Below are 229,696 nucleotides of genomic sequence, written 5' to 3' on the forward strand. Positions count from 1 at the left end.
CCTTGAGGGTTGCAAAATGCGCGACTTCGAAAATGAGCACTTTTCAAAATGAACACACGCATTCTCTTTCACAACTTTTCGATCAAATCGTTCAACTTCTTTGTACTCGTCTTCTCAAATCAGATCTGCAGTTCCCAGGATGTCCAAGTCATCCAAAGTCCTCAAATTCATTACATATTTCTAGGTCCAGTGCCTGACTTGTAAATTTAAAAAATAATTTTGAATTTATACGAGGATTTCCTTAGGGAAGCTAACCAAGAGTTGTTGAGTTTAAGAGTGACAGAAGGCAGAGACAGGAAAAAAGGCACTCGGTCAGTTTTCTTTTCCCTTTAAAGAAAGTGTCAGTTATCGAGTTAATTCCGTGCAACGTTTCCAGCGCTACTTCCGCGAATTAATCCCCGAGCCCGGTAATATATTCGGATTGAATTATTTTATACAGAAACGACGCTCTCCTCGCGCGAGCCTTTATTTTGAATTATTCATCGCTTTGTCGGAAATTGCTTCTGTGCTACTTTCAGTTACACGTTTCGCTCATGTTCGAGGCCGGTTTTTTTCCACGTTACTCGCGACGAGTGATTTCGCGCGACAGATCGCGAACTTATCGAACTCGAAGATTCCGGACGATCGCAACTTGCCGTCGAACTTCAAACGACGAATCTGCGTTGGTAATGTCTCCTACCCTTCGGGAAAGTTTCTCGGTCGCTTACAAGATTGCCGAGTTGTCGAAGGCTGCATGTAATTTCCGAGCTGTCCTCGCTCGACTGGAAATGCAACCCTCCTCGACCTATTAGCTCGTAATACACGAAACGCTCCCTCGTAAATAACCTCTGACCGCGTCAATTGGACTTTTCAAACAGCTCGAATCCTTGCAATTAAAGTTTCCAGCTGCGTCTCGTCGGATAACGCTATGCTCGGCCATCTTGATTCGCGTTCCAGACTCAACGAAAGTGTTCCGCGTTTGTAAATTATTTCCTCGGCTGTTCGATCGAACGGAAAATATCAGCTCGAATCCACCGATTGCCGGCCACTATAGTTCGACAAAAATTTAATAAAGCATCGCAAAAGTATCGCGAACGGAGAGAGGAATTTAATCAAATTTCTATTGCAACTACCAGCATGGATCCTTAAACGCGATCCGGTTTATGAATAGAACTCGAACACTGGTTCATTAAAATTTTCGCGGGAGAGATTCTCAAACGCGGCCTGTAATATTCAGGCAAACGGATCGGGGATCCGGCATTTCGGAGATTTACTGCTGCGAACGAGGTCTACGCTGCAACACGTATTCGACTTGTACTTGTACGCGTTACTCATCCGGATTTATAAGCCTATTCCAATTTCAGGGACTCCTGCTCAGCCGATTATTTCGATGTAAAATTAATCGTGCAGGATAATGGAGGTTTTTCGTTTTCAACGCGATCAAATTTTAACGCGATTTTATTATGTTACGCTCGTTAATACACTGTATTTAGTAGCTGCCACGATTTATGTCGCTGTAATCGTTTAACACCTGTCGACGCGAATTATTTTTAATTACACACGGTTTCTATTTTAATCGTAACAGAGATAGACCGTCCGATATAAAGGGACCTGTACATTAAATTTCAAATAGATCGATTTATTTCGAGCACGTACGGAAACTTTCGAGCCCATTTTTCCTGCTAAAGTAACCTTCGAAGTTCGTTTAGAAAGAAATAAAGAGGAAAATAAATGTGGCCACGGATAAACGGTGGGTGTTTTTTCGGAAATCAATCCTTGCACGTTGGCGGCGTTCGTTTGGAGGCTTCGCCTTTAAACGGTAGCAGCCGATCGAACGTCAGGAAAACGAGAACGAATCGAACGCGACCGATTGTTGACGTCCGCCATCAATGACCCCAATCAACCGATTAACGCTGCTACACCAATGTCGACGTTATCCACGTCATCATCGTGATCGCAGCCTACGTGGCCGATGATCGGGGCTGCGTATCGGTGTGGTCGCCGTCCGTGAATATGCCCTCAGGCCGGTAACAACCAGCCAGGGAGCAGCATAATATATTCCCGATCCGGTGGCACGATGTTCTAAAGGCGACTATCAAGTTGTGGTCGCCTAATTTACGATCGCAGCAAATGGATGTCGGCTTTAGTGGACGTGGCCGAGGATCCTCTCGTGGGAGTTTGTTATCGAAACGAAAAGGCAATTCGTCTGCTCGCGTTATAGTTCGACAGGAGCATTTAGAGGGCGAAATTCGGGGAGTAGAACGAGGAGCGGTGTCAGGAAGGTAGGATTGAATCGGTGAAATCTAATCCGAGATTCGGTTCCAATTCTGTGAAACAAAAGGGCGATTGGGTCGATATCGATGGGAATCGATCGGAGGAGTTATCGCGAAGAAGCTACGAAGAAGGGCAAGGACGGCGACGAACGAGAAGGACAGGTTCTCCGGTGACGGACCGATCGGTCGATGGTCCACAGTCGACTGTCGGAGCGTGGCGGTCGGGTGCTGGCGGCGTCGCGACGCTTGCGCGGCAGGTTTCGCGACTCCGTCAGACGGCGCCCCGACGCTGGTAGCGTCGGACGGACCGGTCGGTCGGGCCACCAGTCAGCCTCCAGTGAGCCAGCAGCCCTCTCTTTCTCCCTCACCCACACGAACGCGTCCGTCGGTTGCGCGCACGCGAACACCGAGCCAGAATCGTGTGGATTCACGGACTCTCGCGGGCCAACGTCGGTGTGGACCGAGTTGCACGCGCACATGCACACCCTCGCGCTACCACCCCCTCCCTCCCTGCTCCTCTCCCTCCCCTCGTCCCACCTTTCTCCGTCGCACGCTTTCCGACATCCTGCGAGGAGAGTCTTTATCCAGCGAACGACACGAGAGGGAGTCCGAGTTCCTGGCTCGTCCCTCGCGGCTGCAGTGCGTTCCCAAACATCCACGAGACAACCTCGAGGTGTCCGCACGCACCCACGCACGCACGCACGCATCGAACCTCCAACGGCCACGAGGAGAGGGTGCACCGAGCGGATCCCGAGGGCGAGCCACTCGCGAACCACGTAGCCGCGCCACGCGGATCGCCGCGTATTTCACCGACAGTTCTCCTCGGTCACCCTCTGCGGGATCGTTCGTTCCTCGATCGGTGCCGTCCCGTTCGGGAGTGCTCGGCCGAGAACCGGTGCTACGAACTCGCGGCCGATTTTCCCGCGCGTGTCTCCATCCGTGTGCTTCGGTTGTGGCGGTCTTCGTGGCGCGAAGGTGTGAAGTTTCAGTGCCCGAGGAAGAGAAAAGCGACAGTCTGGACGAACAAGGACGATCGAGACTTGAGGATTTCCCATGGGAAATGAGCATTCGCACGGAAACGGTGACCGAGGTCGCGAAACAAGACGGAGAAGGTAGCAGCGTGACGCGTCGACGGCCCTGATCTTCGATCCGACTTCCGCGAAATTACCAACGAACAAAGTGAGAACGTTCGGATGTGACGCTCGCAGTCGAGCCGTTAGAGAGGGTAGTTTTTACTCGCGAGTGCTGGAAACTGTTCGTCGACCGATATAGCCAAGTCGCTGCACGGTTGCAACGTATCTGCGTAATTTGCGTGAACATGCTGCGCATCTCTCTCTCTCTCTCTCTCCTCTCTCCCTCCTTGTAAATGAATCCTGTTGATCCGTGGCGTGAAACGAGCGAGGGTTAAAGGACGAGCCAAGGAAGGGTTCAGGGGCGTGTATCGACGAATCTCGAGGGTGTAAATAGGTGTACAGAAGAGTCGAGGACGTTGATCGAAGAAACGTCGACGCGCTCTCCCTTTTCGCGCTTCCGTTCTCCTTCGACCGAGCTACACGTACGGCGATAAGACCGTGTAAAGCGATAAGGGAACGGGTCGCGGATAAACGGGGAATAATTCGTAAGTCGTACCACTAAGGACCAGCAGCGGCTCGGCGAACTCGAGGCCGCTACGCGAGTAGCCGAGAATAGATTCTAATTAGAAAACGGGCGACACCCGTGCGTGTAAATGTGTACACGAGACAACTTGCGGTTCAATTTCGTCTCGTCGCGTGTGTCTGTGCGTGCGTAGCGTCTAATTAATAATATCTGTCTGTCGCGAGTTTTCATTCGATTCTGTTCGATTCCGTTCTAACGAGCGAAATAATAAGAATATACAATTCGCATAAGCAAGTCGGAGCAGTACGGGTATCTAGCGCTTAGCCTTTTAGCCTTTTGGCGCGATAACTAATTAGCGAGCGGACGTCGTTGAGATCGGGAGCAACGTCGAAGCCGCGCGTAGAAATTCGCCGAGAAAAAAAATAAAAGAGGTACACGCTCGAGCGAGAACGAGTCGAGGATCGACTTCCAGATCCGTTCGATAGCTGCCGCGAGAGGACACGAGTTTGCTTAATTAGTGTCCGAGCGAGCTTTAATCTAAGAGGAAGATAACGAAAGGGGGACCAATTTTTCACGCTCGTTCTCAATCTCTTCCTTACTTTCATCCACGGCTCTCTGTCCCGCGTGTTCGTGTCACCTATCCGCCTTTATCTCCTTAATCCAGCCGCCCAGCGGACTTACCCATAAATCTTTCCCTCTGTACGCTCTTCCCGTATTAACTCCGTCATCGTGAGACCGAATACCGAGAATACGAAGAAGAAGCAAGCAATAAATCAACGGCGACGTTCAACGAGGAAAGGTGGTCATTCTAAAAAAAAACCGTTCGGTCCGATGCAGAAACAACCCCCGCGACGCTTGTCTCCGTGATCGCGAGAGGTCGTTCAGTTAATCACCCGGAGGACGGTAGGTACACCGGGTTGAACAATAGCGATAACCCTAATCTGCCGACTGGGAGAGTTATCGAAGGTAGCCAGCCAGGGCTCCCATCACCACGACATTGTCCGTTTGATGACGATGACATTATCCTGAAACGGGCATGACGCCCCTGGCCTCGAGATGCGACGAGACCACTACCATCCTGCTGTTGCTGCTACTCGAGCTGGCACCCGGAGCACGCTGCTACCCGCGCGCGGCCGCCACGTCCGCCTCGACTTCGTCGAGATAGCATCTACAGTCGACGGCGAGGGTGCGAGTGATGCCGCTCCTCGGCAGCATTATGACCATCGACGCCGGTAGTCCGACAACGGCGTCCACCAGCGTCTTCGAGGAGAACATGACGTGGTCTCGATCAACCGGTGCCGCTACGTCTTCCGCTAACGAGGCCCACTCGATCCCCAGCGACGAGCAGTACCTGCTGCGACTAGCTACCGATCCTGCTACCAAACGTCCCGAGCAAGCACCGTCCGCTCGCACGGACAACGATACCGGGATTGGCACGAGCGTTCAGCGAGAGAGAACGAGGGAGTACGGTTGCGCTTGCACCAGGTCGAACCCGGTGAGTCGACCGGTGGACACCGTGTCACCGACCAGGCTGCCGTTTCTCGTCACCGAGCTGAACGCCACCGATTCCAACGGCACCTCCGAGGACGATCAAAGACTCAGACAGCTGGAACTGTTGTTCGGTTTGGGGGGCATGATGGAAGATTTCGGTGGGCCGTTGAACGACTCCTTCAACGAGAGTCTCCTGCTCCCGTGGAACGGTAGCCTGTACAACGAATCGTATTTCGTGCTCGGGGAGAGTTTGTACCCTTCGGGCTACACGTTGCCGCACATCATAATGGCCTCCGTCCTGGCGACGCTGCTCATGATCGTGATCGTCGTGGGGAACATGCTCGTGATCATCGCCATCGCCACCGAGAAAGCCCTGAAGAACATACAGAACTGGTTCATAGCCAGCCTGGCTGTCGCCGACTTCTTCCTGGGTCTGGTCATCATGCCCTTCTCGTTGGCCAACGAGATCATGGGCTACTGGATCTTCGGTTACTGGTGGTGCGACATACACTCGGCCATGGACGTGTTGCTGTGCACCGCCAGCATCATGAATCTCTGCCTGATAAGTCTGGACAGGTTCTGGAGCATCACGCAAGCGGTGAATTACTTGAAGAAGAGGACCCCGGCTAGGGCCGCGCTAATGATCGCCCTGGTTTGGCTACTATCGGCGCTAGTTTGCATCCCGCCGCTGCTGGGATGGAAAAGACCCACTCCCGCCGAAGAGTACCCCAAGTGTAAGGTAAGCTCGTTACTCCAACAATTTCAGCTTGACACGTTGTTCGACGGCGTTGAGCGTCGATTTAGGAGATAATTATTTCCCGGATGGCCGTTGTAAACGGCAAATTATAAGTGATCGCGTTTCCTCTTTAATGACGGGAATTAAATCGTTCCGTGGAATCCGAAAGTACTCGTTCATTCATTACGCCATTGTTACTTATCCTCCGAGAACTTCTTAATTACTCCCAGGAGATGAATTTATGAATCCATTGCTCTAATTGATGGATTACCGACGATGAAAGGAATTCAAATTTACTGAATCGAGTACCTTCGGTAATCGCGACCTTTTCGTACTGCCTTTTGACGCCGCGTTAGAACTATTTTATAACTGCTTTTTGTTTGTAACAATAGTCGAAATCCATTTAGCAATTTTAAGTACAGAAAGTCTTTTGTAAACTTGACTTTATTGAAACTATCGTTCCTTAACGATACGTTAAAAATGACAAGGTTTAATTAAAATTAAATATCTATTATGATATAAAAATTAGATTTTCTAAGTGAATGAAATTCGAAAAAATTCCTTTGATCTATTCGTACTTTAAGCTCGTTACACGACACAATATCGAGTTATAAATTGGCGACCGATTAACAATCTGCCTACGCCTTGAACGTCGAGCGTACGTCAGCTAGCTGTAAAGGGCACTAGACCTTCGCTGATTAAAAAGTCTCGTCAAGTTTGTTCTTCAATCTGCTTTAACGCCTTTGCCTAGCGTTAATTATTAAATTCTTTTCATAAACGATATTAAATTCGTATCTGCGTGAAATATCAAACGATTCTTTCGAGGGGAATCGCGATCTAGTGTGAATTCTTTGACGATGTGTGACGCGATTATAGAAACCCGTGGGTGGTGTAAAAAGGGTGTGCGAGAGAAGGGTTCGAGGGTAGTGGACAGAGAGGGTACAGAAGTATCGGACGGCTGGCTTTTATGCAACGGCGAAATCCACCCTTATCTTCGATCCCTCGAAACCAGCTTACGTTCGCCTCTACAAAACGCCGTGTAAGATTGGATTTCTACGCCTGACAGTTTGCTTCGCCGAGCTGACCCGTACAACTTCGCGACCTTTCCCTTTTTCCTTTTCAGCGTTTCCCTTCCATATGCGCGTTGCTCGATTCCGAGCGATTTCCGCCCGGGGGCTTAACCAGCCCGAAAATACACAGCGTTTCAGCTGACGAAGGTTTACGGTTTCCATTGATCTCGTTAACCCCTTAGTAATTGGAAAGCCTGTCGAAGTAGTTAACGCTAACGCTTTCAACCCCTGTTAAAACTATGTTTAATTAAGCTTCGTACGGCGAAACTTTTACGGGCGGATTTTTGGCAGCCACGTTCGAACCGGAATTCGCGTTATTAACACGGCCGATCGACGACGGCAAAGCTACCTGTTGTCGGAGAGAAGTTCGATCCGGCGCGACGTCGATTCGTTCTGGCCCCGATATTAATAACCCTCGACGGCAAAAGTTCCGCGGCGATAAACGTTCATCGAGTTAACCACTTCCGAGAAAGACTGACTTTTCATTACCTTAATGACGAGGCCCCCCTTCTCGCCACCGGTGTTACTTCGTCCTTGTTGGAATTGCTCTTCAGCCTCACGCGTAACACTGATTTTCAAGTACTTCAAGCATATAGGTATAATTCGATGCGAATTATGGAATGCCGGAGGCAACTTGATTAACAGCACACAGCGTGTTCAATGGCTGTAACTTTGTAGAGGTAATTAAAAAGGGTTGAGATAATGAGACTCATTTTGGTGAAAGCTCGAAGCTGTTCATACAAGTGCGTTGCAAATCAACAATGAAACGTTTCGCGAGGAGAGCTTCGCATTATTCGTATTGTAGAAATTCGTGACGGGATAAAATGCGGAAAATGGAGGAATATTTAGGTCGTGTATTGCTGTGCATTATCATGCGTGGTATTGTCATGCGTGCTGTCATCGCGCTTGGTATATTGACGCTTTAATGACACGCATGGCGTTGTATCACCACGCATCATTTGGTCACGTATTGTAGATACACGCGTTGTAATATTACTCGTATATCGTAGTTTGTTTAAACCCATGGTACACTTATGGTGTTCGTCATATATCAATACATGTGTCACCACGCATGGTACATCAACTTGTCATATTTACTTATGATGTTCATGATGCATCAATACATGTGTCGCCACGCATGGTACATCAACTTGTCATATTTACTTATAGTGTTCATAATACATCAATACATGTGTCACCACGCATGGTACAACTTGTCATATTTACTCATGGTGTTCGTCATACATCAATACATGTGTCGCCACGCATGGTACATCAACTTGTCATATTTACTCATGGTGTTCCTGATACGTCATTACATGTGTCACCACACATGCTACATCAACTTGTTATATTCATTTATGGTGTTCATGATGCATCAATACATGTGTCACCACGCATGGTACATCAACTTGACATATTTACTTATGGTGTTCATGATACATCAATACATGTGTCACCACGCATGGTACATCAACTTGTCATATTTACTTACGGTGTTCATGATGTATCAATACATATGTCACCACGCATGGTACATGAGCTTGTCATATTTACTTATGATGTTCCTGATACGCCAATACATGTGTCACCACGCATGGTACATCAACTCTTGTTACATCTACATATGGTGGAATCACGCACGTTACAGCAATGTATCACCACACGTGGTATATTGATATGTGATACTATCACATATGATGTATTGATATATTATGTTTCTACATATGATATTTAGGCGCGGTTATAGCACCACGTGTGGTATATTGACTCGTGGTGTCATCACATATGATATTTCGTATATGCATGTATATCATGTGTGATGTATTTTCATATTACTACATATGATACTTCGGCGCGATTATACCATGTGTGGTGTATTAACACGTGATGTCACATATGCGTTTATATCACCATGCATGGCACTGACATATATGATATACTACATATGATATTCTGGCACAATTAGCACCATGTGTGGTACATTGACACGTACTGTTACTACACATAGTTCATCATGCGTACTAACAGACGCTGTGTACCACCATATAAAACCGCAAAAATTGCTTAGAATCCAGCTCAAAATTTCATCCGAAACTTGTTGATCTTCCTCACCGATTCCCGAAAAGTTCTCGTTTTGCCGTAGGTCGCTTATCGCGTTCAGCTTCGAAGCGTATCGTGACGGAGGTAAGCGACCGGTTATTACGTACACGCGAGTCACGAACTCGTGCGAATTCCTTGGTCACGTCAATCCGACGAGACCAACTCGACTCGAAGGCAGAAAGAGAGAGAGAGGGATCGAGAGAGCTGGTAGATGAAATCGGGTGACAGGCAACAGGACGTCGCGCTGGAATCAAGGGGTTAAAGCTTATCGGGTTAAGCCGCGCGTGTGAACTAAAGTCGGCATTAAGTTTGCGCGATACGTCTGGATCTCTCGTGTAAAATCCAAGCGCCACGGATACGTGTAATGCCAAGAGCAGATGCTCGTGTCGCGGTTCTGATGCTTCATTAACTGCTAAACAGCTTCCTAGCTTTATCTGCTACCATTATTTACCGGGAATATTAATAAAGCATGGAGCGAGAGATTTTCAGCCATTTTTTCATCAGAGTTTTTTGAATTCGGTCTATTTTATTTGCAGTTCGTTTATTAATATCTGTAGCATATTCATTATACACAGAATATTCATTATACATAACATATAAATTATATATAATGTATGCATATATAGATAGCACATGCATACAATTTATTAGAAGAACCAGAAATATATTAACAATAAGTGTAGTTAAAAGTAATCCAGACTACACAGTTTTAGAAATATAAACTGTTATTCTGGTCCGCAAGTTTTCCCGTGCTTAATTCGATAAGGTACAGAGATGTAGATGGAGCCAGCTGTCACGTGACGTCACAGTTAACCTATATACACAAAATCTTATTTTTAGTTGTTCTTTGTTAGAACAAAGATACTGATATTATAAATTAGGAGTAATTTTGTACGTGTCAATGTTTGTAGATGGAACGAAGTATTGAGACAAGAGATCTTTCGATCAGTCGGCATGTCGAGCGGTGATTGAAAGTGATCGTTGCACAATCGAGGCAGTAGCGGTAATCTGTCGGTAGTAGTAAAATTACCCTGGAAAGGATCGCTCTCTTTCAGAGCCATTCTCAGCCGGTGAATACTCAACGACGAAGAGTGAAACGAGATTAGAGGAGACAAGGTTTGCCCCAGAGGCAGAGTTCGCCGGTAGGATGGGACGCATCCGTTCGTTTCCGTTTCTTTTTCCTCTGAATTTTTTTTCCTTCCATCGGAAAGGCTGGCAAACTAATCACGTTAAAAGATTGAAGTCTTACCACCGTCTTTCCGAGTTGGCCGCGAGCATTTGTCCCCCTTCGTTTGTTACCGCTCGGAAAAATCCGACGAGGTTGCTCGCGAGGTCGCGGTGAATTACGTCCAGAGAAAAACAACGTTGAATCCTGCGGAAGATTCATTTCCGTCTTCTCTTTCGCGAATCCGCGCCGAGCATCTTGTTAGACCGCTAATTTCGTTTGGAAACGAACCGTCGACATCCGGCTTGCAAAATAAATCCCGAGGGTGATGATTCGGGCTGCTTTTTTCTTCCACCGGGTCATTTGGGTCAACACGGTTAATAGCTTCCATCGATTCTTCCCCTACGTGTTACAGCTTGTCTCGATGCGACCCGCCTCGCCACCATGATATATGACATAACGGCACGTTACCCCATTCGTTCGTGCATTACGACGCTATGTTTATTAATCTGACCCCTCCATGCTAAGAAGCGGTCGCGAACTGACGCAGCGATTCGTTCTGCTGCACGTTGTTTCAACGGCTACCTTGATCGAGATTGATTAATACTGCAATCCTTTCATTCCGCAAACCTTTATTACGCTACATTATTGTTGCCGTGATCAAATCATTGGTTTCTACTTTGACGTGCGACGGACGCTTCCGCCATTTTCTACTCGCGCTCGACTCGCACAAAATGGCGTCGCTCAGGTCACGTTCACTCATCAGCCAAAAACAGTTTGAAACTCTAACACCATTCAAATCTAAAAATTGTCAAATTTAACCCTTTCCTGTACTTTGACGAGTCTCACTCGTGACGCACTTACAACTCGTGACAAACCTTTCTCAAACTTTGAACATTCTTCAACTTAAAATTTAGGTCCAACTGTAAGTTGCATTATCAAGGATCCCTGAATATAAAATACAACATTTTAATTTTCTTTGTTCGTTTTAATGTTATAGCTCTGAGTAGTTAGACTTGACTGACGCTATTAAATAAATGGCACGGGAAGGGGTTAAAATGTTCAACTTTCTAAATAAAGTATAGTATAATAACATATGATATTTCGCAATGAAACCTCTTATGATCCCCGAGCAATTAACAAGGAACAATGAATTCTGCATACTGACCACTAATTAACCTTCAAGTTGCCTAATGAGTGACTTGTTTATCGTTGTGTATAGGAAGTACATAAGCCGAGAACCGTAAAACGTTCCGCAAAGCCATTTGGCGAGCGAACAGGTATTTCAAGGGGCACTTAAAAGGGTAGCAGACTCCACTCGAGAGAATTTGGGTTCGATTAAAGTGTTTCGAAGCATGAAAGCGACGATCGTTTTCTCTGCGATTCGACCGTGTCATAGTTCTTCAACTATCAAGTTTTCGAGCGGCGGAAATAAAGCCGGACGGACTGTAATTCGCCTGGTTACATCGTTTCATTAGCCTGTAATTAACGGACTCTTTACCGGCAAAGAGCCGCGGTACTTTTCAAACATTCACGGAATTTATAATAGCCGAGGGATCGCTGTCTTCTTTTGCCCGCTGAACCGAAACTCGTAAACGGAAGCGCGTAATTAAACCGTAATCGATACGGGCCTTTTGACGTCCTTATTTCAGGGATTTCAGGATTTGAAGATCATTTTCTTGCTGAAAATTTTAAATGCGCGGAAATTGAGTGCTCGGCGGGAATTTAGGTCGTCGGAAAATGGTACATTTATTGAGGAATAACAATTATTGAGGACAACCAATTTTAAATTCTGAGTCGACATATTGAATTCTGAAATTTTCAATGGTGGTCTCAATTTTATTTTTTCAGAACTTATCTGTCACCTGGTGATAAATGCAAGAAGTGTCTCAATGACAAATATAAATGAAGTGTATAGAGTGTTTATAATGAATGGATGTGAATAAATTTGAGTAAATTATTAGAGGTAATCAGTTGGTCATCAAAGGTCTCAAGAGCGTTGGTATTCGTGTATTTTTTCGAGGTGTAGCAAGGGTGCAATTCGAAAGGTTAAGCAGGTCCTGATAAATAGGAGGGGTTGGAGTTTCTCATCACCCTCTCGGGTACGGACGCGCTTCAATCTCCTAATGCGATTAAGTTCATGCTCGCCGCATGGAATGGCCGAGGATGAGCGCAGAGAAGTTGCATCTCTGGGGTGCATTATCCGTTACAAGTTCTAATAAATTTCGAGCGAGACGGGTTGGCCGTGACGGTAAGTCGAGCTCGTTCGAGGAATTCCGGTTGGCTCGAATTAACCTGGTCCTAGCTCGAGCTTCCGAGTAATGAAATGGAAATCCTTTCGGTCTGCCCTTCGAACCTAACTCGCGGCGAACGGAAATGTTAATCAAAGCGTGAACGAGCGTGTTTTTACGACGGCAACTCATCCCGCGCGGAAGAGCGGATTCCGTTCGAGTTGGATCCTTCGGTTTCCGATTGAAAATCGAACTTGATCGATTCCCTCCATCAGCGTTCCTTCGCGCCTCCAGGGTGAGTGTTCTTGCGCGGCGCTAAGCAAACATGTATTCCTCGCACGGAATCGAAACTCGTGCACGAATTTGACAAACGTCTCGCGAAAAGAATAATTCAAATCCGCTTCGCTGGACCCGATACAGGAAATAGGAACGAGCTCCCACGGGATCGAAACCGTCGGAGAGCCGAATTTATAGAGGCAACTGGAAACTGTTTTCATCCTCGCTTGTTTAAAATTCACGACCTGTTCTTTCATATGTGTAAATTACACGATCAGCTACTGTATGACATACTATTGTAGTGGTCGATGACAAAGTCATATAAATTTATTTAGGGAAGTCAATGAAGAGAATGTGACATATGTGACATGTGTGACAATGCAAAATTCAGTTAAACTAATAATTTGTAGTAACAGTTTGACTCTTAATGTTAACAATGATATATACTAACAGATTAGAAGATTGAATTGTAAAAATCAAGTAACCCTGTTCTGATGTCATATGTGACACATGTGACATATGTCATATGTGACGATGGAAAGTTCAGTCAAATTAATAATTTACAGTAACAGCTTGTTTTTAACGCTGCCATTAAATGGAAAAATCAAGTAACTTTGTTCCTGTGTCATATGTGACATATGTGTCATATGTCATATGCGACGTATCCACAAGATGAAACTAGCTTTAGCCAAGTTCAATACTAGAGGATTCCACAGAGCAATGGTGTCTACGAAATTAAAAGATTGAATGGAAAAACCAAGTTACCTTGTTCTGATATCATATGTGACACATGTGACATATGTCATATGTGACGATGCAAAATTCAGTCAAATTAATAATTTACAGTAACAGCTTGTTTTTAACGCTGCCATTAAATGAAAAAATTAAGTAACTTTGTTCCTGTGTCATATGTGACATATGTGTCATAACATATGTGACATATCTACAAGATGAAACTAGCTTTAACCAAGTTCAATACTAGAGGATTCCACAGAGCAATGGTGTCTACGAAATTAAAAGATTGAATGGAAAAACCAAGTAGCCTTGTTCTGATATCATATGTGACACATGTGACATATGTCATATATGACACGTCCACAATATAAAACCAGCTCTATCCAACAAGTTCAATACAGAAATCTCTGCATTCAGAAAATATTAGGATTCTAAAGAACATCTACTAAACTTCATATAGACAAAATTTTCTACAAAATGAAAGTACAATAATTTTCTATAATTCGCATCCCACTTAAATCACCAATATTAAAGTGAACATACACTTATTTCGAACAGACCAATCTAGTTTCTTATTCTACACGCTCACGTAGCGGAGGCACTTTGCCGATGTCTTTTCGCGAACCTTATTACTCGAAAGTGCCATAGTCGTAGCACGAAACGGATTACGGAAACTGCAGGAAGAGAAAATGTGGGAGCTCCAGTCACTTCGAATCCGTTCTTCGTTACCGATCCCCAAATGTATTCGAAAGAATTATTCTAGGAATCCTCGGTGAAAATCACGTCTACTAACGACAAACCGAACCACGTGAATTTCGGTTAACTGCGATCGAAATAAAATTTGCGAGTTCTCGGCAGCCGGGGTAACGAGCTCCGCGCACGAACTCAATTTCCTTTGGCACGCGGACGAGATACAACGATACCTCGCAAGGTTTACTAGCAACGCTGATCGGTTTTGCTATCGGAAACGTTTCCCCAGGCATCGAACACAATATACGGCGTCTCGGAAGAGAATTCGGAAAGACGAGACTAGAGTACAACTTCGGTAAGAGTGCATGCATTGTACGGTTGTCGCGATTTGTCGAACTTTGGGGATGTGAGGGGTTTGGGGGTTATTTGGGGATGAATTTGGGGTTAGAGGAATTTGGTGATGGGAAGTTGGAGGTATGGGAACTTGGGAATATGATTTTGGAGATTTTAGAAGGGGGGGATCTTGGAATTTTGGGGGGTTTGGAATTCGGGGATTTTGAAAGTGGGAGATGTTGGGATTTGGGGACTTTGGTATTTGGGAGTATTGGGATTTGGGGTTCTTGGAATTTTGGGGGGTTTGGAATTTGGGGGTTTTAGAAGTGGGGGACCTTGGGATTTGGGAAGCTTGGGATTTGGGAAGCTTGGGATTTGGGGAGCTTGGGATTTGGGAAGTTTGGGATTTGGGAAGCTTGGGAGTTGGGAAGCTTGGGAGTTGGGAAGCTTGGGATTTGGAGACCTTGGGATTTGGGGGCTTGGGATTTGGGGACCTTGGGATTTGGGGAGCTTGGGATTTGGGAAGTTTGGGATTTGGGAAGCTTGGGAGTTGGGAAGCTTGGGAGTTGGGAAGCTTGGGATTTGGAGACCTTGGGATTTGGGGGCTTGGGATTTGGGGACCTTGGGATTTGGGGAGCTTGGGATTTGGGAAGTTTGGGATTTGGGAAGCTTGGGAGTTGGGAAGCTTGGGAGTTGGGAAGCTTGGGATTTGGAGACCTTGGGATTTGGGGGCTTGGGATTTGGGGACCTTGGGATTTGGGAAGCTTGGGATTTGGGAAGCTTGGGATTTGGGAAGCTTGGGATTTGGGGACCTTGGGATTTGGGAAGTTTGGGATTTGGAAAGCTTGGGAGTTGGGAAGCTTAGGAGTTGGGAAGCTTGGGATTTGGGGAGCTTGGGATTTGGGGGCTTGGGATTTGGGGACCTTGGGATTTGGGAAGCTTGGGATTTGGGGACCTTGGGATTTGGGAAGCTTGGGATTTGGGGACCTTGGGATTTGGGAAGTTTGGGATTTGGGAAGCTTGGGAGTTGGGAAGCTTAGGAGTTGGGAAGCTTGGGATTTGGGGAGCTTGGGATTTGGGGGCTTGGGATTTGGGGACCTTGGGATTTGGGGACCTTGGGATTTGGGGACCTTGGGATTTGGGGACCTTGGGATTTGGGGACCTTGGGATTTGGGGACCTTGGAATTTGGGGGCTTGGAATTTAGGGGTTTGGGATTTGGGGACCTTGGGATTTGGGGGCTTGGGATTTGGGGTTCTTGGTATTTGGGAGATTTTAGAATTGGGGGAGCTTGGAATTTTGGAAGATTTCAGAAGTGGGGAATCTTGGAATTTGGGGACCTCGAGATTTGGGCTTCTTGATATTTGGGAAGTTTGGACTTTGAAAATCTTGGAATTTGGAATTCTTGATATTTGAGACAATTTTCCCAAATTGCCAGCCTTCCTCAACCTTGCAAATCAGCCAAATCTCAAATTCCAAAAGTTACCCTAACACAAAAACTTCATAACACCTCTCTATTTTCCCCCAGAATCTACGCGTCTCCCCATCTCCTGATCGCAGTTATCGTAACTCTAACCAGCAAAGATAGCCGACCCAGACGAATTCTCGATCTTAGCGGTCGATTGTAACATTCCGTGTGAAAGTTGGGGCAGCGGTTCAAGTTTTGATCCCTTAAATCCGAGGAGCCCTCGTTCGCGCGCGAAGAGCCATTCGTAGCGGGACGTCTAATTAATCCTGGTGGCTTTATTACTCGAGCTCGAGTGCGGTCTACGGTTCACCAAGGCACACAAAAGGCCGTTGGATTTATCGTAGCTAAATCGGGCAGCCACAGTTGCGGCTATAGAACAATCGTCGCCGCGACGCTCGTTAATCCGTGTCGTCGATCGGGACGCGTGCTTTTTCAGCGGGTCGTGTGTGTCAACACGCCGACCGCTCTGCAGTTCGATGCCCAAAACGTTGATCGACAATCACCCTCCCGTGGTGAACGACGTTCATTCACTGTGCGGTTGCTTTTAATGAAAAGCATTTATCTCGTTAATACGATTAGAACGATCGAGTCTCGAAACTATGCTTTGATTCGCAGCGAATCGTACCGCCGCCGTTCCGTTCGCTAATCCGACGGTAACCGCGGTTAATTGTCGAGCAATTTACTTGGAGGCGTTAATGGTGTTAGAGCGAAGAAAATTATTTTGCGAAAGTTTGGAGGATGTTGTTAGATGTTCAAATTGCTACAAATGTATTTTACCTACGTCATATAACGTATGTTCACTTGTATCAAATAATGTAGTTCTGTCACTTGTTTACAGTCATTTAATATAACTGTGTTTTAATTTAATATAGTTAACACAGGGTCTATCATTTCACTTGCAAGTATATTCAGTAGTACAAGTCAACGATTTCACCTACGTCGCTTATATAACATATGCTCCCCTATATAAAATAATGTAATTCTATCACTTATTTACAGTTATTTAGTATTACTCTGTGTTGTAATTCAACCTAGTTAACGCAAAGTCTATCAGTTCACTTCAACATAGTTAACACAAAGTCTATTCAGTAGTACAAGTCAACGATTTCACCTACGTCGCTTATATAACATATGTTCACTTATATAAAATGATATAAATCTGTCACTTATTCACAGTCATTTAGTATAACTCTGTGTTGTAATTCAACATAGTTAACACAAGGTCTATCATTTCATTTGCAACCACATTCAGTAGTACAAGTCAATGATTTCACCTACTTTGCTATAACACATGTTCACATATATAAAATAATATAATTCTGTCACTTATTTACAGTCATTCAATATAACTCTCTGTTACAATTCAACACAATGAACACACAATTAGTGCACAATTACAACACACAAATATTAACATGCACATATGTGTACACATATGGTTGTACATCACATGTATGTAAAAGTAAGTACCACATTGTGAAAATTCAACTCCAACAATGTTCCCAAAAGCAAAGATCCTGAAATCAGCAATTTCCAAATGAAGGAATCAGTGTGGACGTTTAGCCTTGAGATTCAACCGATCGATCGTTCGAACAAATAAACGCAGAGGTGAGAAATCCTCGTGCAAGCAAACGAGAAAGTCAAACGTAGTCCGAAACGAGAAGAGTCAAACTCATTTCGTGATTACGAGTCGGTTCGTCTGCAAACGATTTCTTCACGATACCGTCTAATCGATCACACGACTTCGATAATGGAATTGTCTGTTGTATTTAATCGAGTGCCGAAGGATTTAAGTCTGTCGGTAGAGGAGCTCGACGATGCGTCAGACTGTGAGTGAAAACAGTTAAATGTAACAAGCATATTCCTACTGAAATTACACAATCCACTCAAACAGTTAAAGAATATAAAGCAATTACCTGTCATTAAAGTATTCCTTTTGTATCATAAACTTTATAGTAAAAAAATCGTCCCATCAAAGATTGGCAATCGCGTTATCGTCCTTTGACGCGATAAAAGGTTTATCGAAATTCAAAAATCCCGGTGCAATCGCTGTAGCAGTATCGACTCGTGTAAAGGTTATCCTGTTTTAATGAGAAGCTTTCGGAATATGCAATAGCTGCCGTGTCCCATTAGGCATTCTTTTGTCGCGTCACGACACGCCCTCCGTTTCAAGCGGTCCAAGTGCGAAATGAAAGTTCTCGTTGCTGTCGTCCTCGCGACGGAAATATTTGTCTTTCGGCCTGTCGAACAGTAACTGAAAAATGACTTGTCCCGTATCGAGAGCTTCGACGCGTTTTCCTTCGTTCCCGTCCGATTTCAACGGAAGCGAACGTGTCAAACTGCGGCGGCTTTTTGGGAGACAGAGCGACGCGAGAGAAATATTAAATCGCGTGAAAGGGCTGCGGATGTTTCGACTTTTGTTACGGTATTACGTAAACGTTATGTAATCCGTGGAATACGATCATCTATTGTGATTCAAAAATGGGAGTTTGGATGTATGTTGTTTTGTGATTGCAAGATGTAGTTCACGCGGGAAATTAGTACGCTGTAATTCCATGCGTTGTATTTTCACGCGCGGTATTTCCACGCGTTGTATTCTCTACTCTCCCTATTTCCATGCGTGGTATTTCCACGCGTCTTATTTCCACGCGTCGTACTCTCCACTCTTCATATTTTCACGCGTCGAATCTCCACGCGCCCTATTTCCACGCGCCCCACTTCCACGCGTCAAATCTCCACGCCCCATAATTCCACGCACTCCACTTCCACGCACCCCACTTCCACGTATCGAATCTCCACGCGCCATATTTCCACGCGCCGAATCTCCACGCGCCGAATTTCCACGCGCCGAATCTCCACGCGCTGTATTCCCACGTGTCCTATCTCCACGCGCTGTATTTCCACGCGCCGAATCTCCACGCGCTGTATTCCCACGCGTCGAATCTCCACGCGCCGTATTTCCACGCGTCGAATTTCCACGCGTGGAATCTCTACGCGCCCTATTTCCACGCGTCAAACCTCCACGCGTCGAACCTCCGCGCGCTCCATTTCCACGCGTGGAATCTCTACGCGCCGTATTTCCACGCGTCGTATTCTGCACTCCCCATATTTCCACGCGTCGAATCTCTACGCGCCATATTTCCACGCCTCAAACCTCCACGCGCCCTATTTACACTCCCGAGTTCCCACTCTCCACAGATCCACTCTCCACATCTCCCCGCGTCAAATCAGAACGTACATCATAATTCCACGCGCCATATTTCCTCATACCGTACTTCCCCGCGCCATATCTCCCTTAAATCACTTCTAATAACCAATTCCCCTGACAAAGTACATTCCTCGCAATATTTTCCTCCCCCATCGACCTACGCAGACTCGATTCATTCGCGGCCAGCTAATTTCTTCCGAATAAAGTAGCATGAGAACGAATGGCTTCGTAAGCGAGGTCCCATTAATCGCGCCACGTTATACCAAGCCTTCCTTCTCGTGGATGCTTCTTGCACGGCAATTTGCCCGGCAAGCTACTGCACGCTGGCGGCAGTTTGTCTCAATTTAACTGGCCGCCTTATTCGTCTTGATTCAATTTTCTCCGATCAATTAGTCCGCGAGAGTGGCGGGTGTCTCGAATTTACCCAGACGGTCCCTTTGTTCGAACACGGTCTGTCAGACTTCGGGAAACATCGTCGAACATGACGGGAAATGTAGAATAGATTTGTTCTGTTTGGAAGAAAATTGGGAACTTCAGTGTAATTATAAATATCTGTGTATAAAAAATAAATACTCCATGTACTCCCTGTATTTAGTCGTGTTGGATTTTTCAGACTATTTGTCACAATATCGTGATCGATAAAAAAATTAATTTTAATACCTAAACTGGAAATTCAGAGGTATTGAAAATATTAGTAAAACCAGGGTCCTTTGTTTGTCTCTAGGTTTTTTTGTTTAGTGTCTCTTGTTATATCTACTCTTTCAAATCTTTTCTTTCTGACGATGCATGCAGCCACTAAAGAAGTAATTCAGGCCTTATTTAACGATTGCTTTTCTTATCGCATAAACGAAACGTCTCACAATAGAAACATTGACGTACATCGTTCCGATACATTCTTAGCCGCTTTTTAACGGTCCTATTTGTACCCTCGCTTTTGTGTTTTTTTTGTCGCTCCTCGTTAAGTACGTTCCGCCAGCGTTCTTTCCACGAAACGACCTTTTCTTCCGTCTCCTATCTCTCGATCCACTTTGTCCGGAAATCTCGACGAATCTCCTCTACCTCTGCTATCCATCTGGTTGCTCGCGAGACGTCCATTCTTCCCGCGTGTTGACACAACCATTTGCTTCTTTTCTGCCCCGCAGATTCGTTTAATGACTGCGCGAATTCATTCCGTAGGCTCTTCCTTTTCCGTAGCCGAAAAACCGTATCTTTGTCCTCCGCTGAAAACCGCTCCTGGATGCCGAAACAGAGACCGCGCAGAAATAATTCACTAACCCGAATAATCACGAGGCTCGGGTTTCAGAAATGGCACGTTTCTTTATCTTTGGGACACATAATTTGGGGAGACTGGTCGGGGAGGTACGCAGAGAATAATAGATTCGAGGTTATGTCAGCCACTCGACTAACCTCGCCAGAATTGTAAGGAAAGATGGACGGAGATTGAAAGCTCTGAGCAACAATACGTTTCAGGTTATGTCGTAGACTATTCTGACATGTAATTGTAAGAAAATTTACGTAGGCACAGTTTATAGAAATAGGAAAGTTGGCAAACTCAGCTGATCACATTATATTCATAATGTGAGTAATTCATTTGATGGAATTTTTGAAATATGATGTACACTGTACACCTCAAAGTTTGAACTGAATGATAATTCAACATTGAATGACTCTGATATAAGCTGGTCAGTTCAACTTCTTCAAACATCAAGTTTCAAACATCAAAACCCTTCAAACATCAAGTCAGACCCACAACGTTGTGAAGACTTAAAGAAGGTTAAATTTTGCAAAGAGCAATATTGAGGAATCACAAGGATGAGTTCAAAATAGTGAAGGGATATAAAAGAATGGCGAAGGGTTGAATCACCGGTATTCTGGTAAGCCATGGAAGTTAGCGGGTCAATCTACACCGAGGTCGGGTCAGAAATGAAATCGATACGCAGCCACGTTAAGTCGTCGATGCCTACTATCAGCGCAGCCGACGAACATCGCTGGAGTAGTCGCATCGAGGTCGACTCAAGGGGCGAGAATAGGACAAACACGCCTTTGTCACCGTCACCAGCCACCTATCAAAAGGCTAAACTACGTTGGCGAACTCCAGCCGCACCGATAAAAGGCGAACTAGTGTAAACTTGAGGCCAGGGAGTGGGCGAACCCGAGTACGAGGAAATACAAGAAGTTGCACGATCTAACAAGTGTTCCTTCCACTTTTATCTTTCGATGGTTCCGCAAACTCTTTCGTAAACAGTTGTTCGTTCGAATATTGCTTGCGATACCTATTCGCGATTCTGGAGTTCTGCGATCCTCGTATGTGTTCATGTGAGGAATATTTTGGGGGTGTTGTGTTCAAATTTCAAGTATTTGTGGAAGGACTCTGGAAAGTTTATAGTTTAGGGGGTTTGAGGTTGTTTAGGAAGTTGTGTTTTGGAGATGAATGATTGACATGTGGAGGACATATGAAGGACACATATGAAGGATACATATGAAGGACACATATGAAGAACACATATGAAGGGCACATATGAAGGACACATATGGAGGATATATATGGACGACATACTATATGAAGAACATATATGAAGAACATATATAAAGAGCACATGTGAAGGACACGTATGAAGGACATATATGGACAATATACTATATGAAGAACATATATGAAGAACATATATAAAGAGCACATGTGAAGGACACGTATGAAGGACATATATGGACAATATACTATATGAAGAACATATATGAAGAACATATATAAAGAGCACATGTGAAGGACACGTATGAAGGACACATATGAAGGACACATATGAAGGACATATATGGACGACATACTATATGAAGAACATATATGGAGAACACATATAAAGGACACATGTGAAGGACACATATGAAGGACATATATGGACGACATACTATATGAAGAACATATATGAAGAACATATATAAAGGACACATATGAAGGACACATATGAAGGACATATATGGACGACATACTATATGAAGAACATATATGGAGAACATATATAAAGGACACATGTGAAGGACACATATGAAGGACATATATGGACGACATACTATATGAAGAACATATATGAAGAATATATATGAAGGACACATGTGAAGGATACATATGAAGGACACATATGAAGGACATATGTGGAGGACATATGTGGACGACATACTATATGAAGAACATATATGAAGGGCATATGTGGAGCACATATGTGGAGGACATATGTGAAGGACATATATGAAGGATATATGTGGAGGGCATATGTGAAGGACATATATGAAGGACATATGTGGACGACATACTATATGAAGGACATATGTGTAGGACATATGTGAAGTACATATATAAAGGACATATGTGAATGACATATGTGAAGGATATGTATGAAATACCAAAGAAAGATGTTCAAGTGAAAATGCACACCCAAAAAAGAAAAACAAGTAAATGAAAACTGGGTAAATGAAAGAAAATTGCATAGGAAAAACGAAAGAAAATAAAAAAAGGAAAGTTTCAATGAAAAGAAACGTAATAACAGTTATTCGAGAGTACACGCGATGATTCGAAAAATGGGTTTGATCGGAGTTGTTCGGATCAGCCTTAATGGAATTCGGCGCACGCGAAAGAAAACCACCAACTTCCGTCGTGCAAACGATCCGATGGAAAGTTTCGTGCGTTCCCTTCCTCCGTTTCTTGCTTTTTTTTTCACTTCGGTTACTTGCCCCTGTTTCCTTCCGGTACTCGGAAATTTCCTCTTAAGCTAGTCGCGTCATAAAATATGCTCTCCTAGGTTAACACCGTGCCTCGAAAGTCCGTCGGACTTTTAAACTCCATCGATGTTGGAAGATTCAATTTGACGCTTCGCCTACAATGTTTGTCAGTCGAGCGGGTTTCTCCGCGAATAAAAATTAATGGGTCAACCCTACCGGCTCGGTGAACGTTGAAAATTCACCCTTCGTTTTCACCGACCTTTACGGAATTTAACGGGTACTTGATTTTTGATTAAACGTATTTTTTGATATTTCACCCTTAGTTAAAAAAATTTAGGAGAACTTTATTTTTTACGTAACTTATTATTCTATGTAATTACAGAAACTAGAAGTTAGAGACTAACAGAATTAGCAAATTTGAAATTTTGAAACTAAAGATTTTTCCTTACTAGTAAAAATACGAGTGCGAAGGGTTGAAGATTAAACTAATTCTCAAAAATAAATTTGTCGACCAACAGCAACTGCAACAGCAAAGTTATGAATGTAGTAAGGAAGTTAATTGAATTTTGATAGAGTACAAAGGTGAATGAAGTCTGAAATTCAGTGAAGTACGAAGGGACGCAGATCGAAAGAAGCGGACAAATTACGAAACGATAGAAATATCGCAAGAAGGTGGAAAAAGCAGGGAACGTCGAGCAGGATAAAGAGCAAATTGCGAGAATATAACGAACGACCGGTGATACTGCGAACGTGCGCCGCGTGAAATTTACGTTCGTTCCACTGGCGATACTATTGTCGCGCAACGAGCATAGGTAAATAATGCCGCGGGCTGAAGCCCGTTTTTTCCCGGGCTTTTTTCTCGCGAACGTAATCGGGTGCACGAGCGAAAAACAATTGGACCAGCATCTACGTCCACGAGGATAGATTAATTAATCGTTACTCGATGTCGCCGTCATATTTTTCCATTCGGTACTTCAATCCGTTTACATCGGTGATTAAACTTACGGTGCGCCATTTGCATCCGTTAAATATTTACAATCTTCGACTGATTCGAGGGTTGGCAAAAATAGTAGGGGAATTGTGCTGGATATCGAATTTACGCGTTGTTGGAGTGTTTTGCTTGTTCGTTGGAATTTGTGGAGGGAGGATGAGGATTTGGGAAATCTGGGGTTTTAGGGAGATTTAGGGATTTATGAAGATTTGGGGATTTGGAGATTTAGGGATTTAGGAAGATTTGGGGATTTAGAGATTTAGGGATTTGGAGATTTGGAGATTTGGAATTTGGAGATTTGGGGATTTGGAGATTTGGGGATTTGGGGATTTGGAGATTTGGGGATTTGGGACTTTGGAGATTTGGGGATTTGGAGATTTGGGGATTTGGAGATTTGGGACTTTGGAGATTTGGGACTTTGGAGATTTGGAACTTTGGAGATTTGGGACTTTGGAAATTTGGGGATTTGGAGATTTGGGGATTTGGAGATTTCGGGATTTGGGGATTTGGAGATTTGGGGATTTGGGACTTTGGAGATTTGGGGATTTGGAGATTTGGGACTTTGGAGATTTGGGACTTTGGAGATTTGGAACTTTGGAGATTTGGGACTTTGGAAATTTGGGGATTTGGAGATTTGGGGATTTAGGAAGATTTGGAGATTTGGGGATTTAGGAAAATTTGGAGATTTGGAGATTTAGGAAGATTTGGAGATTTGAAGATGTGGAGATTTGGAGATTTGGGGATTTAGGAAAATTTGGAGATTTGGAGATTTGGGGATTTAGGAAGATTTGGAGATTTGAAGATTTGGAACCTGATAAACTTAACTCTAATTCATAAACTTGATACTTTATGAATTTCATAATTTAAAAAGTTGGAAATTCTCAAATTTCCATTCCACATCTCCGACGTCACATGATTATTCGTCCACATTCTACTAATCTACATTATATTGTACCCAGTTGTTCCATGGCACCCATCTTACTCCACCATCCCTCCACCATCCCTCCACCATCCCACTTACCCCAAGTAATAATCTCCCTCCACTTCTCCTTAATCTCCCTCTCCTAAATCTCCCTCATACAAACAAAACAGAAAGACATCCTCCGCACATCATGCATAAAAACAGCAGTAAGCGAGATCGTTGTCTCCCGAAGGCACAGCATCTAAGAAGTTTACCGACATAATCAAAACGGCCTCTCAAGCACGATCGAGCTCTGACAAGGCTAAAGTGCTCTCGAAATCCGAGAAGTATCGGCAAGCCTCGAATACTTGTAATAAAAATGAACGCTGGAGCGGACGTTGAAAAATTCGCGAGAACTCTCGTGACATCTTTAATCGACATTTCTGCGTTTCTTTCTTCCGTTTGTTCGGCCAGGATTTCTCTCGGCAGACGATGTCAACGTGTAATTTAACGCTAATGGAATCGTCGCCGTTAGTTCTCGATTGAACTTCGTGCGAGAATCGATGCTTCGAGTATTAGCCTGACTTTTAACGCTGTCTGCAGATATGCTACTATAAGCCGTTTAAATCTTCGACAGTTTGTGATTACTTTGGTGCACTTGTACTTTGGTTACACTGGAGAGTGTGGACTTATACAGGGTGTCTTATAACTTGTGTAGATCTTAGGAGGACGTGATTCTGAAGGAGAATTCCCTTTGCAGAAATGGGGTGCGACGCTTCGTTTTTGAATTGTTAAGGAAAAACATGGGCCTAGTAGAGCGCGAGGATTATGTATGCGCAGACGCTGGGCTCGGAGCTGCGCTCTCGCGTCTGCGCACGCGCTCCGCCTCTAGGCTCTCGCGTCTGCGCACGCGCTCCACCTCTAGGCTCTCGCATCTGCGCACGCGTAAGCCTTACGCTCTGATTAGTACATGTTTTTCCTTAATAATTCAAAAACAAAGCTTCACATCTCATTTTCGCAAAGGGAAATCTTGTTCAGAATCACGTCCTCTACCATCCCTTTCAAGGAGTTACACTAGTTGTGACCCTGTAGACTGTGAACATTTTAGCATCACTGTGAAATCATAGTGCAGTGCTAATAAATCATAGTATATGGGATTGAAGATGTCTTATTAATAACCTTGTTAACAACTACAAATATAAACATTGTTAGATAGCTTTCTTAATACTTATTTCTCAGATTTTATAAAGAAGGCGTATTTATTTAAAACAGAGACATGTTAAGAAACATGTACATTAACCTTCATTTATATAATTATAAAATATTCTGCAGAACAATGTGAGTTTGATGAAGACACGAGTAGTTTTTGATGCTCCCAATTATCTTCAAAAATTAAAATCATATTCATAAATAAACTGAATGAACAAATTAAATACTCATAATGAACATACTTTTATTTAAACAGAATTATAATATTTTCCCACATTTTTCCTGAAACAATATGAAGTTCAAAGACGTACACGACCCAAATAATATTCAAGGCCACGTCCAATGTGCAGTACCTAGGGAACAATTTGCAGAGTCCGAAATTATTATATGATTAAAACGGAATACTGCCCGGTATATCAGAGAACAAACACGGCCTAAATGTTATGTCATAAATCTTGTCGGTGTCCTGACCCGGCTTTAACCATTCTCGATATGATAATTAGCGTTAAATGCACACCGCCTAGTTCGCGTGGCCCGCTATTTGTTCGAGTTAACAACGTATTACACTTTGCTTTCTCTAAATGGAAACTGTTGTTTGTTTCTCGACGGTTGCAGCACCGCCAGCTACGTTTTCGTCAATTCGTCAATGTACCTAACACACCCATACTTCCATTGTTTTGCACTCGTCTGGTACGAACAATGCTTTTACTGTTCGAACTCATCGAAATAATACATTGTTCATACTTTATATATTGTTGGTATTTTATTGAGGATATGTTTAGTCAGAGTTACGGGCGATTGATTTGTGTTCGTTAAAATTAAATTGTGGACTTATTATGATTAATAGAGTTTAAAATTACCAAGTAGACAAAATTCTTATAGTGAATTATACAATTTGTTGAGACGAGTCTTCTGAGGTTAATGACTGTTCACAATATTTTTATTATAAATTACATAATTTGTTGAAAGGATATTTTTGAGGTTAATGGCTCTTCACAATATTTTTATTATAAATTACATAATTTGTTGAAAGGATATTTTTGAGGTTAATGGCTGTTCACAAGATTTTTATAATAAATTACATAATTTGTTGAGATGAGTGTTTTAAGGTCAATGACTGTTCACAATATTTTTATTATAAATTACATAATTTGTTGAACAGATTCTAAGAAGGTTTTGATTTTTATCAAAATGAAGAATGAACATGTATGCATAAGTATGTCATGAGTCTCCAAGTGATATCAATACGCAGCTGAAATTGTCTATACGTTCAAATTTTGCTTGCATGGATATAAGACGACGAGGAAAGTGCATTCGCACGTAGTTGGTAAATTCTACCCTAGCCAATAATAAATAGTAATCTGTACAAATGTTGTTCGCGGAAGCCCGTTTCCCCGGAGAGGAGCACGTGAGACGTTGCTGACAAAGACGAGTCGGAGAGAAAAACGGTCAGCGGCGAGGAAGAAAAAGTGCAGATGCAGCCGGTAATTCCGTGGAGCCGGTCGTTCGGGAAGAAAGCCCGGGAATTACGGCTTATCCTCCGGGTCGAGTAGGAAGCTCGTCGGGTGTAGAAGAAAAATACGCGATGCTCGGCCGCGCGTGCTAGTTAGAGGGGTAAGAGGATCGCGGTTGGAGAAAAACGAGAAGGTGAAAAGGCAGGGTTGAACAAAGAGAGTAACCTGTAACGTACCTCAAAGACAATTTTCGACCAAACGCCTTTAGCTACTTGTCCGATCGTAAGCCGATCGGGCCTTTAACGATCGCCCTCCTTTTTTCCCCGCTCTTTTCGATACACGACACAGTTTTTCGCCAGCCACGGTAAATACCGGCGACCCGGAGATACCGCGTGTCAGCCCGCTTTTTAATTATGTTTTGGATGCGAGTAATTACCGGACCGGGACGCACGCGGCCGTAATTAAATTTCATTAATCTGTGACACTGTGTCCCGAGGGGCTCCTACTTTCTTGGCTGTTCCATTTGGAAATGCGAGGTTCTATATGGTGCTTTGTCGCGGGGAAAATTTGATTTTAACCCTTCGTTACCTCTCTGTGCAAAAATATTCAAAATACGAGGGTATTTCGTTTATTTGGTTGCAATCATGAAAATTTCAAGCTTAAATAAATTACATGTGCATATTCTTCGTATTTTATATATTTTTTTATATCCTCTGTTTTTGTGTGACTCGTATTTCTTTTTATGTATTTCTCATATTTTTTCATGACTTCTTGTGTATTCTATATATTGCATATTTTATATGTATATTATTCAAGGTATGAATGTATTAAAGAATATAGTCTTTGATGCTCATATATGTATCTGGTGATATCTGTTGTCCTATTTAAAAGATATGTATATGTATATGCATATGTATATATATATGTATATATGTATGTATGTGTACTAGTGCGTATGAGTGCGTCAACAGTGCGTATGAGTGCGTATGAGTGCGTCACTAGTGCGTCATGAGTGCGTCACTAGAGCATATGAATGCGTCACGGCAGCATATGTGTGCGTCACTAGAGCATATGAGTCCGTCACTGGTGCGTCACTAGAGCATATGAGTGCGTCACTAGAGCATATGAGTGCGTCACTGGTGCGTCACTAGAACATATGAGTGCGTCACTGGTGCGTCACTAGAGCATATGAGTGCGTCACTGGTGCGTCACTAGAGCATATGAGTGCGTCACTAGAGCATATGAGTGCGTCACTAGTGCGTCACTAGAGCATATGAGTGCGTCACTAGTGCGTCATGAGTGCGTCACTAGAGCATATGTATGCGTCACTGCAGCATATGAGTGCGTCACTAGAGCATATGAATGCGTCACTGCAGCATATGAGTGCGTCACTAGAGCATATGAGTGCGTCACTAGTGCCCATAAGTGCGTCATGAGTGCGTCACTATTGCGTACGAGTACGTCATATGATTAAAATCGTATGAGTTCACATTAACATCACACGAGAACCTCCTCTAATTCGAAACAGCCAACAATACGTCACCGAAAAGATAGCCAAATTTGCAGAAGCGATTCGTCCACGCGATTACGAGGTATAATTGATGACGATCGAATCGAATCGCGTCGCCGGTTTCTCGCGCGTGTGTACCTTGAAACGATTTCCAGCGGGACGAGTAAATGAAGCCGTTTGCGGCGAGAACGCATTTCCCGTCAGCACGGAACAATTTGCAGGCAATTCCGCCGCGAACGAGTCCCGCGCGCGCGCGCGCACCACGATTTCTTGCGAGAGGCGAAACAACGAGCGGACAATTTTTCGCCGCGGACTAAGTGTCGCGACGACGAGGAATTTTATGGCGGCGTTAGTTTGCTCGGCGACAGGAAAATGGATCGATACTCTGACGCGGAACAAAGCGACGACAGCGGGTTCCTTTCCACCCTTTTTCGAACCGTCCCTTTTCGCGACCCGTTCTAAATGGGTCTTCCGCGGGGAACTTGATTAAACGGAACCTGTTTCCGTGCTGGAAATACGCCTGTTCGACCAGAATTGCTCAACTTTCCCACGAGAAATATTTAACTGGCTAAATGCGGAGACACCTACCGAAATATCCGACTGTTTTTGGCGCGATCGATAGCTTGGGAAACTGAAAGTGAACCGGGAATTTTGTGTGACCTTCGATAAATCGGACTGAGGAAATTTATTGTTGTAACATCCTAGTTTTATAGGAAGTCAGTTTTAATAAATTTATAATAACGACAGAGAAATTCAAAATAATTTTTAACGAAATTTCATTAATTTTCCAAGAAGCAATTTTCAAGTAATTCCTCGCGACACGCGCGTGTCGGCTCGCGACGCCTCGTGATGCGCTTTATTAGAACATGTTAAATGCAAGGTATTTGACCCCGCTGTTGCCTACAAACGTTTAGCAAGGAACTTGAGAATTCAGTTATGAATGAAAAGGAATTCATTGAAAGGTCCGAGACGCGATTTTCAGAAAGTAAAAATATACTCCTACGCGTTCTAAGATAAATTTTCAATCGAGCAATCTGCATAGTAAAGGGGTTCATCAATATGCTGTCGGAGTTGCAGAGAAAGCTGAGATGTTCGATTATTCAGATCGTTACTTCGTGAAACTTTATTAATAATTTATGGAATTAAGAATTTATGGATAACTTATTTGTGCAGCTGATCGATTTATCAGTGTTAATTTATACGCTCTATTGATAATGTATTTTATAAACCAGGAAAATATGTTCGAATATTTATGAGACAAACGAAACAGAGAAGTGAACGATCTCGAGAGCAAAATCTCCGGGAAGGTTCTTCCGCCACAATTATTTATTCCCGCAGTAATTGGTTATTCAATACACTTATTAAAATTGAACTCCACGACGCTCTCCTTATATACGCTCCCCGAGGAACGAGTCGGTGTAAGGGCGGGGGGTGAGTTTAATTTCCTCGAAATATTCTTAGATACCTGGCGCCAGGGCGGCTCTTCTAACTTTCCTCATTAGCCCCGTGGATTCTCCCATTCTACATTTATTTACTGAAACAAATTTCGTTGTATCTTCGTGTTCCTTGATGGCAGACTCGTCCCGCGAGACAAAGTCTGCTAAACGCTCGAGAAAGAAAATTGAATTCCGAAACACCGAGCGGATTTACCTGCGTGTTCACATTTTCATTATCTATCGAATATCTTGTCTTCATAAACGTAACAACATTTTTGATAAACGAATTTGTTAGCTTAAGTAGGTTAAGTAAGTTAAGTAGGTTACGTTAGTTACGTTAGGTTGGATTATTAGATAGAAGTAGATTAGGTTAGGTTATGGAATTAGGTCAGATGATAGAATTAGCTTATTAGTGTTAGTTCATATGCTTATAGTATTAGCTTATGATGGAGTTAAATGAGTTAGATGGTGATTAGGTTCAGATGATAGAATTAGATTATGTTAAGTGATACATTTAGGTTAAGTTGCAAGACAAAAATAAAATAACTCAGATATTATTAGGTCAGATTAAGTGATACACCTAAGTTAAATCGAGAGATGTAATTAAATTAGCTTGAAACATACAATGAGGTTATGTTAAGTCATACACCTAGGTTAGGTTGCAAAACAAAATTAAATCAGCTCAGATGTTATTAGGTCATGTTAAGTGATACACCTAGGTTAAGTTGAGAGATGTAATTAAATTAGCTTAAAACATACAATGAGGTTATGTTAAGTGATACACCTAAGTTAAGTTATAAGACAAGATTAAATTACCTCAGATGTTATGTGGTCAGGTTAAATGATACACCTAAGTTAAGCTGAAAGATATAATTAAATTAGCTTGAAACATAGTATGAGGTTATGTTAAGTCATACACCTAGGTTAAGTTGCAAGAAAAAAATAAAATAACTCAGATGTTATTAGGTCAGGTTAAGTGATACACCTAAGTTAAGCTGAAAGATATAATTAAATTAGCTTGAAACATAGAATGAGGTTATGTTAACTCATACACCTAGGTTAAGTTGCAAGACAAGATTAAATTAGCTCAGATGTTATGTGGTCAGGTTAAGTGATACACCTAAATTAAGCTGAAAGATATAATTAAATTAGCTTGAAACATAGAATGAGGTTATGTTAAGTGATACACCTAAGTTAAGTTACAAGACAAGATTAAATTACCTCAGATGTTACGTGGTCAGGTTAAGTGATACACCTAAGTTAAGCTGAAAGATATAATTAAATTAGCTTGAAACATAGTATGAGGTTATGTTAAGTCATACACCTAGGTTAAGTTGCAAGACAAGATTAAATTAGCTCAGATGTTATGTGGTCAGGTTAAGTGATACACCTAAATTAAGCTGAAAGATATAATTAAATTAGCTTGAAACATAGTATGAGGTTATGTTAAGTGATGGACCCAAGTTAAGATGCAAAGTTGATGACCAGGTCACGTTAGGTCGTAAACCCAGTTAGCAATACTCTGAACGACAGTTAATATCGATTGATTTACTCGAATAAAACTCGGAACTCGAATAAAATTTCCAATACAACCCCAATATTATCGTTTCCATTTTCTTGAGTGGTTCCATAGTGTCATCTCGTCTGCACATAATAAGCTTGGAAATTGGTCAAAAACGTCCAATCAGGTAGCGTGCTTTTGATCGATTCAGGCGTCCTCGATATCTCGCGACAGCCTGTTACACCGGAGACAGATGATCGCGACGTATCATCGCGACGACGGATATCCCTCTAGGGGAATATTCTGTTTCCGATGGGTTCTCGGTTTCCTAAGAACCAGCTTCCTGCTCGAGTTCCGTGGGTTTCGTTTTTGCGATACACGATATTTCTTTGCGGACACGGTCTAGCCTGGTTTCCGAGACACTTAGCGGACGAAACGGAGAAACGCGATCGGAACAAAGCCAAGAAACATGTATGGGAAGCGATAAGGAATTCGAGCCAAGCCATTGAAACCTCTGACCCGCTACGTCCGACAATCTTTCCACCGCTATCCCCCTTTTGTGTCGCCATTTTCCTCGCCCACTTTTTCTCCCCGAGAAAATGTACCGTGACCGACGTCGTCGTCGAACCGATTTTGCTCCGGTCGGAAGTTGGCGTCAATTAATTGGGTCGGCGTTGAAATTGTTTCGATAAGTTGGCCGGTGTGTAACGAACGCTCGTGGCTCCTCGTTTATTACGGTCGATCGATCGGAAAGTTTCATTTTTCCGCTTGTTATTGGCTACACGCTTGAAACGACACTCGCCACTTTAACTTTCTGCCTCGAGAATCGTCGTTCGATTTATTAGACGCGAGGATTAAATGCTTCAAACTCGACGCATGTCGGATATTCATCTGCTTCTGGACGTTGTAATTTCCGTTCGTTGTCTACTTTCAACGTGACAAATTTATTTTTATTACAAGTATGTTGTAAGCCTCTGCTTGTCATGTGCCACCTTTGTCAGATGTCATCAAGCTTCATCAACGCGTCGTAATTCCACGCGTCGTAATTTTACGCGTAATAATTCCACGTACCGTAATTCTACGCGTAGTAATTCCACGCGTAGTAATCTCACGCGTCGTATTTTCACGCGTAGCAATTCCACGCGCCATAGTTCCACGCGCCGTAATTCCACGTGTAGTAATTCCACGCGTCGTACCTCCACGCGTAGTAATTCCACGCGTAGTAATTCCATGCGTCGTACCTCCACGCGTAGTAATTCCACGCGCCATAGTTCTACGCGTAATAATTCCACGCGTCGTAATTCCACGCGTAGTAATTCCACGCGTAGTAATTCCACGCGCCGTACCTCCACGCGTAGTAATTCCACGCGTCGGATCTCCACGCGTTGTACCTCCACGCGTCGTACCTCCACGCATAGTAATTCCATGCGTAGTAATTCCACGCGTCGTACTTCCATGCGTCGTACCTCCACGCGTAGTAATTCCACGCGTCGTACCTCCACGCGTAGTAATTCCACGCGTCGTACCTCCATGCGTCGGACCTTCACGCGTAGTAAATCCACGCGTCGTACCTCCACGCGTAGTAATTCCACGCGTTGTACCTCCATGCATCGTACCTCCATGCGTCGTACCTCCACGCGTAGTAATTCCACGCATCGTTCTTCCAATCGTAGTATATATAATATGTACTTCCAGCGTTTGATAGCTCTACAAGGCAAATTAACAAGATATCACCAGATCTCTATACGTATAATTTTCTCGTGGAAAATCTCCTAAAAAAAAATGGCGGATAAAGTTTCCACTGGTTCCAATCGAAGAAGAATTTATTCTCAGCAGTTCGGGAAGTCCGTAAGAATAGTGGAGTTTAATCGCGGTCAAATTACCGTTATTTCAGTCCAGACTATTGTTAATCGCAGTTTCATGCGCCGGCATATCGCGGCGTTTAACGCGGTTATAATTTGTATGGTCACAATTAGTCCGTCGCGCGGGGCTAGAAATTCACCAGCGATTTGTCCGCGTTAGCGCAACCGAGCGTACGCCTCGATTTATCTTCCTATCCGATGGAATTCTGCAGCCCCGTCTCGTTTCGTTCCGAGTATCATTCTTCCCCGCGAGTGGATCAGTGAATTAATTTCGCTACGGACAGTGTACCAGTCACCCGTTATCCTCGTTTATATCGTTCGCTGTCCCTTCTGCCGACAAAACCGAAATTCGAGTGGCAATTTCGACTGGCGTGGTTCTCTCTTTTAACGTCAACATTTGCTTGCAATTTTCAAAGCTATGGACTTTCGAATATTGTGCATTGTGGTTCTTTGAGAGCAGTCAAATTGCGATTAAAGACATCTCGAGATGGATTTAAGAGACACGAAACTGTGCTTTTCATTTAGGGAGAAAGCACGTGTAGCAGGTCGGCCACATACACGTTCGATTTTCGTCGTTTTCGTGGACAGCAAGCAGCGGGAAAGCCGCAATTTCGTGGCAGCATCTCGGAAAAAGAAGAAAAGCTGAAAGCTATAGGACACCGGTCTGAGCCGCGCTTATGACACGTCTGTGCGGTGTCGAGATTACGTTTTCCGGTTGAAATTTTCGGGAACGAACGAGGCTGACTGTCGGCAGCTTTTGAAGATGATCAGGATTCGTTTGGAAAGTTGAATCAATATTACGGCGTGATTTACCAAGCGACCACACGAGGTATTGGCAATCGATCCGTTACCGCAACATCGATTTCATCCTATTTGGACATTACACCGTACTAATTACTATTGCTAATGCACGGCGTTCCAGCCGCGGTAACGCGCAATCACGCCGACATGGCTGATACGTATTATCCCGGATAGCCTTCCAGCGACAGGATAATCGCGAACTCGGATCCTGCCGTTTAAAGGACTCCCGTATTTCTTGTTCTCCCGCTTCAACTTAATGCGACGTGGCTCTAGCGGTCGTGTCTCAGATTAATACCTAGGGATTTCGGGGACTAACGTTTTGTATCTCGCTGTTCTCGCGAGTACGATTCCCTCGAACACGTGTTTTCATTTACCGCTTATAAATTCGTAAACTTTTGACTTCTAAGGACGCCATCTTGTTCTTAACATGCTTCGTTAAGCACATAAACTACAATTTTCTAGTTGCGTCACAGATAGGTAATTATTACTACAAGATAACTGAAGGAAGTGAAAATGTTAAATACATTTTTAGAGATCCTTGATTATACAGATTATCAAGACAAATTGCAAGAAGAATAGGAGCTTGATTTGTAATATATATGTGTGTGCGTCATGTGCGTCAAGTAAGTCATGTGCGTCATGTGCATCATGTGTGTCATGTGTGTCATGAGTGTCACGAGTGCGTCATGTACAACATGTGTGTGCGTCATGTGCGTCAAGTAAGTCATGTGCGTCATGTGCGTCAAGTAAGTCATGTGCGTCATGTACATCATGTGTGTCATGTGTGTCATGAGTGTCACGAGTGCGTCATGTGCATCATGTGTATCATGTGCGTCATGTGTGTCATGAGTGCGTCATGTGTACTATGTGTGTCATGTGTGTCATGAGTGCATCATATGTACTATATGTGTCATGTGTGTCATGAGTGCATCATATGTACTATTTGTGTCATGTGTGTCATGTGTGTCATGTGCATCATGTGTACTATGTATGTCATAAGTGCGTCATGAATGCGTCATGAGTGTCACTACTGCACCATGAGTGCGTCAGTAGTGTGTCATGAGTGCGTCATCAGTGTGTCACTAGTGCATCATTAGTGCGTCATGAGTGCGTCACTAGTGTGTCATGAGTTGGTCATGAGTGCGTCATGAGTGCGTCACTAGTGTGTCATGAGTTGGTCATGAGTGCGTCATGAGTGTGTCACTAGTACATCACGAGTGCGTCAAGAGTGCGTCACTAGTACGTGTGAGTGACATAAAATGAAAATAAGTCTCATCATCAAAAGTAATATAAGAATCCTCAATTACGATATCCCGTATCCGCAGCATCCCCATAAAATCCTAACGACGGTCCCTAATGGTCTTCATCAATACGACGAAACAGATGAAGAATCGATCGGCAATAAAAGAGAGTTTCGCCGTAACTTCGCCACGAGGTCAGCCGTAAACTAGCCGGTACGTTACGTGGAAGGAATACGTTGCGAGAATATAAGTCATCGTTGTCTACGCAGGGTCACGCGCCAGTTTCATGGTCCTTCACGGTCAGTCCTTGATCGAAGGTTCGACCCTTCGTTCCCTAGCGATTCGTCGGTTCCGGTGGCGGTTTCCGGCAGTGACTTCCGACTTCTTGCATCGAAGTCCAATCCGCGCCAACGACAATCGGATTTCGTTCTGCCTCACTGGCCACGTGCACATCGGGCCACATTTTCGTGGAAATTTAGGTAACGGGAACGATGAGCTTCCAGCGTGATTTCCCTCTTGTGTTTATCTTCGATTTTTCCGATCGGACAAAAATTGATTTTTACGATTCTAACCGACAGTGAAATGCTTGTAATTCTGCGACTGTGCAGTTTGCGTCAGCAATCCTTACGTCACGGATCCGTCAAATCGATTCGACCCTTGAACTTTCGAACCCGTGGCAAGGGAACGCATTCCGTTGCAACTTGGTATTTGTTTCTGCGTTCCGAGCAAGAAAGGAACTTACATTCGCGGAAAGAAATCGAGGAAAAACAGAAGGAAGAATTTGAACCGAGCAGATTCCACCCTCGAGCAGCGATGTTTCAGGGAAGTCATTTTTCACGTTAATTCGCATTGCCGGGTCAACCCTATCGAAATGACTCGGGTTGCCATGGGGCGAGCCGTTTTATTGCTCCCTGTTGGGCCGCCGATAAATCGTAGTCGACTCAAAATTTTCCTTGCGTTTCCTGATAAAGGAACGCGTTAAACTTACGCATGGTGTATCGTCAAGCATTAGATTTCTACTCGTTTTGTCCAATTATCAGATTTCCATGTCGTTTTATTCTGTGTGTGTTGTATTTGCACGTGTGGTAATTCTATGCGCTGTAATTCCACGCGTTGTACCTTCACGCGTAGTAATTCCATGCGTCGTATTTCCACGCGTAGTAATTCCACGCGTAGTAATTCCACGCGTCGTATTTCCACGCGTAGTAATTCCACGCAAAGTAATTCCACGCGTAGTAATTCCACGCAAAGTAATTCCACGCGTAGTAATTCCACGCGTAGGAATTCCACGCGTCGTAATTCCATACGTCATACTTCCACGCGTCGTTCCTCCACGCGTAGTAATTCCACGCGTCGTACCTCCACGCGTAGTAATCTCCACGCGTCGTACCTCCACGCGTAGTAATCTCCACGCGTAGTAATTCCACGCGTCGTACCTCCACGCGTAGTAACCTCCACGCGTAGTAATCTCCACGCGTCGTACCTCCACGCGTAGTAATCTCCACGCGTCGTACCTCCACGCGTAGTAACCTCCACGCGTCGTACCTCCATGCGTAGTAATGTCCACGCGTCGTACCTCCACGCGTAGTAATTCCACGCGTCGTACCTTCACGCATCGTACCTCCACGCGTCGTACCTCCACGCGTAGTAATTCCACGCGTAGTAATTCCACGCGTCGTATTTCCACGCGCTGTATCTCCACGTGTCAGCTCTCCACACATTTTACTCTCACGTATCATAATTCCACACACCGAATTTCTGCGCGCTAACTTTCCACGCATCGTACTCTCACGCACCGCAATTCCACGCAAGGTTTCACACGCCCTAATTCCCCATATCGTATCTCCACGCGTCATATTGCCCCACTATCTCAAGCGTTCCTGCACATCTTATCTCTACCCACTAAAAACTATACAATACATACCATACTATGTACACTGACTACATAATCGTAACGAACGGCAGAAAAATTTTGCACTCGCAAAGCCGCTCACGGCCCGCTGGAAGATAATATTTGCAGGTGGTGCAGCACGAAAGAAAATCCTGCGATCCGAAGAAAGGATCGAGATGAAGTTTGTTCCGTGAAAAGTTTCCGGGGAGTCGACCAGATGAATTCGGGACTAAAGGGATGGATGGATGGATAGACGACAGTGGAGACGGTACGAAAGACAAAGAGGAAATACTTCCGAGGGAAAATGGAAAAGATACAACATCGGCTAAAAGTTTTGTTACACGTGTATACAGAACGGGGCTACAGATCTTTTTTACTGACGGGGTGGGACAGATCTGACAAAGTAAAGTTTTGCGAATGGAACTCGTTTTGCATTCTATTCTTGTTTGATGCTTTCGTAATAAAATGTAAACGTATTCCTTTTTATTGTTGGATTAGTGAAACGATACGTGTCTTCTCGTATGTTCATTAATACTGAGTTTTGTGAATGGAAGTCTCGTGTACTAACGTTACACTAATGTCGTACTTCTTCATATACGTACTCCTTGTATACATACTCTGTGTGTACATACTCCGTGTGTGTACATACACATATGTGTACTTTCATGCTCATATATGTGTCACATTAAAAAGTGTAGGAATGCAGGAAGATTACAGTAGGATGTAAATAATAGTTACAGCACTAAAAGTTGTCTAACATTTTATATTAAATCGAAACCACGAAGAATAATAAATGAGTGAGTGCAGCTGACATGCTTAATGAATGTGAAGATTTGTAAGTGTGAATTTTTAAATTCAGTTCACTAGCGTGATTTTTGTGGTATGCCTCATTGCAACCCTCGTATGTCTCCTCATCGATACTCGTTTATCAAAATAAACGAGTACGTCGAACACAGTGCGGGTTAATTCGAGAAATACGAGCCGCCCTTCAACCCTTTCGATCCCCTCGATGACAAATGAAGTATCCTTCAGGGCGACGAGTCCTTTGCTGTTGTGCTATCTATCCTCCGGTTCATCAGTCTCGGACCGAGGCCAAACTTAATGGGTTAAAAACAAGACCAGCACCGTTAAAAAACCCTCTTCGTTGATCGCCGGCAAGGTGGCTAATGAAACTCGTCGATCACGTTCGGTGACACGTTTACGAAGGTCACGAGCACCCTTTCTACACACATGCGTCTCACACACGTATTAGTCGAACGTGTGTACTCGCAGATAAGGCGGAAACACTGGAATCGTATATATCGATCCTCGGTTTCGATAAGATACGAGAACCCTACAACCTTGGACTCGGCTTCACGAGCTGCTGCTCACAGTTTCGTGGAGAAACGGAGAGAGTAACGGAAGAAAGAGAGGCTCAGGGTTTTGTTCTCTTCGAGGCATCGATCGAAACCGTCCTTTACCCAGGAAAGGATCTGGTAATGAAGGAGACCGCTCCTTTCTCGCCTACAACGTCGATCAAAAGTTTCGCTACTACTTTGCCGCCTGTTTAACGACGGAAAATTAACTGGGGAAAATAAGAATTGTTCCGAACAACTCGACCGGTCTAATCTACCTTTGTTTTAGGGGACTGCAATTCTTTATTGGAATCTCTGGAACAGCATGTCGGAAAAATAACTTTTTGAATAGAAAGAAAATTATTTTGCCAAAATTTATTTTTTTTAGTCAAAATACATCCTCATTCATTTCAATTCATTATTTATTCAATACACCACTGTGCACAACGTTAACATTTTTTGCTGTTAATTTTCCGATGCGATTGAGAGGTTATGTGCCTTTGAGAGGTTATGTACATTTGAGGTTAACTTTAATCAGCTCTGAAATATTATACCGTATTTTATATCAATTTTAATGTATAAACACTGTTTTATTTATGGTCATGTGTAACAATAAATATTTTCACTATAATTTTTATATAGAACAAATATTTTTATAATTCTATAAATAAATATATTTATAATTCTTGCATTTAAGAATATTGTCACCTCATATTGAAGAATAATATTCTAAAAATGTTTCAATTTATCAACTACAAAGTTTCAAATTTTACCAAGGACAAAAGCTTGATCATGGTATTTAAAGATTAAGTGAATTATAGTATTCAGAGTGCCACCGGATGTTTTTCTGCAGAACTTCACGAGCTTCTACAAGTAAAAATGAGATAAAATGTTGTATAAACTCTTAAGAGCCTTATAAAAAGTTGTAACATGACAAGACAAGTTTCTGTGTTTATGTTTACAACTTTCAATACAGAAATGTAGTTGTGTTCTTGCCTGTAGAATATTCTGAACTTCTCTGGAAAATGTGATTTCATTTGTAACTGTTTCGTGAAGTATTTAATACAAAGGTCAAATGAAATACAGAATTGTATATTTATATTTATCTTTAAATCTCATTAATTTCAAAATAAGTATTATAGTGAAGATATGCCATTTTACGTCAGATGAAATGAAGAGTTGTATATTTATATTTATTTATAAATCTCATTAATTTAAAATTAAGTATTATAGTTAAGATATGCCATTTTACATCAGATGAAATGAAGAATTTTATATTTATATTTATCTTTAAATCTCATTAATTTCAAAATAAGTATTATAGTTAAGACATGCCATTTTACATCAGATGAAATGAAGAATTGTATATTTATATTTATTTATAAATCTCATTAATTTCAAAATAAGTATTAGAGTTAAGATACGCCATTTTTGCCAAAATCCTCTATATAGGGTAGACAATAAAAACGATAGAATAAATATGAATAGGTCCACGTGAAAAGAGAAGTCCTATTAAGGAACATAAATTCTTGACTCGGAGAAAAGTTCGGGTTAAGAGAGATCGTGGAGTGATCTCGAGCTCGAGTTTTGCAGACACTTAATCAATTCAATTGCTAGTCATCGGAGGAAACTCTCCAACGTCCTCGATCTCGCACTCCTAGACTTAATTATCGTTGAAAACGTTCTCTCAAAAATTAGCGTCCTATAGCAAGATAAAGCATGCATTCGATTTCCTCGGAAATCCTTCGGATCGCCTGTTGATGGAGGATAATTTGATCCAGGCTAACGAACCAGTCACGATCTTTTGTCCGTGAACGTGCCACGTGGCCAATTAATTTCATTAACTCCCGAAGTGTCGCACCGAAATGCCTCGCTAATTGTCAAGCTGGCAAATAACACAGGGGCTCGAGGCGGGCGTGCACCTTCCTGGAACGTTAAGCACGATCCGGAAGAGTAAATAAACGAGGCTGCGATTCACACGGGTCGCGCAGGCGTTGCTAATTGCAATTAATTTCGTCAAATCGCGAGCCAGCGACTTCTGTCTTCTGCATAATCAATAGCGGATTCTGACGAGCTTAATTTATTTCTTAACCTTTGCTTCGATTATGAATACCCCGTTCACGACTTAACTTGAAACGAAGTTCGACGATCTTATTTTTGGTAAATTAACCCTCTTGACATGTATTGACATATTGTCAAGGACCTTTCAAATTCCATTTAGTAAAAACGTCCACTCAAAAATATTAATCAAAAGTAACTTTCGTAACGGAAACAATGGTCACCCAAAGTAACCAGATCGCAGAACAAACTGTCCAGAGTAAACTCGAAAGTTTATTGCAGTTTACAAGCGAGACGCAATCCCGACTGATACACCCGGCAACTCGGTTATCCTTTCAAGTTAACAACGCGTTATTCCGACTGTTTGCGATCGAGGGCTCGCACACAGGAGTCAGAACGTTATCGAGCACCTTCGAGGCTCGATTCAAGCCACGGTATTGTGCCTCGATCGAACGCGTTTCTGTCTGTGCCAGCGAATGTGACTAATTAGTTTCATTAAGTCGAAGAGCAACGATCGACTGGATTGTCAACCGTGAGCGACATGATCAACGCGTGCGAACGCAAACGGATACGAGTCCTTCGTACTGTAACCATCTGAATACCGTTTCGATGCACGTTACTGATGTGATTAATTGATTTCGTTAATTAAGACTGTGTACTGGGATCGTTACGAGTTATGACAGTTTTTAGTGTACTTTGTGTGGAACATATGTTTGTCACATGTGTAATGTATGTTATTTGATATAGGGGTACTGTAGGTTGTATGTGTGCTACATGTGTGTATGTATACTGTATGTGTACCATATGTGTACTGTATGTTATATGTATACTGTATGTGTGCCATGTGTGTACTGTATGTCACATGTATACCGTATGAGTACCACATGTCATATGTATACTGTATGTATATCATATGTGTACTGTATGTCATATGTATACTGCATGTGTGCCATGTGTGTACTGTATGTCACATGTATACCGTATGAGTACCACATGTCATATGTATACTGTATGTATATTATATGTGTACTGTATGTCACATGTATACTGTATGTATATCATATGTGTACTGCATGTCACATGTATACCGTATGCGTATCATATGTCATATGTAAACTGTACGTGTACTATACACATGTATACTGTATGTGTATCATATGTCATATGTGTACTTGTACCTGTCCTATTCATATGTCATGTGTAACATATACCTGTACCTGTTCTATTCATATGTTCTATGTAACATATACCTGTACCTGTCCTATACATATGTCATATGTAACACATACCTGTACCTGTCCCATACATATGTCATATGTAACATATACCTGTACCTGTCCTATTCATATGTCATATGTAACATATACCTGTACCTGTCCTATACATATGTCATATGTAACATATACCTGTACCTGTCCTGTACATATGTCATATGTAACATATACCTGTACCTGTGCTACACATATGTCATATGTATACCATATGTTACGACTTTTATACAATGCTAATCCAATACGCTGAAGAGTACAAATTTCAGTCTCTAGAACAGTTAACTGGGCCAAAGTTGCAGTAACTTACGTTACCCAATCAATCCCCGTAATAAGTACGTACTTGGAATTCTTGAAATTTGGTGAAAATGATAGATAAAACTTTTGGAAGTATGAGTACCGTCTGACGAGACTTTCAATGACTTTAGCGCGGTACTAAAATGAAAAACTTCAGAAACTTAAAGCTTCCGCGGCTCTATTGCCATGATTGAAACGGGTGGACTCGAGGATAAACGAGATAAATCTATTTAACGTAGTTTTATATTACTGGAAAGATAAATAAAAGCCAGGTTATGTAAATATTTTAAAGACGAGATTATGTGGTTAGGTGACTGATGCTATAAAATTATTGTAGGAGACATTCGTAGTATAATAAATTCAGGATTCCTCGCTTTCCCGATAAACTTTAAGTTCCATTGCAAAGATTATCTTAATTTTAATCACCCCCGAATTTATGTAGTGATCGAAAGAAAGTATGGTAAATTACAAGAACGAAACGTTTCCGGAATAATTAATTTTGTCGAACGGAGAATCGTAGGCTCCACTGGAACCGTATATTCCTATTATCTCCGTTTACTCGGAGTCCCAGGGGCTGAACGTGGCACTCGCGCTGTTCAAACGTTTACCCCCGTTACTTTTCGGCCGTGGACTAATTTCGTTATCCGACAGGCTCGAAATTACCAGACCACTTCGCTAATATCGCGGACAGTGCGTGTTTTCGCCCTTTTTTCCCCCGGAAAGTCAATAAGTATCGGTGGACCGATTAAATATTTGCATCCGTTCAGTTACGCTTGTCGGATAAAGTTCATTAATTTCGACGGTTCACCCGTTGCGTACCAAAGTTTCAATCGATGTCATGGAACTCGTCATCCAAAACCATTCAAATTAAAACATATGGTAAAGTAAATCCAATCATTTCGAAAGCTAAGAATTTCAAAATCAGAACCTGAAGTCTTGGAAGGACAGAATCCTTGTTCTATAATATGTGACATACACATGTGTGACAAAGCAGACAGTGCAGTTCATATGTGATAAATTTTAAAGTACATATGTGACAATTTCTTAAATGTTCAAAGTCAGATCCTAATGTCCTTGGAGCACGAAACTCTTGTTCTATAATAACGTACACAATTCATGTGTGACAAAGGAGTGTAGTTCATATGTGACGTATCTTGCAGTACATATGTGACAATTTCTTACATGTTCAAAGTCAGAACCTAGAAGTTCTCAGAGGACAGAACCCTTGTCCCATAATAATATGTGACATACACATGTGTGACAAAGTAGACAGTGTACTTCATATGTGAACAATCCTGCAGTACATATGTGACAAATCTTGCAATGCATATGTGACAATTTCCTAAATGTTCAAAGTCAGAACTTAAAGTCCTTGAAGAGTAGAATCCTTGTCCCATCATATGTGATCCACACACGCGTGACAAAGCAGTATAACTCATATGTGAAAATCTAGCACACATGTGCCAATTTCTTAAATGTCCAAACTCAGAACCCAAAAGTCCAAACCCCGACCCCAAAGTCTATTTACCTAAAGGAACCGTCCTGAGTGTACAGGATGTCCCCGTACGGATCACCAAACCGAACAAACGAATGGCAAGGTAGAAGTGTGCTCAAACAAGGAAACAACGTCTTGATTGCACGATCGAGTTTAGACTGCCCGTCACGTTCGTAGCGCAAACAATTTAAGCGAAGCATCGGTTATCCATTTCGGATCGGAAATCAGCGAGCGAATAAGAGATCCAGAGGGACAGTACGTCGGGGAATGCATAAACAGTTCGAACGATAGAGTCTATCCAATACACTTCGGGGTATACGGACGAAACTGCCCTCGGGCTTTGGTGACCGGTTTGTATTAACGAAAACGGAGAACAGAGAAGAGGAAACAAGGGGAAGATGAAGAAAAAAACCTCCTTTCATCCCGTACTATTTACTGTTTTCCTTTCGCGCAATATCTGTGCTTTCCATTTATTTTACGTTTCTTTTGCTTCGACTTTACGGTGGGGTAACTTTAGGAATTCTGAAAACGAAAAGATTTAAAATAAAATTTCAAAATAAAAATTTTGAATAGGCAAGTTTACCTGAATCTGAAGGTTGATGAGCAAACAGACAATGGTTATAATTTACGCTTTGTGCTACCTTGACGCACTGTGACGCACTGTGACGCGCAGTGACGCACTCATGACACAATTCTGACGCACTTGTGACACACTCGTGACGCACTTATGACGTACTTGTGGCTCACTCATGACGAACCGTGACATACCGTGACGCACAGTGACGCACTCATGACACAATTCTGACGCACTTGTGACACACGCGTGACGCATTTATGACGCACTTGTGGCGCACTCATGAGGAGCCGTGACACACCGTGACGCAACGTGACGCACAGTGACGCACTCATGACATAATTCTGACGCACTTGTGACACACGCGTGACGCATTTATGACGCACTTGTGGCGCGCTCATGAGGAGCCGTGACACATCATGACGCAACGTGACGCACAGTGACGCATTCATGACACAATTCTGACGCACATGTGACACACGTGACGCATTTATGACGCACTTGTGGCTCACTCATGACGAACCGTGACACACCGTGACGCAACGCGACGCACCGTGACGCACCCCTACTTCATAATAAATTTTACTAAATTATTGAATTCGATATCGACCACCATTGTAAACGAAATTTCATAAACAAGTCACGTAGGTTTTCGTCAGAATTTATATTTCAGCATAGAAAGAGGGTGGTTTTAGTGACGCAACGAAAACGACCGTGAATAATACGGAACATTATAATTGCAATTATTCAGAATACGATCGTTCCATTTTTCACTTTGGAAATAAATTTCTAGCGAATTATCACGTTATACAGGATTGTGTTGGCCAGTCATCGCTCCTTGGCATTCAACGCGTTAAATGCGAGGAAAGTTAGCGTGCCCGTAAAATACAGTACAATATTTCTCTCGTTATCGGTTAAGCGTTTAAACTTCTTTAACGTCCGTTGAAACTCCTTGCTTTATCGACGATTTGAATATCTCTCGCATTCGTTTCCTCGACCAAGGGAAGCTGTATATAATTTCGCTTCCAAGTAGTAGAACGGCGTCATTGATCAGACGCTCCGTACGATTTAACCCTTAAATACAGCATTTTTGTTAAAGTAAGAAATGATGGGACTTTGAATTTAAACCTCACTTCGAATATTTTGTTAGTAATTTTAAAAAATACATATTTCACATGTGTGCTAAAAATACGTATATGTGTGTGTATAATTAGGTTGCTTTATAAATAGTTATTACATAAAACCGAATATTAAATAATTATATAAAACCAAATATTATAAAATAAACGTCACCTCTTCAGATAAAACTACATGTATCAAATAACAGTATAAAACCGAATATTTTAATTAGAAAATAAGGAACGTTCCGAGAGTATTATCCAGTTCATTATCCTCCATAATTACATAATACCAGTTATAAAACAGATTCGTGATCGATTATTCTCTCGAGCTTTATTCTTCAACGGCCACGTTAAAAAATGGACATTGATTACTATCAAACCCTGCCTCTCTCTTTTAACGATGAAGAATGGTCCTGGCTAATCCGTGCACCCATACCGCGTAGCCCAAACAGATAAAGCATAAAATAGTGGCGCGGACGTTGCGCTTTGTGCTCGAAGGCGAACGTCTATCCCATGAAACTGGATCCTTCCTTTTTGCTAAAAATAAAACTCCTCGGATAATGTGGGACACCGTTTCCCCTCGGACAATGAGCACCAGTCCCATTCACCGCGAACCAGTTTTTCGATGTCTCTACACGATGACGTTCTTCGGCTCTGCCGCGAAGAATGTTATCGATTGTGGGACGGGTTAGACGTAGAACTGGACTTTGGCAGGGGTTTCGTATTTCGAAATATTGAGATTTTAGGGTTGTGGAATTTTTTATTTCTTTTAATGTGAATTGAGGAACTTTGAAATGTTTGTTCAGAATTTTTGAGATGTTAGAAAGAATTGATGGGATGCTAGGAACATTCGAATGATCTCAGGACTCAGTTACTTAATCTTCAAATTTAGTGATACAAAGAATGTGTGAATTGTAAAATGTGAAAGTGAGATCTGGACCTTGAAGAAGATCTTGGGTTCAGACTTTACTTCAGGACCCAGTCTCAGTACCCAATTTCCAAGTTTAATATTATAGAGGATGTAAGTTCACATCTGGACCTTGATATCTGAAGATCTTAGAATCAGACTTAACTTTAGTACCCAGTTATCTTAGTACTTAATTTCCAAGTTTACTATTACAGAGAATATAAGTTCACATCTGGACCTGGATATCTGTAGACCTTAGGATCAGATTTAACCTCAAGACCCAATTATCTCAGTACCTAATTTTCAAGTTTACTATTACAGAGAATGTAAGTTCACATCTGGACCTTAGAGTCAGACTTGACCTCAAGACCCAGGTACCTTGAGACCTGGGAATTTAGTGATCTCAGAGTTTTGTGACTTCGAGTCCTAGGAATTTTAGAGTTTAGGGACATTGGAATCTAGGGAGCTTCAAATTTAAGAACCTTGGGACCTAGACACCTCGAAGTCTAGAAACCTTGCAAACTGAGGACCTACAGTCCTGTGAACCTTGGTGTCTAGGGACTTTGGGACGTGGAAATCTCAGTGTCTAGGGACTCTGAGACGTAGGAATCTCAGAGTTTAGGGACTTTGAGACGTAGAAGTCTCAATGTCTAGGGACTTTAAGACGTAGGAATCTCAATGTCTAGGGACATTGGACCTAGAGACCTCCAGATCTAAGATTCTGGGTACCTAGAAACCTTGCAAACTGAGGACCTCCATTTCTGTGAACCTCGGTGTCTAGGGACTTGGGCGTGGACATCTCAGAGTCTAGGGACTTCGTAATCTAAGGACCTCCAATTCTACGAACCTTGAAGTCTAGGGACCTCGAGACCCAAAGACCTCCAAATTTAGAAACCTCAGAACCTAGGAGCCTCGAAACCTGAAGGCTTCCAAATCTAAGAATCTTAGAACCTAGGAACCTTGAAATCTAAAAATCATAGATACTCTGCAACCTTGAAATGTAGAAACCTAAGGACTTAGAATACTAGAGCCTAGAAACCCCAACGAGACCTAGAATACTAAGAACCTAGAAACCCCAAAACTTTATAACCTTAAATGTGAACCCTATAACCTTGAATGTAATGCGAACCTAATAACCTTGAACATAACACGAACCCAACAACCTTGAACCGCTCTCGAAGTCACTGAACATCGATTCCTATAAACCTTAAAACCAGAAGTAGCTTACATCTCCAAATCCCCAAAGAGTAATGCATCAGAGCCGAATACATCGCATAAAAGTACCGTTTCTCATCCCATGAAAGTTTGAGAGAAGCTTATCTCCAGTAACGAAAGTCGTCGTTCGAAAACGCGGACGTTCACGATCGCCCAGTATAAATAACGAGTATCTCTGTCAATTTTCGCTCGGTATTTCCGCTATGGAAGAGCGATTATTTCGAGGAGGGGTCGGCTGATACGCTTTCACGATATCGAGTCCGCCGCGAAGATGGACGGTCAGTTTGCCAGATGAAACGTACTTTTAGACGACGGTCACGAGAGGAAGCGTTGATATCCCGTGGCGTTAGCGACGTTCCGCCATTACACCGTCCTCTATCCAGGTTAGTGACGTCGCGAAACGTTTCGGACCGGCTATATATCAGGAGCCATGAAATAGAGCAGATGTGCGGGAAACGATAGCCGAAAGATGGAACGTGTCGATTTCTTTCGGGCACATCGAATTTTGAGAGTCGATTTGTGGCAAGATGGCGGATGGAAGGCTGGTTTTTTTAGAGCAACTGCGAAATGGATAAATGGAAGTTTAAATACGAGGATTCATTTTTGTGTCGCAACTCTACAAATTTGTAGGTTATATTAGAATTTCGTAAATTTTCCTTGTTTCGACAAAATGGCGGAAGCTTCTATGATGACAGATATTGTGCATATCTTGTAATAGCCCGTACACATTAATATGTTTGCACACGAGACTTTTGCGCTATTCATTCGAATCTTGAGAGTCGATTCGCTGCAAGATGGCGGACGGAGCTGACTCGTTTTTGAACAGCAAGTTTACATCCCAGCGAAATTGATAAATAGAAGTTTGAATACGAGAATTCACTGTTGCGTCGCAACTCTACAAATTTGTAGGTTATGCTAGAATTTCGTAAATTTTCCTTGTTTCGACAAAATGGCGGAAGCCTCTATGATGACAGATATTGTACATATCTTGTAATAGCCCGTACACATTAATATGTTTGCACACGTGACTTTTGCGCTATTCATTCGAATCTTGAGAGTCGGTTCGCTGCAAGATGGCGGACGGAGCTGACTCTTTTTTAAGAGCAAGTTTACATCTCAGCGAAATTGATAAATAGAAGTTTGAATACGAGGATTCACTGTTGCGTCGCAACTCTACAAATTTGTAGGTTATGCTAGAATTTCGTAAATTTTCCTTGTTTCGACAAAATGGCGGAAGCTTCTATGATGACAGATATTGTGCATATCTTGTAATAGCCCGTACACATTAATATGTTTGCACACGTGACTTTTGCGCTATTCATTCGAATCTTGAAAGTCGATTTGCTGCAAGATGGCGGACGGAGCTGACTCTTTTTTAAGAGCAAGTTTACATCTCAGCGAAACGAACAAATGGAAGTTTGTAACGACACGAAAATACACTGCAACGCAAGTTTACTTAGTAGATTAAGTTAGAATTTCGTAAATTTTGCATGTTCCGACAAAATGGCGAAAGTTTGGTGCTCACATTGTTCGCGTCTTGTAACAACCTGTGCACTGTATGTTTCGTGGAAAGTGAAGGAAGAGGCATTCTTGTTTCCGTACCTAACCGAGGTATTATTATGGAATACATCAGATATCGAAGACGAATAGGATTGCGATAGGACGATGAATAGGATACCGCGTCTCCCTACGACAACTTCGCTCCGTGGGAGTAACCAAAGAACACCGACATTGTTAAGTGGAATAACAAACTTTGCGTATCTGCAGTTGCAACTTTGTGGGAGCAGTTCGCGCTTCTGAACGGCCCTTGTTTCTCGGTTAAATATGCTCCGCAAATGCACGCTTCCGGGACGCGTGCAACACATATTTTCATTAATGTGAAATTCTCAGGTTCTCAAATTTTCATATAACAAAATTAAAATTTTACAATTTGTTAAATTTTTAGATTTCAGAATTTGTCAATTTCTCACATTTTTTCATTTTTTTATTTCTAAATTTATCGGAACGCGGACATTTTCTTTGAATACCTAGAACTTTTCTGAGAGGGTACAAAGGCTCCACGGAATTTTTCAATCACGATTTTCCCGATCTCCACGACTTTTTGGCCGACTATTTAGGGAAATATTTGAGCGAAGACCTTCAGAAGTATACATTTTTCGAAAGCCGAGGATCTTGTAAGGGAGGAACGGCAAAAGGCTGACGGGTTGTTAACGCGGGGGATGCAAGGGCGAAACGAGGGATGATAGAGGGGGTGGTTAGCGGCACTCAAGAGTCTGCGGTATTTTAATATCTGACATTCCTGAAACGGCCGATCATGCGACTCTGCAGGGAGCAGCGGGGTTGCGACGTCTAACAACGGCGTTTGCATCGCTGCTAACCGAACCTGTGTCACGGCGCTACTGTTATTGCCGACGTCGCTTTATGGCCGCAATTGTTGCCACTGTCGATTCTCTTGCTACGTCCGCGAAATGACCAGCCTTCCCGTTAACCCAAATATTCCTTTCGAACGCTGTCTTCGCCGACATTCCAGCGATGATTACTGCATGATTGCTGCATACCGGTTGGGACATTTGCATTTTGCTTGCAAGGTAACATCGAGTTCTGCAACTTATGATCATTATGGGTTTGCTGTATATTTAGGTGCTTTCGTTTGGAGGACTAGTAACCCTTGTTCTATAATATCGTGTACCATAGGTGACCACAGTTCATGTGTGATATAGCAGACAGTGTTCATATGTGATAAGTCAGAGAATACAGTTGATATGTGAGAAATCAGACAGTACAGTTCATATGTGGCAAGTGTAGTTCATATGTGAGAAGTCAGACAGTAGAGTTCATATGTAACAAGTTAGACAGTATAGTTCATATATGACACATTAGATACAGCAGATCATATGTGACAAACCAGAGAGTACAGATCATATGTGACGAGTCAGAGAGTACAGTTCATATGTGACAAGTCAGAGAGTGTAGTTCATATGTGATATATCAGGTGCTGCAAGTCATATGCAACACATCAGGTGCTACAGGTCATATGTGACGAGTCAGGAAGTACAGTTCATATGTGACAAGTCAGAGAGTGTAGTTCACATGTGACCAATCAGAAAGTACAGTCCACATGTGACAAGTCAGATTATATAATTCATATGTGACAAGTCAGACAATCAATCAAAATAAATATGGAGGTAACAATTCAGTTTAAGATGACTATTTTTAATCTAGAAGATGTCGAATTTATGAAAAGTTTTTCATAAATTTACCCACGATCCAAAAACGAGCTGCTTGTGAACACCCACGGTCGTGTTTTCGTTTGCCCTGATAACAAACCGCCATGGTTCAAAGTTCTAACCAAGAATTTCGGTATACTCTGTATACGTAATGCTCTGTCAGGGTAGTTTGGAATTCTCTTTTCGAATAACATGCTTCGTTGCCTCAGTTTATCCGGCCAGTTTACGATAACACGCTAGGGTTATGTGTCCAGAGAGGATAGAATAGAGAAACGAACATTCGAGGAGGACAATTTATATCTGCTGATACCATTTCCGATAGATAGAAATTTCTTATTTGGCATATTTGGGAATGTGAGAATTGGGGCGTGACAAATTTGGGAATGTGAGAATTGGGGGCGTGAGAAATTTGGGAACGTGAGAAATTTGGGAATGTGAGAATTGGGGGCGTGAGAAATTTGGGAATTTGAGAATTGGGGGCGTGACAAATTCGGGAATGTGAGAATTGGGGGCGTGGGAAACTTGGGAATGTGAGAATTGGGGGCGTGGCATATTTGGGAATGTGAGAATTGGGGGCGTGGCATATTTGGGAATGTGAGAATTGGGGGCGTGGAAAATTTGGGAATGTGAGAATTAGGGGCGTGGGAAACTTGCGAATGTGAGAATTGGGGGCGTGACAAACTTGGGAATGTGAGAATTGGGGGCGTGAGAAATTTGGGAATGTGAGAATTGGAGGCGTGACAAATTCGGGAATGTGAGAATTGGGGGCGTGACAAATTCGGGAATGTGAGAATTGGGGGCGTGACAAATTCGGGAATGTGAGAATTGGGGGCGTGACAAATTCAGGAATGTGAGAATTGGAGGCGTGACAAATTCGGGAATGTAAGAATTGGGGGTGTGACAAATTCGGGAATGTGAGAATTGGAGGCGTAGAAAATTTCTTAAGTTGAGAATTTGAACCATAATAAATTTGCAAATATTAGAATTTGGGACGTACAAAATTTGATAAAGTGAGAATTACATAAATTGAAAATAAAGTATTTCAAGGGTGTCCAACTGATTCGTTGAATACGGATTTACTGTCTTTTCCGAGGAAATTGATCGGTGCGAGGGAATACGGCACACAGGATCTCTGTACTCGAGATTGAATAGCGACATTGACGGAAGTAGAACGATGACAATTCTACCGAACTGAAACAGAAGAGGATGAAAAGAAGGGACAGTGGATTTTGCTTGCTGGATTCCTGACTGCGGTGGCGGTGGCCGCGTTATTGGTGAACGGACAGAAAAATCGATGAGAGTGGCATTCAGTTTCGGTTCGTCGAAGCGAACGTCTCATCGCATTTTCTCACCAACGTGCCTATACAATGTTTTCATCCTCTTCTCGATGGGATGTGATCAAAAATTTCGAGATTTTATTTTGGCACTTTCTCAAGATTTTAGGATTTTTACACCTGTACCTTACTTCAATTATTTCTTTCTTATATTAAAGAGTTGCGTTCTATGCTTCCTCAAGATTACTAGTACTGAGGTACTTTATAATTGTACCAAGTTTGAAGAAAGTCGTAGTGTCAAGGGTCAGGTACTTAATTACAATTATGTACACTTCTTCCTTGTGTTAAAGAGTTGCGCCCTATGCTCCTACAAGATTACTAGTACTGAGGTACTTTATAATTGTACCAAGTTTGAAGACAATCGTAGTGTCAAGGGTCAGGTACCTTATTACAATTACATACATTTCTTCCTTATATTAAAGAGTTGCGCCCTATGCTCCTACAAGATTACTGACGCACTTTATAATTGTACCACGTTTGAAAAAAATCGGAGTGTCAAAGGTCATGAGGTTTTCGAGTGCATCGCTAACGCGAGCACCGCAATACGGAATGACGGGCGATTTAATTAGCTCGCGGTATTTTCATTGGAGCAAATTTGATCAGAATTTACCGTCAAAGGATTACCGCGGCGATAAACGATTTAACCCGAAGCTTCCCTGTTTCTTCCACTTTTCTTTGTTTCGCTCTCGAATCGATACTCATCGGCTCGCTAATGACGCACGAACGTTCGTCCCGTTTAAAGCCTCTTTACGGCCGAAACATATTTATCGCCGGGAAGAAAAGTCGGATGAAGTTTTTAACGAAATGGCGGCGACGATAATTTGATCGGTGTTCGACGAAATTGCTCCCATTGAAATTTCCCCTTGTTCGAGATTATATTTTAACGCGTACGATCGACGCGCAGAGAAAATGGCGCACGATATTTCTACGTAGCCGGGAATGTACCAATTCCGGGCTGCTTCTTTATTTCGTAACAAAACGTGCTAGCGTGCACGGAATAGTTCCGGGCTTCGATATCGATTGCACGACGCCCGTGTCGCTGGTGCCTTACACGAAAATAAAATATTAGGTCATTAAGCATCAAACTTGACAAATACCTTCTTTTGGAACAAACTTATTCTCGTTAAATTCTACTCATATGCTTTCTTGATCTGACTGTATGGAAAATATGGTGACTTAGAGGAGATGTGTCATTCTAAAAATCAAAACTCCAATATCCAAACACCCTAACATTAAAAAGCATACAAATAAAATTCGAAAAGACTTGTGTAGAATTCTGAAAACCTACAAATCCTCCACGTCCACTAAAAATCTCCCTAATAACATAAAACATCACATCACGTAAACACTCGCGAATGCTCGCACCTCGTGAAGGAACACTCCTCGTAATAAACGAAAGAACGTAGGTATTTATACGAAGGTATTGTTTAACATTCCAGTAATTACCGTGCAGAAATTACTTGGACAAAAGCAGCTCCGCTGGCGAAAGGGCGTCCTTTACCCGCTGGGACAGCGACGCGAATATAATAACGTCGTACAATAACATCAAACAACGACGAAGTTTAAATAGTTACATTCCGAAAAGTTTTCTCCCCGAGGATCCACCGCGCCTTCTTCGAAAACGAGTTTTCGGAAACGTCTTCTCGCGAAGCAATTTGGGGCGCGTTTAAAACGTGTGACGTACGGATTGTCGATGTTCGTCGATACAGCAATTTTTCAAAATGGAGGCCGCGTGAAATTTTAACGAACGTGCGTTCTCGATCGATCGTGCGAAATTTAAGCCCGTTAAGCTCGCATGGCGAAGCATTCGTTATGAACGAGTGGATAACACTGTGTCCCTTGATCCCACTGGATTCTCGTACTCTTTCGATAAGCTTATAAGGAGATTTAGGTAAAAATTTGGGAATTTTTGGGAAGTGTATGGGGCATGTGAGGTACTTGTGCTGTACTCTTTCACGCATCGCACTCGTGACGCACTCGTGATGCACTCATGACGCATTCATGACGCACTCATGACACATTTGGTGCGCAATTCTGACGCACTCATGACGCACTTGGTGTGCAATTCTGATGCACTCGTGACACACACATGACGCACTAGTGACGCACTAGTTACGCACTCATGACGCACTTATTATACAATTCTGACGCACTCGTGATGCACTTATGACGTGCTAGTGACGCACTCATGACGCACTCATACGCATTAGTGACACACTCATGACGCACTAGTGACGCACTCATGACGTACTTTTTATACAATTCTGACGCACTCGTGATGCACTTATGACGTGCTAGTGACACACTCATGACGCACTAGTGACGCACTAGTGACGCACTAGTGACGCACGCATGACGTACTGTTTATACAATTCTGACGCACTTATGACGCATTAGTGACGCACTCATACGCATTAGTGACACACTCACGACGCACTAGTGACGCACTAGTGACGCACTCATACGCATTAGTGACACACTCATGACGCACTCATGATGCACATTAACCCTTTGCGCTCGAGAGGCGTCTCTTAGGCGCCATTCGATTTAATAGAATAATTTAAAAGAAGCATTATTTAATTAATTCTATAATAGTGCTTATATGATGTGTAAACATAGTGAAATAGACAATAGTGGAAATTATTAGTAGAGAAATAATAACTTCAAAAGAAGTCATTTAACATTTTAATTAATATTTTAAAGTTGCTGTTTGCAAACAGTAAAATTATCTTCGAGTGCAAAGGGTTAAAATTCGGACTGGACAAAGTTCGTCCACTGATGACATAGTTTCGTCAATAGACTGGAAATAGTTTCATATTTTCACTGCGATTGAATTTTCCTCAATTCTGATTGTAATCTATATAATCAAGGACTGCATGTAATGTACCTAAAATTTTAACTTGCGTCGTCTTTGCGTTGCCTACAACCCAGTTCCTAAATTAGGTGGAACACTGTTCAGAAAATAGTAGATTATAAAACGAATGTTAACCCAGAAGATATAACCTAAGAATATGAAAGCAAAATATGTTTACAATAACGTGAAAAGTTTTGAGAATCAGTCTAAGTTCGATCACCTGCAACGTTGATTAAAATTGTTGAAACCGAAGATGAAGCGAAAGAGGCAATAAAATTTCTTGGACGGGTCCCGGTGTGGAATGGTCGATACGAATGGAGCTGTAATACGCCTCGCGGAAAGCGTTCAACGGTGCTCGAAATGGGGTTTCGTTTCTTTTTCGTTCGAACAATAACTCAGCCATGGGCGCGAGTGATTTGTGCGCGTTGCTCAAAGCGAAATACGAGAGCACACGTACGATGGGTGTGTGCGCTCGCGTCAATTCGCCGAGGTGGAAGAGAGCCACCGATGGTGAGCTACAGCGTCGATACGATGGCGCCAGGGACGAAACCAGATGGGGTGAGAAAGCATTTCTATTATTTCGATTCAATAAAGAGCGGACGTCTTACGGCCATATATTTAGAGTACTCATGACGTACTGTACTCTTTTCTAGTCACTCTTCTTTTCGAATTGGTTATTTCTTATTGGTTCACACGTTGGTTAAATGTATGATGTCCGGGGTTAATTCAAGTGACAACTTGTATAACTTTTTGAGGAGATACATTTTCATTCTGAAAAGCAGTAGTTAGAGAATCATTAGCTGCAGAAGTTATAATTTCATATATTTATATAATTTATGACTTATTTCATGATTTTATGTATTTGTACAATTTGTCATTTATTTCGTGGTTTCATATATTTGTATAATTTAGAATTTATCTCATGATATCATATACTTGTTCAATTGATTTATTTCATAATTTCATGTATTTATATAATTTATCATTTATTTCATGGTTTCATATATTTGTATAATTTAGAATTTATCTCATGATATCATATACTTGTTCAATTGATTTATTTCATAATTTCATGTATTTATATAATTTATCATTTATTTCATGGTTTCATATATTTGTATAATTTAGAATTTATCTCATGATTTCATATACTTGTACAATTAATTTATTTCATAATTTCATGTATTTATATAATTTATCATTTACTTCATGGTTTCATATATTTGTATAATTTATGATTTATCTCATGGTTTCATGTATTTATATAATTTATAATTTATCTCATAGTTTCACATATTTATATAATTTATTATTTATCTCATGACTTCATACATTCACATAATTCATCATTCACTTTACAACATAAATTTTCAACAATTTCAAATCATACAAAATTTAGTTAAATTAAGAAAAAAAATTATTAAGAGCCTGCCTATTACAAAACCACAGATTTATAAAAGAATTGATCTCCATCGATGCACCCCAAAATTTTCAAAATCAATTTTCTCCCTGCTTCCTTTGTCTTGCTTATACTTCCACTTTATCTTCCTTTGCCCCGTGACCTCGTACTTTATCTTCCTTTGCAACGTGACGTACTTTATCTCATTTCACCACGTATTCCCGAAATTAATTTTTGAAGATCAGAACAAGTATCAAAATTTTTCAAAATTCCTTCACCTAAATTTATTGTCCCTCAAAATGAGATTTCCAAACCGTTTCAAACAATTTACAGGGCATTTTGTAACAGCGTGAAGCAGTTTGTAATGTCCAAGGGAGGGAGGCTCTGATTCAAACTTGCTAATTAGTTATAGTTAGTCTCTGGTCGTGAGCACATTGTAGTTTAGTCTTAGCACAGCTGCTTAGTCACCCAGCGCTTTGAACAACCTTCGAGTTCCCAAGTATTTGATATTCCCCTGAACGTAAGGGTGATCTGCCCCACGTAAATAAAACTGGGTGACTCAAATGTCTGCTAATGTAATTTTGATCTGACAAATTTACATCGTTTTTTAAAACGGAGATATTCTTGCAGAGATTTTTTGCTGATTCTAAAATTCCGTAGATGGGGGTAATTTTGCAATTTTTGTGAAATAGGAGTACGAAAATTTGAGAATTGGGGGCGTGACAAATTTGAAAATGTAAGAATTGGAGGCGTAGGAAATTTGGGAATGTAAGAACTTAGGAAGTAGGAAAGGTACCTTGAGAATTTGTGGCGTAAGAAAGGTACCTTGAGAATTTAGGGTGTAGGAAATAGAACTTACCCCCTCGACAATTTACAACTTTGAAAATTCCTATCATCCATCACTAAACTCCGCAATAATCTACGAATTAAAATCTGCGAAGGAATTTAAAAAAGCCGCAGATGCTTCCACCCCTGTGCGCACCCTTCGATTTTCCCATCAGAAGCAATTCACGAAATCATCGTCCATCGCTAATCCTCCCCCAATTTTCGTAACACGCCTTTTACCGATGCGAAAGAGCCCTTCGCCTAAATCTACGCTGAGTTACCGTAGCGATACCGCTAAAACAATTCCCCAGGCGAGCGATAAAGCACACGGGCCTCTCCGCCGCCTTCAGCCGCGGCATCGTTATCTTCGCAGCTCGTAACGGGCGGACGATTTAATATTCGCCCACGCCAGCCATGAATACATCGTGCATCTCTCGTCTACGTGATTTTACGAGGAGAACAGCGGGGAACAACCCGAAAGAGGGTGGATACCAAGAACCCGAGTGGGCGTCGATGAAAAACGCGCTATGTGAACGAGAAAGTGTTTGCCGAACAATAAGAAATGTAGGTGATCTTGATGGAGGGTAATTGCAAAAAGCGGAGATCAGAATATTAAGACACTGTTTGCGGAGATCGGATTTTGAGAGGAGATTGCTATTTTAGGGGTGAAGTAGAAAATTTTCTACGCCCCCACTTCCTAGCTCAAGAAATTTCCTGCCCCCCAAATTCTGGAATTTCGAACATCCCAACGCATCGAACTCTCAAGCTTTCTTCCATCCCCTTCTCAAGCTCTCAAACATCCACCTTTCTGTCTCCCATTTCTCCCCAAATCAACTCGAACTTCCATCACACCTCTATATTCCCAATTTCGTAAATTTGTAAATCAAAACAAAAACAATCGAAGCTCGAGAGCGAAAAAAATAGTTTTAACGCGATGAGGGGCGAGGGTATGGCTGCCGGAAGTTCAATTAGGTTCAGCCCCGTGCAGCGAGTTTCACCTCCGGGAGGTGGTGCAAATTAACGAGACCGATCCTCGTATCCATAATTCCGACAGATAGCGGATTCCCGTCAGACTTCTTCGCCAGCTACTCGTTCATCCGCGCCACTCTTGTTAGTTCAACTACTTACTCTCGACATCCACGTCGGTGGTAAGTATTCAATCGGATAAGAGGCTCACATCGAACGCTGGAGAACCATCGCCCAGTGGGATTTCTTCCAGCGAAGCCGCACTTTTGGAACACGTTCCAAGCAAAATCATCCCCCAGATTTTCTTTCGTTCATCTTCGATCCGGTTATCGGAGGTTAGCTTCCGAGTAACGGGTGTCAATTTTCTGGGAATCGTTTTATATCGACTTTGGGATCTTGCGAGGTGGAAGCAGCGTTTTTGACAGTTTCCTGGTGTAATATAGGAAGGAAGGTTCTTTTTTTTATTTAGAAAATTTTTTGGTAAATCTACGGAATTACTATTTGTGCGAAAAGGATCTTTATTAGTTTATTTTTTTAAACAATTTACTTACAAATTGTGACAGTGCAAAAATTGTGTAAACATCTGTTATTTAAAATAGGAAACGATATATATATTTTTATAATTTATTTTTGTTATTTGTCTTTAATAAATAGTGACATAATGAATGTCATTAAAATTCGTGCATGTTGGACAATTAATAGTTGAGGCTATCTGAAACGTAGATATCTCTTGCAAACATAGAAGTATCTTGTTTCCAGAATCGAAACAACAGCGGAAGATAAAACGATCGTAGCAATTAAATTGATGACGCTGAAAAGCATTCGATTTCCGCGTAGAGTGGTTTCTTAAACCGTTCCAGTATCGTTTTGTTCTCCGCTATCGTGGATCTCGTTCTCCCCCGGATTATCATTTTTCCCATTTCGAATTTACGCCCCGCTAGATCCGAGCGTATAAAAATTCAGCCCTCGAAACGGTCCTGGATATTTCGATACAGCGAGCCCCCGGTGTCGAATGGAAATTGTTTTCCGCGCCTCGCTGAAGCACCAATATCGACAGTTTGAAAATTGATCGTCTACCACGAATTTCGCGGTCACCGCGAATCCTCTGATACCTCGTGCTACCGTTCATTACCTTCTGTGCTTCTGAGAATTACTGAGAATCACTTACGACACGGAATATTACGTAGGAGTGCTACGAATTAGTAAGCACTGTAGATTAACTAGATAGGAACCTAACTTACATGCCCATAAATATGGATCTGATTCGTTCCAATGTGCATGCATGAACCTCCATAGTGGAATTGTAGATATTTCTCAAGTTACAATTTTAATTAAAAAAAAACTAGTTTCAAGATCTAAGAATCCTCATATAAATGTTCAAGTACTTAGATGACCAGAGACTGACTCCACATAACATGTAGCTCATACATGTTCTGGGTCCACATTCTTAGATCTTCAAATTCTAATCCCATACAAAACGTGAGAATCCTGAAGAGTTCTTACAAATCAATTAAACAGTTTTGAGATCCCAAGACCCTCAAATAAATGTCCAGGTCCCTAGATGCCCAAAGTACCACTCCACAAAATTAGTAGCTCCAAACCCTATGTCCATATTCTCAGATCTTCTAATCCCACCTCAAAACATTGAAATTCTGAAGAATCCTTATAAATCAATGAAGCAGTTTTGAGATCCCGAGATCCTCAAATACATGTCCAAGTCCCTAGATGACCAAAGTCTCACTCCACCAAACTATTACCTTAATCAGACCCTATGTCCACATTCTCAGATCTTCAAATTCCTCCCAACGTTAAAGATCTGAAGAATCCTTATAAATGGTTAATCCCTTTGGCATCGTCTCCCCAGGGAAAGTAGCTTCACAGCAGACTGCGTTCGTCTAAATAAGTAGTATTCTGTTGGAAGTTATCTATGGTCCGCAAATAAATCGATGAGAAGGTGCAGTATCCAATCGCAGTGTACCCCAACACAAGCACGTAGCGTCAATAGCAACAAACTGAAGGATAAACCGAAACGCCACAGGGAACTGTACCTTCCGATATTGGCCAGCAATCTGTATCCGGTATGCGGAGCGAATTTCACCGATCACCCACTGTCTATATTGATGAGCACCCGTCGGGCAATGCTACTTCGTCACACTCCGTACACAAATACGAAGTGCCAGTGGCGACAAACTTGCGAGATACAAGTTGAGGACGAAATCTCCCAATATCGGCTAGCCAAGATATCTGGCGACGTGAATTTCGGGACGAAGTCGCGAAACCGCAAAGCGTCTCGGACTTGGCGAACCTGTATCGCTGCTAAACCGTTTCAAACCACTGTCTGGAGCGTATTGCTCGTAAACACTCCGTCGGATATGGCCCGCAGCGACACTACGACCTGGACATTAATATCCCATTTGAACTTCTCAGTTCTGCGGTTTTACGCGATGCCTGGACAAAACGTGCCACTTAACGCCGGATTCTCTTTCTGCAGTATGCTCTGTTAAATTCCAGATTTTAGTGATGGTGACTTCCAACTTATATCATAACTTTATTACTGTTATGCATTCACTGGTAAGGACTGGAAGTCGCAGTGAGGCGACTGATCGAGTTCGTCAAGTGCGAAATTAGCGATAAGAATATGGGGAATGTGAGTGGAAGGTTTATGTGACAGAGTCCGGGAACTAGGATGGCAAAGTGTCGAACCGAATGGTTAGGATTATGTTTGCGAACGTGAGGTGAAGATGAGAGTGGGAGGGGTACTTGTGAATAGATGTCCTCATCTGGGATCTATGGACACAAGTGATGAAGAATTGAGGGCGTAGGAAATTTGGGAACGTGAGAATTTGGGGCGTGACAAATTTGGAAATGTGAGAATTGGGGGCGTGGCAAATTTGGGAGTGTGAGAATTGGAGGCGTGGAAAATTTGGGAATGTGAGAATTGGAGGCGTGGGAAATTTGGGAATGTGAGAATTGGGGGCGTGGGAAACTTGGGAATGTGAGAATTGGGGGCGTGGGAAATTTGGGAATGTGAGAATTGGGGGCGTGGGAAATTTGGGAATGTGAGAATTAGGGGCTTGACAAATTTGGGAGTGTGAGAATTGGGGGCGTGGCAAATTTGGGAATGTGAGAATTGGGGGCGTGACAAATTTGGGAATTTGAGAATTGGGGGCGTGGGAAACTTGGGAATGTGAGAATTGGGGGCGTGGGAAATTTGGGAATGTGAGAATTGGGGGCTTGACAAATTTGGGAGTGTGAGAATTGGGGGCGTGAGAAATTTGGGAATATGAGAAGTGGAGGCGTGGCAAATTTGGAAATGTAAGAATTGGGGGCGTAGGAAATTTCTTAGGCTGAGAATTAGTAGCGCAAAAATGTAGACACCTAGACCCCATATTAAGACTGTCCTGTTTTCGGTCCCTTAAACCTACCCTTCAGAAGCTAAAGTTTGAACCCAAGGTTACCGCCTGAAGTATACCTACCTCTAAGTAACCCAAAAGGTCCAGATTAAGAGTGAACAGTGGAACCCAGAGGGAAATAAACAATTTGGGTAGGTTAATCCGTGAGCGACATCGACCTCATGCAGCATTAAGCTCTGACAAATTCCGCAACGACGTAGCCATTACAGCGGTCGTCTGAATTGTCCATTAGCGGGTAATTGAAGACGCAGACGTGACGCACAAGCGTGAACGTGTACGAAGATCAAGGGACACGACACGGTGAAAACTGGGAGCCGTATATCACTAGTGGAAGCGTGTAAAGGGTCCACGTTAAAAACTCGTCTAACGCGGTCGACTATGTTCGTTGCAACGTTTCATCATGGCTTTGTGTACAATACACTCGGCAACCAGCACGTACAGTTGATTTATCAGCTAGCGTAATTGCGACGGCACGGAGCGTGCTCCTCTTATTTCGCGGGCCTTTCTCGCCACTGTTTCAGGAGATCCCATCTGACGGACCGTTCACCGACTCGTTGAAAAACTGGATCGTTACTCGAGCTTCTCTCTTTTCGAGACTTCGTTGTTCAACGTATCTTCGGTCAACGTTCTTTGCTACGATATCATTTGTTTCCGGTGGAGTCTTCGTTTGCGGGGTTTTCAGCAGGGAGTACTGATTGCTGACGAGCTGCAGGGCATTAGGGTGCAGGGAGCGTAGATGTGAATTTGGAGATTCAGCAGTTTGGTTGCGGAGACGTTTCGAGATTTCGAAGTTCGGATTTGGCTATTTGTGGATTTGTCTGGTGGGTAATTTGTGGATTTGAGAATTTGTGGTGGTAGTTTGGGGAGTTGGTAATTTGAGGATTTGGCAGGTTGGGGAGGTTGGAATTTGGCAATTTGGGGTTTCATTTGGGGAGTTAGCGAGTTGGGATTTGGCTATTTGGGGAGTGGGCTATTTGGAGATTTGATGATTTGGGGATTTGGCTATTTGGGGGTTTGGTAATTTGGGGAGTTAGCAAGTTGGGAATTTGGCTATTTGGGGATTTGGTAATTTGAGGGTTTGGTAATTTGGGGAGTTAGCAAGATGGAAATTGGGCATTTAGAGATTTGTTAATTTGGGGATTCAGCAATTTGATGGTTTGGTAATTTCGGGAATTAGTAATTGGGGTATCTGGCTATTTGGAGATTTTATAATTTGGGGATTTGGCTATTTGGGGGTTTGGTAATTTGGGGAGTTAGCAAGTTGGGAATTTGGCTGTTTGTGGATTTGGCAATTTGAGGGTTTGGTAATTTGGGGAGTTAGCAAGATGGAAATTGGGCATTTAGAGATTTGTTAATTTGGGGATTCAGCAATTTGATGATTTGGTAATTTGGGGAGTTAGCAATTGGGGTATCTGGCTATTTGGAGATTTTATAATTTGGGGATTTGGTAACTTGGAGAGTTAGCAAGTTGGGAATCTGACAATTTGGGGATTTGGCTGTTTGAACATTTGATAATTTGGGGATGTGGTAGTTTAAGGCTTTAGCAGTTGGAGAATCTGGCAATTTGGAGATTTGATAATTTAGGAATTTAACAACTTGATAATGTAGCAATTTGATGATTTGTTAATTTCTTGATTTAGCAAGTTGAAGATTTGGCAATACAGAGATTTGACAATTTTTGACAAGTTACAATTTAACAATTTATTCCTTTGATAATTTTAGAACGTTGCAAATAGGGTAATTTGCAAATTGTACATTTGACAATTTTCTAGAAAAACAATTTAAAGATTTCCTTCCTTGCTGCTTTGGAAACATAAGAATTTATCTATTTGTAAACTTAGCTACTTCTATTTCATTATTTATAAAATTGATAATTTAAGAAAACATACTTAAAAATGTAAAAAGTTGTACATTGAATACCTAAAAATCATAAACTGCAAAAATTAAAAGAATCTATAAGCTCAGAAACGAAACATTTCATAAAAGTATATTTAGAAATACAAAATTACAAAAGTCCAAACTAAGAAACTATCCGCCATTTGCACACCACCGCGCGTCCATCAGTGCCATCGGAATCGACTACGGAAATTCACAGAATTTGCGCCATTATCGCCCTTCCTCCGCTTCCTGGCCGATTTCATTTCCAAGGGACAATCTTTTCTCTGAAAAGGAAGGAATGGCGCGTTCCGTCGTTAACCTCCATTTTCTGCTTCCACCGAGCATGGAAAAAACGACTAATCTTATCTGCTTTGTCGTTTTAAAGTGCGCGCGCGCGAGGATGACTGGAAAATTCAGTTCCTTGCATGCTGTTCTCGAACGCTTTAAGAAAGGTTCTCTTCCGTTTTCTCGCAATTTGTGCTTATTTGTATCGAGAGCAAACAGAGATACGCATGTTACGGAGATCATAAGAGAAAGGCAGAAACGAGAGCTCCATTGTAAACGTTTCGTTTGTACAATAGGAGGAAACTTGCTGCAAGAAAATTCAGATGTTTTGGAACATTGTTCTGGAAGTTTTGCGTTGAGGATGAGAATCGAAAAGGTCAGTGAAGGTCGACGAAGGGTCAGTTTGTAGTTCTTTTGGGGAGGTACATTCTTGTATTTTTATATTACTGGTTGCAGAGTAAGTCGCATAATGGACGGTCACTTAATGGACGGTTACATAAAGGACGGTCACATAATGGACGGTCATTTAATGGACGGTCATTTAATGGACGGTCACTTAATAGAGGACGTTGGGTGAGGTGGTCTTTAAAGTTCAAGATTATGGGTTTTGATATAATGAAGAGATAGATTCTCAATTCCACATAAATAATTATCAAAGTATAGTACATTCTTCAGACCCCAAATCCCCAAATCTCAAGATCTCCAAATACCTATCTCTCCAAACTCAGCTTCTAGATATCTAGATTTCCAAATACCTATGTGTCAAAGTATCTAAATTCCTAAATTTCTACACCCCCGAATCTTCACATCCCCAACTCCCAGATCCTCAAATCTCAAGATCTCCAACTACCTATCTCCCCAAATACCTATGTTCCAAATCCTTAAATTTCCGAACTCACACGTGCCAAAATTTCTAAATTCCCAAATTCCTACTCCTCCAATTCCTCAGATCTCCAACTTCCAAATCTGAAGATCTGCAAACCAGAACCCAAATCCTAAACCCCTTGAAATCTCTAGATCCCTCCGTAACACCACAAATCCTCTAGTCCTGGGAATGCACCCTCGAGTCCCCAAAAATGCGTCCAACCGCCACATCCTTAGGAAGATCAGATTTGCCGTAGACTGTACGTGGAATTTTCATCCGGCAATTTCGGAGGTATGTTTCGGTCGAAAGGGATTCGGATATCCTTTAATCCACATTATCCCTACGGAGATGCTCGCAGAATTACAGCGAAGCCGCGGAAGGTACCCGGCAGAGAGGTCAAAGGGTAACCGGAGGTGGCCAAACGGTAACCGGTATTCCGATCGAAGGGAGAAAAAAAAGATTGTACCGGTGGCAGGGTACGCGTTCAAACGCACGAATGATCAACGGAGAAGCATACAAGCATTCCAATCGAATACAGCCGCTTGACCTAGCAGCGATCGAATTTCAATCAACCCCTCCCGTGATGTTACCTCCTCCAGACCGACACGCATTGCCTGTGCCAGCCGACCAAGCTATTTCGAGGAGATTAGCACCGCTCCCGAGGACATGCTCGCCGTGTTTGCCCTGGAGAAACGATTCGCGTGATCTACGGGAAACAACGACGTTGAAAGATCTTTAGCTCGTTTAGTCTGAGGTTTTTTAGGATGGCGGGTGAACACGAAATATTTATTAAATAGAATGTTACTAGGTTGATGACTCTCAATTCTATATAAGTGCATTTTTTCACTTAATGGGCGGTCACTTAATAGGCAGTCACTTAATGGGCGGTCACTTAATGGACGGTTACTTAATAGAGGACATTGGGTGAGACGGTCTTTCAAGTTCAAGGTTATGATTTTTGATACGGTGAGATAGATTTGCAATTCCAGATATTTATTATTATGGAATGTTACTAGGTTGTTGACCCTCAATTTCATGGAAATGTATTTTGTCAATTATTGGACGGTCACTTAATGAACTGTCACTTAACATAGTTGGTGAGTTGGTCTTTGAAGTTTAAGGTCATGGGTTTTGATATGATGAAGAGACACACAATTCAAGAATTTTTGTACGCGGGGAAATAGGGGACGTAGAGAATATAACGCGTGAAATTACGGCGCGTGGAGATTCGACGCATGGAAATAGGGGACGTAGGGAATATTACGCGTGGAATTACGACGCATGGAAATAGGGGGAGTAGAGAATATAATGCGTGGAAATTCGACGCGTGGAACTACGACGTGTAGAGAATATAACGCGTGGAAATACAGCGTGGGAAATTCGACGCGTGGAAATAGGGGGCGTAGGGAATATTACGCGTGGAATTACGACGCGTCGAAATAGGGGGAATAGAGAATATAATGCGTAGAAATTAGATGCGTGGAACTACAGCGTGTAGAAAATATAACGCGTGGAAATACAGCGCGTGGAGATTCGACGCGTGGAAATAGAGCGCGTGGAGACTCGACGCGTGGAATTAGAGCGCGTGGATACTCGACGCGTGGAAATAGAATGCGTGGAGACTCGACGCGTGGAAATAGAGCGCGTGGAGACTCGACGCGTGGAATTAGGGCGCGTGGAGACTCGATGCGTGAAAATAGAGCGCGTGGAGATTCGACGCGTGAAAATAGAGCGCGTGGAGACTCGACGCGTGGATATAGAGCGCGTGGAGATCGACGCGTGGAAATAGAGCGCGTGGAGATTCGACGTATAGAATACTTGCCAATTTAGACTCTTCGAAACTTAGTAATTTGAAAGTTGAAGAATTATATTAAAAATTGAAGGCCTCAACTTTGAACCTAACATCGAAAAATTTGAATATATCCCACATCTCCCTGCCTGATATCTCCCCGCTCCATATTCTCCCACGCATTTCCGCACCATTACGCAACTACCAAATAAAATGCAGCTTCCACTCATGCAGAAAGCACCTATTCACAGAACATCAGCAACTTCCCCAGTAAATTTTAGCCCCGCGCTAAGCAAAGCGTCTGTTCGCAAAAGTCGTAGAAAGGAATGTGGTACTTCAACAATTGCCGTGTATCGCCTAACAAGGATAAAGGGAAAGATGAAGCGGATTACGAGCGAAACTCGCTTTGTCTAGCGAGCAAAGTAAGCAGAATCCAGGGAATTTGTTTGAAGCCGTGCAAACACCGATTACCCGAAAAATTTTGTATCGGCCGGCGGAAAGACGAGAAAAGACGGCGCTAACTGAATTTCACCGAGTTCCTGGTACACTTCGCAGCCGGTGAGGACCCTGTACTTTATTACGCCACTTACTCCGCGTAATATTATGCAACGCAGATATTTCCTACGCTCTCTGCATTACGTTTAATTAGAGGATCTCCGTTGCCATGGAACGGTGTCTCGCTTTAATTCTCTACCTTAATCGCCGCCATTTCCCGAATGTCGACAGTCTAAATCTTCGAGATCGTTTGTCGCGATAGGTCACGAAGGTCGAAAGTTCACTTTTGTAACAATTGGAAGATTCTTTTTCTTCTACTTTTTTTATTACAACACTTTTGGACCTGTTCACAAAATTTGGTGAACGTTCAACGTCGATTATGAACATTATAGGACAAGATCATTGCGTTTTCAATATTTGCACCTTCGATATTTCATTCCGTAAACGGCTCGTTCGATGACAAACAATAAAATCCCAAATAACACATTTCCGAGAGGTACGTTATCGTCCTTCAACAAGTACAAATTCCTTGCGAATCCTCTTTCTCCGACCACCTCTCTTACACCGTTTCCTATCGCCGGACAATTTATTATATCTCGTGGCGGCGGTAATTGCCGCGTGTTTACAAAATTTTCATCGCCCGGAATAAACTGGAAACTGGTTCCCTCGCGAAATTGCAAGAACGTGCCGAAGCGAACTATACAGAGTGACGTTTACGATGTTACACGCGTGAAAAACGAGCCTCGAGAAGAACAGCGAAAACCTATTCGACGCGCTCCATCGAGCGTGTTCGCTTTTCGACGCATCACGAACGGACAAGCTGAAATTCACGGGCTGAAAGGATATATATATACGGTTTCATTCGCGTTTACGATGATTTTTATCGTCTTGTGCGATAGATTTTACAGCGACGATTTAACGAGCTATATTGCGACGAGAGATGGGAGGGATTTTTGGATTAGGAAGGTTTTAGGTGGATTTTATGGGGATAGAGAAGAGGATGGAGATACTGTATGGGGAGATGTGACGCGGGGAGATAGCGTATGGGGAGATAGGGCGCGTGGAGATACCGTATGGGGAGATAGGGCGCGTGGAGATACCGTATGAGGAGATGTAGCGCGTGGAGATACCGTATGAGGAGATAGGGCGCGTGGAGATATCATATGGGGAGATGTGGCGCGTGGAGATACCGTATGGGGAGATAGGGCGCGTGGAGATACCGTATGAGGAAATGTGGCGCGTGGAGATACCGTATGGGGAGATAGGGCGCGTGGAGATTCAATGCGTGGAAATAGGAGGCGTAGGGAATACAACGCGTAGAATTACAACGCGTGGAAATAGGGGAAGTAGAGAATATAACGCGTGGAATTACAGCGCGTGGAAATAGTGGAAGTAGAGAATATAACGCGTGGAAATAAGGAGCGTAGAGAATATAATGCGTGGAGTTATGAAGCGTGGTTATTCGACGCGTGGAAATAGGGAGCGTAGGGAATGTAACGCGTGGAATTACGACACGTGGAAATAAGGAGCATAGAGAATATAATGCGTGGAGATTCGACGCGTGGAAATAGGGAGCGTGGGGAATGTAACGCGTGGAATTACGACGCGTGGAAATAAGGAGCGTAGAGAATATAATGCGTGGAGTTATGAAGCGTGGAGATTCGACGCGTGGAAGTAGGGAGCGTGGGGAATGTAACACGTGGAATTACGACGCGGGGAAATAAGGAGCGTAGGGAATATAATGCGTGGCGTTATGACGCGTGGAAATAGGAAGCGTGGGGAATGTAACGCGTGGAATTACGACGCGTGGAAATAAGGAGCGTAGAGAATATAATGCGTGCAGTTATGACGCGTTGAAATAGGAAGCGTGGGGAATGTAACGCGTGGAATTACGACGCGTGGAAATAGGAGGCGTAAAGAATACAACGCGTGAAATTCCGACGCGTGGAAATAGGGAGCGTAGGGAATATAACGCGTGGAGTTACATCGCGTGGAAATAGGTGGCGTAGAGAATAGAATACGTGGAATTACAACGCATGGAATTACGACGCGTGGAAATATGGGGCCTAGGAAGTATAACACGTGGAATTACGTCGCGTGGAAACAGAACGTGTAGAGAATATAACTCATAGAAGACATTGACCCACAAAAAAGCCTCGACTATGATAAACTCGCATATAATGCACGTCACCAATTTTTTGCCGCCATATAAATAGTGGTCCACGAGCTATTACAAAGTGTTCAGCACGATCGCGTTTGAAGTGAGCGGCTATCTCGCAACACGAACGACCACGCGATAGATTCGCTTGGAAACAAAGTCGTGGCAATTAATCAATTCCCTTTCCACTCAGGTTGAAAACGAACGAAGGAACGAACGAGTTCATCGTGCCCGTTAAGGTATCAGGAATTTTTAATCCGTCGTTCGATCCAGCTACGCTATTAATGTCACGCTCTCGAGATTAATTGCACTTATCAAGTTGTCCCGGTCTTGGGAAAAAGGAAAGAACCCTTACCCTCTTATTGGCCGACACCCTGTCCCAACGTTCATCGATCGAAACCGATGGAAAAATGATTCTGAAAGAGACGGGGCTCGTTCCGCGCGTAAGTAAAGGGACCTCGATTGAAACGTGGATGGGTCATATCGAACGGTTCATTTATTTCATTAATAGGTAACAAATGAATGCGCGCATGAAAGATGCAGGAGATGCTGGATCACAGATTTTGATTGATTAATGAGATGTACTGGCAACCCTGTTATAAATTATTACGAAATTGGATTTTGAAACGGGGATGGAATCGGTCCGAAATTCATAATTGATCGCCTGAAAATCATTATTAATTTAATATATTAATAACCAGCAGTTGATCGGCGAGATTTAATGCGTGTTGCAGGCGCCATTAGGTTGCGCGAGTTCCGATCACTCCGGGGTCTGTTTGCAGATACAATCATTTTGGGTTACCACGAGTTCCGATCATTGCAAATTTATATTACTGCGAGTTCTGGTTGATGGGAGGTCAAATCACCTCGAGTTCCCATCACAAGTTTTTGTGAGTTCACTACAAGTTCCAATCACTGCGAGTTCTATTAGTCTTCACATACAGTTAGCTAGGGTTCCTATTACCACTAGGTCCATCATTGATAGTTCCAAGCATTGCAAGTTCCAATTACTACGAGTTCTAATAGTTAGAACATCAAATCACCTCAAGATACCATCACAAGTTCTAATCGTTGCAAGTTTTAACTCATACGCACTCGTGATGCATTCATGACGCACTCATGATGCATACATATGTACTCGTGACGCACTCATGACGCATATATGTACTAGTGACGCACTCATGACGCGCTCATAACGCAACCATGACGCACTCATACGTAGTCGTGACACACTCGTGACGCACTCATGACGCGCTCATAACGCAACCATGACGCACTCATACGTAGTCGTGACACACTCGTGACGCACTCATATCGCAATCATGACGCACTCATACGTAGTTGTGACTCACTCGTGACGCACTCATAACGCAATCATGACGCACTCATACGTAGTCGTGACACACTCATGACGCACTCATGACGCACATAGCAGTTCCAACATGACAAACCTAAATCATATTTGCACCATATATACCTTTGGACATTAACACTATTTACAGTTTGCATAATCAAGGATCCCCAAATCTAAAATTCATTCAACATATCAACTCTCCTTATTAATCTTAATATTCCAAGAGTAAATAGTTAGCTCTATTTGACGCAAGTGTCTAAAAAATTTCGAACGTATTCCACAAGCAGTTAGCTCTAAAAATTGCGGATTATTCGGACGTTGAAAGAAAGAATTCCATTGATTCGTCGAGAATGATTCCCCGGTAAATTCCCTCCGAGCTGATGCCAGGGAATTTCGAGTCAGTTGGCCAGCTGGCTTCGGATTGGGCAAATCGAATCTTTCTCCTTCCCAGCAGCTCCATCGAGCGTGATCTCATCTGGACGCCAAGACGTCTCTGTCTCAGCCAGCGAGGAAACTCCATTATCGCCGGGCTCTAGCTGCAGCTTCTCCTCGGAGAAGTCAGGCCAAGGGAATCATAAATTTTCGTACGTCAGGTCGACGCTAGCTATTCCAGGTGATCCTGAATCTGCACCACCGTAATTCGTCCGTGCTTTTACTCTTTATTCGCCGGGGGACGGTTTCACCGCGTTTCCGTGGATGGGGATATAGCACTGTACTCAAACTCGACTTCTGTCTACGGCCTTTTAGCTTTCGATTTTGGTGACTTCTTGTTTTTAAGACTGCTCCTTTGTTTAGTGTTAATTTCATGTTTGAGTAGTAATGATTTGGTAGATCGTTCATGGGTGATTTGGTAGATTAATGGGTGGTATCATAGATAGGATAGATAGAGCGGGAAATTCAAATCGAGTGAATCAAGCTTCACGTCAAGAAATCTATTTGTCGTAAATTTTTTTATATAATTTATATTGGCTTTAGAAGTGCTCACGTAAATTTTACAAGAGGGATAAGTTGAAAAAGAAAGGAATAAAAATGATTATTCTACAAAATATTGAGGTATATTCCTTTATACTACAGAAATAATTATTAAAAATATCTTATAAAATAATGATCAAGTATCACAAGAAAATACAACTGAACGTGTTACATAAAAATGACAATATGTTAGAAATAAATTAATTGTAAATGCGCAGGTGAGCTATTCCTTTCGGCCGCCATATTTGCACGCTCTGCGCATGCGCATTCCTTGAGTCCCATCTTGTACCTACTCTTCTTACTCCATCTTACGCTTTACCTCAATAATTGCAATCAGAAGGGCCAGCACGAAAATATTATTTATTCAAATTAACACCTAGGTACATGTTACTAACAATAATTTATCATCAGAATGTTTAAAAATTTGAAACTATATCTAGGTATCAGCAACCCTTCGAACCCATTCGTTAAGTTGAATAACTCTAGACTCTAGTAGAATAGTAAATCGAGCTGCGTCATTTATCTTAAAGTAATATTGCGGGTATCGAAGGCTTAAGAAGGCACCGACGGCTGAAACTAATATCCCTGGAAACAAGTGAGAAATCGCGCGACGGTAACACCGTTCCTCCGACATTTCTCTTCGTCACCCAAAGTACATTTCTCGCACAAATACCAGGGTTAACCATAAACGTATAATACACTCGCGTATCTGCAAACGCGCATCAAACGGTAAAATTTCGGCAAGGATGAGACTGGGGAACGTCAATAAAAGCGATATTAGAAAATCGTGGAGGTGAATTTATAGCAGGGCTCGAAGAATCGGCAGAGCCGTTTGATTTCAACCAGAGACGAATCGTCCGTCGCTCTGCGAACGAATTATTCCGGGAGCCGCGATAAAATTGCGATTCTCCGCATATATCTTCGCCTCCTTCAACGTCGCTCCGATTCGGAAAGTCGAAGAATGCGACGAGCTCGTTCGACTTATTGCAACTCGCTGCACCTCGACTGGATCGATCATTTTTGGAATATGACGCGAACATGTTCCCGCTGCATTGACTACCATATTCGCAATGAAATTACGACGCGTGGAAATATGGGGCGTAGAGATTACAACGCGTGAAATTATAAGGCGTGGAAATATAGAGAGTAGAGTACAACGCGTGTGGAGTTACAGCACGTGGAGACTCGACGCGTGGAAATAGAGAGAATAATTGTACAGCGCGTGTGGAGTTACAGCACGTGGAGACTCGACGCGTGGAAATAGGGAGAGTAGAGAGTACAACGCGTGTGGAGTTACAGCACGTGGATACTCGACGCGTGGAAATAGAGAGAGTAGAGAGTACAACGCGTGTGGAGTTACAGCACGTGGAGACTCGACGCGTGGAAATACGGGGCGTAGGGAAAATAACGCGCTGGAATTACAATGCGTGGAAGTAGGGGGCGTAAAGACTACAACGCGTGGAATTATAAGGCGTGGAAATAGGGTGAGTAGAGAACACAACGCGTGAAATTATGACGCGTGGAGTTACAGCGCGTGGAAACTCGACGAGTGGAAATACGGGGCGCAGGGAAAATAACGCGTTGGAACTACAATGCGTGGAAGTAGGGGGCGTAGAGACTACAACGCGTGGAATTATAAGGCGTGGAAATAGGGAGAATAGAGAGTACAACGTGTGGAATTATGACGCGTGGAGTTACAGCGCGTGGAGACTCGACGAGTGGAAATACGGAGCGTAGGGAAAATAACGCGCTGGAACTACAATGCGTGGAAGTAGGGGGCGTAGAGACTACAACGCGTGGAATTATAAGGCGTGGAAATAGGGAGCGTAGAGACTACAACGCGTGGAATTACAACGTAAGGAGATTCGACGCGTGGAAATATGGGGCGTAGGAAATATAACGCGTGGAGTTACAGCGCGTGGAGACTCGAAGCGTGGAAATACGGGGCGTAGGGAAACCAACGCGTAGAAATAGGGAGCGTAGAGAATACAACGCATGGAATTATAAGGCGTGGAAATAGGGAGAGTAGAGAGTACAACGCGTGGAATTACAACGCATGGAGATTCGATGCGTGGAAATAGGAAGAGTAGAGAGTACAACGCGTGGAATTACAACGCATGGAGATTCGACGCGTCGAAATACGGGGCGTAGGGAAATAACGCATGGAATTACAGCGCGTGAAAATAGGGGGCGTATAGATTACATCTCGTGGAATTATAAGGCGTGGAAATAGGGAGACTAGAGAGTACAACGCGTAGAATTACGACGCGGAAATGTCCTACAAGTTGAATAGCATAAATTTAGCCACAGCGCACTACACCGCTGTTACGTCGAAGCTGGTTTTTCGAACGTTCCGCAGTATCGTTATACCCTGTAAAATAAAATTAACGTCCAGTTGTGCCCGACTATCTCGTTCCACGAGAAAGTTTTATCGTTCCGGAGTTTCGAGCCACGGTCCAGCTTTTTAACCAACAACCCCCCGTTTCGTAAAAAGTTTTTCAACTAGTCCGCTGTCATTACTAATGAATTCGAGGCATCGGTCACGGGGAAACGCAAACCGCCACGGCTGACGGCCATTAATTAAGTTTCCCGTATCGTCGCTGTAGATCAACGGTAGACGCGACACGTGTCTATTAATCCGCATCTATTAATCAAGTTTCTACGATACGTAGATAGGAGCCTGATCCGTCGCGCGACGTCTCTCTAATCAGCAGCCATATCGCGGAAACTCGATTATCGTCGCGAAAGAGAGCGTCGACGGAGACGCTCGGAATGAAAGGAAATCAGTTACCACTTCATTGGTGCAAGAAATTAATAAGCCTCCACGGGGAACTTCTTGCGACAATTGGCACAGTTTCGAGCTCTGATTGCACTGAAAATCTTTAGTTATACGGGTACTGGGTTACGTTTGGAAATTCGAGCATGGGTTTATTATTTGGGGAGGTGAAGGAAATGTTGAATGAGATGATGATGTACTGAGATAAATAAAATTTGGAATACGTGATAGTATATTCAAACAAACTCACATCAAGTTTCACACCGACGAGATCTCATATTGACGGATTTTTAGATTTGAGAATTTTAGGGTTGAGTAGCTGTTATGAAAAATTTCAGATTTTCCAAATTTCGAGTTATTTTGTTTTATAATTTCCTAATTTTCTAGTTCCCTGATTGCCTAGTTCCCTAATTCCCTAGGTTCCCATAAAATCCTAAAGTCCCTAGTAAACTCCCAAATCTTCAAAATCCTAAATTCCCAATTCCCCAGCCAATTTCCCTGTCCGCCCGTTCGCGCCAGTAGTCGAAACGCGTCACAGGTCAGACGCGTCGCCCCAGAGACGAACAATTCCGCTAAAAATCAGGACAATACGTGCCGCAGATATCGTCGCGACGGGGGCACGTTTCGCAAAAACGACGAGACGGCTGCTTAAATCGTGTCCTAAATTTCTGACAGCACCCCGACGTCAAGTATTTATCTCTGATTGTACGAGCAGGCGAACTAATGGCGCGGCGCGGTTCCACGCTTCGTTGCGCTCTAACTGAAACTCGGATAAAAAGGATTGAAAAATATAAACTGTACGACGGCCAGCATTTTATCGAGGATTAGATCCTGCTGCAGGACAACCTTCATCCATTCTCGTTATCCTTCTGTCTGACTTATGGTGAGCGCACGCCTTTGGGCGAGAACATCTTGTGGATCACATGTGGATATGTTAGACACATGTGTGTACATGAGTGATACATGTATGGATGTAGTTGGATGCTATTCACATTTTGTGACCGTGTAATGTGCAATTTTGTCAAGTGGAATGGAGTTGAAGAAGAGAGTATGACTTCACATACTTCTATCACATATGATGTCACATATGATATAAGACGTGTGAGTATATATTGATATATGTGTTTAACACATATGTTTAGCAACTTGTGTTATCAAAGACTGTGATTATGCTTGTTAATGGACAATTTAATAAATCAACTATTATTGAACAAAATAAAGAAGAATATTGTCAGCTTCAGTATTTTAAGATTTCTATCAAGAAGATCAAACGGTAGCCAAAGTTCGAAGACGACAATCGAAGAAGCAGCGTCTGACATCGACAGTCGACACGAAAATATCGAATATAAAGTACATAATAAAATTGCAGTTCATAAGGGAGTTCATAGTACGAAGTTTCGAAGAAAAACAATTTAATTCAATTTGCCCGGCCGCGGAGAAGAAGCAGAAACACAAGCGAAAGGTGGAAGAACAATAAAAGCAGAAAGAAGGAGAGGGTCAGGGCCGTGTCCCTCGGCGCCGAACGCGAGCTGCTAATTGCGTTACAAATGTCCTTGCCAACGCGTAATTCGCCGTAATTACTGTCATAACGTTGGAGTAAAGAAGGAAAAAAATGTTTAGGTGTAGACATAGATTTAAGAGAGTTTAGGATGTTGAATACAGTGCGTTGAGATTCGATGCAAGGAAATACGGCGCGTGGAGATTCGACGCATGGAAGTACAGCGCGTGGAGATACGGCATGTTGTAGTTCAACGCTTACTAATTCGACGCGTGGTAGTTCAATGCGTAGTAATTCGATGCGTGGTGGTTCAACACGTGGTAGTTCGGAGCATGGTAATTCGATGCGATGGTAATTCGATGCGTGGTAATTCGACGCGTGGTAATTCGATGCGATGGTAATTCGATACGTGGTAATTTGATGCGATGGTAATTCGATACGTGATAATTTGATGCGATGGTAATTCGACGCGTGGAAATTCGACGCGTGGTAATTCGATGCGATGGTAATTGGATACGTGGTAATTTGACGCGTGGTAATTCGATACGTGGTAATTTGATGCGATGGTAATTCGATACGTGGTAATTCGATGCGATGGTAATTCGACGCGTGGTAATTCGATGCGATGGTAATTCGATGCGTGGTAATTCGACGCGTGGTAATTCGATGCGATGGTAATTCGACGCGTGGTAATTCGATGCGATGGCAATTCGATACGTGGTAATTCGATGCGTGGTAATTCGATGCGATGGTAATTCGATGCGTGGTAATTCGATGCGTGGTAATTCGATGCGATGGTAATTCAATGCGACGGTAATTCGATGCGATGGTAATTCGATACGTGGTAATTGAATGCGTGGTAATTCGATGCGATGGTAATTCGATACGTGGTAATTCGATGCGTGGTAGTCCAACGCGTGCTAGTTCTACGCCCGATAATTCAACGCGTGGTTTACCATAGCAGCAGTAAAAGACCAAGTAACCACTTAGATTCAAATTCAATCCACAATTTTCCGAAGATATAAAAGCTCACAAAACATTCGCCAATTTTGACAGACGTGTTTGATCTCTGCCATCTTGCACAGTGAAAATAAAGTTTCCGGAGAACAATACGCTGAAAGTGTTTGCATTGCACTCGATCGATCTTCGATGGCTTTTCGCTGTAGCCACTTAACAAGCGCAGCGTTCTTGGACGTGTTTCAGATCGCGCTGTAAATCAGCGGCTTAAGCGGTTTTTCGGAAGCCGCGGGTAAATAGACTGTTTTGTGAGTTGGCGCGAGTAATTAAATTGTTGGCGAGTTTGCGTTTGGCTCGCGTGTTTGTGCGGTGAGATTCGAGTGCAACGTAGGCTTCTCTTGGTTAACGAATGTAGGGGGACGGTATACTTATTTCTGATTTCTCAGCGTTTACTGTATAAATAAGACAATTATTGTAGGACACAGAATAGGTCATTCATCTAAATTTTTAAATATCCAAAACATTGAATTTCTGAAAATTCTTAATTCACAAATCTGTAAATTTTCAGTTCATCACTTTTTTCACAACATCAATTTCCACAGTTTAATAAGTCTGAATTTTAAACTTTCTAAAACCCTAAAACTCGCGCAGCACATTTCCAGTGCAACGCAAAGAGAGTTTAATACAGTTCGCAGACTTACAACCCGAAACTTACTGTTTTTTTACAACCTTTCATTCGAACTTTGAATGGCGGAGTTACAAAAAATTGGAATCCTCCTTCAGAAAGGTGAAGAGCAGGATTTAGCAGAGAATAGCGAGGTAACCGAGTCACGGACCGTTTTCTCGAGCAGTGGTAAGCGAACAGGAAACGTTGATATTTAAAGCCGATAGATTTCGAAGCTATTTGAGCTGTAGGATGAATTACATTCATGGAACGGCTTGATTCTGTCACGAGAAGGGAATTTTAATGGCCCTTCGAATCGACCGCAACGTTGGTGAATTTGTTGAAGGATTTCGGATTTAAAGCTGCCTTCGTACCTTTTGAACGTTCCCCAAATATGGTATGTGGAGATATCATGCGAGGAAGTACGGTGTGGAGAAATGGGACGTGGAGAGAATGCAGCGCGGGGAGATTTGACGCGGGGAAATATGGGGCGGGGAGATTTGACGCGGGGATATATGGCGCGTGGAGATTCGACGCGGGCAAACATGGCGCGTGGAGATTCGATGCGTGGAGATTCGACGCGTGGTAATTCGACGCGTGGTGAATTCTACGCTTGGTAATTTGACAAGTGGTAATTCGACGCGTGGTAATTCAGCGCGTGGTAATTCGACGCGTGGTAGTTCGACGCGTGGTAATTCGACGCGTAGTGAATTCTGCGCTTGGTAATTTGACGCGTGGTAATTCGACGCGTGGTGAATCCTACGCGTGGTGAATTCTACGCTTGGTAATTTGACGCGTGGTAATTCGACGCGTGGTAATTCAGCGCGTGGTAATTCGACGCGTGGTAATTCGGGGCGTGGTAATTCGACGCGTGGTAGTTCGACGCGTGGTAATTCGACGCGCAGTGAATTCTACGCTTGGTGATTTGACGCGTGGTAATTCGATGCGTGGAAGAACGGCGCGTAGAAATTCAACGCGTGGAAATACGGCGCGTGGAATTAACGGACGTAAAGATTCGACGCGTGGAGATTTGACGCGCGTGGAAGTATGGCGCGTGGAGATTCGACGCGTGGAAATACGACGCGTGGAGACTCGTCTCGTGGAATTACGGAGCGTGAAGTTGTAGTGCGTGATAATAAAATACCGTTATATCCTTAACATCCTAGACAGTTCCCCTTTCCAAACGGTTCGATCGACCCTCTTTCCCATCGTACAAAAAATTTCTCGCAATCGTCTTCTTCGTCAAACAAAAGGTACAAGAAAAGAGCAGTATGGAGTTTACTCTTCTAATTGTTTACTCTGGCAAAGTCTATCAATCTTCGTAGCTGCCCGGAGATCGGAGCGACATCGTTTCCCTTGATTCATGGCCGTCGAAAACGCGATTTCCCATTTGTTCGTCTCGGTTGATGGATTTTTCAAGATCACGTAACGAATCATCCGTCGACGATTTACGCACCTTTCTCCCCCGGGGGCGTTTAATTAGAAAAATCGCATTGATATATCATCGGGTCGAATTAATTTTCGACAACGTTTCATCCGGTAAAGATTCATCAACGAGATCAACGAAATTCGGTCGGCCATTATTTTCGCGAGCCCGATACACCGTATAATTAATAATCCACCGATCGCTCGTAATTGCCGGTGTTTTGTGTATTAATGAAGTAGCAGACAGCCAGTCAGCGAACGGCTGCGAGCTGATTAAACGAGTTTACGCGAGCAATCGTATTCATCGTTATCGAAAATGAACCGGGCAGCCGACCGGAAACAAAGGCCACTATTCAATTTTACAGAGAATCTCTGGTCCACGTTGCGTATATCGGTTTTGCGAGACACATCGTTTTGATCGATGCCACAAGGAGACCGATCCGACCATCGAACACGGGTAATTTACTCTATTTATATTTCACCGGGACATTCATCCCCTATAAATAGTCGGTGTAATGGCGAGAGGGCTGGTGGCCATTGGCGTAACTGAGATTTTAATGTGGGGTTCGATAAAGTACACATCAACATTTCTATTGACGCAGGTTATCTTTCTGTCTGATATTTGGTCATTAGTCGTACTTTCGTTATATTGCCATTTTAGGTTACCGTGTAATTTTTCAGTTAGTAGACTTCCGCAATTGGTGGATTTTTTATCAGTACGCAATGAATTTTTTATTCGATATACATTAAGGCGGTGGATTTTCCTCGCGTTATATCGCCGTTCGCATAATCTCGCACGCGATGGATTTTCTACGCATGGATCTCCGCGCGTAGTATTGCTAAGCATTAGATTTTCAAGTAGGTCTATTACCACGTGATGGATTTCACTCGCGTTATATCGCCGTTTGCCTAATTTCTCACGCGATGGATTTTCTACGCATGGAACTCCACGCGTTATATCGCTACGCATTAGATTTTCAAGTAGGTCTATCACCACGTGGTGGATTTCACTCGCGTTATATCGCCGCTCGTCTAATTTTCCACGCGATGGATTTTCTATGCGTAGAACTCCACGCGTTGATTTCCACGCGTTGTATCACTACACGATAGATTTTGGAATTGTTATATTACCACGTGATGGATTTCACTCGCGTTATATCGCCGCTCGTCTAATTTCTCACGCGATGGATTTTCTACGCATGGATCTCCACGCATTATATCGCTACACCTTAGATTTTCGAGTAGGTCTATTACCACGTGATGGATTTCACTCGCGTTATATCGCCGCTCGTCTAATTTCTCATGCGATGGATTTTCTACGCGTAGAACTCCACGCATTGATTCCACACATTATGTCACTACACGATAGACTTTGGAATTATTATATTACCACGCGATGGATTTTTCTCGCGTTATATTGCCACATGCTTAATTTCTCACGTGATGGACTTTCCACGCTTGGATCTCCACGCGTTAATCTCCATACATTGCATCACCACGCAATAGATATTCTATTCCTTACATTACCACGCCATAGATTTCCCTCGCGTTATATCGCCGCACCCCTAATTTCCCACCCAATAGATTTCCCACGTCTAAATTTCCACGCGTTCTATCCTCATTACATTTCCGACGCATTTTATCGCCACCTAAACACCTCGCAATATATAACCGAATCCTCTAATTACGCCAATGCAAGAACGAATCACTCACGACTGCGCGCCCGAGCAACACAGCAAACTCTCCGTGTATTCTCACGGAAACGTCGTAGAAAGGCGCCTAGTCACGCCAACCTGTGGGTCCTCGACTGATAGGCGGTTTGGTAACTATCTGCCTGTCTAAGGTATACATATATACGTATGTATATACGTTTACCTGCTCGAGTCGGTGCAGGGTTTCTCAAGTTACTTCGCTTCAGAAGCGCACAAAAGCAAGACGATAATAGCTTCTTGACTTTGAGGGTACTTCTCGGGAGAGGAGCAAGAAACACGAGTCCGATGATGACTCAAGATATGTAGACTAACGCGAGACTGTCTCTTTAAATGCATATTATTTTCTTTCTTGGTTACGTGAGTGCAGGATGTGGGGATGTGAAAACATTGTAGAGTGTGAAGGGTGTAGAGTGTAGACATGTGAGGTATAAGGGTGCAGACATGTGAAGTGCAGGGTGTAGACATATGGAGTGCAGGGTAGACGTATGAGGTGCAAGAATGTAGACATAAGAGGTACAAGAGTAGACATATAGAAATATAGGAATCTATTAATAAAAAAATGTAAGTAGGGATTTAGAGATACAAGGATTTAACTGTTTGACAAATTTAAGGATGTAAGCACCTATGGATTCTAGTAATACAAATTTTGTAGATTATATAAATCCAATACCTTCACAACAAAGTCATCTCTACCATCCTCCCCCATATTCTACATGAAATCAAAGAAACGCTGAAATCACACCCCCAGGCAATTACACAGCATGTACTTATAACAACATAACAAGCTTCATACAGTTAACAAGTACCATGTCATCGTTATAACAAAATGATTGGCAGAAAAGAAGTCTGCAATCGATACTGACGTAACGTTTAAGGAAGTCTACCGTAGTATGGAACGGTGCACCTGTGCAACAGCTTGTGGCAAAGAAGAAAAAACGGCGCGCTTATTCGAGGCGCGAGTTTGAGAGACGCTGGCCCATTGTGCACACCTGGGGAGGCTAGTAAACCTTGCCAGGGTTGAACACATATAACCAGGAGTCTGTGTTTCCAGCTAGCTGGAATTAAGAGGGAGAGTATAGAGCAGGAACAGCTTCTTTCTTCCAGCACGAAGAAATATGAACACGTTGTACGCGGTGTGTGGCGTGGTGCCAGAGGCTCTGCCAACAAAAATTCTCCCGGTGCCGGATAACGCTCTAATCTCGACCCGACTCAACTTTTATTGCAAATTTCCACGATCGGCGCTGCGCTTCGGAGTAATCCGATCGAAACGATTATGGACGGTGCAGTTCGAATGGCGATAGAAATTTGGGAAATTGGAAATTTGGGGATTTAGGGTATTTGGGGATTTGGGGAATTTGGGGATTTGGGGATTTGGGGAATTTGGGGATTTGGGAAATTTAGGAATTTGGGAATTTGGGAATTTGGGGATTTGGGGATTTGAAGATTTGGGGATTTGGGGAATTTGAGGATTTGGGGAATTTGGGGACTTGGGGAATTTGGAAATTTGGGGATTTGGGGACTTGGGGAATTTGGAAATTTGGGGATTCGGGGATTTGGGGAATTTGGAAATTTGGGGATTTGGGGACTTGGGGAATTTGGAAATTTGGGGATTTGGGGAATTTGAGGATTTGGGGATTTGGGGATTTGGGGATTTGGGGATTTGGGGAATTTGGGGATTTGGGGATTTGGGGATTTGGGGATTTGGGGAATTTGAGGATTTGGGGATTTGGGGATTTGGGGATTTGGGGAATTTGGGGATTTGGGGATTTGGGGATTTGAGGATTTGGGGAATTTGGAAATTTGGGGATTTGGGGAATTTGGAAATTTGGGGATTTGGGGACTTGGGGACTTGGGGAATTTGGAAATTTGGGGATTTGGGGAATTTAGGGAATTTGAGGATTTGGGAAATTCGGGGATTTGTGGAATTAGAGGATCTAGGGAATTTGGGGATCTAGAGAATTGGGGAATTGAGAATTTTGGAGTTTAGGGAATTAGGAAATTGAGAATTTTGGGCTCTACGAAATTGGGGAATTGAGAATTTGAGGATCTAGGGAATTAGGAAGTTGAAAATTTGGGGATCTAGGGAGCTGGGAAATTGAGAATTTAGGAAACTGAGAATTTGGGAATCTAGCGAATTGGAAAATTCAGGGATCTAGGCAATTTGGAAATTGGGGATTTGTGGACTCAGGGAATTAGGGAACTGGGGATTTAGCAAATTACTAATTTCAAATTTTACAAGCCCATTACATCCCTCTCTTCATCCCTCAATCGATATCTCGTCAATATCCTAATATCCTCCGAATCTCACCATAACCCAATATCGAATTATCGATCCCAATATTGCAAATATTTACAAACCCTCCAAAACACGTCAGAGTCTCCCATTTTCCCAAAACGCAGTACACCACGAATCTCTGTCTCGAAACGAACCCGGAAATGCAACAACGTTATCGCCGGACATATTGAATATCAGGGTTTCCATTTAGGCTCACGCAACGAGTAATTGCGTCGTTATCGCGGCACGCTGTCGATTAAAGGGCAACAAGTTGCCGCGGTTGGTTGCCGCACGAGAGGGGAAAAACACGGGGCTTTGTTCGTTGCCCGCGATCCGCTCGAGTATCGCTCTCGTCGGCGATTTATCGACGGCCTTAATCGAGTTCCAAAGACCAATCATAGATTCTGATTGCTGTTTAATAATTCGACTGATGAGGTAACTCCGCGTTCGTAACGCGCGTGCACTTGGTGACCTGCACACATGCCACGTAAAATGACACGGCACTGTTACAAAACCAATCTTTCCACGGAATTACGTGTTCGTACGCTTGGATTAATTTTCAATCGACTGCAATTTTCGGCATTGCGAAGGGAAATCTAATTTGTCGGAATTGTATCGCAAAATGCGTTGAACATTCTCGTTTCGTATTTAATTATGTTTTGTAGTTTTGGACGCGGGAAATTTGGCGCGGGGATGTAGGACGCGTAGAAATACAGCACAGCGATAATTGGACGCTTGGAAATAGGGGATGTGAAGATTTGACGCGTGGATATTCAGCGCCAAGAAATACAGTGCGTGGAGATACGACGCGTGGAAATACGACGCGTAGAGAATGCAACGCGTGGAAATAGGGCGCGTGGAGTTTCGACGCGTGGAATTACGGCGCTTGGAGATTCGACGCGTAGAGAATGCAACGCGTGGAAATAGGGCGCGTGGAGATTCGACGCGTAGAAAATGCAACGCGTGGAAATAGGGCGCGTGGAGTTTCGACACGTGGAATTACGGCGCGTGGAGATTCGACGCGTAGAGAATACAACGCGTGGAGTTTCGACGTGTGGAATTACGGCGCGTGGAGATTCGACGCGTAGAGAATGCAACGCGTGGAAATAGGGCGGGTGGAGTTTCGACGCGTGGAATTACGGCGCGTGGGGATTCGACGCGTAGAGAATGCAACGCGTGGAAATAGGGCGCATGGAGATTCGACGCGTAGAAAATGCAACGCGTGGAAATAGGGCGCGTGGAGTTTCGACACGTGGAATTACGGCGCGTGGAGATTGGACGCGTAGAGAATACAACGCGTGGAGTTTCGACACGTGGAATTACGGCGCGTGGAGATTCGACGCGTAGAGAATGCAACGCGTGGAAGTAGGGCGCGTGGAGTTTCGACACGTGGAATTACGGCGCGTGGAGATTCGACGCGTGGAGAATGCAACGCGTGGAGTTTCGACACGTGGAATTACGGCGCGTGGAGATTCGACGCGTAGAGAATGCAACGCGTGGAGTTTCGACACGTGAAATTACAGCGCGTGGATATACGGTGCGTGGAGAATGCAATGCGTGGAAATAGGGGAACGTGGAGATTCGACGCGTGGAGTTTCGTCGCGTGGAAGTACGACGCGTGGAGAATGCAACGCGTGATAATTGGCGCGTGGAAATATGGTGTATGGAGATTCTACGTAACGTCCTATATATCTAGGGAGGTGGGGACATCCCTATACATCCATAATGACACATACCACATATGAGAATAATTGTGTGAATGTAAGTGTCAAGATACAAAGATGTATATGCAAATATTCCTACATGTAAGTGTACAGAAGTAACTATGGCAGTCTCTTACACTCATCGTCACTAGATGGCGCACAGGCCCAATCGTCTTTCTCGCAAGTACTCGCCCAGCGATTCGCTACTCCGAACCACATCAAACGTTCCAAGCGCCATAGAATCGATACACGATAACTGTCCATCTTCCCACATTTCCCAGAAGCCAAAGATCGATTTCAATCCCGTTACATGGCACATGTAGGCCCCGCGAAGCGAAACGGGCTATCGCGTGCGTGTCTCGATTGACGTCCGAATGGAAGGAACATCGTCGGGGGTTGGGGTCACGCGAACACCGTGTTCCCTTACGCGCCTCTGCATACAACGCCTAGTTGCATTTACGTCGGCCAACGATATAGAGGCGTGTTACCGCGGTTGCATATGGATGCGCATAATTACGAGAAGCGATGTCGGTCTTCTCTATCCGGCTCTAAGGACGTGCGGGTTTTCGCGGGTACAACGACCCGCGGCTTGATATGCGATGTTTAATGAATAGCCGCTGGTCGGCCACGACAGGAAGTCGGCCAAGTTGACATCCGTGAACGTACCGCGTAAAACGCGGAATTATTCATGTAACGATTATTTTCTGCCCCTGTGGATAGAAATTAACCGGCGTGAATAAGCGAATATATCGGTGGATCGAAACCGTGTCATTTTTAATGATCGCGATTGGATCTTGTTACCGTTCGAATTCTTCCCTCGGTCACGAATTAATAATCTCGGTTGCTTCAAGATTTCAAATTCAGTCTATAAGGGTCTACGAGGTCTATAAGGGTCTACGAGGGTCGCTGAGGTAAGTGGGTAGTAACACGAGCTGTAAAATACTATAGTTGTTTCACAAGTTTATGTCTAGGGAATATGGGATGTAGAATATGACAAATGGGATTGATGTATAATAGACGTTTTATTGGTGGTTAGGGTGTGAGATGCCTGGGATCTTCTTGGTGGAGATTAGTTATAGTTGGGAGGTGGATATTATGGAGATTCGACGCGTAGAGAATGTAACGCGTGGAAATAGGGCGCGGGGAGTTCCGACACGTGGAATTACGGCGCGTGGAGATTCGAAGCGCAGAGAATGCAACGCGTGGAAATAGGAAGAGTGGAGTTTCGACACGTGGAATTACGACGCGTGGATATACGGTGCGTGGAGAATGCAACGCGTGGAATTAGGGAACGTAGAGATTCGACGCGTGGAAATACGGCGCGTGGAATTAGGGCGCGTAGATATATGGCGCGTGGATTTAGGGCGCGTAGAGAATGCAACGCGTGGAAATGGGAGGCGTGGAGATTTGACTCGTGGAAATACGGCGCGAAGAAATTACGGCGCGTGGATTTAGGACGCGTAGAGAACGCAACGTGTGGAAGTAGCGAGCGTGAAAATTTGACGCGTGGAAATACGGTGCGTGGATATCCGGCGCGTGGAAATACGGCGCGTGGAGTTTCGGCGCGTGGAAATACGGCGCGTGGAAATACGACGCGTGGAGTTTGGGCGCGTGGAAATACGGCGCGTGGATTTAGGGCGCGTAGAGAATGCAACGCGTGGAAATGGGGGGCGTGGAGATTCGACTCGTGGAAATACGGCGCGTGGAAATACGGCGCGTGGATTTAGGGCGCGTAGAGAATGCAACGCGTGGAAATGGAGGGCGTGGAGATTCGACTCGTGGAAATACGGCGCGTGGAAATACGGCGCGTGGAAATACGGCGCGTGAAAATACGGCGCGTGGATTTAGGGCGCGTAGAGAATGCAACGCGTGGAAATGGAGGGCGTGGAGATTCGACTCGTGGAAATACGGCGCGTGGAAATACGACGCGTGGAATTACGGCGCGTGGATTTAGGGCGTATAGAGAATGCAACGCCTGGAAATACTGAACGTGAAGATTCGACGCGTGGAAATACAGCACAAAAGATAAAATACGTTGACTATAGAATAAATACTTCTCCCCTAAAATTCAATAAAATGTTCCTCAGTAAAATCTTCAATAAGCGACGCATATGTTGCGTCACATAGAAACTAACGAAGACCTGACACAAAGTTCATAATAATTTGACAATTAACGATCATCCGATGACGAGTATCCTCCGAGTAGATCGTAAAGGGATCCCGTGTTTCCGAGATGGAACGTCCAGGAACGTGTTAATCCCGCAGGATCGCTCGTCCGGCCGGAAGTCAGCGACGTCGGTTTCGTCGTAGCGGCGGCAAACGGGTCGCTTCCGTTCCGGCTCTCTGCTTCCGTGTCCGGTTCCGCTTGCAGTTTCCGCTTTTAATACCCTCTGGCTAGTTGCCCGCGGCCAGTTTGCACGAGTGTACGAAAGGACGAAGCGTCGAAGGGTAAAAGGGTACAGGTGCCGCTAGTTTTCGGTATCGACTCGCCAACTTCCTTCCTTTTGCCGCATTTCCGTCTTTGCATCGCTTTTATTGCGTTTTATTTGCGTACTCGAATTTTTTACGAAGTCTCATCAGCAGAAAATTAACGAAGAAATTGAAAAGATTACTTCATTATGGGTGCAATTTAAATTTTGATTGCTTCGAACAGCCATTGTTTTACAATACGGTATTAATTAGTCGATCATATTTTGCGAAGCTGCACAAGTTTTTAATTGAATAAAGGCTTTTTGAATATTTTGTAAACGTTGCAGGCTTTCACAGAATTAATTGCGATTTCAATTACGATTTAAATTAATATTATGTGCGTTAAATATTAAAATTATTAACGTGGATATACGCGCGTATCAAATTAAAACTTTCCTTTGATCAGTATTGTGCTTTTACGTGGCTATTTGAATGCAAATTAGATCGCGTTAATAACGGAAGAAGCGAGAACTTCTCGATCACCCGAACACGCCATTAACCGTGGCTGAAAGTTGTACGTAAACAAAATGGAGGATATCGAAGGTGTGTTAATTTGGGATCGAACGATAATATCCGGCCGTGTATCGAGGCGATATCAGTCAGTTTTCAATTAGCGAAATGAAATCAGTGGTGCGCCGGCGTGCATTGTCGACGACAGGGAAATGATAAAGCGGCCACGATGCCATCGACGTCATAAATATTTCCCTTCGACGGGGCCAAGAAATACTGCGGCTCTGCATGGGGAAACATTTGCAATTCAGATGCCATACCGTCGAAGCTTGAATCAACTTTACGGAGACCCTCTCGTTTGTATACATATTTCAACCTGTTGTGTTTCTCGGAGGTTCACGGTGCGCTTTTAATTCCTGTCGCGAATTCCGACCTTACTATTAATAGCGTACGATTACCATTTCATTCCAGGAAAAGTCAATATCATCCATCTTCCACTGATTGCCACGGTAAATCTGAACTACCAGATATTTGTGCTTTATTGCTGAGAATTCTTTTAACTCGGAGGAAATGAATTCATTTAAAATATGGCTTTCATAATACTTTTGTTGAAAAGTTCAATAACAACACCATGTATATAGGTGATTAAATATCAGGCGGCCAGATTAAATATCAGAAGAAAGAAATATTTATGTCTTCGAAAGATGATATAAGTTCCAAAATATTGATTTATTGATTTTATTAAGGTACACATTTTGTCAAGATCATATGTCAGTCCTATCGATATATCACTTATATTGAGATGAACATATATCAATTTTACCAAGATAAACATGTATCAATTTTATCGGGATAAACGTATATCAATTTTAACGAGACATGTGTCAAATATCTTTCACATTTATGCCATCTTAATTCAAGTTGCCGTCCCTAGGTTAATCCTTTAACCTACAATTGTACATTCCGTATTATAATACGAGTCACGTCTTCATATTTTCACCTTTTCAGATTCGCAAGTTTCTAAATTATGTCATGCGACGCATACAGTGCGTCACGAGTTTCGCTCTGTTCCGAATTGTATATTTTGCATTGTATTGTGCGTCACGAGTGCGTCATGAATGTGTCATAAGTGCGTCACGAGTGCGTCATGAATGCGTCGTGAGTGCGTCACGAGTGCGTCAAAATTTTCGTTATGTTGCGAATTGTATATTTCGCATTGTATTGTGCGTCACGAGTGCGTCATTAATGAGTCATGAATGCGTCACCAGTGCGTCATGATTACGTCATGAGCGCATAACGATAACATGCAAGTGGCCAACACACCAGATATTAAAGAAACTACGATAGCAGTAAACGAAACGAGTCATAAAAGTGTTGTTAAGATAACACAATAGCATTGTTTCCCCAAGTGGACACCCATTTGAATTCCCAGGGAAATTGTCGAACAGGTAAACATCCAACATGGCCGGCAGCAATTGTTGCGTCGTCGGCTCGTTAACGTGTACGTGGCAAGAACAACATCGGTCGTTAAGAAGGAGGTAGAATAATCGCAGAGAGGAAGCGAAGTAGAAGAAGTTGCGTGGGTGGTGAAAGAAAAGAAGGACGATGTGTCCGGTCGTAACGCACGAACACAAAGAGACTCGATGAGCGAGTCCCGTGCCACGGCTCTATTCCTCTTGTCTTTGTGCATAACGAGGAAAGGAGTCCTCCAAAGCGAACGTGACCAAGGGTTTCCCTTGGCGGATGAGCATGGAAAATGCGCCGGCTACGGTTAACCGGAAGAAAATGAACCCGAAGTACGCCTGCGATTCTCAACTGAGAATTTCTAACGAATATTATGCCTGACGGTTGACCTGCTAAGTCTGTTTGATATTACGTAGTTGCAGGTAGTTTAGCTATTTATGAAATTAATTAATATTTGTGATGTGTCAGTTTGCCTACGGTGTTAGATTTATTTGGCTGCGAGGGCCAGATTTTCATGCTATATTTATATAGAATTTTTGACGAGTTGAAAATTGTGAACGCGAGGAATTATGGGACGTGGAGATTCGGCGCGGGGATATGTGGCGCGTGGATGTACGACGCGTGGAAATTCGACATGTGGAAATGTGGCGCGTGGTAGTTCAACGCTTAGTAATTCGGCGCGTGGTAATTCGATGCGTGGTGATTCGATGCGATGGTAATTCGATGCGTGACAAGTCGATGCGTGGTAATTCAATGCGATGGTAATTCAATGAGCGTGGTAATTCGATGCGATGGTAATTCGATGCGTGGTAATTCGATGCGATGGTAATTCCATGCGTGGTAATTCGATGCATGGTAGTCCAACGCGTGGTAATTCGATACGTGGTAATTCGATGCGTGGTAATTTGATGCGATGGTAATTCGATGCGTGGTAATTCCATGCGTGGTAATTCGATGCATGGTAGTTCCACGCGTAGTAATTCGATGCGATGGTAATTCGATACGTGGTAATTCGGTGCGTGGTAATTCGATGCGATGGTAATTCGATGCGTGGTAATTCCATGCGTGGTAATTCGATGCGATGATAATTCGATACGTGGTAATTCGATGCGTGGTAATTCGATGCGATGGTAATTCGATGCGTGGTAATTCGATGCGTGGTAGTTCAACGCGTAGTAATTCGATACGTGGTAATTCGACGCGTGAAAATACGGCGCATGGAGATTCGACGCGTGGAAATATGGCGCGTGGAGATTGCAATGAAAATATATGCCTTCTTTCTGTACTCTCACGATTGCAACCCAACGTCGATGCTTAACAGGAAAAATGGTCCGTGAATCCATTTCCTTCCGAAGTGAACACACGACGATGGATCATTTATCTTTAACGATAAAACGAGTCGTAAGACATCGCGAAATGTAGCGTAATTTGAAAAGGGAGTAACGATAAGAAGACAAACGGAGTCGATCGAACGTAACGAAGTTGCGAAAGGAGCAGGAGAGCTGAAAATCACGCGGGAGTTTGCGGCCGTGGAAATTTCGTTTGCCGGCTTTTAAAGTTATAGTTTGGCGGCAAACGCCGCGGGTTATTAAGCCAACCTCCTTCTTTCTCTTCTTCTCGGTCGTCGTTCGAGCGAACGTCAATTCGAAATTAAAAGTTACTCGTCCGAGGAAAGTTTCGCTGGTCATTTATGAAACCGAGTCTCCCGGGAACGGCCACGGTGAACGGAGATCAAACGAGAGCCGGTTACCAACAGTCAACCGGTCAAACGAACGGCTCTGAACTCGTTGATCGAATTCTCAATGACGCGGAAGGACGTGATCGAAAATTAACTGCAGTTCGAATGATCGTACGGTTTTATTGGTCACGTAATTTTTTCTGGATTGCGATTAAGTTTGAGGAAGTTGGGTGAAATGTTACTTTGGTGGACGTTTGGGATGCTAGATGTGATTGAGGGATTTTAATTAGGAAATTTTGGAGTTTGGGGTTTTTTTGATGGAGTGAGTTTAGGTACTTTGGAATTTTTTAACTGTTGGAGGCAGAAATTTTCAAATATTTATTAATTTCTCAAGTTCCAAATTCCCCAAATTCCAAATTCTCCAAATTCCAGATTCCCCAAGTTTCAAATTCCACTAGTTCTAAATTTTCCAAATTCCAAACTTCCCGAATTCCAAATTCCGCAAATTCCAAATTCTCCAAATTCCCAATTCCCCAAGTTCCAAATTCCACTAGTTCTAAATTTTCCAAATTCCAAATTTTCCAAATTCCAAATTTTCCAAATTCCAAATTTTCCAAATTCCAAATTTTCCAAATTTTCCAGATTCCAAATTCTCCAAATTCCAAATTCCACTAGTTCTAAATTTTCCAAATTCCAAATTCCAAATTCCAAATTTCAAATTTCCCAAATTCCAAATTCCCCAAATTCCAAATTTTCCAAATTCCAAATTCTCCAAATTTCAAATTCCCCAAATTCCAAATTCCCCAAGTTCCAAATTCTCCTAGTTCCAAATTTCCCAAATTCCGAATTCCCCGAATTCTAAATTCCCCAAATTCCAAATTCCCCAAACTCCAAATTCCCCAAATTCTAAATTCCCCAAATTCCAAATTCCCCCAACTCCAAATTCCCCCAACTCCAAATTCCCCTTTCCATTTTCTCCAACTTCCATTCCCAAAATTCGCCAAACATCCCTCGAGTTCATGAATGCTTCATCACTCTGTCCACTGTCCGAAATTATTGCCAGCGACTTTCACAGAAGGACTATCCCGCAATTTCCGCAGAACTATACAACATTTGTCCCTATAGCATCATCGTTGACGCGCGAAGGTGTCGCTCGAAACTGCGGCCATAACGCGCGCGTCACAGCTGTGTAATACTCGGCCAGAAATATATGTTTCCCGTGGCGGTGCTGGATTATTTCATGGAAACCAGAACTCTGCTCCCCGGTGCAATTTTTTTTTTACGAACGAAACGTGATCGAGCGAAGAAATTTGAAAATTCGGACCGTCCACATATTTTCGTGCAATAAATACTTCTCGATGCACGGAAGATATAGGATCTTCCCATGCAAAAATCCTCCTTCGATTGCTATATAAACTCGGTATAAAGATATCGAATAGGGGGCACGGTTGACAGTAAAAACGGCGTGTAACCAGGAAATGAAATTCTTTATTGCGAATCAGATATCTTGGGCGTAAAAGTTTTTGTTGCGGGCGTTGATTGCTGTTAAACGAGTTTGGACGGTGCATGAAAGAGAAACTTTTTTAAAGATGGAGATATATGGAGAACTTTGGAGAATAAGTCCTTTCCTTTATTTGTTGGACTTGAGATCTTGTAGTGCAAAGATGTATCTTAAAAAGTAGTAAGATAAAAACTACCCCCAATCGCAGTATCTTCGAAGCAAAACTTTTGAAGAGGCCTGTATATGTTCGTACAAAAAGGAACGCGTTCAGAATGGCATAACGGTTATTAACCTTGCACCCCTTGGAAGTAGCGTCACCCCGTTTGGCGTTCGAGATGGGAAGGGCGGAAGAAGGATAAAGAGGAAAATGGAAACGGATTACGGTGCAACCAGTCGATCAATCGAGGGATGAATTGCACTTGAACGGTAATCGGAAACCACGGGAGGAGGGTCTCGAAGCCACGAGACACGAGTTTAACAAGAAGCAGGGAATAAGAAAGAGAGAGGCACGTATGCACGGAAGTCGAGACGAACGGGCTGGAAGAAACGGAAGTAGGGGAGGGAGGTGAAAAGAGGAATCGATCGAGAAGTTAATTTGATCGTTTCTACGCGAGAACGGGCACAAAGAGGAGCCAGAGAGGAGAAGCCTAGAAGCGAAGCTGATTTACGAAGCTGAGAAACCTTCTCTTTTCACGGAGGGAATTGTACCGCCATTTCTACCACGGTTAAAGGAGTTGTCTTCTCCATGGTGTTTCTCGAGAAAGAAACCTGATAATTAACGGGACACGGTCCATTTCAATTAACTGTTTTATGTGTACTTTATTTTACATTATTATTAATTTACTTTCATAGAGATTTATATTGAGAGAAAATACAATTACAGCTTACAACAAGAAGTTTCTTCTATAAACTAAACTTTCTTGACAGAACATAGTCGTGCTTTAATAAGATGCTTTAATAAATTAGGACTGACAAGGTGAATGAGTGAATAATTATTAGAATGACACAGCAGTGACCGTAACAAAGTATACAGGGTGTCTGATAACTAGTGTTACTGTTACTAGTGTTATTAAAAGGAGTGGTGGGGGATGTCATTCTGAACAAAATTTCCCTTTGCAAAAATTGGGTGTGAAGCTTCGTTTTCGAATTATTAAGGAAAAACACAGGACCAATCAGAGCGCGAGGCTTACGCACGCTCCGCCTCTAGGCTCGAAGCTGCGCTCTCGCGTCTGCGCACGTGTAATCTCGCGCTCTGATTGGTCCTGTGTTTTTCCTTAATAATTCGAAAACGAAGCTTCACACCCCATTTCTGTAAAGGGAAATTTTATTCAGAATCCCGTCCCCCTGAGACTTACACTACTTGTGAGACACCCTGTATACTAAGAAAATTAGTCGAAAAGCTTTTGTGGCTTTGAAACACGACCACCGTGAGTTTCGCTAATTTCATTACCGGCCAGTCGTTAATACCGTAATTTTGACACGGAACGCGCGCAAACATCGGACGCAAAGAGAGAAAAAAAAGGGGTGACAGAAGCAAAACTAAAAGGATTTAAAAATATCACGCAGGCTACTTATTTACCCGAGTTCGTTTCAATCTCGCTAATTAGACATTAAAATGGTATCAGTTAATATTCATTAACCGGTCGAGAAAGTTTTCGAATACACGTCACCCGCTTTTGTTCCTCCTCCTCTTCGCTCTGCAGTTGAACCGCTTCATTCGTTTACCAAGCGCGCATTCTCTTTCTTTCAACCCCTACCACCGCCTCTTTTGATATTAAACTCGGCCAATTAGAGTAATTGAAGAATGAATAAACGTGCTCGTTGTTCCGCGCGAGCTCACGCGACCGTGAAACCCCACGGTGACGCCGCTACCCTCTATTACTGAATTGCTGGCAGCTCGTGCTCCCGTTACAATCCAATTTCGCGCGTTTTCATAGACCAGCCGGAACGTGCTCGCGGAAGAGAAATCGCGGGAAAGGATGCATCAATGTTAATGACTTGTTTCGCCAAGGATACGGGCTTTTGGGAAAAATACGGGGTTACGGATTTTACTCGTGCATTTCGGAACTAGTCGCAAATTTGTTTGTTTCTGAAATTTCTAAATTCCCAACTTCCTCAATTTCCTAATTTCCCAGTTCCTTAATTCCCCAATTTTTTAATTCCCCAATCCCTCAATTCCCCAATTTTCTAATTCCCTAACCCCTTAATTCCCCAATTTCCTAATTTCCCAACTTTCTAATTCCCCAACCTTCTAACTCCCTAACCCCTTAATTCCCCAACTTCCTAATTCCCCAACTTTCAAATTCCCCCACCTTCTAATTCCCCAACCCCTTAATTCCCCAATTTCCTAATTCCCCAATTCCCTAATTCCCCAACTTTCGAATTCCCCAACCCCTTAATTCCCAAATTTCCTAATTCCCCAATTCCCTAATTCCCCAACTTTCGAATTCCCCCACCTTCTAATTCCCCAATTTTCTAATTCCCCGATTCCCTAATTCCCCAACTTTCTAATTCCCCAACCCCTTAATTCCCCAATTTCCTAATTCCCCAATTCCTTAATTCCCCAATTCCTTAATTCCCCAACTCTCTAATTCCCCCACCTTCTAATTCCCAACCCCTAAAATCCCCAATTTCCTAATTCCCCAATTCCCTAATTCTCCACCTTCCTAATTCCCTAATTCCCAATTTCCTAATCTCCCAAGTACCCAACTCTCCAAATCCTCAGATCCCTAACTCACCAAAACCCTAATCCCAAATGAAATAATTCGTAGAAGAGTAAATTTGAAGTGCACATCGACATGTCGGATCGATATCCCGGTCGAGCGCGTGGTAGCCCGGAGAAATCAAGGAAGTTCCGGAATACAAAGCAGGAAAAACACCGGGCGGCAGGTGGCACTCGGTACAGCCTGCTTTTTTCCTCCCTCCTCTTTCTTTAATATTTATCCTATGCAGATGTATGAAAATTCTCAGCAGTTCAGCTCAAAACTACACCTCCGTGCTGTCTCCGCATTTGCATTCGTCCTTCCGCGATAACGATGCTGGAAGACCAGCAATCGTGCCGGAAGCGTTGCTTTCGCGTTCACGTGTGCGACGTTCAACCGTATTGCAACTCTATTCTGGGAATATCGTATCTTTACAGAACTCTATTCCTCTGCGTTTATATCAAAAATTTTCTGTTCCTCAAATTCGTGATATTTTCAATTCTACAATTTTTTAATTTTTCGCCTACTTTCAATTTTCCCTAATTTCCTAATTCATCAAAATTTAATAGCGGGTTACATGTCGGAACGATCGGACTTTGCTATCTTTGGTGAAAATCCTTCCACGAAATTGGGCTTGATCGACACACGGATTCGACCGTAACGTGGGAAAGGAAAATAGATGGCTGGCATAATGACGAGAGAAATTAGAGGCGACTTTATAGCGCGCTCGCAGCGCGGGTAAAAGTTCTCACACTCCATTAAGTATTTGTGGCGGTCGACGAAGCGTAGTAGGTGCGAGACTATGGCAATTTTCTCCGGTTAAATAGAGAAAAATGTGCCGACAACTTTTCAACTTCTTACTACGCTGCGATCGTTTCGCGTTTGTTCGTTTTTGGACGATCAACCCCTCCCGAACGGTAACTTTCCCGCAAGAAAATTCTCCCGGAAATACGCCGTCGTTCTGTAAACCGACGTTGTACAAAGTCGGTGGTTCGATTTAAGTTTTACGTGGTATCGTGGACTTATAAAATTATGAAATCGGGGAACCCTTAACGAAGTTGATAAACGCTCGAAACAATGTCGGCGTGATTAATACCACGATCGTTTTATCAGCGTCACTATATCGAACCACCGTTATCGGGCCACGACGCTAAACCGAGACTGACGAGCTTTCTCATCGTTCGGAAAGAAGAGAAAAAGCGACAGAGGAAGAGGGCGTGAAAATTATAACTGACGTACATGGCGGCGATTCAATTTACCCGTAAAATAAATCATCGACAGAGAAAACGTGGAACGAGCCAGCCCGATTAACTTTTAAAAATAACCACGCTGAACTACTTTTTTTTCTATACTGAATACTTTGCTAGCAGCCGGGAAGATCGTTTCACGTCACATCCGTTTCATTCGTCTCGAGTCAGCTCGAATGAAAGAGTTGGACGCGGTCTCATCGATTAGAACATTAATAAACTGAACGTCACGCAAAGAAATATCCGCGGGATGTCACAGAACTGTCGCTGTTCTTTTGACTAAAAAACAAGTTAGTGTGCGCCATTTTCCAAATTCGCCTGACTTGTCTCCATGTGATTACTTTCTTTTTCCAAAACTGAAATTAGGTATAAAAGGTTTTATGACACTGTTACACAGGTCCAGGCAGCTGTGACAAAGGAATTCGGGACGTGGAGGTTTGATACGTAGGAATTCGGGACGAGGGAATTCGAGGAGTAGGAATTCGGAGTGTGAGAATTCGATGCGCTAAAATTCGACGCGTGGAAATTCGATACGCAAGAATTCCATACGTGAGAATTCGATACGTAGGAATTCGACGCGCTGAAATTTGATACGTGGGAATTCGATGCGTAGAAATTCAATACGTAGGAATTCGGCGCGCTGAAATTCGATACGTGGGAATTCGACGCGTAGTAATTCGATGCGATGGTAATTCGATACGTTGTAATTCGATGCATGGTAGTCCAACGCGTGGTAATTCGATACGTGGTAATTTGACGCGTGGTAATTCGATACATGGGAATTCGACGCGTGGAAATTCGATGCGTGGTAATTCGATGCGATGGCAGTCCAACGCGTGGTAATTCGATACATGGGAATTCGACGCGTGGTAATTCGACGCGATGGTAATTCGATGCGTGGGTGATCCGATGCGTGGTAATTCAATGCGTGGTAATTCGATGCGTGGTAGTTCGATGCGTGGTAATTTGATGCGATGGTAGTCCAACGCGTGGTAATTCGATACATGGGAATTCGACGCGTGGTAATTCGATGCGTGGTAATTCGACGCGATGGTAATTCGATGCGTGGGTAATTCGATGCGCGATAATTCGATGCGTGGTAGTTCGATGCGTGGTAATTCGATGCGATGGTAGTCCAACGCGTGGTAATTCGATACATGGGAATTCGACGCGTGGTAATTCGATGCGTGGTAATTCGACGCGATGGTAATTCGATGCGTGGGTAATTCGTTGCGTGATAATTCGATGCGTGATAATTCGATGCGTGGTAATTCGATGCGTGGTAGTTCGATGCGTGGTAATTTGATGCGATGGTAGTCCAACGCGTGGTAATTCGATACATGGGAATTCGACGCGTGGTAATTCGATGCGTGGTAATTCGACGCGATGGTAATTCGATGCGTGGGTAATTCGATGCGCGATAATTCGATGCGTGGTAATTCGATGCGTGGTAATTCGATGCGATGATAATTCGATGCGTGGTAATTCAATGCGTGATAATTCGATGCGTGGTAGTTCGATGCGTGGTAATTCGATGCGATGGTAGTCCAACGCGTGGTAATTCGATACATGGGAATTCGACGCGTGGTAATTCGATGCGTGGTAATTCGACGCGATGGTAATTCGATGCGTGGGTAATTCGTTGCGTGATAATTCGATGCGTGATAATTCGATGCGTGGTAATTCGATGCGATGATAATTCGATGCGTGGTAATTCAATGCGTGGTAATTCGATGCGTGGTAGTTCGATGCGTGGTAATTCGATGCGATGGTAGTCCAACGCGTGGTAATTCGATACATGGGAATTCGATGCCTGGTAATTCGATGCGATGGTAGTCCAACGCGTGGTAATTCGCTACATTGGATTTCGACGCGTGGTAATTCGATGCGTGGTAATTCGATGCGATGGTAATTCGATACGTTAATAATTCAACCCGTGGTAATTCGATACGTAGGAATCCGGCGCATTGAAATTCGGTGCGCAAGAGTTCGACGCCCCGAAATTCGATGCGACGGAATTCCACGCACCAAATTCCCACACATACAAGTTCAAGGCGTTGCAATTCGACACTTAAAAATTCCGCAAATAAGAATTCGATGCATAAGTTTCTCAATAACCTCCTAAACCTTCCCCTAAAAGACGGAAGACATCGAAAGGTTCATGACAGAATTCCTACGACAGGCATAATAGAAAGATCAGATATCCAAGAATATTTCCGTCCACGATTGAAAAGTTGGCGTTCGAATGTTCCGTTATTCATGTCGGAATTATTTGCTGCATTACCATTTAACATGGTTAAGGATTCCTGGGGGGCAGAATCGTTTCCGAGTGTTCGTAGCCAGCGAATCGATTGCACGTCGGGGGCAACCTCTTTTCTCAAAGTCGCCAACCCTACAACTACAACCGGCTAATCTTAAGACCGCGATCGCGGCTTTCTTGCAACCTTTCCTTTTTTCCACCCTTTCTCCTCTGTCTTTCCCCTCGCTTTTTAAGCGCCGTTCCTCACGCGCCGACTTCGATAAACCACACACGCTCCTGGTTATGTAACTGAACCGTATCCGCTCAAAGGTGTGTTTCTACGCTCGCTATTTTCTAGCTTATCGCGGTGTCGGGCTTCATTTATTACGTGGACGAGATCCGAGGGCCACCCCTTTTATCGTGCTGTACCCCGTCGAGCTGGCGGCTTTAAGATGTTTCGTTTCTTTTTACGCTGCCATTGTTAAAAGTCGGCTCTTTCTACCCACGACAAAAGTTACGCTTATTCTACATTCGAATGATTAGCCTCTCTTACAATTTCTTTAGAATTTCTGTTCCAGCATTTTATTCTTTTCAAGTTTCTCTTGGGGTAGAAAACACTCAGTTTTTTGCAGAGTACAAGTATTGTAAATGTAATTTATTTCAAATTAACCATACTATGTCCCACTCCTGTAGTATTGTCTTACAATATCATGACGCACTCGTGACGCATATTAGATATGATGGACTCCTATTTTCACTGTAATTGAATTTTACTTAATTGTAACATTCACTTTGTAACAAGTAGAATGACACTTCAGAAAATAGTAAGTTGAAGCAGAAATTAATCAGTGAAAGAAATAAAATATTGCATAGAAATTTGTATAATGGAATATAAATTAATGGCAAAAATTAGAAACCATGACTTGTCAGCCATCTTGTTAAACGATCGCGGTACGAGACCGTTATAAGCCGAGAAAGTTAATAAATCCAGAGCGGCGATTTCGCGACGAGAAGTTTGATGAAAGAAAAAGATGGCGGAGGGTCGTAAAGGAAGAATGAAAGGCAAAGTTTCGAAGGTGATTTTTCTCTCGAACATAATATTTCAGCTGTATACAATCCGCGGGATCGGGGTAGACCGCAATCAGCGAGTAATTACACGGCCGGCACTTCCACGAGGAGAAAAGGGAAGGTGGACAGATTCCCTCGGGGACGTGGCGGGAAGAAGCCGCGAATGTTTAAAACGAATCAGCAGAATTTGATTTACATAAAGGTGGACGAGATGAAGCGTAGCGTTGTGGAAATTTTCAAACTGCACTCCGGGATCGTGGAATTTTTAATTAAATCAATTTGCTCCTGTACAAAGAGCACGAATTAAAATCTGCATAATGAATAACGGGAACGCGTCGGATTATACATGGTGAATTTGAACGGGGTAAATGGTAAAGTCCAAGCAGCTGTGATAAAGGAATTCGGGACGTGGAAGTTAGATACGTAGGAATTCGGGACGTAGGAATTCGAGGAGTGGAAATTCGATACCTAGGAATTCGAAGTGTGAGAATTCGATGCGCTAAAATTCGACGCCTGGAAATTCGATAGGTAGGAATTCCATACATGGGAATTCGATACGTAGGAATTCGATATCTGGAAATTCGATACATAGGAATTCGGATTGTGGGAATTCGATGCGCCAAAATTCGACGCGTGGATATTCGATACGTAGGAATTCCATACGTGGGAATTCGACGCGTGGTAATTCGACGCGTGGTAATTCTACGCTTGGTAATACTACGCGTGGTAAATTCTACGCGTGGTAAATACTACGCGTGGTAATTCGACGCGTGGTAGTTCGACGCGTGGTAGTTCGACGCGTGGTAATTCGACGCGTGGTAATTCTACGCTTGGTAATTCCACGCTTGGTAATTCTACGCGTGGTAATTCTACGCTTGGTAATTCCACGCTTGGTAATTCTACGCGTGGTAATTCTACGCTTGGTAATTCTACGCTTGGTAATTCTACGCGTGGTAAATTCTACGCGTGGTAAATACTACGCGTGGTAATTCGACGCGTGGTAATTCGACGCGTGGTAGTTCGACGCGTGGTAATTCGACGCGTGGTAATTCTACGCGTGGTAATTCTACGCGTGGTAATTCTACGCTTGGTAATTCTACGCGTGGTAATTCCACGCTTGGTAATTCTACGCTTGGTAATTGTACGCGTGGTAATTCGACGCGTGGTAATTCTACGCTTGGTAAATCGACGCGTGGTAATTCTACGCTTGGTAATTTGAGGCGATGGTAATTTGATACGTGGTAATTCGATGCGTGGTAATTCGATGCGATGGTAATTCGATGCGATGGTAATTCGACGCGTGGATATTCGATACGTAGAAATTCCATACGTGGGAATTCGACCCGTGGAAATTCGATACGTAGGTAGTTAAATTACGTAATGTAACGGCGAAAGAAAAAGTTTGGTATTCGATGCGTTACTCTGTGACCGAATGCGCGTTTCGACTGATATTAATAAGAGGTCGAGAGTGCTCGTTGAACGCACTAACGCAGAGATAAGCGTAACCGTGATCGCACTAATGAATCCATTTAATCCCGGTATGATTTAGTCGGAGTAACTCCGTATAAATTTGCTTTATAGTCGCTGCGTCTCGTACGTACACGAACATCCTCGTTTTGTGAGCATGCGAGCTAAATAGCGCCAGCACCACTGCTAAATTAAGATTTTTTCAACGAGAACAGAGTTAAATAACGCGTCCCGCGGGAAACTTTCCGAATGATACTATTCAGAGAGGATCGAGCTAACTTGAAAAACATCTCTGTGCTACGTTGCGAGCAACGGAATAAGAACAAAAATGGAGCACGCCTCCGTGAGTGTCGAAAGAGCTTGTTTTGCACTGAAATTGCGGATTTTTATATTTTTAGATTTTACGGTTTCAGGTGAAAGTTGGAGGTTTAAAGATTTGGAAGGGAGAATTAAAAATTTAGGGGAATTGAAAATTTGGGGATTTTAGGATGGAGGATCTGGGGGAGTTAGTAGGTGGAAATTTTGAGGTTAGGAAGCTTGAGAATTTGAGGAATTTAGAACTAGGGAATTTTGAGATTAGGAAGCTTGAGAATTTGGAATATTTAGAACTAGGGAATTTTAAGAGTTAGAAGCTTGAGAATTTGGAAAATTTAGTACTTAAAAATTTTGAGGTTAGGAAGCTTGCAGATTTGGTAGTCTCATAACCTAGTTATTTTGAGGTTAAAACCTTGAGAATGTAGTGAACTTTAGAACGTCTGATATTTGAGAATGTAGAAATTTATAAACGTGGAGATGTGGGAGTTTATAAATACATAAAGATGTAGGAACTCAAAAATTTATAAACGTAGAGGCATAGGAATTTGCAAATTTGCAAACGTAATGTAGAAGTTTACAAACTTGCAAACATGGAGATGCAAGAATTTATAAATTTGCAAACATGAAGATTAAATTTATGAACATGTAGAATTCTTAAATTATTAAAAAATATAAATTGAACAATTTACAAACATAGAAACTTGTCACTATGCAGATCAAAAATTTATAAATATTTGGAGTACTTTGAATAGTGTACCTTAAAAATTTATGCTAACATAATACCATCCCTCTTAAATCTCCCTAATTTAACGTCACCCATAATTTCACACTTATCCAAACAATTCCACACTCATTCAACTCCAGCCAAACTATTTTATAAAAACAGTCTCGATAGATTTGCAAGGTGATAAATATCCATCGTGACGGGCAATCATCGACGCCATGTCCGCGTTTACTGGTTTGTTTCGCTCGTCAGGGGAATAAACGTTGTCTGGTCAGACATATTTCCGAAACGTTACCGAAGGGAACCGTTTCGCGGTGTACCGATGCATGTAGCACCCGATGCGAGAACAAATGGAAAGCATTTGCTTCGATTTAGGTCGGTCTGCAACGCGGGTGTTCGAGCTAAAAGGCATCGTTCGCCGACAAACACGCTTTATCCCGGGCTACAATTAAAGAACCACCTTTGTTCGAATGAATAGAGAGACTCGAGCGTGAGTTTCTTTCTGGAAAATATCCGACGCGGGTCGCGACATCACCCTTCGAAATCTCGCCCTGGCTTTACCAGAGATTTTCGGCGAGATTGAAACATCTTTTCTTTCTTGGGACTTGTATTAGACGCGAACAAAAGCATCGATTTTCTTGCTTAATAACGGATTGATTTGGATTCGGGTGTTTTATGTTGAGGATCTTTTTTGGTAGGTACATTTAATCCTTCGTTATTGGGTTAATATTTATTGTTATTATTTTGTTATGCTACGCTTGGTAATTCTACGCGTGGTAAATTCTACGCGTGATAATTCGACGCGTGGTAGTTCGACGCGTGGTAATTCGACGCGGGGTAATTCTACGCGTGGTAAATTCTACGCGTGGTAAATTCTACGCTTGGTAAATTCTACGAGTGGTAAGTTCTACACGTGGTAAATTCTACGCTTGGTAATTCGACGCGTGGTAATTCGACGCGTAGTAATTCTACGCGTGGTAAATTCTACGCATGGTAAATTCTACGCGTGGTAAATTCTACGCATGGTAAATTCTACGCGTGGTAAATTCTACGCGTGGTAAATTCTACGCGTGGTAAATTCTACGCGTGGCAAATTCTACGCGTGATAATTCGACGCGTGGTAATTCTACGCGTGGTAAATTCTACGCATGGTAAATTCTACGCGTGGTAAATTCTACGCATGGTAAATTCTACGCGTGGTAAATTCTACGCTTGGTAATTCGACGCGTAGTAATTCTACGCTTGGTAATTCTACGCGTGGTAAATTCTACGCGTGATAATTCGACGCGTGATAGTTCGACGCGTGGTAATTCGACGCGTAGTAATTCTACGCATGGTAAATTCTACGCGTGGTAAATTCTACGCGTGGTAAATTCTACGCGTGGCAAATTCTACGCGTGATAATTCGACGCGTGGTAATTCTACGCGTGGTAAATTCTACGCATGGTAAATTCTACGCGTGGTAAATTCTACGCATGGTAAATTCTACGCGTGGTAAATTCTACGCTTGGTAATTCGACGCGTAGTAATTCTACGCTTGGTAATTCTACGCGTGGTAAATTCTACGCGTGATAATTCGACGCGTGATAGTTCGACGCGTGGTAATTCGACGCGTAGTAATTCTACGCATGGTAAATTATACGCGTGGTAAATTCTACGCGTGGTAAATTCTACGCGTGGCAAATTCTACGCGTGATAATTCGACGCGTGGTAGTTCGACGCGTGGTAGTTCGACGCGTGGTAATTCGACGCGTGGTAAATTCTACGCGTGGTAAATTCTACGCATGGTAAATTCTACACGTGGTAAATTCTACGCGTGGTAAATTCTACGCGTGGCAAATTCTACGCGTGGCAAATTCTACGCGTGATAGTTCGACGCGTGGTAGTTCGACGCGTGGTAATTCGACGCGTGGTAAATTCTACGCTTGGCAATTCTACGCGTGGTAAGTTCTGCGCGTGGTAAATTCTACATGTGGTAATTCGACGGGTGGTAATTCTACGCGTGGTAAATTCTACGTATGGTAATTTGACGCGTGGTAATTCGTCGCGTAGTAATTCGACGCGTGGTACATTCTACACGTAAATTCTATACAAGAGGAAATATTTGAACATTTTAATATGATTAAAAAATGTTACAAATGGATAAAATAAAGTGTCGTCATATTAATCATAAAATACCATAAGTTTAGAAACATGACAGATGTTGAATAAAAAAAAATGTTTTAGGTGAGGAATAAAATAGTCGTATATATCATACAATAATGGAAAAATTTTAATATTATTAGATTTAACGCGAAGAAGAAATAAAGTGTCAAAGTGATCATAGAATATAAACGTCGAAAAACCGTTTAATCATACCCGGAATTTTGTACCTTAAATTCCCGATATAATTTTAATTACGGATGGAATATCTGTACATTTCAGATATGTTAACCGGTCACAGCGAGTGTACTCCATAAAATATGCTACGAAATTCTTGTATTGTAACGCGCTTAAATGAACTTTATATTCCTTTATTAATAAAACAATGAAAAACATCGCTTTCCACCGGTAATTACGATTTTGTTTGGAATTACTTTTGTTGTATTTCAGTTTTTATACTGCGTTGCAAATTATCAATATGCAATTGAACGAATGTTTAAAACATTGGAGAATTTATTTATTTTAAGTTGTAATTTGTGTTATTTCAACTTTCCTTTCAAGCTTGAAATAATACAGGGATTGATTTACTAATACTGTTATTATATTCATAATTGCGAGGGTTAGGTTACGTTACTTGGAAAAGTTAATTATTTATCCAAATTTAACAGGTACAGTCACAATATTGATAAATGCTATGGTTGTTAGGTTGGGTTAGGTTAATTATAAGATTTGATTATTTACCCACATTCAACTATTACATGTCACCATATTAATAATTATGGTACAGTGCATGTCACAATATCTTACCTATTTTTCGAAGTAAATCGAATTTTTCCAGCGTGTTTCTACCTCCGTGGAAAAAAAATTCAATTTTCCGTCGAAAGAAGAAACTGCGAAGAAAGGAAGGACTTTTGCAATATCCTCGTTAAAAAGCGAAGTGTTTTATTGGAGGGAAGAATATCAGTTTTAGAACGGCCTGGATCGTTGATTGCAGGGGAATCATGCAAAAGAAACTATCGAGTTTCCCTCTGACCGAGTGCCTGCAGTTTCCTCGCAGCGAATAAAAGTAGAAAGGGCAAATCGACGAGAATGGAAGAAACGACGGTAAAGAAAGTTGTAAGGATACTGTGATTCGTGGTAAATCGGTGCAATGCACTCGAATGTCGGCTAAATCCGATTCGGGGGACCGAAATTAGGCGAGAGGACTTATTCGAAAGGGAGCTCGATCGATTAGCTTCAAAGGGCTCGTAAAAGTTCCACAATTTTGCCACTCGGTCGTTAGATCCCAGAACTTCTACCCAAGTTCCGCCATTTTATTTCGGTGCACTCTGTTCCACACTTTTTAATTACTTTCGCTCGTCTTCTGGCAGTTTGAACTTTTGTGTAACAGCAACGGTATTGATAATTGAATTATATAATCTAATAAGGGACTGCTCGTTTTATTTTATAAACGAAAATTTGGGGAGCAAGTTAGGAAATTGGGGAATTAGGAAATTGGGGAATTAAGAGATTGGGGAATTAGGAAATTGGGAAATTAGGAGGTTGGGGAATCAGGAGATTAGAGAATTAAGAAATTGGGGAATTAAGAGATTGGAGAATTAGGAAATTGGGAAATTAGAAGGTTGGGGAATTAAAGAATGGGGGAATTACGAGATTAGGGAATTAAGAAATTGTGGAATTAAGAGATTGGAGAATTAGGAAATTGGGGAATTAAGAGATTGGAGAATTAGGAAATTGGGCAATTAAGAGATTGGAGAATTAGGAAATTGGGAAATTAGAAGGTTGGGGAATTAAAGAATGGGGGAATTAGGAGATTAGGGAATTAAGAAATTGTGGAATTAAGAGATTGGAGAATTAGGAAATTGGGGAATTAAGAGATTGGAGAATTAGGAAATTGGGGAATTAGAAGGTTGAGGAATTAGAAGATTGGGAAATTAGAAAGTTGTGGAATTAGGAAATTGGTTTACCCAAACATAAACCTAACACTTTCTTAGATTCAAAAACCCAAGAATTTTAAACCCTACAACCTCTCCAAACTTCCCAACAAATTTTTCGAATTCATAAATCCAACAGTTCAAAAATATAAAAATTTGCGAACAAAAAAGTTCAAATATATGAAGACACAAATTTTCGAATGTAAGACAGTTCCATGCAGCTCGAAGGTTCAACGACAAAGGGGTCCATATTTCATCCAAAATGGCGGTATTCGTGTTCGATGAAACGTCGAACGATTTTCGCGACGTTTCATGAAAAATTGATTTTGGCAAGGAGCTTCGAATAACTATTCCGATCGAATGTATAACATGGTTTCGTACCTACCTTGTTCCAGGAACACCGTATAATAGGACGTTCGAGTTGGTTCGTCGCAATTTTTGATAATGATACACCGTGTCTCTGCCAACTATGTAAATCAAGTGTCACGGGAAATGTATCGAACACGATTTTCCAAAGGGAACGAGGTAGCCGTATAACGTTCCTTAAACGTAGTTTATTCGCTATAGCCATAATAGAAGCGTCTTCGTTACGGCACACAAATTTTCCGACGGATTTATTCGTAGGATTTTATTTTGGAGTCGTTGGGCCGCGATCCAACATTGCCGAACGGGACTTCTAGTTTTACCGTTTAATCTGATTGCGGAATCGAAGCTTTGCTACTTTTTTTTATTCACTCTTTTTTAGTTCTTTTGGGACTTTGTTTATTCTTTGAGAGGATTTTGAATTTTTAGCTTTTCAAACTTTAACCTCGTAGAATTACCAAGTGTAGAATTAACCACGAATAGAATTTACCATGCGTGGAATTAACATGTGTAGAGTTTAGGAAGCGTAGAATTACCAAGCGTCGAACTACCACGCGTCGAATTACCAAGCGCAGAATTAACCACGCATAGAATTTACCACGCGTGGAATTAACATGCGTAGAATTTAGCAAGCGTAGAATAACCAAGCGTCGAACGACCACGCGTCGAATTACCACGCGTTGAATTACCACGCATCGAATTGCCACGCGTTGAACTACCACGCATCGAATTAACACGCGTCGAATTACCATCGCATCGAATTACCACGCGTTGGACTACCACGCATCGAATTATCACGCGTCGAATTACCATCGCATCGAATTACCACGCGTTGGACTACCACGCATCGAATTATCACGCGTCGAATTACCATCGCATCGAATTACCATCGCATCGAATTACCACACGTCGAATTACCATGCATCGAATTACAACGCGTCGAGTTGCCACGTGTCGAATTACTACGCGTCGAATTACCATCGCATCGAATTACAACGCGTCGAATTACCATCGCATCGAATTACCACGCGTCGAATTACCACGCGTCGAATTACCACGCGTCGAATTACCACGTGTCGAATTACTACGTGTCGAGTTACCATCGCATCGAATTACCACGCGTCGAATTACCATCGCATCGAATTACCACGCGTCGAATTACCACGCATCGAATTACAACGCGTCGAGTTGCCACGTGTCGAATTACTACGCGTCGAATTACCATCGCATCGAATTACCACGCGTCGAATTACCACGCGTCGAATTACCACGTGTCGAATTACTACGTGTCGAGTTACCATCGCATCGAATTACCACGTATCGAATTACCACGCATCGAAGTACCACGTATCGAATTACCATCGCATCGAATTACCACGCGTCGAATTACCACACGTAGAATAACCAAGCGTAGAATTTACAACGTATAGAATTACCACGCGTAGAATGAACTCGTGCTTGACTCCCAAAAGCTAAAATCCCCACACATAGAATCTCCACGTATCAGTATGCGTCCCCATAGTCACTCGACATATCGCCCAAACCCTCGCAATACTTCCCGAAAAACCGGTATTTAGAGAGCTCTTCCAGTGACTTTCCCCAGTGTCTTGAAACCCCGGATACGCAAAATGTCCCATAATCCTTCAGTAAATACGGGTCTCCGCGAAAAATAGGAAACACGTGAATGCGGGTAAAGCCGATTTAATCTTGAATGTCTCTTCAGCTCCGACGTAAAGGATCCTTGAAAACGAAACTCCCTGATACTCGTTACACGTTGTATTTCCCTGCTTTGCAACGGAACGGTTTGTTTCATGGCCGCGAATTTAGGTTGCATTCTTTACTATCGCTCCTCTGAATTTCGTCAAACGATCTTAGAAACGGATCACATAGAACCGTGGCAGATTCGAGAGTTTATTAGTATGTTCATTGATATTCAGTGACTAAAGGTTAGACTCCATTCGGGTTTACGACAAACTTCACGGCATTCAATGGCTGCCGGGAAACGGCGCGACTCTAGAAGTAATTGTTCTGCATGGAAAATGGAACGGGCGAAAATCGCTGTGTTTCCCTCGCGATCGTCACGTTCGGATCGTAAATCCGGTTAACGTTTTACAACGAAACGCTGACGCCACAAGAAACGCAACAATCGATAAAACGAAATGTTACAATGGAAACGACTGGAGATACCGCGCTTTTATGTTCTACATTGCTCATATTACACGTTCAAAATTTCTTTGTCACTTTTTTACGCTTTATCTCTGTATTTTATGCGTGGTAATTCTATACGTGGTGAATTCTATGCTTGGTAATTCTATACGTGGTGAATTCTATGCTTGGTAATTCTCTACGCGATGAATTCCAAGCTTGATAATTTTACGCTTGATAATTCCACGCGTGATACTTCTACACTGGTAGATAATTCTACACCTGAGTAATAATTCTACACCTGAAATTTCTCCAACTAATAATTCTACGTGATTAATTCTACGCTTGGTAATGCTACAAACAGTAATTCTATACATGATCAATTTCGCACGTAATTAATTCTACAAATAGTTCTACGCGCGACGATTAGACACATGTTAAATCAATCACAAGATGATTCAACCCGTGGTAATTCAGCCCGTATTGATCAAACGCATATTAATCCAATTAGTTGATGATCGAATGCGTGATAATGCAACGCATGGTAATACAATTACGTGGTGATTCAATGCGTGATAATATATCGGGAAGAGAATACAGTGACTCAAATCGTAATACGTGTGACGATGCAACGATAACAGTAACCCGGAATATTACAACGTAATATTACGGTGCAACCGTAGCCGTCCTTCCACATTCAATATTCAGTTCTTCAAGATTGCATTAAAAGAAAGGTCTTAAAGAAGAATCCCAAAGATTGAACTCCGCATTTGATTTTAAAAGAAGAATGCACCCCAAGGAATAATTCCTGAAAGAAACTTTATTAAGAAGGACTTCCTTATCCGAGGAAGCGCGATTGTGGCCATCGAGGTCAGGAGATTCTCACCTGTTCAGGTAAATCGGATTTCATCGCGAAGTGTTTTAACTCGACAAAGAACGGTTCTTTGCCTGGTTGTTTACGCAAAGCTCTCACAAAGAAGATCAACGGAGGTGAGACAGACTGGCGCGAAAAGAGCCGCTGAGATTGGGTTTGGAAAATTCTCCATTTGTGCCTTACGAAGTAACGGATTGTTCAGGAAATGTAATATGAAAACGTGAGAACGTGGGCAAATCTATGCGTGGTGAATTCTACGAGTGGTAATTCAGCGCGTGGTGTACTCTACGCTTGGTAATTCGACGCGTGGTGAATTCTACGCGTGGTAATTCGGCGCGTGGTGTACTCTACGCTTGGTAATTCGACGCGTGGTGAATTCTACGCGTGGTAATTCGGCGCGTGGTGTACTCTACGCTTGGTAATTCGACGCGTGGTAGTTTGACGCGTGGTAATTCGACGCGTGGTGTACTCTACGCTTGGTAATTCGACGCGTGGTAGTTCGACGCGTGGTAATTCGACGCGTGGTGAATTCTACGCGTGGTAATTCGGCGCGTGGTGTACTCTACGCTTGGTAATTCGACGCGTGGTGAATTCTACGCGTGGTAATTCGGCGCGTGGTGTACTCTACGCTTGGTAATTCGACGCGTGGTAGTTCGACGCGTGGTAATTCGAGGCGTGGTGAATTCTACGCGTGGTAATTCGACGCGTGTTGAATTCTACGCGTGGTAATTCGGCGCGTGGTGTACTCTACGCTTGGTAATTCGACGCGTGGTAGTTCGACGCGTGGTAATTTGATGCGTGGTGAATTCTACGCGTGGTAATTTGACGCGTGGTGAATTCTACGCGTGGTAATTTGACGCGTGGTGAATTCTACGCGTGGCAATTCGACGCGTGGTGAATTCTACGCGTGGTGAATTCTACGCTTGGTAATTAGACGCGTGGTAATTCGCCGCGTAATAATTCGACGCGTAGTAATTCACCGCATAGTGGTAGTTCATATTTTCATTAAAGCAAAATCACAGATGATGACGTCCAAAAGTGATCAATAATTTTTTACTCACATTTCATGATACAAAAGTGTTGAATTGATTTTTGTCACCGTATAGCATGGTGTAATTTTCTCGGCGAATGTTACGAATTAACCAAAAGGCGTTCTGATTGTCGCGACAATGGCGTATAAAGAAACGAACCGCAACTCGAAAGACCCTAGCAATGCAGTTGTTACTCACCGGCAGCCAAGAAAGAATGCAATTACGGTAGATTCGAGTTTGTTGTTCCTTGAATGGGGATCGTTTGAAACTGGAACTGCACCTTTTGTCTCGCTAATTTCCTTTCCTCGTTCTCTTGCTTCCACTGCAACTTCTGTAAATCAAGACGAATACAGAGGGATATAGAAACTTGGGAACGTGGTGATTTGTGGGCTATAGAAGTTGGGAAGTTTATGGATTTAAGGGCCGTTGAAATTCGGGTATATAGAAATTTGGGGGTTATTGCAATTGGAGAATGTAGAGATTTAGAGGTTATAGAGATTGGAAAATATAGAAATTTTGAGATTATAGAAATTAATATTTGTAAAAATTTGAGAGTTATTAAAATTGAGTAGACAATAGTTATAAAATATTCAGTATACAAAATTTTGAAATACAAAAATTGAACTATACTAAAATTCACATATATTGACTTACTAATTTCTTTTAGAAACAAAATGGCGACTACCTGTGGTTTCAGAATCGTGAACAACTACTGACACTTAAACAAACTTTCCACGATATATTCCACATCCCAATGAAAGTTCATCCCGTCGATTTCGATCAAGTCGTAAAAGAAAAACAAAACACGTCCGTCAATAGAGTTTCTACCTCTGTCACTATGTATGCATCCTCCCTAAACACGACTATTTTACGAGTCTCGTAAAAAGGACACAGTGTAATAGTATAAAAACAACGGTCACGTTGATGACGTTACCAGATAGAGAGCACGTAAAAACAGTCATATATCGTGTGACTCCCCTCGAAACTGAGGTCTACCCTCCTAAAAATCACGGGAGCAAAAAATCCATCTCGAATATTCGAGGGGAATAAAAATCCCGTCGATTTAAAGGGAATCTTTCGTAATTCGATCTGATCAACTTAAGGGATTAGGACAAATGCTTGTACAACTTTCAAACTTCATTTTGACGAAATAATAGCATAAATTTTAAAGCCTTAAATATAATATTGTATATATTCATTTAGACATTTATTTATTTATTATTTATTGTGTTATTTGCTGTATTATTTACTGTATTGTAAATTACTGTTTAATTACATAAGTTATAGTGAAAACAAAATGGCGGTACTGCTACCATTTCACTTCGGAAACTTTGTAAATTTTGAAAAGTTTACTTTAGAAATTAATTTCTTGTTGAAAGTAATTTTATTCAACTTCTAGCGCTGTATTAAAAATCGACGGAGTCTCAAAATTTACTTCAAAAATTAATTTGGTGTTGAAACTAATTTTATTTAATCCCCAGAGAATTTAATTAAAGACAATACTTGGTTGAGTCTCAAAACTAAAAATAAATTTCGTGTTGCAACAAATTTTATTTAATTTCTAGCGCTGTAAAGATAAAAGAGTCTAAAGATAAACCCTTAATACTGCAAGTGTGTTTCCCGTTGTATTTCAAGGGAACAGAAACACAGAGAAGATTGAGCGTACAGGAATTCGGACAATAGTAACAGGACCTGGAGGTCCTGTTAGATGTTAGAAACTATCAGTGTACAGAGGATAAGGGTGCAGAGAGAAGGATGGGGTGGCAGAAGGTTAGAAACGTTCAGAGAGACACAGCCTGCGGGATCCTTCGGAGCCGGGTTTAATCTTGGAGTTCAAGGCTCCAGGTTGGCCAGCCTCGCATGCAGCCAACACGGTGCACGCGAGCGAATAATTGAATCCTGCTGCACCCGGGGCTACGGGTTCTATTGTCGGCTCGTTTGTGCGTACGAACTGTGCCCCGGTTCGCTTTCGATTCGTTCGAACTGAATTCGTTTCGACGCCGGTGTCGACTGTGGTAACGGGAGCAATCAGCCCCGACTGAAAACACGCTATAAAATTCCGCTGAAATTTATACAATTGTTGACATGCAGATTGCAAGTTTGGCAGTTTGCTTGTGTAGGATTTGTAATGTTGTTTGAGAATTATAAGGGTTGTGGACATATGGAGATACATATAGAAATTTCATTGTTTGCATTGTTATTGTATTAGAATATTTCATTGTAATACAGGGTGTCTCATAACTAGTGTTGGTCTTTGAAAGGGGTGGTAGGGGATGTCATTCTGAATAAAATTTCCCTTTGCGAAAATGGGATGTGAAGCTCCGTTTTTGAATTATTAAGGAAAAACGCGGACCAACCAGAGCGCGAGGACTACGCATGCGCAGACGCGAGAGTCTAGAGGCGGAGCGCGTGCGCAGACGCGAGAGCGCAGCTTTGAGCCTAGAGGCGGGGCGTGCGTAGTCCTCGCGCTCTGATTAGTCCGCGTTTTTCCTTAATAATTCAAAAACGACGCTTCACACCTCATTTTCGCAAAGGGAAATTTTATTCAGAATCACATCAGCTACCTCCCATTTCAGGGACGTGCTTATTGTGTGACATCCTGTATACAGAGCATGGCTCCTAGATGTGACCACAGCTGAGGGTGAAAATACAAGATATTAACATGTGTTAATAATGTTAAAGTAGTAGTATATCATGATAGCTAATATCCTTTGTACTTTTAATTTTAAAAACTTGAAAAATTCTGAAAATTTGTAGTGGTCCCAATTTGATATCTAAGGAATGTAGCTCTACTATTAACTACATTATTAACAGTACTATTAACAGTACTAACTAAATTATTAACAATACTACAGAGATTAAAGGATCCAAATGTACGTCTCCGCCAGCAGTAAATTCATTTTCGAGGCGTCGAGCTCTTCGCAGCTGTTTGCTCGCGTAATTTGTGGCTGAACAGAGTTCCAGAAGGTAGAGCTACTGGAAACATCGGTCAACGTGGCGTTAGTTTGCTCTCGCGTCATCGCGCGACACCTAATGGGGTCAATAACGCCCCCCGGCATCAACGTTCACGGCTACAGTGTGAGGAAAATAATATACCGTCGAGGTCACTACCGTATTAAGATCAACCGGTGAATTTGAATTTCTGGGATGTAATTCAACATTTATACTTCTTGATTCTCACTTTACATATTACATATGAAAGTTTCAATCGCCTTCCCTCCGAATCAGTAAATAAAGAACAGCGAAGTCCAACGAGTCTTCTATCGATGCCAACTCGCCTTCGGAAGAGTGATTCATTAATAATTGAACAACTGTTGATAGCAATCGATGGGGCTGAGAAATATACCGATCGGAATCCGAAACTGTAAGGAATGGTGCATCGGCCGTTATTCATGTTCGTTCCGATGCCAAAGCGATTTGAATATTTTTCTATTCTAGCGAGGATAGGTGCCCGGAGGGCGACTGGACGGGATCTTTTGCGGACTTTGAAGAAGAATAAAATAATCGAGATGTTAAATTTACGTGTTATTAAAATTATAAATTATGAAATTCTTAAAGTACAATATTCCTGAACCACAATAAAAATCGCAAATTTCAAGATTCTTTCACTTTCAAACAAATAACCACCCAAGATCTAAGGTCTCAAAATTCCCAAATATTTTCCAATTTCCAAAAGTCACTTAATCATCCCTTAGCCGGACATTGACGTCAAAGTTACAGGACCGCACACACCGTAAACAAAAATCGTAACCACGTCACTGGATATCTCCGACTAGCCAACGATCTGACACTGCTTCGGTTATGAATGTCCCCAAAAGCCGATTGCAAACGTTGAATGGAAACGCCTGATTACCCTAGCATCCAAGCTGAAATACCTTTGGAGCAACTTTGATTGATTCCCGGAACGTTCCATACTACGAATCGATACGTTTCGAAGTTTCGAGCCGCGTACCATTTTGTCATCAATGGACGCGGAAGTTTTCAAACATTTTGTCAGAAATTCTTATATCTCCAAATTTTCAACCCTCAAATAAATTTCTCAAATTCTCCAAAGTCCCCAAGTTCCTCAAATCCTCCAAATTCTTCAAATCTCCTATATTCCATAAATTCCTCAAATTTCCCCCAAATTTATCAAATTTCTTAAGTCCCCCAAATTCCTGAAATTCCCCAAAGTTCTCAAATTCCTCGAATCCCCCAAATTCCTCAAATCCCCCAAATTTCCCAAATTCTCCAAATTCCTCAAATCCCACAAATTCTTCAAATTCCCCAAATTCCTTAAATCCTCCAAATCCTACAAATTCCCTAAATTCCTCACATTCCTCAAATTCCTCAAATCACCTAAATTCCTCAAATTCCCCAAATTCCTCAAATTCCTCAAATACCCCAAATTCCTCAAATCCCACAAATTTCCCAAATTCTCCAAATTCCTCAAATCCCACAAATTCTTCAAATTCCCCAAATTCCTTAAATCCTCCAAATCCTACAAATTCCCTAAATTCCTCACATTCCTCAAATTCCTCAAATCACCTAAATTCCTCAAATTCCTCAAATTCCCCAAATTCTTCAAATCCCACACATTCGCCAAATTTCCCAAATTCCTCAAATCCTCCAAATCCCACAAATTCCTTAAATTCCCTAAATTCCCCAAATTCCCCAAATTCCTCAAATCCTCTAAATTCCTCAAATCCCCCAAATTCCTGAAATATCCCAAATTCTCCAAATTTCCCAAATTCCTCAAATCCTTCAAATCCCCCAAATCCCCTATATTCTTCAAATCCTCCAAATTCCTCGAATCCCCCAAAATCCCCAAATGCCAAGTTACCAAAAGTTCCCAGAAATGAACAAGTACCCACCACGTCGATTGCTATATCACAGATAACTATAACTCGTTCAGATTTGTCGTTGACTGTACGTTTCATTCCGCGAACGATAAATCACGATCACGTCAGCGTTCGTTTCGTATCCGAAACACGATAATTCGAGCACCGTGCGCTATGTCCGTCGACTAATCTTTTTCCATTAACGTTTCCGGTCGAGCTTTACGTCTTAGTCGCGGCCATATTGTCCCGGGATTTCAACGATGTCGCACGCTTTCGCGTTATTTGTACGCGTCGTTCAACGCCGGCTGCGGGATTCTTTTTCTCGGTCACCGGTGACTCGCACGTCGCAGAAATTTCCGCTGGCTCGCGGCTAATTTCATTTCCCCGCGTTTCTCCGCCCGATGGAAACTCCGGCCTTTTTTCCGCGCTCGTATTTCACGCTTGAACATCATTGAATTATTCCTGGCAACTGGAACTGTCGGAAACATTGTTCCACGTTTTGTTGCGTGAACCGATCGATAGAGAGTCAATGCTTATCTTTGCTAATTAATTCCGTTGACTTCACCCTCGAATTCTGTCTAAGCAGATCTAATCTCTTCGGTAGGAATTTCGTTTCTAAGTTTCTGGCCATTGTGCTCGGGATTATAATTCATATCTAATTGGGTTGCTGTGGTTATTTAGTATTTTGATGGTAATGTGGGGATGTTCCGGATTAGAGGGGTGTTTTGGGATTTTGGGAATTTGCAGGATTTTGCATGTTTGGTACTTTGAAACCTAGGTCACAATGTTCGACATTTTTAATTTAAACCTTGGAGTATTTGGTCGAATCTGACTCAGCGAGTCTGACTTCAATTGTGATCAATTTTGTTAGAATTGTTAATTTCGACTTGGAGATCAAGTCACTTATTTATATAGTCAGCAATTACCAAATAGATATAACATGTGATAATAGATAAACATAAATAGACATAACATTTCAACTTTCTTTGTCTTGTAGCTGTGACTGACTGACCCTACAAAAAGATCATAGTGCAAGGTTTAAGTTGCAGGTCATATCGAAATTCTACCAGAAATCCTCACCAATAAAAATATATAAATCCCAGTACAATTACGTTCTCACCCCTCTAAAACATGCGCTGAAAGAAACATCAATCGACGAGCCACCGTATCCATTTAACAACCGATGCAAACCCGTTTAATATCGCCCCATAATGAGCAACCATAACGGCCACACGTTTCAGCAGGAATTAACGAGGATAGCCTGCCTTTCGCCAATAATTCGAGACCGTCAACTCGTGTTTCGTTCAATTTCAGAGGATCGATGGATCACCGCTCCGAAACAAGATCGCGTTCGACAGCCTCGTTATTTTTTAACTTGTTATTCTGTCAGAATAGCCGGGTGTCGGATTACCGTTGTCGTAGAAAGGATTGGGTTAATTATGCCGGTAATCAGGACACCGTAAAGGGCTGCTATGTTTTTGTCACGACACTACGGTATCAAAAGCTTTTGTAAATTTAGACACTAGGATAATGGTTCGAGGATTCACGGGGCATCGATGGGTAAACAAAATGGCCGCCCTGATGTGTCAGGAGACTATGGAGACGTTAGACATTTTGTCTTCGTGTCATTATTAATGCGCTGCCTTCTTCTTCTTTTGTATTGGAGGGATACAAGAATGATATTTTGAAACCTTGGAGGAGTTAGGAAGGTTGGAACTTATGGAACAGAGGGATTTAACTATTTTTGAATATTGGAATTTTTGGACCTTGCGATTCTGAAGCTTGATAAGGGACTGTAGGATTATTTATGGCATATGCCACTTTGAAATAGTATGAGGTTTGATAGCCACGAAAACCACGCATCGAATTACCAGGCATCGAATTACCACGTATCGAATTACCATCGCATCGAATTACCATCGCATCGAATTATCACGTATCGAATTATCACGTATCGAGTTATCACGCGTCGAATTACCACGCATCGAATTACCATCGCATTGAATTACCACACGTCGAATTACCATCGCATCGAATTACCACGTATCGAATTACCATCTCATCGAATTACCATCGCACCGAATTACCATCGCATCGAATTACCACGTATCGAATTACCACGCATCGAATTACCATCGCATTGAATTACCACGCGTCGAATTACCATCGCATCGAATTACCACGTATCGAATTACTACGCATCGAATTACTACGTATCAAATTACCATCGCATCGAATTACCACGCGTCGAATTACTATGTATCGAATTACCATCCCATCGAATTACCACGCGTCGAATTACAACGTATCGAATTACCATCGCATCGAATTACCACGCGTCGAATTACCATCGCACCGAATTACCATCGCATCGAATTACCACGTATCGAATTACCACGCATCGAATTACCATCGCACCGAATTACCATCGCATCGAATTACCACGTATCGAATTACCACGCATCGAATTACCATCGCATTGAATTACCACGCGTCGAATTACCATCGCATCGAATTACCACGTATCGAATTACTACGCATCGAATTACCACGTATCAAATTACCATCGCATCGAATTACCACGCGTCGAATTACCATGTATCGAATTACCATCCCATCGAATTACCACGCGTCGAATTACAACGTATCGAATTACCATCCCATCGAATTACCACGCGTCGAATTACCACGCGTCGAATTACCACGTATCGAATTACCACGCGTCGAATTACCGTCGCATCGAATTACCACGTATTGAATAACCATCGCATCGAATTATCACGCGTCGAATTACTACGTATCGAATTACCACGCGTCGAATTACCACGTATCTGATTACCACACGTTGAATTATCTCGCGTTGAATTACTATACGTTGAACTACCACGCCTTGAACTACTACCCATCGAAATACCACGCGTTGAACTACCATTGTAAACTAATACAAAATTTCCTATAATATAAATATAAATGCGAACATTTTCCCCACGATTCAATTTCGTTTAGTTTAAATTTGCACCCCTCCACCAATGATCGCCATGTCCCTAACATTCTTTACCCGTCTTAATGTTGCAATAATTAAGTCCTGTCACAATAATAGTCCTGTCGCAATAATAGTCCTCTCACAATAATAGTCCTGTTACAATAATTATCCCGCTGAGTTAAGAATGATTCAATATTGCATGAAATAGCAATAGTGTCCAGTTGGTGAAAGAAGTAACACGCGGTCAGATAACGGAGTCAGACCGGAATGCGTAATAATTCGAGGAGAATCCGAGCAACGCGAGGCCGGAAACAATCGAAACGCTCTCGCAGGGTATTCCGATCTTTCGGCGTGACTTCAGGAAATGGGTCAGTTGATAAATTACACGGCTCAACTATTCCTCGCTTTGGAGCGCGTGCATCGTCGCCGAGGGAGATGGTACATGACCGAGCGAGAACGTTTCTATACGGTACACCGCATAATACGCGTTTTGCTTCGTAATCGCGGCTTAGTGTACTGCGAGAATAATTATGCGCGCACGGTCTATTCAATTATGCCTATTATGCTGTTACCTGGTGCCTAGCGTTGCCTGACTCGCTCGTTGCGATTACAACACGCCGAAACCGCTCGTCAATCTTTCGCACGGTATGTAAATCGACGTAACACGATCCATCAGGACACGCCACTGTTCTCTGACTACTGTTTCCCTTCGCCCGCCATTTTTCTTACGCCGTTTATGGCGATGGTGCGATACCGCTTGCTAACTTTAGACGAATTAATCTGTATAGTCATTCATTCTTTGCATCTCAAAGAACGTTATAATATTTTAAGAGCATTGGAATTTAAATTGTAACAGTTTGTATCTTAATGTGAACTAATGTGTTAATTGTTTGTTTGTCTGACTTATTTGTAACAAATTGTTAATTGTCACTTCTTATATCTCAAAGTATGTTTGTAATTATTTTTTTTATTTTCAAGTAAATAATAATGGACGTAAATAACAGTGCGATGTGTGGTATCAAGGTTTTATTTTTGAGTTATGTGATGAAAATTTGAATAAGGAGCCATAGAGAGGTTATGTTGACTGAAGTCATCTTCCAGTTGTATTTCCTTTCAACAATTCTTGATGGGTATGCAATAATTGTATAGAGAGCTCCATAAAGCTGAAAGTGCAAGTTTTATCTGATAAATGTGTTGTATTCATATGAACATTTACATGCATGATAAATGTATTGTATTCATATGAACATTTACATGCATGATAAATGTATGCTGTCCACATAACAACGATACTATTATTTGTTCATTAATTCGTTCATTTAATTGTTACAATAATTTCCATACACACATATTTGCATATATAATAAATTGTCCATTAATTTACTTGTTCATTAGTCCTTTTACCTGTCAGCTCATTAATTCATTTTCTTAAATTACAATTAAATATAATCACTAATATTCTGTATTAAATACATCTATCAAGCTAGAACTTTTAATACAAAGCATGTATTAAATTTGAAAAGAACAAAGTTTTCCATTAAATTGACAGTTCATATGCGTTCCAAAAAGTGATTCAAAGTCAAAAAAAGTTGAACCACGAGTTTAATGAGCCGTGAGAGGGCATTTCAGGTAGGAACGTCGAACAGGGGGCAAACGTTCGAATCCATCATCTTGATCGATTGCACGAGGCCTCGATAGAGTACCGTCCATTGTTAGCGAATCGCGCGTATTCTCTCCCGATGGTATTTCAGCAGTAGCTGAAACTGATACCGCATCCAGTGCAGATTTTCCACTGTAGCACGTATCGAACACCACTCGTCCCGATAGCTTTGAAATTTGTTAATGGCCACGAGATTGAATGTTATTGATCGTTTAAAACTTTCAGCTGTATTTTCAGCAAAATTGATCAAGTCCGATAGTAATTTTCGTCTCTGCGTCTATGAGATCATCTATCAAGGGTGATCAAGGATGATCGATTTAGGGACGTAGTTTCTACTTTACGGATTCATGGGCACTTGCAAATTTTTATATTATCTTCAAATTTATTTTCCTAAATAAATTCTTTTCCATTGGGGCTAGTGGAAGAGTTGTAAATAAGTATTTCTGCAGATATTTTCTATTCACCAAACATAACCTAACGTGGCGATACTCGAACCTGACCTAAACGCTTGTAGGACCCTTAATCGCTCAGTCGCATAATTTATTAATGCCAGAGTAAAGCATGTATACATGTACGTCGAATTACCACGCGTTGAATTGCTACGCGTCGAATTACCACGCGTTGAAATACCATCGCATCGAATTACCACGCATCGAATTACCATCGCATCGAATTACCACGTATCGAATTACCATCGCATCGAATTACCACGCGTCGAATTACTACGCGTTGAACTACCATGCGTTGAATTACCACGCATCGAATTACCACGCGTTGAACTACCTTGCGTCGAATTACCACGCGTCGAATTACCACGCGTTGAATTACAAACGCATCGAATTACCACGCGTCGAATTATCACGCGTGGTATTACCATCGCATCGAATTACCACGCGTCGAATTATCACGCGTGGTATTACCATCGCATCGAATTACCATCGCATCTAATTACCACGCGTCGAATTATCACGCGTGGTATTACCATCGCATCGAATTACCATCGCATCTAATTACCACGCATCGAATTACCACGCGTTGAACTATCTTGCGTCGAATTACCACGCGTTGAATTACAATCGCATCGAATTACCACGCGTCGAATTATCACGCGTGGTATTACCATCGCATCGAATTACCATCGCATCTAATTACCACGCATCGAATTACCACGCGTTGAACTATCTTGCGTCGAATTACCACGCGTTAAATTACAAACGCATCGAATTACCACGCGTCGAATTATCACGCGTGGTATTACCATCGCATCGAATTACCATCGCATCTAATTACCACGCATCGAATTACCATCGCATCGAATTACCACGTATGAAATTACCATCGCATCGAATTACCACGCATCGAATTACCACGTATCGAATTACCATCGCACCGTATGTACGCTAATAGTTATCGATTCAGTAATAATTTTGTATGCCCTAATTTTCCATATACAATATATATAACAATGTAAATGACAATGTACATAGAAGTGAAATTTTCGTACGCGGTAATTCGGTAAGAGACCGTTACTTAATTACTAAAAATGACGTCGCAGTATTCGAAGATATTAACGCAGCGCATATGAACACAGTGGACAATGAATTAATTAGGTAAACGCGGGCGGTGGCAATAAAATGGCGGATGGAACGAGCTCTAGCGCGCGCATAAACCGTAATAGTAATAATAATAATCCGCTGAAAGCATCGAGTATTGTAGACGATTTGAAAACGCACTCGTAACATTAGTGTGTAACGTTATCCCCCTTACCGGTTTATAATCAACCTTTATTTCCCTTACGTATCGCGCCTAAAACCCGTAGCGCTTTTTAATTCAACGATTTATCCCCGCTCGAAGAGTCGTACCTGGATTTCTTCGCGCGGATAAAATAACGTATTAAACGTTTTAGAGGGCGTTTGTATTTTTCGCGGAAGGTGACCGCGAATAATAATTTCATCCGCGATAAGCGGCTCGTAATAAAAGGAAGTTTTTCTTTTTCAAGGTGCCTCTGGCAGCAATAAAGATAACCGAAAGCGCAACGGAGAAGAAGCGTATAATTTTAGCCAACGAATCGTCGCTTCGCTTCCCGCCAGATAGCTCGGCAACATTCTAACGAATTATTATAGCGCCGCGTCCTGCCCGCGGAAAAATAATTACTAGAGCAATATAATTGCACGTAAATAGCACTATTCCCTACGCTACGGGCCGTGTTTTATCATTTCTGATGCTCGTGTAATTAGCTGGGGAGTATTCGAGTTGCAAATTTCTTCCTTGTCGCGTAATTACTTTGCGGAATTCGGGAATGAAATAATTTAGTTCAAGTTATATTTTAATTCGATTGTGTCGCTGTTGTGGCTCTTGGATTTCGAGATTCTTGTATTGTTCCGCAAGCTATTTCTTGGTTGGTAAATTTCAACTTAGAGAATTTACGAATTTTCATATTTTAGAAGCCACGTGACGCATATGGTGCGTCACGAGTTTTGCTATATTCCAAATTGTATATTCTGTACCGTAATGTGCGTCACGAGTGCGTCATGAGAGTCACGAATGCGTCATGAGTGCGTCACAAATGCGTCACAATTACATCACGCATGCGTCATGAATGCGTCACGAGTGTGTTATGAGTACGTCACGAGTACGTCATGAGTACGTCACGAGTACGTCATGAGTGCGTCACAAATGCGTCAAAATTGCATCACGTGTGCGTCATGAATGCGTCACGAACGTTTCATGATTGCGTCACAAGTGTGTCATGAGCACATAACAAGTACGTCATAAGTGCGTCACAAGTGCGTCAGAATTGCATCACTTGTGCGTCATGAGTGCGTCACCAGAGAAATAAAATTGCCTCACAAGTGCGTCATGAGTGCGTCACGATTGTGTACTAACCTTCTTAATCACCAAGTTTCTAAATACTCCGAAAATTGTCGAATCTCCAAAGAAACAATTTCGCAAAAGTAAACTCGAACACGTGGAAAATTGAATCACCTGAAATTTTGTACTCAGTACTTTCCCGGCGTCGCCATTTTTGCCGGAGAACGTAATCCAAAAAGAAGGAACGTGCAAACAATGGGAGCAAAAAGCTGTAGATAAAAAGCCCGATTCGAAAGCACGCGTTCGCAAGAAAACGTAGCGGAGTTTGCCCGGATCGTGACTGCATTAGGGTCGGGAAATTGAAAAATACGCGTTTCGCGCGTGTGTCTGGCGTCTTTATTCCGGAGATGCAAAAATTGTCTCTTCTTTCGGTGCGGCCGTAACTTCCCATCACGGTGTATTTCCCAGCGTTTCTGACCGTCCCCGTGGCCCGTCCGCTACGTGACTTTAAAATTTAAATCAACGCCCGCGTTGTTCCTTCGTCGCCGTTGCAGCTTTTTCCGCGAGCATCCATGAAATATTTGCACGCGCCAACTCCCGGGCCCGCTGAATAGTTTATAAATATTGATTAAACACAGAGAGGCACGGAAGTCGCCGTTAAACGCCGGCCAACACGACAAATTAATCTGTCAAGAGGAAACGACTTCTTGTCGCTACGTGTTCCACGTTCTGGTTAACCGCCGTGTCGAGCACCGCGATTACTGAAAGAGTTCCCTGCCCCTTTTCACCGAGCACAAAGGGAACGATATTATTTTCTCTTCTTTTCGAGGGGATGAAAAATTAAACAGAGAGATTTGTACTCGCAGGATTCCAACGGATGACGTAAGCATGAATACCTAGGGACCAGATTTGCATTCGACTGTCCACTGATCTCGGGCCATGAAAGGGATATTGTTCGATTTTTCTGAATAAGAAAGACGGGCTTGATAACTCGTGAAATTCGAAAGCATTGATAAACGATTCGTCCTTAAGATTCGGGCGAAAAAAACTCGCGAAGAAATGGTAAGATGAAGCTGAAAAAGAATACGAAGGGTGGATCGAAAAAGGGGAAACAAAACCGGCCGAAGATGAGTCTGCAGATCCAGAAGATTCCTCTTATTGTTTGTCCTTCATTTTTTATCCATGAAAACGAGAGTCCAAGCCTTCCAGGGAGAAGGGAGTCCGACAGCTTACAAAGCAGAAAGTGGAAGAGTAGAATGGAAGGAAAATAAAGGGCGTTCGAGGGAGAAGAATGAGGTATTTGAAAGTGGACAGTGGACCGAATGAAAATATCTCGAATGCAATGCTAACTGAAAAGAAACGAAGGTAGTCGAGGGAACGACGATCTATTCGATTTCAGACGGTAGAAATTGAAATTTGATGTTTACACGTATCCGAGGGAGAGGAAGTGGAGATCAACGACTGAAGAGGCGAACGCAAAGAAAGATTTCGTAATGTCGGTTAGTTGCAAATATTGGAAGAGAGGGTGATGAGTTCGAATCCTAGGTTTGATTAAAACTTATTCTTACTGCCAAGTACACTCTTACTTATGGTGTATAATTTAATTGAAGTTTCTTTGCGAGAACTGGTTTTTGTTGGGGGTTGATACGGGGGAGAGATATAATATACTATTTTTAGCAGGACGAGGGAGGAATATAATGCATGGTGATATAGTGCGTGGGCGATGTAAGTGGGCGGTATGACGCAGGGAGGTAGTACGTGGTAGTTCGACCAATAATAATACGGTCAGAGGTAATTTAATACGTGGGATTTCAATGGAAGTTCAACGCGTGGTAGTTCAACGTGTGGTAGATCAGTGCGTGGAAATATAACGTGTGGAAATACGGCGCGTGGAGATTTGACGCGTGAATGTACGGCGCGTGAAGAATCGACGCGTGGATATACGGCACGTAGTAGTTCAACGCATAGTAATTCAACGCGTGGTAATTCAATGCGTGGTAGTTCGACGCATGGTAATTCAACGCGTGGTGAATTCTACGCGTGGTAATTCGGCGCGGGGTGTACTCTACGCTTGGTAATTCGACGCGTGGTGAATTCTACGCGTGGTAATTCGGCGCGTTGTGTAATCTACGCTTGGTAATTCGACGCGTGGTGAATTCTACGCGTGGTAATTCGGCGCGTTGTGTAATCTACGCTTGGTAATTCGACGCGTGGTGAATTCTACGCGTGGTAATTCGGCGCGTGGTGTACTCTACGCTTGGTAATTCGACGCGTGGTGAATTCTACGCGTGGTAATTCGGCGCGTAGTGTAATCTACGCTTGGTAATTCGACGCGTGGTGAATTCTACGCGTGGTGAATTCTACGCGTGGTAATTCGGCGCGTGGTGTACTCTACGCTTGATAATTCGACACGTGGTGAATTCTACGCGTGGTGAATTCTACGCGTGGTAATTCGGCGCGTGGTGTACTCTACGCTTGGTAATTCGACGCGTGGTAATTCGACGCGTGGTAATTCGATGCATGGTAATTCGACGCGTAGTAATTCGACGCGTGGTAATTCGATACGTGGTAATTTGACGCGTGGTAATTCGATGCATGGTAATTCGACGCGTAGTAATTCGACGCGTAGTAATTCGATACGTGGTAATTCGACGCGTGGTACTTCAACGCATCGTATTTCAGCGCATGGTAATTTAATACATGGTACTACAACATGTGGTAATACAGTGTGTAGTAGTTCAACGCGTGGTAGTTTCGCACGTAGTAGTTTAGTACGTTGCGCAACAACACATATGTAGTAATATAACACATGGTACTATAAAGTGTGGTGATATATCAAATAACAATACATCGCATGATAAATGAATACATAGTAATACACATGACTATGCACTATGTCTCACATGCAATTACATATGTTCCTATAATAATAAAATTTAAAAATATAAAATAGTCATCAAAGTCCTTGATGAATTAAAAATTAAAACCTGCAAGACTTCAGTAACCCCTTTCCCATAAATTATTATAATTTCTATTATAACTTGTATTATTTATTATATAATATGAGATGTGCAATATCCACAAGTATTTTAACCTTCATTGACATGCAAATTTCTAAAATTTCACAAGGTATTGTTTTATTTCTTGAGTCATCATTTTTCCCCGAAATGGCGGATGACAGTGAAAGGAGAGTATGCACAGTACGGAAGTGTCCATTCGGCAAAATGGTTTTTCTTGAAGGGTACAACTAGTCAAAGATAACAAAATCGTCTCTCGACTAACTTTTAACGATCTCCAAGCACTCGGAGCATCGATCGCCCTGCGAATTCATAATACAACCGGTTACGCAAGAGTTCGGTTGTTCTTGGAGAGAAAAGTTCAGAAGTCTTTTACGTGGATGGGACAAGTTTCGACAACCGTCGTGAAAAACAAAATAAGCAGCCGTACTCGATCAAGTTTCCTTTCGAAAACAAGAAAAACATATCTTCAATTATTATCAGTTTCTTGACGGGGAAAAGTGAGATATGAAACGAATGTATTCTATTTTTTTTTGGGATGGAGAGGTATTTTTCAAACTTGTTAGATTTTGAGGTTTTTAAGTTGCTCACTTCCAAGTTATTGAGTTATGTTTCTAATTTTCTAGAATTCTTCTACTTTCAAAGACTTTAATATTTCTTTTGCGACGAAAAATTCATTTCGCAGCCTCTTTTATCGACTTCCAAACTTTTGGATTTCAACGTTTATTATAAAAAGAAAATTGTTCAACAATTTAATTATTTCGTTCGCAAACAACGGGAAATTTCAAAGAAAACCCAAGGAACAAAGCAACGCGGAAGAATGGAAAAATAAAGCGAACTGAAAGTGTGCTCCATAATTTAAATAAAATTTTCAGAATTAATATTAAATTCTTCTGCCGAGAAACATGTGGGGTGCTGGAATATTTAGTTTGCGAAAAATGTAGACATTATTGTGGATAATTAATTCATTTTACTGGTAGAAATATTACGTGCAATGAAAAACAAAAATATTTTTCGTGTCACAAAAAAATTAGTATGTTTTGTAAAAATTTTAGAGAAAAAATTATTTTTCGTGTAGTGATATATGAAGAGTATTTTTTATGCAATTATATAATTCATTTTACTGAGGAAATATACCTCACCTAACCTCAAAACCCACATGATAACCTTCCCAACGTTCTATAAATTAAATCAAATTAAATTGAATTTAAATTAAATTCTCTTACAGTCCATAAATTATTACAAAATTTTCCTATAATGTAAAATAGAATATTTCCCAAAAAAGAAAAGGAGAATGGTCGAGAGTAAGCTAGTCGAAAGCTGCTCTTGGAGCTCCGTCGAAAACGAGAAGGAAGGACATCATCGGTAGACGATGGTCTGTACGTGCCGTGGCATGGTCCCGAGCTTTAAAGCTCTTCTCGTTTAGCTGCTCTCCAGCAGCTGTTTAAAGCTGGTGCTGGCACACGAGTCCGCCTCGAATTCCGTCAGGTTATTTAACCTAAACTGTACCATCTGATCTCGGGGGAAGAAAAAGGGACGACCGAAATTCAGCTTCCTTTTTTTCCAGACGGTCGAACCTCGTCGAGCTTTTATCTCGGATTATCCAGCCACCCAGTCTTTATCTGCGGAAACCACCCCGGTGTGTTTCAAGATCGTGTAACGCGTTTCCGTTTCCTTCTCGATGATATTGCGGTTCGTGGAAACAACAACGCCGATGGAAATTCATTTCTTATCCGGCACGAGTGAATTATGCGAACGGACGCTTCGGATCGTTTACCGAAGAGATCTTATTATTCGAGCAAACGGAGGCGTTTACCGACTCTATAGGATTCGACGATCTACTTTCAATTTTCATCAATTTTCAGATTTTTTATCGGGGAAAGGAATTATATAGTGTGACGGAAAAATAATGGAATTTTTTCGATAAAAAGAATTAGTTATTAACTGAAATTTTGGCGCATCGAATTTCTATGTAACGAATTCTCACGCTCTGAATTACTACGTATCGAATTTCAGCGCGTCGAATTACCACGTAGCGAATTACTACGCGTCGAACTACCACGCGTTGAAGTACCACGCGTCGAATTACCACGCGTCGAATTACTACGCGTCGAACTACCATGCATCGAATTACCACGCGTCGGAGTACCACGCGTCGAATTACCACGCGTCGAATTACCAAGCGTAGAGTACACCACGCGCCGAAGTACCACGCGTAGAATTCACCACGCGTCGAATTACCAAGCGTAGAGTACACCACGCGCCGAATTACCACGCGTAGAATTCACCACGCGTCGAATTACCAAGCGTAGAGTACACCACGCGCCGAATTACCACGCGTAGAATTCACCACGCGTCGAATTACCAAGCATAGAGTACACCACGCGCCGAATTACCACGCGTAGAATTCACCACGCGTCGAATTACCAAGCGTAGAGTACACCACGCGCCGAATTACCACGCGCCGAATTACCACGCGCCGAATTACCAAGCGTAGAATTCACCACGCGTCGAATTACCAAGCGTAGAGTACACCACGCGCCGAATTACCACGCGCCGAATTACCACGCGTAGAATTCACCACGCGTCGAATTACCAAGCATAGAGTACACCACGCGCCGAATTACCACGCGTAGAATTCACCACGCGTCGAATTACCAAGCGTAGAGTACACCACGCGCCGAATTACCACGCGCCGAATTACCACGCGCCGAATTACCACGCGCCGAATTACCACGCGCCGAATTACCACGCGCCGAATTACCAAGCGTAGAATTCACCACGCGTCGAATTACCAAGCATAGAGTACACCACGCGCCGAATTACCACGCGTAGAATTCACCACGCGTCGAATTACCAAGCGTAGAGTACACCACGCGCCGAATTACCACGCGCCGAATTACCACGCGTAGAATTCACCACGCGTCGAATTACCAAGCATAGAGTACACCACGCGCCGAATTACCACGCGTCGAATTACCAAGCGTAGATTACACCACGCATCGAATTACTACGCGTCGAATTACCACGCGTCGAAGTACCACGCATCGAATTACCACGCGTCGAAGTACCACGCGTCGAATTACCACGCGTCGAATTACCATGCGTCGAATTACTACGCGTCGAATTACCACGTATCGAATTACCACGCATCGAATTCCTACGTATCGAATTCCCACGCTCCGAATTCCTATGTGTCGAATTCCCACGTTCCGAATTCCTACGTATCAAATTCCCACGACTAGAATTCCCTTGTCACTGCTGCGTGTACTCATGTAACAGTGTCATTACTTGAAGCACCAAGTCCCATCACTAATTACAATTGATTCAATGAACGTAAAATAAAAATTTTCCATTAAAATCCACCACGACTAACCCACATATTCAACGCAGTATAATTTTTCATAAATATCCTGTTTCAACAGGGTGTAAATTTAATTTCCAAAGGACGCATTTCCTCAATTGGGAACAATACCCATTTGCGAGTTTCCCTTTTCTATTTTGCATTTAAAAAAACCAGCGCACCTTTTCAGACTGGGCTTTTATAGATAATTTCCTAGCCTTTGTTCACCGTTGTACGCGAAAATCCCTCGTACGGGAATGTAGTTCCTTTTTCGTCCTCTTTCCTACTTCATGAGCCACGTGAAATGTATGTAAAACAAGGGTGTAGCGTTTTTCGACAATACACTCTCGTGTTACCGCGACAGAAACTTTCCTTCTGCGTGAAACGTGCTACGGCATAATTACCGAGTGAATAACACCATGAACTTTTCCTTCAAAGAACTCCCTCGAAATTTGCCCGCTCGTGTAAATGCCCTGGGATTATACCGCGTTAAGTATATCGCCGTTTCGTGTCCTTCTGATTGAAATTTCGGCTGTCGGAATTATCTCTATTCTTTTATCTTCATTGTCGCTTCTTTATTCTTATCATTAGTTTTAAATATTTAATTTTCTGAATTTGCGTTTCGTGTTGGAGGATGTGAGAAATTTTATTTTATTTAATTATGGACTCGCACACTTGCATTATAAACTTGTATTACCTCCGCTATTTTCCCCAGAAATATTCGCTACTGCACAATAGAAACAGTAGAATCGATCAGCCATAAATCAGACATCAACACGGTTCAAAGCCCGGTAGAATACCATCCTCAGAAAGCATAAGTCAGACAGGTTTCAGGGAAATATCAGTCGGTTTAGCGTTAAAACACCGTGATTTAACGAGCGTACGTGTTTATAAAACGTAAGCACGCATACGGTGGATAACATTTTCTTCCCGGGCTTCTCGCCGGAGCCTCTCCTTTTCACACACGCGAGATTTTTCACGCGATGCACGTTTACCGGCGTTCTCTTTTTCCCCGGGCTTTTTCACATTTTCCAAGAGTTTGATTCTCTCGCCCGGCAGACACCGGTACTTGGTATTCGCGACGCGATCGAAAGAGCGCTCGCCGGGTAACCGAACCCGGGGCTCGGGCATCTTATGCAGTCTGCGCGATTGAAATTAAATCGACGGGAAAATAATTCACGGCGATCGACCGTTGCTACGTCTCGAAAGAGGATTCCCGACGGCGTTACGTCAAATCCTTGCGAGCGAAATGAAATTTTCGTCGAACGAGCTTGCGCGAAATGAATGGCACGACCGTGAAGGAATTTTCAACCTCGAAAAATTCCTGTTCGAACAACTGAACGTTCTCTGTCTTTCACTGTCTACCATTTTAAGGAATAGCACTTGTGACTGCTTGATAAGTGGCCGCATAATAAGTGATTGCTTTAAGCGACCACTTGATAAGGGTCTGCTTTAAGTGACCACTTCATAAGGGTCTGCTTAATAAGTGACCACTTTATGTGACTGCTTGATAAGTGACCACTTTAAGTGACTGCTTGATAAGTGACCACTTTAAGTGACTGCTTGATAAGTGACCGCTTTAAGTGACCACTTGATATCGGTCTGCTTTAAGTGACCACTTCATAAGGGTCTGCTTGATAAGTGACCACTTTAAGTGACTGCTTGATAAGTGACCACTTTAAGTGATTGCTTGATAAGTGACCGCTTTAAGTGACTACTTTAGGTGACTGCTTGATAAATGACCGTTTTAAGTAACCACTTGATAAGGGTCTGCTTTAAGTGACCACTTCATAAGGGTCTGCTTAATAAGTGACCACTTTAAGTGACTGCTTGGTAAGTGATCACTTTAAGTGACTGCTTGATAAGTGACCACTTTAAGTGACTGCTTGATAAATGACCGTTTTAAGTGACCACTTGATAAGGGTCTGCTTTAAGTGACCACTTGATAAGGGTCTGCTTAATAAGTGACCACTTTAAGTGACTGCTTGACAAGTGACCACTTTAAGTGACTGCTTGATAAGTGACCGCTTTAAGTGACCGTTTGATAAGGGTCTGCTTAGTAAATGACCGCTTAAGTGTCCGCTTAATAACTGACTACTTGATAAGTGCCGAACAGTAAGAACCTTTAACAAAATTAAAAGCCATCGTTGCGTCAAATGTGCAATTTGTACCGTGGTTAAATAAAGTACTAAAGCAGAACGATCGTTTCAGTCCGCTGGTCAACAAGTGAACTTGTTCGAACAATTCTGGCAAACATTCAGTGAAAAGAATGCGATATTATGCCGTTTGTGCACGCGTAGCAACGTTCAAACCTCTTTTAACGCGTAACGTTCCGCTGAAACAATTCTTCGCAGCGAAGCGAGGCTCATTGTACCGTCGTTTGATAAAACATCTGGTTTACTTAGTAACCGCGTACCAGTTTAGTCGATTATTTAAAGCGGTAAATGAATATCGATTCAGCGGCCTCTTTTTTCTCGATTAACGGACCAAGAAATTTCCGTGTCCAACGCGTGTCCGCGTGACGAGTTTGAATTTTAATTACGAAGAAAAAAGTATGTACTCAGGGAAGCTGTCGTCGCGACGAAAAATCGATCGGCAGCCATTGTTACGAACGTTCAATCGGAAACGTTTAATTCACGGAGGTACATTGAAAATCCTGATTTCCTTCGATTTTCATCGAGCTTCGTTCCTTTCTATTCCGAATAATAGGATCTAGTAATTTTTCAGATCGTAAGATATGGTTCTATTTTCGATAATAACGCGGAGGTTCGAAGATACAAATCATTTTGTTTTTGAACCGTTCCCATTGCAATATTAGCTGCGAGAACAACAACAGCCGCGTAAAATGGACGAGAGCCCGTATTAAATTTCTAGCAAGCCACGTATCGTGTATCCGCGAAACAATATGGTCCGAGTTATAGCAAAACCGTGACATTCTGCGCGAAAACGACCCGCGAGCGCAATAAACGTGCACTCCCGACCTTTTTTGCGGCGCACGCGATTCCCTCCACTCGCTGCCGGATTAAAATCTTCAATCTTCGTAAGAAACGCTTGTTACATGCGCGTGCACGCCGCAGTTTCCCTCGAGCTGATTAGAAATTTAAATGATACCATTTTTGTTCTCGCTGTGACCGCTTGATTCTGGTATTCCACCAGCTACTGCGGGGAGGAAATTAAAATTCCCGTTGCAGCTGCAACTTTTATTAGGTTGTTCGCCATGAATTTCGGGTTATTTATTGCGATACACTTTTACGCAAAAGTAGAAGTTTGAATACATCATTTTTATAATTATAAGTTGGCGTTATAGTGCAATGATTTGTTCAGCACGAAAAATTATTGACATTTTCAGTATTTAATTTTGTAACTGTAACTTAAACTTCGAAGTTTAATTTAACCTAGTCTTGTAGATTTAATTGTATAGTGATCGTATGGGGAGATATGGCGCGTGGAAATAGGGAGCGTAGAGAATATAATGCATGGAATTACAACATGTGGAAATAGGGAGAGTTTAGAATATAACGCGTGGAATTACGACGCGTGGAAATAGGGAGAATTGAGAATATAACGCGTGAAAATAAGGGGCGTAGAAAATACAACGCGTGGAATTGCAACGCGTGGAAATAGGGGGAGTTGAGGATATAACGCATGAAATTGCGACGCGTGGAAATACGGGGCGTAGGGAATATAACGCGTGGAATTACGACGCGTGGAAATACGGGGCGTAGGGAATATAACGGGTGGAAATAGGGGGAGTTGAGGATATAACGCGTGGAATTACCACGCGTAGAAATACGGGGCGTGGGGAATATAACGCGTGGAATTACGTCGCGTGGAAATACGGGGCGTAGAGAATATAACGCGTGGAATTACGACGCGTGGAAATACGGGGCGTAGAGGATATAAAGCGTGGAATTACAACGCGTGGAAATAGGAGGAGTTGAGGATATAACGCATGGAATTACCACGCATGGAAGTAGAGGACGTAGAGAATATAACGCGTGGAATTATGACGCGTGGAAATACGGGGCGTGGAGAATATAAAGCGTGGAATTACAACGCATGGAAATAGGGGAGTTGAGGATATAACGCGTGGAATTACCACGCATGGAAGTAGAGGACGTAAAAAATATAACGCGTGGAATTACGACGCATGGAAATAGCGGGATCTTCCTTATTATATCTACTCTTTGCCTACAACTTTAATTTAATCTTATATTCGAATAATCTGTGAGCTTCAGCACGAAAAATATTGACATTTTCATTGACGAAATAGTTCCATTTTCGTCGATGGAAAAAATAGCAATCTAAATTTCGCGAATACCGTTTAAAGGTTATGAATATGTAAAATAACGTTTTGGGTGGTTTCGAGGTTAGTTTGGCGCCATATTGATTTCAACCTCTAATCCGATTGGTACACAAACTGTTGACCGCATAGAACGGTAACAGAATGCAGAAAAATGACAAATAATTAAATGAATAAATAGAATGAAGATATAAAAGTATAATATGTACATTACGTCGAAGTTGAACCTTGCAACGCGATAAAATTGTGAAACAAAGGTACATAATCCCCGGTACTAATGAACTTTCGCGTAAAATTGGCTGGTTACCATTACAATAATATCACAAATTTCCAAGGCACACAGAGTTAGAGTTTCGAAATAACCCAGCACGACATTCTCGTTTTAAAACGGAAAGTTAGTTCCCAGTGTAAAGGCTCGCTTTGTGTCGTCCCTTTTCCCTGGATGTAATTAAATTGTCATCGTCGTGCGGAAACGCCTCCCCGAAAAGCGCAACACACGCTACGCCCTTTTTCCTCTTACCGCTCGCAATTCGCGCGCGTTTGCCTCAAATTAATACTTTTCCTCTCGGTTCCATTGAGCCGGAGAAAAACATCCAATTTCGTTTGCAATCCCCGTTAGACGTAGTGGAATTGCCGGCCGTTTCGTACTCGCTGCTTGCATGAGATTGGTCCGCTTTAAACGCTCTGACGTGCCTCTTACGCGCACTCTGCGCTGTCAGCTGCACGAAAACGGTCCAAAAAAGGGAGGGTAGTTATATAACGGCTCTGAACGGACAGATTCGTCCAAGGTTGATTTATATTGATATTCCTTGCACGTTTCATCCTTTTTCGTTTAGAGTGGAAAAATTCACGGGGTTTCTTTTATTAATATCGGGAGATATTAATGAGGCGAATACAGGGTGTCTCACAAATAGTGTTGCTCCATGAAAGGGGTGGTGGGGTTTGTCACTCTGAACAAGATTTCTCTTTGCAAAAATGGGCGTATTTAAACACGACGTAATTCCATGCGTTATATCCTCAATTCCCCCTATTTCCACGAGTGATAATTCCACGCGGGGGATTCTCTACGCCCCCTATTTCCACGCGTTGTATTCTCTACGCCTCCTACTTCCACGCGTCGTAATTCCATGCGTTATACCCTCAACTCCCCCTATTTTCACGCGTTGTATACTCTGCGCCTGCTACTTCCACGCGTCGAAACTCCACGCGTTATATTCTCTACTCCCCCTATTTCCATGCGTTGTAATTTCACGCGTTGTATTCTCTACGCCTCCTATTTCCACGCGTTGTATTCTCTACGCCTCCTACTTCCACACGTCGTAATTTCACGCGTTGTATTCTCTACTCCCCCTATTTTCACGCGTCGAATCTCCACGCGCCGTATTTCCTACGCCCCGTATTTCTACGCGTCGTATTCCCTGCGCCCCATATTTCCAAGCGTCGTAATTCCACGCGTTGTATTCTCAACTCCCCCTATTTCCACGCGTTGTAATTTCACGCTTTGTACTCTCTATTCCCCGTAATTCCACGCTTTGTACTCTCTATGCCCCGTAATTTCACGCTTTGTATTCTCTACGCCCCCTATTTCCACGCGTTGTATTCTCTACGCCTCCTACTTCCATGCGTCGTAATTCCACGCGTTATATTCTCTACTCCCCCTATTTCCACGCGTGATAATTCCACTCGTTGTATTCTCTACGCCTGCTACTTCCACGCGTCGAAACTCCACGCGTTATATTCTCTACTCCCCCTATTTCGACGCGTTGTAATTTCACGCGTTGTATTCTCTACGCCCCCTATTTCCACGCGTTGTATTCTCTACGCCTCCTACTTCCACACGTCGTAATTCCACGCGTTGTATTCTCTACTCCCCCTATTTTCACGCGTCGAATCTCCACGCGCTGTATTTCCTACGCCCCGTATTTCTACGCGTCGTATTCCCTGCGCCCCATATTTCCAAGCGTCGTAATTCCACGCGTTGTATTCTCAACTCCCCCTATTTCCACGCGTTGTAATTTCACGCTTTGTACTCTCTATTCCCCGTAATTCCACGCTTTGTACTCTCTATGCCCCGTAATTTCACGCTTTGTATTCTCTACGCCCCCTATTTCCACGCGTTGTATTCTCTACGCCTCCTACTTCCATGCGTCGTAATTCCACGCGTTATATTCTCTACTCCCCCTATTTCCACGCGTGATAATTCCACTCGTTGTATTCTCTACGCCTGCTACTTCCACGCGTCGAAACTCCACGCGTTATATTCTCTACTCCCCCTATTTCGACGCGTTGTAATTTCACGCGTTGTATTCTCTACGCCCCCTATTTCCACGCGTTGTATTCTCTACGCCTCCTACTTCCACACGTCGTAATTCCACGCGTTGTATTCTCTACTCCCCCTATTTTCACGCGTCGAATCTCCACGCGCTGTATTTCCTACGCCCCGTATTTCTACGCGTCGTATTCCCTGCGCCTCATATTTCCAAGCGTCGTAATTCCACGCTTTGTATTCTCAACTCCCTCTATTTCCACGCGTTGTAATTTCACGCTTTGTACTCTCTATGCCCCGTAATTCCACGCTTTGTACTCTCTATGCCCCGTAATTTCACGCGTTGTATTCTCTACGCCTCCTACTTCCATGCGTCGTAATTCCACGCGTTATATTCTCTACTCCCCCTATTTCCACGCGTGATAATTCCACTCGTTGTATTCTCTACGCCTGCTACTTCCACGCGTCGAAACTCCACGCGTTATATTCTCTACTCCCCCTATTTCGACGCGTTGTAATTTCACGCGTTGTATTCTCTACGCCCCCTATTTCCACGCGTTGTATTCTCTACGCCTCCTACTTCCACACGTCGTAATTCCACGCGTTGTATTCTCTACTCCCCCTATTTTCACGCGTCGAATCTCCACGCGCCGTATTTCCTACGCCCCGTATTTCTACGCGTCGTATTCCCTGTGCCCCATATTTCCAAGCGTCGTAATTCCACGCGTTGTATTCTCAACTCCCCCTATTTCCACGCGTTGTAATTTCACGCTTTGTACTCTCTATGCCCCGTAATTCCACGCTTTGTACTCTCTATGCCCCGTAATTTCACGCTTTGTATTCTCTACGCCCCCTATTTCCACGCGTTGTATTCTCTACGCCTCCTACTTCCATGCGTCGTAATTCCACGCGTTATATTCTCTACTCCCCCTATTTCCACGCGTGATAATTCCACTCGTTGTATTCTCTACGCCTGCTACTTCCACGCGTCGAAACTCCACGCGTTATATTCTCTACTCCCCCTATTTCGACGCGTTGTAATTTCACGCGTTGTATTCTCTACGCCCCCTATTTCCACGCGTTGTATTCTCTACGCCTCCTACTTCCACACGTCGTAATTCCACGCGTTGTATTCTCTACTCCCCCTATTTTCACGCGTCGAATCTCCACGCGCCGTATTTCCTACGCCCCGTATTTCTACGCGTCGTATTCCCTGCGCCCCATATTTCCAAGCGTCGTAATTCCACGCGTTGTATTCTCAACTCCCCCTATTTCCACGCGTTGTAATTTCACGCTTTGTACTCTCTATTCCCCGTAATTCCACGCTTTGTACTCTCTATGCCCCGTAATTTCACGCTTTGTATTCTCTACGCCCCCTATTTCCACGCGTTGTATTCTCTACGCCTCCTACTTCCACGCGTCGTAATTCCAGGCGTTGTATTCTCTACTCCCCCTATTTCCACGCGTCCCACTAATTGTGAAACCCCCTGTACGTCGAATTCAGATACGAAGAAGTGTCCAATAGTTTCAGAAAGCAATGTCCCAAGAACGCTACATTCACCATCGGAGTATTCGGTTCAATTAAGCATGTTTTGAGACAAAAACCCGTTAGCTTTTTGCCCGTCTAGAATCCGCGAGGACCAGACAGGAGGAATGCAATTATTTAGCGGGGAGGTACGAGTTATAATCGTTTTCTCGGTTTCGCGCTGACGGCGTCCTTAAAGAGAGCATGATTTGGCCCGAATCTAGATGAAAAGAAGTAACGAGACGGCAACCTGGAAAGAAATTTAATTGGGTCGGACAAAACGTAGCCACAGGCATTTGGAGCATCGTCGTCCGGCTAGCGTCTGCCTTTTTCGCCTTCGTTGAACTTAATTGAAGCTGTTTCACGGATACCACGCTTGCTGTTCGCTCGACACGCCTCGACAGACAAATCTATAATATCGGCTTTCGTGATCTGTTCAACCGTATTCCGTAACACCATGCGATCGTCTGTGAATCGAGTGCCGTTCGAGTTCGCTCGACCTTGTTATATTGCACGGTTCGAGGGTCGTTAAATCGAAACCGGCCAATAAACGGATGCAGACGGGACGACAAAAATTGCTTCAGGGTGGAAATTATGGACTTTATGGGAATTAGAGATGGGGGTGCAGAAAATTGGGGATATTGCAATTTGTGGATTTTGGGGAAGAGGAGTTTGGGATCATAAAAATTTGTGAATTTAGGGTTATAGAACTTGATAACATACGTGCTTAAAAATCTTCTTTATAAACTCACACTGTGAAACTTGGGAATGCAGTTATTTAGAGATTAAAAAACCTCAAAATCTAAAAGCCCATAAACGCAAAAGTGAATTCCCAAAATTGAGGAATGCAAAACTACCAAAATATAAAAATTTCCCTTATCAGTACACGCATGTATCTATTGAACAATTCCGTTATGAAACCCTTTCATCCAACATCAAAGCAAATGGGTTCCGTATGAACGGAAAGTTTAATTAGAAACGTTTGTTCAGCGTTCCTTTTCAATAACGGCAACACGCGTGTCGGAATCGACGAGTCTGTCAAGCGTTGATGAAAAGTGTTTGACATTGAAGTCGCTATGGGGATGAAAAGGGATGATTCGCGGCGAAAAAGGCTGGCTGCTTCAAACAAATCCGTGCGGGGTCCAGCATGACCTGGATTTCTGCTTTTCCCCTCCATAGACTCTCGTTTCAACGCGTTGTGTAAAAACATGTTGCTTTTTCGACGAACGCTCTTTTATTTCGCGGATCGCGATGTTATGACGTGGCCGAAATAACGGCGATGAAAGTGAGATTGCCAGACGCGCCACTGAATACGAAATTCGTTCAGTAAGTCGAACACGTTCGCTCCAAAAGATTTATCGATCAAATATATTCTTATCGCACCGTTTATTGTTCGAGAGTCAGTTTTCTTCCCAAGGCCGCCTTCCTCGCGATCCACGTCATCATTTTTGCAACGGCGATTTCGTTCAAACTTCGCGCAATTACAGAGGCGGTACTCTCTGTCGGCACCTTTGATCGCTCGAAAACGCTATCCCTTTAAATTGGTTGTACAAGGGAGCGTGAAATTTAAATATAGGAGGTGGGTTTCCTTGTCTGGTGACCGTATGGGCAGATATGGCGCGTGGAAATACCGTACGGGGAGATATGGCGCGTGGAAATACCGTATGGGGAGATATGACGCGTGAAGATTCGACGCGTGGAAATAGGGGGCGTAGAGAACGCAACGCTTGGAAATGGGGGGAGTAGAGAATACCACGCGTGGAATTATCACGCGTGGAAATAGGAGGAGTTGAGAATACAACGCGTGGAATTACGGGACATAGAGAATACAACGCGTGGAATTACGGGACATAGAGAGTACAAAGCGTGGAATTACGGGGCATAGAGAGTACAAAGCGTGAAATTACAACGCGTAGAAATAGGGGGAGTTGAGAATACAACGCGTGGAATTACGACGCTTGGAAATATGGGGCGCAGGGAATACAACGCGTGGAAATACGGGGCGTGGAGATTCGACGCGTGAAAATAGGGGACGTAGAGAACGCAACGCTTGGAAATGGGGGGAGTAGAGAATACCACGCGTGAAATTACAACGCGTGGAAATAGGGGGAGTTGAGGATACAACGCGTGGAATTACGGAACATAGAGAATACAAAGCGTGGAATTACAGGACATAGAGAGTACAAAGCGTGGAATTACGGGGCATAGAGAGTACAAAGCGTGAAATTACAACGCGTGGAAATAGGGCGAGTTGAGAATACAACGCGTGGAATTACGACGCTTGGAAATATGGGGCGCAGGGAATACAACGCGTGGAAATACGGGGCGTGGAGATTCGACGCGTGAAAATAGGGGGCGTAGAGAACGCAACGCTTGGAAATGGGGGGGTAGAGAATACCACGCGTGAAACTACAACGCGTGGAAATAGGGGGAGTTGAGAATACAACGCGTGGAATTACGACGCGTGGAAATATGGGGCGCAGGGAATACAACGCGTGGAAATACGGGGCGTGGAGATTCGACGCGTGAAAATAGGGGGCGTAGAGAACGCAACGCTTGGAAATGGGGGGGTAGAGAATACCACGCGTGAAATTACAACGCGTGGAAATAGGGGGAGTTGAGAATACAACGCGTGGAATTACGACGCGTTCTCTTCTTAAATCAACTCTTTCACTGAGCTGAAATGTCTTCTCACTTTCCAAAAATGACTGACGTGACTGTCATTGGATCACACACCGATTCTTTTGATTTCGTCATTTAAATTGTTCCTCTCTCTCTCTCTCTCTCTCTTTCTCTCTAAGAGGTTTCCTTCTCTAGCGCCGCCTCTTGTATCCTAACTCTTTTGATGTAATAATCTTGCGACGTAACGCGCAACTTCGCAATACGGCGTAGAAATTTACGTTTGAAGTTTATTCGTCGGTTAAACGCGTGAGATGGAAGTCCTCGAGTCGTAAAACCACCCTATTTCACAATGACGTCGTTATCGGAAAAGTAATTTCGTCAATTTCTATCGCGGCGAACGCGTTTCAATCTCGTAATAGAAGAGCGAATGCAGAATTCTTCGTACGACGTCGTTGGCGGGAAAACGCTCGGTAGTTCGTCATCGGAAAGCAGCGAGGCATTAATAATCGCGTGTCACGGACGCAGGCTCCGGGAACGTAATCTCTTAACGTCGCGAAATTCCGCGAATTTGCATCTTATTAAAAAATAATCCACCGCACCGTGAACCGGGCCGGAAGACGCGGCGCGTTCTTCGGCTGGAACGTAATTTCGTGCCTAATCGCGTTCAACCGGTCCCGGTCTTTTCACGCTACCGCGAGCCGCGTGCTATTATGAAAATTACCAGCAATCGAGAAGTCACCACGAAATGTTTCATTAAAGATGGTCGAAGTTTCGGAACCCCTTCGCTGATGAGAATCAAAGTGGCGAGAGGGTCATGCCATTAATTAATCCCTTCGGTTCTGAGGGCGCAGATTGCGGGTCTTTCGTATTTCAAACTGTGCTGATGGAAATTCATATTTGTACTCTTGGATTTTGTCATGCAATTTTTTTAATTTTTGGGCTCTTAGATTTTTACGTTTTTAGATTTCTTGATATTTGGATTTTTAGATTGTTAGATTGTTAATTTGTTGGTTGGGATGCTAATGTAAACAAGATGGTCGTCGAGAACCAAGATGGTGGCCAAGAATCAAGATGGCCGTCAAGAGTCAAGATGGCCGTCAACGACAAGCTACATATTAATTAAACATTAGAGTACTGTTTTAATTAGAGTATAGAATTAACAGTCAACAAAGAAATGAAAAGAACATGTAGAAAATAGAACAAAGAGATGTGTGAAGCAGCAGGGGTATCACAACAAGATGGCCGTCAAGAACCAAGATGGCCGTCAAGAATCAAGATGGCCGTCACCGACAAGCTACATGTTAATTAAATATTAGAGTACTGTTTTAATTAGAGTATAGAATTAACAGTCAACAAAGAAATGAAAAGAACATGTAGAAAATAGAACAAAGAGATGTGTGAAGCAGCAGGGGTATCACAACAAGATGGCCGTCAAGAACCAAGATGGCCGTCAAGAATCAAGATGGCCGTCAGCGACAAGCTACATATTAATTAAACATTAGAGTACTGTTTTAATTAGAGTATAGAATTAACAGTCAACAAAGAAATGAAAAGAACATGGAGAAAATAAAACAAAGAGATGTGTGAAGCAGCAGGGGTATCACAACAAGATGGCCGTCAAGAACCAAGATGGCCGTCAAGATCCAAGATGGCCGTCAACGACAAGCTGCATGTCAATTAAACATTAGAGTACTGTTTTAATTAGAGTATAGAATTAACAGTCAACAAAGAATGAAAAGAACATGTAGAAAATAGAACAAAGAGATGTGTGAAGCAGCAGAGGTATCACAACAAGATGGCCGTCAAGAACCAACATGGCCACCAACAGTACATATTAATTAAACATTAAACTACAAATTTAATTAAAGTACAGAATTAACCATCGACAAAGAACTGAAAAGAACATGAAAGAAATAGAGCAGAGATGGGTAAAGCAGGGGTATCGATGCCGAGATTATTTCAGCGAAAGAGCGAAATTCAAGTTATTGGTTACGAAATCCTGGCTCGGATTCTTTTCAATAAGAACGTGTCACCCCCTTTTCAGAGATAAGTATAGATAGCATCGATTGGACGATTCGCGGCTTCCTTCGAGAAGTTTAAAGATTAGGAATTCATCATGACGGTTTCCCAGCGTGAATGGTACCGGTTCATTTTACCAGTCTGTTCCTTTGACGCCACGATTGATACTCCCTTTGTCCCGTCGGCCATTGTGATCCGCTGTTGCTTTTACCGACGCGTTTGCTCGACTTGAAATAGAAACGGGAAGAAATGAATTTCTTCCTTCCTTTTCGCATTCAATGGCCAAGTTTCGAGGTAAGACTCGCAGGTGGATGTTATATTACTTGTTCGAGAGGCTTTCAGCTACTTTCGGATGAGTCTCGTCGTTGCTTTAATTGTGTTAATATTTGACCGGGAATGTGCTGCGAACTGCAGCCGAATAAAACAATATTTGTCGAGATAACGTTAGCCGTAATGTATTATTTTGAACGACGTTGCTAACGTCCGGATAGAGACGATATTTGCCGTGGAAACTACGCTATGAAAATCACCAGTTAGCCGCTCTATTCTCCTCTGTTATTTCAGCTGGCAATTTCTTTCGGCACAGTTTCTATGTAAACTAACGAATCGTTATCAGGCTCCTCAGAAATGACGATTCACATTCACAAATATTTCCGTATGATGTTAATATACTCTAAAACTATTGTCATGAATCATCACATTTTTGGTCAGTCACATTAAGAGTGACGAATGAATTTTTATCACATTTTATTTGATGTTAGTTGAAGAATCAATTTAAAGGTCAACTTGTGCAACCAACATATTCACACATTTAACATAGCATCAGATCTAAAGTTCGACTTCTAGTTAAATGTCTTAATGTGGTCCTCAAAGTACAAAATAAAGTGTTTAATCAACATAACAGATTCGACTCTGAATTACCTGATTTGCCATTTATTTAGCATTTTACCGAGTAATTTTTCAAGAAAGATCGTCTATCAGAGATTCGGTAATTGAAATGGTTGGCGCTGGCCAGTTCAGGAAACGAGTTCAGGATCGCGGTGGCGTCGTTCCGACGAAAATGACCAAGGATACGCCATTTGGCGAATGACATCGTTCTGCCGCAGTGAACGTCGAGCTAGCAAGAATATCAGCTCCCGCAAAAAGAGCGAGCCATTGCTTTAATTTACCGTATGATTCACAGAATTTTTTGGTCAAGATCCATTCGGAATCTGGACAGTCTACTAACGGCCAAGGAAAAATAGGAGGCAGAGTTATTATTCATGATTTCATGAATTTTCATTCGCGCCGCTCGAGATTGCTCGTTATACATCGGGCAGAAAACGCGCGTGTCGTAAACCTGTTTGTTTCGCGCTGCCGACCTTTTCGTATCGAGAGAAACACGAGGGGAATGAATTTTTCATTAAGAAACCCGCGAGAGTGTAAACGCGCGGTTTAAAAAAAATATTCCGCAACCGTGAACCTGGAATGGGGAAACGGGGCGACGTTTGACGTCAGCGACAGTCCTTCCTTTTCGCCCTCGCAGACCCTGGCAATCTCGGTCGCTATATCGCCTAATTATATTGTCTGACTATAGCCCACCTGCTTTTTATCGACGATCGATACTATATTGATGTGATTGGTGATAGGTAATGAAAATGAAATATCAAACTTGTTAAATGGGACGCAAGATTTACTTATTTTGTACTGTAGATATTGAGTAGTACTTAGATATGGGGGTTTAGAGATATGGGGATGAAGATATTTAAAAATATGGGGATTTGATCACTGTAGAATTTGAAGATATAGGAATTTAGAGACGTAGGTATTTGAGAAAATGGGTCTTCTTTGCAAAGGTGGAATGTGAAGCTTCGTGTTTAGTTCAACGCGTAGTATTTCGACGTGTGGTAATTCGGAGCGAGGTAATTCAACGCGTGGTAGTCCAACGCGTGATAATTCGATGCGTGATAATTCAACGCGTAGTAATTCGACGCGAGGTAATTCGACGCGAGGTAATTCGACGCGTGGTAATTTGACGCGTGGTAACTCGACGCGTGGTAATTCGACGCGTAGTAATTCGACGCGTGGTAATTCGATGCGTGGGAGTTCAACGCGTAGTAATTCGATGCGTGGTAATTCGACGCGTGGCAATTCGACGCGAGGTAATTCGACGCGTGGTAATTTGACGCGTGGTAACTCGACGCGTGGTAACTCGACGCGTGGTAATTCGACGCGTAGTAATTCGACGCGTGGTAACTCGACGCGTGGTAATTCGACGCGTAGTAATTCGACGCGTGGTAATTCGATGCGTGGGAGTTCAACGCGTAGTAATTCGATGCGTGGTAATTCGACGCGTGGCAATTCGACGCGTGGTAATTTGACGCGTGGTAACTCGACGCGTGGTAATTCGACGCGTAGTAATTCGACGCGTGGTAATTCGACGCGTGGTAATTCGACGCGTGGTAATTCGACGCGTGGTAATTCGATGCGTTGGAATTCGACGCGTGGTAATTCGACGCGTGGTAATTCGATGCGTTGGAATTCGACGCGTGGTAATTCGACGCGTGGTAATTCGATGCGTTGGAATTCGACGCGTGGTAATTCGATGCGTGGTAGTTAAACGTGTAGTAATTCGACGCGTAGTAATTCGACGCGTGGTAATTCGACGCGTGGTAATTCGATACGTGGTAATTCAATGCGTGGTAGTTCAACGCGTAGTAATTCGATGCGATAGTAATTCGATACGTGGTAATTCGATGCGTGATAATTCGATACGTAGTAATTCGATGCGTAATAATTCAACGCGTGATGATTCGATGCGTGCATGCGTAACCTAATATTGTATATTCTTTATTGACTTTTTTCCTATTTCTGCAATATACAGAGTGTCTCACAGCTAGTGTAGAAAGCATGTCAGCTACTTTCTATTTCACTGCACTAGTTGTGACCCTGTATAAGAATCTAAAGAACCCTGAATCAACTGATTTCAAACTCTTAGAATTAAGCAATATAAAAAATTGAGGGCACCTGCATCTGAATAAAGAGTTTTGAAGATATCTTAAGATCTAAAAATCTAAACACCTAGAAACCCAGAAAGATGTTCTATTCAGCGAATAAAAAATGAACAGCAGAAATTATTATTCTACCTCACATATTCTGAAAGGAGTCATTTGTTCCACGTGTTTGCGAGGTACGAACCGAGTGGAGGTTTTTTCAATTTTCTTAACCAGAACCGGTGAGAAAAAGCCGTCCAACGGTCGGATGTCACATTCATGAGACCGCTCGCGTAACGGTGCTATGAAAAGAAAGGAAAACGGCCAACGGCCACGAAAAGGGAAGATTAAACGTTCAACGTTGAGAGATTAAATTTTATACGTGCTAATCGTTTCACTACGAAACTTCTGACCTTACATGAGTCGAGAACAATATATTGGATCGTGGAAATATTGGGATATTTCTGATATTAGGTCGAAGGGATATTAGGAAGTTAGCTTCAACTGATATTTGAACTTCAGATCAGGAATACAGGAATTTCGTGACTCTCAGAACTTTGCGAGGACACATACCAAGACTCCGTGTCAAGTTTGTACGTATACATTTTGAGTAGAACTCGAGACCTTAAAATGTGTGCCAACGAAAGACAAAGAAGCGCATCCTGAAAGAAATTCGAAGATCGAATGTCCTTCCGCTAGAATGCCGTTCTATCGTGCACAAAGTAAATGGATAGCGTTAAAGTAGAATGTGGTCGGACGTAATGCGATACAGGGATTACTTTGTGTTACGGTTCGCTACACCGGTCTACGTTAGATCCTATTGCAAGTCTGAGCCACGATCTGATCCAGTCGGTGGATCCATTTTCTACTTTCATCCAGTATCGTGTTTTGCACGTCCATTTTGTACAGCAGCGCCTCACGCGTCAGGCAAATGAATTTAGCAAAAATTTCGAATTAAAAAAGTTCCATTTGGTAATTGAAAAAGGACACTGTTAATAAATAAATGTTGTCGTTTCGCGCATAATTCAAATGCAAATGCAACGCGAAGAAGTTATTACACGGAATCAAACGTCCTCTGTTCGGGGGCGGTGGTTCGTTTTATTCCGGCTAGTTCGCGGAACCGCGTCGTAAATTAAATTGAATTAAACTCTAACGCGTGCACGGCGCACGTATACACATACTCGTATTTCACGTGCACCCCCTGCTATACGTGCTCGTACGTACACATCACTGTAACCCAGTTTTGCTTGCGTTACCCGCGTGACCATAAAAGTATTATGAATACGGCCATCTAAATGATATGCTAACCGAGCCGGAACCAACCGGGACTTTCGGACGATGGGACGCTGGAAAATTTAGGTTCGGACTTTCGTACTTTGCAATATTAGGTGTATTCTGTACGTTTCAGTTTATTACTTTTGGGTGTTGGAATTTAGGGATTTTAGGGATATTGGGATTTGGGGTTGTAGGAGAGGTGTAGGATGTTGGGACCTTTAAGGTGTTGGGATGTGAGAATAGTGGGAGATAGGGATATGTGACACATATGGATATTGGGACTTTTGAGATACTGGGATGTGAGGCTAGTGGGGCATAGGAATATGTGACACATATGGATATTGGAACTTTTGAGATGTTGAGATGTGAGGATAGTGGGAGGTAGGGATATGTGACACATATGGATATTGGGACCTTTGAGGTGTTGGGATGTGAGGATAGTGGGAGATAGGGATATGTGACACATATGGATATTGGGACCTTTGAGGTGTTGGGATGTGAGGATAGTGGGAGATAGGGATATGTGACACATATGGATATTGGGACCTTTAAGGTGTTGGGATGTGAGGATAGTGGGACATACCGATATGTGACACATATGGATATTAGAACTTTTGAGATGTTGAGATGTGAGGATAGTGAGACATAGCGATATGTGACACATGTGGATATTAGAACTTTTAAGACGTTGAGATGTGAGGATAGTGGGAGATAGTGATAGGGACATATGGATATGTGATGCATATGAATATTGGATCATACTTTATTTAGTTGTCACTGGTTCTTGTTGCAGCTCTCAGAGGACATCGGTTACGTCCTCTACTCCGCTCTGGGCAGCTTCTACATCCCCTCGTGCATCATGGTGTTCGTGTACATACGCATCTACTTCGCGGCGAAGGCCCGAGCGCGTCGAGGCATTCGCAAGCAGCCTCGTCCTCGCGCAGTGGTACCACCCGAATCACCAGACGTCAGACAGACTAGTTTCACCCAAAGCACACCTGCCACGGAATCGAAGAAACCACCGGGTTCCGTGATGGAGAACGTGGCCACCATCGAGAACCAGCCGGTTCAGATTCCTATAGTCACTTGCGATTTTGCTAGTGACGTCAGCACCTCCGAAGCGGACCCTGGCGGAGGAAGCAGCATACCTATGGAGGAGAAAGACACTCTCAAGGTTTGTTGAAGATTTAGATTTAACTTAGATAGGTTTTTTAGAGGATGAAGTGTGGTTAGGTGGTTGGATACTGAACCTGCGTATGTGAAATGAAAGGAGCACCTGTACACATATGAACATACACACACATGTACCTGTACACATATGGGCATATACACACATGCATCTGTACACATATGAACATACACACACATGTACCTGTACATATGTGAACATACACACACATGCACTTGTACACATATGAACATACACACAGATGCACCTGCACATATGTGAACATACACACAGATGCATCTGTACACATATGAACATACACACACATGTACTTGGACATATGTGAACATACACACACATGCACCTGTACACATATGAACATATGCACACATGCACTTCCACCTGCACACGTACGAACACACAAAGACACGCACACACATACACACATTCACAAAAATAACCAAGTCATACACGTCCTTCGTCAAAGAGTTTCGTCAAAAGTGTGGCGCAAATATCGACTGGTATTTTTGAACACCGTATATGCCCGATAACAAACGAGCCCCATTCACGACCGGCGTAGAGTGGATGATTCTGTATGTTTAACAACATTATTCCGAAGCACGACTCGCACGCGAATCGGACCATCAATCACGGTCGAGTTACGAGCACTCGTTTCAAATTCCACGCGTAGGACCAGCCGCTTTAATGCATATACGGTCTGAATTCGGAGCTCAGCAGACATTATCGTTTGTTACGGGTATCAAACGACCCCGTGAAAAAATTACCGTTCAGTACTTTGCTCGGCAAACTCTGTTGATATGCCCGGTTTCGAACGCGTTCAAAGACACCTACTTATTCAATAACTTCAGTTTCGGAATCCGAATATAATCCCTGAAATCTGGTGGCGCATAAAAGTGGCAGTAAATCCGAAGCCATTCGATTTCTCCGAAGAAAGGGTCACAATAACGCGTCCGACGTATCGATCACAGAACGCAGAAATTGCTACTTTTGATCGCCGCTCGTAAACTACCATTCGATCGAATTAGAAGTTGCCGACGAGAGGCTCCGTTATTTTCAATCGAAGGGACTCCTTGTCGCCGAATGAACATTTATGAGATCCTCTATGAAATCACACGGATCGCTAGCTCCGCGGGTACCGCGTGATATATACTCTCGTCGGAGATTCGACTGGGCACTTTATCTTCCTGAACGAGGATTTATCTTTCGACGCTTCAGAGTTTCACCGATTCTAATTATGTGGGTTTGAGATCTGTAATTTTTGAAATTTATCAAATTTAATATCAGACCAGTTTGTCAAATTGTAAAGATACATTTCAATATGTTCAAGCTTATCAAACATCCCTATTCAAACATCCATACAAAATTAAATATGTTTAACTCTGTACACTCCTCAATTTCTTTTACCTACCTACTTTTCAATTTACAAAATGGATGAAGATAGGAGAGTCCCATAAAATGTGTTGCAACAAGACGGAGCATGTGACAAATGCAGTTATCTTTTATTATAAGTAGCAAATAAATGATAACATACATATTCATGTACATATACATATACATATAAGAGACATGTGATGTAGAGCCACATTCCACATGCAATGGGTTAAAGTGACTCTAACTTTAGGGTCCATGTGCAGACCAGCCATGTGCATTGGTTGTTAGACTGACAGTGTCTCCTTGCTCTTCCATTGCTATCAAGACCACCATTCTTCCAGGATAATTAACCTAGTAATTATTTATGAAAAATATTAAGATGATGTGACTGTTGCATGCAGAGATTAAAATGACTACTCTAACCTTGCGGTCCATGTGCAGACTAGCCATGTGCATTGATTATCAAACTGACAATGTCTCCTTGCTCTTCCATTGCTGTTAAGATCACCACTCTTTCATAATAATTAACCTAATCATTATTTCTGAAAAATGTGAAGATGATGTGACTGTTGCATGCAGAGGTTAAGATGACTCCTCCAACTTTGGAGTCCATGTGCAGACCCGCCACGTGCATTGGTTATCAAACTGACAGTGTCTCCTTGCTCTTCCATTGCTGCTAAGACCACCATTCTTCCAGGATAATTAACCTAGTCATTATTTATAAAAAAGATGTAACTGAGTGTAGGGGTTGAAATGACTACTCCAACCTTGCGGTCCATGTTCAGACCAGTCATTGCCTATCAAACTAACAATGTCTCCTTGGTCTTCATTGCTGTTAAGACCACTTAATTAATCTAGTCATTTCTAACAAATGTGAAGATGTAACATTGTGTGCAGGTAACGATCCCCATGCCGGTGCAGAAGAGCAGTCTGAAGGCGACGCTGTCGGTGAACGGCGACGGTCAATCGAGCGTGCCGTCGCGTTGCCGGGCGCCTAGCGTGGGCATCGACGTCGACATGGTTTCCGAGTTCGATCCCTCGTCGTCGGACAGCGGCGTGGTGTCGAGATGCGCCGTGGTGAAGCCGTTGAAGCTGCGCCTTTGCCAGCCGATCTTCGGTCGCAAGAACCTGGGCAAGCTGCGACGGGAGCACGGGGACGGTGGTCGCTCGGCGGGCAAGGACGACTCCGGCGAGGGCAAATCGTCGAAGCCGCGCGACCCCGAGAGAGAGAAGAGGAGACTGGCGAGAAAGAAGGAGAAACGAGCCACTCTGATACTCGGTTTCATTATGGGCAGCTTCATCGCCTGCTGGCTGCCCTTTTTCGTCCTGTACATCGCGAAACCTCTGTTCCCGGACGTCGAAATACCCACCCAAGCGTTCGTGATCGCGTTCTGGCTGGGATACATGAACTCTGCCCTGAACCCGTTCATTTACACCGTCTTCAACAAGGACTTTCGACGCGCGTTCCGTCGTATACTGTTCAAATGAAAACGGTCGAATCGCGATGTCGGTTAATTCGGGTCGAATTCCGAGCATCGCGAGGAAAAAGTCGACGCTCTCGAAAGCGCGTCCCGGCGGAGAGGCTGAGAAAAACACGTTTATACCCGAGAGATTCGCGCTCGCTTCTCGAAAAACTTTCCGACGGAAACTCGGTGAAATTTCGAGCACGGAATCGCGATACCGCGGCGCAAATTCCTGTCCAGATGTCGTCTCGGGGAATTCGCGAGCCGAGAAATATGCGATCGAGTATACTCGCGTCGAATCGTCGCCGGATACGTGCTCGACGGAACGTCTCGAAAACGAAACACGACAAATTCGATAACCCGGTTACCAGTGACGGTCATGAATCCTCTATGAGCCGAATCCTGGACTAACAGGGAAGTTTCAGCAACAGCTGCTCGAACCCTCGATACAACTTACGAATGCTTGTCGATTCAACGTGACACCGTCGAAGACAGATGGGATATCGCGACGGGTATCTACGCGAACTCGAGGACGCTAGAACTGATTGTACATTCGGGTTAGAGTCAAATCCTCGCTGAGGGAGATCGATCTTCTGCAATCTTTCTAATAACTTTCCGAAATTTACAGATGCACAAATTCTTTACTAAATAAATTTGCAAAGCAAGTCTGTAAATTACAAATTTTCTGTAACTTTATTTTTATGCCTTTATGAAATCAGTCAAGTCTTAAAATTGATGAAGTCAAATTTTTTAATGTACGCTACTTTTAATTTTTTTCACTGTTTCTTTCATTTCAATATTTCTAAAATATTCAGATGCATACACGATTTTATAAATTTCTCAAATTACCATTTTGCGAAGACAGAGATTTATATATTCTCAAATTTGTACATTAGTAAGTTTGGAAATAGATGAACAGAGATCGGTTTCCCTCCGCCATTTTCTCTAGGGAGGCCTCGTCGAACGTTGGCAAGGGAAGTCTCCGAAGGACGTTTGTGGGCGCGATTCTCTCGGTAAAACGAGACAGTCGGGGTGTCGGAAAAAGTACATGCGGATTTAATATTAATTTTGCTACCATCAACCACCATTTTCATGTTTATTTCAATTCTAAAATATCGGTATAATTGAAAAACCTTCGTTTCAAGAAAAACTAACCTGATTACTTTTCAAAACTAACTGTTACATTTGAAAACTAACCTAACTGTTATATTTGAAAACTAACCTAACTGTTACATTTAAAAACTAACTTGTTACATTTAAAAACTAACTGTTACATTTCAAACCTAACCTAATTCTTCCATTTCTGTGAAAGAACAGAAAACAAATATTTTATGAAAGAGCTTTGCAAAAATATTTCTACCGAACATTTAAAACTTTGAGAAGGTTTTGAAAAGTTACGAAAAAACATCGCCATCATAAGTAACATAACCTTGATTTATATCCATTTGTTTCGGAATAGCGGAAAAATATTTAATTTGAATTTATCTCCGACACAAAAAACCGCAGGAACTTTTTCCTGTATCCTCGTGTTTTCCCTCGAAACTTTTCCCTTCGACCTCGCCAACGAACGGAGTACATCCACGATATTCATCCTCCTCTGAGTTCCTTCGGCAAACGACACACGGTCCGATTGTAAATTAAACGTCGCGACAATCCACTATTATCGATGTACGTGAATATGTAGATATGCAGACATAACTGTTATAAGACAAATTTTAGAGGTTATGGCGTAAGACTTCGCTCTTTCGTTCTCGTTATTTTGATTACGAATAACCATCAAAATCTCTCTTACCTGCAAGTAGAATATCAAATTTTTTTATAGGTACACTGTTTCAATTTTTTTTGTGCACTGGTAGTCGTAAAAAAATTTTGTGAACAATATTCGTCTCATTTTTCATTACAAATAATTTACGAATATTTAATGATGACGAAATTATTTTGTTAACCAAAGAGAATTATAATCAGTCATTTATTTGTTATTGAATCAAAAATTAACTGTTTGATAAAATTGAGATAAAATTGATAAATTGCTACCATGAGTTTATCCAAAAAATTAACTGTTTAATAAAATTGCGGTGCTACCATGAGTTCATCGAAAAGAACTGTTTAATAAAATGGAGGTTCAACGAAAGAATGCTTATTCGTAACCAAAGTAAAAATTTCCGATCGTTGAAATTTCCATAAACTCAACTCGAAATTAATTTGTACTGGACTTTTTCAAGAAGATTATTTTGGATCTTTGTAGATATGTATAGTGAGCGCATGCGTGTATATAAGAGGGTCGTCGCGATCCGTGGAGAGAGTTTTCGTTCCAAAATCGAAAAAATGGTGTCTCGTAGGCGGGCACGAGACCGGGAAACAAGTTGGAGAAACTGAGATAGGACAACGGGAAGTTTGTTCGCGCTCACCGGGAATTGGAAAAGAAACCGCGAAGTAGGGTTCGTAAGTTCGCATGGTTGCCCCGTTTCGTGCCCCGGGGGATGGAAAACTTTCTCGGGAACGAGTCGCGTCTCGCGTGTAATAATAACGTAACCGTTGTATAATACTCTACACGGAGATAAAGGAACATAATCGAGCGGAGGCTCGATCGAAACGATCGTGGACAAATAATAGATCACGAGGCGAACATGTTTCCTATTAAATAGGCACATCTCTCGTTAGCATCGGTTAATCGTGTAACGTTTAATCAGTTTTTCGAATTCTACGACTTCGCTAAAAATTAAGGGAAAAGAATGTACGTGGTATCTATATAAACGTAGGAGTTTCTCCGTTATAAATTAATAAAAAAAATATACCGTGTGCGAATTCTGATAGAGAAGAGGGGACGGGAAACACGATCGAGGGTACTTTATAATTAATTGCCTTTTTCGACGACGTTCAAATATGAACGGCTTTATTTGTTTATCGAACACTAACGGCACACAGAAACAGTGCGGTTTCAATTATTACGCGGCATTACGCAATATTTGCGCGACGGGGTGCCAATTCGCGATCGGCCACTTTATAATTTAACGCCTAGCGAGCTCGCCAAACCACCGAACGAATCCACCCCCCATCGAAATTGATCAACACCCACACACGGTTACTTAATTTCTAACAACAGTTCGATCGTGGATCAGTGATGGCCCGTGGACAAACACTCGGGGCTTCGATTAATATTTCATTAGTTAACTAGCAGTTTACCTATAAATTTGTTAACTACATTGTTTCAAAATTACTGCTCTAATTATTAGTAATTATGTGTACACAGTATGTCGGATAAATAACGGAACTTTTTAAATAAAAAGAATTAGTTATTTTGTCACAATTAATTTACGTCCCTGGGCTCACACAGTGTATCTATATTTATTAATTTCTTAGTGTAGCAGTTACTGCAAGACTTTCTAAATTAAATTCACAAATTGCAAAATTTTTAAAATTATAAATCCCTAGATCATGAAACTTCACAGCCCCTAATTCTTTAAATTCTCAAGCTCAATTTCGTGAAGCTTTTCAAAGCTTTCAAACTTCATCCCCTAAATTTTTTATTGGATTTCAGAACATCACTGATCCACGTCTGTGTAAAGTACTAGTCTAATCCCTTTCAAAACTTCATGAATTCACAGAAATTTGATTTCAACCCCTTCACGATATTTATAAGCTCATGTAAACGTCACATTACACAAGCTAATAAAATCTCGACAATATTTATAAGTAGTATAAAATCTCCCACATTTGATCTTTAATAAACATCTGCTAAAAGAAGTTCTCCACTATAATTCCCTCTGTTAGAATAAACGATAAAATCCGTGAAAATCTGTGGAACGTGCATTGAAAATTCTTGTTGGTAGCAGAGTTGGGCATTATTTCATCTAATTTTCTACCACAAATTTTGAATAAATTGAAATATTTGAAATGGTGCTTAAAAATAATTTGTAATTGAATTCATTCTATTTCATACAAAATAAGCATAACCTCAATTTTGAATAATTCTAATAAGTTTGCAAGAAAAATTTAAGGAAATGAAGATCGACTACAACACTGATCGATTGTTAACAAATATTTTGTTTATTCGAAAGTTGTGTGAGAAGGTTACTCGAAATAATGTCCAAGTCTGGTTGGTAGACGGTTGTATCCGAAATTTCGACGTCCTAATTTCCAGCCAGCGGAAACAAATCAAAGAGCGGTAAAACGTTGCTCGTTAATCGAGAAACGGGCCAGCATGCTGCCGAAACAAATTTCGAAAAACAATTTCCCCGATACTTTTACGCCACCGCATTCAATCTGGTCTCTCTATTTCGTAGATTGAAGATCATCCCCGTGGCTCTGACCGAGCGGGAATAAAAAAATTACTTGGAACTTCTATACCGGACCAGATCGAAATCCCGGCATTTCTGTCCGAGGATTAAGTGGTAAGAATCGTGCATTTCGCTCCCCTGACACACAGCGCGTATCCGTTCTTTGATTTCGCAAAAGTTTCATAGCTTCCGGTGATTCAATTCGACGCAAATAGCGATTGGAAATCTTCTACGTTTATTAAATAACGGATTCGATCGACTTTTCTCTATTTTCAACGCACTGCGGACATGTTAGTTCTCTCTGGGGAATACTGGGGTGGACACATCAATTTTATTTTGTTTAGTTTGTTATAATATTTCATTTAGGTGGGTAAAGTTTCGGTATTTTGTGCAATTTGGATTTTTTGAAAATTGTTAAAATTGTACTTTAGAAATTTTATAATCGGATGCAGGTTTTTAATTTTACAATTTTTCAAATTTGAATGTTATGGAATTTTCGTGTGTTTATTTTCTTAAATTCTTCACTTACCAAGCTTTAAAAATTCCTTCAGAAATTTTCCTGAGTTACCAAGTCTTCAAAATTCTTTCAAAAATTTTCCTAAGTCACCAAATCAAATAGCCACGTTTGTAAATTTTCAAGACCTCAAACTTGCAAGTCCTCAAATTTCCAAATCCTCATATTTGTCCCCTACTTCCCTAGTTTTCCTAGGGAAACTAATACGTTCCGCAGTGTACAAAGCCCAAACAAAAGCAATAAAACCGATAAGATCCGAAAGTGTGAACCTGAATCGGCGATTTCGAGGATCGATCACGGCCGAGGTTGATGCAGCCTTGATGATTATTTGAACGGGCGACCGGTGCGAACGCAACGTTTGCACGGTTAACCATAGAACGGTTTGCATGGAAAATTGCGGATGAAAGCGTAGAAGTCTTTTCTACGTGGTTGCTGGAAATTGATTTCGACCGGCGGGACGTGACGAGCATTCGTTATCGTCCTCTGCCAATATTAGCCGACGTATAAAATTAAAAGAAACATCCTTGATGAACGTGAGGGAGAATCATGAGGCAAACATTCTTTGCAATTCGATATTTATTGTGTCAGTGCGACATCTGGAGGGAGTACAGGTTATTACAGGGAGTACGGGGAGTACAGGGAAATAAGAGGACGTATTTGAGTTTGTAAAGGGAAGAGGGTGAAGGAAGGTTTTAACAGAGAGAGAGAAACGTCAGTTCTAACCGATGTGGCAATATTTCGAGCCATCGAGTTCCCTCATGCGTTCTCCCTCCGCCATCTTGTCCGCACGGATCGTTTCCCGAAATCGAACTCATTTCGTGAAAATTCCCGTTCGCTCGAGTTGGACACAGCAATAGAGAGAAAACGGGTCGGTTTGTCGTTAAAGAAACTTAATTCTAGATCGATGTAAGATGTAAAACGGGAGATCTCCCGTAGCGATAACGTAGAGCTTAGCGTGAAGCAGGCGCTAACAAGTGGAATACCGTGAATCCGTAAACATTTGCAACTAATTAACAAACGTAAACTGTCGTTTACCATTTAATACCGTTATGTGTACGCCTTAGGCGGTCGGACAGAATTTTTGCAAAACCGAACATTTTTCGATGAATCTCTCTGTGTGTGTCAAGTAATAATTACCTAACCCTACACACGTTAAGCATGATATGCTTATAAAGGTATATGCGACATTAGGCCGTGATACAGCTGAACGGAACGACTTTCGAATAGAGTATTAACGATCATTCTAATTAATTGTTACGCCCGTCTCTTTAAAGCGACACCGCGACACGTCGCGATTGCTAAATAAACGAACACGATACTTTGTATTTATACACATTGTACACAGATATGTATATTACTATTGTTATTAATATTATTCTTTATTATTATTAACAGATTTACCATTATTCTTATTATCACCATTGTCATTCTCGTTCTTATTGCCATCTTGTACATTGAATAAACGACCATTATTATTTCGATCAGAACGGCGTCCATATTAATACCGAACGCGAGATCGTCCTTTTTAATTTTACCGGTTAATTTACGATCTTCGAATTTCTACGTTCGAAGATGCCGCGGACTGTCTGGTGCCGAATGCGGAGATTCATGCAACCGCTATCAGACACTTTTATCGCGTTCGATTTATCTTTCCAACATGCGATTCATTCTCTCAACTTTCAAATTCTTTCAAATTAACTGCAATTTATACTGCGGGTTAGCCAGACATTTTTACGTTGAACTAGATTGGGAAACCTATATTTGGGAATTTCTGAAGCTCTGAATTTTTAGGTACAATAGATCCTTAGATCTGATACTTAAATTACACATACAAGAGCCGACATTTTCATGTACCTAAATTTCAAGTATCCTTAATTTACGTTTATCTCTACTTCTTGCGTATGCGCACTCGGAATTACAACGCGTGGAAATACGGGGTGTAGAGAATACAACGCGTGGAGATTCGACGCGTGAAAATACGGGGCATAGGAAATGTAACGCGTGGAGTTACAGCGCGTGGAGATTCGATGCGTGGAAATATGAGGCGTAGGGAAAATATCGCGTGGAATTACAGCGCGTGGAAGTAGGGGGGCGTAAAGACTACAATGCGTGGAAATAGGGAAAGTAGAGAATGCAAAGCGTGGAATTACAACGCGTGGAAATAGGGAGAATTAAGAATATAACGCGTGGAATTACAACGCATGGAAATATGGGGCGCAGGGAATATAGTGCGTGGAAGTACGGGGCATAGGAAATATGGCGCATGGCGATTCGACGCGTGGAAATAGGGGGAGTAGAGAACATGACGCGTGGAATTACGACGCGTGGAAATATGGGGCGTAAAGAATACAACGCGTGGAAATAAGGGGCGTAGAGAATACAAAGCGTGAAATTACAACGCGTGGAAATAGGGGGAGTGGAGAATATAACGCGTGGAGTTACGACGCGTGGAAGTAGGAGGCATAAAAAATACAACGCGTGGAATTATCACGCGTGGAAGTAGGAGGAGTAGAGAATATAACGCGTGGAATTACGACGCGTGGAAGTAGGAGGCGTAGAGAATACAACGCGTGGAATTACGGGGCGTAGTGAATACAAAGCGTGAAATTACAACGCGTGGAAATAGAGGGAGTGGAGAATATAACGCGTGGGATTACGACGCGTGGAAATATAGGGCGCAGGGAATGTAGCGCGTGGAAATACGGAGCGTAGGAAATATAACGCGTGGAATTACGACGTGTGCGAATAGAGGATGTAGGGAATAACGCGCGTGGAATTACGACGCACGGAAATAGGGGGAGTTCTCTTGTTGTATCTATTCTATGGATCTCAAATATCCTCATAAATATTCCTGAGTTGCAAACATACTTCTATATCTTTGCTTCCGCATCTTTATACCCCTGCGTCGACATAACCCTATAACCTTGTAACAACCCCTATAACCCTACAACCCTATATCCTTGTAACCCTATAACCCTATAATCCTACAACCCTATAACCCTCTCTAATTTCCGTTTAAATATTAAATTAATTCACCGTATCACATAACTGTCAATGAACAATTTCCCACCGTGCTCTTTCATTAAAATTCAAATATTTCCAGTAAAAGAGAATTATGCTTTATAAAGTCTCGTTATAACGCGTATTTTCGAAGAGGCACGCAATCAATTTTTCCATCGATTCCATTGTCATTCGCGTGATTGTTAAAAGACAGAATATTTCGCGCAATAATAGCGTCCGAAACAGCCGGACTTCATTGGAAGGGACGATCTCGCGTCGGTACGCCGTCAGACGATCTCTCTATCGATAATATTGGAGCAATGAAATCACTGTGATATCACTAAAACGCTTTCAAGGTGTGTATGTGTGTATGGGTCGGGATCGACAATTAACGTTGCACCCGCGGGGCTGGTCTTTCCGATAAATAAACCGGCAGGAATGGGACTAGATATTTCCGGGGGCAGACAAAGAACACGATTTATGGTTACGATTATCGTAAATTATTGTAAATCATATTATATTGTATATACGTATACATACACGGAACTTGTACTATTGATCGGACGAATCTATATACATATATTATATTATATACATACATATACATAATAGAGTAACGATATTACGGTGAATATTATTATCAGACTACTGTCGTCGTACTACTATCATTGTTAGTCGACATTATTATGCAACAAATCCTAGTAGCGTTTTGCGTACAGTATATCACGAAAGTTCGACGCTTGCGTTTCTAACTGTTAACAAATGAGATATAAACTCTAGGATTTATCAATCCTTCCTGGGTTATACAGGGTGTCTAACTAGTGTAGGTCCCTGAAATGGGGGGTAGCTGACGTGATTCTGAACAAGATTTCCCTTTGCGAAAGTGCGGTACGAAGCTTCGTTTTTGAGTTATTAAGGAAAAACACGGTCCAATCAGAGCGTAAGGGCGTGCGCAGACGCGAGCGCGCAGCTTCGAGCCTAGCGTCTGCGCATGCGTAGTCCTCGCGCAGCTTTGAACCTAGAGGCGGAGCGTGCGTAAAGCTCGCGCTCTTATTGGTCCGTGTTTTTCTTTAATAATTCAAAAACGAAGCTTCAAATCCAATTTCTGCAAAGGGAAATCTTGCTCAGAATGACATAACACATCATCCCGTTCAGGGAGCAACACCAGTTGCGACCTACTGGGTTCAGGATTTTTCTGGACATGTTCTCCATATGATTTCTAGGTTTTCTTCCTAAAATATCTCTTTGATCCAAGCAGGTTTCTGCTAGGATTCCCGTGGGATCAACTAGGCTTCTGCTAGAATTTTTTTAGGGTTCAGCTAGGTTTCTCTAGGATTTCTTTAGGGTCTCCTAGATTTGTTTGTGAGCTCTCTCAAGTATTTCGTCAGCAGCAAATTATTAATTTGCAGTTCCATTGCAATTTTTCTTAAATCTTCAGTCCTGGACTTTCCTTACAATATTATGCATTTGCACCAAAAGTTCCTAGATAGAGTTTTACCTATTTTTCCAGATTTCACAAGAGTTTCACAGGTTTTTCCAGAACTCCACATACATGGTCAAATATCAGACCTGTCTCCAACTTCACATATGTGTCCAAAACCTCCTACCCCTTGTTACCCCCAGTTCCCCAGTATTCGGGAATATACGTGTCTCATTTGTAAATAATTTAATACGCGATCGTCCGAATACCGGTGTGCACTGTACGTCGCGGAGAGAGCGAGAATGAGAGTGAGAGAGAGAATGCAAGATCAAAGTCGAACACGAAACTATAGTAGCAAATGATACCACGCGGTATTCTAGTGTACATAGGAATCCGACGGCCGGAAACGGCACCGTTTCCGTTCCGCGATGCACTATTCGAATCGAGCCGGTTTCCTCGTCGATTCGTTTCGAAACACTTTTTTTTGTCCTCGACTAACAAGTAGATTCTAGATGTACAACGTGTTTTCTGGTCATCCTCGATCGCCAGTATAAAATCCAGAAAAAAAATACGATAATGGAAAACTTTCTAATGGTCTATTCAAGCTGGAGAATTCTATCTAGAGACAATAGAGGGACGCGAGATACATAATGAAGCGCAAACTTGTCGGCAACGAGAGATTGGAAGGTGATTGCGGGGCAGGCTACCGCGATATTAAGGTCCTTTAACGGGACACAGGATAGCTCATTTTCGCTGGATACTTCTAATGAAATTCGAACCAACCCACGGACAGATATCCTCGCGTTTATTACGCGAATTGTCTTCTTTTTGTCTCGTTCTGTCTCATAAACAGATGTTATCGTACCAACCCAGAAGTCCGATAATTAATTATTTTCCTGTCAGAGATAATGGAACTTTTAACGTCCGAAACACGATCATTTACTGCGACGTTTTATCTTGTTTCTCATTTTCGGTGAAATACGTAAATTTCACCTGCGATTCTCTCGTCATTTTTCTGAGTAATAAATTCTTCTGGTTTTTGGAGAAAAATTGTTTTTGATTCGTGACGCACTCATGACGCACTCGTGACGCAGTCATGACGCAATCATGAAGCACCCGTGACGAACTCATGACACACCCAGAACGAATTCATGACGCAGTCATGACGCACCCTTGACGCACTCATGACGCACCCATGACAAACTCATGACGCACTCTTGACGCACCCATGACAAACTCATGACGCACTCTTGACGCACTAGTGAAACACTCATGACGCACCCATGACAAACTCATGACGCACTCTTGACGAACTAGTGAAACACTCATGACGCACCAATGACGCACAGTCTCAAATTTTCATCGGAGTCAAATTTTGAGTTCAATTCTAAATGACCTTCATAACCAAGGATCGAATACCAAATGTGTCTAGCATTTCAATTTTCTTTATTTTTACATTGTGCAATAATTTGTGACACACCTGAAAAATCGTAAAAGGGTGAATTTGTTAAAAAAGTTGTAAAACAGCAACCCTGCAAGCACCGATGCTCGAACAATCAGAATGAGGGAAATGAAAAGGTTCGAATCTCTCGTTATCCTTCGACCTTTCCGCTTCGAATCAATGTGCAAATGGCGCCCTGTTCCAAATCTATTCTAAGCCGAAGAGCACGAGACCGATAATCGCCTCGTTGTCATTCGAGACAACGCGAACCGATCAATCAAATTTCAATCGATCAAAATTCGCCGTCGTCCATTTCGAGCAATTTCATTTGCACTTTTACGTACACGCCCGATCGCGTGCTTTCGGTTGAATACAGTTTTCACGTAGTAATTAATTTACCGCGAGCACGCGCTTATTTACGGAGTAAATCGATTATTAAACTCGTGAACCGGCCTTCACAATCACCGAATCGATTTTGTAAACAATTCTTTTCTCTATTTCACTCGCGGAGTTCCGACAAACAGCAATAAAACTATTTGTAAAATCGCAGACCAAACGCGGGATGGTCTGGTCTCGTTCGACCCGAATCCGTAATCGCTCGCGAGGAACTCTCGATGATGTTTCAAGTTCCTAATCGGAGAACTCTCGAAAATCGGATAGTTCGCAAATGTCTTGGATGTTGTAGTAACTTTTCTAATGGACGAGTGCAAGACCTGAGATTGGAGGGGGCTTTTGGTATTTACTTTCGATTTGGGGAGAATTAGCAGTGGTGTGGATTCAGGGAAGATATAGGTGTGAAGGTCTAGATACGAGATACACCTTGATTTGGAGCTAGCAAATATCTGGATCTACAGCTACGAACTACCTCTGGGTCTACAGCTACGAACTACTTCTGTGTCAACAACTATGAACTACATCTGGATCTATAGTTATGAAGTACCTAGTTCTGGAGCTAGAAAATACCTGACTCTAAAGGCAGGAAGCACCTGAATCTGGAGGTACGAGCTACTTCTGGGTCTACAGCTACGAACTACATCTAAATCTATAGCTATGACGTACCTAGTTCTGGAGCTAGAAAATACCTGACTCTAAAGGCAGGAAGCACCTGGATCTGGAGGTACGAACTACTTCTGAGTCTACAGCTACGAACTACATCTAAATCTATAGTTATGACGTACCTAATTCTGGAGCTAGAAAATACCTGACTCTAAAGGCAGGAAGCACTTGGATCTGGAGGTACGAACTACCTTTAGGTCCAGAGCTTAGAACTACATCTAGATCTAGAGCTATGAAGTACCTTGAACTGGAGCTAGAAAATACCTGGCTGTAGAGGTAGGATATACCTGCATCTAGACCTAAGGAAAATCTAAATATCCAGACCCAGATGAAGTTCTACACCTAAATCCAAATCGAGCAGCTCTAAATCAAGGTGTAGATCTGAACTAAACTAAAGAGGTAAACCTAAGTGAAATAATCCTAAATGTTGACTTAGACCTTGACATAAATTCCAGCATCTAAAGTTAAAATATACATGAAGGATATCTAAGGGGTACCTTAAGGACTACCTATGAGAAATTGCAACCTAATTAGATCTAATGTGAATTTGGACGTGGACCACCAGATCCATGATATACTAAGGTGTACCTTAGGGACTACCTAAGAGGAATTGCAACCTAATTGCAAGCTCTAATACAAATCTAGACCTGGACCAGCAAGATCCATAATATATCTAAGGTGTACCTTAAGGACTACCTATGAGAAATTGCAACCTAATTGCAAGCTCTAATACAAATCTGGACATGGATCACTAGATCCATAATATACCTAAAGGACACCTTAAGGACTACCTATGAGAAATTGCAACCTAATTGCAAGCTCTAATACAAATCTAGACCTGGACCACCAGATCCATAATATACCTAAGGGGTATCTTAAGGAATGCCTAAAAGAAATTGCAACCTAACTAGATCTAATGCAAAGCTGGACCTGTACCACCATATCCACAATATACCTAAGGGTACCTTAAGGACTACCCATGAAAAATTGCAACCTAATTAGATCTAATTTAAATCTGGACCTGTACCACCATATCCCCAATATACCTAAGGGTACCTTAAGGACTACCTATTAGAAATTGCAACCTAATAAGATCTAACGCAAATCTGCACCTGCACCAGATCCAGAAAAATCTGCCTTTAGACCTGTGCCACATCCAGAACTTCATCCTTCAAAAATCCACATCTTCACAGAATCTACATCTCCTGAGAATCTAACCTACTCCCAGTCTCCAAATAAAAAATCGAAAGTAACTAACGAGAGTCTTCCAAACCCGAAAGTTTGAGCGTACCCCGGAAGGCAAGCAAAGCTCCCTAAGAGGAGCCCCCGCGACGGGATCATCGCAGAATTCGTTTCACAAGTTTAATCTATAAAAGTCTTCCACTCCTTCCTGAACGTGTATTTGTCTACGTAATCCGGCTGATTGGTCACGAACGTAGAGCGTAATCGATAAGGGTGTGTACGCCGAGCGAGCCCTCAGCGAAAATTCTCCCTTTCACGTTTACACAATTTGATCGAGGCGGGAACAGGTAGCATTGGCTCGCTTGGTGTAAACCTCTAACCCTAACCCGATTTTCGATGTCCTGTCGAAGTTACAGGTAACCCGGTTAACCCGCTACGAATTACAGCGCTGTGGAACTTGCTATTAGATTGTCCGAGTTTCATTTTCAAACACTGTTTCTGCCTTTTACAACTTTATTTATAAGTTTCTCGAGTAAATAATTGTTCCATCCAACTTCCCACTTCCGTTAATTTGTTTCCTCACGAAATTTGTGCTACGTTAATCCGTTATTATTGACTCGGTTTTAACTCGAATTACAACTTCGTAATTGGGAAATAAATGTTGGGATAAACTTTTAAACTGCCACAATGTTGAAACGTTAAGTGCTGCTGCAGTTACATCTGGATTAACCGGGTTAGTATCTGAGCGTAATCAAAGCACCGGTTCTCGATGAAATAATTCAAGATATCGAACGTCGATGAAAAAAAACCAATACTGCGAATTGTTGCGAGAATGAATTTCGAAGATATTCCACGTTCTCGCAAACACGGTCTTGACTCGCTTAAGCGTTTAATTACATTTCAGCGTTTAAATAGTTTCATCGGGACAAACGCGAGAGGAATGCAACGGAAACGGGGAATCTGGCGAATGATCGACACTCGTTACTTTTAACATTCAACCTATATTCGCTTGAAATTTATCCGATAGCGAGCTTGTAATTGTTCATAACAAACGTTCAGTTCTTTGTTACACGGTTAGGTTGGACGGCCATATTGGTGGCGGATGAATGGCTCCGCAGATGGAGGTGAGGTTAGGTTTGTTATCATTTGTGGGTGGCTAGATTTTTAGGGTTGTGAGTTTTTAGATTGTTAGAGGAAATTTGTTACATTTTTAAATTTTCATGGTTCAATTTTTAGGTTTTTTAATTTTTATGTTGTAGGATTTTTAGATTTTTAAATTTTCACGTTGTAGAAGTTTTAGATTTTCAAATTTTCACGTTGTAGAATTTTCACATTTTTAAATTTTCACATTTAAAAAGTTCACGTTCCCAAATTTCCACATTTTTAAATTTTCACGTTCCCAAATTTTCACCTTCCCCAATTGTCACGTTTCCAAATTTTCACGCTTCAAAATTTTCACGTCCCCGAATTTTCACATTTTTAAGTTTTCACCTTCTCAAATTTTCACTTTCCCAAATTTCCACATTTTCAAATTTTCACGTCCCCAAATTTTCACATTTTTAAATTGTCACGTTCCCAAATTTTCACATTTTTAAATTGTCACGTTCCCAAATTTCCACATTTTTAAATTTTCACTTTCTCAAATTTAATCCTCAAATTCCTAAACCGTTGAATTTCCGACTTTCCAGGTTTTCAAATTTTCTGCAGTCAAAATCAGCAGATTCTCAGGTTCTGAAATTTCCATCTCTCGAAACCAGTGCTTCAAATTTCTGTACTTTCAGTTTCCCACTTTCCCAAATTATATTTCCAAATTTCTGTTTCCTTCATTTGCATATTTTCAACTTCTCCATCCCCCAATTTCTACTTTCCCAACTTCCCTTATTCAAACTTAAAAATCCTCAACTTCCATCTCGAATTTTCAAACTCTTAAAAGTTGAACATTTCAATTTCCATTTCAAATTTTCGAAGAAATTGAAAAATGAACATTTCACATTTTCGAAGATCTTCCAATCTCCCTTAACATCCTCTACGAAAATTAACCCAATAAATATAAAAGCTAGTAATCAAAGAAAAAACCTCGAAGAAGTGTAATTCACTGGGTGGAATCATCGAGATGGCGTTTGTCGACTGTAACAGTTCAATTCACCAACTTTCGTGCTTTCGTCAGATTTCCCTGCGTTGCATTTTCAACGAGCTGACTCGGAACAATTTCATCTCGGCTACCGTTTCCGAAAGCCATGCACGCGAAACAAAGAGGAAAACCCGGAAAAGCTGCGTTCAATTTTTCAAGAACGAAAGCTACTTGTTGCGTTCGCTGCAGCGAGCAACAATTTTCCCTTGATAATTTAACGACCGAAAGCTTCGAACAGAGCTTCTTCAACTTCCATCGAACGTGTGTTGAACGGAATCGATTTTAACCTCTTAGGCTGAACTATATGCTCTTCTCTGTACGGAGTTCGAATTGTACGTAAATACAATGCTGTTCTTACGAGTGCATTGAAATGAGGTTTTTCATGATTAAATTTTTTAGAAAGACATGATGTTTAATTTTGATGAACTGTGCGAATGCTGTTCTGTGTGAGTGCATTGAAATAATGTTTTTTGTGATTAAAATTTTTGCAAAGATTTTATGTAATTTAACTTTGAAGATATTTTAGGAAATTCATGAAATAATTTCCGGAATGTTGCAATATTTATTAGTGTAAGGTGGCCATGTTTAAACATGTCTAAAGATACATGTATGATGTAGTTTAATTTTGATGAACTGTACGAATGCTGTTCTGTGTGAGTGCATTGAAATAATGTTTTTTGTGATTAAAATTTTTGCAAAGATTTTATGTATTTTAACTTTGATGATTTTTTAGCAAATTCATGAAATAATTTCCGGAATGTTGCAATATTTATTAGTGTAAAGAAATGGTCATGTTTAAACATGTCTAAAGATATGTAGTTTAATTTTGATGAACTGTACGAATGCTGTTCTGTATGGGTGCATTGAAATAATGTTTTTTGTGATTCAAATTTTTGCAAAGATTTTATGTAATTTAACTTTGAAGATATTTTAGGAAATTCATGAAATAATTTCCGGAATGTTGCAATATTTATTAGTGTAAAGTGGTGGTTATGTTTAAACACGTCTAAAGATACATGTATGATGTAGTTTAATTTTGATGAACTGTACGAATGCTGTTCTGTGTGAGTGCATTGAAATAATGTTTTTTGTGATTAAAATTTTTGCAAAGACTTTATGTAATTTAACTTTGATGATATTTTAGGAAATTCATGAAATAATTTCCGAAATGTTGCAATATTTATTAGTGTAAAGTGGCTATGTTTATACATGTCTAAAAATATGTAGTTTAATTTTGATGAACTGTACGAATGCTGTTCTGTATGGATGCATTGAAATAATGTTTTTTGTGATTCAAATTTTTGCAAAGATTTTATGTATTTTAACTTCGATGATTTTTTAGGAAATTCACAAAATAATTTCCGAAATGTTGCAATATTTATTAGTGTAAAAAGGTGGCCATGTTTACACATGTCTATGGATATTAACTTTGATAATTTTTTATAAAATCATCATTTTTTTAGAAAGCCACTATAGTGTACCTAAGAGGTTAATCGTACGTGTTCAATAAATAACGTAGAGTTTATATAGATAGATTATATAGATTGGTTAGGTTGAATATATTTTATTTACTATTTACTATAAATAAAAAATTGACATACTCTTACATTTGAGAACCTATTGCATCGAGAACCGGTCTAGAATCCAAAGTGTTATTTCGCCGAAGTTTAAAAACGGTATCGCTGGGAAATAATGAAAAAGTTGCTCGTTTTTAAACACTGCGGGTTAACACGTTCAATGCTGGTCAACTTTTGTAAGTATAAACTCTTATTTCTTTTTAATAAACTTTTAGTTTATTTACTCTTGAGTTTTGATTTTTGGGGTTGTGACTTTAACGGACTGCGCATGTTTGTGCATTGTCTGCAAAATAAAAATGAAGACTGTGTTAGTATGGACCACAGATTGACTTTGATGCAATGCATAAGTATCCGCAGACTATTTATTCAGAAAGAGGTTACATACTGACATACACTTTTTACAAGATTCTAAAACACGTACGTATTGTACACATGTGCAATACACATGTACATGTGCATGTGTAAGGTTACAGTGTATGTAAAAACTTTGATGTATGTAAAATTCAGGATGCATTGGTGATTAATAATACCGACAATTTTTTCAAATATTCCATTACACCTTTATTAATAAAAAAGTATTATACTTTTATTAATATTTGTGAATCACTAACGTGGCGTTCAACGTGTTAATTGAACAGAGGCTCTAATCCGACTGAATGTCAAGCGTACAATTGTAATAATTTGTTAGATGGCTTGTTCAGAACCTCGATATTTCCCTCTCAATTAACTTCTGTACAAGATTAACATCTTTAAACAGTCTTTAAACAAAAATCAAGCTGACAGTTCTGTAATTTCCTGCAGAGCCCCCAGCGCAGGGAAATATCGAGGTTCCGCGATCAAATTTCGCGAGCGTGAATTTCAAAAACACTGCGATGCGATTTTGTTCGAAACGTTTACGATTCGGCCGAAAAAGCGAGAGTTTTGCAAAATAACCGGAGAAAACAGGTACTTCAAAGAGCACGAGATCCTGGCGTTTGAAAGGGAAGAAAAGGCGAGCTTGCGCGAGGGAAAATGAAAGAGTTCGAAAACTGGAATTAAAGGGAAGTAAACGGAAGTAGCCAAGCAGCTTTACTGTTCTACGTTCGTGCTCGAACTGCCTGTTTTTACAGCAATGCCGTAGCTCGATCCATCGATCGATCGATCGTTCTTCGGCGAGAAACGTTAAGAAGGTCAAGGAACACGAGTACTACGATATGTATACTGACATTAAACGAAAGGAACTATCAGTACATTACGACTTTGTTTTATAAAAGAAAGACGAAAAACAAAATCGATCGTCTTGTTTTTTTCCCTTTCTCACCCCCTCCTTTGATCATCAAATAAATTAGGCAAGCACTAATTGTTTTGAAGATTTTAAGTTTCTTTAAAATATAAAAGAATTATCATAAAGTTAACCTCTTGCAATATTTTCGTTCGTGACGCACTTTGTGACGCACTCGTGATATATTTTACTTAATAGAATTTTTAATAAAAGAGTAAAGCTTCGATTTAAAGTTCAATCATTTAAACATTCCTTGTCTGTTTAAATATTGTAGCTGATTGGTTCTGGCTGACGCACCTGACAAGTCATAATGCAAGGGGTTGAATATTAAAATAAACCTCTCATCTTAAAATTTATATTGCATTCACTACCTCAAGAATAATTGAAACAGTAAACAAAATATTTTAATTGCAATATTACAACGTTCTGTTCAAGAGATTTATTATTTTCTGTTAAAATTAAATATCTAACGGATTTATTTTACTACGGAGGAAAGCTTGCAGCAGGAGGTAAGTTTACGAGACAAAGATATTCGAGACGAACAATTGATCCTTGAACTTTCTCGATGCAAACGTGAAATTAAATAACGGATTTATAAAAGCCCGTCCAAAGCTGCTTACGGTAAATATCTTATAACAGAGTTCAAAACTGACCAAACTTTGTAAGTCCGACAATTTTGGTGCAGGGAAAACTCTCTCAAGTATCCCGAAGTATCGGAACAGAATTAAAGATAATAGCTGTGTTCGAAAGTAGTTAATAATTGTTTCGAATAAACTGTTAACGGTGTTGCGAACAGTCGACGCCATTTTATGTTTGTGTCGGGAGACAAAATGGTGGACCACCGAATGAGTAACTTAACCTCAAATTTAGTTAAGCTTTTGTCTTGTTCACGTTTATTAATTAATATTTCTTTTAAAAATTATTCGATACTTTTTTTTGATGGTTATAATTGTTATAGTACAATCGTTAATTGTTAAGAAAATTTTGATACCTTTGCAAATTAACTCTTTGTGACGTCGAGTCAATCATGACGCACACCATAGTTAAAATATAACCAAAATATATTGCTTTAAAAATTATTTGTCTTTTAACTAACTTTTAAGTTCAATATCAGTCAGTTTGCACAACTACATATCGTTAAATTGCAAGTATGTTGAATATTTCAAGCTTCTTTGCAAATTTTAATAATGCAATAGTGACTGACACAGCTATTAAAAAATTCATAGGTAATTTCGACTAAAAGTTAAACTAATTCGAATGGAATGGACTCGATAAAAGGGACTACAATGGAAAATACAACAAATATATGGAAAATGTGAATATCTACCGTGCGCTGTATATACATATAAGGATCAGAGAATTGGAAAAGCAAAGATACTCCGATAGCCCGTACGAATTCACTCTGGAATAGAATTCAATTCCACACTTCGATTTCCCTGGACCCATTGTGACGAACACTGGCCTAGACCGTTTTTAGTGACCTAAAAGCTGCGATTGCTTTCTCTATGATCTTCGATTTTAGTCATTTAATGATATACTAATCTTTTAGACAGACCAGGCTCATTCTTATAATATATATGTATATATATTTTTTAAATAAATGAAGTGTCTTGAACACTGGAATATCGCTTGCGAAAATATTTCAAATACAGAAGAAGGAACCTTTGACAACATGGTGTCGTGACGCACACGTGACATTGCACTACAGATGGAATAAATTAAAATTATATTTGCTGTATCAAGTTTGGAGCTTAATACCAATTATTTGCGCCATCAAGGATCCCTAAATCCAAAATATAACTGTAGATATTATTGTAGATTTAAGAGGGTTTGGGATATTGAATAGAGCGCGTAGAAATACAGAGCGTGGAGATTCGATGCGTACAAATACGGCGCGTAGAAATACAGCGCGTGGAAATACGACGCGTGGTAATTCGATGCGTTGTAATTCGATACGTGGTAATTCGATGCGTGGTAGTTCAGCGCGTAGTAATTCGACGCATGGTAATTCGACGCGTGGTAGTTCAACGCGTGGTAGTTCCACGCGTGGTAATTCGACGCGTGGTAATTCTACACGTGGTAATTCTACACGTGCTGGTTCGACGCGTGGTAATTCGATGCGTGGTAATTCAATGCGTGGTAATTCGACGCGTGGTAATTCGACGCGTGGTAGTTCAGTGCGTGGTAGTTCAGCGCGTAGTAATTCGACGCGTGGTAGTTCCACGCGTGGTAATTCGACGCGTGGTAATTCTACACACGGTAATTCTACACGTGGTGATTCGACGCGTGGTAATTCGATGCGTGGGAATTCAATGCGTGGTAATTCGACGCGTGGTAATTCGACGCGTGGTAGTTCAACGCGTGGTAGTTCCACGCGTGGTAATTCGACGCGTGGTAATTCTACACGTGGTAATTCTACACGTGCTGGTTCGACGCGTAGTAATTCGACGCGTAGTAATTCAATGCGTGGTAATTCGACGCGTGGTAATTCGACGCGTAGTAATTCAATGCGTGGTAATTCGACGCGTGGTAATTCGACGCGTGGTAATTCAATGCGTGGTAATTCGACGCGTGCTAATTCGACGCGTGGTAGTTCAGTGCGTGGTAGTTCAACGCGTAGTAATTCGACGCGTGGTAATTCTACACACGGTAATTCTACACGTGGTGATTCGACGCGTGGTAATTCGATGCGTGGGAATTCAATGCGTGATAATTCGACGCGTGGTAATTCGACGCGTGGCAGTTCAGTACGTGGTAGTTCAGCGTGTAGTAATTCGACGCATGGTATTTCAACGCGTGGTACTTCCACGCGTAGTAATTCGATGCGTAGTAATTCGACACGTGGTAATTCGATACGTAGTAATTCAACTTGTAGTAATTCTTTGCATGAAACAAATTGAATCTACACAACTACTATTACAATTTTTCTTATCTGTTTTAAAATTAATAATTAATTCTGTCTAACGCACCTACCGAAATAAGTTAGGTTGATGGCACCCTAATTATAGGTTGAAGGAGTTGGTAAGGAATTATTACAAAGTACCATAAACCGAAATAACGTATAAAGCCAAATGGCGGGAAACTAAGGAGAGCAAGCGTAGAAACGTTAAGCTCGTTCGAGCGAGGCAGGCGTTTTAATTAAATGGAACAATGGCGAACAGCGTCGAACAAGACACCGGTATAAAAGTAACAGAAAGACGAAACAAAAGGAATTCCATCGATCCTCGTGGAACGATTCGCGTATGTATTTCTTTACGAGGAACAATTTCATTCTATCCGTTTGTATCGGGACTCTCGAAACACGTTCCCAATCAAAGTACGTTGCAATTAATTCTCGCCATCGTTCTTGTCCCCCGGAGCGTCCTCGTTTGAGAACAGCGGAGTCTTCTCCTTCTTTTTTTTTCTTCTTTTTATCCTCGTTGAACCGGTCGACGCGAGAACCGTCAGAATACTAATCGTCGAAGAACGTGGATCCGGAATGCCGGATGAACGCGAATTCCGACGTGCAAATGAGATTCGTACCGACACGAGCCAATCGTCGCGGTGCCGTTCGAGAACCTGTTATTGGAAAAGATTCTAACGACAGGATCCAAAGGGAATCCTGTTCGACGGATCATCGGGGAGAAGACGCGATAACTGGGAAAGGATTCGACGTGAAACGAATCTTTTCGTTTCTAGGACGACGTTTGGGCACGTTTCGACCACCGGTCACTTATGCAACGGTCACTTATCTGTACCTGGGGAGCTATCATGGATATTCAATTTTTGAAATTTTAAATATGCAAGTTTTTAAATTTTTGAGAAGTTTTCGAACTTCCTTTATAAATAATTTCTTTTAGTAATTTTTATATTTAAAAATTTTTAGATTTCTAGATTTATAAAATAAATTCTTTGGCTTCCAAACTAACTACCTTATAATTAATATTTCTCAAATTTCATAAAACCGTCCAGGGACCATTGTCCACAAGAAAACCGCGTAAATCAACGTGGCACTAATTATCCGGGAACGAAGCCCCCAGCACATTGAAACGCAAATGAAATTTTCCATCCAAGTCGAACCTTAAGAAGTCCCCCGCGTCACTCGCGGAAGACTCCGGCTAACTTTCCCCGGAAGATAATTCCGGAAATTTGAAAATCAATCCCAATCATAGCTAAGGGGATTACGTTATCAAGCTGCTACTTCGTTTGCCAGTTATCAACGATTCGTCGATTGCGAAAGAGTGCTGACGCAAAGACTGCCGCGAAACAGGAGCGGGAAGAATAATAATCGGAAGGATAACAAGCGAGCGAAAACAGAGGAAATGGAGGTCGATAGAAGAATGGAGAAGGTATATCTCGCGAGAGGCAAAGATGTTCGCAAAGTAAATTTTAGCCCGAAGACAACTAGATTTCCAGTTTTCCTCTTTCTGTTGCGATCGTTCGAATTTTCCACCTTGTAGTGACGTCAGTTTTCGAGACTCCATCGTTTTGCAGGACTCATTTTAAAGTGGAAGCTTCGAAAAATATGACCATATTTTTGAAATTTAAACCCCTTTCGTTCCTTATTGAAATAAAAGCAAAAAAGTGTTTGTTTAAATTTTTCGACATTTGGTAACAAATTGACGGAATTAAAAAAAATATTTTAAAATAGCCTAATCTTTCATGAATAAAACGAAATAGAATTTAGCCGAATCGGTGGAGTAGTTTCTGAGAAAAAAATTCGTAAGAGAGACTACAACATATTCCGATTAGAGCAAAATCGCAGATGGACGACTAAAGTGATCAATGGTAGTCGACGGATTTTTCAGATCACCCGACAAATGCGGTTAACCACGAAGGGAATCGTGTGCTGGCAGAAGTAGAAACATTGAGACAGGTTTTCCCGGAAGAAACTGGACGGGATCTACGAAAAGAAACAGCCCGCAAAAAATGGAAACAAAAAGCGTGGACGAGAAACGGGACAGCAGAGAGATTAAACTTGGGGTTCTGAATTTTACGGGATATGCTGAATTCATTTTTAATTGCGTTGAAATTAATCCTTCAGGCATTATTTTGTATGCATTTTATTTTTATACTGTATTGGGTTAAATTTACTGTTGTATGAATTTATTAACTGATTGAATTGTGTCCATTTTTTGCAATTGGAGGACTCATGCAGGGTTTAGTTTGATATAATAATTTTAAATAAATATATTTTTAATTTTGTTGATGTGTAATTCTTTTGTTAGAGACTTCAATCAAAATTAACTTGATATTTATAATATTGAAAGGAATGAAAGTTAAATTGTGTTTTAATATTCAATATTAAAATGCAGCGAGTGGAAATACGGCGTGTGGTAGATGGACGCTTAGTAATTCAACGCGTAGTAATTCGATGCGTGGTAGTCCAACGCGTGTTAATTCGACGCGTGATAATTGCACGCGTGGTAATTCGACGCGTGGTAGTTTAACGCGTGGTAATTCGACGCGTGGTAGTTCTACGCGTGGGGATTCCACGCATGGTAATTCGACGCATGGTAGTTCGACGCATAGTAATTCCATGCGATAGTAATTCTATGCGTGGTAATTCGACGCGTGGTAATTCCATGCGATAGTAATTCTATGCGTGGTAATTCGACGCGTGGTAATTCGATGCGTGGTAATTCGACGCGTGGTAGTTCGACGCGTGGTAATTCGATACATGGTAATTCGATGCGTGGTAATTCGATGCGTGGTAATTCGACGCGTGGTAATTCCATGCGATAGTAATTCTATGCGTGGTAATTCGACGCGTAGTAATTCGATGCGTGGTAATTCGACGCGTGGTAATTCGACGCGTGGTAGTTCGACGCGTGGTAATTCGATACATGGTAATTCGATGCGTGGTAATTCGATGCGTGGTAATTCGACGCGTGGTAATTCCATGCGATAGTAATTCTATGCGTGGTAATTCGACGCGTAGTAATTCGATGCGTGGTAATTCGACGCGTGGTAATTCGACGCGTGGTAGTTCGACGCGTGGTAATTCGATGCGTGGTAATTCGATGCGTGGTAATTCGACGCGTGGTAATTCGATGCGTAGTAGTTTAACGCGTGGTAATTCGACGCGTGGTAGTTCGACGCGTGGTAACTCGATACGTGGTAATTCGATGCGTGGTAATTCGACGCGTGGTAATTCGATGCGTGGTAGTTTAACGCGTGGTAAATCGACGCGTGGTAACTCGATACGTGGTAATTCGATGCGTGGTAATTCCGTACGGTGGTAGTTCGATGCGTGGTAATTTGATACATGGTAATTCGATGCGTAGTAATTCGATGCGTGGTAATTCGACGCGTGGTAATTCTGCACGTGGTAATTCGGCGCGCAATAAATCGACGCGTGAATACTTGACCATACAAATTATGGTTGGACCTAAATTGCCATTTGAAGTGCATATAATGCATATAATACATTATTATACATATATATTACAATACACATAATGTATTATACACATTATAAAAATAGTAAAACATTAGCATCAATTAACACCAGTAAAGCGATCTCAAAAGACTTCAGCAAGCTCCAAAAATTGTTAAGTATATCAACAGCAAAATTTCAACAGTTAATTCGTCCCTAAATAAAAAGCGAAATGAAACAACACAGAAAAATATAATAATCGGCGATACAACGAACTAAATTTTATTCCCGTTGATTGACGTTGAAAATGAAGGGTGCTCTTTCCATAAACGGGATTCATAGAAACCATCGGGAAAGGGATCTTTCGAGTCGATCGGGCAAAGGGCGACGAGGGGGCGGTTTACGAGCGATCGGATGAAAGAAAGGAATTATTCATGACGGTTTGATGGGCTATCCCTGACGCATGGCCTCGTTAAAATGACGTATTCCGTTATCGACGCGACACAGTGCGTGAACGCGTGAAAATGTACCGAGTGGAAAACGGATATTTACACCGGCTGAAATAAATCAACTGATCAAAACTTCCATTTACCTTGATGGTATTAAATACGGAAAAATTACTTATTACTATATACGAAGTTATTACTATGTACAAAAGTTATTACTATATATAAAATTGTTACTATATTCAAAGAATCGATATAAAAAGTAAGCAACGAAAATACTTCTGCAAACGTACAGTCCATAAAAGGGTAGAGAGTTAAAAATGAATATTGCAAAAGTGTGAAGTTAAAAGAAAATTCACATGCAATAAACTATCGATTCGTTGTTCAATATTTAACGTTGAACGCGAAGAGTTTATTTTATGTATCAATAGCTAATCAATTTACCGATGTGTGCTTCAGTCGTACGAACGCAAAATCCACGGGGGGAAGAGTAACAAATAACGCCGTACCGACAGACGATTTCGAAAATGCAATTTATTAATTATAACAGTGTTTTCTCTCCAGCCGTTGTTTATTTACAACGTAACACGAAAACGTGTAACTTTTACGTAATTATTACATCGCGAGTTTGCGTATAATCGAATGAAACCGACTGCGATATCGCATTTCCGTCGCATTTCGATATGCTTCACCCTCTTTCCGTCTCTTTATCGAACGATTTAGCAGCGACGTTTAATCGGCCGTCACTTTTCGAATCCCCGGTTTTTGTAATTAATATTTGATCAGGCAATTTTCATACGAATTCGAGGATTAACGGTGAAATACCTTTTTGGTAATTACAGAAACAGTCGATATTACGCGGAAAAGAAGAGATAGCCCGAATATTGCCGTCATGATTAGTCGCGCTGAATTAGAGGATTATAATTACCCACCCGGTTCGAAACTGTTATCGGGTCACGTTTAATTGCATATTTCAACGTCGTAAACACGCGTAGTATAATTGATACGGATTTCAATTCATCACAATTTCCATTGAAAATGATGCAGATCAACGAGTGGTAGTTCAGCGCGTGGAAATACAGCGCGTGGAAATACGGCGCGAGGAGATTCGACACATGGAAGTATGGCGCGTGGTAGTTCAACGCTTAGTAATTCCACGCGTAGTAATTCGACGCGTGGTAATTCCACGCGTGGTAGTTCTACGCGTGGTGATTTCACGCGTGGTAATTCGACGCGTGGTAATTCGACGCGTGGTAGTTCTACACATGGTGATTCCACGCGTGGTAATTCGACGCGTGGTAGCTCTACGCATGGTGATTCCACGCGTGGTAATTCGACGCATGGTAATTCAACGCATGGTAGTTCGACGCATGGTAATTCGATGCGTGGTAATTCGATGCGTGGTAATTCCACGCGTGGTAGTTCTACGCGTGGTGATTTCACGCGTAGTAATTCAACGCGTGGTAATTCGACGCGTGGTAGTTCTACGCATGGTGATTCCACGCGTGGTAATTCCACGCGTGGTAATTCGACGCGTGGTAGTTCTACGCGTGGTGATTTCACGCGTGGTAATTCGACGCATGGTAATTCAACGCATGGTAGTTCGACGCATGGTAATTCGATGCGTGGTAATTCGATGCGTGGTAATTCGATGCGTGGTAATTCGACGCGTGGTAGTTCAGCGCGTGGTAATTCGATGCGTGATAATTCGATGCGTGGTAATTCAACGCGTGGTAATTTGACGCGTGGTAATTCGACGCGTGGTAATTCGATGCGCGATAATTCGATGCGTGGTAGTTCAGCGCGTGGTAATTCGATGCGTGATAATTCGATGCGTGGTAATTCAACGCGTGGTAATTTGACGCGTGGGAATTCGACGCGTGGTAATTCGATGCGTGGTAATTCGACGCGTGATAACTCTACACGTGGTAGTCCGACGCATAATTACCAATCGAAAAAATTCGAAGCACAACTTAACGATGTTTGCTCGGAGTTTGCCGTCAGAATAAAGACACGGTATAGGGCTGCGACTGGGTAAACAGAATGAACATATCTCGACATCGCTGCTGTTTTCCACGAATCGTAAAAAAAGAAGATTATACCCTGACCAGGCAAATAAATGTTACCCCTATTTGGAATTGCCCACTGTTACGGATTTCACCAAACTCGTATATCGTTATAGCCCACTCGTATCAATAACGAACACACCCTAATCGGATTTCTGCGAATATCTACGAAATTTTTCTCGTCGTAAGAATGTTATTTATTTATTCTTTCTATTTTACTGTCAATTGCATGGTTCCCATATTTCTTGTTTCACTGGTTGGAAATAATTTATCGTTTTTTTAATAGGCACATGGTTCGCTTGTTTTTCATCCCTTAATTTATTTATCTCGGTTATATATCTGTTCTTTTTATTTCACTGTCAATTGCAGTTTTCTCATTTCACTCGTTGGAAATAATTTATCTTGCATTCGTTTGTAATAGATACATGTTTCATACGTTTTTCATCCCTTAATGTATTTCTTATAGTTGTAGGAATATTCGTATATTTAACACATCGTGAGTAATTTATTTCTTCATGTATGTATACATATATATGTATATGACACATGTGATATATATATCACATATCATATGCTATATGTGTATGACATATCGTACATATATCATATATCATATGTATGTCACATATCATGCATGTATCATATATCATCTGTGTATCATATGCACATGTATCATATGTGTGTTGTATTTAAATAAGTGGGAGAATTGGAGAAATACCAAGTTCTAATAAAAATTAAATTAAATCGAACGTTTAATCAAGAATTTCCAATATTTCCTATTTGTCTCAAGTTAATATTAGACCAGTAAAAAATATTGACATTTATTAAAATTGAGCAAACAGTTCTGAATTAAAGCATTCAATAATCTCTTATCAAACCCATATTTTGGAGGAATATATCGAATTTAATTATTGCAAATAATTTTTATTACTATTCCATAAATTCTGACCAGTAGCTAGCTCAATAAATCGTAGAACGGAAATCGGCAGCTCGTTTACAATAAAGTTATTGGTATTCAAAGGTAAACGAAACGCTCTATATACGTACGCTTATTGGATTATAATAAATTCGTAGCGCGTGCTATCGCGAGCGATATTTGGAATCGCGAAGGAGCCTTCTATAAATATTGCGGCTTATATATCGCAAATCCGATGGAAACTATATCGATATGCATCGCGAAGCAAGGCGTATAGCTAACGGTGATTTGATTTCGTCCGAAAATTGACTTCAAGGAATATTTGTCGCTTTCCAAATTAAATATCGATCCCGCCTCGAGGATCGGTTGCCAAACACATCCAAGATCGGGTCGCAAAATTCTATGCAAATAACGAAGAGAAACAGCTGAGCTGTTAGTAATTTAATCCAGCGATCGCGATACAAGATTCATTTGCAGCCCTTGCACCGCTTCATCCCTTAATCCATCCACTAAAGATTTCAGTTTCGTTTAAGAGGATCGCAGCTTCTATCCATTCTTTACCGATTATCAGCTCGGTTGCCTCGCAAGGGATGAACTTAACTCGAACGATCGCGTTGTCTCGAATATATCTTCCTTTACGACGAAAATTACGTGTATTCTCGATGTTTATGACACCGAACGAGGCGTTCTCGAACGAGTAATCTCTGTTAACGACTTTCGAACCGATACATCTGGGAAAACTTTACGAGCCACCGGGCTCTTTCACCGGTTCGATTGAAAAATCTCATTTCGAATGCAAAGCGCACGAGAAAAAAACGTTGATTTCCGCGGATATGCAACTGTAACGACTCTCGGAAATTAATTTCTGTAAACTCTTTCGTCGAACTGAAAATTACAAGGATTTACATTTTAAATGAGGACTAAATTGAAAGCTGTACGCTTTGATGTAATTGAAACTTCCGCAAAATTTTGCTGAAATTCACACGCTGGATAATTGGACTCTTGTTACATTGCCATATTTTCATGAAATTTAACGCGCGTTAATATTTTACGGGCACTTTGGAAGGGTCGTTAAAATGACGAGCTTCAAATTTGTAAGTATAATTCGCCACTCGTTATATAGCCGTGTGTTGAGGTACATGCTACATTTAATGTGCGTTAATTTCGTTAGTTGTTGCACTTATCATATTTTAATTTATATATTATGTTTATTGCATGTTATACTTGCCTCGGGTTATATAGCCTCGCGTTATATCGCCACATGCTAAAATTTAGCTTATGTTAGATGAAGTGTGAGTTAGATTTGTCAAGCTTTTATTGCGTGCTCAATTGACCACGCATTAGACTTGCCTCGCGTTATATCGCCGCATGATAAATATCACCTTGTGTTAGATCAAGGTTGCGTAAGATTTGTTACACATTTTGATTTATTGCGTGTTGGACTCACCACGTACTAGAGTTGCCTCGCGTTATATAGCCTTACGTTAAATTTTCTATGTGTTATATAGCCATGCGTTAAAATTCACCTTGCGTTAAATTAACCGCGCCCAAGATTTGCCACGCGTTAGATTTATTGCGTGTCAAACTCTCCATTAGACTTGCCTCGTGTTATATGGCCATATGTTAAATTTCTTACGCATCACATAGCCATGCGTTAAAATTCACCTTGCGTTAAATTAACCGCGCCCAAGATTTGCCACGAATTAGATTTATTGCGTGTCAAACTCACCATTAGACTTGCCTCGCGTTATATAGCCATATATTAAATTTCTTACGCATTACATAGCCATGCGTTAAAATTCAGCTGGCGTAGATTAACTGCGCGCAAGATTCGCCACACAGTAAATTTATTGCATATGGAACTGACCATTAGACTTGCCTCGCGTTATATGGCCGTACGTTATATAACTCGCTGGATTTGCCATATGTTAGAAATCATTATGTATTAAATTGAATAAGATTGACGTCTGTATTGCTCACGTCACAACACCATTCAATATATCGCCACGCATTATATTGCCACCACAATACATCCCTCAGCAAAACGAGATTCTAAACTATACCCCTCAACAACTTTCTATATTCATTTCCGAATCACCGCAAAAACCGTGATAAAAATCTATCAAACCCCGGACGGATTAAAAAAACCGCACCTGCGACGAGGCTGAGATTGATTGAAAAATCTTATCGGAAGGGGAAAAGCGTTTTCAGGGAGTTGATATCCGGTGGAATCCATCCTCTATCCGGTGTACTTTGCAGCTCGTAGAGTTCTCAGAATCAGCTCGGTTTAATCGAGTCGCTTTATCGCGCGATGGCCGGATACTCGTCGAATCGGTAGGCACGCGGAACCTAGTTACTCGTCTCCGGAAGTAGAATCGACTAGTTCGCAGTTAAATCCGACAGCCACTGACGAACCTACCAGTTCCCGAATCGATCGGATAATCCACGACGCTAACGATCGCTGTAACCGAAGCTTGATCGAACGGCACAATCGACCTTTTGCAAATTTCATCACGCTCCCGTTTTTGTTCTACCCGGGCTTATCGTTTGTGCGCTCGTCCCTTCTCATTTTCCGAGCGGTGTGCAGGAAACGCTCCATTTTTCCTGATTCCGTATCGCGATTTTCTATTAACATAAAACATTTCGATGGAAACGATGTTATACGTACATTACGTTTAAGGTAGACAGGTCGAATTTTGTTTTGTTAACTTTATGGGACTTGTTCAGGGGATGCAATCGGTGCAACTTTTATTTGGGGTGAGTTAAATTGCGATTTTAATAGAACTTATGACTTCGTAAACTGCATTTATTTCGTGAAAATTTCGAATCTCTGAAATTTCAAAGAGAACAGGCTGGAAACGCGTCCTTATTTGCATTTTATCCCCTGCATCTTCACCGTTCTTTATCGAGTTGTGACAGTGACAAACAGCGTCGGTGAAACACTCGGAAAGATTTCGAATCAAGGCTAAAAAAGAAGCCATCCGGATAAAAAATGCATTTACCGGGGAGAAATCCGGGCATTTTTCATTCGAAACAAAATTCAGTTGGATACGCTTCCCGTGGTTTTTGCGGTGGAGGCAAAAACGGGCAGGGAAAGAAACGGGGGCAGTTCGCGAGTTCCAGTTTCTCGAGGTGGACCGATTAATAGTTTTGTAATCGATGTTCTCCGTAAATCTGCAAGAACTATTGAATGTTCCATTAAAACTACATTTACGAAACGCGATATTTCGACCCATTTCGGATTTAAAAAAAAAAAATTACAAAAACCGTTCGTATTTTTATTTCATCTTATACTGACTTTTATCCATTGAACAAGGTAAACATACATCGAAGCAGGGTAGAGGCAAATAAAAATATGAATGTAGAATATTGAAGTAACTAAAATATTATTGAATGATAAAAACTTTCTATAAACACATATCTCATATTTTCATTTCTTATTTGTTGTTTAATCATATTTTTATCTAGGTTGTTTTTCATTAATGGTTTTTCATTCATTAAGGTTTTTCTTATACATAAGAAAATTACCACGTGTCGAATCATCACGCATTGAATTACCACGCATCGAATAACCACGCGTTGAACTACCACGCGTCGAATTACCACGCGTTGAACTACCACGCATCGAATTACCACGCGTTGAACTACCACGCATCGAATTACCATGCGTCGAACTACCATGCGTCGAATTACCACGCGTTGAACTACCACGCATCGAATTACCACCCGTTGAACTACCACGCATCGAATTACCAAGCGTCGAATTACCACGCATGGAATCCCCACGCGTCGAATTACCACGCGTTAAACTACTATGCGTCGAATTACTAAGCGTTGAACTACCACGCACCATATTTCCACGCGTTAAACTACCACGCGTAGAATTACCACGCGTTGAACTACCACGCGTTGAATTACCACGCATCGAACTACCACGCATCGAACTACCATGCGTCGAATTACCACGCGTAGAACTACCACGCGTCGAATTACCACGCGTAGAATTACTAAGCGTTGAACTACCACGCGCCATATTTCCACGCGTTAAACTACTACGCGTCAAATTACTAAGCGTTGAACTACCATATACATGTTCGTCCATACAGCATGTTCGTAGAGATGTACATAAGAAATGTCCGTAAACCAGCGTTAAATCAGAAACGTGCGTGCAACCGCGACCGTACACGTTGAGAAGCGGCCATATGGCGAGGAAGAACGTATGGACGGTGCCACTGATTTCCCGAAACGCGGAGGTCATCCGACGAGTTTCTGGTTAACTGATCAAGCCCGACCTCGGGTCATAAATTATCGGTGCGCCGATCGTGGTCGGTTTCCGAGCTTAAACCCGGTGACCGCCTTGATCCGAAGAGAAGACGGTTTAACTGGAAAACGCGAAGCTTATCGTCCTATTCGATACCACGTCCTTCTATGTACTTACAGAAATTGCATCCGTCGATCAGCTAAATCTTTTCGGCTACCCTGATTGTTTCTTCGGTTAATCCTTGGAGGTGGATGTGGTGGGCTGAGATACGGAGATTTGGGAAATTAAGAATTTAGGGTTGGAACATTTGGGGTTGGGACATTTGGGGACTTGGTGATTTGGATGGGAGGTTGGGATTTTGGATTTGGGAAATTAGGGAAGATTGGATGATGTGTGTGTGAGAGTTTGGGAATTGGGGGTTCAGGAATTGGGGAGGGGGGGGGGTTAGAATTTGGTTATTTGGGGATGTGGGAATTGCAGGATGTGAAGGTTAGGTGATGGGGAAGTAGGGAATTTAGGAATTTAGGAAATTTGAAAATTTGGAGGGTTGGAAATTTGAGGGTGTAAAGGTTGGGAAGTAGGAAATTTGGGAATTTAGGGAACTTGGAACTTTGGGAATTGGAAATTTGCAGCTTGGGAAATTTTAAGATGTAAAGGTTTAATAACCCAGACCATAAAAATTGAGAGATCGGCTTCCACCCTTGAAAATTCCAAAGCGCTTCAATAATCCAAAAATTTCTGAAACTTCCAAGAAATCGAAATCTTCAAAGTCCCAGGTGTTTAATGCACCCCATACATCCCTTGTAACTCGATTGTCGAAGTTTATACGTTCTTAAAAAGCAGCAAAAGTTCCGCCCTAGCAAAAGTTGTTACGAGCATTACCGATCGGTACTTCTATCCTTCGGTATCGTACGGATGTCGTAAACACTCGCGAAAGAAACGTCCCCCGATAACTTCGAAATAATATCGTTCGCCCCGGAAGTATAAAAATCGGAATTCGCAGAAAAAGCCGTCGCCCTAAACTTCGTACGAGTGGAAACAAAAGAAAATCGACTTGGTAGCAAGTTCTAAATGGCGTCCGCCCACCCCAAACCATCCTAGTGTAAATCACAAAAGGTGCTCGTTCTTTGCTCAAAATTAAAGCGGCATCTCACGAAATTCTCCGTTTTTCTCGTCGGCCATATGTTCGCGTTTGCTCGTCTTATTGCGAGCAGCCAAAACAGCAGCTGGACGATGCCGCAACGAGTTTATTGCACGAATGGAGCCCGCAAGTTCCGTGCTTTCCCTGGAGATAGTCTGGTTTGCGCTCTTCGGTTGGTCTACATCGAGATTACGATGTTTTACGCTTGGTGGAACCGCTTCTATTCCGGGAACTGTACACTCGGATGCAGTGTAGGCTTCCTTTAAATAACATTTACATTTTTAAATTTTTGTCTGGGGATTTTTCTATACTGGGGATATCTATATTACTAATTCTCAATTTTTGCAAGGTTTCTCGTAACTAGTGTTACTTTGTGAAGGGGGTGGTGGGGGTCGTTATTCTGAACAAGATTTCCCTTTGCAAAAATGAGATGCGAAGCTTCGTTTCTGAATTATTAAGGAAAAACACGGACCAGTCAGAGCGCGAGGATTACGCATGCGCATATGCGAGAGCCTAGAGGCGGAGCGCGTGCGCAGACGCAAGAGCTTAGAGGCGGAGCGCGTGCGCAGACGCGAGAGCGCAGCTTCGAGCCTAGCGTCTGCGCATGCGTGATCCTCGCGCTCTGACTGATCCGTGTTTTTCCTTAATAATTCGGAAACGAAGCTTCAAATCGCATTTTTGCAAAGGAAAATTTTGTTCAGAATGACATACCCCACCACCCCTTTCAAGGAGCAACACTAGACACCCTATATAATATTATACCTTCATATTTTTGTACTACCATATCCCCAGATCCCCAATTCTAATTTCCCAAATTCCACGCCTCTAAATTTCCATACCACCTTCTTCCCAAACACCCACATCCCCAAATCCCTACCTCTCCAACCCTCAAAACCCCTAACTCTCCCTATTCCCTACCAACCTCCCTCAATCCCAAATTTCCGAATGTTCATCCCTCCTTATCACTAATTGCCACGTTTATCTCGGTGATAAAAGACTTATTACGTCGACTGTACCCGAGAACACTGGCTCTAGGTGAACGGTCGTCCTGGCGTTTATTCGGGTCGTAGGAAAGCTTCTTAATGCGCCTTAGCTCGCGTCATGCCGCTCGAGCTTTTAATAGCGGCCGTCTGGCCCTTGTTGCGTGTTCGAGACAGACGCCGTTGCAGCTTTTCTCCTTCGGCTAGACCATGTATATAGAAGGACTAAAACCCTCCGGGGATAAAGGCGAATCCCGAATAGACAAGGAGCAGGTTGCAACCGATTACCGGGTTCTTCGTTGTCTGATTCGCTTGTCGGATTTTCTATGAAACTTTCATTAAGATAACCAGCTTGATAGTGTACCTCGTTTCTGATTATTTGAAGATGGCGTTAATTGTTAATTGGTAAAAGGGTCATCTTGATGTTCTTTTGAAAATGACACTTTTTGTGCACTTTCAAATTTAAATTATTCTATTATTATAAAATAGGTGTAGTTCTTATGTTGCTGTACCCCTAAATTTATATGTCATCTTCTTACACCCTTAACTCTACATTCACATATTCTTACATCCCCAATTTCCTACATCCCCAAATTTCTACACACCCCAATTCCTACATTTATAAATTTCTACTTCCTCAATTTCTACACCCCCAAATTTCTACACCCCCAAATTTCTACATCCCCCAATTTCCTACATCCCCAAATCCCTACATACCCCAATTCCTACATTTCTAAATTCCTACTTCCCCAAATTCTTACGTCCCCAAATTTCTACACTCCCAAATTCCTACATCCCCTATTTCCCACATCCCCAAATCCTTACATACCCCAATTCCTACATTTCTAAATTCCTACTTCCCCAAATTCTTACGTCCCCAAATTTCTACACTCCCAAATTCCTACATTCCCTATTTCCCACATCCCCAAATCCTTACATACCCCAATTCCTACATTTCTAAATTCCTACTTCCCCAAATTTCTACACCCCCAAATTTCTACATCCCCCAATTTCCTACATCCCCAAATCCCTACACACCCCAATTCCTACATTTCTAAATTCCTACTTCCCCAAATTCCTACGTCCTCAAATTTCTACACTTCCTAATTCCTACATCCCTTGTTTCCCACATCCCCAAATCCTTACATACCCCAATTCCTAAATTTATAAATTCCTACCTCCCCAAATTTCTACACCCCCAAATTTCCTACATCCCCAAATTCCAAGTCCCTCATATTCCTACACCCCCACCTCTAAATCCCCATATTCCCTCCAAATTTCCACACCACCCTATTCCACCCCCAAACCCCCAAATCCTCAGACCTCCAAATCGATACCTCTCAAACTAAGTAATTCCATTTCCCCTTGGAATTAAACGCAAAATCGGGGTCACATGGCCTCAGTACACGTTTCGTATCGCGAAATTACGAAAGTCACCGGAGATTTATACCGAACGTCCCATAATAGAGGCTCGAATAAAAATAAACAGAAATAAAGCGCCGATATCGCGCGAAATGGAAATTCTGTGTTCTTTGTACCGCGCGGTTTTGCATATCGCATCCCCTGCATTTCAGCACATAATCATCGCCGGTAAAAATTGATGGATAGGAGCGTCCTTCGCCGGGGGTGGTGAAAAAAAATCGAGCGGAAAAAAATGGAGAAAAAATTACCGGGGTGTGCCGGTAACAGATGATATGTGATCGCGTTTAAAGTAACGTATCGCGAATAAACCCCGTGGGCCGATGTTGTTCCTCGTTGAAACTTTTTAGCGTATCAGTTGTTCAATTTTCGTCTGTCAGACGCAGACCTTTTCGTTCAATTACCCGGCGCAATTTGATAAGAACAAGTAACATTCTGTGATGCTCGTTTCTTGCTTCTCGAAATGAAAAGCTCTATTGCCCGGCTTGACGTAATACAACTGCTAGACGGATGGACGGGGATCGTTTTATTGGCTCAGGGACAGAGGCCGGGACGGTCAATAAATGTAATTTATAAAGAGATTGTTTCTCGCGGGCCAAGACTTTATTACATGCTACCTTCTGTTCGTCCCGCAGATTTATCGTTCCGTCGATATTGCTACGTTTCGAACCGATCACGTTCGATCGCAATCTTCTGCTGGATGCCTCGAGAGGAATTGACCGATATGGACAATGCGACATTGTAAATATGATGTACAATTAGCCTATTCTGCCGGATGTTGGAACTGGCGGGTATTAAACCTTGCCATACAATATCGTGTCGAGCGATGCGTACTGCAATTTACGTGTAAGTGTTTACATCACTATCGTATCACTGCAGTTGAATATTGCAGTTCTGATTATGGTCTGTGTGATCAAGGATGAAGGCAAAATTCATATTTTAACTTTTGGTAGTTGTAGTGTTATAATTGGCTAGTCGCGATGCATCTAGATCGGAAAATTATAGGTTAGGTTAAAGGTACGCTTAATGGCGGATTCTTCCATTTTGTAAATTTGCAAAGATGGCGAAATTTCTATATTTCCAAATTGGTATACATACAAATCTTTATAGTGACTAATTTTTATACCGACAGATTTCTTCGCCCCTAACTTCTATATCCATAGATATAGAATGGATTCTATATCCATAGATATAGAAGATATGAAGAAGATATAGAAGTTATAAATTATCCATAGATATAGAAGATATAGCCTGTCTCTATACAGCCTAATCAATATATTTCCCAAATCTGTACACCCTCCAATTCCTATACGCTGAAATCCCTGTACTCCAAATCCCTATACTCCCAAATCTCTACACCCCCAAATCCCTATGTTTTCTAGTCCCTACACCCCCAAATCCCTGTATCCCCTAGTCTCTACACCCCCAAATCCCTATATCACCTAGTCTCTACACCCTCAAATCCCTATATCCCCTAGTCTCTACACCCCCGAATCCCTATATTCCCTAGTCCCTACACCCCCAAATCCCTGTATCCCCTAGTCCCTAGACCCCCGAATCCCTATGTTCCCTAGTCCCTACGCCCCCAAATCCCTATATCCCCTAGTCTCTACACCCCCAAATCCCTATGTTCTCTAGTCTCTACACCCCCAAATCCCTATGTTCCCTAGTCCCTACACCCCCGAATCCCTATGTTCCCTAGTCCCTACACCCCCAAATCCCTATGTTCTCTAGTCTCTACACCCCCAAATCCCTATGTTCCCTAGTCCCTACACCCCCGAATCCCTATGTTCCCTAGTCCCTACACCCCCGAATCCCTATGTTCCCTAGTCCCTACACCCCCAAATCCCTATATCCCCTAGTCTCTACACCCCCAAATCCCTATATCCCCTAGTCTCTACACCCCCAAATCCCTGTACCCCAAATTTCTATACCTCCAAATGCCCCAAAAGTCTACATCCACAAATCCCTACAACCCCAATCCTCACTCTTGATACTCTTGTCTATATAATTAATTAATATCCCATCCTCCTCAGTTCCAAATAAATTCCCCGTCATTCCGTTATCTACGATCTTCAAACTAGCATCTCCAGAATGGCCACCCTAATCGTCCCTACCTCCCGCCGCTAATCAACGTAGGACGCAAACCGATTCCGTACGCGGCAAAATTAATTGGTTACTCCTCGATTAACGTTGGGATAGTTACCGCAAATTCGCAGGCCCGATGAGCCTAAGTTGGGCGGTGTCGTCCTTTACATCGCCAGATCGTTCCTCCCTTAATTTGTAGCCCGAAAACTTATGGCAGTTCTGGCGGGCTCGATGGCCCGAGAAAATTGCTGCTCTCCGTAATTCGAAGCGTTGAAGATCGTTACCTTTCTTCGGATTTACGATTTTCTACGCTCTTCGTCAGAGTGTCTTTATTGTTCTTTCTTTACTTTTATACGAGTTGCACTGCTGCTAGACACTGGCTTACATGAGATGCACTGGAACACGATATTATTTTATAACACTAGATTTAGGGTCCGTTAAATTCGGCTGACTTCACTGTTTAAACTATAACCTCTCTTTATGGCGCGTATATCGTGTTTGTGTAGTGACGGACATGTTAGGTGCACGTGTAGCACAGAGTAATGGTGGAAGGTAATGGTGGTTTAGGTAAGTGGAGGGGAGGGGTTCAAGGGAATTTTACATTTTAGGTGTCAGAATTTGGGGATCTGGAGATTTGGGGGTGTGGGAAATTGTGGGATCTCTTGTGGACCTTGAGGAACTTGTGGTCCTTGAAGATCTTGTGAACCTTGATGATCTTGTGGACCTTGAGGATCTAGTGGACCTTGATGATCTTGTGGACCTTAAGGTCTGTGTGGACCTAGAGGTTCTCCTGGATCTTGATGATCTTGTGGACCTTGAGAACCTTGTAGACCTTGATGCTCTTGTGAACTTTGATACTCTTGTGGACATTGATGATCTTGTGGACCTTGAGGACCTTGTGGATCTATTGGTCCTCCTGAACCTTGACGATCTTATGTCCTTAAGGATCTCATATATCTTGAGACCCTTATAAACCTTGACACTTAACATTTAGAATCAAAAATCTAGGAACTCCATAATCCACATCATTTGCCCACCCATCAATTCCAAAACCCACAATTAATAATGCAAGAAAGAAACTATCGCATTCGTATATCTGACAAGACAATTCGAACCAGTTTCCCAGAATCATCACCAAGCCCCATGAATTAAAACAAAATTATTCGTGTTCAGATGTTCGCCAATACGAAGGAGAATGTTTTTCTACCTCGACCCGGAATGTTATTTAACCCTCCAGCCTGCCACAAGCACTTCCTATTAAGGATTTGCATACTTTACACATCGCTTGTTTGCTGCCAGATTTACGGCCGGCACTTTGCTATGAACTCTCGCGACTTCGTCCATTATAGCCGCTGCTCCTTCTCTTAATATATACAGTCACTCTTAATTGCATATCGATGCCCAGCGTTTACCACAGACACTCTTCTTTAGAAACTTTCAAAATCTGTATTTAATTAAAATGACAAACACTAATGAAATTCGTAGAAAGGTGAATATATTAAAATAATACGACCCCACTAAGAATGCTTCAGAAAGAGTAAGATCTTAAATAAGACTTCAAACTCAGACCTTAATAAGACTTCAAACTCAGACCTTAATAAAACTTTGATAAAACCTCAGTAAGATTTTATAAAGAGTTCAATTGTTAGACAAAAGTCTAGTATCTGTGATATATGTATATTCCATAGCATATACAGGGTGTCTCACAACTAGTGTTCCTATAAAATGCCTCATGTCTCATAATTAATCCCACAAGGTGTGATTTTGAACATCCCCCTCTACAAAAATGGTATTTGAAGCTTTGCTGAATTACTAAAAAAAAAACAAATCACACCACGAAAATTGTCTAAGCTTCTGTATACAACTCGATACCATAAAATCGATCGCACTTATAAAAGAACTCCAACAAAGTACCATCTGCCACAATACTCGAGAGTTATGTCTATCAGTTATCGTCATCCCTGACGAACGAGTGCCAAGTGATAATTTACGACGACAGCCATCACCGTCGAGAGCACTCCGCAAACATGGTGTAGGAATCTCGTTAAAAAAAAATGCTCTCTCTGGACAGTAGAGCGGTAATTTCGCTGGGATTGATCGTTGAAGCGCGAGAGCAAAGTCTGTCGATTTTAGCCTCTTCGGCGCGGGCGAAAGGGCGGCGTTAATTGAGACAGGGGCAGCAGAAGGCACGCAATCGTGTCGCTGGTTTCTTTGTTCGCGGTAATCGCGAGCCATTCACCGTTTTATCAAGGAAAGATAGACAACGGAACAAAAGATAACCGACGTGGTCCGTCCAAAGCCGATCCCGAGGGTGCGTCCCGTTATCTTTTCGCTCACCCTTTCGACCGATCGTTTTAGAAAGGTGGATCTGCGTGCTGCGTCAGCGGTAAATGACGGTTAAATGATTACACGCAAAGCGTATAGAGATACAACGTGTATGTCTATACAAGCGATGAGTGTTTCGAGAAGTAAATTCAAGTTTGAGTGGAGCTTATTTTGATACTCGATGACTGGGGAGAGTGGAGAGACTTGATGATAGAGTTTGAAGATGTGAAGATGATGATGAGGTGTTTTATGGAAGGTCGTTGCGAGTTTCATATTTCAAGTCTACATGTTTCTACATTAATAATTCTGAATTTTCATATTCGCACACATGTACACATACACTCGTATATGGGAGTACATTTGTACTCTACATTTATATATTCTTACACCCAACTATAAATTCCTATATTTCTATTTCTGCAAATTTCAAGTTCTGCATATATCGAACCACCTAACTCTGAATTCTCAGAATCCTACATCCCTAACTATAAATTCCTATATACCTACACTCTCAAATTTCTATATTACCATATTCCTACACCCGTAACTCCACGTTGCTATATACCTTATCTCTACGATCGTATATACACCCCTAACTCTACGTTCCCATATTCCTACATCCCCAAATTTCTATATCATCGTATACCTACACTCCTAACTCTACGTTCTCATATTCCTACACCCTCAAATTTCTATATCACCATACTCCTATACCCCAACTCTACAGCCTACTCCTACACCCTTGACTCTACATTCTCATATTTCTATACGCGGCAATTTTCTGTATACCCACTTTCCTACATCCCCAACTCCACATCCCCGTATTCTTACACCCCCAACTCTAAATTCCCACATTCTTACCAACCTTGAATTCCTACATCCCCATTTCTACAAATTTCAAATCTTCCTTATGACACCCCTAACCCTACACTCCCATATATTCCTACATCCTCCACTCTAAATTTCTCCAAATTTCAAATCCCCTAAATAACCTAACCTAACCCTACACTCCCATATATTCCTACATGCTCCACTCTAAATTTCTCCAAATTTCAAATACCCTAAATAACCTAACCTAACCCTACACTCCCAAATATTCCTACATCCTCCACTCTAAATTTCTCCAAATTTCAAATCCCCTAAATAACCTAACCTAACCCTACACTCCCAAATATTCCTACATCCTCCACTCTAAATTTCTCCTAATTTCAAATCCCCTAAATAACCTAACCTAACCCTACACTCCAAAATATTCCTACATCCTCCACTCTAAATTTCTCCAAATTTCAAATCCCCTACATAACACCCTCAACTCTACATTACCTTACTCCTACACTCCTAACTGATCAACAGCCTTGATTTAAAACTATAAATGAACCAACAAAATACTACTTAATCATCGCTAAAAACTTCATATAATCCTCGTATAACCCTCTCGACACAACAGAAATAGAACCTAACCAAACCTAACGCGAATCTCACGTTATGGTCTTGAAAGGGTATCCGCGACGAAACGTGGGGCAAAATTGGCGGGGACCGATATAAGTAACGAGGAAACTGGGCCACGACTGTGCGTCACTTTTAACCGGCGCCAAATAAATCAAAAGCTCGTCGTGCTCTAAAAAATGTACGACGCACGATGTTTCTCTCCTGGCTTTTTCAACGGAATACTATTAGATTTTAAATTCGTACGCTGACGAGCGTGGTCGCCTCCTGCGGAATAAATGGCGGTACTAGGGAAATTGGACCGCGCGTTGCTTTTTTAAATTTACGTACTTTTTATGGCGGACGTATTGGATTATTAAATTTGCTGGTTGGTGAGTGATGCAGGAATTTGTGGAGGCGGATTTGAGAAATTGGGGTGATTGAAATTTGGGATGCGGGGAGTTTGGAGGCTTGAGGAATTAGTTTGGGGTTTGGGGGGTTGGGAGGTTTGGATTTTTGAGATTTGGGGGTTGGGAAATTTGGGAATTTGGGGTATTGGGATTTTGGAAATTTGGGAGTTTGGGAATTTGGGAATTTGGGAGTTTGGGAATTTGGGAATTTGGGTATTTGGGAATTTGGGAATTTGGGGATTTGGGGATTTGGGGATTTGGGAATTTGGGAATTTGGGAATTTGGGAATTTGGGAATTTGGGAATTTGGGAATTTGGGAATTTGGGAATTTGGGAATTTGGGAATTTGGAAATTTGGGAGTTTGGAAATTTGGGAGTTTGGGAGTTTGGGAATTTGGGAATTTGGGAATTTGGGGATTTGGGGATTTGGGAATTTGGGAATTTGAGAATTTGGGGATTTGGGGATTTGGGAATTTGGAAATTTGGGAATTTGGGAATTTGGGATTTTGGGAATTTGGGAATTTGGAAATTTGGGAGTTTGGGAGTTTGGGAATTTGGGAATTTGGGAATTTGGGAATTTGGGAATTTGGGAATTTGGAAATTTGGGAGTCTGGGAGTTTGGGAGTTTGGGAGTTTGGGAATTTCGAAATTTGGGAATTTGGGAATTTGGGAATTTGGGAATTTGGGAATTTGGGAATTTGGGAATTTGGGAATTTGGGAATTTGGGAATTTGGGAATTTGGGAATTTGGGAATTTGGGGATTTGGGAATTTGGGAATTTGGGAATTTGGGAGTTTGGGAATTTGGGAATTTGGGAATTTTGGGAATTTGGGGGCCTTGGGATTCGGGGACCTTGGGATTCGGGGACCTTGGGATTTGGGAATCTTGGAATTTGGGGTTCTTGGTATTTGGGGATATTGGAGTTTGGGGTTTTTGAAATTTGAGCTCCTTGGAATTTGGGGACCTTGAGATTTGGGAACTTTGAGAATTTGGGAATTTGGAAATTTGAGAATTTTGTAACTTTCAAAAATTGCAAAATTGAGAACTTAATATTTAAATTTCTAGCTTTCAATATTTAAAAATTTGAAAATTTCAATATATAAAAAATTTGATTTCCCAACTTTTCGACTCTACAAATCTAGAAACTAGACTGTAAATTTCAGAACGTAGTTAATCACATCGCATCACCGGTCCATAGACCCCGTAGCCCATAAAGCATTGCGACCACACAACCAGCGCTGGTAGTACATTTCTGTTCACTCTATAGCCTCGATAATCGCAACCAGGAGCGATTACTATCAGCGGTACAGATTTCTTTTTAAGTCCCGATCGGTGGAAGCTAGTTGATGGATTCCGTGCAAAAGCAATAGGGGTTCGCTTTTAGCCTTTACGATGCCGTTCCTTTCGGTTTGCCTTTTCGTTCCGCAGCAAAGTCACTTTGGAGTGGTTTATTCGGTTAGTGACGTAGAACGATCAACAAGCGACTACGAAACTTCAGCTACCTATCGAAGAAAGTGCATGCTTCTTTCAGTCTTTGTTTCTTTATTTCATCGTTGTAACAGTCTATTGCAATAGGGAGTAAATAATGGTTAGGTTAGGTTAGGACGATGGCTAGAGTCTTTAGACCTATAGTAAATCAGGGACTTGTGGTGAGGATTGGAACCGAGTCACTTATTTGTAAGTCTTCTTAGATTATTATATCTGCAGACCTCAAATAAACCCATCCTCTTGAGATAAACCCATCTTGAGATTTTAAAGAGTGACTGAAAGTCGAGTAAGAGCCGCCATATTGTTCCTAACCTAACGTTCACTCCTGATTATAGAAGCGTCCTCTGGTTCGTGAGGGTAATGAGAGTAATGAGAGAATTTTTCGTGGCTCATCGTTTATCGATGATCGTGGCTACAGCAGAAGGAGAAGAAAATTATAATGTGTCGTATAAATATGGAATGAATAGAGCTGGCGAACAAAGTTCGAACGTCACCGACTAATGCACTACGGCTGTAAACAACGAACTAATTTCCAAAACGCCAATTCCTGCACCTGTTGGCTTCACGGCTTTATGCCCACGCCACGACACAACGGCCACGCTTTCGAGAACACTGAATAACGAATATTTTCCTGAATGGCAGTCGCGCATGCGACACGACTAAATGGCACAAAAACGTGGCGGCGGAACACCGAGGACCCGTTCGCTTTGAAGTAATTTCTCTAATAGGAAATTTAATCCGACCCATTGAATGGAACGTTCGAATTAATCAGGCTGATTAACTGCTTTTATTGATCAGCCACCAACGAAGAACCGGCAATTTATTCGAGTGACGCGCGTAATGAGGGTATTAGTTAATAGCGGACCATCAAAAAAATAGCAGAGCGTACCGAGGAGAAAGGAGGAAAAATATGGGGGGAAAAATGAAAAACGTTCGTATGCAAAATGTGCAACGGACCATAAATTCGGACATACGAGCGAACCATTTTCAGAATGGTGTTCTCGTGCTTTTTGATGGCTGTCGAGGTAACACAACGAAACCTTTCGAGCGGAGTTCGCGCTTTAGAAAAAAAACTAGAGTGTAATTGAAAACGCGAGAGCCACGAGTGTTCTTAAACTACGGCGTAAGTTACTCCGGGTTTTTTCTAATAAATCCGTCGCGAGAATGTGGCGATAGTTCAGGATGGACAGACGCAGATATTTCCGGTAGAATTTCGAAGGAAAGGTCCCGAACAAAGTATGCGAGCGGAAGTCACGCGACGGAAGCATTTTTCCGGCGTACCTTTTGTGCTGGCTCGGCACAAGGTATCCCAACCTTTTACCTAATTCTGCAACTTGGCCACCGTAATACAATAAATTTTCTACGTTATGAATGGGCTTTCTTCCTCTAGAAATTGCGAACAGAAGGGATCTGAACGTAAGCTTTTATGCAGAATTCTTGCTACTTTGTTTTGGTTACTTGTGTAGGGATATGGTGAATTGTGAGGGTACGGATTATTATCAATAGATTACGACGTTATAGGGCCGCATTCTTGAACGTTGGATATCGGATTCGTGTGACGCGTGGACAGTCACGCACGTAAGATTTATCGTATGTTAAATTCACTAAAGGATGCAAGTGTATAAGTACCTAAATTTACAGATAAACTTTAAACAACTAGAAAATTTTTTAATTCCTGGAATTATGAATTCTTGTGTTTTTAAATTTTCTAAATATCGAAGTATTAAATTTCTGGATTCTAAAATTATCAAATTATAAATTTCCTAATTCCTAAGATACTAAATGCCTACATTACTAAATTCCAAAATTAGAAAATCCCTAGATTACCGAATCCCTAAATTCTCAAATTCCAAAATTGGAAAATCCCTAGATTACCAAGTTCCAAAATTAAAAATCCCTAGGTGATCAAATTCCAAAATTAGAAAATCCCTAAATTCTCAAATTCCAAAATTAGAAAATCCCTAAATTCTCAATTTCCAAAATTACTAAATAACCTAGATGGCCAAATTCCTAAATTACTAAATCCCTAGATTACCAAATTTCTAAATTCCCAATTCCAAAGTTACCAAATCCCTAAATTACCAAACCCCTAAATTGCCAAATCACTAAATTTCCAAATCCCTAAATTCCCCAATTCCAAAATTCCCTAATTCTAAATTTACCAAATCCCTAAATTCTCCAATTCCTAAATTACCAAACTCCAAAATGAGAAAATCCCTATATTACCAAATTCCAAAATTATAAAATACCTAGATTACCAAATCCCTAAATTCCCCAATTCCAAAATTCCCTAATTCTAAATTCACCAAATCCCTAAATTCTCCAATTCCTAAATTACCAAACCCCAAAATGAGAAAATCCCTAAATTCTCAAACTCCCAAATCCAAGTATCAAAATCAATAAATCTGCAAAAATTCCAATATTCTAAAACAAGAATTTTCACGTCACAGCCGCGTCGCACACTCTCGCGTTACATCGCCGCTAATAAGTCGTCCAATTAAATAACGCCAGCATCAGCGCTGAAGTTTTGATATTACGCACCAACACAGGCGCGGACTAAAGGCTCCGTGAACAAAGACGTCGACGAGGGTGGAATTTCGAAAAAAAAAAAACATCGAGGGAAAGAATTGCACGTGACGCGTTCTCGTCGAAATGACGGTAATAATCGAGCACTTGGAGGAAACCGTTTCCTCGACAATACGTTGTCGGCCGAATTCAACGAAGGGACTGCATGCATCGCAACTTCCCGTTCGAGGAGAAAATTGTGCCAGCCTCGGAAGATTTATGCCTGCTTTGTTTGGCCCATTCAGGAAATGCATGCATTTAACTTAACTGCGTGCTCTACCATTCTCAGATATAAATTATGTTTTCAAGTACAGCAGCAATAACGTTTATCATTGTGCTGCTACGGAGGTACAAGCATATTTCAATTCGTTCTCGAGCTCATTGATGCATCGCGATGCATCGTTCGCGAAGCCTTTCTAACAATATTTTATTAACCCCTTAACCTACAATCCTCTGGACAGTTCACCGCTATCTAATTATTACAGCGTAAACAAAACTGAAAAAGTTAAAAAAAGTAGGGTAAAATAGGTTAGGTACATTGTGCATCCAACTGTTATACATTGTCATGTGCGTCATGAGTGCGTCATGATATAGTAGGACAAGTTAACCAGTTAACTGAGTAATTTGGTTTTAAAGATCCTTCAAAGATGTGTAATTAAAGTAAAATCGACAACGTCGTGATAAGTCATGTGACGCACAGTGTGCGTCACGAGTGCGTCATGATATAGTAGAACAAGTTAACCAGTTAACTGAGTAATTTGGTTTTAAAGATCCTTCAAAGATGTGTAATTAAAGTAAAATCGACAACGTCGTGATAAGTTATGTGACGCACAGTGTGCGTCACGAGTGCGTCATGATATAGTAGAACAAGTTAACCAGTTAACTGAGTAATTTGGTTTTAAAAATCCTTCAAAGATGTGTAATTAAAGTAAAGTCGACAACGTCGTGATAAGTCATGTGACGCACAGTGTGCGTCACGAGTGCGTCATGATATAGTAGAACAAGTTAACCAGTTAACTGAGTAATTTGGTTTTAAAGATCCTTCAAAGATGTGTAATTAAAGTAAAATCGACAACGTCGTGATAAGTCATGTGACGCACACTGTGTGTCACGAGTGCATCATATTGTAGAGCAAGGTGTACCTTTCATTTTCCGCCATAAGTTTCATTATCCTTAATTCCTTAATCCGGTTGCTTAAATAATAAAGGCATGAAAAGAGACTGATACTTTGCGAATTTCTAAAATGCTCGATAAATTTTCTATGGCGGTCCCTTGCAACATCGAGCCACGTCCATTACGATACAAAAGCGAATCGCAAGCAACGTCAAAACCGATCGATGTAATCCTCGGAATGTTCGATTAAGTAGCAAGTTAAACTGCGAACTCGGACAGTATGATAAATCTATTCACAAATTTCCGAGAATTTACTCAATCCCCAAATGTTAATACCAATACTTAAAATCTGAATTCTGCGATACTGAAACCTCTATACATGTTTGCAAATTAATTGATTCCTCTTGCAACGAAATCCACTTTATGAGACTTCAAAGTCCCTGTACCCAACCTTGCTGCAGACCTTCAAGTCCCAAAAATCCAAATGATTATACTGAAAAATCACTTGATTTGTCTCCCAAATCTTCTGATGATAAAAATTTCCAGACCCACAGACTTCCTTGCATCCACAAATACCTTGCTGCAAACCACCATAAATCCTGAAAATCCAAGATCTGGTTGATTGTCCCTCGATACAGCAGCTCTATATCGAATATTCGATCCTTTCCACGTCTCGAAACTGGTCGATAATCGATGTAATCCTCGGAAAGTTCGATAAAGTAGCAAGTTAAACGTTCTGTGAACGAGCCGAAGGTAGAATAAGCGTGTGCCTCTTCGAACAGGGTCCTCTCTAAATCCAATTGCAAATCGCTTGCGCATAATGGCCCAGCTGGCAAGCCTGATGTCGCGCCGGTGGTCTATCGATTAGCATCGGTTTACAGTCACCATTAGATTCGATTACGCAGTCCTACGGACGAGTCCTAGCCGGCAGTTGCCTGAAACGCTCCGCCATTTCGTCGACACTCTAACCCTTCTGTCCTTCTAATTAACCGACGCCGCAGCCGTTGTTCGTTCGATCTATGCTAATGTCTGGTCTTCCGCACGCGGTACACTTTTATACGCGCCGTCACGTCGCAAATTCGACTGACGCGGCTGATGTCGATTACGAATGCAAGTTGATCGATTGAACACGAGTGTACTGGGTTATGGGCTACTTTTTTATTTCCGATGTTTTTGGTGCTTTACTATCGGTTTTTACATTTTTTGTATTTGCACTATGTCAGTTTTTACAATTTTTATTTTTGACATATGTCGGATTTTACAATTTTTATGTTTGACATATGTCAGTTTTTACAATTTTTATATTTGCAATATGTCAGTTTTTACAATTTTTAGATTTGACATATGTCGGATTTTACAATTTTTATGTTTGACATATGTCAGTTTTTACAATTTTTATATTTGCAATATGTCAGTTTTTACAATTTTTAGATTTACGCTATGTCAGTTTTTACAATTTTTATATTTACGCTATGTCAGTTTTTACAATTTTTAGATTTACGCTATGTCAGTTTTTACAATTTTTATATTTACGCTATGTCAGTTTTTACAATTTTTATATTTGACATATATCAGTTTTTACAATTTTTATATTTGCAATATGTCACTTTTCCAGATCCTCCAATCCCTTAGATCCCAAAGTCCTAAACTCCTTAATCTCTAAGTCCCCAAATCCCTAGAACCTCCAATCCCTTATTTCCCAAATGTCCAAACTCCCTAACCTCTGAGTCCCCAAATCTTCAAATTCCTACTCCAATCTTGATCCCGCACCCCCAAATTCCCATATTTCTAAATTTCTCTGATCCCCAACTCCCTAAATCTCAAGTAACTCCAAACCTCCGCGTCTTCTTTCACGTCCACAAATTCTTAACCTCCTCAAATCCTTAAATCCTCAAAAATCTCTAAAAGTCAGTTTCCCAGCACCTTTTCTCCCTTTATTTTCTCTAAAACAGACAAATTTGCTGTTGGTTCCGAAAACACTCATCTTGGCAAGTTTGTGATTCCTCTTTGATAAATGTCCTTCTCCTATTTCGCACAAATCTAATTTGTCGCAACGACTTTACGGGATCGATCCGACCATATGGCGTTCGAGGCACGTTCTTTCGTTCATGCTGTTGTTTATGACTGGATATATCCAGAGAAGGAAACTAACTCATTTTGATCTGCAATCGACACGTGGTATCATTTGTAACTGATTTGGGAATCTTGATAGTGTAAGCATAGAAAGTTTTACAAAGATTTCTTTGTTCAAAACAAGTCTACTAACAAAATGTGTTGTTGATGTTCACAGATTTTTTAAAATTTCAAGATCGGGATAGGTTCAGTTGAACACATCAGACTTACTAATATAAGAAATACAAATTATCTTCCCAACTTACTAGAGCATTGCTGCACGAACAGAGGTCGCTGTAGTCAGGAGCGAACGAGGTTAAGCTAGAAACAATATGGCGGCTCTCACTCGTTGATTTTCACAAACTGTTTAGAATTTCTAGATTGGGTATGGGTTTATTTACAAACTTTGAGATCTACTAATATAAGAAAAACAAATTATCTCCGCAAATTATTAGAAGTTTATTTTACGAAGCCTCCTACCAGAGGACGCTTCTATAGTCAGGAGTGAAAGTTAGGTTAGGAACAATATGGCGACTCTTATTCGACTTTCAGTCACTCTTTAAATTCTCAAGATGGAGGATGGGTTTATTTGAACACTTTAAGTTCATCTTCGTACCATATGTTATCTTCGGACTTCACAGAAGAATAAAAAAAATATCAGAAGCTAATGTACACAACAGGTGAGTAACAAATGAATAATTATTCGATCAAAATAGAAATGCATTGACCCCGTGAAAATAAGCGTAGCAATTTCGAAGGCTTTCCTCTGAAAGGGCCCAAAGGAAAAAGAAACAATCGCGCGAAAAAGCGTGCAACGTCGTGCACTGTTCGCTCGTTAAGGGACCCAGGACCAAAGTGGATCCGCTATAGCGACAAGCAAGGCACGTATCCACCATCCCCGTGCACACAGAGACGGAGTCGATAAAATAATGAGAGAATGGCTAAATTCAATTTTCCGAAACCCACTAGTTCCAATCCACTTCGCGTCTCCGGTTGCTTCCAATAACATTTTCAACGACGATCCGTGGCTATACATCTCTCCGATGGAAACGCGGATTGCATACGGTTTGTTGTTCGCGGCATTTTCTTCCACCGGAAATTCTAAGTACGAATTTTAAGTGGATTCATAAAACAGAGTTCAAAGTGAGGTCCAAGTAAAATTGTATCAAAGAGACGTTTCCTAAAATTCATGAAGATCGACAGCTGGCCCGATCTCAACTAATCTTCTAACAGGTCTGATCAGATCTTTTAACACTAAACCTACCGGCATACAATGCGTACTTAATTTGAAATTAAAAATGAAGTTAAAAATTAAATAAACAAACGATGAAACATAAATTAGTACACATATTTATTCTTTATCTTGATGAGAATCAATTCTGATTTCAAGAAATGTACTTCAACAAAATGTATATCTTTTAAGGAGAAACTTGTGGAGCGGTCATTTGACCGGCTTGGTAGTTTTAGCGTTAACGAATCTAACCCCAAGTCAATTCAGCCAAGCCAACCAGATCTAACTAATCAGATTTCTCCAGCAAATTTTCCAAGGTCAGTTAAATCTAACTTGCTTCGAAACCTAAGAATCGCAGCTAAATCTACCAAGACTCTGACGAATATACCCAGATAAGAAGCAACATCCAAAGGAGCTGGTAAAATGAGATGTCGAAATTTGTGATCACAGGTCGAAAGGCGGGCTTGTAACAGAGGTTACACGAAAATAAATCCGGACACTGACGAGGAAACGAAACAGTGTACCTCGGGGAATACAATTGCAGTAGGTCAGCGTGATTCCTGGTTTTCTCCTAACTCTCGCTCTCTCGGCGTTTCTCGACAGCGAGAGCTTTATCGCGCCTCGGTGGCGTGCGGATGGCTCGATTCAACGGTTAGCCGATGCAATTTCCGTGGACGTCGGTGGAAAGAGTAACGCCCGCGAGGGTCAAGAAAAATGGAACCTCGGATAAAACGAACAAGTCGAACTGGGTGTCGCGTGAAATTATGTTTCTCGACGGTGTTTCGTATTAACAACTCGTTTCTGTTCACATATTAGCACGTCCCTTTCAAGATCATACGCGTCATCGAATTTTATTTCAAGTTTATTTGTCTTGATAGAAGATCTCGGGTTCTATTTTGAGATACATCTTGTGAGGCTGTAACCTTAATCTTTGTTGGCTATCTTTATTTACGAAAATGATAAAAAGGGGTGGTGAATGAAGATGTGACAAATTTTTCTTACAAAGTGAATAAATAAGGGATGTGCCTCTTAGCATAGCAAAGGGTTAATCCTGAGAATGAAACAGATTTGTCAAAATGCCACACAAGGTATCGAAACAAGTCTAAGCAATAAACAACATGAAGTAAGAGTTACCAACTCCGAGTTTCCTCCGCAAAACACTAATTACGTAGGATTAACCCTGAGTGGCGCCCTAAGAAGCAACAAGAAGGTTACGGTCTCTGGTTGCAGACACTTCCCAGTCATTTCGTAACAATTCGGTTAGGCGAACATGCACGAAGGTTAACCAAATCCGGGAGATATTCCGGTGAAATTACGTGTGTGGAGGGATACTCTTAATCCGGGATTCAAGGGACAATCATGAGTCTGACGAACGGGACGAGTCGAGACGTCAACCGGGAGAAAGGTAGTCGGACTAAGCGTCCACATCTGGACGATAATTTCTCGGTCGGTTGACGGTGGTCGAGCATCGGTTGCTACGTTCAAACGTCCGATTGTGTGTCGCGTACACCTGTTCCAGTAGGTGGTTGTGTACAGGAATCGTACGAAATTGCATGCAGTTGCTCCTACGTAAACCGAATGCACGCCGGATTAGAGATTCATAACCTGCCGACCCCTTTCCCCGACCAGAACGAATCGAGACCGAAGCTAATCTGGATAGCAGAACTCCTCGTTTATCTGAGCTTTATGGACACCCAGAACCGAGTCGGGTTATCACGTGTGCCGAGCAAAACGCGGTTGTATCCTTCCAAGGGAGTTTTCACGGTGCACGTGCACTAGCCGGCCACCTTAATTCGATCGTCCGTTATTCCAACAAATTGAATCGGTCGGATCGTTTAATCGGACAAATTAAGCGATGCTGCACGATATTCGGTTTCTGCAACTGTTGCCACCGGTAGCAAGAGCGATTCGTGTTACGATATCGATTACAACCCGACCCGTAATTCCCAGCGCTGTTTAGAACCAGATACGCGTTATAACGGTTACCAACTATTGCGAAATTTAGAACGGATTTGTAGGATATGCAAGGGGGAATCTCTTTGAATTTTGGTGAACGCGGTAAATACTTGTATGTTAAATTAACTCGCGTGAGATGTCATAGGTTAATTGCGAGTTACAGCGTCACACGGTAGGTAGTCGTACGAAATTTAGATATGGATGCGCTTGATTCCTGCGTGTTAAATCTGTATATATTATAATTCTGCGCGATAGATATTTACATGTTAGATTCTTACGCGATAGATCGCTGCGCGTTAAATTCATACGCGCTAAATTCTCACGCGTTAAATTCCTACGCGTTAAACTCTCACGCGTTGAATTCCTACGCGTTAAATTCGCACGCGTTAAATTCCTACGCGTCATACTCTCACGCGTTAAATTGTCACGCGTTAAATTTTCACGCATTGAATTCCTACATAATAAATTCCTATGCGTTAAATTCTCACGTGTTAACTTCCTACGCGTTAAACTCTCATGCGTTAAATTCCTACGCGTTAAACTTTCACGCGTCGAATTCCTACGCGTTAAATTCTCACGCGTTAAATTCCTACGCGTCATACTCTCACGCGTTAAATTCTCACACCTTAAATTTTCACGCATTGAATTCCTACATGATAAATTCCTATGCGTTAAATTCTCACGTGTTAACTTCCTACGCGTTAAACTCTCACGCGTTAAATTCCTACGCGTTATACTCTCACGCGTTAAATTCCTACGCGTTAAACTCTCACGCGTCGAATTCCTACGCGTTAAATTCTCACGCGTTAAATTCCTACGCGTTAAACTCTCACGCGTTTAATGCCCTATATAATGCGAATGGTTAATTATAACGGAACCATCCCCGAGGTAAATTTCTGGTACGGGCGTGCAAATAGGGCTGAAGGTATGAGCCAATCAGTCGTTTGTATTCGCGAATCGATGTTCCTTCAGGGATCGCAATTTCTGCCACACGCAGCTTCGTTAATGGCGTCTTCCGGAAGTCGCTAACATCGTGAACATGCACCCCGTGTTTAATTCCCATATTTATAGTAATCGTAGTTCTTTAATTGCTTCGAATGTGACTTAACCGAGACACCGCATTAAAACTTTCATTGGATACATTCGATTCGGAAATAAATTCGGACCAACTCGATTTAACCTTTGGAAGTGGCTGGTAACTTTGCGAAACTCGTTGGGGAACAATACTTTGATTGCAGTAGTGCTTCCTGAGGGTTGAAGTTTTATTGCGGACTTTCACTGTAAAAGGGTGTGTAAGATTTTACTTACGGACACAGTTTTCGAGTTTTAATCTACGGCAATCGGTTGATTTATATTCGAAACATCGAAAATGACTCATACATTCATGACACAGTTCTTCCTAAGAGTAAAATTAACGTTTCATTAGGTGCATCACGATCGAACGAGCATACCTTGATGCAGAATGGAGAGATTTTGTTAACCAGAACCAGCTTATCGAGACCATTACACCTGTGACCGTTCAGTCGAGATGAACCGCCATCGCCTATTTACAAGCCGCAAGATGGAATTTAATCCGTGGACCATCGGGAAAATATTTCACCATGATTAATGACGTCTGCCGACAACAGCTCTTTGCCCACCATTTTTCTTCATTACGTACGCGGTACTTGAGAACAAGGGTTCGCTTAATTTCGTTCCATTGTTGACTCGTCTCGACTGGAATCTATAATTCGTTGAGTAGGAATGCAATTTTGGGGGTGAGATATTTTCAAGCTGAGAAATTACACGGTTCAAAGCTTCAGTGAAACTGTATCTATAATTTTAGCACTTGATGAGGATGTAATTGAAGCACATTACAAGATATACAGGGCGTCTCACAACTAGTGTAGGTCCCTGAAATATTTCTGATACGTGAACAAAATGCTTCTTCAAATCATCGAGAAGTTGCAGAGAACTGAAACACAGTGAAAGGGCAACAGGACAATCTTTCACTCGACTAATTCACCTCTATCCTTGGGCTCTCCTTATTTATCCATACTATGCTTCTACTTGGTCGCTTCGAGCGAAAGGGATTTTTATTTATGCACCGTCTGCTTGTTTCCGCATCGATACGTTTTCCCTTCAGTTCAACAAGATGCACTTCCTCCTCCGCAACTTATCCTCCGCTAAATGACGTGGAGGAAACAAGGCGCCATTTAAACCCCTGTTTTGTAATATCGGGTCGCACTCGTGACGTAGTATATAATTCAAAGGTGGAAAAATATGAACGGTCAAGTTTGGTGTTATATAAGGTGATTTAACGTGCGGAGGTGTAGTGCGTGGGACACTGACGCGTGGGAATTTAACGCGTGGGAATGTAACAAGGCAATCGGCGTCTAAGGTGTGAAAATTTGAGTCGTAGGAATCTTACGTGTAGGGATCTACCGCGTAGAGATCTAATGTGTAGAGATTTAACGCGTAGAAATTTAACGCGTGAGAATTTAACGCGTAGAAGTTTAACGCGTGAGAATTTAACGCGTAGAAATTTAACGCGTGAGAATTTAACGCGTGAGAATTTAACGCGTCAGAGTATAACGCGTGAGAATTTAACGCGTGAGAGTATAACGCGTAGGAATTTAACGCGTGAGAATTTAACGCACAGGAATTCAACGCGTGAGAATTTAACGCGTAGAAATTTAATGCGTGAGAATTTAACGCGTGAGAATTTAACGCGTCAGAGTATAACGCGTGAGAATTTAACGCGTGAGAGTATAACGCGTAGGAATTTAACGCGTGAGAATTTAACGCACAGGAATTCAACGCGTGAGAATTTAACGCGTAGAAATTTAACGCGTGAGAATTTAACGCGTAGAAGTTTAACGCGTGAGAATTTAACGCGTAGAAATTTAACGCGTGAGAATTTAACGCGTGAGAGTATAACGCGTGACAATTTAACGCGTGAGAGTATAACGCGTAGGAATTTAACGCGTGAGAATTTAACGCACAGGAATTCAACGCGTGAGAATTTAACGCGTAGAAATTTAACGCGTGAGAATTTAACGCGTAGAAATTTAACGTGTGAGAATTTAACGCGCAGGAATTCAACGCGTGAGAATTTAACGCGTAGAAATTTAACGTGTGAGAATTTAACGTGTGAGAGTTTAACGCGTGAGAATTTAACGTGTGAGAATTTAACGCATGAGAGTTTAACAAGAGTTTATCTTGTAGTTAGTTTTCAAGTCTCCATCGGTCATTTTAAATGACCCGAAGTTACCAAGATTATTTTATTCCTCCAGGGACAATTTCGCGACTGACCATTTCGCAGAATTCGTCCGTCGTTCCGAGAGGATAAATAAAGTGAAAAGAATTTGCCCCATTCGAATATTCCGTAGAAAATTTCAATTTTCGAAAGCTGCGCTTTCAAACGATATTGTGGATTACGAGGCTCGATTCCGGTCCGTCGGTTATAAATTCTAACTGGTATTCCCTTTGCAGTACAAGATACAACTTTTTTTGCCGGACCACAAAGATCCGCGGTAAAAAGCGAGCAGAAAGAACGTTAATACTTCCGCGGGGTTTCATCGATACCGACAGCCGGCCCCGATGAAAACGGAAACCTCTCGCGTTTCTAGTTCGTACTCGGCCAAACCAGAATTCCTAATTAACTGTTAATTAGTTTGTCGCATACCGAGGCAATAAATTCTGAACGCGTCTAACAGCTATCAAAGGATAAGGCCAAAACGAGAGACAGGTTTAATCGTGACACGAAGATAATCATAGACTCCGGTTGTCAGTGCAGATATCACCGGCATTGTACATTATCGAGGATGACTGGTAACGTCGATACTGCTAATGACGCCGCGGAAACATCGCGTGTACCTGCGATGCTCGACCGATCGATAATCCGATACTAAACAACTTCGAGAGCTTGCCTCGAAAACTTTCTCCACACATTCCTCTGTGTTAATGTCAATACCGAAAAGAGTTGGAAAGCATAGGATAGGTGTAAACCATACTGTGGCAATATAACGAGAGGCAACGTAAATAGAATGCATGAGCACCTGTAAAATATATATACATCTGATGTGTGGTATAATACATGTGTGATAAGTTTAATACATCGTTTGAGTGCTCAGAGAAGTTAGGTTTGTTGCAAGCTTAATACGGCGATATAACGAGAGGCGATGCAACGTGAATAGAATGCAAGAGCATCTGTAAGATGTAAGCATTTGATGTGTGGTATAATGCATGTGTGATTAATTTAATACGTCCTTTGAGTGCATAGAGAATTTAAGTTGTTGCGAGCTTAATACGGCGATATAACGAGAGGCGATGCAATGTGAATAGAATGGAAGAACATCTGTGAGATGTAAGCATCTGATGTGTGGTATAATGCATGTGTGATGAAATTAACACATCGTTTGAATGCATAGAGAATTTAAGTTGTTGCAAGTTAAATATTGCGATATAACATGTAGTAAATTTATATTACATTCTGTACATCTGCAAGATGTAAGCATAAGCGTGGTATAATATATAATGCATGGTTGATGAATTTAACACGTCGTTTGAATGCATAGAGAATTTAAGTTGCTGCAAGTTTAATATGGCGATATAACGTGTAACAAATTTCGTTTCATATTCAACGTGGGTCGAATTTGGTATGTAACAAACTTCACGTGTGATACATTTAACGAGTTGCAAATTTAATTCGTGGAAAATCTAACGCTTTTCAAGTTTAAAGAGTGGAAAATTGAACGTGGGAAATCTAATGCGTTGGTAATTTATTGGGTTTCGAGTTTAAAGCGTGGAAAATTTAATGCGGTGCGAATTTAACGCGTGCGGAATCTAACGTGTGAGTACACCACGCGTAGTAATGTAACGTGTGAATATACAACGCATAGTAATCTAACGTGTAACTATGGAACGCGTAGTAATGTAACGTGTGGTTATACAACGCGTAGTAATCTGACGCGTAGTTACACCACGCGTAGTAATCTAACGTGTGAATATACGACGCGTAGTAATCTAACGTGTAACTATGGAACGCGTGGTAATCTAACGTGTAACTATAAAACGCGTAGTAATGTAACGTGTGGTTATGCAACGCGTAGTAATCTGACGCGTAGTTACACCACGCGTAGTAATCTAACGTGTGAATATACAACGCGTAGTAATCTAACGTGTAACTATGGAACGCGTGGTAATCTAACGTGTAACTATAAAACGCGTAGTAATGTAACGTGTGGTTATGCAACGCGTAGTAATCTGACGCGTAGTTACACCACGCGTAGTAATCTAACGTGTGAATATACAACGCGTAGTAATCTAACGTGTAACTATGGAACGCGTGGTAATCTAACGTGTGACTATACAACAAGTAGTAATCCACCGTGTAATTACACAACGCGCAGTAAACTAGCAAGTGACACAACGAGTAATAACCCAGCGTGCTATTACACAACGCGCAGTAACCTAACGTGTAACTACACAGCGTGCACTAATCTAACCTCTGATTCTAATAACGAAGTACATCACACACGTCCACACATGCCCCGATAATGAAGAAATATCATCCGTATGCACATACGTAAGTCCTCGAAGGGTAAACTCGCTGAGCAAGCAATATAAAGGGTGGCAATATAACGGCGTCCGCTCTACATATTTGCAAACGATCCGAAACGAAGATAGCATTGGTCTGATTGTACTCCATTTGGAATTAGCATGCAAACTGGAACTGTGAGCGCAGGATCTCGTTGGATATCCCGTTTCTAGTTAACGGAACAACATTGTTATTTTTATCTAAATTGGTAAGCTGATAGGCAAAGTCATTCGAAGTTAATTTCGTTAATAGGTAGTTTCACCTTGGAAAAGGTCCAAATGTATTTATGGAGTAATGGGAAATTTAATACGCGAAAATCTGGTTAATTGTTAATTATGTTTAAATGAGCTTGTTGACAATGTACATATTTGTATTATTGTGTCGCCCTGTATGAATAACATCGTAACATAATCCCAATTTATAACCGCTGCAACGTAAACATGTACATGTTCGTTTTTAAATTCAGTGTCGTAACTAATACTTTATCAAATCCATAAGTGATCCATAAGAGAAGCGACAGAGATAGGCCATAAATTCGTAAGCGAACGTATCATTTTCGAAAGATCGTATCTGCAATCGCGGATATATTTGAGCTATAATTGAACATACATCAGCACCGCGTACTGTACTCGAAGCCACGATAAATACGAAATTGCTTTTCTGCCGTTGCATGCAAATCGAGACGACAATTAAATGGAATATCGGAAAATTTATACAGGATCCAAATAATTCTTCGTAATTTTTAAAACGATTTCTCGCCGAGTAAATGGCTTTCAGTCGGCCAATCGTGTTCGAGGAATCAAATCCACCGAATCGATACTCTCGCCGAAGAACAAAGTAATCATAAAGAAGCTTTCCATTTCTCGTGTAAGCTTTCGCTAATTGGCAAGTGACTAACGAGTGGGATGTGAAAACGTCACGTTGGAAGTTCGCTAGAATATTAACAATTCTGTTCTATTTAATGTCTGAGTTCCTTAATTTAATTATATAACTTGATTTAATGTTAGCTTGATAGTTAACGTTATGCATTACTTTTAATTGAGATGTTTATTTTCTTAAAGGTAGACATAGGTGCAGGTGCAAAATTTCTTTCAAGTTTGAAGCGTGGAAAATTCAATGCTTTGCGAATTTAACGCGTGCGGAATCTAACATGTGAGTATACAACGCGTAGTAATCTAACGTGTGAATATACAACGCGTAGTAATCTAGCGTGTAAGTATGGAACGCGTGGTAATGTAACGTATGGTTATACAACGCGTAGTAATGTAACGTGTAACTATGGAACGCGTAGTAATGTATCGTGTGGTTATATAACGCGTAGTAATCTAACGTGTAATTACACAACGCGTAGTAATCTAACGTGTAACTATGGAACGCGTAGTAATTTAACGTGTGAATATACAACGCGTAGTAATCTAACGTGTAACTATGCAACGCGTAGTAAAATAACGTATGGTTATATAACGCGTAGTAATCTGACGCGTAGTTACACCACGCATAGTAATCTAACGTGTTAATATACAACGCGTAGTAATCTAACGTGTGAATATACAACGCGTAGTAATCCAACGTGTAATTATGGAACGCGTAGTAATGTAACGCATGGTTATACAACGCGTAGTTACACAACGCGTAGTAATTTAACGTGTGAATATACAACGCGTAGTAATCTAACGTGTAACTATGGAACGCGTAGTAATCTAACGTGTAACTACACAACGCGTAGTAATCTAACGTGTAATTACACAACGCGTAGTAATCTAACGTGTGAATATAAAACGCGCAGTAATCTAACGTGTGAATATAAAACGCGCAGTAATCTAACGTGTACTTAACCTAATCCTAATTTTATTTTCATAGGAAATTAATAGCAAAAAAACTACTTGGTACAAAGTTTTATTTCTGTGATTTAATTTTTTTTGGAGAAACAACTTTGAGGAGGTTTCAAGCCACACGTTAAGATTGGAAGACACTAGTTACTCGTGGTCCAGTAGTAAGTTTTTATTTCCACTAGTTTGAGTTCCATAACTCAAGTAGCGTAGTTATTCGTGACAGCGGCAAGTTCCGTAATTCTTCTTCTACATAATAAGAAAGTTTCTAGGATCCTTCGGCGAGTACGGCACGCGCCGGACAAGTACCGTCTCTAGATTAAAGGGAACCGAGTGCTCGAAGGAGGAATTTAATTCGCGGTCGACGTTTTTCACTGTTCCCAGGGAAAAAGATAGATGACCAAGACGAGTTTCTTCTCTCGTCAGCGTTGTCCCACGACGATTCGACGAACGAGTTATCGTTGTACATCGTTAAAGCATCGCGGAAAATGAACAAACTTCCCCGGGAAAACCATTAAGAGTCTTAATGAAATCGTGAAGATTCTTCGCTAATATAAATCCACTTTTCTTTTCTTTCAATTCCGTTTCAACCAGTCGAAGATTGTTCCTTTCTCACGGTCTAATTTATCTCTTACCGTTCTCTCGGTGAACCGATCATCTTCGATCATTTTCTCGCGGATATTTTTCGACAAGAATCGGGGCGATTTCTATTTAAAATTGTGCACGAGAGATTGATTAAATAACGGAGTACTATTTCAGTAAAATACTATTTGGGAGGTAAGAGCTCTATGATGATGAACGGCGATATAACGAGAGACTATGTGGCCGTACGAATGACGAATCTGACGTGGTGTAACGGCTATTGATTAAATAGTGAGATATTATTCGATGGGAGGAGGTAAGAAGTCTAAAGAAGTGATGGTACGATAAACGGCGATATAACGAGAGACTATGTGGCGGTACAAATGACGAATCTGACGTGGTGTAACGGTTATTGATTAAATAGTGAGATATTATTCGATGGGAGGAGGTAAGAAGTGTAAAGAAGTGGTGGTACAGTAAACGGCGATATAACGAGAGACTATGTGACTGTACGAATGACGAATCTGACGTGGTGTAACGGTTATTGATTAAATAGTGAGATATTATTCGATGCGAGGAGGTAAGAAGTCTAAAGAAGTGATGGTACGATAAACGGCGATATAACGAGAGACTATGTGGCCGTACGAATTACGAATTTGACGTGGTATAACGGTTATTGATTAAATAGTGAGATATTATTCGATGGGAGGAGGTAAGAAGTCTAAAAAAGTGATGGTACGATAAACGGCAATATAACGAGAGACAATGTGGAGTAATGTGGCGATACGAATCAAGAATCTGTTGTGGTAATATAACGGTTATTTGTGAAATAACGAAGTACTATTTGATAGGTAAAGAAGTCTAAAGAAATGTCGATACCATAAACGGCGATATAACGAGAGACAATGTGTTATAATATACAAATAGTACAAATCACGAATCTGATGTGTAACGGTTATTGATGAAATAACGAAGTGCTATGATTGTTGAAGAGGTCTGCAGCAATAACGATAAAATGCAATATAACGAGAGAGTCTCGAATCTACCGTGGTATAATGGTTATTGATTAAATAACGAAGTACTATTTGATGAGTGAAGAGGTCTAAACGAAAGGCGATATAACGAGAGTAACGCGACGAATCTGTGGTAGTAAACGCGTGGGAATAGGGGTAGGCAATATAACGAATCTCCGTATAATCTAGCCAGAGCACTCGTTTTGTCCAAAAATACTCTAAGGTAGATGCTCGTCCGGCGATAACGAGCACGAATCGTTCATCAGGTTTTCCAGCATGCAATCGCGCTCCGTAATATGAGTATTTCATCGTGGCTGGCATCACGGAAGGTGTAAAGTATGCAGCATGCAATCGAATCGCGCGATAAAAGGAAGGATTCAGCGCGGGTCGAGTGGTGCAACGGGCAAGATTAAAAGGTACCTAAACCGTGAAACGGGAGATGGATGATCAGAGCAAGGAAACGGGATGGACTGCGATCAGAAATAAAGAACAGGGGATTATAGATCGATAGGGCGAAAAGGTTGAGAGAGCACCGAGCAGGAAAATCGAGCACAAAAGGTAGCTGAAAAACATTCAAGGAGAAGGGAAAAAAGCAGTCCGACTTGGCGTAAGGCAATGGCAAGCTTTTATCGCCGATCGCTGCCAGCAATTTCCGTCTTTATCGTCTATCAAACTATCCCCCGCTCCCGGGGCAAAACAGCCCTCGGATCGCGATAGTCTAATAGAGCGCCGATGCGTTCGCGCTTCGAGAAGAATTACAACCCTCTTTCCTTTTTCTCCTCTTCGGTATGCAACGTACGCCGGACGCGTAGCGTCTCCGGAAAAATTGAATTATTGGAAAACGTGCCGCGTCGAGCCTCTTCTACGGAACTTCTGGAAAAACGAGTCGAGTTCGCTGCGGGAAGTTATGTCGTCGGGCTAACTCCAGGGAATTTATATTCGCTCGCTGCATGGAATCGATACGACAATTATGTTCATCGATCCGATTATATTAATTTACACCCTCTTGCTTCACTACCCGTGTTCGATTTGATGTTCGTTTAATTAGCTACATGAGTTACCTGCTAACTTCTCCTACCCCTTCGTTGTATTACTTTTTGTGATTGCAATGTTTATATAATTTATTACAATCAACATAAGTAACAGAGATTTAGTTTCTTCTGTGTACAAAAATTTATTTAAAGGAACGTTGCATAATATCATATCTGTTAATATTTTTAAATACAAGATCAAAAATTGAGGTTATAATAACATCAGAATAGAAGTCACACAGTATCCTAAGTTTGTAACATTTTTAAATACAAATTCAAAAATTGAGATTATAGTACCATCAGAATTAAAGTCACATTGTATCCCTAGTTTGTAACATTTTTAAATACAAATTCAAAAATTGAGGTTATAGTACCATCAGAATTAAAGTCACATAGTATCCCTAGTTTGTAACATTTTTAAATACAAATTCAAAAATTGAGGTTATAGTACCATCAGAATTGAAGTCACACAGTATCCTAAGCTTGTAACATTTTTAAATACAAATTCAAAAATTGAGGTTATAATAACATCAGAATAGAAGTCACACAGTATCCTAAGCTTGTAACATTTTTAAATGCAAATTCAAAAATTGAGGTTATAGTACCACCAGAATAGAAGTCATACAGTATCCCAAGCTTGTACAATTTTTAAAATTAAAAAATTTTTACAATATTCCATTTACAAAGGACAATTAAACAAACCAGTTGTTTTTAGTATTTTGATTAAAAATCATACAATGACATTTGATAAAAGACTCACGTTTCTCACAACGAAGCAATGATACACCGCAGCTATTTTTTCCATTCCGGTAAAAATGTATACCGTAACGACTCGATCATCGAAAAGCTCTCACGTGTCGTTCAAAGCTCATTTTTGTCATCGAAATCCTGTTCGGAATTTGAAACGAGAAATTAAACACGAAACTCGCATCACAGCGTAGACGGTGAGCGGCGACGAACAATTAAATCACCGCTGATATTCCATAAAACTCGGAAAAACAATTCGGAATCGTTTTTACGACTCGACGCACACGAAATTCCCTGCCGTCGCGAAAAATTAACGATGGACGCGTCAAGGTGCGTTTATACCGAGCAAACAAACGTTCTATCGCTCGGGCAAAATTTCACGCTCGAATTTCGTCGAGAAGAGAATTTGTTCAAACCCTTAGACCCTCTAATCAGACTCTTGGAATTGTCAACAAGTTACGCCATTTTCTAGCGAAATCCATACCGCGAAATTTGAATTGAAAGTTTCGTACGAGAATTTATTTCAAAATTTCTTTAAAGATCAAGAGTGATTTTTAGTTACAACGAAGAAACTCTTGATGTAAAGATGAAGAGCTACTCTTGACATAAAAATGTGTTTAAAAAATTATTGATTATTTTCAGAAGTGTAATTTTGTTCGAGGCTTTTATTTCAAGACTTGTAAATTCTTGTTGGAAGTAAAAGTTACTCTTGATCAAGAGTCTTTTTAATCGAACAAATAGAAGCTGTGGTCTGATTAGAGAGTAATGGCACCGGTAGAAGGGCGACAGTAGAGAAGAGCATCGTAGGAAACAATTATAGCGGAGAGAGTGTAAAATCGAAAGGGATTTTTTTCCGCGGGTCGCTTATTCGGTCGGAAAATGGAACGCAACGGGGGCGCGAGCGAACCTCTTGGCGACACAAAGGGAGCGTAATCGACGGCGAAGCTTACTCTAAATTACTAGGAATTCAGGTATACTCGAGCGGCGCGGTTAGGATAGCAGGGAAGAGCGAAGAATGAATAATGCAGCTGGAAAAATCCATTGTTCGCGCGGCTCGTCCGCGCCACGTCCCTAACCTTTTGCCTAAGTACACAAGAGAAAACTCGCCGAAGAGTTATCTGCGAGCATTCCGGAAGATAGAGAGGAATTCTCGCTGGCAATCTCGCAAATGGCCGTGCACGCGAACTTCGTGCCATCGCAATTGAAGCAGCGCTCCGGAATTACAATTCTCCCTAGGTTTATATCGTCGCTGTCGAACTTCGAATCGATCATCGCTGGAACCAATTTCTTGCGCCGATCGAAGGACATCGTAAACGGAACCGATCATCAATTATATGTCAATTATCTATGGCTTCAAATCGATCACTTTTAGTCAGTTAGTTAGAGTGATTTTGCTCTAATCAAAGGATATTGTGGTCCATGTGAAATTAGGGGGGGTTTAATTCATCATTTTGTCGGTTTCGAATTTGTTAAAAAATAACAAGCCTTCAAAGTTTGCAAGTTTGGCTCATTTTTGCGAAAATAGGGGTCATTTACGAATTTTTTTCTCGGAAACTACTCAACCGATTTAGCTAAATTCTTTTCTGTTTTATTCACGAAGGATTGGACTATTTTAAAATATTTTTTGTTAATTCGAGATTCGAAAATTGACGTCACTACAAGCTGGAAAAGTCGCGGGGTACCGTTATAGATAGGCGAGTTGCGCGCGCAGCTAGTATGACTCAAAGCAAGCTGCGCGCGCAACTCTCCTACCCAAAATGGAGGTGCACCTTATCCCCACATCAGAAGTTTATCCCAAATTCGTACAATTATCGCGAACGATACGTTTTAATTATCTATGCATGAAAAAAATTGCTCAGCTGTTTTGATCGGTCGTTTTATACCACTGGCCTAGCTGAGTACGCAAAACTAATTCCACTCTGATTACAGGTTCCATAAAAGATGCCTCCCAATTTCTCCCTCGGCCGTGTCACAAACGTCCTGAAGCGTGTCAACAAAGCGTTCTTCAACATTGTGCGTAGAACTTTCACGTCTCTGAATATTCCACAATGTTTCAGTGTTTCAACAAAGCCGCGAAATCAGCATTATGCATTTATTAGCTTTGCAGCTGCACCTTGTTAGCCCTGTTTCAAGGTACATTACGAGTCCCCGTTAGTTGACTCTGGAAACAACGAATCAGTGCAAATAGTCGAGCATGTCGAAGATTGAATATACTGCGACAATTCTCAAGATTTCTGTGTCGCTTTCTAACAAGGGTTTTGAAACCTAGATTGATCCTCAAATTTTTCTTCTTTCAAGATAGGAGATTTAGAAATATAAGTTGTGAAATTCTTAAATAATTTTTGGGTTAGGTTTAAATCTAGAGACAGTTCTCAAGTTTTGTAAGTTTGTAGGGTAGGTTATTGGATTTCCAAGCTTCTGCAAGTTCCTAGATTCCCAAATTCCTAAATCTCCAAATCCCTGAATCACAAATTTTAAAATCCTCAAATTCCTAAATTACTAAATTCTCAAATCCATAAATCCTCAAAGCGCTAAATCCCCAAATAGCTAAATCACCAAATCCCCAAATCCCTGAATCCCTACCTTCCTAAACTGCTAAATCTCCAAATCCCTAAATCCCTAAATCCCTAAATCCCTGAATCCCCAAATCCCTAAATCTCCAAATCCATAAATCCCCAAAGCCCCAAAGCCCCAAAGCCCTAAATTCCCAAATACCTAAATCACCAAATCCCCAAATCCCTAAATCCTTAAATCCCCAAAGCCCCAAAGCCCTAAATTCCCAAATACCTAAATCACCAAATCCCCAAATCCCCAAATCCCTAAATCCCTACATCCCTAAATCCCTGAATCCCCAAATCCCTAAATCTCCAAGTCCCTAAAATTCCCCATATTCCCAAACTTGCATGCCCCAAAATCCCTAAATCCCTGAATCCCCAAATCCCTAAATCTCCAAGTTCCTAAAATTCCCCATATTCCCAAACTTGCATATCCCAAATCCCCATATCCCCAAATTCGATATACAAAAAATAGTCACCGAGTGTAGATTCGAACGATATATTCAGAGCAGACGAGCAATATACCACCGACGTAACACGGATAGTCCTCGAAGACACGAGGCTGTTTTAGTTGGTCGAAGCCCCGGCGAACGTGTATCGCGACGGAGAATCTGGCTCTTCCTGGCGAAGAGGCTTTTAGCGCTTTCCGTACACACGCGTGTACCAACAAACAGCTCTGCGACCGACGTGTTACACACGCGCGACTACCTGCTACTTGTAATCAATGTAATTCACGGGATTATGTACTGTTAGGTCGTACGTGTCGTCGCCAGTTGCTTGCGAGCTTGTACCGACGGATATCGCCACTTTTCACCACCTGTAATTCCCTTACTACGAGGGAAGGAAAATCTCCTGCTTGCTCCTTCGGGACTTTGAAAGATGCCCGACGGTTCCTTTCTTTAATTGACCGTGAAACGACTTCGTTTTCTGCAGGACAATGGACCTTACAATTGGACGACAATTTGGGAAATTCGGTGGAGATTGCCTGTTATTTCGCCATGCATTTTATCGCCTTTTATTCGTCGCTGGGTTTGTCTATTGGACTTTTTGTTTGACTATTCTCATATTAGATTTTTTGGGAGTTACGTACTTCAAGTGTTGTATTTTTAAATGTGTTATATTCTTCATATGTTATATCATGTGTTATCACATGTGCTATATTTTTTATATGGTATATCATGTATTATCATATGTGTTGTATTCTTCATATGTTATATCATGTGTTATCATATGTGCTATATCTTCATATGGTATATCATGTATTACCATATGTGTTGTATTCTTCATATGGTATATCATGTATTATCACATGTGTTGTATTCTTCATATGTTATATCATATGTTATCACATGTGCTATATTCTTCATATGGTATATCATGTATTATAACATGTGTTGTATTCTTCATATGTTATATCCTGTGTTATCACATGTGTTATATTCTCCACATGTTATGTTGTCCACACATTATAACTTTCACGTATCAAACTCTCTACACGTTGCATTTGTCACGCATTATACTCCTCACACATTATATTTCCAATATATAACATCGTTTCTCATATCACTCATATCACCACGCACATAGCCAAAAATGACCATCAAATCCAGAACGCAAAGACTTGCTATCCCGCAATATTTCCAGCTTCAAAAATTCTCCACATTGATAATAACATCAATCTACAGTTAAATTCCGCTTTTCGCCCCAAGCGCGAGGAATTATCAAACAGACTCCGTCCACACAAAATGAAAGTCGTTATCTACGGCGGTGATCATGATGTTAATTTGCAGCCACCGTTTTTCAAAGGTTTAACCTGTTCAACTCGATGCTTTAACGATTCAATTCTTTTCCCAGCCATTTCCTGTTTCGCTGTTTTATGCAGGATTAAAATCCTGCGGAACATCCGAGCGAATAGAAACGGACGCAGAAAGAAACTGAAATGTTTTTCATGTAACGAATACGGGTATTTACGGCGTACAATTTCTACGGTTAATGAGCGGTCGGGTAATGGCTATTTAACGAGTTACACGTTTACTATCATCTTGTATTGTTGTTTGTCAAAGAGGCGTATTGAACATTTTAATTCTGGATTCGAAGTTACATACGAGAAATGTTATTTTTTAATTACATAATCTCAAATTTCTTGTGTAACCTCAAATTCCTTGTTTAACCTCAAATTCCTTATACAACCTCCAATTTCTTATACAACCTCAAATTCCTTATATAACTTTAAATACCTTGTACAACCTTAAATTTCTTATATAACCTCACATATTTTATACAACCTCAAATTCCTTATATAACCTCAAATACTTTATACAACCTCAAATTCCTTATACAACCTCAAATTTCTTATACAACCTCGAATTCCTTATATAATCTCAAATACTTTGTACAACCTTAAATTCTTTATATAACCTCACATACTTTATACAACCTCAAATTCCTTATATAACCTCAAATACTTTATACAACCTCAAATTCCTTATACAACCTCAAATTTCTTATACAACCTCGAATTCCTTATATAATCTCAAATACTTTGTACAACCTTAAATTCTTTATATAATCTCAAATACTTTGTACAACCTTAAATTCTTTATATAACCTCAAATACTTTAAACAACCTTAAATTCCTTATACAACCTCAAATTCCTTATACAACCTCAAATTTTTAGGTTACCTTACGAGATTTTATTCGATACGTTTCAAGTCAACCGGTTTCTAATTTTCGATCGCGATAATTAAGCGCCTTCGAGCATTAAATCCACGGAACAAAATTACGTGGATCGACACGGAATCGATGCGGATCGTTGACACGCGTGTCAAGATATGGCGGCTGTTTCCGCTCTAATCCGTGTTTGCCGATGGAAATGTTTGCCGCCACTATACCGGTCAAGCTGACCGCTTAATTAACCTTTCTTTGTCGCGGCGTTAAAAGTCTGGCTCGTAATTGAAATCTCGCGATCGAATTTTGGCTCGCGCTTCCCACGGCAAACCCGTTCCGCTTTTGTCCCGAAAATTTCGCGTTCCCGTAGGTTTGTCGGCCGATGGGGGGGTAAAGCAGGCGGTCGATGGCACCTGTTATATTAATGGGGGAAACGTTTAATTGCGTGCTATGTTTTGCGGCGGTCGCTTAATTAACCTTTCGTCCCACGACCGTCGAAACGCGCCGCTAAATTCCCGAAATTTTCCCAGAGGATACGTATCCGGCCACGAGTTCCCAGACCATCGACCAACGATTATATCGCGCTCTTTCCAAACCTCGTTCCAACTTTTTTTTTTTCTTACCGGCTCCAATAAAACCTTCGACTCGACGGCTATCGCGAAATTATCCGACAAGTCTCCCGGGTCAATTAATTTTAATGAGCGTCGCGACGCGGATCGTTAGAGCATGTTTTATCGGGCAAACGAAGCGTCGTAAGGCGACAAAGGTATCCACTCGCGGCTTCCTCCTGTTATCGTTTTTAAGTATCTTCTGTCTCTCGGGACAACTCTAACCGTTTTACGAATTGTCGCTGCGCTTCGATATTATATGAATTTTACATCAAAATTCATTTTCTACGTTTGCAAACACTGAAGTTAATACTGCTGTAATCCCTAAATACTCGAACGTCCAAATTCTCAAATTCAATATTTGCATATGCACCTATATTGCCGATAGCAACATCAATATTTTATTATTATCACAAAACATTCAGAATCCTGATTATGAAGATTATAGTTATTATTAGAATTAAACAAAATTTCAATGAAAATATTTCATAATTGTAGCGTGCGTCACGAGTGTCCGTCGCGAGTATGGCACACACCTAACTGCAGAGTGCGTCACGAGTGCGTCACAAGTATAACACACATAACTGTCGAGTGCGTCATGAGTACGATACACACATAACTCTAGAGTGCGTCACGAGTGCGTCATATACATAACTATCAACTGCGTCACGAGTGCGTCACAGTAACCTAAAGCAACGGGTTAAATAACAATTACAGTAAATTGCTCCCTCACGAAATATTGCTTCGCACAAAAGATAACTTGCGAACGTACCAGTGGAATGAAAGTCGATATCCAATTTTCCCACAAAGATGAAGAAACGATGCTTCTTGAACAACGAGCGAAACCAAGATGATAAAACGGAATGGAGAGACGCGATGCAGAAGCCGGGCCAATTTTACCGTCGGAATTTAAAATGTTTTCATGAATAAAAGTAGATCGTGTGGTCGCGTCTCAGACAGCTGTGGATGGCCCGCGAACGACTGCTTCAGATATGAATCGGCGGAGCATACGCTGTCGCAGTCTCGATCTGCAAATCCATAACGTTGGCTTATCAGAATTCGACACTTCGAAGCTTGTGTACAAGTGCTACGAGGATGAACTTATTGGCTGCAGCTGCTTGACTTCTTTTCTCACTTTGCATCAGTTTTCCTTTCTCCATCAAGCTAATTAGTATGCAATAATTATTGACAATGTGGATATTTGCAAATTATGTATTCGGCTATTGGTGGACATAATTTTAAGCGGTGGTAGCTGAGGTGATACTGAACAACTTTTTCCTTTACCAAAATCTTGACTGAAGCTTAGTTTTTGAATTAAAAGATTAATTGAGTTGAGAAATAAAAATAATCTAGATAATTTTCCAGATGAAAGATGATTTTCCAGATAAAGAATTATCTTCTGGATGATTTTCCAGATAAAAAATTATCTTCTAGATGAATTTCCAGGTAAGAAATTAACTTCTAGATGATTTTTCCTATAAAAAATTATCTTCTAGATGATTTTTCCGATAAAAAATTTTCTTCTAGATAAAAACTGATGTAGATGATTTTTCAGATAGAAAGTTAGGTAGATATTGATTGAAATTCAATGAATACAAGGTCTCCATATAACTTACAACTTGTTTTCATCGATACAGTATACTTTTATTTAAAGAATTCCTCCATTTTCTTTAACTAGTCTACCGTGCTAACGAAGTAGAATAGACAAATATTCGATCAGACAACGAAAACATTTTTCAAAATTAGCACAATTACAATCTTTCGACAATTTCAAGTACCATCCAATAAAGATAACTCGAAACAGTAGATACAAATGGTTTTATGATACGGATATTAATTGACAAAGATTAATCGAGCAGAGCGGAAATGGACGTAAAGTAGAATGAGGAGCTTTTGTAACGCGATTACAGTTGCCTGCACGTGCTTCTGTATTCTACGTCCAACAAAGTGGAAACATTAATTCGATACAAGGAACGGAAACATCGAAGAATATATCGGAGAACGCTTCTTATTGAAACCCGTTCGCTTATTGCATTCCGTAGCCATCGCTCGCAGTTATGAAAGAATAATACAATAATATTGCGGTTTTCACAAAACCCATATTTTCGTTTTACCGGAGATGTTTTCGTTACATTGTATACTATGTTGTACTGCAATTTGTAGCTTCGACAATGGAACAAGGGCTGTCAGGGAGGTTGTTATGGGGGAGGTTGTCATGGGGGATGGGGTGCAAATTTACCTTCAAGTTAAAACTTCAACATTAAGGATTTCAAAGTAATTTTAACTATTAAAGTTTCATTTTTTTATTTGGGGAAAGGGTGATGTTAGAGAGGGGGTTTTCCCTTATTTAAGAGGTAAGGGATTTTCTATTTAAAAGGAAGAATCGATTTTTTTATTTAGAAATGGGTGAGATCTAATTTTGCTTATTCAGAGAGGGGTAGGTAATTTCTTTCATTTACCGGGGATGCAATTTTATTTGCTAAGGAACAATATGCAACTTTCATCATCTAGAAAGGAACAAAATGCAATCTTGTTATTTAAAAAGGTTTTTACGAGGAAGGGACGAATTCTATATTTTTTATTTAAAGAGCAAGAATGTTTCATTTACAGAGGGATAAATTCCTTGTCTTTTATTGAAAAAGATTCCCCGTCCTTCATTAAAAGACTCTTTCATTTAAAGAGCAATTCTTTCTAATTTATGAAGATGTAATTATTTTTTCCCAATATAAAAGCTCTACAGGGTGTCTGAAAATTAGTGTAGGAATAAGGAGGAGCTGATCGACATCAGCTACACTAATTGTGAAGCACCCTGTATACGGCGAAATCTTTCTTCTCCTCGGATCATAGTTTTCAAGGTGTCAACTTCGTAAATACATTTCCGTTTGGATCTTTCTTCGTAGCCGTTAATCAAATTCCGATGTTTTCGAGCGGAAAAGCTCGGTGTCCCGAAAGTTTCCTGTCGCGAAACACGCGATGCATTAACACCCGAGTCCGACCACCGGTTGCGGGGACCTCGAATCCTTCTCGGCGGAAGTACTAATTAAATTCGGGACAATTATGTGTAAACACGCGAGCACCGGCCACGTATGCGGTTTCGTAATTCGTGCATCATTTAGTGTACACTCGTTCGCGGTTATTCATTTAATGCAGCTACCAGCTCATTCCTGTTGTTATTAAAAAAATACAAACAGCGCGTGACGTGTTCAATTTGCTGCCGCGTTAAACGTACACGGAATTGCGTGTTGATACAAGCTGGAAACGGATCATCGCGAGGGAAAAAGTCAATTGGAAATGTCCGGCGCAATGTTTATCGCTCGAGGTCTTTTTGGCGGGAAATTGATTCTGAACGCAACTAACACTGACGTTCGTCGTGTTTCTAATTTTTAGAAATTGATTTATGGTATTAACACGTGTGTACAAATCTAAAAATTAGATACTATTTCGACGAACGTTAGTTACATATGTGTACACATGTGTTATACATGAATATGTGTCAACATGTCATGACCACATACTGCTGATATTTTTTATTTTTTTTTTTTATATTTTTGTGGTTGTTCTTTCAAATATGGTTAGCACAGTGACAACAATTTTGTAGAACAAATGATTGTCAGTTCACAAAATTTTATAGAATTTGTTATAACTCTGTTAAATTGTAATAAATGTACTATTTTCTTATAATCAACAATTTTATTTTCTATAACATTTCAATCAACTTTCAAGCCAGGCACTCATGTCACATATGTCTTTTACACATATGTTCTACATATGTGATCTACATAGATCTACACATGTATTACACACATCTTCTACACAGATCTACATATGTGATTTGCACATATATCCTACAGATAAGTTCTACACATGTATCCTACACATATGTTCCACACATATGTTCCACACATATGTTCCACACATATGTTCTATACATGTATCCTACACATATGTTCTACTTATGTATTCTACACATATGTTCTACATATGTATCCTACACATATGTTCTACTTATGTATCCTACACATATGTTCCACACATATGTTCTACATATACATGTATCCTACACATATGTTCTACATATACACGTGTCCTACACATATGTTCTACACAGATCTACATATGAATCCCACACACATGTTCTACACAGATCTAAACATGTACCACACATATGATTCACACATGTCATTTTCATTGCACATAACCACGATAAAATTATATTAATCTGTCTATGATTTCTGTCAACAACTAAGGTGGCGTTCAGTGATTAAGCAGGTACTAATTCCTTGACAATGAAATTCCAGTAGAGTTAATCGTCACCCTCGCGTCTTATCGCCAAAGGTATTATCTACCCAGGGAATCGAAATCGAGCCTTTGATCGATACAAAGCTATAATTTATGTTCACGGATGAACGAGTGATCTATGCGACATCCCGACAACTTCCGTGATATACACACGTATCCAAGATGCTTTATTATTATGTGAAATCGATTGTTCGATTAGCGTCGGCAACGCAATAAATAATGCGCAGTGCTCATCTCCTTGGCGAGAATGCGTCCCGGTAAATCCTTGCCGTGGCCATTAAGCCCGATCCGCTCAATAAATTACCGAACACGCGTTATTTTCGCTGAAAGCGAGATGACGCTCGGTTTATATCGCCGGAAAGCGTCAGCATCTACGTAAACCGATAATTAAAAGCATTTGTACGACTCGATTAACGTGCATTTAATGGAGATAATAATTTCGTTTTCCGCCGAGGTGGATTCGAAGCGACGATTCGGCAATAATTTCGGCGTATCAGGCAATAAAAATGGCGGGTCCATAGACGTTTATAAAACGAAACGTTCGACGTTTCTCATAATACGTTCGTCTCGCATTAGCGATCAACGACTTTATGGAAAAACTTTGCTCGCAAAAGTCGAAGTTTGAGAAAGTTCAACATCCAAGATGCCTTGACATAAGATTTCGAGAATCGAAACGCGTTATTTGCTCCCAATTCTTCCTGTATCAAGTATTCGGTTGTTTAAATTTTTCGACATTTCATAACAAATTGACGGAATTAAAAAATATATTTTAAGATAGCCCAATCCTTTGTGAATAAAACAAAAAAGTATTTAGCCAAATCGGTTAAGTAGTTTCTGAGAAAAAAATTCGTAAGTGAAGCCTATTTTCACAAAAGTGGGGAAAAGTTGCCAACACGTAAAATACGTACAAAGATCCGATAATAAAACGAACGATTCACCCAGAGTAATACACGCTCATATTTTTTTCTCTCCTTGAATACTAATGACTACGCACTTAAACGTAATCGCAGTCGGTTTTTTTTTTAAATGGCACAATCAAATTCCCTCACGCGCGGTAGTTTAATATCAGGACGTATATTACGACAATGATGCTCGTACGGGTTGTGCCCGTAAAATAGGAAGATAAAGATCCCATAAAGACGTCAGCCACGCTGCCGGGAGCGTGGTGAAGCCGCAACGACCCGCACGAGATACGATGCTCATTTTGTTTAGCACGGTGTAGTTAAATAAAAGATGTCGTGCCCAAACTTGCCACGTTGCCTCGGATTATTTCATAAATGAAATAACACGTTCGTTGTTTCAACGTTCTTTCCGCTTTTTATTCCATTCGGGGGATTCTGTTTGCGAAGGAAAGTTTGATCGATGGATGCTTGTGGAACAACTCTGATTCTTTAAGGAATTTGGGGAATTTTGGGGAATTATGGAATTGGGAAATTATGGAATTGGGGAGTTATGGAATTGGGGAGTTATGGAATTGGGGAATTATGGAATTGGGGAACTATGGAATTGGGAAATTGTGAAATTGGAGAATTATGGAATTGGAGAATTATGGAATTGGGAAATTATGCAATTGGAGAATTATGGAATTGGGAAATTATGGAATTGGAGAATTACGGAATTGGGAAATTACGGAATTGGGGAATTATGAAATTGGGGAACTAAGGAATTAGTAAATTATGGAATTGGGGAATTATGGAATTGGGAAATTATGGAATTGGAGAATTACGGAATTGGGAAATTACGGAATTGGGGAATTATGGAATTGGGAAATTACGGAATTGGGGAATTATGGAATTGGGGAACTGTGAAATTAGGAAATTATGGAATTGGAGAATTATGGAATTGGGAAATTACGGAATTGGGGAATTATGGAATTAGGAAATTATGGAATTAGGAAATTATGGAATTGGGGAATTATGGAATTATGGAATTAGGAAATTATGGAATTAGGAAATTATGGAATTGGGAAATTATGAAATTGGGAATTTAGGGATCTAAGGAAGATCTTGAAATTTAGAAATCAACAATTATCTGCAGAAATCTACAAACTTCAGTGCCTCTAAATTTGACGACCTGCCAATTTTACCCCCAATAATCTAAAACAATTTTTAATTTGTAAAATTTGTAATACGTCAAAATTTTGAAAAATACAGTCGTTCAAAACAAAAGAAGTAATCTATAAATTTGAATACCTAAAAATTTGAGGATCTCTGAATTTTAAAGAACTTCAAAATTGAAAGATAGGAGATTAGAAAGAAATGGTGAAATTTAGTAGTCCAGAAGAAGAACAGCGTGATTTGTAAACGTAGAAACTAGTAAACTGAAGTCGAATCGATGCACACGTGCATCGAACTGCGTCGTGTATTTACTCGACGGCGTTGTTTCGGATTTCCAGCATAAGTTCACGATAGGCGCGATAAATAATCAACACGTGGGACTTAACGATCCCCGATCTGGAAACGCGAACTTCCGCGAAACTTCGGCCGTAGGTGAAAAGTTACTTCCGTTCGGAATTTTCTGCGTCCTGGAAACTCGATCATAAATTGCAAAACGATACTAATCGCCAGGAGCAACTTGTTCCGCCTGTATCGCGATTGCGAGGTTACGTTAACTCAGTAACCCCCCGTTGCGTAAAACCGATACTTTCCTGCGCTGAGGGCTCTGGGGACACGCAAATTATAACGAATCTCATTACGATACTAATAACTTATTAATACCGTTATTGAAGTAATTTATGAGTTGTAATCTCGATACAAACGTTCTGCATGTAAATAAATATTATTCTAATACATTCATTAAATATTTTGTTTAAAATTATTCTCCCTTGCAAATTAAAATTTAACAATTAAATAAAATTTAAGTTTAAAATAGATCTCGATAATTAATCCTATTATGATCCTACATTAACCCTAATTAACCCTACTCTATCATCAACAGCTTTTGAAAAAAAAGAGTTCTAAGTTTGCAGACGAGAGGAAAGTTTCATAATAAGAAACAAATCGTTTGTTTCTGAATATAAGGGCAAAAATGCACCATCAGTTAAAGAAGATACATTTAGTCGCGTGAAATATAATGCACGAATGGCTGGAGCATCCAACTAATTAGTTGACCCAGTTTAGGGCACGCGCTCCGGGCGAGATGCAGTTAAAACAAAGTTCCAGTACGTCGGCGACGAGGCGGTGTGACCGCAGGGTAGGAAAGAATAACGAAAGGTTACCGTTACGTAACCGTAACAGACGATAGGAGCGTATAATTACTCTCTTTCCTTGAATCCTTCAGTCTTTTCTTTCGATGGGGAACTTGGGATATTGCGGTGTTGGGAGAGGGATGTCGTATATTTTGGTGGAGCATTCAGGAATGTATTTTTGGTGAATAGGGTGGTGGGGAGTCTTTTGGGAGTTGGATAAATTTTGGAGTTTGGGAATTTGGGAGTTTGAGAAATTGAGGATTTGAGAATTTGGGGTTTGTAAAATTGGGGTTTGAGAAATTGGGGGTTTGAGAAATTGGAAATTTGAGAAATTGGGGATTTGAGAAATTGGGAACTTGAGAAATTGGGGGTTTGAGAAATTGGGGATTTAAGAAATTGGGGACTTGAGAAATTGGGGGTTTGAGAAATTGGGAATTTGAGAAATTGGGGGTTTGAGAAATTGGGAATTTGAGAAATTGGGAATTTGAGAAATTGGGAATTTGAGGAATTGGGGATTTGGGAAATTGGGGGTTTGAGAAATTGGGAATTTGAGAAATTGGGAGTTTGAGAAATTGGGAATTTGAGAAATTGGGGTTTGAGAAATTGGGAATTTGAGAAATTGGGGTTTGAGAAATTGGGAATTTGAGAAATTGGGAATTTGAGAAATTGGGGGTTTGAGAAATTGGGAATTTGAGAAATTGGGAATTTGAGAAATTGGGGGTTTGAGAAATTGGGAATTTGAGAAATTGGGGACTTGAGAAATTGGGGGTTTGAGAAATTGGGAATTTGAGAAATTGGGAATTTGAGAAATTGGGAATTTGAGGAATTGGGGATTTGGGAAATTGGGGGTTTGAGAAATTGGGAATTTGAGAAATTGGGAATTTGAGAAATTGGGGGTTTGAGAAATTGGGGATTTGAGAAATTAGGGGTTTGAGAAATTGGGGACTTGAGAAATTGGGGACCTGAGAAATTGGGGGTTTGAGAAATTGGGGATTTGAGAAATTGGAGACTTGAGAAATCAGGGATTTGAGAAATTGGGAATTTGAAAATTTAGTGGTTTGACAATTTAGGGTTGGAGAAATTCGGGATTTGAGAATGTAGGGCTTTGGAAATTTAGAGTTCGTGAAATTGGGAATTAGGACAGAAACTACTCGTAGTAGACGAAATACTCGTCGAGTACTAGCGAGAAAGTCAGTCTCATGCGCCGCCTAGTGGCGATGCGCGCAAGACTGAAACCTCCACAGCCTTGAAAAATTATCCCACTCCACAGTAAATCTATCCCAAAAAATAATCACTACAAACCACTACTAAAATAATCATTATATAATCATTATATTTCAATCAATTTATTTTAAAAAATCATTATATACATCAAACAATCATAATAATCAAAAAATCTAGCACAGACCTTTATTCAGTAAGACGTAAACTGTCATTCGTAGAAAATGGTAGACAAAGTTCAAGTCACAAGTACAATATTTTAAAAAAACTTTCTGAACATAAAAATTGTGATATAACACCATTAAAAGAACTACGGGATCCAATACCGTTGAACAGGTATCTGACCAACCAGTTTATATTATTCCTCCGAAAATCGGCAGATCATGTTTCTGCATTATAATACGCGAATCTCTGCTGCAACGTAACATTGTTTAAACTCCATAATTCGGTAGCGGAATTAACGAGGTACGATAACGTAAAACAGTCGTGAATTAACGATGCCCCTATTGACTTTGTATTCAGCCGGTGTCCCGGAATTACACGCGTTTATTAAATTTTGATACGACCATTCGTTTTACGGTCATCTGTTTACCCGCGAAATTTTTGCGGCGTCGAATCAACAATGCCTTCGATCGAGCCTGAATTAACACGCGCGTTCGGTAATTTCAAAGTACAAACCCGTCAGAATTACGCCCTCGGGTTCCATTTAACGCTCGTATGCACTGGAAAAATGTTGGGAAAAAAAACAGCGGAACATTTTTTATACATTTAGACGGAGAATTCGGGGTGTGAAAGAACGAAACTGTTTGGTAATTTTGGAGAAGCCCGCAAACAATCGGTTGCTTCGGATAGCGTCGCTTAATTTGCCTGCACCAGGGAATTTAGATTATCCCGACAAGCGGGGTCCATAGGGTCAATTGCGCTGGTCCGCCGGTTAATTTGCCCACGAACTGCCGTCGAGACGCACCCTCTCCTGGCGGATGCCCAAAAGTACCAAAAGTCGGCAGCCCGCGAGAAAGTATTAAACCCGAATTTCCTGCTAGCCTCTCTAATTACTCCAACGAATTAACAAACAATTATCACCCTCGTGATCGTAAAAATTGCGGTTTCCTGAGGTCTTATTGAAACTTTTATAGTCACAAATATTTCCTTCAAGGTATTCTGTATGTTTATAATAATCGTTACATTTTGTGTGTTCATAGTAATCACGATATTTAATATATTTATAATAATCAAGATATTTATTATATTCATAATTGTAACATTTAATGCACTCGTATTTGTAACATTTAATGCATTCGTATTTGTAACATATAAAGTATTTACAATAATTGTAACATTTAATATACAGGGTGTCTCACAAGTTTATTTAAAAACATCCTACATTAATAATCCTATATTGACCACACACGTTCCACCATTCTAAAATACCAAAACAAAGTAAGTGAAAAAATAAAAATCAAGATTTAAAGACAGTGTTAAATTTCAGAAAATTCTACATAAATATTTAAATATTTTAAACAGAAGAGTTATTAGTTAAGTTCCCACGTTACTTCCCTGATTAACGCGACGAGGTATCGAGAGAAGCGTAATTTCATTCCGTCCGCCATTTTCTAACGGCGTTCCGTGCAAATGGTCGCCCGAGGTCTGACCGGTCTCTAACTCCTGAACTCCAGTTTCCATTTTCAGACGTTTCGCTTTAAATTCCGGAAGGAAGAGGCGCAAAATTGTTTGCTGCAACCTGCTGCACGGAGTGCAAACGTTGTTAAATAGTTTAATGTCGTCGGGCTTGATTATTTCCGTTCGCGGT

General features: G+C 41.6%; 1 protein-coding gene across 1 annotated transcript; it reads left to right on the top strand.

Annotated features, from left to right (window-relative positions):
• Positions 1-2,542: 2,542 nt before the first annotated feature.
• Positions 2,543-155,819, top strand: Octalpha2R (alpha2-adrenergic-like octopamine receptor). Its single transcript, XM_003705453.3, has 3 exons — positions 2,543-6,078; positions 147,179-147,559; positions 149,843-155,819. Exons 1-3 carry the CDS (start codon positions 5,044-5,046, stop codon positions 150,431-150,433), a joined length of 2,007 nt encoding a protein of 668 aa, XP_003705501.1. The 5' UTR covers positions 2,543-5,043; the 3' UTR covers positions 150,434-155,819.
• The last annotated feature ends 73,877 nt before the right edge of the window (positions 155,820-229,696 follow it).

Source organism: Megachile rotundata, chromosome 13, assembly GCF_050947335.1.
Source record: "Megachile rotundata isolate GNS110a chromosome 13, iyMegRotu1, whole genome shotgun sequence".
In the NCBI taxonomy this organism is placed as follows: domain Eukaryota; kingdom Metazoa; phylum Arthropoda; class Insecta; order Hymenoptera; family Megachilidae; genus Megachile; species Megachile rotundata.

What these genes read in the sequence shown, in the direction of transcription:
- Octalpha2R (XM_003705453.3), top strand. Translation starts at nt 5,044, where the DNA reads ATGCCGCTCCTCGGCAGCATTATGACCATCGACGCCGGTAGTCCGACA. An exon ending in AAGAGTACCCCAAGTGTAAG is followed by an intron (nt 6,079 to 147,178) that starts GTAAGCTCGTTA and finishes TTCTTGTTGCAG; the next exon opens with CTCTCAGAGGACATCGGTTA. An exon ending in AGGAGAAAGACACTCTCAAG is followed by an intron (nt 147,560 to 149,842) that starts GTTTGTTGAAGA and finishes CATTGTGTGCAG; the next exon opens with GTAACGATCCCCATGCCGGT.